General features: G+C 49.3%; 10 protein-coding genes and 1 long non-coding RNA gene across 22 annotated transcripts in view; 6 read left to right on the top strand and 5 right to left on the bottom strand.

Moving 5' to 3' along the window:
* The window catches only part of SPPL3 (signal peptide peptidase like 3), a 114,233-nt gene extending 101,390 nt beyond the window's left edge, over positions 1-12,843 (bottom strand). The window contains exon 1 of the mRNA XM_080649934.1: positions 12,293-12,843. Coding sequence (XP_080506060.1) covers positions 12,293-12,315 — 23 coding nt within the window. The 5' untranslated portion in view covers positions 12,316-12,843. The remainder of the gene's footprint in view (positions 1-12,292) is intronic.
* A 33,841-nt stretch (positions 12,844-46,684) lies between these two features.
* HNF1A (HNF1 homeobox A) lies at positions 46,685-65,791 on the top strand. The gene is made up of 10 exons (XM_080650085.1): positions 46,685-47,226; positions 54,434-54,633; positions 56,614-56,800; positions 57,197-57,438; positions 59,754-59,905; positions 60,010-60,211; positions 60,824-61,015; positions 62,533-62,648; positions 62,731-62,875; positions 64,359-65,791. The coding sequence occupies exons 1-10, from the start codon at positions 46,904-46,906 to the stop codon at positions 64,484-64,486; spliced, it is 1,887 nt and encodes a 628-aa protein (XP_080506211.1). The 5' UTR covers positions 46,685-46,903; the 3' UTR covers positions 64,487-65,791.
* A 535-nt stretch (positions 65,792-66,326) lies between these two features.
* On the bottom strand, positions 66,327-77,260 carry LOC308238257 (protein CUSTOS). 5 transcript variants are annotated; one of them, XM_080649933.1, is made up of 6 exons: positions 77,098-77,260; positions 74,944-74,986; positions 74,674-74,772; positions 68,878-68,951; positions 67,762-67,852; positions 66,327-67,283 (listed from the first exon to the last, which is right to left on the bottom strand). In XM_080649933.1, the coding sequence occupies exons 1-6, from the start codon at positions 77,240-77,242 to the stop codon at positions 66,938-66,940; spliced, it is 798 nt and encodes a 265-aa protein (XP_080506059.1). In that variant the 5' UTR covers positions 77,243-77,260; the 3' UTR covers positions 66,327-66,937. The 5 variants fall into 5 exon arrangements, with proteins under 5 accessions (XP_080506059.1, XP_080506055.1, XP_080506057.1 ...); XM_080649929.1 differs by having other exon boundaries at positions 66,327-67,286; positions 77,029-77,259; XM_080649931.1 differs by having other exon boundaries at positions 66,327-67,286; positions 77,098-77,256.
* Positions 77,261-79,983: 2,723 nt separating this feature from the next.
* Positions 79,984-99,591, bottom strand: OASL (2'-5'-oligoadenylate synthetase like). Its single transcript, XM_080650739.1, has 6 exons — positions 99,333-99,591; positions 96,474-96,744; positions 95,607-95,782; positions 89,706-89,947; positions 87,176-87,323; positions 79,984-81,666 (listed from the first exon to the last, which is right to left on the bottom strand). The coding sequence occupies exons 1-6, from the start codon at positions 99,528-99,530 to the stop codon at positions 81,124-81,126; spliced, it is 1,578 nt and encodes a 525-aa protein (XP_080506865.1). The 5' UTR covers positions 99,531-99,591; the 3' UTR covers positions 79,984-81,123.
* LOC308238584 lies at positions 95,794-100,255 on the top strand. The gene is made up of 5 exons (XR_013959586.1): positions 95,794-96,068; positions 96,207-96,245; positions 96,833-97,017; positions 97,220-97,367; positions 100,074-100,255. It is a non-coding gene; the product is annotated as an uncharacterized lncRNA (long non-coding RNA).
* Positions 100,256-104,271: 4,016 nt separating this feature from the next.
* LOC308238582 (uncharacterized protein C12orf76 homolog) lies at positions 104,272-108,713 on the top strand. Its single transcript, XM_080650738.1, has 2 exons — positions 104,272-104,434; positions 107,209-108,713. The coding sequence occupies exons 1-2, from the start codon at positions 104,302-104,304 to the stop codon at positions 107,292-107,294; spliced, it is 219 nt and encodes a 72-aa protein (XP_080506864.1). The 5' UTR covers positions 104,272-104,301; the 3' UTR covers positions 107,295-108,713.
* A 2,387-nt stretch (positions 108,714-111,100) lies between these two features.
* ANKRD13A (ankyrin repeat domain 13A) lies at positions 111,101-143,851 on the bottom strand. Its single transcript, XM_080650737.1, has 15 exons — positions 143,477-143,851; positions 133,688-133,820; positions 132,700-132,824; positions 130,512-130,557; positions 128,994-129,137; positions 128,033-128,222; positions 123,893-123,959; positions 122,504-122,585; positions 121,279-121,340; positions 120,414-120,544; positions 119,126-119,283; positions 118,326-118,433; positions 116,744-116,904; positions 114,840-114,907; positions 111,101-113,055 (listed from the first exon to the last, which is right to left on the bottom strand). Exons 1-15 carry the CDS (start codon positions 143,570-143,572, stop codon positions 112,860-112,862), a joined length of 1,767 nt encoding a protein of 588 aa, XP_080506863.1. The 5' UTR covers positions 143,573-143,851; the 3' UTR covers positions 111,101-112,859.
* Positions 143,852-146,855: 3,004 nt separating this feature from the next.
* GIT2 (GIT ArfGAP 2) lies at positions 146,856-202,744 on the top strand. 8 transcript variants are annotated; one of them, XR_013959549.1, is made up of 20 exons: positions 146,856-147,061; positions 151,830-151,963; positions 153,752-153,864; positions 154,679-154,784; positions 157,340-157,426; positions 157,542-157,672; positions 161,683-161,777; positions 167,469-167,514; positions 168,873-168,924; positions 172,765-172,837; positions 173,086-173,183; positions 174,221-174,332; positions 179,088-179,230; positions 185,022-185,270; positions 186,853-186,942; positions 192,805-192,887; positions 193,476-193,664; positions 198,868-198,931; positions 199,481-200,671; positions 201,898-202,744. XR_013959549.1 is itself a non-coding variant. In XM_080650140.1 (20 exons), the coding sequence occupies exons 1-20, from the start codon at positions 147,010-147,012 to the stop codon at positions 199,691-199,693; spliced, it is 2,280 nt and encodes a 759-aa protein (XP_080506266.1). In that variant the 5' UTR covers positions 146,856-147,009; the 3' UTR covers positions 199,694-202,744. The 8 variants fall into 8 exon arrangements, 7 of the variants coding, with proteins under 7 accessions (XP_080506266.1, XP_080506268.1, XP_080506267.1 ...); XM_080650140.1 differs by adding an exon at positions 181,227-181,376 and having other exon boundaries at positions 199,481-202,744; XM_080650142.1 differs by having other exon boundaries at positions 199,481-202,744.
* A 3,053-nt stretch (positions 202,745-205,797) lies between these two features.
* Positions 205,798-221,114, bottom strand: TCHP (trichoplein keratin filament binding). Its single transcript, XM_080649743.1, has 14 exons — positions 220,985-221,114; positions 219,185-219,436; positions 217,749-217,942; positions 216,083-216,293; positions 215,468-215,524; positions 213,597-213,665; positions 213,088-213,261; positions 212,114-212,226; positions 211,895-211,961; positions 210,837-211,009; positions 209,794-209,875; positions 208,608-208,793; positions 207,933-208,076; positions 205,798-207,027 (listed from the first exon to the last, which is right to left on the bottom strand). The coding sequence occupies exons 3-14, from the start codon at positions 217,940-217,942 to the stop codon at positions 206,995-206,997; spliced, it is 1,503 nt and encodes a 500-aa protein (XP_080505869.1). The 5' UTR covers positions 219,185-219,436; positions 220,985-221,114; the 3' UTR covers positions 205,798-206,994.
* A 13,282-nt stretch (positions 221,115-234,396) lies between these two features.
* GLTP (glycolipid transfer protein) lies at positions 234,397-256,084 on the top strand. The gene is made up of 5 exons (XM_080650003.1): positions 234,397-234,712; positions 249,792-249,850; positions 250,693-250,826; positions 252,816-252,966; positions 254,971-256,084. Exons 1-5 carry the CDS (start codon positions 234,610-234,612, stop codon positions 255,151-255,153), a joined length of 630 nt encoding a protein of 209 aa, XP_080506129.1. The 5' UTR covers positions 234,397-234,609; the 3' UTR covers positions 255,154-256,084.
* Positions 256,085-281,438: 25,354 nt separating this feature from the next.
* The window catches only part of TRPV4 (transient receptor potential cation channel subfamily V member 4), a gene marked incomplete at its 5' end in the record, with an annotated part of 20,980 nt that continues 19,547 nt past the window's right edge, over positions 281,439-282,871 (top strand). The window contains one exon of the mRNA XM_080649698.1: positions 281,439-281,839. Coding sequence (XP_080505824.1) covers positions 281,439-281,839 — 401 coding nt within the window. The remainder of the gene's footprint in view (positions 281,840-282,871) is intronic.

Below are 282,871 nucleotides of genomic sequence, written 5' to 3'. Positions count from 1 at the left end.
GCTCTCAGATGAAGGGAGTGGGTGTGCCTGGCAGATTTGGTGTGGGTAAGAAAACAGATAAGAAACTGCCAACAGCTCCTCCTTAGGCCTCTTAGGGAGAAAAATTTCCTGTACATTCCAAAGAAAACCAGGAGAAAGATCAGGATTATATACAACAATGCTCTTTCCTCATTTGAATAAATTTTGAGGGGAATTGCCTTCAAATGATCAAAACAATAGTATATTATGAAAAAAATAGCTTTTATTCAATTCACAATATTTCATTTTACAGAATGGAGCAATGGACAATGAAACTTGTGACTAAAAGATGACTTAAACACATTTCACAAAGTACACTATAACTCAATGACAATTTGCAAACTTACTCATATTTCTTTTTACATGTCATTATCTGAATATGTTAATAGAATTCTCACTAGAATGGATTATGTCAGGTTTAAATGCTGGTTAAATTGTGAAACAAGAAATATCATTGCTGTAGTGAGGAACTCTATCTAGGACCTATCTGGATAACAATGTAGAGAACAAACAATTTGCTTTTATATTGCACTTAGCAATTTACGAAAGGTTTTCTATACATTACCCACCGAGTCCTCACAACAACTCTGTGGAGTAAGGCAGGCATAACCACTGTACAAAATATAACACTAGGACTAAGACAAGACTAGGTCACAATCAGAGATGACAATCACCCTCAGAGTAAAGATATCCCAAGAAACCAGAACAGAATTAGATTCTCATATCTTAGAATTTCAAATAAAAATTTAATGAGTGGCAGTGACAAAAACTGAGTAATTTTTGAGTGATCACTTATATTCCATAGAATTCATAAATGTGTAAAAAACAACTAGGGCATACTTTTTTCTTCACTATCAATACCAGAACTCCAAGACAGAGTATCAGGTTTTCCTACCAGGTTAGGATGAACCCCACAAACCAAGAAATGGGATTTTCTACTAGGTCTCTATTAGGCTAATGCATATTCATTGGTCTAATAACTTAAAAATATTTCCAAACATAACTTTTTCATAGCAACTAAAACTAGTCTTATCACAGCAAATAATGGGTCTGTTGTTATTTTAAGCTATGGCCTTATTGAGACCTATTAACAAAATCTGAGAGGTAATAATTCATTGCAAGGATCACAGGAACTAATTGTAGATTTCTCCTATAAAATTGAATTTGGTCACCCAGAGCCCCTCTAGACAACTAAAAAGTTAAAAAGCAAATGAGCTCCTGGGAGCACGCCCGCACACCCCCTCCCCACAACGCATCCCATCATTACCTTTGTCCTTTCTCTCCTAAGCTTCAAGCCCCCCCCCACACTTTTTTTTTTTAATATATTTTATTGATATTTCACAGAGAGGAAGGGAGAGGGATAGAGAGCCAGAAACATCGATGAGAGAGAAACATCGATCAGCTGCCTCCTGCACGCCTCCTACTGGAGATGTGCCCGCAACCAAGGTACATGCCCTTGACCGGAATCGAACCCGGGACCTTTCAGTCCGCAGGCCGACGCTCTATCCACTGAGCCAAACCGGTTTTGGCCCCCCCCCCACTTTAATGTTTTTATTGATTTTTTAGAGAAAGAGGAAGGGAGAGGGATAGAGAGATAGAAACATCAATGAGAAGAGAAACATCATTGATCAGCTGCCTCCTGCATGTCCCCCACAGGAGATTGAGCCTGCAACCCGGGCATGTGTCCTGACAGGGAATTGGTGGCCTCTAGGTTCCCGGGTTGATGCTCAACCGCTGAGCTACACCAGCCGGGCTCCAAAGGTCCTTTCATAAAATAAATTCTCACCGAGGATATGTTGATTGGTTTTTTGAGAGTGAGACAGAGACATCAATGTGAGAGAGAAATATCTGAAAGAGAAACATCGATCAGTTGCCTCCCGTACTCCCCCTGAAAGAACCAGCAACCGAAGTTATGTGCCCTGACCAGGAATCGAACTTGTAACCTTTTTTGGTGTACAGGATGACAGTCCAATCAACTGAGCCACATGGCTGGGGCCTAAGGGCCTCCATAGCTTTCTAAATAAACTTTCTCTTATTTAAAAAAATAAAATAAAGAAGAGTCCAGCAGCAGTTTGCCTCTCTTTAAGTAAGGATTAGAATATATGCTACAACTCAAAGTTGCAAAAAGTTTCTTGATTTATACATACAACAAATAAAACCAATATTATCCTTTAACTCCTAAGAGACCATGAAACTTCTTCAGAGACTATTCTTACCTAATAATAGACAAACATGTAAACTGACCGTACCTCCGCTATGCCCACAGCCAATCAGAGTGAGTATGCAAATTAGAAGGCCAAAGATGGTGGCAGCCTAGCTGCTCCAGGCGCAGAGTGGCCAGGCGGGGCAGGACGCCTGCTATGGGGGGGGGGGGGGGGGGGGCGCGAAGGGATCTACAGGAGTGGAGTGCTGCAGCGAAGACAAGACTGCAGACTCCGGAGTCTGCAGCGAAGACGAAGATGGCACGCTCCGGCCTGAGTCTGCGGCAAAGATGAAGAAGCCAGACTCTGGCCGGAGCGAAGGCCTGGGTCCTGGGTGCTGGAGGAAAACCAGTGCTGGAAGCCAAGGGAAGGAAGGCCTATTGCACGAATCTCTTCATGCAACGGGTCTCTAGTATTACATAATCTTTTTTTTTTAATATATTTTATTGATATTTTACAGAGAAGAAGGGAGAGGGATAGAGAGTTAGAAACATCGATGAGAGAGAAACATCGATCAGCTGCCTCCTGCACACCTCCTACTGGGGATGTGCCCGCAACCAAGGTACGTGCCCTTGACCGGAATCGAACCTGGGACCTTTCAGTCCGCAGGCTGATGCTCTATCCTCTGAGCCAAACCAGTTTCGGCTAGTATTACATAATCTTAAAAATCAAATTATCCTGATGGCTCTACTGCCAGGGATATATCGATCACATAAAGTTTCAGATGCCAGCCTGGCCAGCATGGCTCAGTGGTTGAGTGTCCACCTATGAACCAGGAGGTCATGGTTCCATTCCCAGTCTGGGTTTCGAGCTTGATACCCAGTGTGAGGCGAGCCGATCAATGATTCTCTCTCATCATTGATGTTTCTATCTCTCTCTCCCTCTCCCTTCCTCTCTGAAATCAATAAAATATATTAAAAAGTTAAAAATAAATAACATAAAATCAACAAACATATCCTCAGGTGAAGAGTTTATAAATAAATAATGTAAAAATGCACAAGCATTGGGCATTTTCATTCAGAGTACTACTTGATAAATTACAGGTTGATATGGTTACAAGTACTCCAGCTATTTTCCCCCCAAAGGCTTTATAAGAAACATTGAGGAAAATTATTTCAATACAAATTCATGCTCTTTGCTTTGGCTAATTTTAGTTGGAATCACACATCGCCAAAACATTATCATAGCACTTTAACTATAGGCAAAACATGTTTTTTTTAATGAGCAAACATTTTCCACTAGACACACATTTTTCTCTGAAAAACTTTCATCAGATGCAATGATCACACAATCAGATATGATTACAACAGACACAGTGCAAAGATATACGACAATAATCTGAGAGTAGAAGTGACTTCCATTAGTTCTAGAAAGACGTATTATTTTTATTTCAGCTTTAGCACTATTTGCAAATACCTGACAGGACAGTATCCGTTATCACAACATATCGCCTCCATATAACGCAATCCTTAGGTTAGATCTTAAGTAGGCCAGGAGAAAGCATTCTCGTTCATCTGTTTTTCTATCCCAGGAACTGGAAAGAGTTCTAAAATATAAAGAATCTTATTCTTGTGTAACTTTTAGTTTGTTTAATGTCTATCATCCCCTCAGATACACAGAAGATCAGGCCATGAAGAACCTTACCAAGGAGTTTGGATTTTATTCTAAAGTGTGGCCAAAGGCCACTGAAGAGTTTTAAGCAGAGAACTGACATGACCTGACTTAGGTTGCTAGGAGGCCACAGAGGAGAATGGCGGGAACCCCGTGAGGAGGTTAACAGGGAACTCAAGTAAAAGAAGGCAAAGTAGTGATTGTGAAAATGGAAGGAGACAGATTCAACGCCGGAGTCTTAGTGTCAAACAGTCTTGACTCTGCACCCCTTTACCATTTACATCCTTGGATAAGTTACTTAAACTTTTTGAGCCTCAGTTTCCTTACTTAGCAATGTTTGCAAAGCCTTAGCACATAGAAAACACAATAAACTATTATTCTACTTTGGTAACAAAATTCATTTGCAGGAGATTCACATGTCCTGACTTCCTTTATCCTCCTAAATCAAGCCTAACATCAGTAATTTTTAACAAAGTTCAAGTCCAGTTATCTATAAATATTACATTGACTCCAAGAGGCAAACTCCTGTTTCTCACAGAAATTACACTAACACAACTGTTCACAAGTATACATTGAGCAAGGTGTTTTTCTCAAATTAAAAACAGTCTAGTTTGCACCTTTAATTTGTGTTTTCACGTGCCTTCTTTCATTTCCTCAGTATTTAAGAGTAAAAATAATACAAGCAGAATATTTTGGTTAAACCATGATAAAGCTTGTGGTGTTACTACCAATTATTTTCATTTCTTCTGTCAATAGCTTTTATATAAAACTTTATTAAGGGATGTCATTTCTTATTCTTAGAGTACTGAGGACACCAGAAAACTAAGTTACCAAAAGCTCTCATTTATAAGTATACTAGAGGCCCAGTGCATGAATTCATGCACAGGTGGGGTCCGGCTGGCCTGGCCCCAATTGGCAGATCGGGCCCGGGCCTGTCAGGAGGAGGAGACAGAGGGAGGTTGGCCGGCTGCCCTGCCCCGATTGGGGCCCAATCAGGGCCTGGCCGGCTAAGGGGAGGGGCTGTGGGCGATTGGCCAGCCCCTGATTGGGGTGGGGGGGGCCAATCTGGAGTGGGGTCGGGTAGGGGGAGGGGCTGCAGGAGGTTGGCCAGCTGGCTCTACCCCCTACTGGGGTAGTGGGGGGCGATCAGAGGCAGAGCCAGCCAGGGGTAGGGGCTGTGGACTGATCCGGGTGGGGTAGGGTGGGCCAATCGGGGGCAAGGGCCACTGGGGGTGTTGGCCAGCCCCCCCCCCCCCAATCGGGCAGGTTCGCTGGCAGCAGTGGGCGTCATAGCAACCGGCCGTTCTGGTTGTTACAGCATTCCGGATGCTGGCTTTTTATACATATAGATGGGTTATAAACATTTACCTGTAGCTTCCCTATTATTCATTCAACAAAAGATGAAGCACCCTAAAGTCTACTGTCATATTCAATGACTCAGTATGTACGAAGCAGGAGCTATGGGCAAGACAATGTGAGAGGCACTATGAGAGGACAAAGATCAGTGTGATAACATCCTTATCCTCAAGGAGTTTACAAACCAATGAGGAGACTAGGTACTCACAGGTGATAAGGAAGAAGTGATGCAGCCAGAACTACAAGTATTAAAAATAGAGAAATCACTTTCTGTTAGGGTTGTCAGAAAATGGTTCACAGCTGGGTGGACTTTAAGCCAGACCCTTAGGTAATAGGACTTTTGACAAAATTTGCTAGGAAGAAAGCAAGCACAAGAAACCAGAAAACAGCATGAATTTATGTACAGAGACTTTTTTTTAAATGAAAAATTTAAACCTATAAAATTATCTCTAATAATAAAAGCATAATATGCTAATTAGACCGGACGTCCTTCCAGACGATACCGGGGCTGCAAGGGAAGCCCGAGTCCCGGGTGCCAGTGGGAAACTGGTGCTGGCAGCCGGGGGAAGGAAAGCCCACTCTTGCACAATTTTTATGCATCGGGCCTCTAGTATAGAATCTATATACATAGAAGAGTAATATGCAAATCGACCGAATGGTGGGAACAACCAACGACGACTCAGCCAGTCACTATGAGGTGCACTGACCACCTCTCAGTCCCTCCCCCGAGCCAGCAGGCTCCTATCGCCCAATGGTGAACGGGGAACCTGGAGTGGGTGGCGGCGGGGGGGCAGGGCCAGATGCTGACAGCCGAGGAAGATGGCCCTGATCACAAGCCAGGTCTAGGGACCATACCCTCGCACAAATTTCGGGCACCAGGCCTCTAGTAAAATTATAAACCTATATGTACTCATCCTGAGCTTCAACAATTATCAACTCACTAGGGGCCCAGTGCACAAAATTCATGAACGGCGGGGGAGAGGGGTGTGCCCTCAGCCCAGCCTGAACCCTCTCCAATCTGGGACCCCTCGAGGGATGTCCAACTGCCCTCTCACAATGCAGGACTGCTGGCTACCAACTGCTCACCTGCCTGCCTTCCTGATTGTCCCTAACCACTTCTGCCTGCCTGCCAGCCTGATCACCCCCTAACCACTCCCCTGCCAGCCTGATTGATGCCTAACTTCTCCCCTGCCAGCCTGTTTGCCCCTAACTGCCCTCCCCTGCAGGCCTGGTCACCCCTAACTGCCCTCCCCTGCAGGCCTGGTCACCCCTAACTGCCCTCCCCTGCAGGCCTAGTCCCCCCTAACTGCTCTCCCCTGCTGGCCTGATAGCCCACAACTGCCCTCCCTTGAAGGCCTGGTCCCTCCCAACTGCCCTCTTCTGCTGGCCTGATTGCCCACAACTGCCCTCCCTTGCAGGCCTGGTCCCTCCCAACTGCCCTCCCCTGCTGGCCATCTTGTGTCCACATGGAGGCAGCCATCTTTGACCACATAGGGGCAGCCATCTTGTGTGTTGGGGTGATGGTCAATTTGCATATTACCCTTTTATTAGATAGGAATAGAGGCCTGGTGCACTGGTGGGGGCCAGCTGGTTTGCCCTAAAGGGTGCCCCGGATCAGGTTGGGGATTCCCTTGGGGCATGGGGCAGCCTGGGCTAGGAGTCTGTGTTGGTTTTCAGGCCAGCCACACACCCCCGGTGACCCAAGTAGAGGCCCTGGTATGTGGGATTTATCTTCTACAATTGAAACTTTGTAGCCTTGAGCGGAGCCAAGCCTCCTGCTTGCTCCGTGGCCACACCCATTTTAGTTGGGATTTATTTATCTTCTATAATTGAAACTTTGTAGCCTTGAGTGCAGTCTAGGGAGGGCCAGAGTGTGCGGAAAGCTTGGCTTCCTCCATTGCTGGGGGAAACCCAAGCCTCCTGCTGGCTCCGTGGCCGCAGCCATCTTGGTTGGGTTAATTTGCATACTCGCTCCTGATTGGCTGGTGGGCGTGGCTTGTGGGTATAGCAGAGGTATGGTCGATTTGCATATTGCTCTTTTATTAGATAGGATGGCCAATCTTGTTTTATAATTTACGTCTTATTACACAAAAATCCTAAAGGAAATTATTTTCATATGCTTCTACATTCTTCATTGACTCCATCTCACTTAAATCTATACTGCCAAACTACTCTCAGAAAGGTTGCTTTTCCTGCCCTAGCCAGTGTGCTCAATGGGTAGAGCATTGGCCCACAGACTGAAGGGTCTGTTCGGGGCACATGTGGGAGACAACTAATCAATATGTGTCTCTCATATCGATGTTTCTCTCTCTGAGTCTCTCCCCCTCCTTTCCACTCTCTAAAAAAACCAATGGTGCCGAAACCGGTTTGGCTCAGTGGATAGAGCGTCAGCCTGCGGACTTAAGGGGTCCGGGTTCGATTCCGGTCAAGGGCATGTACCTTGGTTGCGGGCACATCCCCAGTGGGAGGTGTGCAGGAGGCAGCTGATCGATGTTTCTAGCTCTCTATCCCTCTCCCTTCCTCTCTGTAAAATATCAATAAAATATATTTAAAAAAATAATAATAAAAAAACCAATGGTGAGGATTAACGAAAACAAAACAAAACACAAAAACAAGTTGCCTTTACTAAAGGCCACATACAAATATAGTGGAAGAGTCTATTTTTAAACAAAACAATCAACTCTTATTTGCACAAACCAAGGGAACAGTAACAAAGATATTGCTAAATGATAGATAATCCAAAAATCAGTTTATATGTAATTTTGAAATAACTTTTCCATACTTATATTTCAGTAAGAATAAATAAAACAGGAGAATTAATGTCAAACAAAATAAATCATCACAGGTGAAATATCTTGGACAAATCACTTGGTCTCTTGAACCTAAGTTTCCTCATCTAGAAAACAGAAAAAGATCACCTACCTCAGGGACTTGTAAGAATTAAGTGAGTATACAGTAAATCCTTACTTAACACTGTACACAGGTTCTACACCTTTGAGCGAAATGATGTACAACGAAACCTATTTTACCCTAGGCTAACTGATACAAATGAGAGCTAAGCTCCCATGGAATCACATGGTTCTAACAAAACGACACTGAGTGAAAAGGACATTATTTGAGGACCTGGGATATACTAAATGCCACATGGTAGTTCCCTTTGGGATTACCCAGATGACAGAAAAAGCTACAAAGCTGCCTGGTTTCCTCATACACCACCTTCTCAAAATGACTTAAGAACCTGTATCCCAGCCCTAACTTGTCTGGCTCAGTGGATAGAGCGTCAGCCTGTGGACTGAAGGGTCCCAGGTTCGATTCCAGTCAAGGGCATGTACCTTGGTTTCGGGCACATCCCCAGTAGGAGGTGTGCAGGAGGCAACTGATCGATGTTTCTCTCTCATCGATGTTTCTAACTCTCTATCCCTCTCCCTTCCTCTCTGTAAACAATCAATAAAATATATTTTTAAAAAAATAACTTGTATCCCAAAACATGCTAAATCTAAGGGGCTAAGCATTATGATTTCAAGGAACTTTGTGAAACAAATAAGGGAGCTGAGACTGAAGAAAGTATTTTAGTAGGATAATTCTTGTAAACTGCCAAACTTCACAAATTAATCCCCCCTTAACTACTGGAGCCGTGCAGCATCACCCAGAGGTAGCTTGTGGCCAACCTACCCAGTAAAACATCCTCATTCTCCCCCTTTCTTTGATTACTCTATCATCCACGACTCTGGACAGCACAGTGAAAACAGGAGGGCAGCCATACCACTCTCAGCCGTGCGGAGGGTTGAAAAGCTCAGTATGACTTACCACAAAACAAGACAGAAGCACCTTTATCTTCAGTTCTTACTCTGCCCATAAAAAAAGCTCGAATTGTAGGCACACTGTCCTTGGAGCACGCCTATACCCCTCCTTTTCTTGGGCATTATCTCTGCTCTCTTTCTCTTAAACCAGTGGTCGGCAAACTGCGGCTCGCGAGCCACATGCGGCTCTTTGGCTCCTTGAGTTTTTAGCAAAGGCCAACTTAGGAGTACCCTAATTAAGTTAATAACAATGTACCTACACCTATATAGTTTAAGTTTAAAAAATTTGGCTCTTAAAAGAAATTTCAATCGTTGTACTGTTGATATTTGGCTCTGTTGACTGAGTTTGCTGACCACTGTCTTAAACTCTAAGGGTCCTGGCAAGACTTGCACCTGGGGAGCAGTGGGCAGCAGCAGTTCATCCCAGGCTAACCCCCTGAACGAGTCTCCAAGGCCTCCCTTTCTCTGACTTTTCAGTGAGCTAAAAGCAGCCCTGCCTTGACCCACTTGTGTCACTGTGACTTTTACATCTCGGTTAGTCCACCCAGCCCCGCATGGCTCACTTTCCTAGAACATTTCTAGAGGAACAAAGCAGCACCACCTGGGCTCTCTCCTGTTGCCTCTTCTATCGGATAGAAGTGGTCGGCAAACTCATTAGTCAACAGAGCCAAATATCAACAGTACAACGATTGAAATTTCTTTTGAGAGCCAAATTTTTTAAACTTAAAACTTCTTCTAACGCCACTTCTTCAAAATAGACTCGCCCAGGCCGTGGTATTTTGTGGAAGAGCCACACTCAAGGGGCCAAAGAGCCACATGTGGCTCGCGAGCCGCAGTTTGCCAACCACAGTTATCCTAAGTCCTTCCTTTGTTTCCCTGTCCCCAGCTTTAATAAACAAACGTACTCTCAAAATAAAAAATAAGCCGAAACCGGTTTGGCTCAGTGGAGAGAGCGTCGGCCTGCGGACTGAAGGGTCCCGGGTTCGATTCCGGTCAAGGGCATGTACCCTGGTTTCGGGCACATCTCCAGGGGGAGGTGTGCAGGAGGCAGCTGATCGATGTTTCTCTCTCATCGATGTTTCTAACTCTATCCCTCTTCCTTCCTCTAATCCCTCTCCCTTCCTCTCTGTGAAATATCAATAAAATATATTTTAAAAAAAAATAAAAAAAATAAAAAATAAAAAATAAAAAATAAAAAAGCTGGAATTGTAATCTTATGTTCCATATCACCTGAGAGGCAGTTCACTATTGCTCACAACTATCAAATTAACTTACACATTTTTTTAATATATTTTATTGATATTTTACAGAGAGGAAGGGAGAGGGATAGAGAGCTAGAAACATCAATGAGAGAGAAACATCGATCAGCTGCCTCCTGCACACCCCCCACTGGGGATGTGCCTGCAACCAAGGTACATGCCCTTGACAGGAATCCAACCCGGGACCCTTCAGTCTGCAGGCCGACGCTCTATCCACTGAGCTAAACCGGTTTCGGCTCAACTTACACATTTTAAAAATATTTTTTTTATTGATTTCAGAGAGGAAGGGAGAGGGAGAGAGAGAGAGAAACATCAATGATGAGAGAGAATCATTGATCGGCTGCCTCCTGCATCAAGCCCACAAACCAGCCATGTGCCGGGAATGGGAATCGAACCGTGACCTCCTGGTTTATAGGTCAACGCTCAACCACTGAACCATGCCAGCCCGACTTATTTTACACGTTTTTTAAAAATACATATGCAGTCACAACTGTTCACTAAGATTTTAATTCTTCTTTTAGCATTACTTTCTTTCAATCTCTCAGTTATCTTCTTGAGATTGTATACACATTGCTGAAGTTCCCTTTTTAATTATCACCTGCAATCACCAATCCTCTTTCCCTGTGTGAAGACAGTTCTTAACTTATCATTAACCCCACCTCCCCCCCCCCAAATCATCCACTCAATGAAAACCTTCTACCTCAAACCATTCTTTATTTTCAGATAGGACCCATTTCTTTGCTGTTTCCCTAAGATAATTATAATGTAATAAAATACAGCACTTAACAGTTTGTTGTGTGCTTTGTATTCATTTAATCCTTACAGTCTATGAAAAAGGTAATTCCCCTATTTTATCCGTAATGAAAAAGAAATGGAGAACTTTAGTTATAAAGCAAGTTGGTGAAGCAGACCTCCAAACCAAGTCTTCCAACTCCCAACGCCAGGCACTTCGAACTACGACGCCTGCAGCGGGGTCCCAAACCACATTTGCTTCAAAGGGTAAACCACCTAGATTGCAACCAGATCTTCCATCCCCACACCTACAATCACCCCTTTTCTTGCTTCCTCACCCCCCAGAGATTACTTTCACCCCAATTACTATCCAACTTCCACTGTTCACGGATACTCCCTGTCGTTCCTTTAACCCCTCCCGCACACACTCCACCTGGACATGAGAAAGGAGGCCTCTCACCTCCCGCTCCCAAACCTTGGCGCTCCCTCCTCGGGGCAGGTATGCTCGCATTTCCTAAGCTACAGTACGCTTCTCAGTCCTTGGCAAGCTACAGAGTAACTCTGAAGTCCCATACAGCCTACAACTTGCAGAGCCTCCATCTCCGCCCCTGACCCTGGGTGCCACGCCACGCTGAATTCTAAAGAACAGCCTCACAAGGGGTCTCCCCTGGCCCCACTGTCGCCGACTTCCTTTCCAGAAGTTATGCAAGTGGCTCCCCTGCCGACCTCTTCACCAGACTCCCCTCCTGGTTCAAAGAGACTCTCCTTCCGCGGTTTTCCTCGCCTTACACCTGGGCCGCGGTCCACCTCACCAACCCCCCTTCACCCCCAGCCCAACGCTCAGCAGCAGCCCCAGGTGAGGTGGCTCCTCGCTGACAACTTGCAAGTTCGTCCTCTTATCACCTGTTCTCACACAGCCCAGTGGCCCACCTCTGGCCCGGCCCGCCTCGCTCCACCCCCTCCGTCGCTCCGACCCAGGAGCCATGCCCTCCAGCTAGTTCCGGGTGCCCGTGGGCTTCCCACCCCTGGGGTCAGGCTCCCCTTCTCCATCACCTGCTCCGCCCAAGGCCAGAAGACATCCGCCGCGGCCCCCGCCGCCTCCCCATTCTCCTTCTCGGACGCCGGGTCCCCGGCCGGCCCGCCCTCCCTAAGGACCACCCACCCCTTCTGGTAGGAACAAGGGGGGCGTGCACCCCAACACGCGGCCCCCCAACACGCACCTGTTCCTCCTCCTCCTCCTCTCCCCCCGGCCGGCCGCGCCGGCGCCCCGACCCCCACCCTGGCCGCGCCCGGCTTCCCCAGACCCCGCACTCACCACGAGTACGTCTGCTCCGCCATGGCGCTGACTCTCAGGGGCTCCGCTGCAGGCTCCGGCCGGGCCCGGCGGCGGGGGGACGAACGGGCGACGGGCTCGCTCGGGCCGCGAGCGAAAGGCGCGGCCCCGGCCCGGCGCTGGCTCCCTCGCTCGCACGGCGGGCGGGCCGGGAAGGCTGCTGGCGCGGAGGCCGGGCTCCGAGGCGGCCCGCTCCCTGGGCCCGGGGCGGGGTGGGCTCCGCTCTCGGTGGGCCTCCCTCACCGGCGGCGGCGGCGGCGGCTCCGCTGCGGCTCTAAACTCAACATGGCGGCGGCGGCGCTGAGAACAAGGGGCCCCCGGCGGGCGGACAAGTGGGCCCCGCGCTCACTGCGCGCTGGGCCGCGGGAGCGCCGTGCTCAGGCGGCGGCGGCGGCGGCCGGGGGACATGGCAGGCGCGGAGGAGGTGGCGGCGGCGGCTGAGGGGGGCGCTAGGCGGTGAGGCAAGGCTGCTCGGCTCACACCCGCGGAGGAGAGAGAGGAGGGCGGGGGCCAGCCTTGGCTCCGCGTGTGTCACGTGCCCAAAACACGCTCACGTGACGCGCGCGCCCCGCCCCTCGCGCCGGGCCCTTGCGCGAAGACGTCGGTTCCTCGGTTCGAGGCGACTGTTGCTCGCACGGCTCGGGGAGGTTGGGCAGCCTCTCGCCGCCTGGGGCCGCCCCCTCTCCACGCGGAGCCGTCGCCTCGGGCCTACCCTCCCCTTTCCCTTCCTGAGGGCTGCCGCAGCCAACCAATCAGAAGACCCGATGCGCGTCGGTCCGCTGCCACTCAGCTGTCAGCTGTCAATCAACAGCCTGCTAGCGGCGGGTCTTCAGCTGTCAGTCAACCTGTCAGTCCGCAGGCAAAGCGCAGCATCCCGTATTTCGTTTGTTCCTTAGTCCCATTCATGCGTTTAGCAAATATTCTAAGCAACCAACCTTTATTGCGCCCAGGGTCTGTGCAAAATCCTCTAGGGGCCAATTTGAATACCCCATATTTGCCTTCATTTGATCAATCAATATATTTATTGGGTGCAAACTATCAAGTCATTCTGCTAGATCTCTGCCCTCTGAAAGCTTACATTCTGGAGGAAGAGACATAGACAGTCTAAGCTGACAAATAAAACAAGTGAAGATCGTTTCAGATGCTGCTAAGTTTTATGAAGATGATAACAACGGGTAATAGGACAGAGAATGTGTTGGGGCGAGGGCCACTTTTGATCAGATGATCAAGAAAGGCCTCTCGCTGAGGAGGTGACATTTGAGCTGACACCCGAAGAATGAGCTAGACCACAGATCCACAGAGTGAATCTGGAGCTTAGGGGGAGAGGAGGGAGGGAGGAATTGCACCCCAGGGCGTTGGGGAATGCTTCTCCAGGAATGGATGAGGCCAAGGCGTGCCAGGAGAGAAGGCATTCTAGGAAGAGAATGAATGAAAATGATCAGGGCAGCTCCAGGTTTCAGAAGCACACTTGGCAACAGACACACTAGCCCCCTAGACCTCCAGGCTCCACCGGAAGCAGAGCCACACACCTGAAAGCAGCATACCCCAGCTCCTCTGCAGCTTGCCCAACTTCACGCCAGGACCTAGCTCTGCTCCAGTTTCCCGGGGCCTGCCCAGGCTCCCGAGGAGCGCCACACCCTGAATCTATCTCCAAATGGATCAGCTGGCCATTGCCCATACATCTGCTGCTTGCCCGTTCCCTAGGGGAACCCTTTAATGAGAAAGCCAAGTACACTTTTCCTTCAGAAGCAATCTCTCCTTCCTCCTTCTCCCATTGCCAGGTGCCAGGGCCAGTTAGGTTCTACATGTTTCCTGCAGCTCCACCAGAGAGCCCTGGGAAAGAGCCAGCTGATACAATCAAGGTCCCGGAGAGGGTTGAAGTAGGGCTCCCCAAAATTACCAAAGCACCAGAGACCCTCCTCTGACCATTAACAGAAAGATACCAGCCTGCAAATATCTGCCCAGCATACATGGCACTGGATGTGGGGCTGTCATGAGGAAATGGGAAGGCAAGGAACCTAAATTCTTTTTTATAATGCTAACATTTTTAAAATTGATTTTAGAGAGAGAGGAAGGGAGGGAGGGAAGGAGAGAGAGAGAGAGAAAGAGAGAGAGAGAGAGAGAGAGAGAGAAACACTAATTGGTTGTTCCACTTATTTATGTATTCATTGGTTGATTCTTCTATATACCCTGACCAGGGATCAAACCTGCAACCTTGGTGCGTTGGAATGATGCTCTAACCAACTGACCTACGCGGCCAGTGCAAGGAGCCTACATTTTTTACGTTAACTTAGTTCTTACAACTTTGCCAGGTGCTTTTACAGAATCCCAGCTGTACCTTGAACATGACACACAGTCATTCTGAGTCTCAAAGGGGCCTGAGTAAGGCTTCAGACCCCATGGGAAAAGCCATAGCCATTGGCACCAGTGGCTTTGGGAGATGCTGAAGCGCCTTCTCTGAAGAGCTAAGAACAAAACAGATCAGGCAGGCAGGTTGCTAATGAAACCAAAAGACACACTGAGCCCCTGGGCGATTCCCTTGGGCTTTACTTCCCCGGGGTCACCGAAGGCAAAGCCAAGGGAAAAGTTGGTATTAGGCGGATGGAACAGGAGATACTGAGGAACATCAGAGCCCTCCCAGGAGCAGAGGAGCCACTCTTCGCACTGAAAAAAAAAAAAAAAAATCTGGTGAAAGAAGGAGGGAGAAGGGTCTGGGGAAAGGATGGAGTCAGAAATGAGAGGAAAGGGTTTCTTCTCTTGATCTAAACCTAGGCTCTCCAAGTGTCTCTTGGAAAAACATGTGAGTACAGACCCTAGAAGAAGCCAAACAGCATTTGTCAGGGCTGGGAGGGTGTCCAGGCCACGGAAATCCTGTGTCCATGGTCACAGGAAGACGAGTGTGCGCCCAAAGACCGGTGGCTTGTGGGTCTCAGCTAAGGTTGCCCACATGTAGAGGCACCTCCAGGCCCCAGTCAGGGTCTCGGCAGGCCTCTGAAGTCCCCCCAAGGCCAGGCTGAAACAAATCTGAAGCCTGAGGGTTGCCTGGAGGCTGCCAGCCCGGGGCACTCAGGGCGTGACTTGCAGGTCCTCTGCCAGCAGCACTCGGCTCCAAGCTGCAGCAGTCCCCAGGCGTGTCTATGGCAGCTCTGCGCCTCAGCTGGGCGTCAGGTGTGCTTGGCAGGAGATGAAGGAATTGGCCCCCCAGCCCCACCGGTGAGAGGGCCGCAGCTTGTGCAATGTTTGTTGAAAGAGGCAATGGAAGTTCCTCTAATTATCACCAAGATAATTATAGGATCTCGCCTTCTACCAAGTGTGTTCAAGAGACCTGGTGCGTCTCCCCAGGACGCGTCATCTGCCTTAGGCACAGACTCAGGGGAGCAGGCATTGCCAGATCTGGCCCAGCTGCCTAGGCACTGCTCCTGAGGGTCAAAGGCTCAGGTCTGACAGGTCCTCACCTGTCCCTCTTTCTCTCACCTCTATCCTCCACTTCCTCCCCCCCGCCCCCCATGCATTCCATGGTGAACTGCTTGCAGCTTCCCAATGGGCTCATGTTCTTGTTTTTGCTTCCAGACCTTGACCGAGCCCAGGAGGCATGCATTGCCTTTAACTGCTGCTCATAATGTTGAGGCATGGCATCCGGGAAGTCTCCCTTGACCAAACCTAGGCTGGTTAGATACTCCCACGGACCCTGGATTTACCTCTGCAGTGACACTGAGCACAATGAACTGTCACTGCTTGTTTACTTGTCATTCTCTCCCACTGGATTGTGAATGCCTCATGGGAAGGGACTGTGGCTCGTTGCCAATGACATCTTCAGTGCGCAGTGCAGAACTTGGTGCAGAGTAGAAGCTCCAAGATTGTAGAATGAGTGCTTGAGTGAGTGGGAAGGCGAGCCAGGTTCCAGAACAACTGGTCTCACCTGATATTCCCATGATTACCTCCCTCATCTCATGTTCAGCTTCCTCTCCCATCCCCCTGCAACTCCCTCCCCGATTGAGAAAGAGAACATCCTTAAGGGCAGAGAAATCTCCACATTGTGGGAAGACAGAATATTGGAAGTCAGGTATATGGTGAGCTTTTTGTCTTTTATTTTAATTTATTATAGATTTGAGAGAGAGAGGGTGAGAAAGAGGGAAAGAGAGGATCATGGATTTGTTGTTCCACTCATGCATTCATTGGTTGATTCTTATATGTGCCCTGACAGGGGATCGAACTCGCAACCTTGGTGATTCAGGACGAAGCTCTAACCAACTGAACTACTGGGCCAGGACACATGCTGAGCATAGTACTCATCAGGTCACTTATAGTCTTTGATCATGGGTTTTTTAAAAATATACTTTATTTTTCAAAGCAATTTTAGGTTTACCAAGAAAATTGATGGGAAAGTATAAAGAATTCCCACATACTTCCTCTCCCACAACACACAGTTTACCTTATTATTTACATCTTGTATTCCTGTGGTACATTTGTTATAATTGACGAGCCAATGATGGCACATTATTATTAACTAAAATCCATAATGTACATTAGATTTCACTTTGTCATACAGGTCTGTGAGTTTTGACAAATGTCTAATGACACGTACCCACCATTACAGTGTCATACAGAATAGTGTCACTGCTCTAAACATCCCCGGGGCTCACCTGCTCATCCCTCTCCCCCACTCCTGGTAATCACTGATCTTTGTACTGTCGCCACAGCTTTGCCTTTTCCAGAATGTCACATACAGTAGCTGAAATCATATACCGTGTGTAGCCTTTCCAGATTGGCTTTTTTCACTTAGCGATATGCTTCTAAGGTTTTTCCGAGTCTTCACGGCTGGATAGCTTGTTTCCTTTCACCACTGATTAATATGCCACTGTATGAAAGTACCAGGATTTGTTTACCATTCAGCTACCAAGAACACTGTGGATGCTTCCAAGGTTTAGCAAATATGAATAAAATGGCTATAAATATTTATGTGCAGACACAAGTTTTCTTTTCTTTTTTTAAAAAAAATATTTTTTATTGATTTTTAAAGGGAGAAGAAGAGAGATAGGGAAACATCGATGGGAGAGAGAAACATTGATCAGTTGCCTTCCATATGTGCCCTGACAGGAAATCAAAGTAGCAACCTTTTGGTGCACAGTATGATGCTCAACCAACCGAGCCACTGAACGTAAGTTTTCAACTTATTTAAGTATACCATGGGTTTTTTAGAAGTATTCTGTTTAATTTCCAAATATTTGGGGCTTTCCCAGATATCTTATTGTTATGACTTCTAACTTCATTCTTCTAAAATTTGTTAATTTGATAAACACGTTTTGGCCCAGCATATGGTTTATTTTGGTGACTATTCTATGTGTACTAGAAAAGAATTTGTATCCAATTATTTTAGTTTGTAATGTTCTATAAACAGCAATTAAGTCAAGAGTTTACAATGTTCAGATCTTTTGGTATAGATCATTGAGAGAGATATTAAAATATCTAATTATGATTGTGCGTTTGTCTGCTTCTCCCTTTAATTCTATCCATTGTTGCTTCGTGTGCTAGACATTATCAGTGACACAGTGGTTGACCTTGACTTCCATTATGTCCCTCTCAAGGGTGTTAATCTGGTTCTAGCAGGCAATTAACTTGGCTGGACTCAAACTCTAAACTTCGTTTCTCTTATAAAGGGAAGCCCCTGACATTTTCACTCAGGTCTGTCCACTTCCGCTTGCTGATTTCACTGGGGCCCCTGGAGCCTCCTGTGCATGTATGTAACTCAGTGGATACCCAAGGGTTTGGACATAGTTTATGTACGACATTTGGAACTCATCTCAGCTAATTTCTTTCTGGGATCACTTTAAAATTCCAGAAGTTTGCTTGCAATTTTGAACTCTTGACACCTCACACCAGTAAAACCAGCATTTTCTGCACAGCTCCTCCTCCCACACAGATTAGAGAGTGCCTCCGGCAGAAAGACAAAAATGTACACCCCATCCTGTCTCCAGTGCCGGCTTCCCTCACAGCTCTGCTGCCATCGGGTGCCCTCCCTGTGCTGTCAATGACTGGGGGTTTTGTTTGTTTGTTTGGGGTGTTTGCTTGCATATGTTTTGTTCAGATTGTGTCATTCTAATCTGAGGGAGTGTTATTCTTACCAAGGTACTCTGCTGTTACTTCCTCTTATAGCCTTTAATCCTTTTATTCCTTACAGCACCCCCTTAAAGTGACCATATAATTAGCCCCTATTTTTAAGCTGATGAACTGAGGCTTAGAAAAAGTGAAGCTGCCTGGCTGATGTGGCTCAGTGGTTGAGCGTTGACCTTTGAACCAGGAGGTCACAGTTCCATTCCCAGTCAGGGCACATGCCCAGGTTGTGGACTCAATCCCCAGTAGGGGGTGTGTGGGAGGCAGCCTATAGATCAATGATTCTCATCATTTCTGTTTCTCTCTCCCTCTTTCTTCCTCTCTGAAATCAATAAACTTATATTTAATTTTAAAAAAAGAAAAGTGATGCCCTGGCTGGTTTGGCTCAGTGGATGGAGTGTCTGCCTGCGGACTGAAGGGTCCCAGGTTCGATTCTGGTCAAGGGCACATGCTTGGGTTGCGGGCTCGATCCCCAGTAGGGGGCATGCAGGAGGCAACCGACGTTTCTATCTCTCTCCTCCCTTCCTCTCTGAAATCAATAAAAATATATTTTTAAAAAAATAAAATAAAAGTGAAGCCGTTTGTCCAAGGTCACACACCTAGTTCATGGCCTGTCAGGACTTGAAACCAGCCAGATGACATGATCCTCCCCTTGCTCCATGTGACAACCATTCCTAACCATCCTCGAGGGGGGTTGGAGTGCAGCCTAGAACCCCCTGGGAAATAGTCCAGGCCGGGGAAGAGGTGAGATCCCTCCAAACCTTATTCAGCGAGGGCAGTAATTTTCAACCGCCAGTATCAGAGTCCTTTGAGAGACTATGAAAATAGAGATGCTAGGCCCCACCTACTGGATTAGCGTTTCTAGCGTTAGGGACTAGGAATCTACTGTTTCTGGATGATTCTAATGCCCCATCTGGGTTGAAGACCACCAGAGATCCTGTAGCTCGGGATCCTCACTTTCCATCACGCTTCCCCGGGTGGTGACGTCAGTGCTGAGGGTCAGACTGGGCTCTGGAGTCCCTCTATGCAGCACATCTTGGCTCGGTTTCTAGTGAGCTGTGTGGCCTCGGGAAACCCGGGCCTGACCAAGGGGACCCAAGAAAGGCAAGCTCCGAACAACCCAATCCTTTTTCTTTTTAAGTACGTTTTTATTGCTTTCAGAGAGAGGAAGGGGGAGAGAGCGATGGAAACATTAATGATGAGAATAATTGATCGGCTGCCTCCTGCACGCCCCACAGTGGGGACTGAGCCCGCAACCCAGGCATGTGCCCTGACCAGGAATCGAACCGTGACCTCCTGGTTCATGGATTGATGCTCAACCACTGAGCCACACTGGCCGGGCCTAGCAACCCATTTCTAGATACTGTGAGCAGCGTGGGGGAAGCTTGGCCGCCTGTCTGGCAGACTTCTCTTCAGGATTCCTCCCTGGGAAGCATTCCTTGGGGCATATGCCACGCCTCAAGGTGAGCAGACACTCTGGGCTCTTCTGCCAGCCAGCGCATTCACTCAGCCTCCAGCTGCTGTCCGATCTCCGGGTGTCAGTGAACACGGAGGGCCACCACGGTGCTCAGAGCTGGGATGTGCTCCTGGGAAGGAAGGGAGGAGGACCCCATTTACGGGGGACCCTCTGTGGGCCAGGTGCCGACTCTCTGCATCTTAGCTCCTCCGCTGTGATGACATCGCTGTCCTCGCCACTGACTCCCCATGCCCACCAGGAAAGACACTCGGGAAACATTTCATCGTGATAATGGTAAAAGTGCTGCCCTGTATTGAGGGCTTATTATGCGCCAGGCACTGCTCAGCGTGCTTTCTGTTTCTTAACTCATGCAATGTTTGCTGGATTTAAACATCAGACAACCGCTGTGAGGCTAACTCTTTATTCCTGTTTTACCGAAGAGGGAACAGAAACGCGGCGAAGGGAAAGGGACAGTCGAAGGGCAGACAGGGCCAGGGGGCCAGGCTTCGGATCCAGGGAAATGTGATGCCCAGGAAGTGGAAGGGAGGGTCTGGCTTGAGTGAATGAGGGGGGTACAAAGGCAGGAATCAGGGGACTTAGAAGGAGGCACTTCCGAGGAGGCAGGACACGACTGGTGATGGGCAGGAGCCGCCAGCTGGCGCCTCTTAGAGCAAGTGTTCCCAACGCTGACATCGGTCGTCATGGGCACTGCCCCTCTCCACAGGGAGAAGCAAAATGAACCTTAGATTTCACCACGGCCAAGGGAGGGGGGCGGGGTGCAGGATTTCGGGGGATGGCTGCTGCCTCAGTCACCATAAGCCCAATTCCCATGAGCACTTCTGGCCAGATTCCCTCCTGGAGGCCTGGCGTGGGGCTGCGTGTGTATGTGTATGTGTGGGTGTGGGTGTGGGTGTGGGTGTGGGTGTGGGTGTGGCGGGCGGCTCCCCAGTGCAGCCTGTAGCCAATGAGTCACAGGTGACGCTGCCTCCCTGGAGCCTGGGCCTACTGGGCAGGTAGGGGCACATCCCAGACCCACGCTCGCAGCCCCTTTCCAAGGTGAGACCCTGGAGTTGGCGTGCTGAGCAGGCTACGGAGCTGACCTGCCCTCCTGGCAGCCACTGGGTGGACCTGACCTCTCAGGTGGGACGGGGGCCCAGTGCCCAAGGAAAGGAAACAGCTGTGACACCTCCGCCCCATGACACAAATGACCAGGTCTGCCCTGTCCCTCAGCCCCGCCCACCTCAGACACTCTGCCACCACACGCAGCTCTCCCAGTTCACCTCCATCATCCCATCACTTGTGTGTGACCTCTCCTCGCTGTACACCTGGGACAGAGCTTGGCACAGAGCAGGAGCCGAGGAGGTGCGGTGAGCCATGAGAGTGACGGGGCCGTGGTGCAGCCACGCCTGCATCTTGGTGCCCAGTCCCCGCAGCTGGGTCCCTTCGCCAGGTTGTCAGTGCCTGAGGTCCTGCTGCTCGTAGGCCCGAGGCCCCCTGCCCACTGTCCCTGCCAACCTCCTCTCCCCCCCCCCCAGCCCCCGGCCCTGCCTGTCCAGGAGGCCTATTGCTGACCCCGCCCTCTGGCCAGCCCTCACGTGTTTCCTGCTGAGCTCCTTCAGAAGGAGGACCCTTGGCAGAGCTGTGGGAGCCCCACATGAGCCCCTTCTTGTCTTCACACCAGTCTTCTCTGTCTCAGAGCAAACAAGGACTATGTGGGGGGTGAAGAGGGCAAACAGCCTCAGACAGCTCCTGGAACAGCCGTTCTCGCCACTCCCAGGCCTTGTCAGGCCCCTCTGCCACGTGTCTTCCTTCTGTGATCTGCTCTGAGGCCCCTTTGCTCCCTTTAACCAGCTTCTGCGGGCCCTGCCAAGCTTGTGTGGGCTGGTCTGAACCTGTCGGAATTCCAAGTTCAGACACTTGGACGGGGTGTCAGGTCTTTCCCAAGAAGCCCATGGGTCTCATGCAAATCAGGGGGTGTGGCTGGACACATGTCCTGGTGTCATGCCTACCCCCTCAGACCTGATGCTCCATGGTATTTGAGGACCAGTCTCTTTCCAGCCCACGGGGCCCTTCTGGAGGCCCCCATGGCCTGATTGCTCAGCACTGGCTCAGCCAAAGCTTCCTTACCCAGGAACTCTGCCCACAATCAGGAAGCTGGGGAACACGAATGTGCGTTTTCTAAGCACCAGCGAGAGCCAAGCATCCTGCCCGCCCTTCCAAATTGAAGATCGCAGAAGCGCCTACGTCTTTAATAAACGTTTAGTGAACACCTACTCTGTGTCATGCTTTATTGACCTTATCTTTTTGACAACGTTCTTGTGAGCTGTTGTCTCCATTCCAGAGCTCAGGAGAGTGGGGTCAGAGAGGTGAAGGCACCTCCTGGGCTATGCGGCTGGAAAACGACTTCAAATGCTGTGCTCATCCCACCCTGCCACCTTCTATCCCATGTGGCCTCAGCGACGCATGCTCCAGGGAAACAGACAGGAACTGCAACGTTCCACTCATCGAAACAAGGGGTGCCAACTCCAGCGTGTCCTGGACCCAAACAGATCATTTCAGTGAGTGAAGCCGTCCCGGTGTAACACAGCAGGGATGAGTGGAGACTGGATAACTGCAGCAGCGACAACAAGGCCTGGTCGCCAGAAGGCCCTTAATGAATATTTCTGGAATGAATGTTAGATGGCACATATCAAATATTACATTAAAACGACTTTTCATGTTTTTATTGATATTTTAGAGTGAGAAGAAGGGAGGGAGAGAGACATTGATGTGAGAGCGACCTCCTGCACGCTCACTGCTGGGGACTGAGCCGGCAGCCTTTTGGTGCACAGACGATGCCTAACCAACGGAGCCACACCATTCATGGCAAAAAAAAAAGACTTTTAAAATTAAAAAACAAGTCTTAGCCGGTTTGGCTCAGTGGCTAGAATGTCGGCCTGCGGACTGAAGGGTCCCGGGTTCGATTCCAGTCAAGGGCACATACCTGGATTGCAGGCTCCTCCCCGGCCCAGGCCCTGGTTGGGGCTCATGCAGGAGGCAACCAATCCATGTGTTTCTCTCACATCGATGTTTCTCTCTCTTGCCCTCTCTTCTCCGCTCTCTCTATAAATCAATGGAAAAGTATCCTCAGGTGAGGATTTTAAAAAAACAAAACACAAAAAAAATACCTAACAATCACTGGAAGTTGTTCTGTGCCAAGTCCTAGGTTGAACACTGTATGTGCCATGAGATCTCATTGAATCCTCACAAATCCCCACTACACAGATGAGGAAACGGAGGCTCAGAGAGCATGTCACATGCCCAGGGTCATAGCTAAGATGCAGCAGAAGCAGGGTTTGAGCTTAGCAAAGACATGAGGCTGGAATAACCTGGAAGTGAACTGGGGACAAAGTTGGGCTCAAGAAGCAGTGGGGCCAGCCCTAGCTGGTTTGGCTCAGTGGATAGAGTGTTGGCCTGTGGACTGAAGAGTCCTGGGTTCGATTCCGATCAAGGGCACGTACCCGGGTTGGGAGCTCGATCCCCAGTAGGGGGCGTGCAGGAGGCAGCCCATCAATGATTCTCATCATTGATGTTTCTATCTCTCTCTCCCTTCCTTTCTAAAATCAATAAAAATATATTTTTAAAAATATATACATATCAATAAAAAACCAAAATGTTGGAGAAACCAAAATGGCGGCATAGGTAAACACCTAAACTGCTGCCTCGCACAACAATTTCAAAACTACAACTAAAAGACAAAACGGACATCATCCAGAACCACAGGAAGGCCAGCTGAGTGGAAATTCTACAACTAGAAGGAAAGAGAAAAGCACACTGAGACTCAGAGGAGCTGCAGGAGGCAGAGGTACTGAGATGCACGTGGAGAGGGCAGGCAACTGAGTACGCGGCTGGCTTTCTCAAGCGGGAGGGAGATAAAAGCTCCCGACTGTGCTGAAATCCAGTTCCGGGCGAGACTCTGGGAACCCAGACTCATTCAGGGAGAAACTGGACTGTCTGGCAGCGGGTGGAACTCGAGGGCGGCTTTCTCTCAGAGGTGCTTGCAGTGATTACCATGGGACACTGAGATACAGGGGCCTATTAGGGCAGCGCTGACAGGAAACCAATGCCGTCTGCTCCTCCCTGAGACTCTGCCCCATCCAAGCTGAGCACAGAGGCTTTTGCAAGTCTTTCCCCATAAGGGTGTCTCCAGCACAGAAGTTCTCCCAGCGTAGACACAGCTGATCCTCACAGCCAATTGGCCTGGAGGTCAATTCCTCCCAGTGATACCAACAACAATCAAGACTTAACTACAACAAGACTGTGCACACAGCCCACAAAGTGGTGCACCAAGAGTGTCCACCTCAGGTAACTGGGGAGGCTGAGCCACTGGGCCCTATAGGACACCTAGCACACAAAGCCACTCTATCAACTCAGGGAAGCAGCCAAAATGTGGAGACAAAGAAACAGATCACAAATGAAAGAAATGGAGGAAAGCAAACGACTGGATATAGAGTTCAAAACCACGGTTAAAAGGTTTTTCAAGAATTTTCTATAAAAGGCCAATAAATTTAGCAAGACCCTCGAGGATATGAAAAAGGACCAACTAGAAATTAAACATACACTGACTGAAATAAAAAATATTATACAAAGATCTAACAGCAGACTAGAGGATTGCAAGAATCAAGTCAAAGATTTGAAATACAAAGAAGCAAAAAACACTCAACCGGAAAAGCAAAAAGAAAAAAGAATCCAAAAATATGAAGATAGTGTAAGGAGCCTCTGGGACAACTTCAAGCGTACCAACATCAGAATTATGGGGGTGCCAGAAGAAGAGAGAGAGCAAGACACTGAAAACCTATTTGAAGAAATAATGACAGGGCCGAGACCGGTTTGGCTCAGTGGATAGAGCGTCGGCCTGCGGACTGAAGGGTCCCGGGTTCGATTCCGGTCAAGGGCATGTACCTTGGTTGCGGGCACATCCCCAGTGGGGGGTGTGCAGGAGGCAGCTGATCGATGTTTCTCTCTCATCGATGTTTCTGGCTCTCTATCCCTCTCCCTTCCTCTGTAAAATATCAATAAAATATATTTAAAAAAAAAAAAAAGAAATAATGACAGAAAACTTCCCCCACCTGGTGAAAGAAATAGACTTACAAGTCCAGGAAGCGCAGAGAACCCCAAACAAAAGGAACCCAAAGAGGACCACACCAAGACACATCATAATTAAAATGCCAAGAGCAAAAGACAAAGAGAGAATATTAAAAGCAGCAAGAGAAAAACAGTTAATTACCTACAAGGGAGCACCCATACGACTGTCAGCAAATTTCTCAACAGAAACTATGCAGGCCAGACGGGAGTGGCAAGAAATATTCAAAGGGATGAATAGCAAGAACCTACAACCAAGATTACTCTACCCAGCAAAGCTATCATTCAGAATTGAAGGGTAGATAAAGAGCTTCACAGATAAGAAAAAGCTAAAGGAGTTCATCACCACCAAACCAGTATTATATGAAATGCTGAAAGGTATTCTTTAAGAAGAGGAAGAAGAAAAAGATAAAGATAAAAATTATGAAAAACAAATACATATCTATCAACAAGTGAATCTAAAAATCAAGGGAATAAAAAAATCTGATGAACAGAATAAACTCGTGAATATAATAGAATCAGGGGCATAGAAAGAGAGTGGACTGACAATTCTCGGGGGGGAAAGGCATGTGGGGGGTGCGGGAAGAGACTGGACAAAAAGCGTACACCTATGGATGAGGACAGCGGGTGGGGGGGAGGTAAGGGTAGAGGGTAGGGTGGGAACCGGGTGGAGGGGAGCTATGGGGTGGGGGGGAAGAGGAACAATTGTAATAATCTGAACAATAAAGATTAAATTTAAAAAAATAAAATAAAATAAAAAAAGAAAAAATGTTGCCCTTAGAGTCAAGTTAAACATAAAGAAGAAGAAAGAAGCAGTGGGCTGAAGCAAGGTCATGGAGGGGACGCTGTGCCCGCGCAGAGCAGAGCCGTGCTGTCTAAGAGCTGGGGCTGGCTGAAACCGGTTTGGCTCAGTGGATAGAGCGTCGGCCTGCGGACTGAGGGGTCCCGGGTTCGATTCCGGTCAAGGGCATGTACCTTGGTTGCGGGCACATCCCCAGTGGGAGGTGTGCAGGAGGCAGCTGATTGATGTTTCTCTCTCATCGATGTTTCTAGCTCTCTATCCCTCTCCCTTCCTCTCTGTAAAATACCAATAAAATATATTTTAAAAAAAAAAAAAAAGAGCTGGGGCTGGCGGCGGGTCAGGTTACCTGGGGACTCTGAAGCCACGCGGAGAAGGCTACACGCTGCGGCATGTGGGCTTGTCCTGATGCACGCAGCTTACAAAGTACTGAAAGGCGCAGAGACAGCAGCTCAGAGCCTCCCAGACTCCCTGCCCCAGTCCATGCCAAGGCCCAGAGAGGGCAAGCTACTGCAGGACACACAGTCAGAAGCCACTGCGCGGTGTCCCGCCGATCCTTCCCCAGCAAGGGCGTCCACTCTCAGCTGCTGGGAGTGGCAGCTGCTCTCCTCTCCGGAGAACTGCCCTGCTCCGGGGGCGGGAGGTTATGACACCTCCTGTTGCTCCCCTACCCAAGAGCCTGCCATTGATGACATATAGGGACACAAAGGGTTGGCCCCCACCTCAAAGTGGGACAGTTCTATGGTACAATTTAGTCTCCAGAGCACTGTGGCCCCTGCCCCTGCCCTGCCCTGGAGGGTCAGGCCACAGCTGGACTTACCAGCCCCTGACCTGCCCGATCCTGCTCCTCTCCTTTTTTTACAAAAAAATATTTTTATTGATTTCAGACAGGAAGGGAGAGGGGGAGAGAGACATAGATACATCCATGATGAGAGAGGACCATTGATCGGCTGCCTGCTGCACGCCCCCTCTGGGGATCAAGCCTGCACCCCAAGCATGTGCCCTTGACGGGAGTTGAACCTGGGACCCTTCAGTCCACAGGTCAATGCTCTATCCACTGCGCCAAACCAGCCAGGGCTTCTTGACCTCCTTCAGCGAGCCTCATGCACCGGGGTCAGACCTGGCCCAAGACAATAACATTTTACAGGAGATTCAAAAGCTGTCCATGTCAACATCAAACACTTCCCCTCCCCACTTCAGCATATGGGAAAGGTGGGGAGGCAGGCGAGGGGCGCCCCTAAGCCCTCCCTGGCTGTGCCTCTGTGGCTGGGTACCTGTCAGTGCTCTCAGGCGCAATGCGTGTCGCTGTGCACTGCATGCTCCCCTGTTTGTGTGACTGTTTGTTGACTGTCTCTCCCACTTGATCTGATGTCCTCCAAGGGCATAAGCCACATCTGCCTCGTCTTCTACCTTATCCACATCCCCTGGCACCTTGGGAGTCTAATCAATATTTGGTGAAGGATGTTCCTTGCCACACTGATTATAACCAAGAGAGTGGGAGCAATCTAATGTCCACTAAAGGGGGTGACTGAATAAATCACGGCCATCTCCACAACGCAATACCATGGGCCCATTTAAAAGGAACAAAGTCGGTTTACATGGATTGATAGAGAGCAATCTCCCAAGTGCAAAGTCAAGTGAAAAGAGCCGTGTGCTGAGCAGTACACACAGTATGCTACCTGCTGTTGTTAAAAAAGGCATGTACTAGTTATACACGGACATTTCACCGCAAGGGAGGTTGGCATCCCGAACCCCTATGTTGTTAAAGGGCCAACTATACTTTCAAAGAACAAAGCTCAAGAATATTGAGAATACCAAAATATCAGCACCCAACAAGTTAAATCTCACAGTTCCTATATCCAGTGAAATAAAATGTGCTCATGCCTTCCGGCTTGCTAGTCCCTAGAACAGTGGTCTCTCCACAGAGGAAGCTGGGTGCCTAGGAGATGGGGTGGGAGGGAAACTTTGTAATCAATACCCTTTTGTCTTTTGACTTTTGTACCCTGTTTATACCTTATCTATTCAAAGAATACATAATATTTAGTCAAATTTTATTTTATTTTTAAAATTTTTTTAAAATATATTTTTATTGATTTCAGGAGGAAAGGAGAGGGAGAGAGAGATAGAAACATCAATGATGACAGAGAATCATTGATCGGCTGCCGCCTGCACGGCCCCTACTGGGGATGCCGCCTGCAACCCAGGTGGGACCCTTCAGTCCACAGGCCGATGCTCAGGCGTCCTCAAACTACGGCCCGAGGGCCACATGCGGCCCACCGAGGACATTTATCCGGCCCGCCAGGTGCCGCTGCCTGTCCTGCTTAGCAGCCGACGCGTCCCGGGCCCGCAGTGCGCATAGGAATTTGTTCATAGTTTTTTTTAAACTATAGTCCAGCCCTCCAACGGTCTGAGGGACAGTGAACTGGCCCCCTGTTTAAAAAGTTTGAGGACCCCTGATCCACTGAGCCAAACTGGCTAGGGCTATTTAATCATTTTTGAAGTATTCCTTATTTCCAGAGAGAGAGACATCGATGTGAGAACAGAACACCGATCAGTAGCCTCCTGCATGGGGATCGAACCTGAAACCTGGGTATGTGCCCTGACCAGAAATTGAATCCGCCACCTCCATTGCACGGGACGATGGTCCAACCAACTGAGCCACACCAGTCAGGGCAATTTAACCCATTTTGAATGAATGAAGTGTGGGGCTAGAAAAAGAAGCCCCATTCATTGGTGCCTATGTAAGAACCACTGGTCAGCTGAGCTTGCTTACCCAGCAGGTTTGATTATTCATTTGATTTCATAAATTTACGTGCAGGCAGCAGCTCTGGGCCCTGCTTTCCTGATGCCTATGTCAGAGAAAGCTCAGGGCAGCTCCCCGTCATTGGCAAACCACGTGGGAGCCAGTATGGTGCAGTAGAAAGAGCATGAGACTTATTTGGGAATATGTTTTTCCAAATCTAAAAAAGCATGCAAGTATTTGACCTAGAAATTCCATCGCTGAGAATTCATCCTAAAGGAATAATTAAGGATTATGCATAAAGGTTTAGCTGTGAGGATATTCACTGAAGAATTGCTTATGACAGTGGCGGGGGTGGGGGAATGGAGAGAACCCTCAGTAACCGGAGACTGACTAAATGAATTGGGCTGCACTCACACAAAACATTGTACGTATTCCTTATGCAGTTTTAAAAAGTTGTTTGCAGAAAGAAAGAAATAAAGGAAGGAAGGAAGGAAGGAAGGAAGGAAGGAAGGAAGGAAGGAAGGAAAGAAGGAAAGAAGGAAAGAAGGAAAGAAGGAAAGAAGAAAGAAAAGAGCAAATGAAAGGGATGTCTAGTGTCAGGCAGAGCTTGGTTCAAATTCCTGCTGTATACCTTATGAGCTGTGTGACCTTCACCTACTTAATTAACCTCTCTGAGCCTCTGTTTCCTCATCTGTAAAGTGGGTATACTATCAAATATGTTAGGATTGGCTCACTGCTGTACTAGGTACCGGTTAATAATGGTGGATTTTGTAATCAAAGAAAACACAATCATTTCAAGAGAAACATCAAAAGTGCTTTATTCAAAGTAATGTCCATCGCTAGCTACACATTTCCCCCATCTTTCAGGTAATTTGTGGGTACCATCCCAATAGAACTTTTTTTGTTTTGAGGCAAACCATTTAGAGACCCAATTTTCCACTTCTTCGTACGTTTTGAAGTGCTGCTCAGAAAGTGCGTGTGCCATCGATCAGAACAAGTGGTAATCTGAAGGAGCAAGGTCTGGTGAATACCGGGGGTGGGTTAATACTTCCCAGGCAAGATCTTTTAATGTGTCTTTAACTGGTTTTGAAGTGTGTGATGGTGCGTCATCATGAAGCAAAATTACTTTGCCGTGTCTTCTGGAACATTCTGGTCGTTTCACGATCAAAGCGTGGTTCAAATTGATTATTTGTTGTCGGTAGTGATCAGTATTAACGGTTTCACCTCGTTTTAAAAGCTCATAATACACCACACCTTCCTGATCCCACCAAACACAGAGCATTGTCTTCTTTCCGAAGCGATTCGGCCTTGCAGTCAATGTTGATGGTTGACCTGGATCAACCCATGATTTTGTGCGCTTGGGATTCTCAAAATAAATCCACTTTTCATCGCCAGCCACAATTTGATGCAAAAAAGACTTTCTTTCGTGCCATTGAAGCAACATTTTACTGATGACTTTTCCGTTTTCCATTCATCTTTCGTTCAGTTGATGTGGCACCCATTTTCCTTCCTTTAAAGTCTTTCCCATTGCTTGTAAACGATCGGAAATGGTTTGCTGAGCAACGTTTAATCTTTCTGCAAGTTGTTTTTGAGTTTGACACGCATCTTCATCCAATAATGCTTGTAATTGTTGGTCTTCAAATTTTTTCGGTTGACCTGGACATTCTTTGTCTTTCACGTTGAAATCATCACTTTTAACGCGTTTAAGCAAGCGTTCACACGTATCTTGAGATGGAGCATGTTCACCAGAAGCTTCCCGAAGTATACGATAATTTTTTCTTCAAAATAAAGTAATGAATTAAAACTTACCGCAAATGCTCTTTTTTTGGCACGAAATTAGACATTTTTAAGCGTAAAAATATCTATCATGTTAACACCTCCAGCAAATTGGACATATGAAGTTTTGAAGCTTGCTGCCAATACAACAAAATAGCATACATATCAAATCGCATCTATATCAACATATGTGTCACTCCATCCATTGAAAAATCTGCATTATTAACCGCTACACCTAGTAACTAATAACCACAAAACCTCACTGGCTTAATGCAGCAAAGGTGGATCAGCCTCTGATGCAGACATTCCGGGCAGGCAGGCTTTCCGGCAGCCTTCTTCCAACTGACGGACTCAGGGGTCATGTTCCTTTCCATCCAAAGGCTCCACCACCTTACACTCCATGTTCCCTTCCACGTGGACATGACGAAGAGCATGAAAGATCCAGTGTGTTGTGGCCAGGCTGGCGGCGGGCGGGCATCCCTTCTGCCCACACTCTACTGGCCGCACACAGCGCATGGCTTTTCCTAGGCACAGGGGCTGGGGAGTGTACTCCAGCAGTGCCCTGGGAGAGGAGAGGGCTGTCTCTGACAGGCACCTCATGGGCTCCTCTGAATGAATGAGTGAACTTACATGAAGTGGCAGATAGGAGGCGCTCAAATGCACCAGCTGCCTCCTCCTTCCCTTCCCTTATGACTGATTCTAGGTGCGACTCCCCTGTCTTCAAAAATTTATGTCCTGCCCTAGCCGTTGTGGCTCAGTGGATAGAGCGTCAGCCTATGGACTGAAGGGTCCCAGGTTCGATTCCAGTCAAGGGCACATGCCTGGGTTGTGGGCATGATCCCCAGTAGGGGGCATGCAGGAGGCAGCTAATCAATGATTCTCTCTCATCATGGATGTTTCCTTTTTCGTTCTTTTTAAAAAAACATTTTTTTTATTGATTTCAGAGAGGAAGGGAGAGGAAGTGAGAGATAGAAACACCAAAGAGAAGAGAGAAACATTGATCAGTTGCCTCCTGCACGTCCACACTGGGGATCGAGCCTGCAACCCGGACATGTGCCCTGACAGGAATTGAACTGTGACCTCCTCATTCATAGGTCGATGCTCAACCACTGAGCCACACCAGCTGGGCTCATTATTGATGTTTCTATCTCTCCCTCTCCCTTCCTCTCTGAAATCAATAAAAACATATTTTTCGAAGTTTGATGTCCTTCTGCCCTGGCCAGGTAGCTCTTTTAGTTTAGAGCATCGTCCCAATATGCCAAGGTTGTGGGCTCGATCTCTGGTCAGGGAACATACAAGAATCAACCAATGAATGCATAAATAAGTGGGACAACAAATAGATGTTTCTCTCTCTCTCTCTCTCTCTCTCTCTCTCTCTCTCTCTCCCTCCTCACCCCACCCCCTCTCTCCCAGAGCACAAAGAGGTCATTTGAGCCCACAGTGAGAAGGCAGCTACTTACAAGCCAAAAACAGAGGCCTCAGAATGAAACCTACCTTGCTGGCTCCTTGATCTTGGACTTCTAGCCTCCAGAACTATGCAAAGTAAAAATTCTGTTGTCTAAGCCACTCGGTTTATGGAATTTGCTATGGCAGCCAGAATGTATTAAAGACATAATAGAACTCACCTAAACTGTTTCTTCAGGACTAGTTGTTAATACCCATAAAGCACCTTAAGCTGTGCCTGGCATGCCCTATTAATTGTTCAGATTGTCACATACCAGGTGGAAGTATTTGTGGAATGAATAAACAAATCTATTTTGCAAGTTTAAGTTCTTACATACTGGTTTTCTTAAAGTGAACTTACCTGCATTCAGACACAGATTAACGCCTTAAAAAGAGAATTTATAGCCCTGGCCGTTGTGCTCAGCGGTTAGAGCATGGGCCCGAACACAGAAGGGTCTCCCGTGAAGGGTCACCGGTTCTCATTCCCGGTCAAGGCCATGTACCTGGGTTGCAGGTTCGATCCCCGGCTCCAGTCCGTGCGTGTGTGGGCAGCAATGAATCAACGTGTTTCATATTGATTTCTCTCTCTCTCTCTCTCTCTCTGCCCCCCCCCTTCCACTCTCTAAAAATCAATGGGGAGGGGTGTGTGGAAATCCTCAGGTGAGGATTACCCCCCTCCCCCAAGAAAAAGAGAATTTACAAAGACAAAGCATGGCATTCTAACAGACAGGTGGTGTGTCTCTGACTTTTTCTCTGGAATGTCCACCCAGCTCTTTCTCCATCCAAAACATTGCTGGCCCCTGGGAGTCGCTGCTGTCGGGAGGAAGAGAAAGCTGTTTTCTCCAGGGGTTTATTCCATGGGAGGAGACAAAGCTACTACAATCATAGGTACAGCTGGGGGGGGGGCAGGGTGGGGCAGGGCGGGGGGGGGGGTGGCGGGGCAGGGGGGCGGTGGGGGGACTCTGGCCAGGAGGAGGAGAAGAAGTTGGCATCCTAGTTTCACTGGCCTTCAGCTGGAACCTTAGTGACATCTCTGAACCTCAGTTCCCTCATCTGGAAAATGGAGCCATTCCTATCAAACATACAGAGTTGTTGGGAAGACCAAATAAAAGCTTTATTTATTAAAACATTTTATTTTTCTTCTCTGTAGGCAACATTTAATCGCTTTCATGGGCTCTACAATTATTTTTTCTGATATAAGGAGAAAAATTAAAACATTTCTCTATTTGTTTATTTATTGAATTTTAATAAGAGTTTATTTGAGCCAAACTGACGACGTATGCTGGAGCAGATCTTAAATGCTCCCAAAAGCATTTTAAAAATTCCATTTATTGCCAAAACCGGTTTGGCTCAGTGGATAGAGCGTTGGCCTGCGGACTGAAGGGTCCCGGGTTCGATTCCGGTCAGGGGCATGTGCCTTGGTTGCGGGCACATCCCCAGTGGGAGGTGTGCAGGAGGCAGCTGATCGATGTTTCTCTCTCATTGATGTTTCTAGCTCTCTATCCCTCTCCCTTCCTCTCTGTAAAATATCAATAAAATATATTTTAAAAAAAAATTTCATTTATTGATTTTTAGAAAGAGAGAGAGGCCCTGGCTGGTTTGGCTCAGTGGATAGAGCGTCAGCCTGCGGACTGAAGGGTCCTGGGTTCGATTCCAGTCAAGGGCACATGCCTGGGTTGCAGGCTTGATCCCCAGTAGGGGGCGTGCAGGAGGCAGCCAGTCAATGGTTCTCCCTCATCATGGATGTTTCTCTCTTTCCCTCTCCCTTCCTCTCTGAAATCAATGAAGGTATTTTTTTAAGAAAAAGAAAGAGATTGATTTGTTGTTCCACTTATTTATGCATTCACTGGTTGATTCTTGCACGTGTCCTGACCAGGGATCAAACCCACAAACTGTGGCGAACCCAGACAATGCTCTAACCAACTGAGCTACCCGGCCAGGGCCCGAAGCATTTTTTAAAATGATGGTCTCTGCTACCGAATCACTGGTTACACTTTTAGGAGGTGCAGGAGCACCATGTCTGTGGCTGAGCACGCAGCATTCGTATGCATTCAGACGGAACATAAACTCTTTTTGCCGTAGTCTCCGCTGCTGCCCACGGCACAGGCTGGCCTCACCTTGCTCGCTTTATATGACCTGTCTGGCCCCTAAAGGCCTCTGAGTTTGCAGCCTCTGGTCTCAGTAAAAGTTCTGTGCAAGTCAGATGGTATCTGGAATGCTTCCTTAGTAATCACAGTCGCTGCTATTTATTGAGCCAGACAACAAGCTCTCCGCATAATAGACGTAAGCCAGATATCACCAGGGCTTAGCCTCTGCCTGGTGACTTATTGGCAGAAGAATGTAATTGGAAGTAATTAAAATCTTTTCCCAATCTCTCAAAAAATGCAAGGGTGAGTCTGTTTTTGAAAAGACCTTTGTTGAGGTGTAATTGACATGCAATACACGGCACGTGTGTAACGTGTGTAATTTGACAAGTTTGGACGTAAATACACGCCCGTGAAACCACCACCGTCAAGGTCAGGAAGGTGCCTGCAGCCCCCAAGCGCTCTCTGCCCTCTGGCGTCCTTCCCTCCGCTTCTCCACCTCCCCCACCCGGCCCGGCCCGCGGGCCTGCTTCCCGTTGCTGTGGATTCCTCTGCATCTCCTAGGCTTGTATGCCTGTGAACTCATCCCGTGTTCTCAGTTTGGCCTGGCTTCCTTCGCTCAGCATAACGGAGACTCACACACGGAGCTCTGTGTCTGAATAATTCATTCTATTTTGTTGCCGAGTCATAGCCAGTGGCATGGGTGACCACATGGGCTGATCCGTTCACGGCTGACCGTCACTTGCTTCCGGTTTTGGGCTACTGTGCATACCACTACTGGAAACACCTGTGGTCCAGGTTAACCGGGACATCAGTTTTCACTTCTCCAGGGAAAACACCTGGAAGTGGAATGGCTAGATCATATGATAATACATATTTAACCTTTAGGAGTGGTGTTGGAATAAGAACATTTTCTTTTCAAACATTTATTTATTTATTTTTTAATTTATTTATTTTTTTAATTTTTTCCCTTTTATCAAATGTATTGGGGTGACACTGGTTAACAAAATTATACAGATTTCAGGTGCACAATTCCATAACACATCATCTGTACACTGTATTGTGTGTTCGCCACCCATGGAGTAAGCATATTTTTTAAATATATTTTTTAACTTATTTCCGAGAGGAAGAGATAGAAACATCAATGATGAGAGAGAATCATTGATCAGCTGCCTCCTGCACGCCCCACACTGGGGATCAAGCCCGCAACCCAGGTATGTGCCCTGACTGGGAATTGAACCGTGACCTCCTGGTTCATAGGTCGATGCTCAACCACTGAGCCACACTGGCTGGGCTGGAGTAGGCACATTTTCAATGAGTAAAACTTCTTTAAACACTCCTTCTTAAAAAACAGAAGAACTAGAAAGAAAGCCTACAAAAGAAACACCCCGCTTTCCTCACAAGATCTCCCCGAGGAGGAGGGGCAGTCCTTAGAGGTATCCTCAGGCCTGGGACTTCCTGACCCCCAAACTTGTGGCTGCCGCGAGGGAGGGACGTCTTGTACGAGACTGTGCCCTTCACCTTGAGCTGGGCAAACTCATTGCAGAAGGGGCCTGGTCAGCTGCCTCCACTCAAACACCCGCTTCCTTGCAATTTCGGACCGGGGAGTTCTCCTACCATGGGTGCTAGGAACATCACTGAATTCTTCTGAAATCAAACTGTTCCTGACCCAGGTCTTCCATGTAGGGTGGCATTCATACTCAAGTCTTGATTCCGGGCTCCCTAGGTCTGATCTTGTACAAATATTGTAGGATTCCTTCGGGCACAGATGTTTAAGGGGGGCCTTCTGGCCTCTGGCTCACGCCGATATTCCCTCTGTTCAAGCCTATGAACCCCCAAGGCTGGCAAGACCATTTCCAGGCCACGCTTTGGGGCAGGGATCTTTGTTCAGACTGAATATTCCAACCCAGGACCCAGTCTCCACAGGTTGTGCCGATGCTTAGGAACCCAAATCACGTCTCCAGCCTTGGGGCGTCTCCCACTTCCCAGAGGAGGACCCCTGGCTCAGCCTCCACCCCTCCACGTTTGTTGGCCCACCGAAGCCCAGGGCGAACAAAGCAGTCCCTTTCAATGCGTCTTTAGAAATAGTGGCCTCTTCGCTGTGGGCGGGCGTGGCCCCGGAGCCGCTGAAGTGACAGCCCTGTGGCTCCCTTCCTCTCCGCACCGCCCACTTCTCTCTCCTACCTTCCACAACCCTGTCCCCTGCCCGCCACCCCTCGCCCATCTCTGAAAATGTCAACGGCCCTTGAAGCCCCTTTTGTAAGTTGCTAAGCACACAGTTCCTGGGGTCGCTGACTATCAAAAGTCTTTCTCCGGGTTCCTGCTGGCTCAAGGGGAGCAGACGGACTGGGTCTCCCATGTGTTGACTGGGGCAGGCTGGGAGGCTGGGGTTGGCTCAGTGTGGGGTTTCCATGCCAGGCGGTGGCTGGATTTCTCTCAATGAGTATTTCAAATCAAACATGTCTCAAACCACAAGGATTAATTTCCTTCTGAAAACACCCTGACCCTATCATCTGCATGGGAAAGCATATTCCTCCTAGATCCAGCATTTTGGTTTAATTTCATGAGAACAGTCACCCTGACCTTATGGGAACATTACCCCTCCCTGCTTGTGGTCACATTACAAAGGCTTCTCACATCAGCAGCTCACAGCGAAGAGGTTGTGCCCTGTGTGTGTGTGAATGGTGTGTGTGGTGTGTGTGTATGTGTGTGTGTGGTGTGTGTGTGTGGTGTGTATGTGTGTGTGGTGTGTGTGTGTGGTGTGTGCGCGCGCATGTGTGTGTATATGTGTGGTGTGTATGTGCGTGTGTTGTGTGTGTGGTGTGTATGTGTGTGTGGTGTATGTGTGGTATGTATGTGTGTGGTGTGCGTGAGTGTGTGTGGTGTGTGTGGTGTGCGTATGAGTGTGGTGTGTGTATGTGTGTGTGTGGTATGTATGTGTGTGTGGTGTGTATGTGTGTGTGGTGTGTGTGTGTGTGTGGTGTATGTGTGTGGTGTGTGTGTGTGTGAGTGTGTGTGGTGTGTGTGTGTGGTGTGTGGGGTGTGTGTGTGTGTGTGTGGTGTGTGTGTGGTGTGGTGTGTGTGTGTGGTGTGTGTGTGTGGTGTGTATGTGTGTGGTGTGTGTGAGTGTGGTGTGTGTGTGGTGTGTATGTGTGGTGTGTGTGTGTGTGTGTGTGTGTGTGGTGTGTGGTGTGTGTGTGTGTGGTATGTGTGTGGTGTGTGTGTGTGTGTGTGAGTGTGTGTGGTGTGTGTGTGGTGTGTATGTGTGTGGTGTGTGTGTGTGTGTGTGTGTGTGAGTGTGTGTGGTGTGTGTGTGCGGTGTGTGTGAGTGTGTGTGGTGTGTGTGTGGTGTGTGTGTGTGTGGTGTGTATGTGTGTGGGGTGTGTGTGTGTGTGGTGTGTATGAGTGTGGTGTGTGTGTGTGTGGTGTGTATGTGTGTGGTGTGTGGTGTGTGTGTGTGTGTGTGTGTGAGTGTGTGTGGTGTGTGTGTTTCCCTGGCTGCAGAAAGGTCAGAGGGCAATCTGACCAGGCCACCCACATACGGGCAATCTGACCAGGCCACCCACATGCTTGGCACAGTGCCGGGCACCAGTGAGTGCTCCATGACCGGGATGTGCTGTTACCACTTGCCGCTGGTTACCTGCCTCAGGTGCCGTGCCTTCTCAGTAACAGAACCCGATCTTGCAGCCCAGAACGAAGACTCTGCCAGCCGCTCGGGAACCTCGGGGCGGCCATGTGACTGCGTCTTGCCCTGTGAACTTGTTGGCCTGACAGTAAAAGGACAGAGCCTGATCTGAGACCCAAAAGAGCTGTTCTGGAAGCCCTGGCCAGGCAGAAGCCCAAACAGTGTCCTGGTTCCGAGGTGAATCCAGGGGGTAGGGATGAGCAGGGGAATCGTTACCTGAGCAGGAGCAATGGCTGTGGGTGTGAAGCTAAGGAAGGGACTCCACAGATGGCAGACAGGCTAGCGCAGCGAAGCTTTCCTAAGACGATCTTTGGTTTTCTGTGGTCATCACAAACAGTTGCTGGCATACAAGCCTGCGTTAGGTTCCGTCCACAGGGGACTTTGCCCGGTTTTAATACTGCAAAGGTTTGAGGAGGAGAGGTACAGGGCAGTTTCTCTGGGAAGGCAGCTCTGTTTCCATTTTAAAGTGGCTCCATTTATATATTTTTAAAATTGTTTATTAATTGATTTTCTAGAGAGGAGGGAAGAGAGAGAGAGAGAGCTTTGTTGTTCCACTTATTATGCATTCGTTGGTTGATTCTGGTACGTGCCCTGACCGGGTATCGAACCTGCCACCTCTTGGTGTACCGGACGATGCTCCAACCACTGAGCCACACCGGCGAGGGCTCAAATAAACTCATAAAAATTCTTTGGACATTTGTTATGTTGACACACCAAACCGCAAGCTCTGCCAACCCCTTCATTTAGGGTTTTTATGGAGGCTTCATCCTGTGGGCACGGCTGAGTAAGTCATTGGCCATTGGCGACTGACTCAGCCTCCAGCCCCTGTTCCCTCCCCAGAGGCCCGGGCTGTGGATGCTGGGGCTGAGATTTCTAAACGTCCACCCACACTGTTGGCCTTTCTGGTGACCACCCTCGCAGCTCCAGCCTTCGGCCTCTGGAGATTCTCAGGTCAGGGATCAGCACTCAGATCAAACACTAAGGTAAGTAAAGATGCTCCTAGCAACCCCTGGCTCTCAGGTTCCCACGGGCGCAGGAGCCGTGTCAGCAGCCAGGGCCGAGGCCGGTACATATTCCCTATTACAGGACCGTAGCCGCCACCTGTCCACGGTGAGGCCTCGCCCTGGTCTGCAGAGGCGCCTCCATCTTCACCCTGCGTGCCCCGGTCGGGTTTGGCAGGTGGGGAGGCCCGCGGGAGGCTGCAGGGCAGGACCGAGTGGGGTGGCGGTGGAGGTCTTTACTGCCCTTCCCCTCCGGGCTTTGGGTCACCTGGCTTTGCCCCCCAGAGCAGCCCTTCCCAAGGCACTGGGGACCGTCCCTCCCCTCGCCCACCAGGCACAGGCCTGCCAACAGCTCCCCACTCCTACAGCCCCAGCGCACCCTCGGTCTCCCCGCGCCTGCCCCCTCTGGTAAAGAGGCCTTTATGAAAGCCTCCTGGCGTCCAGTGTGAGGTGCCCGCCCACCCCCCAGGGCCCAGACCAGCGTGCTGGGGGGTAAACGGAAGTAGCACCAAAGGGAAGCCTGTGTCCGCCGGTCCTCAGCCTCAGAGCCGCCAGGGGCCCAGCTCCTCGGCGTCTGTCCATGGCGAGGCCTGGTCACATGGCTCTTGTTGGTGGGGATCATCAATGACTCCCAGCAGGTCCTGAGGACATGCCAGCCTGACTTCCCTCCTGTCACTCTGTGGCGTCACAAACGCTCTGTTTTCAGCGCCCACAGACGGGTGCTCTGGAATCACTGCCGTGCAAGGTGGAGGCTGTGGTGCCTAATTAACATTGTCTACCCGTGGGCTGTCTGCCAGCAATGACTGGCTTTAGCAAGACCAAGGTGTTGGCACTTCCTGGTCCCAGGGACTCAGGTGTGTGAGCCGATCTGGGGAAGCAGCAGGGTCAGGGACCTCAGCCTACACCTGCGGCTGGCCCCTTGCCTAATTGATGGGCTTGCTCAGCTGGGGGGCCTACTTTTCCCCAAAAACAAAGGACAAGTTTCATGACTCCTGAAAGATGTCGTTTTGTTCCCATGAGGTTCCTTCAGCCTGGAGCTTGGAGTCAGGCTTCTAGGTTCAAATCCCAGTTCCAAGCTGGGAGACCTTGGGCAAGTTGCTTAACCTCTCTGTGCCCCAGATTCCTCTTCCGTGAAATGGGGGGAACAATAAATCTACCGCATAGGGTTGTTGAGAGAGTTAAAGGAGCAAATAAAAGAAGTTAAAGGGGGCTTTACAGAAACAGTTAATGCAGGGCGTGGCATGTAGTCGTTGCTCATCATGGCAGCTCTCTCACTAGGATAACAATGAACTCTTAACCGAAGGCCTGCTTGCCGTACAGACACAAAGGCAGAGCGGCTCACGGAGTTCTCACAACCACCCTGGTAAGCCCACATCGCCCCCACTTTCCAGATGAGGAAAAGGTTCCAAGTGGTTAGGGGACTCGTTCAGATCACACAACAGGACGCGGCAGAGCCCGCCACGCGCCTGGGCTGCAGCGTGGGGTCCCGGCTGGTGGATGTTTGCTCACTTTAATCCAGGTCCTTGCATTACAGAAGGCCTCTGGACTTGGCCCGTCAGAACCAGGTTATCCGTCCAGTACACACCTGGGGGCAGAAGCCCCTCTGACACGCCCAGTGTTTGCGACTTGACTTGTTGGATCCTGAGAAAACCGCCTGAGGGGGTTGTTCAAAGAAGAGGTTTCCTGGCATTTCTGCCAGAGTCTGATTCAGGAGCACTGGGCGTGGAGTTCGGAATCGGATTTTTGTTTGTTTGTTTGACTCCAGCAACTGGGCATTCTTAGGGTAAAGCAGATGGGAACCTCTTGCTGTGTGGGATGAGAGTGCCCTCTGCCGGCCACGAGGAGGAGGCACTCCCCGGCTCTCTCTGGCCCCTCTTCCTGCGGTTTTCTTGCCTCGGGGTGGAAAAGGCTACTGCAGGAAGGAACCTCACAGGGTGATCTGATCACAAACTCCTCACTGGGAAGGTGGGCAGTCATGCCCCAGGCATATGGCTTTTTAAGTCAAAGGTTATCTTTACCTTAAGCAAGCCCTGTCTCTTGTTTCTGTGCATGTAGGTTAACACACCTTTGAAATAAGCAAAACCACCCTCTGTCTAGAGAGCAAGTCATCTTGTTCATTTTCCTGTAATTAAACCCCCAACTTGCTTTCTCCAGCTCCATGTAAACTTCTTTAATCCACGATGCATAAAAGAAGCTGCAAACAGCCATTCTGAGGAGCCTTTGAGATCTTGCGTCCCAGCAATTGTCATCAGTTTAGTGCAAATAAAAATTAGTTTGAAACAAAGATGTTCTAAATCGATTTGAGAGAGGGAGGGGGGAGATAGCGATTTGTTGTTCAACTCATCCATGCATTCATTGGTTGCTTCTTGGATGTGCCCTGACCGGGGATGGAACCTGCAACCTTAGTATATCAGGAGGATGCTCTAGCCCAGTGGTCAGCAAACTGCGGCTTGCGAGCCACATGCGGCTCGCGAGCCGCGGTTTGCCGCTCTGTTGACTAATGAGTTTGCCGACCACTGCTCTAGCCAACTGAGCTACCCAGCAGGGGCCAAAAGAATTCTTATAAAAATTCCTTACAGGTTTGGCATAGAAACATCAATGATGAGAGAGAATCATTGATCGGCTGCCTCCTGCACGCCCTCCACTGGGGACTGAGCCTGCAACCTAGGCACGTGCCCTTGACCGGAATCGAACCCGGGACCCTTCAGTCCACAGGCCAACGCTCTATCCACTGAGCCAAACCAGTTAGGGCTATTTTTATTTTTAATTGATTTCAGAGAGGAAGGGAGAGAGAGAAACATCAATGATAATAGAGAATCACTGATTGACTGCCTCCTGAACGCCCCACTCTGCAGATCAAGCCCACAATCCCGGCATGTGCCCTGACTGGGAATTGAACCATGACCTCCTGGTTTATAGGTCAATGCTCAACCACTGAGCTGGGCAGGCCGGGCAGGGAGGATTTTTGAAAGGAACGCAGCGACACCTGTCAGCCAGGTTGGAAACTATCAGCTCAAGGTACGTAGTTCCGCAGTCTGAATGTCAGACGCAGTGGCATCTGTAGAATGATGTCACAACTTGGTGAAACTGGGTTATGGCAGTTCTGATAAAAACCAAGTATCATGCAAAAATAGTGTGGACAGTAAACAAAGGTGGTGACGCCCAATCGAATTCCAAGGTCTGAGCAGCTGCCTAGAGCATACTCATCCCATTAGTATTTATGATTATTTAAGGAGGAACTCCCTGGCTGGCAGCTCAGCTGGTCCTGAGACGCCAAGGTTGCGGGTTCAGTCCCGGGTCAGGGCACATAGAAAAAGCAACCGGTGAATGCATCAACAAGTGGACAACAAATAGATGTTTCTCTCTCTCTCTCTGTCCCTCCCTCCCTTCCACACCCTCCCCCTTTCTCTCTCTCTCTAAAATCAACTAAAAAAGGGAACTAAAATATTATTTTTCCTTTCAATCTAAGTGCATTTTTCAAGCAGCTACTAAGTTGTTAGGCCATACATACTTACTAGTTGTTTTGACCGAACTACTTACTAAATATAACTGTTAGGTGTGTGTTGTTGTTTTTTTTGGGGGGGGGGGGTGATAGGCGGTGCCATGAAAAAACTACCGAGTCATGGAAATCACCTTGGACAAGAAAGCCTGGATCCCTGCAGTATGCTCTTTACAACTTCAAGTTGTCCTAAGCAAGTCCAGGAGATCCCTCCTCTATTTTATAGGTGAGTCAAAAAAGACTAACTGTCTTGCCTGAGTCTACCCAGTGTGTCCCCAGGGGTGTTTGGGGGGCGGGGGCGGGGGGAGCAATGAAATGCAAACTATTCCAACTCGGTTTGTGTGATTCTCAGAGAGGCAAACTGCCACTCCCCACCTCGATTCCATTCAGATTTGTCCGGGTGGTGGGAAGGGCAGGCTGGGGCTGGAGCCAGCTTTCTGTTTTTTGTGCCTCAACATCTGCAGAGAAGCGGGGTCAGGCCCTGAGGTTCCCTCTCATCCAACACGGGCCGTGCTCAGGGCCCCGGACAATAGCCTGTGTGTGTCCCGGCTCCGAGAGCCTCCCCCTCAGGCTCCCTGGAGGCTCTCCCTGCACCCACTGCTGGTCCCCTCTCAACCAAATCCACCTTCAGTCCCAGTCACCTCAGGGCCCAGCCGCCTGGCTGCAGGAGTTAATGAGTCCGAACGTTGTGCAAAGGATCCAGGCCCCACCCTTCCCACTCCCCTAGGTGAAAAGCATGAGGGGCAGCTGCCGGCAGCAAGCAGCCTCCTGGCAGGAGACCCCAAGTCGGAGACCCAGGAAACCACGAAGGGACAGCACACAGCACCCGCCCTGCCTGGACTGGAGAAGTCTGTCCTGGGAGCGAACTGTCTGACCCCAAAGCTACTTGCACTGCGGGGAGAAGAAGGCAGTGGAGGGAAGATGGGGTCCCACCTCTCCAAGGGGCATCAGTTGTCATCATCCGTGCAGTCAGACTCTGGGGGGAGTGAGCAAGTCACGTAAGCCTCTGAGCCTGTTCTCCCCCTGCAGAATGGGAGGAGTAACAGCACCACTCCCCACCGGCCTGAGAACGCCGAAGGCTTAGCGCATAGCTAAGCAGGGCGGGTGCACAGCGACACTGTTAGTCAGCCAACAAGCATTTCTGGAGCATCTATTATGTGCGTGTGAGGCTCTCTTGTGGGCCCTGGGAGGACGGCAGCGCACCAGACAGGCGGAAGCCCTGCCTCAGGGCCGTCTCCCCTAGCAGAGGAGGACAGGCCGTAAATAACCAACAGGACGCGGTAAATCACGCAGCAGCGCTGTGAACCTTAATCAATAAAGAAATTAAAAAAAAAAAAAAGGGTGCTGTGAGCCACCTATGTAATTTAAAATCTTTTGGGAGCAAAACGTAAAAAGTAAACTGCCAAAAATAAAAAGAAACAGGTGAGCCGAAACCGGTTTGGCTCAGTGGATAGAGCGTCAGCCTGCAGACTGAAGGGTCCCGGGTTCGATTCCGGTCAAGGGCATGTACCTTGGTTGCAGGCACATCCCCAGTAGGAGGTGTGCAGGAGGCGGCTGATCGATGTTTCTCTCTCATCGATGTTTCTAGCTCTCTATCCCTCTCCCTTCCTCTCTGTAAAATATCAGTAAAATATATTTTAAAAAAAATAAAATAAAAAGAAACAGGTGAAATTAACCTTTCTAATGTTTAATTTTAAAATGTTTTAAAAATGTAAAATTTCACCTAATAAAGCCAAACTATTATCATGTCAACCAGTGGCCTCAGCCACATTTCCAGGCTCAGTAGCCACACATGGCCAGTGCTACTGTGGTGGGCAGCGCAGTTGTCCAGCGTGATAGGTGGGTGACAGGGGTGGGAGTGGCCAGACTGAGAAGGTGGCCTGGAGCTGACCGGAGGGAGAGAGCTCTATTATCACCTTTAACCCGCCCCTGACCTCTGACCTCGCCTGGTGGCAGGGACCAATGGCACCTTCTCCCCTCCTCCGTGGCCAAGCAGCAGCGAGGTCTGCAGACCCTGCGAGAAGGGGCCCTGGAAAGGCCCAGCTGGGAGCCGCCCTCAGCACCACGCTGCCGGCTCCTGTGCGCACCCTGTTCTGGGGCTCAGGGCCACCCCGGGACACGCTGCCGGGTTTTGTCAGGGCTTTACTGGAAGAGGGGGGAGTGGGTGCGGGTGTGAGGATGAGATTTTGCTCAGGCTGGGACTTGGGGGCGAGGAAGAAAAGTGGGAGCCTGTCTTTATTTAAAATGTTGCTATTTTGGCCCTAACCGGTTTGGCTCAGTGGATAGAGCATTAGCCCATGGACTGAAGGGTCCCAGGTTCGGTTCCCGTCAAGGGCATGTACCTTGGTTGCAGGCACATCCCCAGTAGGGGGTGTGCAGGAGGCAGCTGATCAATGTTTCTCTCTCATTGATGTTTCTAACTCTCTATCCCCCTCCCTTCCTTTCTGTAAAAAATCAATAAAATATATTTTAAAAAAATAAAATAAAATAAAATGTTGCTATTTTGTTCATTGCAGATGTTTTGCATTAATTAAAATTTTATCTTATTGATTTATGTGTCACAAAATTCACCCCTTTAAAGGACACAATTCAGTGGATTTTAGCGTATTCAGAGTTGTGTACTATCATCCGATCAATCTTAGAACATTTCCATCATCGCCAAGGAAACCCCTTGCCTATTAAGCGCTACTCCCTGTTTCCTGCCCCCGCCCCGCCCCCTCTATGGCTGTGCCTGTGGGGACATTTCATATGAATGGAATCATAATATATGCAACCTTTTGTCGGCTTTCTTCACTCACATCACGTCTTCAGGGGCTCACCCATGTTGTGTTGGCACTTCGTTCCTTTTTAACGAGCAAATGACATACCACTGCATGGAGGGACCCCATTTTATTCATCCACTTATACATGCATGGTATCTCTGTTTTTTCCACTTCTTGGCTACTGGGACTAGCGCTGCTATGAACATTCACACGCAAGTTGTTGTGTGGACATACGTTTTTAGTGCTTCTCGGTTTTGCATTCATTTCAATTTTTAAATACATCGTAAAAAAACTATTGTTTTTCTTGATTACTGAATTTTTTGGTTCCCCTTTAAAATATGCGCCTGAGTCAAGTGCCTGACCGGCTTCATCCTATTCCCACCCCAAGGTCTCGTCCCTTGTTAGCTCCTTACCCTCTCAGAGCCCCGAGCCTCAGCTCCCCACTCTGCAGAATGGGGATAATTCTCTGCCTCCTCACTCCTTACCCTCTCAGAGCCCCGAGCCTCAGTTCCCCCCTCTGTAGAATGGGGATAATTCCCTGCCTCCTCACTCCTTACCCTCTCAGAGCCCCGAGCCTCAGCTCCCCCCTCTGCAGAATGGGGATAATTCTCTGCCTCCTCACTCCTTACCCTCTCAGAGCCCGGAGCCTCAGTTCCCCCCTCTGCAGAATGGGGATAATTCTCTGCCTCCTCACTCCTTACCCTCTCAGAGCCCCGAGCCTCAGCTCCCCCCTCTGCAGAATGGGGATAATTCTCTGCCTCCTCACTCCTTACCCTCTCACAGCCCCGAGCCTCAGTTCCCCCCTCTGCAGAATGGGGATAATTCCTGCCGAAACCGGTTTGGCTCAGTGGATAGAGCGTCGACCTGAGGACTGAAGGGTCCCGGGTTCGATTCCGGTCAAGGGTACGTACCTTGGTTGCGGGCACATCCCCAGTGGGAGGTGTGCAGGAGGCAGCTGATCGATGTTTCTCTCCCATCGATGTTTCTGGCTCTCTATCCCTCTCTCTTCCTCTCTGTAAAAAAATCAATAAAAAAAAAAAAAAAAGAATGGGGATAATTCCTGTGCCTCCTCACTCCTTACCCTCTCACAGCCCCGAGCCTCAGCTCCCCCCTCTGCAGAATGGGGATAATTCTCTGCCTCCTCACTCCTTACCCTCTCAGAGCCCCGAGCCTCAGTTCCCCCCTCTGTAGAATGGGGATAATTCTCTGCCTCCTCACTCCTTACCCTCTCAGAGACCCGAGCCTCAGTTCCCCCCTCTGCAGAATGGGGATAATTCCCTGCCTCCTCACTCCTTACCCTCTCAGAGACCCGAGCCTCAGTTCCCCCCTCTATAGAATGGGGATAATTCTCTGCCTCCTCACAGCTCACAGGGGATACAATGAAGCGATGGCGGGGTTACAGACCTGGCACCAGCCCTGGGAAGCAGTAGACTTAAGTCACAGCTTTTGCTCTGGGGAGGCCTGGTGTCAGGCCTGAGAGGGTAGGTCCAAAATGGCGGTGACCTTGCCCTGCCTTTGAGAAGAGCTGGCCCACCTGCTAAAACTCCCTGCTGCTTCTGTTTCTAAGAGAAACCTGCTGCTTTCGTTCCTGCCTCAGCCTGACCCCCTACAACCAGGTTCTGGCGGGGGGGGGGGGGGGGGGGGGGAGGAGGGAGACGGGGGTGCGGATGCTGCTCAGCGAGGCCTCTGTGGCTCCCAGCACCTTCCACCCCAGCTCCCTGGGCCCCCGCCGCCGCCTCCCCCACCCTGGGCTCTGCCCACTCCCACTGAGGCCATGGCTCACTGTCGCTCTGTGCTGCCATGAGGCCTGCACTTTGCAGGGCTGAAGTCCAAAGTTCAGTCCCTGCGCGAAGCGCACGGATAAATATGAACCTTGGAGAATTTCCCCGGCTCCAATGTAAACAGAGCGGGCAGGGGCCCTGGTTCACGGGCCGCTGGGGCCAGGGTTGGGGGCTGGGGGCACCCACAGGACTTGGCGAGTGGGGTTTTGGGGGGCTGTGGGCGCAAGGAGCGTGGTTTGTGCCTGCCTGCCGCCGGGCCAGCAAGCAGACAGCCCACGGCGCAGGGAGGCCGCCAGCTGGTGGCCCGGCCGCGTGGCCGTGGCAGTGGAGCCATGGTTTCCAAGCTGAGCCAGCTGCAGACGGAGCTGCTGGCGGCCCTGCTGGAGTCGGGCCTCAGCAAAGAGGCGCTGATCCAGGCCCTGGGCGAGCCGGGGCCCTACCTGCTGGCTGGAGATGGCTCCCTGGACAAGGGGGAGTCCTGCGGCGGTCGAGGGGAGCTGGCCGAGCTGCCCAACGGGCTGGGGGAGACGAGAGGCTCTGAGGATGAGACGGACGACGACGGGGAAGACTTCACGCCGCCCATCCTCAAGGAGCTGGAGAACCTCAGCCCCGAGGAGGCGGCCCATCAGAAGGCCGTGGTGGAGAGCCTGCTGCAGTAAGAACCCCCTGCCCCGGCTCCCAGGGCCCAGGAGCCCACCCTCAGCCCCGACAGCCCTGCCCAGGCCGAGTGCCCGGCCGTGGCCTGTAGCCAGTTGTCAGGAAGGGGACCGGGCCCAGGAGCTCAGGTCCTCCGCGGAGCCCGCGTCCCCAGGAGCCGCCTTCAGCCCAGGACTTGGGAAGTGCTGCGCCCAGGGGAGCCCAGGGTGGGGAAAGCAGGAGACTTGATCAAGGGCCTGAGAACAGAGGGCCTTTTAGCCACCACAGCCCTTCCCGTGCCCCAAGCCCTAACTTCCCGGTCAGCATTCAGATTGCAAGCTCCGGGCCAGGAAGCACCGCTGGGGAGGGCAGCGCTGGGGCTTTGGGGGCGCCCCTGGTCGCCTGGGGACTCAGCATTCAGCCAGGTCTCTCTTACCTGAGGGAGATGCAGCCTCAGGGCAGGAGCTCACTCCTTCCCAGCACAACCTCAGGCCTCCACCTCACCAGCAGGCACCATGGAGACCTCCCCGCTGTACCCCACCCACTGGCTGGCTCCCCATCTCCCGGAGAACGGAGTGGGGCTGAGCCTGTGCCTCCCCTCTCCTCAGCAGAGCTAACTTGGTTACATATTACCCACAGGCTTTATTATTTCCCTTTTGTTTCATAAATTTATAAACGGCAAAAGGCTCTGATAAGGCCTGTGATCATTAACTTGTAGGGATGGTGGCCTGGGAAGGCCTGGGCCAATGAACCTCCCACCCAGCGGGGGATGGGGGTGGGGAGCGCTGGGGTGGGGGTGGGGAAAGGGGGCAAGGGGCTGCGAGAACTTCCCCTTCCAAAGCCTCCATCCTAAGAGCTGGGGGCTATGCTGAGGTTTCACGTGTTAAACTGTGATAACGTAGAGACTGAACCCCGGGAGGAAGCTGTGGATAAGTCTGCTTCACAGATGAGGAAACTGAGGCCCAGAGAAGGGAAGTAGCTTGATTAAGGCCACCCAGCTGGGACTTCTCACCCATTCTGTTAAGTGCTCTTAATCACCAGGACTGGGGGCCGGGGCCAGCTGGGGGTGAGCAGCGGCTCTGAGGAAGAGTCCCAAGACACTCTCCAGGGGATCATCTCTTTCCTGTCCAAGGTCCTGATCCCAGTTTAGGGTGGGGGAGGGCCGGTCCCCGCTGGAGTCCTCAGGGTCGGCTGGCCGTGAGGGCCGGCAGGGGCGGGGGGTAGGGGGGTAGATAGCCCCCTGACTTGGCAGGAAGTGGAGGGCAAAGGCCCCTGCTGGGCTGCAGGGGAGGGGCAAAGGGGCAGGCAAGGCCGACCCAGGGTGAGGGCAGCTGGGCTGGGGCTGGGGCTGGGCCAGACCTGCTCAGGACCCCCATGGGAATGGGGGCTTTCAGGTGGGAGTGGGAGATGGGGTGCCAAGGGCCTTCTTACCTGTGGGTGGGGCCTCTTGCTCAGCAGTCCCTTTGGTGGGTTGGTGGGTGGGGGAGGCTTGATCCACACACTTGAGGGGGGAGCAGAGGTCAAAGTGCTCCCTGGAAGCTGAGGGAGAGAGGGAAGACGTTGAGAAAGAGAGGACGCAGGGGAGATGGGGAGAGGATGCAGGGGAGATGGGGGAGACCTGGAGAAGCCAGCTGAGCAGAGGAGTAGAGGAAAGGGGCTCACACCAGCTTGGAGAAGGGGCTGGGGAGAGTGAGGTGCCCAAGCTAAGAGGAGGCTGGAGAGCTCCCCGCCCGCCCAGACTGGGTTTTCTTTAATGCTAACAGCATGCTATTTACTTTCCATTTAAATTTGAGATGTTGCTATAAATTATCAACCAGCTCCTTGTTCCTGCGGAGTTTATAACTAACTACCTGGGTTACTTATTGTTCAGGTAACAAAAGGGACCTGAAACCACCCTGAGGGGATAGAGTGGGGCCTGTGGTCTCAGGGCGCAGGAAGGAGAGGGGTGGGGGACCCCAGATGAAGGCCTGGGTGGAGGACTTCCAGTGGAAGTCACTGCTCTGGAGAAGACAGTGGGTGGGAAGAGACAGGGTGGGTCCTGCGGCCCAGGTCTCCCCAGGTGCCCTGTGCTTGAGTCCACAGCACCTCTCCACCCTCAGTTCACTGTGTGACCTTGGGCAAGTCTCTTCTTGGCCCTACCTGGACAACGACTGGAATTCAAACTCCTGACCTCTTTCCGAGGGACTGCCCCCCCCCCTCACTTTCCTCCAGTTACACTCACTCTGCTGATTCCCACCTCAGGGCCTTTGCACATGCTGCTCCTTCTGCCTGGAACCCTCTTTCCAGATCTTCCCATGGCCAATTCCTTCTCTTCCTTTTGTTCAAATGTCACCTCCTCAGGGAGGCCCTCCCTGACTGCCTCATCTCAAGGTAGGCTCTATCCCAGTCACTCTTATCATTACTTGGTTTTCTATCTTCTGCCATGAAAACAGAAGCTCTTCAAGGGCAGGGTTCCTGTGGCCTAGTTCAGCACTCTTACCCTTACTGTCCAGCCCGCACACACGAATGAATGAGTGACCAGGATTCTGAGGCCCTGGGACACCTGCTCCTATGGCCAAGGGAGGAACCTGTACCTGGGGCTCCTGCCTGGGTATCCTGCTGGGTCCTCCCTGTCCTTGAACAGCTCAAACCTCAACCTTGGAGGTCTCTATCCTCTCCATTGGACAGTACCAACGCGCTGGGACCCAGAAATTCAGTGGCCAAGGTGGGATATCCCTGACTGAGGCCAGCCTGCCTGGGTTCGAATCCCAGCTCCCCAACTCTAGCGCAGGCAGGTGATTTCACTTTTCTGAGCCCCAGTTTCCTCTACAAGGCGGAGATGACATGATAATATGGGGTGCGCATACGTGGTAATAGATGGTGGCTATTAGGAGTGGTCCCGTTTTACAGGTGAGCAAATGAAGGCTCAGAGAGGCAAAGCGACTTGCCCAAGGTCTTGCAAAGCAGTCAGGCCAGGACTTGCCACACACTCCGCACAGCACCCTCCAGGTTGCACGTCTGTCCGTGATACGTTCATCTCCCTCCTTACCCTCCCTAGTCATTCTGGCTGTTCAGCTTCACCATCAACTCACTTCCACGCGCGCCTCAGAGATCAGCGGGGCTTACAAATGTGTTTGACTCCTTTCCTCCTCCTGTGAGATATTTACTGTTAGCTCCATATCACAGTTGAGGAAACTGAGGCACACGGAGGCTAAGCAACTTCTCAAGACCACCGGGAGAACAGGCACAGCTGAGATTCACACTGAGACCGCAGGGCCCCCATTGGGAACTCCGCTTCCCTCCACACGCGTGGCCTCAGGGTGGCCTCCCGCTCAACCTTGGACGCACTGAAATCGCAGGGCCTCGGGTCCCAGGACTGCATGATGATGCTTGTAACAATGCTGTTCCGTTCACTGAGCACTACTGTGTGCCAGGCCCTGCAAGCGTTTCACTCTTCTTGGAAACTCATTCCGTTCTCCCAGGAGCCCCGAGGCAGGCGTGGGTTTACCATGTTTAGAGGAGGCGTGGGCATGCACACCTCAGGGGCTGGCTAGGGTGTGGTGGTGGGACTGGAGCCCAGGCTGGTTTAACTTTGGAGCCTATGAGGGTGAAGGTGGGGATATCTGGAGACTGGCCTCCTAGTTCTGAGTTGGAGAAACTGTCCCGAAGAGTCATGTCCTTGGAGACTTAGTGTATGGGGTGTGGCGGGGGTGGGGGCAGGGGGAGGAGACAGAGAGAACAACAGAGAGACATAGAGACAGGAGAGGGAAGGAGACGGGGAGGGAGGGAGACACACACACACACACACACACACACACGGAGTCAGCTGGACGGTGACAGTTAATCTTTCATTTGAGCCAGGAGAGGCCTTGTTGAGAGCAAGACTGAGCTCATTCTGGAGAAGAAAGGGGGAGGGAGGGGGAGGGAGAGAGAGGGAGAGGGGAGGGTTGCTCAGGAGGGTGATGACTGCAGTGGGGGAGGCGGGAGGCCATCCGTAGCCCAGCTCCAGAATCAGATAAGCATGTTTGCCATGGATCACACGCTGGACTTTGTACTGCCCTCCCTCCTAGCTGTGACTGGCACCCGGGAGTGGGGGAGGTGGACAGGAGAGGCGCCTGGGAGCAGGAGGGAGGAGCTTGGGGAGAGTCTGGGGGGTCTGGGCAAAGTAAATATTCTTGAGTCCCTTGGACAAGTGAGGCTCACCTGTCTGAGCCTCGGTTTCCTCACCCGTAAGATGAACATAGGAGTCGTACTGACTTCCTAAGGCAGCTGTCAGATTTAGATGACCGGCTCTCGCACAGCGCCTAGCTCACAGCACATACTCAAGAAACACTGGTCTCACGGCTGTCATTTACCCAGACGGACGCTGCTGCGCTGGCTGCAACCAGCTCACGTTCCGCTGTCCCTCCTGCCTTGCCTCTCTGCCTGTGGGCGCTGCAGTGAGAGGGCCAAAGCTGGTGGGAGGCTCTGCGTGCCCTCGGTGCAGAGGGCATTGCCAGGGGACAGGCAGGCTGGTCCTCTGAGGACAGCGAGAAGGGCTGGGGGAGAGGCAGTGGGGGTGAGCTTCAGAGCACTGAGGGTGTTTGCGTTTCCTTTTTTAGAATTCAGTTTTAAATAGTATATAAGCATCTGTTGGGTATTATATAACACTAGAGGCCCGGTGCATGAAATTCGTGCACGGGGGGTATGTGTCCCTCAGCCCAGCCTGCACCCTCTCCAATCTGGGACCCCTCAAGGGATGTCCGACTGCCCATTTAACGGGCAGTCGGACATCCCTCTCACAATCCAGGACTGCTGGCTCCCAACGGCTTGCCTGCCTGCCTTCCTGATTGCCCCTAACCGCTTCTGCCTGCCAGCCTGATCACCCCCTAACCACTCCCCTGCCAGCCTGATTGATGCCTAACTGCTCCCCTGCCAGTCTTTTTGCCCCCAACTGCCCTCCCTTGCAGGCCTGGTCCCTCCCAACTGCCCTCCCCTGCTGGCCATCTTGTGGTGGCCATCTTGTGTCCACATGGGGGCAGTCATCTTTGATGTGGATGGGGGCAGCCATCTTGTGTGTTGGAGTGATGGTCAATTTGCATATTACTCTTTGATTAGATAGGATAGAGGCCTGGTGCACGGGTGGGGGCCAGCTGGTTTGCCCTGAAGGGTGTCCCAGATCAGGGTGGGGGTTCCCTTGAGGCGTGGGGCGGCCTGGGCGAGGGGCCTGTGGTGGTTTGCAGGCCGACCACGCCCCCTGGCGACCCATGCAGAGGCCCTGGTATCTGGGATTTATTTATCTTCTATAATTGAAACTTTGTAGTCTTGAGCAGAGGCCAAGGCAGGCCAGGGCTGCAGAAGCTTGGCTTCTTCCATAGCCAGGGGCAACTCAAGCCTCCTGCTCTCTCCAGCTCCGTGGCTGCCACCATTTTTGGGGGGATTTATTTATCTTCTATAATTGAAACTTTGTAGCCTTAAGCGGAGGCCAGGGCAGGCGGAAAGCTTGGCTTCCTCCATCGCCGGGGAAACCCAAGCCTCCTGCTCTCTCTGTGGCCGCAGCCATCTTGGTTGGGTTAATTTGCATACTCACTCCTGATTGGCTGGTGGGCGTGGCTTGTGGGAGTAGTGGAGGTACAGTCAATTTGCATGTTACTCTTTTATTAGATAGGATGTTACATAATTTTAAAAGTGTGGACCAGTAACAAAAAACTGCCCCTTCCCTGTCCTCAACACTCCATTCCCCCCAAGGCCACTGTGTCTCCAGTTCCTTCTGTGACCTTCCACTGTGTCATGCAAACACAAATATGTAGAAATCTCTTATCCCATTTTAAGTGTTTCGCGGTAGCAGCCCAGCAAACCTGCCAGACAAATGGCTCCACCTGAGCACTTACCGAGCATCCCCAGTGGGTGTCCACAGGTGCTGACCGGAGGCCCCACAATTTAGTTAATCAGCACCCTTTTTGGTGGTTTCCAATCTTTTGCTGTGGCCAAGCCACATGGTGACGAATCGCCTCCTACACATGCCATTTGCGACATATGCACATACCAGCAGCCTCCAATTCTAGAATAAACTGCTGAGCGAGGGCGTGAGAACACGGGCTCTGGACCCTGGCAGCCCGGGGTTCCAATCCCAGTCTGTCTCGGCTCTGGTGTCGGAGCTGCTCTTCTCTGACATGTATTTGGAAGAGAGGCTCGGGACAGGACAAGGGGAGACGGCTGGGCCGGAGCAGGGCAGGGAGAGAGAATATACATAGCAGAGGCGATCTGACCCCTTCCTTTCCACAGTGACCAGGGGACAGAAATACGGACCACAGGTGGCCTCAGGTCCCCAGTCTCCAGGGAGAGAATCTCAGCCCCAAGAGGAGGATTCTGGTGCCCAGACATGCACATTTTTCTTACAAGTCCACCTCTGGCCCCTGCCCCCTGCACCTGAGGCGGCTGAGACCCAGCGCCTGCCCAGGTGCTGGGGGACCAGCTGGCCCACCGCCTGGGGTAGTGCAGATTATAGGAGGCATTGCCCTCTGTGATTTTCCCTGATAGCCTCAGTGTCTCTGCTGGGCTGGCCCGTGACCTTGGGCAAGAGATGCAAGTGACACAAGTGCCCTTAGCCTCAGTGGCCCGGACTGTAAAGTGAGAGAATCCTATTTCTCTCCTTTTCAGATCTAATTTTTTCCCCCTAATAGGTCTCACTCATCCACCCATCCATCTACCTACCCACCCAACTATCCGCCCACCCACCCACCCACTCACCCACCCACTCATTCCTTCGTGGTGAGTCCATGCATTCACCAAGGGCATAATAGGTGTCAGGCCCGTGGGAGCTGAAAACCAGGCAGTCCCTGCCCTCACTGTGTTGACAGTCTCTCTCCGTGGATAAGGCACAGCCACAAACGACAGTGCCAGGTGGGAGAGGGCCCTTTAAAGGAGGCCCACAGGTGAGGCCCCTCCCCATCAGGCTTGTGCGCCCCAGGGGAGCCTGTCCATATGTCCGTGGCCATGTGTCTGTCACCATTTCTAAACTGGCACCTGCTCTGTGTCTGTGGGGCTGGCTGGGCCTGGGACATATTTCCCCGTGGCTGCGTGTTTCATGTCCCTTCCCCCGTCTGTGTCAGGGTCCCTGTGTCCTGGCGTGAGTCATACCCGAGTCAGGGTCTGCTTTCATCCACAATCCCACCCCCAGTGTGGGCAGGGATCCTCGCACCCGGACCCCCAGCCCTGCCTGCAGGGTCCCCCACCCCACTGAGCGGGCCCTGCTCTTGTTCTCCCAGGGAGGACCCGTGGCGCGTGGCGAAGATGGTCAAGTCCTACCTGCAGCAGCACAACATCCCGCAGCGGGAGGTGGTCGACACCACCGGCCTCAACCAGTCGCACCTGTCCCAGCACCTCAACAAGGGCACCCCCATGAAGACGCAGAAGCGAGCCGCCCTGTACACCTGGTACGTCCGCAAGCAGCGAGAGGTGGCTCAGCGTAAGTAACCCCCGCAGCCTGTCTTCCTGACGGGCCCTGGGCGCTCTGCAGCCCGGGGCGGGGGGCGGGGAGGGTGCTAGGAGCTTCCCCACCCCGTTTCTCGGACAGGCAGCTCAGGGAGGATCAGCGGGACCCATCCAGCGTTTATTTCTATCCTGCGCAAGGCACTCTGGGAGAGGGAAGTCGGCAGGTCCTGGGCATCCAATGATGGATAAGCTGGGCCCTGCCTTCCGGAGCTGCTGGCGGGGAAGGAGAGAGACCGTGTGATATGGTGGGACGTGTACTGTAGCATAGCGAGAACAGCCGTAGCTGTAGTTCACAGCCCCCCGCAGTGTGCCCGGCCCGGGCAGTGCTACCCAAAGTCTATTTCCAAGGGTTGAGCTGGCGGCAGGGGAGAGAGAAATCTATTCTTCCGCAGGGAGGCAGGGCACAGGCGGGTTCACACTAACAGTGTGGCCTTTAGACTCGGCCTTAAAGTGCGAGTTGAATTTTGACCCATGGAGATTAGGGAAGGGCGTTTCGGGCAGAAGGAACGGCATGTGTGAAGGCTCAGAGGCGAGGCGGGTGCTCAGGGAATCCTCCCCTGCAAACCTGGGAAGACCTGGGCGCACTACCATTCAGGGAGGGTGGACTTCCTCCCTCAGGCCTCGTCCCCCACCAGATCCCAAGCGCACGTTCACACTTTTGAGCCTGCCTATGTATAAAGTAATTTCTAATATTTCTTTTCATTAATTATCCAGCTTTTAAAAATATATATCTTTTAATTGACTTTAGAGAGGAGGGGAGAGGGAGAGATAGAAACGTCAGTGATGAGAGAGAACCATTGATCAGCTGCCTCCTGCACGCCCCCTTCTGGGGATCGAGCCTGCAACCCAGGCATGTGCCGTTGGCCAGAATCAAACCTGGGACCCTTCAGTCCGCAGGCTGATGCTCTATCCACCTAGCCAAACTGGCGAGGGCAATCACCCACCTTTTTAAAAGACAATACACACTTAGTTAAGAAGAAAAAATACAAGAAAGACTTTACAATAAAAATTAGATGTCCTAGTCCTAAAGCAGTCCCAGTCTTGCAAACCCCCTTCTGGAGTAATTTTAGGCCCATGCTAGCCATATCCACAGATGCCTGGCTCAGAACCTCCCTTCCTCCCGTTCATAAAACGCCCTGGCACCTGTCTGTCCCATGCCCTTGGTGGCCTGCTCAGGGATACGCTGACGGACTCGTTTCCATTAAAGTGAAACCAGTTGACAAGGCTGGTGGATCTTTTCTCTCCTGGCGAACAATGCCCTTTAGGCTTTGGAATGCATCCCAGTCTGGAATGTTGAACATAGCTCTGAATCTACTCAGGAGACATGCTTCCATTTTCTGTTCGACTCTGTGCAACCTTAGAGAAATATTTATTTTTCTTTTTTATTTTTAAAATACATTTTATTGATTTTTTTTACAGAGAGGAAGGGAGAGGGATAGAGAGTTAGAAACATCGATGAGAGAGAAACATCGATCAGCTGCCTCCTGCACACTCCCCACTGGGGATGTGCCCGCAACCAAGGTACATGCCCTTGACCGGAATCGAACCTGGGACCCTTGAGTCCGCAGGCCAACGCTCCAGCCACTGAGCCAAACCGGTCGGGGCCTTAGAGAAATATTTAGTTCCCTGAACTTCACCTGTAAAATGGGATGGCATATGTGTCAAATGTGAACAAATGCTGATGCTTACCTGGAGCCTAGTGAGATTAGAGCTTGGCTCAGTAGAAAAGTGTGCAGGGGTTGATTAGTGATGCCTGCCTTGGACACGGGTTACGAACATGGTGGCACGTGTGCTGTGTATCTGTCCTCACTGGATTAGAGGATTTCCAAGCTCTAGCTGTAAGCTGCTCTGACTCGGCCCCTGGGAATGAGAAAGAATCAGGAGTGTGGTCAGGATCTGAGGCGGGGAAGGTGGGAGTGGCTGGTGCTCTGCTCACAGCTGCCCGTGCCTACAGAGTTCACCCACGCTGGGCAGGGGGGGCTGATTGAGGAGCCCACGGGAGATGAGCTGCCAACCAAGAAGGGACGGAGGAACCGTTTCAAATGGGGCCCAGCATCCCAGCAGATCCTGTTCCAGGCCTATGAGAGGCAGAAGAACCCCAGCAAGGAGGAGCGAGAGGCACTGGTGGAGGAGTGCAACAGGTAGGAGGGCGGCGGGCAGCAGGGCTGGTTGGGTCTGGGCAGGGCAAGGCTAGGGAAGGGGAGGGTGGCTCTGGGTCCTGAGGGAGGCTCCCCGTCTCAACTCGGGCTCAGTGTCTGAAACCTAGCCCTATTTCTGACATACATCCACCCCAATCCAAGCAATTTTGAGTGGGTACGCATCTCTTTCATCCTCACTACAGCCCGATGGTTATTCTGCTCACTTTATGATTAGAGACACTGAGAGACTAAGTCACACAGTCACAGAGCAGAAGTGGGACCGTAACCCAGGCGCTAGCCTCAAACACTCAGGGAGAGCCCTACTTCTCAGAACTCCCCAGGCCCAGGACAGGGCTCCTTTGCGCCTGGGCTGGTGGCTCACAGTGGCTATTTCTGCAGGGCCGAGTGCATCCAGAGGGGGGTGTCACCATCACAGGCACAGGGGCTGGGCTCCAACCTTGTCACAGAGGTGCGTGTCTACAACTGGTTTGCCAATCGGCGCAAGGAAGAAGCCTTTCGACACAAGCTGGCCATGGACACATACAGCGGGCCGCCGTCGGGGCCAGGCCCAGGCCCTGCACTGCCCGCCCACAGCTCCCCTGGCCTGCCCCCATCTGCCCTCTCCCCCAGTAAGGTCCACGGTGAGTGCTATGTGGGCAGGGGGATTGGGACAGTGGGTGGAGGGAAAAGGGGGTGGGTGGGAGAGTTGGGGAGCACCATCCCAGTGGCAAAAGTTACCCAAACCTCTTAGCACTTCAGTTTGGTTCCACTCCACTTTACCTTGAGTGGCTAGATTATTATGATCTCTGAACACATAATAATCTGGCCACTCAGTGTAGATCCTATATAATAAAAGGCTAATATGCAAATTGTCCCCTCGAGCAGGAGTTTGACCAGCAGGCAGGATGGCCAACCGCCCATGTCCCCTCCCCCTGGCCAGGCTGGCCGGACCCCACCCATACATGAATTCATGCACCGGACCTCTAATATATATATGTATACACACACACACACACACACACACACACACACACACACACACATAGAGGCCCAGTGAAATTCATGCATGAGGTGGGTGTGTCCCTCAGCCCAGCCTGCACCCTCTCCAATCTGGGACCCCTTGAGGGATGTCCAACTGCCTGTTTAGGCCCGATGCTGGTAGGATTGGGCCTAAATGGGCAGTCGGATATCCCTCTCACAATCCAGGACTGCTGGCTCCCAATTGCTCACCTGCCTGCCTTCCTGATTGCCCCTAACCGCTTCTGCTTGCCAGCCTGATCACCCCCTAACCATGCCCCTGCCAGCCTGATTAATGCCTAACTGCTCCCCTGCCAGCATGTTTGCCCCTAACTGCCCTCCCTTGCAGGCCTGTCCCCCCAACTGCTCTCCCCTGCAGGCCTGGGTCCCTCCCAACTGCCCTTCCCTGCAGGCCCAGTTGCCCCCACCTTCCCTCCTCCGCCAGCCTTGTCACCCCTAACTGCCCTCCCCTGCAGGCTTGATCGCCCTCAACTGCCCTCCCTTGCAGGCCTGGTCCCTCCCAACTGCCCTCCCCTGCTGGCCATCTTGTGTCCACATGGGGGCATCCATCTTTGACCACATGGGGGCAGCCATCTTGTGTGTTGGAGTGATGGTCAATTTGCATATTACTCTTTGATTAGATAGGATACAGGCCTGGTGCACGGGTGGGGGCCGGCTGGTTTGCCTTGAAGGGTGTCCTGCATCAGGGTGGGGGTTCCCTTGGGGTGTGGGGTGGCCTGGGCAAGGGGCCTGTGGTGGTTTGCAGGCCGGCCACACCCCCTGGCGACCCAAGTGGAGGCCCTGGTACCTGGGATTTATTTATCTTCTATAATTGAAACTTTGTAGCCTTGAGCAGAGACCAAGGCAGGCCAGGGCTGCAGAAGCTTGGCTTCCTCCATCGCCAGGGGCAACTCAAGCCTCCTGCTCTCTCCAGCTCCTTGGCTGCTGCCATTTTTGTTGGGATTTATTTATCTTCTATAATTGAATCTTTGTAGCCTTGGGTGGAGGCCTGGGCCTGCCAGGGTGTGCAGAAAGCTTGGCTTCCTCCATTGCTGGGGAAACCCAAGCCTCCTGCTCTCTCCATGGCCGCAGCCATCTTGGTTGGGTTAATTTGCATACTCGCTCCTGATTGGCTGGTGGGCGTGGCTTGTGGGTGTAGTGGAGTGGTGGTTAATTTGCATATTACTCTTTTATTAGATAGGATATATACACTGAGTGGCCAGATTATTATGCGTTCAGAGATCATAATAATCTGGCCACTCAGTGTATTTACACTATTCTATCCACTCTATTACTCTCCACTCCACTGACCCCAACATGTCATCCACTCCACTCAAATCCATCCACTCCACTCCATTCACTCTGAGTTGGGTTCAATTCAATTCATTCATTTCAGATCAAATAAACTCAATTCATTTCAGGTCAATTCTACTCTGTTTATTATAATCCAATTTGTTCATTTAGATTTGGTGCTGTTTAATCCAATCCTATTGCCAATCAACTCAGTTTGATTAATAAAATTCAAGGAAATTCAGTTAATTTTGTATGGCTCAGTTCGATTCAATCCAAATCAATTTGATTCAATTCAATTAAACTCAAGCTCAATGTATTTCAGGTTCAATTCAACTAGATTCAGTTTCATTAAACTAATTCCAATTATTTCTATTCAACTCAGTTTGCTGCAGTTTATTAGCTTCAGTTCAGTTCGGTTCAATTGTTTTATTGAGCACCTACTGCATGTCGGTGTAGCCTGGGCAGGGGGGCATGGAGCTAATGAAATGCAGCCCTTGTGTTCATGAGTTGGATGCAGCCAGCACAGAGCCTGGTAGGAGGCGGACATGCCAGCCCAGTTTGCTGGCTGCATAAAGAAAGCAAGCCAATGAGGCCCCTGGAGGGCAGGAAAGTGGGGTGCTGAGGCTGCACACTGCTCCCCCTCCAGGTGTGCGCTATGGACAACCTGCAACCAGTGAGGGGGCGGAAGTGCCCTCAAGCAGTGCCAGTTCCTTGGTAACAGTGTCCACACCCTTGCACCAAGTGTCCCCCACAGGCCTGGAGCCCAGTCACAGCCTGCTGAGCACTGAAGCCAAGCTGGTGAGTGTCCCCCCACCCCACCCCCAGGTGGGTAAGACCCTTCCAACCCCATCTTCCCTTGGTGGGGAAAAGCAGTCCTCACTCAGCTTGGTTTCCCCTCCAAGGTCTCAGCAACTGGGGGTCCTCTGCCCCCAGTCAGCACCCTGACAGCACTGCACAGCTTGGAGCAGACATCCCCAGGCCTCAGCCAGCAGCCCCAGAACCTCATCATGGCCTCGCTTCCCGGGGTCATGACCATCGGGCCTGGGGAGCCTGCCTCCCTGGGCTCTACGTTCACCAACACAGGCGCCTCCACTCTGGTCATTGGTAAGCTGGCGGGCGGGGGCACAGAGCCCAAGCACCTCTGGGACCATTCGCTCTCTCACTCATCACTCACTGCCTGCTCTGTGCCAGGCTCTGTGCTGCACTGGTGATACACACGTAACCCAGACAGGCCCAGACCTCAGCGGCTCCGGTGGGGAGGCAGACAGTAAACAATGCATAAGCCACACAGTGCCTCCTGAGACGAAACGGCCGTGGGGAAGACGGAGCAGCAGGAGGGGACCATGTGTTCTAGGCTTTAGGCTTTTCTTTGAAGCCCGGAGGACTTTACTTACAGGAACTATTATGCAGACGCTCAATAGTATATAAGACAGATGGGAGCTGATGGGAGAGGAACGCAGAACTAAGCCCAGGGCTCCAGGGAACCCCGTTAGACCCACCTCCTGCCCATATAATGAGCCAGAGGCTCAGAGAAGGGGAGTGACTTGCCAGGGCCACGAGTTAGTGACAGGTTCTAGGGCAAAGGAATTTCCTGTCCGCCTCTCCTCCTCCCCCAGCACACTGGCTCTGGGAGGCAGGGGGGACGGAGGTGCCCCAGCGGGCCCGGGGAGGCAGTGGATGTGGTGGCCTGGCTGACTCCTGCCCCTCGCACTCCAGGTCTGGCCTCCACACAGGCACAGAGTGTGCCAGTCATCAACAGCATGGGCAGCAGCCTGGCCACCCTGCAGCCTGTGCAGTTCTCCCAGCCGCTGCACCCTTCCTACCAGCAGCCACTCATGTCTCCTGTGCAGAGCCACATGGCCCAGAACCCCTTCATGGCCACCATGGCCCAGCTGCAGAGCCCCCACGGTGAGCACAGGGGGAGGGGACCTCGCAGATCCTGTGGCCTGTGTGTGTGTTTGGTACAAGTGTGAGTGCTTGTGATGGAGGGGGCTCTGAGGGGGCTCAGGTGAGTGTCTGTGGCCAGAACGTGTTTCCATGTGTGAATACGTGTGGCCATGTGTGTGCATGTATGAATGGAAACACATCTAGGTATTTGTGGGGTATGCCCACACGTGGGAACACAGGCTAGAGTCTTTCTCTAAACCAGGCGTCCTCAAACTACGGCCCGCAGGCCACATGCGGCCCGCCGAGGACATTTATCCGGCCCGCCGGGTGCCACTGCCTGTCCTGCTTAGCAGCCGACTCGTCCCGGGCCCACAGTGCGCATAGGAACTTGTTCATAGTTTTTTTTTTAAACTATAGTCCGGCCCTCCAACGGTCTGAGGGACAGTGAACTGGCCCCGTTTAAAAAGTTTGAGGACCCCTGCCTAAACCCTTGGGGCCATATGTATTTCAGAATTAACTAGTTTCAGATTTTCAAAGGTTAATATAGGGAACATACCATAGATTACATAACTCTCCCAGCAGCCTTTGGGGTTAACACTGTCACCAAGCCCTACAATTTGTGCAGCAAAAAGTAGAATTTCATCAAGTAGATTAATAAAGACTTAAATAGCCCCAGCTGGTTTGGCTCAGTGGATAAAGCATCGGCCTGCGGACTGAAGGGTCCAGGTTCAATTCCAGTCCAGGGCACATGCCTGGGGTATGGGCTCAATCCCCAGTAGGGGGCGTGCAGGAGGCAGCAGATCAATTATTCTCATCATTGATGTTTCTCTCTCCCTCTCCCTTTCTCTCTGAAGTCAATAAAAACATATTTCAAAGGTAATAATAAAAATAGACTTAAATAACCTCACTTCAGGCTCAGGTCAGATTCTGCCACCAAAGTGCCAACCTTACGAAACCGTTTTTGGAATTGGGACTTGGGGGTACAGGGCTGTGGGCCTGTGCGTATCCCTGTGTGCATCTGATTGAGGGCATGCCTTTATGTTATGTGGGTGGCTATGGTTTTATCTGTCAAGGTGAGAGTATGAGTTTTCTACTGGTGTCTGTGTGCGGGTGGCTGTGAGGTGAAACTGGGGTTACGTTCGGAGGCATCCTGGCCATGGACATATGCTGCCCTCCGCCCTGCTGCCCCTTGACACAGGGCAAGGCCTTCCCCTCTGAGGCCTGGTTAGCCTCCTGTTCCCTTTCACACCTGTTGTCTAGGTGACGGGCGGAGCTGGGTGTGGGATCCTGGCCTTTCCCGGCTTCTCTCTGCAGGGGCTGAGCGGCCCCTGTAGTTGGGGAGGGGGTCCAAACCCTCTATCTGGAGCTCCATTTTGGAAATCAGCCCTGAGTCTCTACCCACTGCCCCATCAGGCCATTTCCCAGGCCTCACACCCCGCTTCCCCAGAGCACCCAGCCCTGAGGCCCTCCTGGGAGGGGGCCAGCCCTGCCCAGGGTGCCACGTCTGTACCCTCTTCTGTCTCCTCCCTCCTGGCCAGCCCTTTACAGCCACAAGCCTGAGGTGGCCCAGTACACCCACACGGGCCTGCAGACCATGCTCATCACCGACACCACCAACCTGAGCGCCCTGGCCAGCCTCACACCCACCAAGCAGGTAAGGCCCAGGGCTGCCCTGCACCCCCTCAGGCCCTCCTCAGAGAACACCCTGAGGCTCAGAAGGCGGCTCTGTTCTCCAGGTCTTCATCTCAGACACCGAGGCCTCCAGCGAGTCTGGGCTTCACACGCCAGCATCTCAGGCCACCACCATCCACATCCCCAGCCAGGACCCTGCTGGCATCCAGCACCTGCAGCCTTCCCACAGGCTTAGCGCCAGCCCCCCAGGTGAGCGGCCTTTCCCTGCTGGGTGTGTGTACAGGGGTGGGAATGACCGGCCCGCAGGCTGGATAAGGCCCGTGAAATCATTTGGCCGGGCCCTGCCAAGGCACTAGGCGTGAGTTAAACATTTGACCAAATATAGCAGGCTAATTTTTAAGTTGATAATTGTGTGTGGCCCACGAATTTATATCCAAATGGCCCTGGGCACAAAAACGGTTCCCCACCCCTGACGGGGCAAACTGTGAGTCAGGGGTAATGCGGCAGGTTTTGGAGGGCACCCTGTGCTTCCCTGAAGTGAGCCAAGAGCGGTGTGAAATCACAGAAAAATGAGCATATCTTACAGAATCGTATCTCATTGACTGGGTGGAGGAAAAAAGACAAAGTCATGGGAAGAGGAGGAAACTGCGCTGGTTGTGGCCAGAAGTGGCCCCTGGATGTGTGGGTGTGGCTCAGGGGTTAGCATTCTGTGAATCATTGCCAACATTTAAAAATTAGGAGTCTTCACAAAAAATCCAGACTTCTGAAATCTCTGGGGAAATCGGAAGGACTCATGTTTCCACATAGCTAGAGAGTGTGGGCTCAGCACCGTGTCCCACTGGACCCATTTATGTCCACCCCCCTAAGATCCAAGCCTGCACCCTACAAGGTCATGGTGAAGAGCAGGCACTTTAGAGTCCGGGTGCCGGCCACCTGCTAATGCGCAACTTGGGGCAAGTTGTCGCCCCTTTCCGAGCCTCAGGTTCCTCCATCCAGCCCTGCTGGCTGCAGGGAGGGCTTCATGGTCCACGCTCCATGCTTCACCTGTGAGGAACGGTCATTTTTCAGATGAGAGGCAGACACTCAGGGAGGTGAGGGACTTGGCCTTACCTCTGACAGCTACTAGGTGGCAGCGCCAGGACTTGAACCCAGGTCCAAACTCAAAGCCCATTCTCTTACCATGGGAATCTGTTGGGCTTCTCCCAGCCAGAACCAACAGGATACATACATATTTAAGGAACTGGCTCACGTGACTGCGGAACTGGCAAGTCCAAAAGCTGTTGGGCAGCTTGGCAACGCAGGCGGAGTTGATGCCGCCGTCTGGAGGTAGAAACCCTTCTCTGGGAAAGCTCGGCTTTGCTCCGAGGCCGTCACCTGACGGGATGAGGCCCACCCACAGTACTGAGGGACATCTTTACTGAAGTCAGCTGACTGTAGGTGTTAAGCACATCTACAGAACACCTTCACAGCAACACTTTGACTAGTCTTTGGGTCAATGACTGGACACTACAGCCTAGCCAAGCTGACACATAACATTAACCACCTCACCATGTCACCAGCGCTTCTCTAACATTTCCACTAAAATGTTGAGGCCACTCCCTGGGTGGCCCCAGAGTCTGCTGGGGTTAATAGGGCAAGGTCCCACCTCCTCCACCCCCAGTGCCTCCAGGAATGGGTGGGAGGGGTCAGGAGAAGCTTGGTGGGCAGCCAGCAGCTCCGTTTGCCTCTGCAGTGTCCTCCAGCAGCCTGGTGTTGTACCAGAGCTCCGAGCCCACCAACGGCCACAGCCACCTGCTGCCATCCAACCACAGCGTCATCGAGACCTTCATCTCCACGCAGATGGCCTCTTCTTCCCAGTAACCATGGCACCACCTCCCAGGGGCTGGCACCTGAAGCCTGCACAGCGACTTGGGGGGTGACCAGGGCATCTGCAAACATCTGCTACTACGGAGCTGCTGCTCCTTCCCTGGACAACTGGGCCTTGGCCCCACCCAGCTTGGCCAGTGTCAGAGAGGGAGGGCTCTCAGGTGCCCCAACCCGAGGACTGCTTCAGTGCACCAGGGGGGACTGTGGAGAGCTGGGAAGCGGAGCCTGCTCCTGGCAGGACGGGAGGGACTGTCCCTGCTGCTCCTGGTAAATCTTGTCAATTAGAAAAGGGGACAGACTCTGGACTCCGGTACGGCCAGCCTGGGCCTCTGGAGAGCCCCAGCACTCCAACAGGAGCTGGCAGTCACTTCTCAGGACACAGCCTGTGTAGCTGTGCCTCACTCGGCTCTGAGAGGCCTTAGACCATCCTGTCACCTATGCCCTGTCCAGGCCACTCCACCCTGCCCCCTTCCTGCTATTAACCCATATGCCATTGTTCCCACCCAGCCCCCACTCACACATGCATTCCGAGGGGCTAATGTGCCTGAGGCCTGGAGCTCAGACGCCCAAGCCCAAGCCCTCGAGGAGCTCAAGCGAACGGAGAAGGCATCAGGGCTCTCAGCTTCCCTCTCCCTGGACCCTGTGACCTCGTTTCCTGGGACATTTGTTCCCGAGCATCATGCCTTCTGATGCCAGCCTGGTATCTTGCCTCTGCTGAAAAGCCCCCCTCAAGGCTAGCAAGCGTCCTCGCTCCTGTGGGAGCCTTGCGTCTCGACTCTGTGCCTGGTGCTAAGTCCTGGGGCAGCAGCTCCTCTGGCCTCTGGGGCCCTGCAGACCCTTCCCTGGTTTGGAGAAGCTGCTGAGCTCAGAAGGCAGAGGCCTGAGCAGCTGGTAGAACAGAGGTGCCCACCAGGAGAGGAGAGAGACGAGACCAGCAGAGAGGAGTCACCTGTGTGGACAAGACTGAGGCCGGGAAGCCTGGGGCCTGAGGGATGAGGCGGTCCAGGCAGATGCAGCCCCGAAGAGCCCAAGTACCACCCGAGGAACAAGTGCTGTGTCACGGGCTCCTGCGACCTCCCCGCTGAGGCTGCTGCGAGAACCGGTCCTTTAGACCAGCGGTTGCCAACCTTTCGGACCTCACAGACCACTAGTGGTCCATGGCCACCAGTTGGTGACCGCTGCTGTAGACCACCTCCATCCTGGGACCATGAAGAGCTGCATCCCCTACAGCTGGCAGCCAGCTAAGGACGAGCCTGTACATTATTTAACTTTTAATAAAGTAAACGAGGAACGTACTGGAAACTTCTTGCTTGTCCTCTGTCACCCAGATGGGGTTGGGCAGGCAGAGGGAGGCAGAGGTGGGCCAGGGGCCGGAGGAGAGAGGGGTCCAGCACACACAGACTCAGGGGCCACCTGTCGTTCTTGCTCTACTGAATCTATGTGACGATGCCAGAATTTTACCTTCACCTTGGCCTTCTGCTCCTTGAATAGGCCTCGTGCACGAAGCCCAGTCCACCAGGCCCGTGACACTCCGTAAGCCTGCAGCCGGGGCAGGGACCCTCCTGTGTGGTGACTTAAAACGTCTCATCAGGACTCAGCACTGCTGGAGGCAGCACCCAATCACTTAGTTACGTGCTGGGTCTGACCCTTAATTTTCGATAATCTGGTTGGGATATGATCGTGTGTGGTATGTTCACAAATGCAGAGAAAGTTCTGGAAAATGAGGGGGGAAATCTCTCCTTTTTCAGACAATGTTATATCCAGTCTACATGGCACAAACTTTTTGGGCCTTGACACCTCAGGGACCTCTTCCCTCATTTTCTTTTTTTTTTTTCAATATATTTTATTGATTTTTTACAGAGAGGAAGGGAGAGGGATAGAGAGCTAGAAACATCGATGAGAGAGAAACATCGATCAGCTGCCTCCTGCACACCCCCTACAGAGGATGTGCCCGCAACCAAGGTACATGCCCCTGACCGGAATCGAACCTGGGGTCGTTCAGTCCGCAGGCCGACGCTCTATCCACTGAGCCAAAACAGCTAGGGCTTCCCTCATTTTCTTAAGATTGTCTCCCATACCAGGCTGAGGAGTGGAGTGGGGTCTCCCTTCACTCACCTTCTCCCACAGCCCTGGGGAGATGGAAGCGTCACCATTCGGCTATCAGCCTTGACTAACTGGAAGGCTCCTTCTTCCCGAGACCAGGGCCGTTCTGGTACCACAGGTCTGCCCCAGCCCCCAGTGGGAGCACAGGAGGGCAGGCCTTACTTAGGCTTCTCACCCTACAACCAAGGCTTTGCCCCGACTCTTGGGCAAGCCCCAATCATGGGCAGAATCTGGACTTGCCAGCCAAGTCCCTGAACGTGGAGAGGGAGGCAGTGCCTGGAAATGCCTCGTCCCAGTGGGCACCTCATCCCTGGGACTAGTTAGGCCCCGCCCTGCACCTGGTCAGTGTGTAGGCGCGGCTGCTATGCTCTTCGACGGTGGGAATGGGGAAGCCTCAATGGCCTTCTTTGCCTTTTTCTTCCTCTTCTTCTTTTTGGTCCCAAGTGACACAAGGTCTCCGTTGGGCTTGGCTGACTCTTCCTGCTTCCCGCCTGTGGCCTTGCTTGTGATGGTGGTGGCGGTGGTCAAGTCCGTGCTGGCCTCCTTCTTGGCTTTCTTTTTCAACTTCCTTTTCTTCTTTGCTTCTTTTTCCACCTTGACAGGACCATGGATGGCGGACTCCTGCAGAATGGCAGAGGCTGACACAGCTGCCTCCTGGCACCGCTGCCACTCCTCATCACTGTCCTCACTGCTGCAGGGAGAGAGCAGTGTGGGTCAGCTGGGGTTGGGACTGAGCCCCAAAGCTGCCCCAAAAAGTGCCCATGGGGGATAGGGGGCAGGTAGAGAGCTCAGGCGCACGGGCGTGAGGCAGACCTGGGTTCCAATACTGCTTCTCTGCTTCCTAGCTATGTGATCTCATTAAATAACCTCTCTGACCCTCAGTGTCTTCATCTATAAAATGAGGATCTTCACTGAGCCCAGGCCTCACTAGGATGTCCAAGGAGTGAGGCGTCTGGCCCAAAATGGGTGCTCAAAAAGCAGTAACCCTCCAAAGCCAGCCCCCGCTGAGTATCCTCCCCTCCCACGGAGCGTACTATTTCTCGAGCTATCTGACAGGGCTCCTTCTTGGCCGGGACTGCACCGATCCGCCTGGCTATCTAAGACACTGGCCAACACGGAAAATGGGCAAAACCGAGGGGACTTGAGGAGAGGGTGTGCGATCTCACCTGGAGCGGGAAGGCAGGCGCTTTCGGCGGGGCTGGGGAGCAGCTTTCTTCTCAGGGCCTTCGGGGACGGAGGTGAAGAAAAGGCGGAAGCCTAAAACCCACAGGGGCAGAGTCAGCACTACCAGGGCCCACCTCTCCTCCCAGGCGCCAAGGGTGCCCTGCCTCTGCCCTCAGGGAGCGCCCAGTCCAGAGGCAAAGACCCAGGAGTCGCTCCTGTCTAACTACAAAATGACGCCACATGTGCGGAGGGGCATGCTGACGATGCTGGAGCCAGAGGATGGGTGCTGCGGTGCGCCAGCTGCCACGCAGGCCAGCACGCCCTCAGCGGCTTTGGGAGTCAGCAATTGAGCCTCCTGCCTAAGGCAGCTTCCAAAGTAGCAATGAGCCTGACACGGGATAGACACACTCAGACGGGAGAGGCTGTGCAGTGTGGTGGTGGGAGCTCTGCTCAGGGTTAGACCAGCCGTGGGCAAACTACGGCCCGCGGGCCGGATCCGACCTGTTCGGCTGTTCTATCCGGCCCACGGAGTCGAAAGAGTGGAGGGTTCTCTTGCTCTCCCCTCCGCTCCTTTACTTTGAATTTATATTAGTTCACACAAACACTCCATCCATGCTTTTGTTCCGGCCCTCCGGTCTAGTTTAAGAACCCATTGTGGCCTTCGAGTCAAAGTTTGCCCACCCCTGGGTTAGACAGACGTGGTCACCTCAGGCAAGTGCCTTCATTCCTGAGAGCCTCAGCCACCCTTACAGTTGCCCTGGTAAATGGGGATATCATACCTGCCTCAGAGCAGGCTGCACGGATGACAGAGGGTAATACACCAATACTATTTCCTAGCTCCAGACACACAGTAGATGCTTACAAAATGACAGTTGATATTAACAGTACTAGAGGCCTGGTGCACGAAATTCGTGCACGGGTAAGCTCCCTAGGCCTGGCCAGCGATCAGGGCTGATGGGGCCTTCTGGCTGTTGGCTGGGGCCTTCCTTCATTCCACGCCGTCCCCTGGTGGTCAGCGCATGTCATAGCGAGTGATGGACCTCCCAGTCTCCCAGTCGAACTCCCAAGGGGACACTTTGCACATTAGCCTTTTATATAGATAGAAGATGACTACTCACCATCATCCTCTGGGGTGGCTTTCTGTGCCTCAGCCTTTGTTGGTTCCTTCACAGCTTCTGAGATGGTAATGGAGCTAAGGGAAGAGGAGATGGTTGATTTAGGATAAAATTTGGGGCACCAACAAAATCTTTTCAAAAAAATTAACACCATTTTTTTTAAGTGTAGGGGATGGGGCATGCAGTCTTAAACGCAAAAGCAGACAGCACACTGGCCTGAAGAATGCTAACACCCACAGCTATAACCTGCTGAGCAGCTCCTGCCAGCTCAAACTGCAGGGCTTCATTTGTTTAAACCCCACTTTATCCCAGAAAACTCAGAGGATTTTTAAGATACTCATAGTACCAACAAAATAAGTGCAATTTCAAATAGGAATAAGAGAAAATAAACGCCGGAGAGACAGAAATAGCCAAAGCGTAGTGAAGAAGTCCTATAACACTTGCTTTTTGTTGTTGTCTTTTTCAATTTTAATTTAAAAAAATTTTTTGAGATAACTGTAGATTGATAAGCAGTTCTAAGAAATAATACAGAGGATCTAATATACTTGAAATCAGAGAAACCAAGATGGCGGCATAGGTAAACACCTAAACTGCTGCCTCGCACAACAATTTCAAAACTACAACTAAAAGACAGAACTGACATCATCCAGAACCACAAGAAGGCTGGCAACTAGAAGGAAAGAGAAAAGCTCACGGAGAATCAGAGGAGTGGCAAAGGGCTGAGGTACGGAGACATGCGCAGAGAGGAAGGGCGGCTGAGTGCCTGGCTGACTTTCTCTGGCAGGAGCGGGGAGGAAGCCCCCGACTGCACTGAACCCCAGTTCCGACTGCACTGAAACCCAGTTCCGGGCGAAACCCCATGGACCCAGGCTCATACAGGGGGAGTCTGGACTGTCAGGTAGAGAGAAAGGCACACGGAGACTCAGAGACCCGGGGGAACCGCGGCGGGTCTGGAGGCGCGCGCACGCGAGTGCTCACAGAGAAAGCTGAATGCGGAGGTTGCCGCAGACATTCCCTAGCGGCAGGGAGTCGGAAGCTCCAGACTGCAATGAACCCTAGTTCCGACGGCACTGAACCCCAGTTCCGGGCAAGCCCCTGGGGACCCACGCTCTTACAGGGGGAATCTGGACTGTCAGGTGGAAACTCAGGGGTGTCGCAGAAGGCAGAGGTCTGGAGGCGCACGTGCAAGGGCAGGGCTGACGGGAAGCCAAGACTGTCTGCTCTGCCCTGAGACTCTGCCCCATCCAAGCTGAGCACAGAGGCTTTTGCAATTTTGCAAGTCTAATCCTATAAGGCTATCTCCAGCACCGAACTTCTCCCAGCGTAGACACAGCTGATCCTCACAGCCAATTGGCCTGAAGGTCTATTCCTCCCAGTGATACCAACAACAATCAAGACTTAACTACAACAAGGCTGTACACACAGTCCACAAAGGGGTGTACCAAGAGTGTCCACCTCAGGTAACTGGGGAGGCTGACCCCCTGGGCCATATAGGACACCTAGCACACAAAGCCACTCTATCAACTCAGGGAAGCAGCCAAAATGTAGAGACAAAGAAACAGATCACAAATGAAAGAAATGGAGGAAAGCAAACGACTGGATATAGAGTTCAAAATCACAGTTAAAAGGTTTTTCAAGAATTTTCTAGAAAAGGCCGATAAATTGAGCAAGACCCTCGAGGGTATGAAAAAGGACCAACTAGAAATTAAGCATACACTGACTGAAATAAAAAATAATATACAGAGATCCAACAGCAGACTAGAGGAACGCAAGAATCAAGTCAAAGATTTGAAAAACAAAGAAGCAAAAAACACTCAACCGGAAAAGCAAAAAGAAAAAAGAATCCAAAAATTTGAATATAATGTAAGAAGCCTCTAGGACAACTTCAAGCGTACCAACATCAGAATTATGGGGGTGCCAGAAGAAGACAGAGAGCAAGATACTGAAAACCTATTTGAAGAAATAATGACTGAAAACTTCCCCTACCTGGTGAAAGAAATAGACTTACAAGTCCAGGAACCCCACAGAACCCCAAACAAGAGGAATCCAAAGAGGACCACACCAAGACACATCATAATTAAAATGCCAACAGCAAAAGACAAAGACAGAATATTAAAAGCAGCAAGAGAAAAACAGTTAATTACCTACAAGGGAGCACCCATACGACTGTCAGCTGATTTCTCAACAGAAACTATGCAGGCCAGACGGGAGTGGCAAGAAATTTTCAAAGTGATGACTAGCAAGAACCTACAACCAAGATTACTCTACCCAGCAAAGTTATCATTCAGAATGGAAGGTCAGATAAAGAGCTTCACAGATAAGAAAAAGCTAAAGGAGTTCATCACCACCAAACCAGTATTATATGAAATGCTGAAAAGTATTCTTTAAGAAGAGAAAGAAGAAAAAAGTAAAGATAAAAATTATGAACAACAAATACGTATCTATCAACAAGTGAACCTAAAAATCAGGTGAATTAAAAATCTGAGGAACAAAATAAACTGGTGAATATAATAGAATTAGGGACATAGAAAGGGAGTGGACTGATTAATTCTCAGGGGGAAAGGGTATGGGGGGTGCAGGAAGAGACTGGACAAAAATCGTACACCTATGGATGAGGACAGTGGGGGAAGGTAAGGGCAGAGGGTGGGGTGGGAACCAGGTGGAGGGGAGCTATGGGGGAAAAAAAGAGAAACAATTGTAACAATCTGAACAATAAAGATTTATTAAATTTAAAAAAAGAAATAATACAGAGAGATTCCATGTACTCTTTCATTTATTTTTGTTTGTTAATCCTCACCAGAGGATATTTTTTCCATTGATTTTTAGAGAGAGTGGAAGGGAGGGGAAGAAAAGAGGAGAGAGGAAGAAAAGAGGGAGGGACGGAGGGAGGGAGGAACATCAATGGGAGAGAGTCACATTGATTGGCTGCCCCCTGCACAAATCCTGACCAGGGCTGGGGATAGAACCTGCAACCTAGATATGTGCCCTTGACCGGGACTCAAAACCATGACCCTTCAGTGCTCAGTCTGGTACACTAACCACTTACCAACATTGGCCAGGGCGAGATTCCATATACTCTTCACCCAGTTTCTCCCTATGCTAAGTAACATTGTGCGTAACTGCAGTTCAATATCACAACCAAGAAACGGACATTGATCCAATCCATTGGCCTTATTGAGACTTCAGAGACCTGGGTTTTGAATCCTGGCTTTGTCATTACTAGTTGTGTCCCTTTTGGCGAGTGACTTCATCTCTCTGAGCCTGTTACCCATCTGTACACTGGGAGGCCCCCCCCCCCACCCCCCGCTTAGGATTGCCACAGGAGCAAATGAGATAATGGAGATCAAGCCCTTAGCACAGAGCCTGGCCACAAGCAGCAGCTCAGCGAATGGTACCTATGATGACAATTACTGTCATTATGATAAGCAGTAAGTTTCTCAGGCCCTCTAACAAAAATAAACCCTCTCTCCAGAGCACAGAGCAGGGAGAGCTGCGAGACCAGGATGCCGGTCTCTGGTGAATGCTGACAGAGGTCACTGTGCCCTACAGAGAGCAACGCTCTCAGCACTGTCCTCTCAGCAGACACAGCAGCATGCCGGTGCTTTCTCCTAACTGCCTTCCGCACATGCCAAAGGCATCCATCCCCAGGAACTCAGCTGGGAAGAGAACTGGAGACGATGCCATCCATGCCTGACTGACCCGGTATCTTAACAAAATGGTTCGATGTTGGTCTCTTGGAATATTTGGCAATGTCTGTAGATATTTCAGATTGTCATAACTGCTGGGGGGAATGCTACTAGGACCTAGTGGGTAGAGGCCAGACATGTTGTTAACCATGCACAGGACAGTCCCACAACCAAGAATCATCCAGACCAAATGTCAATCCTGCCAAGGCAGAGAAACCCGGATCTCACACAAGGAAAAAACAAAAACTCCGCAGGGAATATCCTGACGCTGTTTGACCAGCATCCTGCTGGGTTTCCCCTGGGGCTTTCCATAGCGCCAGGTGGGTCTTGAATACCCGGAAGCCAAACAGTCACAAAGAAATACTGCTTTCAGCGGAAACCGGTTTGGCTCAGTGGATAGAGCGTCGGCCTGCGGACTGAAGGGTCCCGGGTTTGATTCCGGTCAAGGGCATGTACCTTGGTTGCGGGCACATCCCCAGTGGGAGGTGTGCAGGAGGCAGCTGGTCGATGTTTCTCTCTCATCGATGTTTCTAGCTCTCTATCCCTCTCCTTTCCTCTCTGTAAAATACCAATAAAATATATTAAAAAAAAAAAAAAAAAGAAAAGAAATACTGCTTTCACAGGCTGAAGTGCCAACTGACCTTCCTAAACATGTTTCCCACATTCTCGAGTTCGGGACTGGCCCTGTGTCACAGTGGTTCAGATTGCTGAGTTGTGGTCCAACATTCTGTCTCGGAAGAGCAGTTGGCTTACACTTGGGGAGGGCTCACTTGTCCTTTTTGGTACCTACTTCAAAGTGAAGGACTCTGGCTTGAACATCCTCACCTCCCTTTCAAAACCTGCTGTCAATCAGGAATGGATCTAGACCAGCGCATCCAGAAACATGTCCCATGTTACATTATCAGTCGTCCACAAACGAAGGCACTGTAGCCAAATGAGGCTAGAAACTCCTGGGCTGAACAAAGTTACAAAGGTCGGTTTACTGCAAGGGCACACGGGAGTATGCAGGCTCCAGTGTTTCTCAACTTCTTTGTTGTTAGACCCTTTTTTTTTAGTCAGACTTTGGACTAGTATTCCTTGGTGCCTGTTTTAGAAATGCTGACCTAGATCTTTATAAATTACTAGAGGCCTGGTGCACGAAATTCATGTACAGGTGGGGTCCCTAGGCCTGGCTGGCGATCAGGGCCTATTGGGGCCGTCTTGCCCAGGCCTAATTGGGGCCAAGCCTGCCGGGGCCTGCCAACTTCTGGCCGGGGCCTATTGGCTGCCGGACGGGACCTGCTGGACAGGGGGAGGGACCACAGGAGGTTGGCTGGCCGTGGGCGGTTGAGTGTGGGAGCGCACTGACCACCAGGGGGCAGCTCCTGTGTTGAGCGTCTGCCCCCTGGTGGTCAGTGAGCGTCATAGGGACTGGTCGACCGGTCATTCGGTCTTAACGGTCACTTACGCTTTTACAGATATTCTCAAATGTAAGAAAGGGAACTGGCACAGTGCCTGACTACAGAAAGGGCCCACACAGGAACTCTGTCTGTCCCTTGCCCTTTTGTGAATGGGCTCTTGCTTCTGCGATGCCTCTTATCCCAGGGCAGCAGGACAACATAGAGCTTAAGAGCAAGGCCTTTGGCCCTGGCTGGTTTGGCTCAGTGGATAGTGTCAGCCTGCGGACTGAAAGGTCCCAGGTTTAATTCCGTTCAAGGGCACATGCCGGGTTGTGGGCTCGATCCCCAGTAGGGGGTGTGCAGGAGGCAGCCAACCAATGATTCTCTCTCATCATGGATGTTTCTCTCTCTCTCTGTCTCCCCCGCCCTTCCTCTCTGAAATCAATAAAAATATATTAAAAAAAAAAAAAAAAGCAAACACACCTGGGTTGGAGTCCCAGATCTGCTCCTTCCTCTCTATGACTCCAGCAAATGCTGCTTATCACAAAGAGCCTCTGTCTCCTCATCTAGAGAATGACAGGACCTGCATGGCCAGGTGGTTCTGAATGCAATGAGGTGACGTACGCCACGTGCTTGCCACAGGGCCAGCTTGTACACGGTGAGCTCCCAGCCAATATGAGCCCTTACTGTTCCTATGATTGAGGGTGGGGGAAGAGAAGGTATGCTTTGGTTACCTGTCCAGCAGGTCTCCCAGCTTCTTGGCTACGTAGGCTCGGAATTCGGGGGTGGTCTGAAGCTCATTGCCATCTTGTTCGTGCTCATCCACCTTATGCCTACAACACACACAGAGGACCTCACTTTCTGCCAGCTCAGAAGCTGCCCCCATGAGGGCAGGGACTACATGTGTCTCGTTCACCCTGTTATCCCATGACTTAACCCAGCACTGACAACAGGGAAATATTTGTTAAATGAATGTATGAACCTGAACCCAAAGTGCGCAGTACCTGAGGCTTGGCTGGGTAGTTGGCAACTGATTATTTGCAGCATCTGTGGAAATAATGAAAATTGAGGTATTTATAGAGGAAATGACAATAACATATCTGTTGTATGCCATACATGATTTTAAGTGATTTACATGTATAACTCATTGACTCTTCCCAACAATCCCATTACAGGGGTCACCATTATCTCCACTTGGCAGATGACACAAAAACCCCACAGTTATTTCTATTTCTATATATACATATATAATTAAATAAGTATGGGGAAAGAAAATAAATCAGGGAAGGGAGGTAAGGAGCCTGCCTATGGGAAGTGCAGTGTGGCAGGACAGCAAGAAAGGAGAAGCAGGCAGGGAATAGATTACAAAAGGGCTTATAAGGCCTTTTAAACAAAAGCAGGGGTTTTATTTTTATTTTATTTATTTTTACTCCTCACCAAGGATATTTTTCCATTGATTTTTAGAGAGAATGGAAGGGAGGGAGAGAAGCAGAGATAAACACATCAATTGGTAGAGGCAGAGGCATATGCCCTTGACTGGAATTGAACCCAAGACCCTTCAGTCCGTAGGCCGACCCTCTATCCACTGAGCCAAACCAGCTAAGGCAAAAGCAGGGGTTTTATTTATTTTATTTGAAAATATTTTATTGATTTCAGAGAGGAAGGGAGAGGGAGAGATAGAAACATCAATGATGAAAGAGAATCACTGATCGGCTGCCTCCTGCACACCCCACATTGGGGATCAAGCCCAAAACCTGGGTATGTGCCCTGACCGGGAATCAAACCGTGACCTCCTGGTTTACCAGTATAGGTCAATGCTTAACCACTGAGCCATGCTAGCTGGGCAAAAGTAGGTTTTAAACGATGCTTTACCGTGGCCTGCTCTGGCAGTCTGTATAGGTTGGATCCCTTCTCAGAATAATGGTTTAAATGAATAAAATAAAACACATAGGCCCTAGCTGGTTTGGCTCAGTGAATAGAGCCTTGGCCTGGGTACTGAAGGGTCCCAGGTTCAATTCTGGCCAAGGGCACATGCCCAGGTTGCTGGCTACATTCTTAATAGGGGGTGTGAGGGAGGCAGCCGATCAATGATTCTCTCTCATCACTGATGTTTCTATCTCTCTCTCCCCTCTCTCTTCCTCTCTGAAATCAATAAAAATATATTTAAAAACACACACACACATAGGATTACAAAAAAACACACAATTATGTTGAAATTCAGTTACCATAACAGTAAAATACCAAACCTGGCATACTAATATGTTTGCTTCCTTTTTAGTGCATTAAACAAGATCTAGAGATTCTTTTAAAAATATGTATTTTTTTAATTGATTTCAGAGAGGGGAGAGATAGAAACATCAATGATGAGAGAGAATCATTGATCGGCTGCCTCCAGCATGCCCCCTACTGGGAATCGAGTCTGCAAACCCCCATGTGCCCTGACCTGGAATCAACTGTGACCTCCTGGTTCAAGGAAGATCAACCACTGAGCCACACCAGCTGGGCTAGAGATTCTTTAGCTCTAGGGTCTAAAAATTATTGTAACTTTAAAGTGGAAATGAATATAAATTATTTTTTCCAACATTTATCTGCAAAGATTGTAATGGGATATAAAAATCTGTGACTTTTAACAGGGCTAAGTAACAGGTATTGTCAAAGCTACTTGTGGCTTGTTGCTCACAGGAAAGAAAGATGGGAAGGGATGCTAAATTTCAGAGAGGTTAATGAAAGTAAAGATGAAATGTCTTCCCCATTCCAAATCCATGTACCTCTGGATTATGAATAGGTACCCCTATGATGAGTTTTGGACTTATTCCCGCGACACTAGGGAGTCACGGTCAGAGTTAAGTGTTGGACACAGCTCACCGGCAGCCCCAGGGTGTGAAAATGTGTTGCAGGCGGAGGAAGGGTGGATGCGAAACTCCAGAAAGCGGGCTGTCGCAGTCATTTCGGAGAGGTGGCGAGCTCCCAGTGTGACGCCCAAGGGAGCTGAGTCAAGAGGCATTCAGGTGCCTCAATTTCCCTGAATGGGATAATGAAACAACCCACATCCAGTCCCTGGAGAAGTCGAGTCCCCGAAGTCTCCTCACCATCCATCCTCTCAGCCCCCGGGGAAGATCCTACGCCCTTCGGCCAGACTGCTCGAACACAGTCCCTACCGGCTATTTTCTTCTCCGGCCCTTTCGGGCGCTGCTCCAAGCCCCAGGCCGGCAACGCCGCCTCGCGGCACCGCGCCAGCTCCTCGGCATCACTGCTACCGCTGCTGCTCTCCATATCGCTCATGGAACCTCTGGGCGCCGTCATCTTGAACCACCGCAAAGGGTTGTGGGAGCGCCTCCAATAGGGTTACCGCTCCACGACCCCACGTGAGAGCGGAGAAGTGCAGGGCATTATGGGTATTGTAGTTCTCAGACGCAGGCCGCCGATGGCCATTGATTTCTCGTGGGAGTTCCCACAAAGTAAGAGTTTAGAAGTGCCAAACAAATCAACTGCTCCATCCTTTAATTGATGAAGAAAATGAGACATACAGAGGGGGGAAAATTGTCTAAGGTCATACAGGAGTTAATGACAAAACCAGGGTTAATCCCCAGGTTTTGATTCAATTTAGTTTCAATACTATTCATTTATTCCAGGAATTCTGAAATCCACCTGAGAATCAGAAACAACTTAGAAAACCTGTTAAAATGCAGCCCGAGGGGGGATAAGGATACATATGTAATAACTTAATTAATAAGGAAATTTAAAAAAATGCAGCCCTACCGGTGTGGCTCAATGGTTGAGCATTGACCTATGAACCAGGAGGTCACGGTTCAATTCCCAGTTGGGGCACATGTCTGGGTTGCAGGCTCGATTCCCTGTTTGGGGCATGTAGGAGGCAGCTGATCAATGATTCTCTCTCATCATTGATGTTTCAATCTCTCTCTCTCCCTCTGCCTTCCTCTCTGAAATAAATAAAAATGTCCTATGTAATAAAACCCTAATATGCTAAATGTCCGGTCGTCTGGTTGTTCGTTCAACCAATCAAAGCGTAATATGCTAATGATATGCTAAGGCCACTCAACTACTTGCTATGAGGTGCACTAACCACCAGGGGGCAGATGCTCCAACTGGTAGGTTAGCTTGCTGCTGGGGTCCGGCTGATAGGGACTCAGCAAGACAGGCCAGACACGCCCTGGAGCCCTCCCACAGTCCCTCCTTGGCTGGCCAACCTCCAGCATCCCTCCCCGGCCCCAATCATGCACTGGTGGGGTCCTGGCCTGCACCCTCTCACAATCCAGGACCCCTTGGCCTGGCCTGCACCCTCTCACAATCCAGGACCCCTTGGGGGATGTCGGAGAGCCGGTTTTGGGCCAATCCCTCAGACCTGGCCAAGGGACCCCACTGGTGCACAAATTCGTGCACCAGGTCCCTAGCAGATTTTTAAAAATGCAGATTGTTGGTTCTAACCTAAAACTAACCTAATCAGAATCTCTTGAGAAGTAGGACTCAATCTGTATTTTCTCTGATATGCTAGGGCCTTGCTTCTACTCAGAATATAATCTGTGAGCCAGCAGCATCCACAACACTTAGGAGTTTGTTAGAAATGCAGAGGCTTGCCCTGACCGGTTTGGCTCAGTGGATAGAGCGTTGGCCTGTGGACTGAAGGGTCCCAGGTTCGATTCCGGTCAAGGGCATGTACCTTGGTTGCGGGCACATCCCCAGTGGGAGGTGTGCAAGAGGCAGCTGATTGATGCTTCTCTCCCATCCATGTTTCTAACTCTCTATCCCTCTCCCTTCCTCTCTGTAAAAAATCAATAAAATATATTTTTAAAAAAAAGAAATGCAGGGGCTTGGTTCAGCTTAGACCTACTGAGTCACAACCTGCAGTTAAGTTCTCCAGGTGATTAGGATACACAGGAAAGTTTGAGAGCCATTATCCTAGGTGATTCTGATGCATAGCTGGGTTTGGGAAACACTGGCAGTTTTCTAGCTCAGGACTTCTCCAAAGTTTCTCACGTTGGAAACTTTTATTTATTTATTTTTATTGATTTTGGAGAGGAAGAGACAGGGAGACATAGAAATATCAATGATGAAAGAGAATAATTGATCAGCTGCCTCCTGCCGATTGAGCCCACAACCCGGGCATGTGCCCTTGACCAGAATCAAACCCAGGACCCTTCAGTCCTCAGGCTGATGCTCTATCCACTGAGCCAAACCATCCAGGGCCACATTGGAAACTTATAAATACTGACTCCTAGGACCCACCAAGACCAACACATTAGAATCTCTGTGGTTACATGGCACACTCCACTCTAAAGGATGAACAAAATCAGTTTTGTCTTTGGAATGCTTTTCATCATGTTTTATCTTTGAAGCTGAGCGTGCTAAAATTTTTATTAAAATTAACTTTCTGGCTTGGGCTATTCTACTATGAAAGAGAGGAAGATGACTAATTCTTTGAAACACACGCGCACACACACACACACACTCACACACACACACACACCCGAGTATGTCCATTACCTAGAATGTGAAGGGTACAAAGATGGGGAAGGCAGGGTCTAGCCTGTCTACCCCAGGGAAAGGAGGCACTCTCTTCCCCTGAGGCAAAAAGAGGTGGGAATTAGGCAGATTACAAGGGTACATTTCCTAGAGGCTTTGAGAACCAATCATAAGATGCATTTTATATTCTACTAGAGGCCCAGCGCACGAAATCGTGCATGGGTAGGGTCTCTAGGCCTAGCCTGCAATCAGGCCCATCTTCCGCCCGCTTGCCAGTCCCCAGTCCCTCCCAGCAGCCGCCGCCAGCCAGCCGGTTCCCCTTGCTGGCCCCCCACCTCATAGTGACTGGTCGAGCAGTCTTTCTGGTCATTATGCTTATGGTCACTGGCCTTTTATTATATAGGATGGAAAGTGAGTAGGGCGAGAAGTACTACAACACAGAGTATGGCCCCAGCCCCTGGCAGGTTGTAGACAATGGTGATGACCACTCTGAGGCTCAAAGGATTAAGCAATAACCACTAGGACAGCATTAGCACCAGTGGAAAGAAGTGAAGACCATCCAAAAAAGAATAAACAAAGGTTATTTATTCCCAACTTGCTGTAGAAAGAGAGTCACCCAACGTCCCTGCATTTGGCAGACTCGCAGACAGGCAATGGGAAAGTTTTATAGTGGAAAAGAGAGAGGCCTCAGGTGTGCTCTGACTGAGGTTGGTGGCCTGGGGTGGCTGGAGGCGGGCTATCTAGAAGCAGGATATCATCCTATGTGATTGTTAGAGGTTATTTGGTTTCCTCTGGTTGGTCCTGAGTTGGAAGACAGGCGGGAGGGGAGGGGGAGGTTAAGGCAACAGGCAGTTATTGACCAAGTCCTGATGATTTTGTGTTGACTGCTCTACAGGCTGTGGTTTGGCTTCCCAAAGTGGTGGCTGCAGAGATTGTGGGTCAGAATTCTATTGTCATATGTGGTCTGTTCATTTGTATTTTGGACAAAGGGGCCACATGCTGACCTGACAAGCTCAGGGGAGCCTGCATGGCCGTCTTGCAAACTCAGAGACCTAAAGTCACCACAAAGGAAGGTCTGAAATGAAACTTTAACTAAAAGCAGTTATGGTGGGTAGTCACCTCCTAGGCCGGTATCTTCACTGACAAGGTCAACCTTTACCTTAACTGAACCTATCTTTTTGCATCTATAATAACATACCCTTGAAATGTCTGGGTAACTGGTAACTTCCCCTTTTCTGGACCCCTTGGAGCACAACCTCCTTCATTATCATGTTAATTGTTCCGGCACCGAAGTATGTGTCTATCATTTTACTTTTTATCCAGTCCCAAAGGTTAACCCCTCCTCCCACCCGCTTTGCTTTCCCCACCTCTCTAGTCTATCACCAATGAATTTTGTGTAACCCGCCTACGTCCCTTCCTTTGATTGCAATGTATAATTATCAATGTAATCCACCATTCTCCGGAGCATTATCTCAATTCCTTGAGGCTCTGCTTCCCAGCAATTGTTGATAGTTTGGCTCAAACAAACCCACAAAAATTCTTTACAGGTTTGAATGTTTTTATGTTAACAGTATATCTAATCTCTCACATCCTCCCCATTCCTCCACTGGCAGGGAGGGCTGGGGTAACTCTTTACAAAGCTGTTGAAGACCTGGGACCCTCAGCAGCGAGCTGAAGGAGTGATTGATGGGGTGAATCCTGGATTAGATGGCAGAACGCCCAGAGAGGTTTCCCAGAGGAAAGTAGCTGGACAGAAATGGGAAATTTGTGTCTTTCTTCTTGGAGAGGATGAGGGTGTCGCTGTCCTTGATACCATAGCTCCCCAAAACCGACGAGTCCTGTAGGACCTGGCCTAGGAACTGCAGCTCCTGATGCTTCCTGAGCAGCCCCTGCTTGTCCTCTATCTGCTGCTTCAGGCCCAGGACGTAGCTGTTGGGGTCGATGGCATAGGCGTGACTCCCACCTTCCGGATTCTTCACAAACACCTGGATCTCTGGGGGGATGGTCTCCAGCAGGCAGATGCGCGTGTCGGAGAATATCCCGAACTTGGCCAGGGAGCTGCGGCTGCTGAGGAGCTTCCGCTCGCCGCTGGGAGTCTGGAAAGACAGACGCTGCTGCAGGCCTGAGCAGCACTGTCTCCGCCAGATCTTCTCTTTCACCTTCCTTATGGGGTCATAAGGGTTCACCATGAGGATCCAATCTGGGCAGCCCCACTGCTCCACAGTCACCTGGATGTCTCGTGCCCTCTGCAAGAGAGAGGAGAGGGGTTGAGTCACCACATTCCTCTTTCTGACATGCAGATATCCCCCTTGCCTGTCCTTATCTTTCCAACAGCAGCAAACATTCAGGGAGTGCCAACCAGCTTCCAGGCCCCATGCTGGTGCCTTTTATTCTCTTCCTAATCTTCTTAATGCATTTTATTCTCACGGCAGCCCTAGGAGGGGGTGGTTCTCCTATTATCCCATTTTACAGATGAAGACATTGTGGTCAAGAAGGGTGAAGTGGCCCAGTCAGCATGGCTCAGTGGTTGAGCATTGACCCCTGAACCAGGAGGTCAGGATTCAATTGCCGGTTAGCGCATGTGCCCAGGTTGTGGGCTCGATCCCCAGTAGGGGCGTGCAGGAGGCAGCCAATCAATGATTCTCTCTCATCATTGATGTTTCTATCTCTCTCTCCCTCTTCTTTCCTCTCTGAAATCAATAAAAATATATATCCTATATAATAAGCGGCTAATATGCAAATAGACTGAATGGCGGAACACCCGAACAACCGGTCGCTATGATGTGCACTGACCACCAGGGGGCATGTGCGGGCTGCCGGCAGACAGGGGACTGGGGGCCGTGGTGGGAGGGGCTGGGCGGGGGCACAGAGGATGGGCCAAGACCAGCCCCTGTGCCCACCACAGCCTCTCGGTCCACAGTTCCTTTCAAGGTGCACGAATTCATGAACCAGGGCTCCCCATATATATATATATATATATATATATATATATATATATATATATATATATATTAGAGGCCTGGTGCACGAAATTCGTGCATGGGGGGTCCCCTCAGCCCAGCCTGCACCCTCTCCAATCTGGGACCCCTCGGGAGATGTCCAACTGCCGGTTTAGGTCCGATCCCAGAAATTGGACCTAAACCGGCAGTCAGACATCCCTCTCACAATCCAAGACCACTGGCTCCTAACTGCTCACCTGCCTGACTGCCTGATTGCCTCTAACTTCCCCCTCTGCCGGCCTGATCACCCCTAACTGCCCCCACTGCCGGCCTGGTCGCCCCCAACTGCCTGCCCCCGCCAGCCTGGTCACCCCTAACTGCCCCCCCACTGCTGGCCTGGTCACTCCCAACTGCCCCCCCTGCTGGCCTGGTCACCCCTAACTGCCCCCCCCCCCCCCCCGCCGGCCTGGTCGCCCCACGCAGCCTGCTGTTCACTTGTTTGGTCATCCCTCACTAACCCCCTTGCTGGTCTTGTTGCCCCACGCAGTCTGCTGTTCAGTCATTACTGTGAGGGTGTCCTGACCAATTTGCATATCATCCTTTTATTAGTATAGATAGTGAAGTGGTTTACTACCTCACAGAGGTAGTAAGGAGTAGAGCAGATATTTGAACCTGCTCCAACATCTGTTCTCTAACATCAGAGGCCACACTCAAAGGCCTGAGAATCCCAGGTGGCTGAAGAACACACCTGGAAGGTGCTGGGGAGGGCTGGTCCTCTAGTTGATCCTTTCTAGAAGGAATAGAGGCCCAGCATAGTCAAGTCTTCCAATTTTTCAAGATAAAAATCTTTGCACGATGGTTTGTCTAGTTAGGAAAAACCCAGAGGCATACACGTTTCAGCCCACCTGTGGGCTCATTCGGCTGGTGGCCTCCAGTCTGTCATCCTGCACCTTATTAGAGAGCCTCTGGTTCCACTTCAGCACCTTCTCCAATCAGGTCTGGTTTTGTTCCATCACACACCTCCAGTCCTGTGCCCTCTCTCCCCACCAAACCCTTCTCTCCCCCACCGAACCCCTCTTTCCCTACCTGACCCTCTACCTGGACAGAGTGCCTTCTGTTCTTAGTGTCTATATCCTTCCCTGGCTTTTTATTTTATTTTACTAGAGGCCCAGAGCACGAATTTGTGCACTGGTGGGGTCCCTCTGGGTGGCCTGCAGGGGTCAGATGGAAACCCGCAGTCCAAGGCCGCCTGCAGCTCCTACCTGCTCCTCCCACTTATCCCGGCCCCACTGTGCCTGCCGCAGGCTCGCGCCCAAATCAGTCCCCATCGGGAGAGGCTCACACTGCCGTAGCAGCACTCACCAGTCATGAGCCCTGTGTCTGGCGCCCTCCCAAGGGGAGTGGCTTGTGGGATTGGGCTGAAACCAGCTCTCTGACATCCCCTAAGGGGTCCCAGATTGCAAGAGGGCGCAGGCCAGGCTGAGGTATCCCACTGGTACACAATCGGGCCAGGGAGGGACCACGGGAGGGCTCCAGGGTGTGTCCGGCCCATCTTGCTCAGTCCCGATAGGCCAGACTCCAGCAGCAAGCTAACCTACTGGTTGGAGCATCTACCCCCTGGTGGTCAGTGCACATCATAGCGAGTGGTTGAACAGCCTTAGCATATCATTAGCATATTATGCTTTGATTGGTTGTTCAGTTGTTCTGCTGTTTGGTCTATTTGCATATTACCCTTTTATTATATTACTAGAGGCCCGATGCACGAAGATTCGTGCAAGAATGGGCCTTCCTTTCCCTGGCTGCCAGCACTGCCTTCACTCTGGCCAGAGCCTCCTTTCTACCTTCCCAAGCTGCCCAGAGGCCCAAGCGGCCGGGGCAGTGCAGAATGCATGCATCATTGCCATGGCAATGATGCAAGCGTCCAGCCCCGCCCCCGGCCACTCAGCGCCTGCATATGCAAATTAACCCACCATGTTTGTTGGGTTAATTTGCATACCCACTCCTGATTGGCTGGTGGGTGTCGTGAAGGTACGGTCAATTTGCATCTTACTCTTTTATGAGTATAGATTTTATTAGACGCCCAGTGCATGGATTCGTGCACTGGTGGGGTCCATCAGCCTGGCCTGCGGGGATCAGGCCGAAACCAGCTCTCTGACATCTTCCGAGGGGTCCTGGATTGCGAGACGGTGCAGGCCAGGCCGAGGGATCCCACCAGTGCACAAATCCATGCGCCGGGCCTCTAGTATGCATATAAGATCTTTGGTTAATCTCTTCCTGCCCTCGTCCCTCCCCCTCCGCTTCCCCCTGAGATTCATCAGTCTGTTCCATGTTTCCATGCCTGTGCTTTCCACTCCTGTGACGAGCGTCTGCCCCCGGTGGTCATTGCATGCCATAGCTACTGGCTGGTCACTTAGGCTTTTATATATATAAACTAGAGGCCCAGTGCACAAAATTCGTGCATGGTGGTGGTGGGGGTCCCTTCAGTCCAGCCTGCACCCTCTCCAATCTGGTACCCCTCGGAGGATATCCGACTGCCCGTTTAGGCCCAGGATTGGGCCTAAACCAGCAGTCAGACATTCCTCTCACAATCTGGGACCGCTGGCTCCTAACTGTTCACCTGCCTGTCTGCCTGATCACTTCTAACTGCCCCCCCCAGCGGCCTGATCACTCCTTACTGCCCCCCCCCACCAGCTGGTTGCCCATAACTGCCCCCCCTGCCAGCCTGGTCACCCCCAACTGCCTCCCTGCCAGCTGGTCACCCTCAACTGTCCCCCCCACGCCTGCCTGGTCACCTCCAACTGCCCTCCCTGCCAGCCTGGTTGCCCCCAACTGCCCCCCTGCTGGCCTGGTCGCCCCCAACTGCCCCTCCCTGCTGGGCACCCCATGCAGCCTGCTGTTTGGTCGTCCATCCAGTTGTTTCGGTCGTGACGGCCCTGGCTTTTTATATATTAAGATTGTTGGTAGTATTACAGATGTCTCCCATTTTCATCATTTTACCCTCCTCCACCCAACCCCGCCCATGCCAGGCCTTCCCCTACTATTGTCTGTGTTCATTATATCCCTCCCTGGCTTTTAAGGCCTACCTCTGGCCCTGTCTCTTTCAAGGAATCTTCTCTGGTGATTCAGAGATAACATTTATTTCCTATTTCCAGAGCCCCACAAAGACCTGGGTGTGAATCCTGCTGCCTCTTAGCAGTGTGACCTTGGTCAATTAACCTCTCTGAGCCTCAGTTTCTTCATCTGTAAAATGACAATAAGTGATAACAATAATCGTATATAATAGAGATGTAATATACAAATGGTCGTTATGCCATAAAGCGCAACAACCGACTGTGTAACGACCAGATCACGGATCAGCAGGAGGGTGGGGCAGCGAGCTACAAGCGGGCGGCGGAGAGCTACAGGAGGGGGCAGGGCAGCAAGCTATGAGAGGGATAGGGGGGAGGGGAGTTGGGGGAGCTACAGAAGGGTGGGGCAGTGGGCGGAGAGCTACTGGAGGGCAGCAGCAAGCTACTGGCGAGCTACTGGTGCACAGATTCGTGCACAGGGATACTAGTAATCTATATATATAAAAGCCTAAGCGGCCATTCAACCAGTAGCTATGATGCGCACTGACCACCGGGGGGCAGATGCTTAACACACAGGCATGGAAACATGGAACAGACTGATGACTCTCAGAAGGAAGGGGGAAAGGGAGCGTGGGTAGAGATTAACCAAAGATCTTATATCATACTAGAGGCCCAGTTAGCCTGGCCTATGGGGATGGGGCTGAAATCAGCAGTCTGAGATCCCCCGAGGGGTCCCAAATTGTGAGAGGGTGCAGGCCAGGCCAAAGGACCCCACCAGTGCACCAGGCTTCTAGTAATAATAATAATACTTGACATTTCTACTTTACAAAATTATCAATGGACAAGCACTTTGCAAATTTTAAAGTTCAATGTGAATAAAATAAATTATTATGGCCATTGCCTGTACTGTAGGTTTGGCATCATGTAATAGAATCTATTATTTAGCATTTTTGTTTGTTTTCTGAGTATCTTCTCTGGTAATTCTTTCTAGCAGACCACCCCGCCCCGCCCAGAATTTGGAGCAAGGAAAGGTTTACTGATCGAGAAAGCCTAGTTCGAGAACATGAGAGAACTAATTCTCCAATCCATTTTATTTATTTATTTATTTATTTACTTACTTATTTATTTATGTAAAATACATTTTTATTGATTTCAGAGAGGAAGGGAGAGAGAGAGAGAGATAAAAACATCAATGATGAGAGAGAATCATTGACCAGTTGCCTCCTGCATGCCCCCATCTTCCCTGACCGGGAATTGAACTGCCACCTCTTGGTTCATAGGTCGATGGTCAACCACTGAGCACACCAGCCAGCCTCCAATCCATTTTACGACAACTCAAAATGCAGGTGTCCTTTAGCAGTTTTGTGCAAGTTTGTTTCAGAGACTGTTGCCCCCAACCCCCCACACTTGCCCCAAGCCCAGTGTTGGCACAAGACAACTGACTGATAGGACTTGCCTGGGCTCAGTTCGTGCAAGGAGTGATTGGGAGTGCAGAGCTGATTCTCAGGTAGGTATGGGAAGAAGGAAGGAAAGCAGAATAAGGATTGGAAGATAAGAAATCTGAGGCTCAGAGAGCTAAATAATTTCCCCAAGTTCACAGAGCTGGTGGGTCGTGCAGCCAGGCCTCAAACTGTCCGACTCCAATGCCCTGTTGGCTCCATCGACACAGAAATAAGTAGGTAAACACTATGCATTTATCTCTTTCTGGGCTTCAAGCCCCTGGCAGCAGCCCAGAGGGGAGCCCTTACCTTCACATTCCAGCTGGGGACTGGGTTGTCCTTGCTGTCATAGCAACAGTCCTGCTTCAGGCACTGGCAGGCCCTCTGAGCCACTATGTCCCATCTGTACCCTTCTGCCACATTGTAGGTGGGGTCAGCTGGATCCAGGATGATGGGCCTGCAACACAGGGAGAGGGTGACCAGGCTCTTTCTGGTTTGGAGGCCTGGCCAGAAAGAAGCCTTCTCAGACATCACCTCTTCCAGGCCCTGAGCATCTGTATGTCCAGAGCCGGAGCCCTCCGTCCACGAGGGCTCAGAGACATGGCTGGAGAGTAACAGGATAGAGACCATTAAATTTCCAAGAATTCCTCTTGGGGAGAATTCTCTAGATGTTTGTAAGAAATTTTGCCTGGCGGGCATGGCTCAGTGGTTGAGTGTCGACCTATGAACCAGGAGGTCACAGTTTGATTCCCGGTTGGGGCACATGCCCGGGTTGCGGGCTTGATCCCCAGTAGGGGGTGTGCGGGAGGTAGCCCATCAATGATTCTCTCTCATTACTGATATTTCTATCTCTCTCCTTCTCCTTCCCTTTCTGAAATCAATAAAAATATTTTTAAAGGAATTTTGATGATGATGATGATGATGATGTGTGCGTGTGGCAGGGGCGGGGGGTGAGATGCCAAAGCAATATCAGATGCCCACTCAGGTAGGTGGGCCTAAGTTCAAAGGCTGTGTTTTGCTGACAGGCTGCATAAGTTGGAGGCTAGAGCTGCTGAATCATTTTAAATAATAACTCCCCCTCCCCCACTACTGATATTTGAGGTACTGGGCCAAACCCTATGTGAATTTCCCTCTTTTAATCCTTACAGTTCCATAGGTGGGGACTAGTATTATTGTTGTTGTTCTCCCCATTTTACAGATGAGGAAACCGAGGCACATAGACCTCCCTCAGCTCTCACAACCAGCAGGTGGGATTCCTTCTCCAAAGGGGGAGGCTGGGTTGCCTCTAGGTGTCTCTCCTCTCGTAAATGCTGAATGAAGATTTTAAGGAATACAAGCTTGAAGGGGCTTAGGCTGAGGGTTAGTTTCCTGGGGTTGCTCATGTGACAACATGTGTTGGATGCCACGCCCATGATAAGAGCCGGCCTTGTTCCAGGGGCTTTCGACTTAGGAGGAAGCCGTGACTTTATGTGACAGAATGTGATAGCAGGCTATTGGAGTGAACGGAACATTTTAGGCTCCGAGCTTGTTACTCCCAACATCCCTGGCTCCCTGAAATCATCCTGTAGAAGCCAGGCTGCCTGATGGGGTGGGGTCACCTGACCCATAGTGACCCATCTGGGGACCCAATACACAGGGCTGATGCCTAGTGATCAGACTGGCTCTCTCTGGAGTTTGGACCAGGGATGATGGAGGTCCCTCAGTAAGTAAGCGGAAGCAGGGCAGGTGTGGGAGAGAAGCAGAGGCAGAGAGGAAAGAGTGTGGGCAGTGAGGCAGTGTGTCAGGGACAGAGGGATCAAAGGTTTGTCAGGTCCTGATGGTTTCCAACCTCAATTTTCTGGGCATCCTTATAATCAATCCTCTTTTCTTAAGGGGACCAGGCTTGTCTTCCTTGTTTAAAAAAAAGACCCATCACTCACGTAAAAGAGCAATAAACATTCTTGTGATATCGCTTGCACTGACTTAGACCTTCTAATATAAAGAATTGTCTCAGGCTGGGTTCTCCCCGCAGCAGATTCCCAAGATAGGGATTTGAGTGCAAGAGTTTACTCAGGAGGAGATCCAGGAATCACCCATGAGGGAGTGGGAAAGGGAGAAGGAAAGTAAGGGTGCCCATAAGGGGTGTGTATCGAGGTGACTGCTGCAGTGGCAGCTGGAAGTCAGTCTCACGGGAGGGACGCTGGGATTAACAGTGTAGCAGGCGTGACCCAGAGCGAGTCCTTCCATCTGAGATGGGAGGGAGCTGGGGTATTTATCCACCAACTGCCGCCAGGCAAAGGGACGCTGGGGTATTTATCCACCAACTGCCGCCAGGCTAAGGGACGCAGCTGAGCCAGCTTTCGTGGAAACAGTAAAAGCCCAGGGGATGCAATGGGCCCCAGCAGCATGTGCTACGATAGAGACCATTTATCTGGCGTCCACCACGGAGGCCTTCGCAGGTATTTCCTCTGACCCTCCCAACAGTCCTGTGCTGGTGGTGCCGGTTGCTCCTGTTTTACGGAGAAGGAACTGAGGCAGAGCTGGGATTAAATGTGGGTCTCCATGATTCTTTCCACTTTCTCACGCTCTCTCTAAAAAACACTGAAATGCTCTTCTGAGGGCCAGCGGGCGAAGGTAGGAGCGAGCGGGGGCTTGAGGGCCAAGGAAAAGGCATATAGCTGCTAAGGCCCCTGGCGATTTTGGAAGGTGGCCAGCTTGAGATTTCAACGGCCAGTTCAAGATTTCCTGGCAGCCTTGCTACTTCATAAAGCCCCCTCCCCAAAAGAGAGACACTCCATAGCACCCTCCCTGTTCTCTTTCTTCTCTCTCGGACATGTGTGTGGGAGCAGGGGCCCAGTACCTCTCTCTCTGGAGCTGTTTTCTGACAACGTCCTCAATGATGGGGTTCTGGAACGTGTAGTACTTGGTCCAGTAGATACAAAGGGACTCATACGCCTGGAGGAGTTCCATCACCGTGGTGAGGCCTTCGTCCAACCTGAAGCTCTCATTCTCCTGCGTACCCATTTCCCAGGCGTAGATGGTCAGTAGCTCCAGGGCGTAGAGAGGGGGCAGGGTGGCCCTGGGGCACCTGGCTTTCACATACTGTGGGAAGAGATGGGAAGAGAGAGCGAGACCTTAAGATCCTGTGTCAGGATGGCACAGGACCAGAAACTGGAAAACCCAAGTCCTTATAACAGACACTGTTTCTGTGAATGCTGACCCCGACTAATGTGTAGCTTGTAGATGAACAGCATGTTTGTATTCAGATCCTAGGAACCAACTTCAGATCAGACTCCGACCTTCAGCCACCCCAGTCCTGGGAGATGGGCTGACCTTGGGACATAGAACCAAGATGAGGAAGACCAGAGTGGCGCACACCAGACCCTCCCTTGACCAGTTCCAAGGCCCTCATGGAAAGGGACTGTGCGGGCCTGCGTGTGGAGAAGCGGTCAAGCTCCTCCCCCTGGCCTCTCTGCTCTGCTCTCGCTCTCCCTCCTGGTGAAATCCTCTGCCTGCACTGAGAAGGGGAGATGGCTTTGCCACAAGAGTCCCGGTCTTCGCAGGTGTCTGGCACTTGAATTAGCTTCTTTCCTCCAGAGTTTGGGTTTTCAGGGCAGCAGGCAGCTGAACTTGGGTTCCGGTTACAGTCTCAGCTCTGCCATCTACTGGCTGTGCAATCTTTTTAACTTTTTAAAAATTTATTGATTGATTTTAGAAAGAGGAGGGGAAGAGAGAGAGAGAGAGAGAGACCGATTTGTCCCATTTATGCATTCACTGTTCGGTTCTCGTATGTGCTCTGACCCGGGATCGAACCCACAACCTTGGTGTATGGGCATGATGTTCTAACCAGCTGAGTTCCCTGGCCAGCGTCTGGCGGTGTAATCTTAGCCAAGTCAGTTTCCCTCTCTGGCCCTAAATGGTTTCCCTATTTTAGATTCAAGGGGCTGGATTAGTCCAGTGGTTTCAAATTGTGCTCGACATAATTCCTGGAATGGAGTTATGAAGAGGTGTCGCAAGGAGTGAGCAGGATCCCAATCCAAGCAGCTTTGTTTTAATTCAACTTAATTAAATTGGGCTTTAGACAGGTTTTCTTTAAAGAAAACTCTTCTTTTTTAAAAATATATTTTGTATTGATTTCAGAGAGGAAGGGAGAGGGAGAGAGAGATAGAAACATCAATGATGAGAGAATCCTTGGTTGGCTGCCTCCTTCATGCCCCACACTATGGATCAAGCCTACAACCCGGGCATGTGTCCTGACGGGGAATTGAACTGTGACCTCTTGGTTCATAGGTCGGTGCTCAACCACTGAACCATGCCGGCCGGGCCTCTGTTGCTATTTTTGATTCTGGATTAAGTCTGAGTTTTGGCCAAGTCTGATTCTGGTTCTTGCTCTTATTTGCAGAGGCCACTTACGTCCGTGCTGGTGACAACAGTCCATGAATCTGGTGGTCGCTACTGGGAGATGGATAGTAGGGATTTATTTTTGGATGGGGGCCAGTCAATGGGAATTTGATTGTATTTGGTATTTTTCGTTCTTTCTTTTTCCATCTGTGTCTTGAGGGTTCTGATATCTCCTGGGAGCCTCACTGTTGCTGTCTTGCATGTCATTATGAATTTAAATCACTCAAACATTCGCCTGCGTATGTGACTCCGAAAATAACCTGTAAGATTAGGAGCTCACTGATGCATAGATTTTATGCTGTGTTAATTTTGACCTATAATTAAAGCAGTAAAACCAAAGCCATTAGTTCTTTTTGTCTTTATGTTTATAAATGAAAAACAATGATCTAATTACAATATAATGTATCTGTGGGAAAGTCCCTTTCTCCCCACTCCACTATGGGAAATTTATGGAGTGTGAATAGGAATAAATTCATGGGTAAAGGCTCATATCCTTACCAAATGGGACTGAGTCAGAATTTCACTGTACTCTTTTATTCCAGAAATATATGAGTTCATAAAAGCAGTTGCTTAGCCAAGGTTAAAAAAAAAAAAAAGAGTGAGAGAGAATTAATTACCCTGGTTAATATTCTATATTTGATGGATATGTAAGAAAATAACTTTTTCTTCTTAATATATCTCATATCCTCATGAAAAGACGATAGACTTGTGCAAACTAAGATTAAACATTCTTTGAATGATATATTATTCCAACTGAAACCTCAGAATTAAAAAAAATCCATAAAAATTCCTGCTATTGGTTATAATCTAACAAATCCTCAGGAAAAAAAAAACACAAAGAATTATTCTACAAAATAATAGCATATATAGGCCCTGCTTACAATGATGATTAAATATTTATAAAGTGATTTTAAGTTCCTGTTTTCATGACTAGGTAGTATTTACATAAGCTCAATAAAAATTTGTCTTTCTTCCTACCAGGATAGAATTAGAGAAAATAATTTATCAATAAATCAATAACAATATATCAAATTTATAAATAAATTTGTGTTTATGCCAGAACTCTAATCCAATTAAGTGTGATAATCAAACCCACTATTACAAATCAAGGACAGGATAAGATAGACCAAAAAGACAAATATCGTAGGATTCCTCTTATATGAGGAAGCTAGAATAGGAAAAGTCATAGAGACAGGAAGTAGAATGGCAGTTCTCCGGGGCTGGGGTCGGGTAGCATGGGGAGTTAGTGTTTAATGGGTACAGTTTCTGTTTGGGGGGATGAAAAAGTTCTGGAAATAGATAGTTGTGTTTATACAACATTGTGAATGTAATTGCCACTGCACTGTACACTAAAAATGGCAAACAATCCCCCCAAATAAACAAAAAACTTAAGTCAAAAGCTCAACTAGTCCTGGCTGGTGTGGCTAGTTGGCTGGGTGTCTCCCCATGCACTGAGAGGTTGCAGGTTTGATTCCCCGTTAGGACACATGCCTGGGTTTTCAGGCTCGACCCCAGGCAGGGGGCGTGCCAGAGGCAGCCAAGATCGGCGTTTCACTCTCCCATTGATGTTTTTCTCTCTCTCTCTTCCTCTGTCTTCCACTCTCTCTCTCTCTCTCTCAAAAAAAAAAAAAAAAATCAATAATAAATAAATAAATAATAAAATACTCCTGGGAAAAGTGAGTGACCCTGCCCTGACCACCTTATGGATAATGAGTGCTTGCTGCCCTGTTAGCTCATGATCTGGGCTGAAGGGCAGCCCCACCCCTTTGACTCATTTCACCCTCTTGCTTCTGGGATCTGTAGGTAATAAATCCTGTGACTGCTGCCTTTGCGTAGGTATATTGAAAGGGCACCTGCAATCAACATGACCCTGAGGGTTTCACTTCCCCAGGTGGGAGCTCAGATACTGAAGGAACGACCTGCTGACCCCTCATTCATGGGTCCTACTTCTCAACATAGTTCTTTGGTCCTTGACCCCAGTCCATGAACTGATGTGAACACTAAAATACTACTGAGTCATAAAAGTCAGTGCTGACACCAGGCACTTTACCAAACTTCCAGAGAGGAACTGCGAACCCCTTAGCATCATGGGACTCTAGTTTGTTTACCATAAATACAAGCTCTTTATGTCCTTATGTATCCATCAACATCTTGTAATGTTAGAGAGTGGGAATTTTTGAGCATGCTTCCTCCTAGTGAGAAGGCTAACCCCTATATTGTAAAACTACTGTTTGGAATTCTCTGCTGTTTTTTTAGACGAACTCTTATTCTAAAAAATAACTTTGCTTTCTAGCCTGCTTAAATAATGAGGAAGATAAACTTAGCTGTCTGACCTTGTAGGCCAGAGACTAGAGATGCCCATACTCTCAATGCCATGCCAGGTGCATTTTTTAATTGGATAGAACTGTGTTGTTTTCAAGGCCAGCAGTGAGATAACCACTAAGCACACACAGGGCTGGCTCTTTAATTAAGAAAAACTGCTTTGTTTTAAATTGTTTTAGACTGTTTACTCTGCAAAAAACAGGATGTAGTGAGTAGGTTTAAATACAGTCGGACACAAAAGGTCGAGGCTGCTCTCTGATCTCCCTGAGTGGAGAGGGGACAGTCGCCGGCCGGCAATAAAGGCTCCCTAAATTTTAATTTGGTCTGGACTCCAGTGGTCTTTACTCGCGTTCGCTCTACAACAGTAACACTTAGCTGGATAAAACTTGTCAAATAAAAGAAAACATCAAATTAATAGTACTGAATCAAAAAACAGTTTCATAAAACCATATGTGGCCGAATCCCTGACTTAGGGGCAGAGGCTTGAACAACAGGAAGGCTATCGAAGTAAAGCCGAACCTTATCCCTCGGACAGACGTTACACATAAACGTGCATGTCATATTCAGGAAGAAAGCACTTTGCAACAACAAAGCAAACACACCATTCCATTGAGCTCTAGGTTCTCCAAGCCACAAACTTTAGATCAGCTCCTCTAAGTGAATGTCTTACCAGCAAAAACAATTTTATTCTTGGCTTTGGCAATGCTAATGTCTAAAGGTATTTCACAACCCTGGTTGATATCATAATCACATAAGAAAACTGCTGGTTTCCCACCATAAACAGACTAACTGTAAACTCACTGACCTGGTAATGTTCTGATTTTTATCTTTCAATACATTTATTCTTAAAAAAATGTTTTAAAATTGATTTTTAGAGAGACAGAAAGGGAGAGTGAAAGAGAAAAAAACTGGGAATCGAACTGACAACCTTTCCATGCACAGGACTAAGCCCCACCAACCAAGCCACACCAGCCAGGGCAATAGATTTATTTTTTTTAAAACTGAGTCCTTCTGAAATCTGACTCTCTTACCATTTTAAAATTAGAGAGCGTCTTTTTAAGTTTTTGTGTTTCTGAGCCCTTCTTTCATAAGTTTAGATGACTATTCATCTGGATTTTTGTGTGTACATAAACCTTATATAATTTTTTAAAATTACAAGTTAAGTAAAACAGAATATAAATTTCATTCTGAATAACCTCTCCAGGAATAAATATATACATCCTGACATATCTTAAAGAGATATACAATTTCCCTTAATAATCTTTCTTTTTTTTCAAGTGCAGTTGACATTCAATATTAGTCTCAGGTGTCATATGGATATTTTGAAATATACATGATACCATGCAGACATCACATGTGAAATCTAAAAGGCAACTGCCATGAATATGTTCACTCAGTCATAATCATGATCCCCGGAACTCTGCCACTGGAGGGGAATTGGTGTGGGCAGAATGCGATGAATCTTTCCTCTTGTTAGTTGTCCTTAATGGGCAGAGATTAACATGGGCTGTCACGTCACCCCATTGCAATTGACATTAGCAGTACTAGACTGTGTAACTGCAGCATTGCAAGTACTTGCTTACTGAAATTCTGTAACTTCCTTAATATTCCTCCTTCCTCCAGTTTTTCTTTCTCTTCCTCCTCTCCTCCTTCTCTTTTTCCTCTTTCTCCTCTTTTTCTAGCTTCTTATTTATTTATTTTTATTGATTTCAGAGCGGAAGGGAGAGGGAGAGAGAGAAACATCAATGAGAGAGAATCACTGATCGGCTGCCTCCTGCACGCCCCCTACTGGGGATCGAGTCGGCCGGGAATCGAACCGTGACCTTCTGGTTCATAGGGCCGCTCTGCCTCGGAGCCGCGCCGGCCGGCTGGGCTCTCCAGCGTCTTCATTGTTCCACTTGGTATTTCAAAAGACTAGCATGCGCTCTCTCGCCACCTGCATTTCTCCTGGAGGCAGTTTCCTGAGCTGTCATGTCTGGCCTCTGCCCTTCTTCCCCTTTCTCCTCCATCTCCCCGCCCCGCATCCCGCAGCCCTCACCTGCAGGTACCAGTGTTTCACCAGCCGCAGGAGGCTCTTCAGCTTGGTCGGCCGATGTTTCACGAAGTCTCTCTGCAGCTCGCAGAAGGAAGGAGAGAGATGCCCGGGGTACCGGCAGGCTTTCGTCAGATTCACGTAGACCTCAGGGGGCGGCGGCGAGTTGGGAGCAGAAGGCCCTGGGGCGAGAGGAGCCCGGGGAGAGGCGGGGTTTAGGAAGCCTGGGGCTGCCAGTGGCCGCTGCCTGCAGAGCCTGCTAATTCCCGGGAGTGTCTCCAGGGAAACCGGAGACCTTAAAGAGAGACTGTCCTGCAGCAACAAGCGGGTTTCCTAACTCTCGGGCCATCCAAGGACTGTGGTCCTCCCTTGCTGTGCTCAACACTCTCCCTTAAGGTCTGTTTTGGATCTCCCTCTCTCTCAGATTCCTTTGGACCCCCCAACACCGCAGGGGACACCCAGTTCCAGGTAAGAACGCTGGGCTCTGAGAGCGCCTGTGCTGAGGGGAGGCCGCTGGGCAGGGCGAGCATCAGGAACGCCCCGCAGTTGCTCTGTGTGGACTTGCAATGCGCCTTCCCTCTCTGTCCGCCCCCCATTCTCTACCAGGTTCCGGTGCCCCCGCAAAGCCTGCCCAGGTCACCTCGGGTAAGTGCTGCAGAAGCACCTGAGGTTAGTTACTCTTCCAACTCCGTCCCCTCGTGGGTCTTGCTTCCTTTTGCAATCATATATTTATCGGCGTGATTCTCTGAGAAATCGGTTTCCCAGGTTGAGCCACGTGACAGCCCCGTGCATGGCGGTCACCAGCCCCCAGCGCGTTGCGGGTGGAAGGGTCGAATGAGAAGGAGGTGAGCCGGCGGGCTTCCTCTCCCTTACCCAGGGCCCTGTAGGCAGGCACGATGGTGACGGTGACCGGCTCCTCGGTCCACCTGGTCTGGATGGTGAAGGCGAGAGCATCGGGGACGCCCTGGACCTCGAGCCCGAGGGCCAGCAGGTCCCGGCACGTCCACAGCGTTCTCCGAATGAGTCTCAGCGCGGCGTGGTGGTGCCGGGCCGCCTCCTGGAAGCTGCGGAAGCAGCTCAGAAACGCCACGAGCTGCACCTCGGCGCTGCCCCGGAGCGCCGTGCCGTTGCCGAAGGAGCCCACCTGCAGGACACAGGGCCCGTCACCGGGGCTCTCACAGCTCAGTGTCCCCACAGCCCTGACCGGTGGGACCCATCCCCCCTCTTTACAGGCGAGAAAGCGGGTGCGCGGGGAGAAGCCACTCGCCCAGGGTCGCACGGTGCGCAGCCTGACACCGGAGCCCAGGCTCCCAGGCTCCGCCACTGCTTCGCTCTGAGACTGTCCTCACCTGCAGCCATGTCTGTTCCCCGGGACCATGAATGCCCTCCACAGGGAGGCTGGACAGGGCAGCGGAAGGTCTGAGTAATTTATGACATTAGCGGGGGTGGGGGGGCGGGATTGCCTGGTGGATAAGAGCCTGGGCTGTGGAGTGGGGCAACCTGACCTGGACCTGACTCCTGCCTTGCTTTTCCGGCTATGTGATCGTTCAGAACCCTACAAATCACCCCTCTCTCTCCTCCCCCACCCTCTCTCTCTCTCTCTCTCTGTTGGGAGGTAGGATTGCTGGGCATGAACAGGCCTCAGATCAGCCTCCTCTCCCGGTGGGTGAACTGCTGCGGCTGGTGGGGTGGGCACTCGCTGGGTCTGGTACCCCGAAAGCCCTTCGTGCAGACAAGACATTTTCATCCTCATGCTCAGTGACTGAGGTGAGTACTAGTAGAATTATCTCTGAAATACAGATGAGGAAACTGAGGCAGTGGGGGTAAAGCTACTTGCCCTGGCTCCTAGCCAGTAGTCATGGTCACAGTCAGTTATAGAGTCAGCCTGGCCGGCGTGGCTCAGTGGTTGAGCATTAACCTATGAACCAGGAGGTCACGATTCAATTCCCGGTCAGGGCATGGCAGGGTTGCGGGCTTGATCCCCAGTGTGGGGCATGCGGGAGGCAGCCAATCAATAGTTCTCTCATCATGGATGTTTCTATCTCTCTCCCGCTCCCTTCCTCTCTGAAATCAATAAAAACATTAAAATGAATAAATAAGTCACATGACCTCAAGCTTCAGATGCTGGGGGTGGGTACAAAGAAGAGATGGGGCCTGAGGCTTCTAAATCCTTCCTGGAGGTGGCCTCCCCTGGAGGGAGGACGGGGTCACTGGGCTGGAAACCAGAATTCGGGGTGGGGGTGGGGGTGGGGGTGATGACACCTTAATTCTGGTCTTGCCTGCCACCAGCTTCCTGTGTGACCTTGGGACATCTCTCACCCTCTCTGTGCCTCCGTTTCCTTAATGTTTAAATGAGGGACTGACTGGGACTGTCGGATGCTCCATGGCCTTTTTAGCTCTGGCCCTCTTGAATCTGGAGCCTTGCGAGGACAGGAGGTGACATGAAACAGCGGGGGGATCTCACCAGGGCACCCTGGAGCCCTGGCTGTGGAGTTAGACAGACCCTGGTTCAAATCCCAGCTGTACCACCAGCTGTGTGACCTGGGGCAAATCACCTCACCTTTCTGTGCCTTCATGGAAAAAATACAACTTTTTATTATTAAAAAATGTAAAACATAGAGCCCTAGCCGGTTTGTCTCAGTGGATAGAGGGTCGGCCTGTGGACTGAAGGGTCCCGGGCTCGGTTCCGGTCAAGGGCACATGCTCAGGTTGCAGGCTCGATCCCCAGTGTGGGGCGTGCAGGAGGCAACCGGTCAATGATTCTGTCTCATCATTGATGTTTCTATATCTCTCCCCCTCTCTTTTCCTCTCTGAAATCAATAATATATATATATATTTTTAAAAAGTAAAACATAGAGAATAAAGTGAACTCATATATCCAGTCAGATTCAACAAGTCTTAACTTCTCGCCACATTTGCTTCATCTAACCCACAGTACAGTAAACTATAGACACCAAGACTCTGTCCCTAAGTAAGTTAGCATTTGTGTACAATGTAAGAGAACATACCTCCCTTAACCACAGAGCTATCACACCTAACAAAACCAACAATGATTCACTTATATTACTTAATATCCAGGTCATACTAAGATTTCCTCAGCCCTGGTAGCTCAGGTGGTTACAGTGTCTTCCCAATAAACCATGGTTGCTGGTTCAATCTCAGGTCAGGGCACATACAAGAATCAACCAATGAAGGCATAAATAAGTGGAACAACAAACCTCTCTCTCTCTCTCTCTCTCTCTCTCTCTCTCTCTCTCTCCTCTCTCTCTTTGGTCTCTCTCTCTCTCTCTTATTTCATCTCCCTCTAAAATTAAAAAAAATTCCCCAGTTGTTTCTAAACTATATTTCACGGATGATCTACTCACACCAGAAGCCAGTCAAAGACTTTGCTTTGCATTTGGTTGCTATGAATCTCAAGTCTCTGAGCCTCCATTTTGCTCATCTGAGAAAAGGGAAGAGAACAGTACCTACCTCACACAGTGCAGCATAGAGATCATACCTGTTAAGGGGTTATGCTGGTGCACCCCAAAAAGTGAACTGTTATTAGCTTCCTTACCAGGTTGTTCTGCTCAAGGCAGCAGTGGGGTGGGGTGCAGGCAGCTAAGTGGGGCGCCCTGAGTCAGCAGCATGGATTAGGGATAACGAGGCGGAGGTCCCCAGCGCCCTCAGGGATAAGGACCCTCATGCTGGGTGTGCCCAGCCCTGACCTGGGATGGAGAAGCCCAGTCTCACCTTCACCAACTTCAGCACCCGCACCTCCTGGTCCGGCCCACACTCTCCCTCGAGGGGCTCTTCCCTCAGGAACTGCTCCACGGTCTTCACAGCCTCCAGCACCTCTTCCTTCCACTCCCGGCTGGGCTGCAGCCACTGAGCCAGGAAGGAGTCCAGCCTGGAGGCAGGGGTGCTGTACAGCTCCTCGGACAGTGCCATCGCTGGGTGACAGTACCCCTGTGAGGCAGATATGTAGTCACACGCCCAGCTCCTGGCATGCACGCCCTTTTTTTTTTTTTTTTAAGGGAGCTCCTCCTCCGTTACCCTCTAGCACCCTGCTGGGAGAGGAAGCCGGGAGTGAGGGGACTGGTCTGGGGCTCCCTTCTTGGGGACCCCTGGCTGTGGCAGAGGCACAGAGGGACACAGCTGAGGTTGGGAGGAATGGGGCCACCTTAACAGGCTTGGCTTCTGGCCCAACTTTCTGCTATTGGTTTCGATTCCCAACTTTGAGTTTCCTTTTAATGACGTTTGGAAAGTGAAATTGGCTTGAGTTGGTCCTTAAAGGAGGCAACTCTCCCAGTAGGGTCCGAGTTGGATGGCATCTGCCAACCCTGCCATGAGGTCCAGGCACAGAAGGGGTTTGTTCAGGGTGGGGATGAGCAGGAGGGACTCAGGTCAGGTAGAACAGACTGTATTGATATTTTTTAATGTGAATGTTTTTATTTTTTCAGTTACAGTTTGTTCAGTATTATTTTGTATTAGTTTCAGGTGTGCAGCACAGTGGTTAGACAATCGTACACTTGACAAAGCGTCCCTGCTGTTTCCAGCCCCGCCTGGCACCGTACACACTACTGCCTGTGTTCCCTGTGCTGGCCTGACGTCCGGGGCTGCTTTGGGACTGCCCGTCCGCACTTCTCAGCCCCTTCCCGCCTCCCCTCCGGCAGCCATCAGCCTACTCTCTATCTATGAGTCTTTTTCTGATTTGTTTGTTCGTTTACATTGTTCTTTGGATTCCACATGTAAATGAAATCATATGGTATCTGTCTTCTTCTGACTTAGTTCACCAATACCTTCTAGGTATAATACCGTCCATGCAGTCACATAAAATGGCTGAGTAATATTCCATTGCACATATGCACCACAGCTTTAAAAAAATCCACTCATCTCTGGATGGCTGCCTGAGCTGCTGCCAATAGCTTGGCTATTGTAAACAACACTGCAATGAACATAAGTATGCATACATTCTTTCAAATAAGTGTTTTGAGTTTCTTCAGATATATTCCAAGAAGTGAAATCACTGGGTCATAAAGCAGTTCCATTTTAATTTTTTGAGGAAACTCCATACTGCTTTCCACAATGGCTGCACCAATCTGCGTTCTCACCAACAGTGCATGAGGGTTGCTTTTTTTCTGCATCCTCGCCAGCACTTGTCATTTGTTGATTTATTGATGGTAGCCATTCTGACAGGTGTGAGGTGATATCTCATTGTGGTTTTCATTTGCATTTCTCAGATAATTAGTGTAACTGAGCATCTTTTCATAAGTCTATTGTTCATCTGTATGTCCTCTTTGGAAAAATGTCTATTCAAGTCCTTTGCCCATTATTTGTTTATTTTTGTAAGAGAACATTTATTGGGTAAATTATAGAGGTAGAAAAAGTAATTCCTAGAAGAAATGGGCTCAGGAAGCCAGTTATAGAGCTAAAGGAAGGGTCCTTGGAGGAGCTCATGGTAACATGCCTGGCGGGGGGGGGGGGGGGGCGGGGAGGAAAAGAGGGCGGGAAGGGCACAGAATTGCACACGTGTGCTCCCGAGGCGAGACCTTTGCCCATTTTTAAATTGGATAGTTTGTTTTTTTGGTGTTGAGTTGTATGAGTTCTTTATAAATTTTGAGTATTAACCCCTTAACAGATGTATCATTGGCGAATATCTCCTATTAAGTGCATTGTCTTTTCATTTTGTTGATGGTTTCCTTTGCTATGCATTTTTTGTTTCCCTTGCCCAAGGAGATGTAACAGAAAAAAATATTACTAAGAGAGATAGATGTCTGAGAGTTTACTGCCTGTTTTCCTTTAGGGGTTTTATGGTTTGAAGTCTTACATTTAAGTTTTCAACCCGTTTTGAGTGTATTCTTGTATACCGTGTAAGAAGGTGGTTAAGTTTCTGTTTGTATCTATCTGTCCAATTTTCCAGGTAGATGTTGGTGGAATCTTTAGGGTTCTTTAGATACAGTGTCATGTCATCTGCCTGACAGAACAGACTTTAAATTCCAGTTAATTCTTTACTGACTCTTAACCCCTTTGACCCCGTGCCCCGGGGGTTGTCATGCAAATTAAGCATGGGAATATTGAGCAGAGAAAGAACTCACTAAATGTAAGTATTATTCATTTACTAATTATCTAATGAGTGTCTTCTAGGTGCCAGACATTGTGCTAAGAAGACAAAATAAGACTGGTTCCTGCCCCAAGAGGCACCCAGAGCAGTGGAGGAGACAAACTAGAGCCCGAGAGTGATGAGTGCCAGGTAGAAAAAGGGCAGGAAACCCCGTGGGAAGCTGGCAGAAGAGTTTCTTCTGGGTCACCTCTGGTGTCAGTGGGCACCTGACTGAGAAGAGTCTTAAAAGACTGGGATGTGGCCAGGAGGAAGATGGCACAACACAGGTGAAGACAGAGCAGTGTAAGCTATCCAGGCGTGTGCCAAGGACTCAGGTGTCAAATATGCATTGGCATGGAGGGTTCAGAGGGGGAGACCTCAACTAAAGCTTGGCCTGGCGCCAGCACTAATAACTTCGGCCGGGGAAGGTTTATGGCCTCTCTGGAATGGGAGTAGTCTTATTTTCCTTATTATTTAAGCAAGGCAGGCAGGAGGGCAGGAGTTTAATCTTGGAGTGCCATTCATTCATGCATTCATTCAACAAACATTTCTTTGAGCATCTACTATGTGCCAGTCAGGAGTTGGGCATAAAGCAGTGAACGGGCAAAATTCCCTGCCTGCAGAGGGCTTACTTTCCGATGGTGAAGACAGACAAAAACAAGATAAATAAAATTATAGTAAATGAGATGGTGATAAGTGCTAAGCAGGAAAAATAAAGCGGAGAAAGAGGTTAAGAGGTACTGTGTGTGTGTGTGTGTGTGTGTGTGTGTGTGTGTGTGTGTGTATAGTTGTTCAGTCTTAAATAAGGTGGTTAGGGAAGGCCCTAAAAGGAGACATTTGACATTTGCACAAAGACATGAATGAGGTGAAGAGTGAGCCATGTGTATGTCATAGGGAAGAGGATCTTTCAAGGTAGAAGGAATAGCAAATGCAGAGGGCCATGGTGACGGTGGGCCTGGTGGGTTTAAAGAATATCACTGTGACGGGAGGGAAATGATAGGGGGAGGAGAGTGGGAGGGGATAAGGTTTGAGTAGTAGAGGGTATGTGTGTGGGGGGGGCTAAGGGTGTAGGTCCTTGAAAACCACTAAGACTTTGACTTTTTTTTTTATATTTTATTGATTTTTTACAGAGAGGAAGGAAGAGGGATAGAGAGTTAGAAACATCGATGAGAGAGAAACATCGATCAGCTGCCTCTTGCACACCCCCTACTGGGGATGTGCCCGAAACCAAGTTACGTGCCCTTGACCGGAATCGAACCTGGGACCTTTCAGTCCACAGGCCAACGCTCTATCCACTGAGCCAAACCGGTTTTGGCAAGACTTTGACTTTTTAAAAAAAATATATTTCAGAGGGAAAGGGAGAGAGAGAAACATCAGTGAAGAGAGCACTGATTCACCAGCCAGCTGCCTCCTGCACCGGGGACCAAGCCCACATCCCGGGCATGTGCCCTTGACTGGGATCAAACCCGGGGGGTGGGTGGTGGTGAAGCATCTTATATAAAAACTGCTGTTTGAAATTTTAACTCTGCTATTTTGGCTTCTGTAAACGCTTGCTTGCTTAAATAATAAGGAAAATAAGATTACTCCCATTCCAGAGAGGCCATAAACCTTCCCCAGATGAAGTTACCAGTGCTGGCGCCAGGCTAAGCCTTTGGTTGAGGTCTCAGAGCCCCAGCACATAGGGCTCTTGAAGACCTTGCAAAGGGGACCGGAAAAACCCTTACTTGGGAGACAAAGAGCTAGGAAAAGTATAAATAGGGAAGCTTCCTCCATGTTTCTTTGCCCAGAATTTGAATTCTCTGGGGCTGCGCATAATAATAATGAAGTGTGACTCCATTTCTCTTAAGTGTTGCTTAGTTTTTCTGCAACAGGGGTGGGGAGGAAGGGAGGCCTTTTAGTCCGCAGACTCTCTATCCACTGAGCCAAACCAGTTAGGGCAAGACTTTAGAGAGGAAGGAAGAGGGAGAGATAGAAACATCAATGATGAGAATCATTGATCAGCTGCCTCCTGCAAGCCCCCTACTGGAGGATCAAGCTCGCAACTCAGGCATGTGCCCTTGGCGGGAATCGAACCTGGGACCCTTCAGTCCGCAGGCCAACGCTCTATCCACTGAGCCAAACCAGCTGGGGCAAGACTTTAACTTTTACTCTGAGTGAAATGGAGAGCCCCTGGGGAGTTTCCAACAGAGGTAGAACATGGTCTGACTTTCATTTTAACAGGATAACACTGCCTTCTGGGGGAAGATCAGAGTAAAAGCAGAGCGTGGCAGGTAAAGAGGGAAGCAGGAGTTCAGTAAAGGAGCTACCGCAACAATCCAGACAAGAGGTGTGGCAGCTTGGATCAAGTTGGTAGGGGTGAAGGGAAGGAGAAGCAGGATTATTTATTATTATTTGTTTTAACGTGGAAAATTAAAATAAAATTTAAAAAGCCCTGGCCGGTGTGGATCCGTTGGTTGCGCATCGGCTGCCGGTTCCCTTCCTGGTGGGGGGCGGCACTGTAGTTGCCCTGGCAACGGCGTGCGTCGCACCAGCGGAAGCAGTGACGGCAGGGGGTGCGCGAGTGGAGACAGAGGCGGGGCTTCCGGCGGAAGTGGGCTCTGCAGCTGCAAGCTTGGAAAGATGCTGCGCGCACTGTGGTGGTGGCTGTGCCTCGGCCTGTGTGGCCTCCTCGTGGGGCTGGCGAAGGCCCCGAGCCCGGTGGAGCCGCTGGAGCAGAGCCGGCCGTACGCGGTGCTGCGGGGGCAGAACCTGGGTGAGCGGCCGCGGGCGGACAGGCGGCGGGATCGGGCCTGCGCTTCCGCATCTTGGGGCACCGGGAGCCTGGCCCGCGCGGGGCGGACGGCGGGGATGTATGAGGGTTAGGGGTGCAGGTGCGACCTCGCCAACGGCCTGGGGAAGAAGGCCTGAGCTTTACTGCTCGGCGCCAGGCCTGGTACACACCAGGCTCTCAGTATTGCGAGTCTGGGGATCTGGGTCTCCATCTGGGTCCCCTCCTCCCGGGCTGTGTGGGCCCAGGCTAGGCAGCAAGGCGCGTAATAGTATACACCCCACTCCCTCTTCTTTCCTAATGGGGACTATAGTCAGTCATAACGGTGATTGACATTTGTTGCCCATTTCCTGTATGCCGTGTGTTGTGCTCAGCATTTTGTATACGTGATTTCATTTCAGCCTCACAGTAAGTAAGGGATAGTTTTCAGCCGTATTTTACAGATAAGAAAAATGAAACTCAGAGAAATTTGCCCAAGGTAACACAGCTAGAAAGTGGTGATGGCCAGGATTAGAACCTCGGCTTTGTGTGAGAGCATCTCTTCCACCAATACATACGTCCAAGTGCCTCGGCTATGGAAGGGACGGACCCTGGAGCTTAATGCCTGGCCAGTCAAAATAACTTCCTCTTGTTTGGCCAAAGTCCTTCCTTTCCACTGCGCCTCACTGGTACATCTGGACATCTACAAAGTTTGCCACATAGTATCATTTTTGGATTATCTTTACATGAATTCATTGTCAGGTATTTTAAAAAATATATATTTTAACAATTCAAGAGGGTCAAAACTAGAAAGGCCATGGAGCATCCGACAGTCTCAGTCCCTCATTTAAACATTAGGGAAACGGAGGCACAGAGAAGGTGAGAGATGTCCCAAGGTCACACAGGAAGCTGGTGGCAGGCAAGACTAGAATTAAGGTGTCATCACCCCTACCCCCACCCCCACCCCCACCCCGAATTCTGGTTTCCAGCCCAGTGACCCCGTCCTCCCTCCAGGGGAGGCCACCTCCAGGAAGGATTTAGAAGCCTCAGGCCCCATCTCTTCTTTGTACCCACCCCCAGCATCTGAAGCTTGAGGTCATGTGACTTATTTATTCATTTTAATATTTTTATTGATTTCAGAGAGGAAGGGAGCGGGATCTAGAAACATCAATGATGAGAGAGAACCATTGATTGGCTGCCTCCTGCACCCCCCCTATTGGGGATGGAGCCTGAAACCCAGACATGTGCCCTTGACCAGAATTGAACCTGGGACCAGGTTCAGTCCACAGTTCTATCCACTGAGCCAAACCATTAGGGCTCATTGTCATGTATTTCCCACTTACTGTGTTGTGTGCCTAGCTAGCTAGTACTATGCTAAGTGGTTTCCACACATTATCCTGCTTTATGCTTTAGAACAGGGTTTCTCAATCTGGGTACTACCGACATGTTGGATTGGATCATTCATTGTTAGGATGGGAGGAGTGGAGACATGCTGTTCTGCACACCATGAGATGTTTAGCGGCATCCCCAGCCTTTACCCACTAGATGCCAGTAGCACACCCCTCTCCCAGACCAGACAATCATAATGTCTCCAGACATACTTTCCAACACAAACATACATTTGCTTGTTAAAAGTAACATCAGCCCTAGCCGGTTTGGCTCAGTGGATAGAGCATCAGCCTGTGGACTGAAGGGTCCCAGGTTCGATTCCGGTCAAGGGCACATGCCTGGGTTGCGGGCTTGATCCCCATTGGGGGACATGCAGGAGGCAGCCAATCAATGATTCTCTCTCATCATTGATGTTTCTATCTCTCTTTCCCTCGCCCTTCCTCTCTGAAATCAATAAAGATATATTTAAAAAAAAAAAAAAGTAACATCATTTTCAACTCCTCCCACAATTCTGAGAGTCACACAATTGGGAGTGCATGTGACTTCTGACAGATTGCTGGTTACATTAATTTAAAGCCAGGCCCTTATATCTAGTCCTGTACTACAGATCAACTTGAGTTATCAACTGCAGGTCCCATTTCTCACCTGAGCTCATTGTAAATTTTAGTTGTGAAATTTCCTTTCAAAAACATGGTAGGTTTATGAAGTTAGTAAATTGCTTCTTTGATCAGAAGGCCCTTCTCAAAACTCACATAGACTGAAATACTTTATTCTTTATTGAATTTCTAGTTTTTATAAATGGCTTTAAAAGCATAGTTGGGCTCCCTGCTTTTATTCAGTTCGTTATTCTTTGCCTACAACCCTTTCTTTAAACTCAGTAAAATCCATGTTTCCTTCTACATGCACTGGCTGCAGTCTTCCTCTCTAGCTTCATTTCCTGCCTTTCTCCCTTCACTGTTCCCACCTCTGCCGCGCTTGCCTCCTATTCATTCATTTGCTTTTTAGCTTGCTCTGGCCTCAGCGGCCTTCATTTGCTGATCTTGGGGCCTATAGTGCTCTCCCTTCAGATCTTCATACGGCCAGGACCTTCATTTCATTAAAGTCTCAGCTCATGTGTCCCCACTCAGATGCTTCCTCCCCCCCCCCCCCCCGCCCCCCACTGTCACATTAGTTTCCTAAACTGCAGCTCTTCAGGCTATGTGAAATGCTCTTGTTTACATTCTCTTTGCCCAACACATGGAGACTTCCAGAGAGAGGGTCAGTTCAAGGCCGTTTCCCCCCACCTGGCACAGTGCCTGGTACTGAATGGCATTCGGTCCATCGTCGCCAGTGAATGATGACTTACAGAACCTGGAACCGCCATTAGAAGGTAACCTGTATTCCTTTTGCAGTGTTGATGGGAACCATTTTCAGCATCCTGCTGGTGACCATGATCCTTATGGCATTTTGTGTCTACAAACCCATTCGGCGTCGATGACAGCCGAGCAAGCGCTTCCAGGAGTATTTGGGAACAGAATAAGTTGTGTTGCACATGGGTCAGTGGAGAAGTTGGAATCCGAACCTTCATGCTTGGAAATGACCTTTCGTCTGGACAATTGGTAAATGCTGATTTAGAAAAAACATCTAGCAGTTTTTTTGTAACACTGTAATGCAAATAATTGGCCACTGAGTCTGCTTCTAGTATTTCTTTTTATATGTGGCTTACTTGTTAAAAGTAAGACCTAAAGCTCAGCGTAAAGTTCTGTGTAAAAATGGAGTGCTCATGAGAAAGGAAACACGGTAACCTTGCGAGTGACATAAAACCACATTGGTAAGGACTAATCATTGATGTCTGAAAAGATTAAGAAGACTTAACATGTAGACAGACATTCAGAACTTAAGAACCACTTGGTGACAGTAGGTTAAGAATCAAACGTTTGTAATTACAGAGTTGGCCTAGAGCAGTGGTCAGCAAACCGTGGCTCGTGAGCTGCGGTTTGCCGCTCTGTTGACTAATGAGTTTGCCGACCACTGGATAGATTAAATGTTGCCATGTAGTTGGAAGCTGTGAGGATTAGGCAATTGTGGCATATTGTGTGCAAAGAGGTAAAGGGTAGTATATGACAGTGGTCGGCAAACTCATTTGTCAACAGAGCGGCAAACCGCGGCTCGCGAGCTGCACGTGGCTCGCCGACCACTGGCCTAGAGTACTCTGGTTGCAAAGCAGTGTCCACTGTGGGGAGCTTGGGCCGTCATTCCTCATGCAGCATGGGCTCTGCACCCCACTGAAGTCAGGGTCACATCAGATAGGCTATGATCATGTGTACGCTTGGGCTGGCAGGCTCTGGGGTTGGACTGAAAATGTTTCTAGTTGACCCATCTGAAAAAGAACTTCCTGCTCAAACGTGCGGATCTCCCTGGTACTGCACTTAAATCTTCCCAGCCCTTGGCCTGAAGCTTGTGGCAGCTTTTCAGATTTGGAATCTAAGAGACTTACCAGGAACTCTTTCTTTTCGGCCCTGGGTGGGAAGGACTCCCTCACTGTACTAGGCAGAGTGGCGAGTGGGTATGTGTTTACACAAATTTCATTTCAGCTTTGGAAATGCTGCTGCTTGTTTGCACTGTTGGTGAACTGGATTTCTCCCTATTGAAGTAATACTTTTGTACTTACAATGTGGTCATCAGTATTTATTTTATTTTAAAGGTGCTAAGTTTAATTGTGTTGTTAAATTGAAATGCGTATCTTGTGCTCCTAATTTTTTCTTAAAACCCGCACTTAATGTGAAATAACTGATGTGGGATCCTGTAACTCTTTGACTTAAGGATTTTGTTTGTAACCTTAACCTCATGAGGCATTCAAATGTTAACTGTTCTGTGCTTTTCAGCAAATGTCAATTAAAATTAAAGTAAAATCTTACATCCTGTTTTATTCCTAATTATGTTCCAAGCATTTAACATGCAGGTGTGTTTGAATCAAATCTCTTAAGGAAGCACTGTGAAGGGGAATTTTAAATTCATATGTGAAATAATACCATTTCCCCAGGGCAAGGCATCATTTCTGAAAACTGAGCCAGGATTAATCCCTCAGGCTGGCAGGGGTCTGGAGACCTGGATTCTTGTCCTAGCTCCAGTCACAAACAGCCTGAACTTCCTCAGAGCCTCCGTTTCTCATCTTTGAAATGGTGACATACACACTTTCTTAAACATTGTATAGATGAAATGATTTGAGAACTAACTCAAATGAAGGTGGGATTGCTAGTTAGCCTGTCCCATAGAAATGTTACTGGTTGGAAGGAGGTGTAGGTGGGATGCTGAGACTGGCATTGACAGGGTTAAGTCCCACCTCATCTGGAACACCACATTTTGATATGCTGCCAAAAAATTTATTGCCACTTTTAGGATTTTATTATTTTGTTAATCCTCACCCAAGAATATCTTTCCATTGATTTTTAGGGAGAGGAGAAGAGAAAGGGAAAGAGAGAGAAACATCAATGTGAAAGAAACACATCAATTGGTTGCCTCCTGCACAAGTCCTGACCAGGGCCCAGGCCGGGAGGAGCCTGCAACCAAGGTACATGCCCTTGACCTGGAATCAAACCGGGGACCCTTTGGTCCACAGGCCAACACTCTATCCACTGAGCCAAACTGGCTAGGGCCACTTTTAAGATTTTAAAAGGAAACAGTAAGAACTTGCCAGCCTGCTGTTTGTTCAGTAATCACCAGCCAGGTAGTAGGGCCATATTCATTTTCTGAAAAAACTTTGCAGTAGTTCACATACAAATCCAAAACCCAGCCTACATCCTCATTCCATGTTACCATCTGTGCAGGATGAGATAAGCTAAAGTAAGAAAATCATCTTTGTAGAAAGAGGCTTATCACAGAGAGACAAGGAAAGATAAAAACTTCAGGTCTGGGAGAGAAAGAGAATTATACTGAAAAGCTTTTTAGAGCAGAGACTGACCAGCTAGTACCTTCAGGTAGAATTCTTTTCCTGACCATTTTAGGGAGCACACGGGACCTTAGACCTCATAAAGTGAACTGTACTCAGAATACCTACTCAGTACCGAAATGAACACATATAACTGACACCAATCATAAAAATGAGTTACTTTAAGGATGTCTGAGGAGCAGGCCTAAGCTGTCACTTAGACATCTGCTAAAACAAAAAGAAAAAAAAATGAGTTACTTTAGCGAACACTAATCTTAACTTTCTTTAAAGTTGAGATGAAGACGTGTGCAAATGCTGCTTGAGATTAGGGGTTTCGGAGTCTTAGGAGGGCTTTTTCCAGCTGGATCTGTTTTAGATCACACATGGGCCTAGTTGGCTTTTGAACTCCATCACTTACTGTGCTGCAGGCATTTGAAGTTGCCACAGTTCAGCTTGCCTTTGATGTCATCTGTGTTCAGCAGGAAACTCAGTTTTTAAATGAAAAAATCCATAGGTATTGCATTCCCACCAGAACAGTTGTTTTCCTAGTGCCCCACCTGGCTATTCCCCAAAAGCAAAGCCACACTTTCATTTTCCCAAGGCCTCATTTCTGAAATCATCTTTTACTAGTCATTGCCTTGTTTTAATACCAACATATTTGGTGTAGGATAAGTCTTAAAGCCCTCATTACCAACTGAACTTCTCAGAGCAGCCTCAAAAAGCACTTCGGCTTCAACCTGGCAGGTGTGGCTCTGTTGGAATGTCCTACACTACACCAAAAGGTGGCAGGTTCGATTCTGGGTCAGGGCAAATACCCAGGTTTCAGGTTCGACCCCCCCAGTTGGGGTGTGTACGGGAGATGGCCGATGGATGTTTCTCTCTCACTCTCTAAAGCAATGAAAAGCATGCCCTTGGGTGAGGATTAAAAAAGAAGAAAAAAGCCCTTAACTTCAAAGGAGAGTCATCTTCAGTCACCTTAGGGAGCTGATGCTGGCTTGGTTTTCCTTACTCCACAAGAGCCAGTCCCTCTCCAGGCTAGAGGCCTACATGGAGATCCAGCTGCAGAGGCCTGAGACCAGCCCCGACGCTGGCTGGCTTTTAGTTTCCATTTGAGACGAGGAGCCTTGGGCATGTGGACTATGTTTGGTCAGGAAGGCGGGGAGGAGCATGTCACCTTGTAATATACACCTGAGCCCTGGGAGGGCATTCTGATGTTCCAATATCACACCAAACCAAGTGTGGGTTCACTCAGTGACTGAAAAACCACCTGAGAAGAGACACAGGCTGTCTAGGATGCTGTATGAGCGCCCTCTAAGGAAGCAGTCTTTGCATTTTAAGAGAGTGAACACATAAATTAAAGACACTGCAGGCAGGTTGACGAAAAGCTCAGTCCCTTTTTAATTGACTTCCTGGGATAAAGTCGACACCGGGAAGCAGAACAATGGAATGCAAACGTTAAGAGATTACCTATGGTTCACCTTAGTGAGTAAACAGTGTCGTCTAACTGCAGCCATTCCCAAGATGTGTCCTCACTCAAGGTAAATATTCAGTAAACAAAATGCCAAGGTATGTATTTGAAACAAAGGCGATGCTGCGTATACTGGCCTGGTGTGCAGAGAAGGAATTTTGGTCAGACCATGACAAGAAAGACAGGTGGTTATATTGAACCAAAAGCACATTTCTTTGTGGCTAGGAACATTTTACTGGCAATGCTAACTGTATTACAGACTTTAACTGGAACGTAATTCATGTTTCTCTTCCCATCCCAAAAGAAGCCCAACACACAGGAAACTGATGTAAAAAGGAGGATATTATTTACCAGGTTATTTCAGTGCAGCCTGTGAGCATGAATACAGAGCAGGCCAGAGTGAGGGTACCCTCAGCTGTATGTTCTGTGATGGTTATTTACAGAAGGGTTAGACAAAATAGTTAACTACTAAAGGTATCCAAAAAAGGCCTGAGAAAATCTGGTTAAAATGTATAACCTTGTATTGCTACTGATGGGAATAGTTTTTATATCTTTTAAAAATAATAAAAAGACTCTGTTAAAAATATATTTATCGAGAAAGATGTTGATTTGAACTCTAAAAAGCAATGTGGAATCATCACTTTCCCTCTGAATATAGAGCCATTGAGTTCCATTTGTAGCTCCCTTTCTAATTCCCACCCCTTCTCCTCTAGCGAGCTGAGGACGTGCAGTGGGTGGGTCTTCCTGGACCTCCACATGGAATCCTGCACGAGGGAAGTGTGGAGCACACTCATGTGGGGTTTGGTTCTATGCTGTTTGGTATGCTGGCCAGCCTGCCCACTGCAAAAACAAAGCTCAGTGCTAGCTGTTCCTGCAGGGCCAGGATTAGCTGCCTTGGATTTAGCCTGGAGGATCCTACTCTCAGGAACTGCCTTTACAAGTTCAAATCAGATCCCTCAGTGAATGAAGTGAGGTGGTTTGAAATTATTAGTAATTTTTAAGGCTAAGGCAACATCCATGGTCATTAGTATATCTTAATTTGATGCAAATAGTTAACCCTAATCTACAATAGATCCTGTACACATCTCCTCTTTAACTGTAGCTAGGGATGGAAAGAATGGAATAAGGTGGAGATGGAGGAGGAACAGTGATGGTGGCCTAGAAACCCTGTATAAAGGTAAAAATAAAAGAATAGATCGGCACAGATTATCCATTTCTTTGGTGAACTGTAAAGTATCATAAATTTTCATAAACCACACTCTACAAAGGCTGCTGCTCTCATATATAAAAGCACCCTGACTCTGCAATAACTTGTTTTGTTATCACTCCTTGGTAAAAATGAACCTACAGATCTGCGGGGATTGGGTTTTTTGTCTAAAGCTGGTAGTAGAAATGTGACCTGCAAGCCAACATAGCTCATGGAAAGTGACGATGCTCTCCTCCCCTTAGTCTGGAGATGTGGACTGCCGGTCCCCAGCCCCTTCACCGGGGAGTGTTGTGGATGGACCTAGGGGTCCCTGGTTCTGCACCTCTGCGTAAAGAAGGGGGCAGCTGCCGTCCGCTGTGCACATGCGAGGTGCAATCAGTCCCTCAGCCCCAGGGCCCTGGTAACGTAGCACCCGTGTGCAGCCCAGAGCTCTGCTTTGCGCAGCTGTGGGCAGAAAGGTCTATTTCTCAGTGAGAGACAGCTGTAAGACCTGCTGGAGCTCCGCCTCCTCCTCCCGGAGCCGGAGCTCCTGCTCCTCCAGCTCTTTGGCAGAGAGCTCCATGGCCAGCTGCAAATCACTATCAAAATGGCTTGTCTCACTCGAGGCACCAGAGTACAGGCCTTCCGAGCTGGTGAGGAGGCTCTCTTGGATGGCCCTGGGTTGGAAAAAGGGGGAGAAAAACAGGGATTATTATCATCATGGCAATGGTAGCAACTACATTCTTAACTGCTTACCAAGTGCACACTGTGTGCGTGCATAATGCCATTCGATCACCCATGACTCTTTTTACCTTTATACAGGGTTTCTAGGCCTCTGTATACAGGTGAGAAGTCTGAGGCTCAGAGAGGTTAAGAAACCTGTCCAAGATCACCCAACTACTAAGTGATGGGGCTAGGAATTCCAAGTTCTTCAACAGGTTTTCATATGCCCAAAGTTTAGGGAAATGCTTTGTACACGGAATCTTTCTGGTTTCCTCCATCTATATATATATAAAGAGCCAGGGTCTGTAACATCCAAAATGACCGAAGGCTCGACCGAACACCGGAAGTCAGTCCCACAGTCAGTGCTGGGTTGCTGTGGCGACCCAGCACTGACTGCTGCTGGTGCGGGTGCAGCGACCCAGCACTGACTGCTGAGGGGGCTGTGGATCAGGCCCCGAGAGAGGCCCGAAGAGAGAGGCAGGTGCCTCCTGGCAGCTGTTGATCAGCCATTGCGCGCACCTCTCTTTCTCTCTCTCCTCTCTCTCTCTCTCTGGGCTTTGCCAGCAGCCGTGACTCTGTTTCTCTCTGGGCCTCTGCGGGGGCTGCTGATCAGCCCCGCCTCTCTGATCAGGCCCGGAGATAGGCCCAGAGACACTGACTGGCATAGAAACTGACCAATCAAAACCAAATGTGGGTGAACTGTGAGGAGCCAATGGCTGCCTAGGAGGTGGAACTTTTGACGCTGACTAGCATAGAAACCGACCAATCAGAACCAAACTGGCCGATGGGGGAGGGAAGCTGGGGGCGAGATCAGGCCGGCAGGGGAGGGCAGTTAGGTGTGATCAGGCAGGCAGATGCAGAGGCAGTTAGGGGTGATCAGGCAGGCAGGCAGAGAGGTTAGGGGCAATCAGGCAGGCAGGCAGGCAGAGGGGTTAGGGCAAGGGTGGGCAAACTTTTTGACTTGAGGGCCACAATGGGTTCTTAAACTGGACCGGAGGGCCGGAACAAAAGCATGGATGGAGTGTTTGTGTGAACTAATATAAATTCAAAGTAAAGGAGCAGAGGGGAGAGCAAGAGAACCCTATGCTCTTTCGGCTCCGCAGGCCGGATAGAACAGCCGAACGGGCCGGATCCGGCCCATGGGCCGTAGTTTGCCCATGGCTGGGTTAGGGGCAATCAGGCAGGCAGGCAGAGACAGTTAGGGGTACTTAGGCAGGCAGGCAGGTTAGCAGTTAGGAGCCAGCGGTCCCAGATTACAAGAGGGATGTCCGACTGCCAGTTTAGGCTCGATCCCACAGGGGTCCCCAATTGGAGAGGGTTCCGGCTGGGCTGAGGAAACCCCCCCTCCATGCATGAATTTCATGCACAGGGCCACTAGTTTAAAAATAAAGGAAGAAAATCTAATAATCTCTGTAGCTCTTCCCCAAAATGCCATTATCTTTAAAATTATATAAAGGTCCCACTGAAGGCATTTAGACTCTGTGTGATCACACATTCTTGGCAGATCAGGCAAATCAGAAAACATTTCCTCAGGGCCTGGCTGCCAATGGCACTGGCCTGTGAACTAGTCAGCAGTGCTATCACCCACTCCTGGAAACTCAGCCACCAAGAGATTAGAGCTATTTTAATGAGTAACTGCCACAACAAGAAGTAGGAGAATTAACACTTTATCAGGTCTCTCCCACCAGGCACAGTGTTGTGTGTACAAAGTGCCTGTGCCAGGAATTATGTCAGTTACCTCTCATATTGGACATCGTAGACATGTGTCTGGCTGATCCCTCCATTCGAAGCTGGTCCTGAAAGGTCCTAGGGAAACAAACATGATGGACATGAATATCTCTTAGAAGGAATAGGTGTCATACCGATAAGGAAATAAAGCAGCAAGAACAAAATTAAAAATATTCACATGCCCATTATTGAGAGTACTGTGTGAAAAACTAATAGGGACTTAAGTTATCTCTAAAATGACACCTAAGCGCCATGTAGTATACGGTACACTACCCTGCTTAATAGCCTTTCATACTTGACAGAAAAATCAGTCTATCTATTAAAAAGCAGCTAACCTTGGGCAAAGTTTAAATGAACAAAGCAGGTAATTCTTTTAGAGCAAGGTTAGAATACATCATTCAATACAGTCATGCACCACATGACAAGGTTTTAGTCAGTAACGGACCGTGTACATGATGGTGGTATACCATATAGCTTAGGAGTGTAGTAGCCTGTACCATCTAGGTTTATGTAAGTGCATTTTATGATGTTCGCACAATGAGGAAATCGTATAACGTTGCATTTCTCCATGCATCCCCATTGCCCATCGTGAAGCAGTGCCTAACTGAATCTGTCGTCTGTGACTTTGGCCACTCCTTTTTGTAAAACTATGGTCAAGTAGGTTTATGTAGGCCCTGGAAGAAAAAATAAGCTCACTTATAGAGGGAAAGAAAAGAGGTAATGGACTAACAGCGATGTCCAGGGCTGGATCTTCTCCCAGGAGGGCTCTCATAGGGAATATGCCTGCTCTGAGGTCTGGCCCTTGGCCCAGCAGCCTCAGAAAACTGAATGGCTCTAAGAATGGGGTCCATGAAGGGGAAGAGTGGGGCTCATATTACTCAAGCTCTGAGACTCAAGAATAAAAGCAGAATGTCAAAAACCTTAGCCCTGGGAAGCCACAGGAGGGAGGGGACAGAAGGAGTTGATGACGGGGGAGAACTACATGCCCTGGACTGTCCCAGGATGGTGAGGCCTGGAGGAAGAATCACATAAGAAAACAAAAGGCAACTGTTCTTAATGCTGGTCTGTCCTGTCCTTAGCTCTACTAGTACTTTTAGTTAGAGGCTCAAAGAGTTTGGGATTATACCCCTTAAAACAGAATAAAATATCTGAGTAAAAAAAATATTAACAAAGCATCAACCAACACTTTCATCATACCCTTACTAAGCAACCAAACACAATGATTGGTCTTCCTGGGGAGGAAGTTGAAATTAAAATCCACATACCTTCTTATGACACTACTGACACAGATAATATTCTAGGGAAAATATGGTGCAAACTATTATGAATTTACTGTTTCAATACTAGAAAATTACATAGCAACCCCAGGAGATATATAACCATTAGCTATATGGGTGAACATGAGGAAAAGGGAAGCCTGTCAGGAGACATCCTGTGAATGATGCTCATAGGATTATGCAGATTATATGAAACTAGGAGCCCTCGCTCTCAGGGCCCGCAGCCACGGCCACTGCTGGTCCGGCCCTGCCTCACTCTCTGGGACCCACAGCAGCCGAGGCCGCTGCCAGTCTGGCCCTGCCTCCCTCTTTGGCCCTTGAAGCAGCCCCGGCCACTGCTGATCAGGCCCTCCCCCAGCACAGGCGCACACAGGCCCCTGCAGCCGCGCCCACAATACTGCACACGCAACCTCCTCCTGTCTGGTCGACCCGTTATGGTGTCCCAGTTAATTAGCATATTTCTCTATTACAGATATATATATATATATATCTCGAAATAACCTTTTGGAAAAGACCAGATGTATAAAATACAAAACGCTTTCTGTAAATACCATAAATATGCCAAAGTTGTTATTTGAAGAGGTCAAATGGGGGGGTAAAACCTTCCATGCCCTGCCCTTTATTCTGATAAATGCACCTGACTCCTGCTCGATTCCAGTAAGCTCTGCTGGATGGCAAACTGCATGATCTCGTAGTCTTCGTCCTGCAGGTGCATGTTTTTGCCATTGTCTTGAACATGGTAAGATTCAGGAATTTCAAATACAGACTGATCAACCTCAAAGTTTGTGACCGGGGAAGCTGGAACACGGAGTGTACCTGAGTTAGTACATGAATTTCCACTTCAACTTTGTATACACATTTTTAAAATTAAAAAAATGGCAAGATTAAAATAAAAGTTTGCTAGTATGCGAGATTTAAAAAAATACTTATTTTTATTAATTTCAGAGAGGAAGGGAGAGGGAGAAATAGAAACATCAATGATGAGAGAGAATCGTTGATCGGCTACCTCTTGCACACCCCCTACTGGGGATCAAGTACACAGCCCAGGCATGTGCCCCCGACTGGAATCAAACCCAGGACCCTTCAGTCTTCAGGCCGACGCTTTATTCACTGAGCCAAACCAGCTAGGGCTGTGAGAGAGATTTTGAGGAATAATCTTGACAGATAAAAGTATTAGAATACTGCCCTGACTGGTTTGGCTCAGTGGATAGAGTGTTGGCCTGTGGACTGAAGGGTCTCGGGTTCGATTCTGGTCAAGGGCACATGGCCCCTGTTGTGGGCTTGATCCCCAGTGGGGGATGTGCGGGAGGCAGCCTATCAATGATTCTCTCTCATCATTGATGTTTCTATCTCTCTTTCCCTCTCCCTTCCTCTCTGAAATCAATAAAGATATATTTAAAAAAAAAAAGTATTAGAATACTGCTTTTCTTTTTTTTGCCTTATTTTTTATAATAATGCAGTCATAAAAAATATAGAAGACTATAAAATGAAAAGTGAAGATCTCTCTCCCTGTACCCTTTCTCCTATGTCCAAATTCCAGAGGCAACCAGTATCTTACTCATGTAACCTTTAAGGAATGTGTGTGTATACACAAAGTCACACCAATGTGCAATTTGTCTTTTTCTTTTTTCTTTTATTATGAATACAGTGAACATATAAAATAGTGTGTATATATATGTAAACATAAAATAAAAATAATATAAAACAAACATCTGTGTATCTTTCAACTAACCTAAGACACAGAACGCTATTTTAGCGTAATTTTTAAAAACTGAAAAATATTCATTTATATTTCTACATACTAGCAATTAGTAACTGGAAAATAAAAATTAAGAAAATAAATCCATTTACAATAGCATCCAAAATATGAATTGACTTGATGGCAAAGGAGGTCGAAGAATTTTGGGGGGATGATAGAAATGCTCTCTTATGACTGTGGAGGTGGTTACATGTCAAAATGCATTGACCTATCACACTTAAAAATGAGAGCATTTTATTGTATCTACATTACACCTGAATAAAGTCATTTTTAAAGAATATGCTGTTTTTAATAAACATTCTCAATTTTTTTCATTGAATTTAAACTAGATCCAAAATTTTCCTGATTTAGTACAGAGAACTACTTTATAAGATACTCCAATTCAAACAGAATAATTAGTATAATGACTAAATGTATGAATTTTCTTTTTTAAAAATCACAAAACCCCATTTTCTTTTACCTGAATCTGCCTGGGTCCCTTCCAAATTTTGAGTTTCTTCAGCAGTGCTACAGCCATTAACATTTCCAAATGTAATCCGTGCATTTAATACATGAAACAAGGGAATTTCTAACAAAATAAAAGCTTTTATAAATAACTTTACTGAGAATAATAATAAACATCATTTAATAGTTAGCTACGAGTGCTTACTATGCTGGTACCATGCCAAGTACTTTTTATGAGTATGATTTCATTTAATCCTCATAACAACCCTTCCCAATATATAGATATGAAAACTGAGATTCAGAGAGATTAAGCAACTTTTCCTAGATCACAGTAAGTAAATGATCGAGCCAGGGTTCAAGTGTCATGAATGTACAACTACCCAAAATATAAATTCCTCCCAAGTAACATGTATTGTATATGGTATTATACATACTACTTCAGGCCCTAAGCCTATTAATGTGTCAAAGGATCTTGGTATCAATTGTCTTCCTCAATTAACTATCTAATTTGAAGTTTCACTTAAGGTCTGATATTGAAATAATGAATGTGTCACATTTTTATGCCTTTTCATGTCAATAAATTGAAATGGTGATTGGGGAATCTCCTAATTTTGATACGCAAAATGACCAAGTATCATGACACTTCTTCAAGCCAAATTAAACTAGAGGCTGTGACCTCCTCTATTATATCTCCTGTATGCTACTTTTGATGCAAGTGCTCCAATTCCCTAAAGCACATTCTGTCACCTGCAAGAAGGGCACCACCTGCAAGAAGGGCACAACCTGCAAGTGCTCCCGTGGTTCATTTAACGGTACCTATTTTGACAGGAAATCCAGGTGGGAATTCCAATTTGATGAAATCTCTCAGCCTTGCGAAATGAGCGCTTGTTCTGGCCATCAGGTCAATAATGGGAATGACCTGCTCCACAAGGGAGAGAGGAAAGTCCTCACACATCCACAGTGTGGCTTTGAACCTGCAGGGTTTGACGGAGAAAAGGCTGAGGACATGACCATCAGACAAGGAAATTGAATTCTATGCAATAGGCTAGACAACAGCAGCTTGCTCACCCTACGGTCTTCCCAGTTATCTTACATCTCAATTCTGAGCTAGGAGGGGACTACTCCCAATGGGGAATTCAGATCACTCTGAAATCTGGCAATCAGAGCTTTAACTGATAGCAAGCATGAAGAAACAGCTAGCTGGTGGAAACCATTTCATTTAATCAATGGATGCTGTTGGCAGTAAAATAAATATCCAATCTATACTCTACTTGGGAAGGGCTAATAAGATGGGCTTTTGCCCTGGCTGGTTTGGCTCAGTGGATAGAGTGCTGGCCTGCGTACTAAAGGGTCCTGGGTTCAATTCCAGTCAAGGGCACATGCCCGGGTTGTGGGCTTGATCCCCAGTGTGCAGGAGGCAGCCGACCAATGATTCTCTCTCATCACTGATGTTTCTATCTCTCCCTTTCCCTTCCTCTCTGAAATCAATAAAAATACATTAAAAAAAAAAAAAAAAAGATGGGCCCTAGGTGGTTTGGCTCAGAGGATAGAGAGTTGGCCTGTGGACTGAAGGGTCCCAGATTCGATTCCAGCCAAGGGCACATGCCTGGATTGCAGGCTTGATCCCCAGTAGGGGAGCATGCAGGAGGCAGCCAATCAATGATTCATCAATGATGTTTCTATCTCTCTCTCCCTTTCCCTTCCTCTCTGAAATCAATAGAAATATATTTTAAAAATAAAGTAAAATAAAAGATGGGCCTTTGTAAAGTAATTTAAAATTATTTTTAAAGGCAGGGGACAGAGAAATGACTGAACATGACACCATAAAACAGCACAGTTCTGAAACAAATAATCCATAAATTGAAAAATGGCCATTGAGCCTTGGCCAGCATGGCTCAGTAGTTGAGCATCGACCTATGAGACCTATGAACCAGGAGTCACTGTTCCATTCCAGGTCAGGGCACATGCCCAGGTTGTGGGCTGGATCCGATGCAGGCAATCAATGATTGTCTCTCATCATTGATGTTTCTATCTTTCTCTCCCTCTCCCTTCCTCTCTGAAATCAATGAAAAAAGAAAGAAAATGGCCATTAAATCTCTCTTACTTTTGTGTTCTGATGGTCAGCTCCTTCGGCCTCCCGATGTCCCTGTCTCTCAGATCAAACTCTTCATTGAAGTACTCGTCAGGTGTGATGGCTGTCGGGTTGTTTGCAGTGGCACATTCTGTGGTGAGGTCCTGCCGAGCCAGAACTCAGGGGAATCAGAAATGCCAAGTGATGCTCACAAGTGGAGGCTATGGCACTCAGTCTCTGAGGCGGACATGTTAATCAGCTACAGATCAGGAAGTTCTAGTCATTAACTTTTTAAAAATTAAGTAACTGCACAGAACAAGAAAATCTATAAAGGTGTTACCAAGCTACATGGCAAGTCAAATGCATTTCTCCATTTCAAAATACTTCTCCACTTTCCTTTGCATTTTTATCTCCTGATTATAGATATAGAGAGAGATAGGAAAGCACATGAGACCTGGGAGGCTTGGGTGTAAGTTCCAGCTCTGCATTCTCTAGCTTGTTATGCTGGGAAGGTAGTTTCATATTTCTGACCCTCAGGGACATCCACTGTAGCAATCTCATAGAGTTATTGTAAGGATCAAGTGAGTAAACAATTAAGGTGCTTTGTTAAAATGTAAAGTCCTGAATCCTTTTTAATTTACATTTTTACAGAGAGATCTTAGTTTATAACACATAAGAAAGCACCTGATTTCTATAATCACTACCCCTCCCCTAAAATCTTTATTTTTAAAGACTCTCTCATCTAATTCCCTTCCAAGAGCATGTCTCAGATTCCAGCTTGGGAGTACCTTATAGCCTTTTCAAATGGAGTGGCCTATTAGAGATTCAGTAAATGCCACCCAACCACAGGGAAGTCATCTCCTTTAAACTGCGCTGAGAGCTCGCTGCTTCAACTTACCCCTTGAGCACCAAACTGGTGTTCCACAGTTCCCAACAAGGATTCCAGTGGGTTCCTGTCCGCTATACAGGGGCGAAAAGTTTAATGTTTAATATTATACTTTACTTGTGACTACAGAAAAAGATTCTCATATTTTAAAGTTCCTGATCCAAGCTACCTGCATCAGGGTATCATTTATGGAGAGACTCATAAAATCATCCACAAGAACCATCAGCTAATTTATCTTTTGTAGGGTCTCTAGATGAACAACAGTTACAAGAATTAAAGCAAAACACTGTCCCTCTCATCATTGATCCTGGAAAGAGGTTGCATTTGTGAGTGAGCCAGATCTGGATTCCAGTCTCATGCTGAATGGTCACTGCCCATGTGTCCATGTCCTGGGTCTCAGTTTCCTCATTTGTCAAACTGCAGTAATAGTATTGTGGTAACATAGTTAACAATAGCAGTGGTGGTGGTGAACAATTACTGTGTGCTAGCCACATACTGCAGGCACTGCTCTAAATATTTATTTATAGTAACTCACCTAATGCCCCCAGTAACTCTTAAGGAAGATCTAGAAGCACTTCTATATCATTTTTGAGGAAATTGAGACACAGATGGTCAATAACTTCACAAAGCCACAGAACCAGCCACTGGCAGAGCTGGGCAATGGCGACCATGTATTGGCAATGTTTTGGCTCAGAGCCCAAGTTCTGTCTAAATTTTTCATTGTGATAGTTTGGACCAAATCACTTATTCCAGTGAAAATATTCTCCAATAGCCTTCTCTACTTTTTCATCCAACAATTGTTCTTCAGAACACATAAACAAGTCCTCGTGAATGGCTTTAATTATAGCTGAAGCCAACTAAGGAGAAATACCTCCAAGAATGAGTCAGACTAAGGAAATTTTTATGAAAAGGAAGTCAGTATTAGGATTAGCACAACTGATCACATTAACCCCAAAACTTACCAGAGCCAACAAAGGTTCTCTCTAGGATTAAAAAAGGGGTGGAGGCCCAGCTGGTGTGGCTCAGTGGTTGACCACTGACCCATGAGCCAGGAGGTCACAGTTCGATTCCCAGTCAGGGTTCATGCCCAGGCTGTAGGCTTGGTCCCTAGTAGGGTACTTGCAGGAGGCAGCCGATCAATGAGTCTCTCTCATCATTGATGTTTCTATCCCTCTCTCTGAAACCTACTAAAAAAACACACCACAACTTATTTTTTTAAAAAGGGGTGGAGAATTACCTTTATATCTCTTTTTCTCTTCCTCGGTCAGGTGTTCTGTCCGTATTTTGGTTATCACACTCACATTATTTACGGTATAAACCTTGAGAGACGTGTGCAAGAGAAAATAGTGACATAGGGAATCAAAACTCAAAAAATAAGCATAGCAAGAGCAAGAATGCTGAAGCCAAAAAAAAAAAAAAAAAAAAGAAATCCAGCAAAATAAAAATGAGAAATGGTTAACAATCATTAGGATCCTTCAGAGAAAATACACAAGCGATCAGTTTAGAAAGGCCTCAGCAGTCACTTTGCATCTCAGAGAGTTTTAAATACTGAGGAGTTAACTGAGACAGGTTTCATCTTCTTGTTGCTAAATGCTCTCAAAGAAGGTCCTGCACTTTAGGCCTCCCCCCTGCGTTTCTATAAGGCATCCGAACCTGCACTGAGGACCTGCACTGAGGATTTCTGGCCATCTTATAATAGGACTAAGACAGCCATCCGCTAGGCAGGAGGAAAAGGGAGTGAACAAAAGGTTCTCTACACTGATAAGCTTTACAACCAGAAGTCACTATTAAAGGCATGCCGGATATTGACAAAAATCATTATAGCTGCCACAGTCAATGCTCTGTTACCAAAATTGACTGGGAACTATGGGGGTTTGGAAAATCAAATGTCTCGATTAACAGAGAATTAACTGTATCTGCCATACGTTCAATGGTCTAGGAAACACACTCAGCACTGGAATGACTGTTACTAAATGTATCTTGCTGAGCATGACGTAAGCTTTCTTTGCTGCCCAGAGGTCACTAGAGGACACTGCAGTGCCTGGCTCCGTCCCCTGGAGCCATCAATCCCTGCTGTAGTGCAGGGCCCAGGAAGGGCCGGGAAACAGGGCTGTCCAGCGGACAAAATGCCAGCTGTCATCTCCACTATGACAACTATGTTCTAAACTCACTGATGTCATGTAAGTGGGCTCTGAGCCAATTGGTTACACACAGGCTAACTAAAAAAAATGGAGACTCATTAAAGCTACTGTATTTTTTTAAAAACCCACTCAGGTTATAAAAACAGATGAACAGTCATGTTAAGTCTAATCCTTTCTGTTCTTTTGTTTTTTTGTGTGTGTTTGTGTGTGTCTGTGTTTTTTTTTTCATTCTTACCAGGACAACTGGTACCTGTTCCCATTTCTCTACAGTAGTGTTTCTCTTTGGCATAACTAGAGACCTCCTTGGGACATGCTATCCCATTTTCTGAGAGTCAAATAAGATAAAAATCCAAGTGAGAGACACACTAGACAGTACTTAGTCCCCAGAGCATCTCCGTGGCACAGATGCATGACAATCTGAACAGACTCATTTGCATAGAAGCTAAATTGCTATATTAAATCTTATTTTAAGAGTTTCCTTTTACCTTTGCTTCGTAACCATTAACAACTTCTGCTTTATCTGTCCTCCAGCCCCAGAATCCGGATTTAGTTCTGATAAAAAGTGAACACCACAAATTGCTACATGTACAATATGCCATTCAGATTTATCCCTGCAGCCTTTATAGTTTCTTCCCCCAGCTTAAGTTAGCCAAGGACACCTGGAAGCCATGGTCCAAGTGTCCATAGAGGATGTTATCGGTGACAGATGGCTGAAGCATCTCCCACCCCCCTCCCAGCTATTAATCAGTTTGCCTCACCCCTGGCACAGAAAGCCTCCGTTCTTGGCTTCTTTACAAAAATTGCCAGCACAGGCAGCAAAGGTGGTGACATTTATCGGACAGCTGTCCTAACGGAGTGAGTGACATGACCAGCATCCAAGGCTCGCCACAAGGTAGTATGTGGGTCAGAGCATTTATCTGGGTCATCTTAACTATGGGCACAGATGTCAGGGGCTCTGTCCCATAAGCAGCCACAATCAGTGGAGGAATTATCAGAACAAGGAGGCATAGACCATCTTGCTCCTTGGGAGAGTGGGGTGGGGGAAGGAACTCATCACTGTGGCAAGCTGCTTGGAGAAACCATCAGTGCCTCCAAAATGGCCTGGCAGTCAGTCACACATTTGATCAGGTGCAGCAGGGGCAAAGGATGTTAAAAGCAGGGTTTCAGCCCGGCCGTTGATCCCAGCTCTGTGGAGCTGCTTTTAAAGTAGCCCAGCATTCCAGCAGCAGCTGCAGCATTGGTAAAGTGCCCCAAAACCCAGTTATTCCACTCAACACATTCCTGGAAAAAATGCATTTAGGAACCAACAGCAGCCAAGAGGCTCTGGTTCTTTTTCAAAGCATCACACCCTGGGAAATGCTACCACTCACAGGGAGCCCTGACCGGACTGCCTCTTTGTCTAGGACATCACATCCTAGCTCCACTGTGACTGCGCACTTGGCCCTGTGCGGGGCAGCTGCCTGCCTTCTGCTCTGACCCTGGAGTGAAGTGGGACATCAGGTGGCATGTTAGCCAAGTCACAAAGAAGGTCTGCGATCATTTGCATACTGTGTTTCCAAACAGTTTGCTTTTATTCTAATGGGATTTAGTAAATGAAATTAGGCCAGATGGGGTATAGGAGTTTTATGTATGTATTACAGCCCATCAGGGAAAGGAGGGACCAAAGCTTTAAATTCCTATTAGTTGTCCACAATTAGTACACCGTGACCCTTGGAGGGAAAGAAAGAAATCCTAAAGGGATTACACAAACTGCTAGCTATGTCCAAGTGACATTTCAGAAACAAAATGACCCTGGGGTGCAGGGGGCTAGAGACCACACCTAACTGATTAATAAACTGGAGCCCCCTCTTAGTCATTAATAATTGAAAATCGAGATATTCCTTTTGGTTAACAAATTCAATCCTCAGTTCCTGTCTGTCACTAAGTCACTTGACAGTTCAGCACAGGAAATATTCCTTTTCTGGCACAGTCGTCCGAAGGACAGAAGGATGACCAGGTCACTCCACTTCCTCCTTCACGTGTGCTGAGCCAACAGCTGCACTGTTCTCCCTGGAACCTCCACGCTCCTCACTCACCTCCCTCATCCACAACCCTGACTATTCCATTTCCTTTTCATTCTCACTCTATGATGGTTTCATTTTGTTTTTTAAAAATTAAAGAACTTGCCGAAACCGGTTTGGCTCAGTGGATAGAGCGTCAGCCTGTGGACTGAAGGGTCCCGGGTTCGATTCCGGTCAAGGGCATGTACCTTGGTTGCGGGCACATCCCCAGTGGGAGGTGTGCAGGAGGCAGCTGATCAATGTTGCTCTCTCATCGATGTTTCTAGCGCTCTATCCCTCTCCCTTCCTCTCTGTAAAATATCAATAAAATATATTTTTTAAAAAAAATTAAAGAACTTATTGCCCAGCCAGTGTGGCTCGGGTTGAGCGTTGACTTATGAACCAGGAAGTCACGGTTTGATTCCCAGTCGGGGCACATGCCTAGGTTGTGGTCTCAGTCCCCAATAGGGGGCAGATTGGAGGCAGCTGATTGATGATTCTCTCTCATCGTTGATGTGTCTGTCCCTCTCTCCCTCTCCCTTCCTCTCTGAAATAAATAAAAATATATTTTTTTAAAATTAAAGAACTTATTTTGGTATTTCTTCAATAATGATGCGATACTGAATTCCATCCAGTAGACTCTGAGTAGAGGCATCTCCTTTGGGGTAAAATCTGCAGATAGCAACATCCACTAACCCAGCACCAATTCCTTCACAAAATCCGCCACTAATCTGCCCTCTTGACTGGAAGTCCTCTGACAGTTTAGTTCTTAAATTCAATGTCTACATCCTAGTTTAAAACCAAGACCCTAATAACTCCTTGGCACTTAACTTTACATGCAGAGGCCTCTGAAGATGACATGAGAGTTCTCACTCCCTCTTTTGCCATGTTCACCTCTGCCTGTCTCCACTGAGACCACCACACCAAAGGCACTGGCTTGGAGCAAGCACTGGCTTGGAGGCTGCTACACAATTCGGAGAAAAGCTGTGATGGGGGCAGGAAATATTTTGTTTAGGATGAGTTGAGCATAATCTTTCAGAGAAGAGAAAAACCCAAAATACGATCAGAGGGTATATATTAGGCCAAAAATTTATGCAAGAAGGGCACTGATTTACAAGCATCAAGCCCCAAGTAACAGATTAGAAAAAAGAAATGGATGAAAATGACTATCATAATATTAGAGATCCACATCTTCCAACTTCAATCAAATGAACGCTCATACTTCCAGTAGCAAACCTCACACTCAAGAGTGCCTCAGATGCTTACTCGATGCACAAGATGCTCACTGATCACATACTTTAATTCTGAGTACCACAAAATAAAGCAGCCGAGGAAACAGAATCCTGGAGAGATGAAGCCACTGCCCCAAGCCGCACAGTTTGCTAGTAGCCCTGCTGATGAGGGTCAGTTCTTCCAGCTCTTGTCACTACTGCTGGGATATGGCAGTGAGGGCAGGCTCCTCTGTCTTCCAGCTGTAGGGACAGAGCCCTAGGCTAGATGTCTGCAGGGGCATGTGCCCAAGACTGGAGATGTCTTCCCATATCCTTACTGGTAAAGCCATGGTCAACTGCTGTCCTGGAAGACAATGGCTGTCATCTGCAGAGGCTGACGGTGTGGCACTGACCATGCCTCAGGGGGTACCCCGCCCAAGCGGCAGAATACCTGGAGTTTTGGTTTTCTCTTATGCTACAAGCAAATATCTAATTCCAGAGCTCGATCTAAACTAAAGGAAAGGGCACTGAACAAGTCTTCTATATGACTCAACAGAAAGCTCAGTTTTATTAATAAATTTTATATTGGAAATGAAGAAAAGAAAAAGGTAGGATTGTTAGTATATTTGTGAAGAGCAAAGGAAACCTAACTCCAGGATAGTGTTCACAGTAGCTCATGTTATGCTGCTCTGGTTTACAGAGAGCTGGATGTGACATCCTAGGCAAACACTCAGGGCTCTTCCAGACCCCCGGTGCACAGCAGGGACAGCGTCTTCTTCCCTTACAAAGGCCCTCCACACCTCTGCACAGCCCAGAGGCAGGCGAGCAGACACAGGTTCCCATCTGGGGTAACTGAGACACAGACCTCTCTGAGGTTTCTTTAGGTAGAGTCTGCAATAGAACTGAAACCCCTCCAGACCCGTGCTCTAAACTATTAGGCCTCACCGTAGGGAAACTGGGGAGAGAGAACCACATTTACCTATATGAAAGCTGTGAATTTGATTAACATCAGTGTAACCAAATTCAATAGCTTCCAGAAACTCAAAGTCCCATGGTTGGGGACTAGAGGGTCTTATGGACCCCCAAACACCAAAACAAAAATAAAATTCAAGTAAAATCCATTAGAAAGGGCCCATGAAAGAATATGAAGACATTTATCCAAGACTTAACCAGTGTGCTATAAAAATGATGTATGATGAAGGATGTCAGTAATGGTTTACATTTGGTGAGAGCAGAGATTAACTTTAAAATGTAGTGCTTAAATTGCCATAGTAGAAAAAAACCCAATCCACCCATAATTTCCAATCAATACATACATGCCACTAAGATGGCAGTAAAGGGATGAGAAATTAAAATGCAGAGCCTAAATTCATACCTTTCAAAAGCAATATTTTTAGTATCGAGGCTGGTGTTAATGACTGGGCTCGTGAGCCGCCTTTCAACTTCCCTGCCTGTTGGCTTCATCAAGTCCAGAGTGAGGCGCTCCATTTCCTGGGAAAGATCAAAGTGTTCAGTGGTGACCACTTTGTCATCATGGTTGACTTCCATCAACTCCGCCCAGTTGTCTGTTAATAGAAACAAGGGCATAACTAAGTACAGTGCAAGTGAGATACAAAAACAAGCAGCCTCTCTCCCTTCTCCCTCTCCCTTCCTCTCTCTCATGTTAGAATGCATCATCTTTCTAAGTCAGCATCTTTGAGCCATCTTCCCTCGAGATGCAGACTTTTAAAACAATTTTCACTTTGTTAGCAACACATTTATCTGCGTACTTTTTAAAATATATGATTACAAAATATACATTATTTATACACAACACTGGATAAGCCATGCCATTTATGGAGGGAATATAATGAATGAGATACAAGTCAGAGGCTTGTATTTAAAAGCTCAGGGACATAAGAGAATAATGTTGGGTGGTAAATAATACACACAAGAGAATTATATAGGTAACAAGTAAGGTACAGGAATTGAGAGGTGAATAATGAAAAGAATGACAAGCCTGCCAATGTGGCTCAGTGATTGAGCATTGACCCACGAACCAAGAGGGTGGGTTCAATTCCGAGTTAGGGCACATGCCCAGGTTGCGGGCTCAATCCCCAGTAGAATAGAGGGCATGCAGGAGGCAGTCAATCGATGTTTCTCTCTCATTGATGTTTCTACCTCTCTCTCCCTTCTCCCTCTCTCTCTAAAAATAAATAAAAATATAATTAAAGAAAGAAAAACAAAAAAATGCTTAGAAAGGATCAGATAAGGCACATGAATGTGAATGCGTTTTATGGTTAAAAATCACTCTATAACTTAGCATGGGCAGTGGTTACTACAGCGAAATCACTCACCTTCTCCCTTAAATATGAAACTTCGCCTCCCTCTTATCCAGCTCATGTTCTCAAATCCCAGCAATGTGATATCAACACGCAGTTTGGCACCACTTTTCCAAATGCGACAGACATCGTTTGGGCATATTCTGGAAACCAAGGGCACTGAAGAAGAGAAGTGTATTGCTGAGAAAAACCTGATGGCCAACCGGAACTCCCAGAAATCAGGATTCTGATTTTAATGAAAGGATAGGAATAGAAAGATGGTGACTGTCACATAGAGCTGGACCTGGCTGGACTCGATACAAGAAGTCACTCTTAAAAAATAAAAATGGCCCAGCTGGCATGGCTCAGTGGTTAAGTGTTGACCTATGAACCAGGAGGTCATGGGTTAGATTCCCAGCCAGGGCACATGTCCGGGCTGTGGGCTCGATCCCCGGTGTGGGGTGTGCAGAAGGCAGCCTATCAATGATTCTTTCTCATCATTGATATTTCCATTTCTCTCTCCCTCTCTCTTCCTCTCTGAAATCACTAAAAATATATTTAAAAAAATAAAAATAAAAAATAAAAAAGGACCTTCTGTTTTATAGCCCTTTATGAAAGTGCAGATCTATGTCTTGTCTGGAGAAAGCTCTAAATGAATTCCTCTAGAGTATGCTCAATGCCAAAACAAGCTCCTCTCCTTGACTGCCATCAGAGCGAGCGGGTCCATCTGGCCTTTCTCGTTCACATATGCTACTTTTGCCATATGGCTGCGGCTGCCATATTGTCAGATCCACCATTCAGATGATCAAATTTCTAACATGTGCTGCTTTTTAACAAAACCTGAAACCAGAGTGAATATCTGCATTAGGAAAAACTCATTCGTTTCACAGAAGAGTCTGAAGTTCTCTTCTTTTATATACTTTTTACTCCATTTCAATGTTTTATTATAAATATGATGTCTTGCCTGAAAGGGAAGTCTGGAAGTGAAAATGGCTGAAAACTGGGAATTAGGAACTGTCATTAACTGATCAACTAGAAATAAAAGTAGAACAACTATGAAAATTACTGTCAGTCAATTTGCCTTACATAAGATTTTGGAGAGAAATACATCCATTTTGTAAAAAACAAGCACCTCCAATATTCATCTCATCTTCTTCCTCAGAATAATGAGTTTAAAAGAATCAAGCTAAACCACATAAGGAACTAAGTAAATTATGGTAAGTCTTACTAAAATATCAACCTTTTAAAGAACTAATAATATGGATCAATGTCAACTGGAAATGACAAAAGAGACACAACTGTCTATGTGTTATACTTACGGATGCTTGGAAGAAAAAGTCCTACATGTGGGGAAAAGACTAGAAGGAAAACGCCCAAAGCACTAACACTAGTGGTGCTTAAGTGGGGTTATAGGTGACTATTTTTCCTAATTCTTATCTATGCATTTTCTAGATTAAAAAAAATACATGTAACTTTTATAAAGGGAAAATAAACCAATATTCAGGCTAAATAAAGTTGGAAACAGAAATAAATTACAATCCCACAGCCACTCACCCCAGCTGGTGAATTCCCATTTCATCTGCACATAGAAATCTGGAGTCTGAAGGACAAAGGTTTAAAAGAAATTACCCTTGGTACTATTAACTAAACACAAGCACAGTAAGGGTTAATAGGGCTTTTTAAAGTGGGGGAGGGGGAGAGAACAGAGAAAATAAGAAACACAAAACGCAAACCCATCAAAATAAATGCTTATTTTACATTCAGGCTCTGATTTATTCTTGATATAAAATGTCTAGACAGTTAATAAAGTTAACTGAAAGCAATAAGGTTGGAGGGGATAAAAGTCAAATCTGATTTAGGGGCTCAATCTGGTTCATAACAGTAACATAAGGAGGAGCCTGGGAGGATGGGCTTAAGGACCACCAGGCAGCGTGCAAAACAGGCTGTTCCAAGCAAAGAGGGGAATGTCAGTTCCATCTATCAGGCTGGGAACTTGATGTGAAAGGCTCTGTGTTCTGGAAAACGGCTTCACATTAACTGGACCACTCTGAAACCAACAAGAGGCAGCTAGACATCACTTCCCCAAGAAGTTTATATTCCCCTCCAGTTAACAAATGACTTCTGCCCCACCTTCCTCTTAACTCTTAGAATGTGACTTTTTGACGTTTTACACCACCACAGCAGCCCTGTCTAAAATGATTTTCTGACCTACAAGGTTCTTGGCGAGCTACTTAATTTCTTAAGTACCACCCCACTTAATTTCCAGTTACCATCTAAGAAGAGAAATGCTAGCAAGCCCAGGTGTTTTTCTGTTCCCTCCCACCACCCAGGTTTTGCCAGGTTTTTACAGAAGCACAGGGCAGGAAGACCAAGAATCTACCCTGGTTTAAGAGCAGCCAGGATTCCAGTGACGGGCAGCGACCCTCTCCAGGGCAGCAGAAAAGAAAGGTGAGCGTGTTATGAGACAAAACATCAGCCACAGCCTCTGGTGCCAACAAGCACAAGGTCAGCTATGGGCTGTCCATACCTTCCAGCAGGAATACAGTGCAATGCAGTTCACTATTATGGATCAATAACAGGTTAAAAAACAAAAATCCTTTACTTTGAATTTTTAAAATGAGGGGTGACTCCATGTTAAATAAGTCATTTTCTGTTTTGCCAAATGGAGAAATGATGTTTTTAGTTCCTCCTACAGTAAGTTAGATAAGAGAATGATAAATCCCCATGTGATCGTTGTACAAACGCACACCTATTTTAAAAACAATGCATATAACTATTTCATATGTCATGGAAGGTTTCTTGGCAGTATATAGAAAATTAATATCTTAGGCAGCATTTACTTTGCATGTCATAGAAATATTTCTTGAAAGGGTGCTCAGATAATGAGCAGTGATTGTCTAACTTCTAGGAAAATTGTTCCTTTTCTCCACAGAACTGCTCATTTTTCTCAAGAAATGTGTTTTGACTAACATCGTAAAGCCAATTTATCAACAAATATCTTTGGAGATGTTTTGAGGAGCTCACTTCTGTGCTTAACTGGAGAATAAATGGCATGAAAATTGAACCACTGGTACTTTCTTGTCTCCTGCTGCCCTGGGAATATTGCACATGGTTGACTGATAAGATGGTTTTTGCAGGTAACAGAGATTATCTGTAGAATGGCAACCATCATCCAAAACAATCCAGGACCCTAGAAGTAAAACTGTTTAAGAAACTTCTCTACATGTCAAACAGCCCATACACTTTAATTCACAAAGACCGGTAAACTTCCCAAAAACTGTACATCAAATAAGGCAATGAATTAGAAGCCGCAGAATACTAATGGCTAGAAGTAATAGGAGTGACAAGGAGAAGATACACGCAGACCTGGGAACCTCAAGAGACCCTGACAATCCCTGTCCAGTCACCAATGCCCAACACAATCTCCAAGATGACCTATGCACAGGATGCTACTTTTAAGAAATCAGGCATCTAGACAAATTAATTGTTTGATGTCTATTTGTTTTAGTTCTACTTTTTAAATAGCACTTAAAGGGTAAGTCTAGTGACCTAGAAACATAACTTGTGGAAGATCTCATACATTTAACAAGCTGGAAAGGCAGGAAATCATAGTATCCAGTACATTGTATTCACGATTCATAAAGCTCTTCAGGAACGCGCCCAACAGGGTCGTCAAGCTGTGTCTCCTGCTGTGCTGCCAGCATGAACCCCAATGATGGCAGTGCCATATTTTTACGAATACCTCGAGAATCTTTTGGAGCAGCTCAGGGACTCCTTCGAGGGCCATGGACGTGTTGTGGTAGTCTCGATGTTGAAGAACTGTGTACACCATCTCAGGGTCACCAGTGCTCACAGCCTCGTGTAAAACTGGAAAACAGAAAGGTAAAACTTAATGGCCCATTATTCTTACACTTTCTGACAAATTCCACAGCCAGTCTGAAAAATATCTATATAGATCAAAGACCAACACATTCTTCCTGGAAAGGAGAGAGGCTGTAACCCCACGTTATCATTTATGACCACGACTTCTTATTGCTAGCTCATAAATAGGTAAAAAGAGAAGAAAATAGAGCACTTTTAGCCTCTTGCTCAAACCCTCATCCTCCTTGGTCAAATCCATCCTCCCCTTCTCCCCCTTTGTTACCACTGGTCATGGAATCCTAACAATGTCTTCAGAAAGCTGGCTTTAACTATGTGATCACACAGCTATGGTTACATGTAGATCAGGCAAGCAGGGCTCTGCTTGTATATTTCCTGGCTCAGTCACCATAAGATTACCCTAACCAATAATAAGAGAATTTGCGCACGCACATATACACGTGCGCAGAAGAGTGCCAGGATTTCACTGGAAAAGGCCACTTCTAGAAGGCCATAATTTCTTTTTGATTTTGCTTATCCTGATGGATTCATTGTAGTTCCCATCACATTCCTCGGGGAAATCTGGCCTCCACACTTGTGCATGGTGGGAAGGGTTTGCATTGAGAGCTGCTTTCTAGATGAGGAGTCACCCTCTACTCAGGGCTTTGGGCCCAGGACATAATTCGGGCCACCGTGCTGTAGATCAACCAGCAGCATCCGAGGCTCCTATCTCCTTGCCCCAGTCCCTAATCCTATGAGAGAAAGAGTCTTCGATAAAGATGACTCTGAAGACAATGATGACTGAGACTGGCCTTTATTCAGAAAGAGAAACAGAAATGAAAGGCTTTAAAAGATTTTAAAAGCATACTTGCCTGTCCATCCCTCGCGATTTTCTTTTGTAACATCTGCTTTATGTCGGAGCAAGACTCTAGCAGATTCCAAATGTCCCAAAGAAACAGCAAGGTGCAATAAGGTTCGACCTCGTGGATCCACAGCCTCCACATTCTGTAAAGTAAACACGGGCATTTATATAATTGGATATATTACACAAAAATGTGGCAATGTTTTTGAGAGATCATAAGTATAAAAACAGAAAACAATATTTACACATTAATTATGGCAATATATGGAAAAATGAATGCTTGCATATGGGCACAGTTGAAATAGGAATTTGGGGGCTATAAATAAAGATGATAGCTACTGAGTTCCTCTTTCTGTAGAGTTAAATGCCTAATAAATAAATGCTAGCTACCGGCCTCAGATCATTAAACACACCTCAAGCTCTGAACCACACTCAAGTCTAAATAAGGCTTTCCAGAAATACAACCACCCTAAGAAATGTAGGGGATTTCTTAAGTACATATCAGCATTCAGGTGTAAAACAGGAAGCACAGGCATTTATGCAAAACGGAAAGTGCAGAAGAGAATTTAGGTCAGAATAAAATTACATTCTCCACTTGGATTCTCACCAAAACACCATTCTCATTATTGTGTATTGAGTTCCAACTGGCCTAAGTAGTCACACCCTTGTGGGTCCTGCAGACAATGTGCATGATCTGTCAGGCGTGTATGTGCACACATTTATAGATAAATGTAAGCACAGACACACAGACACAGACACACACAATCAGTCCGTTTCCCCTCGAGGGTTTCTTCCCGGCACAGACATACCCTCCTCCCGGTACCTGCGCTGGGTCTCCAGAGCCACGTGCCTGTTCTCTGGTGGGAGCTCCTTCTGAGTGGCTGGGCCCTGCCCTCCCAAAACAGCTCTGAACTTCCTTCCAAGAACACAGTAAGGTGCCATAGGACTTTGGAATATAAAATGCTAAGTGCCATAACACTCCGTAGAAAATGTGCTTTGTCTTGATTTGAGATGCTAGCTGTGCATGCATTAACTGCAACCTCCAAAGATATCCAGAACGTTCCATCATTGGCCACAGGGAAGGAAGGTAAGTAGCACTATGGGTAAACTACTATCCAACAGCTACAGAACCTCCCTGTTTTGCTAAGTGTGTCATGGCTATTGTGCAGTGAAGATAGGAACTGTTGTTGAGGAAAAATAGAAGTGTTTGAAGACATCCTGCTAAGTGAACACACACCCGCCTGGATCAATCTCAGGCCTCAGATTTCTCTCGGGCACTGAAATACTAACATGTCTCCTTGAACCTCCCACCCACCTCCCAGGATTCGCTGACTTTTCCCAAGTATGGCTTGTCCATCTCGTCAAAGAGATCAAGAATGCCAAAGAGTAGGATCCACACCTTATATTTCCTAGTTTCTGTCACCCTAGTCTCTAATTTTCATTAAATCCTTATTCTTTTTTTTTAAGTAATATGCTAAAAACTAAGAACTTAGTTGAAGTTTAACAAGAAAGAAATAATTAACAAGTTTATCTTCTTACACATCTGTTATATAACCTTTTCTTACTTAACAAGTTCAATTTATATGAAAGGTGCTAGGTTTAGCACACTGCCTGATATATAAGATGCTTAACAATATTTATCACACAAGAGGGGGAACTACTTACTGCAGTTCACTCCCCACAACAAAACTAACATCTCTGGCCAAGAAATAACACTCGAGCTCCTGGACAAGCATTGGATACAATATATGAAATCAAAGCCAAATACATTAAGTTGTTGACTTTCCCTATTTTGGACCACAGGGAAAACTACATTTATGAGCCATACATAGCAGCACACTTGCATGGCTAATTATAACTCTTCCAAGCCTCCTGTGCCTCTCTTGCTCATTTGAAAGGAGAAAAATGAGTAAGAATGTTATTTTATGCTGACAATGTGATTAAAAACAATAGATGAATAAAGATTACAGTGGAAATTAGTGAAACAGAAGATAGAAAATCAATAGAGAAAAGTCAGCAAAACCAAAAGTTGGTTCTTGAAATATTTCAACAAAACTAACAAACTTTCAGCTAGAGTGACTGAGAGAAAAGAGAGAAGACTCAAATTAACAAAATCAGGAATGAAAGAGAGTTATTACTACCAACTCTACAGAAATAAAAAATATTATAAAGCTGGGCCGGTATGGCTCAGTGGTTGAGCGTCAATCTATGAACCAGGAGGTCATGGTTCAATTCTCTGTCAGGGCACATGCCCGGATTTGGGCTTGATCCCCAGAGGGGGGCATGCAGGTAGGGGTGTGCAGGAGGCAGCCGATCAGTCATCATTAATATTTCTCTCTCTCCCTTCCTCTCTGAAATCAATAAAAACATATTTTTAAAAAATATTGGGCTCATAATCCAATTGGGAAGTTTTTCTTCTTTTTGGGGGGAAGATTTTGTGAAGAATTGGTATTAATTATTTTAAAAAAATACATTTTTATTGATTTCAGAGAGGAAGGGAAAGGGAGAGAGAGAGAGAGAGAAACATCAGTGATGCGAGAGATTATCGATCAATTGCCTCCTGCATGATCCCTACTGGGGATTGAGCCCACAACCTGGGCATGTGCCCTGACCAGGAATCGAACAATAACCTCCTGAATCATAGGTCAACACTCAACCACTGAGCCACGCCTGTCAGGCAATAAGCCCAGTATTATCCTGATAAAAAGCACATCATAAAAAAAGAAAACCAACAGACCACTACCTCTTATGAATATAGATGCAAAAATAATATATTAGCAATGCAAATTCAGTAACATATGAAAAGGGATATCCAAATGAGTTTTATCCCATATATGCAAGGATGGTTTAACATCTGATAATCAATTAATGTAATACACCATATCGATAGAATGAAAACTATAAAGCATTTTTACAATCAAAAGACAATGACAAGTGTAGACCAGGATGGAAACCTCAATCACTGCTGGTGGGAATGTAAAATTTGAAGAAACAGTTGGCAGTTCCTCAAAAAGTTAACCATGGTGACTCTATGACCCCAATTCCTTTTGTAGGTATTTACCTGGGGGAAAATGAAGGTCTGTCAAATGGTAAATGGATAAGCAATATATACTAGAGGGCCGGTGCACGAAATTCGTGCATGGGTGGGGGGTGTGTCCCTCAGCCCAGCCTGCACCCTCTCCAATCTGGGACCCCTCAAGGGATGTCTGACTGCCGCACGCCCCCCTACCGGGATCGGGCCTAAACCGGTCAGTCGGACATCCCTCTCACAATCCAGGACTGCTGGCTCCCAACTGCTCACCTGCCTGCCTTCCTGATTGCTCCTAACCACTCCCCTGCCAGCCTGATTGAGGCCTAACTGCTCCCCTGCAGGCCTGGTCCCTCCCAACTTCCCTCCCCTGCCAGCCTGGTCACCCCTAACTGCCCTCCCCTGCAGGCTTGATCGCCCCCAACTGCCCTCTCCTGCAGGCCTGGTCCCTCCCAACTTCCCTCCCCTGCTGGCCATCTTGTGGTGGCCATCTTGTGTCCACATGGGGGCAGCCATCTTGTGTGCTGGAGTGACAGTCAATTTGCATATTACTTTTATTAGATAGGATACACAATGGGATTTTATTCAGCCATATAAAAAGGAATGAAGTACTGATACATGCCACAATGTGGATGAAGCTCAAAAACATCATGCTAGCCCAGGCCGGTTTGGCTCAGTGGATAGAGTGTCAGCCTGCAGACTGAGGGGTCCTAGGTTCGATTCTGGCCGGGGGCACATGCCTGGGTTGTGGGCTCAATCCCCAGTAGGGGGCATGCAGGAGGCAGCTGATCAATGATTCTCTCTCATCATTGATGTTTCTATCTCTCTCTCCCTCTCCCTTCCTCTCTGAAATCAATAAAGAAATATATATATATTTAAAACAAACAAAAAAACACATCATGCTAAATTAAGTTAAAGAAGCCAGATACAGAGGCCACATGCACAATTCAATTTATATGAGATGTCCAGAATAGGCAAAACTATAGAGATAACAAGTAGATTAGTGGTTGCCTGGGGCTGAAGGGATTGGAAGAAATGGGCAAGTAACTAAGGGGTATGGGGTTTCTTTTGGGGGTAATGAAAATGTTCTGGAATTTGACAGTGGTAATGATTGCACAACTCAATTAATATACTAAAAAACACTGAATAATACACTTTAATGGGTGAATTGCATAAGTGAATTATATCCCAATAAAGATATTTAAAAATCAATGTATGTATGTTTTATGTAATACATAAAACTAATGTACAAATATACTGTTTGATGAGTTGCTTAATTTCTCTTGAGTTTCAGTTTGCTCCCTTATAAAATGAGATCAATAAAAAACAACTACCTTACTGAGTTTTTACAAGGCACAATACCTAACCCCATAGTAAGCACTGAGAAGAGTCAGCTCTTACATGCCCACACTGTGTCGTTTTATATAAGCTGTCACTTTCTTCCTAAAAGAGATTTGTTCAAAGTTCATTATAGTTGCTAGTGAGTCTTAGGGTCCTCAAATAATGACAGTTCAGTGAGCAAGAGCTTTCAGAATTTCACTGAAATTCACTTTCAAAACTGATTGTTTTTTCTTTAAGTTTCTTCAGTCCTGAGCTGTACCAAATTAAAAATACCCACCCCAGCCCAGCCAGCGTTGCTCAGTAGTTGAGCATTGACCTATGAACCAGGAGGTAATGGTTCAATTCCCGGACAGGGCACATGCCCGGGTTGCAGACTCAATCCCCAGTAGGGGGCCTGCAGATTCTCTCTCATCATTGATGTTTCTATCTCTTTCTCCCTCTCCCTTCCTCTCTGAAATAAATAAAAATATATTTAAAAATACCCCTGTTAAGTATAATAGTGCCCCCCTAAAAAAGAAGGATGAGATTTCTGCCTGTCTCCTTCCTACCTGTTAGTTTAAGCCCACCAACTTTTCTTGCTCAAAGCCTTCTCTGTCATCCTGCTGTCCTCCGGGGCAGCAAAAGGCAGAGCTTTGAGTGCAGGCTGCAGAACTAGACATCAGTCTCACTTCCTGGTCCCTTCCTAGCCTCAGGTGAATTACTCAACCTTCCATGCCTTGGTCTCAGCAAGAATTACATGCTTTATAAACGATCACTGTTCCCTCTTGCGGGGCACCTCAGGCAACCACCTTCACTCGTGGGCAGTCTCAGACTGCCCTGGTCCTCTGTGGCCTGAACTGGTTCCTCATTCCTAGTCAAGGGGGGAAAGGTATCCACTGGCCTGGTTCTCTAAGGTGAGCCCGAGTTCCTGAGGGCCCAGGGGGAGCACCCGAGTAAGCTCTAGGCTCTTTATCTTGGGATGTCTGGCCCCGGCTCAGAGAAGGCTTCCGGCCAACAGGCACTGACTTGAGTGTGTGCCCAGTGGCCTCACGCAGCCTTGCCACAGGCGGGGGTGGACACCTCAGGCTGGTTCCCTGTCAGGCTCTGAGTACTGCTGCTGCCTAGACAGCTCTCTTCCTCTTGCCTGAACTTTGTGCTTTCACCTGCTGGTACCTTACCGGGGCTGGCCCTAGAGTCAGGCCCATCTGCTACCATCTATCCCACTCAGTCCCAGGGTGCTCCCTTCCCTGTCTAAGGTGCACTGACTGGCCTTTGTATTTGTCCCCTTTCATTCATTCATTCATTCTCCCAGTGTCATTAAGAAGTTTTTATTCATTCTCCCAGCATCGGTAAGAAGGCCAAAGATAGGTAACAGACCTCTCTTGCTAAATGATAAATGGCATAACCATAACACAAATCATTTCAACTGCACCAACCAACTTGAAGGCCTCACTGAATATTAATGACAGCAAAGCTGATGGGTTAAGAGGCACTTAATACTGTGCCTTTGCTGAGCAAATGTTAAAAGCCTGAAACAATCTCATAGTTGATAAAGTTAGTTACTAAACAGCCAACTCCAGCTGTTAGCAAGATATCGGGTTGGGGGCTAACACCCACGCCGAAGCACATACTTATCAGCTTCATCTGGATAAACTTGATTCTTTCTGTTCTGCTGTTCACAGAACAAAATTAAATTCTTACCAGTGTGCCTGCTTCAAGTCTCACTCATGGAATGGAAGGGATGAAGAAATGGATAGCAGAAACTTACTGGCAAATAAAACATTAAGTGAAACAGCTGGTTTATTGCTGGGGTAGTAGGAATTTTTTGTTTTTAATTATGCAACCAGTATGTGTTCCTTTAGAAAAACTGGAACATACTGAATACCCAGGATGATCATCATAATAACAGCAGCAACCATGGCAAATGGTATTATACCCATTTACTATATGCCTGCATTTTCAGATGGGTTCTCTGCCTTATTTTCCACAATCCTGAAATGAAGGTACTTTTAATCAAATAAGTATAGCATAAGGGTTAAGAATACAGGATTAGGGCAGAGTCTGACTTTCTGGGTTTATATCCTGGTTCGGCCATTGGCTAAGCATACATCAGTGCCTCTCCTCCTCAGTTTCCTAATCTGTAAAATGGGAATCATAATAGCACCCACCCCAAAAGATTGGTGTCTAGAATTAAATGTAAAACTGCACAGCACCTACTGGGGATTGAGCCTGCAACCCAGGCATGTGCCCTGACAGTAATCAAACCTCTGGGCTGTGCTGAAATGTTTTATGTGCAGTTTTACAGGCGATAAAACAATTCAGCAAGGGTAAATAACTTACCCATTCTCACAACTGAAATCAGCATTAGTACTGGCCATTAACTCAACATCCTCCGAGTCAGAAGTAGGTAGCTGGTTCATAATTAACAGAGGATCTCAATAAATATGAAAGTAATAAATTATTTCCTGCCTTGCATTTTATTGATATCAATTATCAACTTCTTGACCCTGAACCAGTTACATAATTTGCAGGGACCAGTGAAAAATAAAAATGCAAGATACCTTATTAAAAAAATAATTATAAATTTCAGGACGGACGGTAACATCAGAGTATTAAACCAATCCTGAACCCCTTCTGAGCACAAGGTAGCATGCCTTTGAAGCTAGATCAACTCAACCCTTTCAATGGCCAACTTTCAGAATTGAAATTGGGTTGTGTGGTCATTACAGTCAAGCTTCCATGGTCAAGATATTCTTTTTTTTTTTTTTTAATGTTTTTATTGATTTTAGTGAGAGGAAGAGAGAGGGAGAGAGAAAAATATCGATCAGGCCCTAGCCGGTTTGGCTCAGTGGATAGAGCGTTGGCCTGCGAACTGAAGGGTCCCAGATTCAATTCTGGTCAGGAACACATGCCCGGGTTGTGGGCTCGATCCCCAGTGGGGGACTTAAAGGAGGCAGCCGATCCACCATGATTCTCTCTCACCATGGATGTTTCTATCTCTCTCTCCCTCTTCCTTCCTCTCTGAAATCAATAAAAATATTTTAAAAAAAGAAAAGGATAAGAAAAATATCGATCAGCTGCCGCCTGCACACCCCTACAGGGGATCGAGCTCAAAACCCAGGCATGAGCCTTGAGCAGGAATCTAACCAGCAACCTCTTGGTGCACAGATGCTCAATCCACTGAGTCACACTGGATGGGTTCAAGATGTTCTTTATGATCACATTTGACCTTCCTCTTCCCCAAAGGGAATAGGTATACCATGAAATGATCCACAGTGATAACCAATAACAAAGTCAAAACCAAATAACTAGCAAGTGTAAACAGTTTCCTGAGACCTCCTTGACGGCTGAAGGCATTAAGGACCAAGTTATTCCAGGAAAATCTGCTGCAAAATTATAATTTTCTAATCACAAATATCCTTAAGGTTTTTCAAGTTAAGCATCACAGAGAACTTTCAATGATCACCTTTATCTCAGCTTTCAGGAAAAAGAAATAATTCAACTATGTCACATTACAGATTATAAACCAAAACTGCTCTTATCAAACAAGTTTTTCTATCAAGAAAAACTCCAGTTTATTTAAACTCCTTTCTTCACCTCCAATGACTAGAAAGTGGGCTGTTTTCAGAAATCAGTATTGAAAGAGTGTGTGGTTTAATGATGATGATGAATCTCTCTATCGAAGGGGATGTTAGTTCTGTGACTTTGTACTTTATCTTGATATTTCACAAGAAGCTGGACAGCCCGATACTGAGGAAGTGCAGATACAAAACGCAGCTGACCTAAAAACCAGAACTGTCCAGTTGTTTTTAAAGTGTCCATGGTGAGACTTAGAGTTGAGAGCAAAATGATGGAGAACTCCCTCTGTAACAGAAAGGGAATTAAATCATCAGGTACACTAAGATGCCTAGTGGTGAGTGAGTCATTTACTCTGGGGGCATGATCTAATTAAGACCAATGACTTACAATAAAGGTTTATTTTCATTGGATGGAGGATTTACATGAAAAAAAAAAAAAAAGCAACTTTTGACTTCCAGTGGGTGCTCAACAGATTTAAAAGAAATATGGCAGGTGCAAGAACAGCTTAGCAGTCACCATTTACCAAATGAGGTGATGCTGACTGCTCAATGCTCACCAACCAAAAGACAACCAATGCTCCTTTAACCTAAAACTCCTTGACAATTACAGTGTCAATTCTGATCCATTCGAAAACCAGGACTTTAGTACACTGGATAAAATGAATTAACAAGAACAATTACACCAAACAACTACTAATCCTTATTCTAACTGCTAAGTTTATTAGCTTGTAACTTGAAGGCACCAACAACTCCCAGACATGGAGAGATGCCTAAGCAGGGCTTCTCAAGCAAAACACTACTGACTTCTTGATTGGGTGGGGGTGGGGGGCCGCTATCTTGTGCACTGCAGGGTGCTGAGCAGCATCCCTGACCTCTACCACTAGATCCCAGTAGCACTCACTCCCCACTTGTAACAACCAAAACTGTCTAAAATTTAGACTCTAAATGCATTTGGAGTGGCGGGGGCCAAAACCACTTCCAACTGAGAACCACTGCTTTATTTATTTACTTTTTAATATATATATTTTTTCATTTCAGAGAGGAAGGGAGAGGCAGAAATATCAATGATGAGAAAATCATTGACCGACTGCCTCCTGCACGCCCCACACTAGGGATCAGGGACAGAGCCCGAAACCCGGGCATGTGCCCTGACCTGGAATCGAACCCGTGACCTCCTGGTTCATAGGTCAGTGCACTGAGCCATGCCGGAGGTGCTGAGAACCACTGCTTTAAAGAGAAGGTAATACATAAAAGACAAGGAATCGATGCACTTTGGAACAGGAAGGGATTTTAAGGATCCCGGGCACCAGTGATTCTCAAACTTGGGTATGTATCAGTCTCCCTGGGCCAGAGAGGGAAAATGCCTTGCCCAAGGTCACAGGGCGCGTTACAGCCTGGACTCCAAGCCCAACCAAGCCCTTCCTTACAAAAAGGGTGGGTGGGGTGAGGAGCGTGTATTGTTCTTACCCCTTTGGGAAGAGCCTAACTGGTTAAGACGGTGCGGTGCGCTCTGGAACCAGCGACCACACATAAAACCCCGACTTGATGTTTAATAGGTGGGCGACCTTGAGCAAAGCACATAAACCTCTGAGCGCCTCAGTTTCCCTTTCTTTCCAATGTAATAATAATAATACCTACCTCCTAGGATTGTTGCAAAGTAAAAAAGAGTTAATGTAATAAAGCCCTCGGTACAGAACCTGGCACACAGTAGGCACTCAACCCAAGTCCTGTGATGATTCTTGCCCCGCGACCTAAGAACTGAAGGGGTCTGCGGAGCCCGAGGGCAGAGGGCTGGAGATGGCTCATGCGGGCTAAACGACCCCGGAGTTCTCCCTCCTCCCCTCACCCGGCCGGACCCCGCCCCGCCCCTCACCTGGTCCCGCAGCTCCCTCTCCAGCTGCCGGTAGTCGTTGTTCCAGACTAGGAGGTGCAAAGGGAAGTGGCCGCTGGTTTCGCGGGCCGCGGACATGGCGAGGAGGCCGCAGTCGGGCCTCACCGCCCGCTTGCCAAGCCTCAGCCCCTGCGGGGTCTCCGGCGCCGCCCGCCCGGCGGCCGGCGGGCTCGAGAGAGAAGGGTGAGCGAGTGAGGGGCGCGGGGCGCGGCCGAGCGGCCTACGGGGCCAGGTGCGGGGAGCGCGGGAGGTCGGGGGTCGGGTCGGGGACCCGGTCAGCCGCGCCCACCCCGCGCTCCGCCGCGCTGCCGCCCGCGCTGACAGCTCCTGAACCGACTTCTGCGGACTGAACTGCCCCAAACCGGGAAGTGCCGGGAGCGAGCCACCGCACATCGCGGCGGGGGGGGAGCTAGACCAGCCCCCGGCCCGGGGTCCACCCAATCCCACCCGCGTCCAACTCCACGCCAGGAGACACAGTGAAATTCCTCATAAGATTTAAAATTCTCTCTTTTAGCTCAGGATCTGGAAATAGAAAACTCGGCCTGCCCGTCACCAGCCCCTTCCCCCTGCTCCAGCAACCTCATATGGTTCGGCCCACAACTGGGCTACTTCCAACGACTCTGCGCTCAGGGGGTGACAACAGCTCATGGGCCAAACCATTCCGTTTACTGACTCCCCTTGCAGCCTTTTTGGACCGGGGCAGAAGCTTCTATGATTGGTCAGAAGCCATTTTGGAAGTGGACAACACCAAACAGTTTTGAAGGGGGAACTATAAACCCTAGAGAAGTGACATTAAATAGTTGCATGGCATAGAGGTTGTCCTATCTCATGGTTTCTCAAGGAAGGGCATTTTTGAAGGAGATAATTCTTTCTGTGGGGGTTGTCCTGTGCTTTTTAAGATATTGAGCAGCATCCCTAGCCTTTCTACCCACTGGTTGCCAGTAGCACCCCCCCCCAAAACCTCCAGACATTGCCAATTGTCCCGTGGAGGAGGCAAATCACCCCCAGTTGAAAACCACTATTATAGCTGAACTCCAAACTAGGTTATGTTACCTATGGCTTATTCCACACATGAGTGTCGTTTTTTTTGAAGCTAGCCATTTGAATTTTGGGTTATGAATACGCAGACTTGACCACAGTCTGCAAGTATAAAGTTCATTCTTTTGAGTTCCAATCTAAGACACTAAACATAGCTCCTTGATTCAATAAAGAACCAAGTCAGTTTACATCTACTCACGGATCTGAGCTTTCTCCACAGCTGTCCACAACTAGACTACATAGCTGGGTGAAATTATTTAATGAACCCAGAAAGCTTACCTTCTGCCTTCTCAGCTTTTCAGATGCCTGCAACAACAGCTGTTGAAGAATCCTGGCCTAATCCATTTTCTACATGTGTTGAATCCAGAAGATTTGTGAGTCTCCCGTCCAAAATAGGATGCAGGAGCATCGGGATGGTACCTAGAGGCTCTTACTGTGGAATGTGTGGGAATTATGTGGTTATACCCAGAGCTTCTGAGACCTATTTGGAAAGGAGAGGGAGAGTCAGAGAGAAACATTGATATGAGAAAGATACATCGATTTCTTCCAAGACTTCCTAGCCTTTCAGAAACCTTGTGCAACTTAATCTTTTCTCTTCTTGTTCCATGTTTATTGAACACCTCTCTTATTCATTAATTGAAAAACTCCACAATGGCTGCTTACCAGAGTACCCAAAGTCAAACAGTACCAGACCCATAAGAGGCGTCCAATATTTGCGGAATGGAGCTCACAATTGTGTTTACAAATGAGAAATTGGTGAAGAAAACAAGATCAAGTCAGTACAGTCATGCTGACAAAACTGGTTCAGACCAAATGGGCCGAACCATGAGGAATATAATTTATTTTACTTTGACAAGCTTGAGCTTGAGGACTTTTTAAAAATATATTTTTTATTGATTTTTCTAGAGAGACAGCTGACAGCTTCCAAAGAGAAACACCAATGAGAGAGCATAAGATCGATGATCACTGAGCCTGCAACCCTGGCATGTGCTCTGCCATCCAAAACCATGACCTCCTGGTTCATAGGTCAATGCTCAACCACTGAGCCACACCAGCTGGGCTATTCTCTTTTCTTTGTAACATTCTGGTAGTGTTTATGATTTGCAAGTCTTGAAATCATAAGACCCTTGAATAAATCTTTGTCATTTATTTGTAGTCAAAACCTCTTGACTTTTTTTGCTTGGTTGACACATATAGCACATACAATAAATATTCCTTAGCATTAGGGCCACGTCTCTTCTCTCCTTCGCACTGATTAAACTCATCTCATTGTGTTTATCTTTTTTTTTAAATATATATTTTATTGATATTTTACAGAGAGGAAGGGAGAGGGATAGAGAGCTAGAAACATTGATGAGAGAGAAACATAGATCAGCTGCCTCCTGCACACCTCCCACTGGGGATGTGCCCGCAACCAAGGTACATGCCCTTGACCGGAATCGAACCCGGGACCCTTCAGTCCGCAGGCCGACGCTCTATCCACTGAGCCAAACCGGCTTCGGCTCATTGTGTTTATCTTATAGCATCCTGTAAATTACTTTAGGTTATCTATTCTTATTCTAAAAACGAATTGTGACAAGAAGATAATAGTAATACCAAATACCAACAATAATAGGAGCTACTATTATTGACAGCTTACTATGGGACAGGCACACCACACTTATCTGTGAATTATTACATTTCTCCTTAGCCAGATAGTAAATATTTAGTTTTCCAGGTCACATATAAGTTTTGTTGGCTATTCTTCCTCTTCCTCTCTACCTTAAAATTATAAATCATTCTTAGATAGCAGGCTATATAAAAGCAAATCTAAGTTTATTGTTAGATAACACATTATCTCCATTTTGCTGATGAGACTAAAACTGCAGCTTAAGGAACAGCTAGCATTCTTATTTCACTCATTTTACTGTAAGTCTACTGCAGTCAAATGTCAGCTCCATAAGGACGGGATATTTTGTCTTCTTTGCTCACTTCTGTTTCTTTAGTGCCTAGATCAGTGTATGGAACATAGTAGGTGCTCAATAAATATTTATTGAATAAAGTAATGAATGAATGAACTTGGCCAAAGTTATACTAGTGAATTGACTATTGATTGCCTCAGTAAAGTGTGGCTACAGTCCCGATCAACAGGTGTTTTGCTGCTCTCTCTGGTATTATTCAGTGCTAGGATGAAGCGACTCTCTTCCAGGGAGGGAGACCCAAACTCAAGATTGATAAGCAGGACATAAGATGCTGGTTACTTATCTGCCCTCACTCAAGATGGCGACAAGGCAGCGTGCCCTTTCGGGTCACATGACCATCCGACGCCAAAGGGCGCCTCCCCACGCCTGCGTGTTGCGCCGCGGCTGAGACGCGCTGAGGGGAGAGGCGCCGCCGCCAGCGCCGCGGTGGGGACCCGTTAGAGCGGAAGCGCTGCCGTCGCCGCTGCCTGCGCTGTCTCGGGGCTTCAGGTACCCGGCAGGTAGGAGGCGGGAGCCATGTCGAAGCGGCTCCGGAGCAGCGAGATGTGCGCCGACTGCAGCGGGCCAGGTGAGTCCCACCGGCCGGGCCCGCTCCCCTCAGCTCTCCTGCCTGGGACCCCTGCCCCGCGCCGCCCCCACGGGTCCGGCGGCTCCCGGCGGCCGAGTCCTGCACCCCATGTGCCCGAGGTCGCGACTCGGAGCAACTGGGGCAGCCTTGGGGCGCGAGCCGTCCCGGGCCTGTCAGAGCCGGGCGGGCAGGGGGCCGCCGCCCTCCGGTCCCTCCCGTCCCTCCCGTCCCAGGCCTTGCGGAGAGGGGGCGGGCTCGAGGCCGGGCAGCTTCTTCCACAGGAAGGGGCTTGGGCAATGCACAGGAAGGCCAATTACAGAAGTAAAGTGCGGACGTCCTCCCCGCCGCGGGCCGGGAGGCGCAGGTGTCACCTCCCCTGTCCCCGGCACCCCAGCCGCCCGGAGCCCGCCGCCCCGCCGGGAACCCTGCCCGAGTGGGCGACCTTCGCCGCCTCCCTCCGCCGGAACCAGCCAGCCGACCCGTGGACGACTCCCCACTCCTGACATTCGGGCTCCGCTCCCCCGGAGAGAGTCGCCAGGATGTCGGGGGCTTGCAAACGCCACCGGCACTTGAGAGTCGACGCCTGTCTCAAGTTTTGGCATCTGAGTGGCCCGAGTTCAAACTAGATTTTGCTTCTGGGTGACCTTGGGCTGGTGACTGCGTTTGGCTGAGCCTTGCTTTCCTCATTTTTTCCAATGGGCATAACCAGGAGTCCCACAGTCAATGGTTAGGAGGATTCAGCGAACACTTTAAGGTCACGTCATTTAGGTGGTGGTGTTCTCTCTCTGAATTGTGTTCTTTAGTACAGAACCTTTGCAGCCCTTGAAAGCTAGAATTTAATTTCTAAATTGTACATTGATTACGGTTTACAAAACAAACACAGGGTCATTGGGCAGTCAGGCATTTGGGGGCATTGTAAGGGCAAAACCATTCCTCCCGGGTGTAATTTTCAGATTTAGAGTTCAGATCCATCTTAGGGATTGGAGCTGAGTTGACAGGCCTCTGTGCTGTTTTCGGTGCTTGGGTTTATCTGCTTTGAATTGGAAGTAATTCAAAGGTAAGATGGCTTCCTTGGCACAATAGCGTCCAATAAACAATCTTAATGAAATCATTGAGCAGCAGTGTTTTTGCAACTGCTCTGAACTTCATCTCATTACATGGCAGTGGAGATCGATTTTAAATGGTACCGTGATAACTCCAACCTTCCGTGGTTCCTTTGTAGCCTGGGAGTGCCAGGGATGTTACCAACTGTTTTTGAAGACAGGGAGCCGGGTGGAGGAGTTTAAAGAGAGGTGTTTTACCAACTAAGTTAATGTGGGTTACACAAACACCATTGTAGTCTCTAAAAATGTTATTTGTTCTACTTCCTTATTTCTTGTGTTTTCAGTTGAACTGTCTGATGTGTTTGATTCACTTGAGGCTAGATTCAAACTTCCTTTTGGAATGCGTATTCTTTAGTTCTGAGTGGATGATATGGGGTGAAGGAAAACTTTGGCTCCATTGCCACCCTAAATACTACCTTGCACTTCTTCCGTGTTTTGTGCATTTCAGAACATTTTCTCTCCTATTGTGTCATTTTAGTTGTCTCATATGCCTAATCTATGAGACTTGAGTCACTTCCTTCCTGTTTTGAATGTAATTAGGCTACCTTGAAATGTTCTGTGAACTTGAGCAGCCAGGAATTTGTGCTGCTTTTTTGGTAAACCCTCATGAACGTTACCCTTATGGTTAGGAATCCCTTTCAGATTTTGATGAATACTAAGGCCTTCTCCCCCCAAAATGCATGCATACTTAATCTTTCATACAGAATTTATATTAAGATTTCTCAGTGGGGTCACAGACATTTCCAAAGCCCATTTGTTGTGTTCCTGGAGCCCAGGTTAAGTAGCTCTGGCGTTACGCTTCAGATAAACTGCAAGGACCCTCGCCAGTTTGGGTCAGTGGATAGTGCGGTGGCCTGCAGACTGAAGGGTCCTGAGTTCACTTCTGATCAAGGGCACATACTTCATTTGCAGGCTGATCTCTGGCCCTGGTCCGGGTGTGTACGGGAGGCAACCAATTGATGTCTCTCTCTCTCTCCCTTCCCCTCTTCCACTCTCTCTAAAAATCAATGGAAAAATATCCTCAGGTGAGGATTAACAAAAAAAAAACCAAAACAGGTAATCTGGAAGGGGTTCACCCAATATCATTTATATAAACTCAATTTTACTGTGTTGTTAACATTCTGATGTTCTTTCCATGGGATTCTGATCTATGATGTTAAAGTGATTAATTGAGAACCTTGCTTAATGTGTGTTAAGTTCTAGTTGTCTTGTTCCTGTCTAATTTCCTCCAAGAACATTGTGAATCTACTGAATAGATATGTGAAAACCAAAGCTGTGATTCAAAACAATCTCTTTTTTATCACCAGTAGTGGTGCCATATTGCCTAAAGCAATGTTATGTGTCTTTGTAGGGATCCTTCATCTTGATGTTTTCAGTCTTTGCTTTTTAGAATGGCATAATAGTACTGAATTATTTTCTGTTCTATTTCATGGCAAACATTTAATCATCTTGTAAATATTTACATCTTAGTAAATATTTTACCTTAAAAAAAGAATCTAGTTCATTTAAAATATATTCTACTCTGAGTTTTACTGAGACTTTTACAATAGTAATGCAGTGTTCACATGAAACATTCTACACTGTAAGCATTACCAATCAAAAACTTTTTCCAGTGTGGCTCAGTGGTTGAGCGTCGGCCAGTGAACCACAGGTCACTGGTTCAATTCCCCATCAGGACACATGCCCAGGTTGGGGGTCCGATCCCCAGTAGGAGGTATGCAGGAGGCAGCCAATTGATTTTTCTCTCTCATTGATGTTTCTGTCTCTCTATCTCTCTCCCTTCCTCTCTCTCTAAAAAATAATTTAAAAAACTTTTTCCAGTGGGTCATGAATTTCAGTGGACTCTTGAAAATATCTGAGTGGTACTTAGAAAATAATTTAGAAAAGTTGTAACAGTTAACATTACTGAGTACTTACTATATGCAAGCAACTTTACTTACTTTTTATATCCTCACTATCCTGAGATGTGTTATATTCCCATTTGATCCATGGTGAGGATGCTCAAAAAAATAAAATAAAATAACTTGCTTAGCTCATTGTGTGAGAAGTGGGAGAGTTGGGGTTCAAACCCTGGACTGCTTGTCTCCAGAGCCAGTTCTCTTAACCACCACACTCTCTGACTCCTAGGATTTGTCTTTGATTGAAATCCCATAACTTTTCATTATATGGTTGGAAAGGATTTGAATAAACTGTTAAAAATGGTAAAGATGGTGTACATGCATTTTAGAGATTTTTGTTTTCCATTGGAGAACTTTTAAATATAACCCTTAGACCAGGGAGCTTGTGGCACCTGTTGTCACGCCATTGTGAGTCTGATGAAATGTAGGTCTTTTTTCTTCTTTTTTTTTTTTTTGGTTTCTAGGTATCCAGTGTACTTAACCAATGTGAAGTATTCTTGCTGCTTACAGTGTGAATTATTTCTGTTTCAATAGCTGTCTCTGGAACTTCATAGGAAAAAAGTATTACACACATCAAAAATACTACTCATTTTTATTTGACATCTTTGCTTCTTTGAAGCCACTGTTATTACAGATCTGTTCTTTCTTTCTTTCTTTTTTTTTTTTTAATTTTTTGGTGTTAGGGTCCATATTTTCAAACTTTTTTTTTTTTAAATATATATTTTATTGATATTTTACAGAGAGGAAGGGAGAGGGATAGAGAGTTAGAAACATTGATGAGAGAGAAACATCGATCAGCTGCCTCCTGTACACCTCCTACTGGAGATGTGCCCGCAACCAAGGTACATGCCCTTGACCGGAATCGAACCCGGGACCCTTCAGTCCGCAGGCCGACACTCTATCCACTGAGCCAAACCGGTTTTGGCAACAGATCTGTTCTTTCAAAGCAGTTGCAAGATTGGACTCAGTAGTTTATTTATTTATTTTAATATATTTTTATTGATTTCAGAGAGGAAGGGAGAGAGAGAGATAGAAACACCAATGATGAGAGAGAATCATTGATTGGCTACTTCCTACTGGGGATGGAGCCCACAATGCGGGCATGTGCCTTGACTGGGAACCGAACTATGAACTCCTGGTTCATAGGTCGATGCTCAACCTCTGAGCCACACCAGTCAGACCTCAGTAGTTTATTTAAAACAACTAATGGATATCCTAGAACATCTCTCTAGTGGAGGAGGCCAGATTTCCCAGTCAGTCATCAGAACCACAACAGCTGAGCAATTTTATAGTTTTGTCACTTGCAGCTTTCTGCTACACAGATAGGCATATAGATTTGTAGCAATCTTTTCACCATTTTCTTTGGATAATGCTATGTGGATTATTCACTGTCACAGTTGTATTATTTTGCCATTTGCGGAGATGGATTTAAAATGATTCATCTATATCCTCTCAATTTGCTTCTCATGTTGAATGAAAGAGCATGTATCTGAGGTGGTAGATTCCATTAGGGCTTCAGACTGTGGCCCTGAACCAGAAAGGAGATAACTGCTTATATAGGATTTCAACTCATGTTTTTAGTCACAATTAACATTGTACCCAATCAGGCAAGATAGGTTGTATCACCAGCTGGATATATTGATTAGCATACTAAAGCAACAAAAATGTCTTATTTTTCTGAAAAACCATACCTCAGTCATCTTTTGCCATCTGGCAGTAAAGCAACCAACTGGTATCCTCGCCACTGAGATTTCATTTTCTTTCCAGATCCTTCCTGGGCCTCAGTAAATAGGGGAACTTTTATATGCGATGAGTGCTGCAGTGTCCATCGGAGTCTAGGGCGCCACATCTCTCAAGTAAGGCATCTTAAACACACACCGTGGCCTCCAACATTGCTGCAGGTAAAGGAAGACTTTTTCTCATGGTTTGTGATTTAAGTTTTTAGGGCTCATTGTTTTAGGAACTGAAGTTTTCCCTACTCCTTAAATCATACAAAAATGTTTGAATCATAATGGAATAGAGTGCTGTGCCCATCTTAAATTCATCATAGACGGATAGATAAGTAGTCATTCAAATTTCTTGGTACTGCTTCACTGCTGACTTTCTAGAATGTCTCCAGAAATTGTTTTTAAACACCTCATCATTTCCACATACGGTGGTGAATGTTTCTGAAAGCTACTGCTTTAGAAACTTTTGTTAATCCCTCAGTACCTGCTGATATTTTTAGCACTTCTTTTCCTCCTTTGATAGAAGCACAGACTGGGATTCCTCAGAAATTTCTGAACTACTTGATTTAAAGTTGTTACTAGTTAGAGAACAAATTTAATTAACATGTTTTGATTGATTGCCTAACACTCTGCTAAGTGTTGTGTGTTGTTTTATTTGCGATTCAGTGTCATGTCACCTGTATTTCTATTTTGGGGTACACATTCTCCAAGTTCTGTTGGAACAAAGAATTAAGCATGTGTTTCCCCTTCCTTTGTCTTGAGTACATATTTTACTAAGTCTATGGCAGCTGCATAACATGTCCCTTAAAGGTGCCTGTACAAACCAAGGGACAGAACAAGTGGATTTGGGTCTCTGATATCTCCACTAATGTAAAAAAACAGATGGGCCATGTTGGCAGTCATGCTTTGAAATGAAATTGGAAGATATGGTTTATTAATAACTTTTACTCACAAGTTTCTAACAGCTCATTCTGTGTGCAAGTAAGTGGGTGTTTACTGTTCTCAGGTCTGTGTTTACAGATTTTTATTAGAGGATCTGAATAAAGTCTAGAGATGAGTAGTTTAAAATGCCAGGGTTGACCCTAAAACTTTTACCGAAGTATGATACATGAATCCCCAGTGGTACTCAAGACAGATATAGATAATACTCTAATATTTATTTTGGAGGTTGCATTATATTAATGTGTATATGAGAGCTATACACATTAAACCATAATTGCTAGAAAAAGTTTTAAAAATGAGTGGACTTAAAGAAAAATACCAAGTGGATAGTCTAGACCAGCCTTGGGCAAACTACGGCCCACGGGCCGGATTCGGCTGTTCTATCCGGTTCTCTTGCTCTCCCCTCCGCTCCTTTACTTTGAATTTATGTTAGTTCACACAAACACTGCATCCATGCTTTTGTTCCGGCCCTCCGGTCCAGTTTAAGAACCCATTGTGGCCCTCGAGTCAAAATGTTTGCCTACCCCTGGTCTAGACAGTACGTAGGTTGTTAAGAATCTTGTAAATAGTATTTGGATAACCAGTTGTGGGAAACACTGCCTTAAAGTGTCAAAGTACTTTTCCTTCATCTATAATAATAAAAGCGTAATATGCTAATTAGACTGGACGACCTTCCAGACAAAGCCGGTGCTGTGCTGCGAGGGAAGCCCGAGTCCCGGGTGCCAGAGGGAAAAGCTGGTAGCCGGGGGAAGGAAGGCCTCCTCTTGCATGAATTTTGTGCATCCGGCCTCTTGAACAATATAATCAAACCCATTTAGATATTTAGTTACCCTACTTGTCAAATCTGAATTCTGTGTACAGGTTCATCTTTCATGCTCTAAAATCAGAAAATGATGATGTGTGTGATGCCAGTCATGCTAGTTTTTGTAATGGGGCTTTGTTTTTCCTGTTCAGTGATTGATTACCACTGAATATTTGTGGAAAGAAATTAAAATATGATGTTATACTGTTTGGTTTTAGATGGTTGAAACCTTATATAATAATGGTGCTAATTCAATATGGGAGCATTCTTTGCTGGACCCTGCCTCTATTATGAGCGGAAGACGTAAAGCTAATCCACAGGATAAAGTACAGTGAGTGGAATGTTTATAAATACTTTTATTTCTTTGGGACACATGGGCCCACTGAAAGGAGTGCAGCTATTTTGACCAGCCTCCACAAGGGCAGCACAGGAGGTGGTTCCCCAATTGTTTATTGAACTCTTTGCTATTAGAAATGCAGAACAAGGGGACCTGGCCAGGTAGCTCAGTTGGTTAGAGCATTGATACATCAAGGTTATGGGTTCAATCCCCAGTCAGGGCATATACAACAATCAACCAGTGAATGCATGAATAAGTGGAACAATGGATCGATGTTTCTCTCTCGCTCTCCTTTCCTTCCTCTATCTCTCTAAAAATCAATAAAGAAGAAAAAAGAAATGCAGAATCAGGCCAAGCACGGGACCATCTCTTTTGTGTGGTTACACAGCACAAGTCAGTGGTTTCTCCAGTTTGAGACTAAGGCTTGAAGGCTGTTGGTGTAATCAGATTTCAGCTTAGGTACTCAAACAAGAGGTCTGTCAGACCAGACATCTAGGTTTTGCTCTCCAGTCAGCCTGATGCCTTGCCTATAAGATGGGATGAAATGCTGCTTCCTCCCAAGGTTGTTAGGTCAATTACAAAATTACACAGAGAAAAGAGATGCTATAAAAAGCAGACATTCAGTCCTGGCCATTATAATTACTAATAATATGTTTTCAGACCCACTGCTGTAAACTTATTTCAGTGTTGCTTATTTTATTCTTGAGTAGGGAATGTGGGTCACTTCCTCTTTTTACAGCCTAGAGTATGGGGTATGTCGTATCTGAACTGCAAGTGAAATGTTTTCTTTTTTCTGTTTTCCAACCAGTCCTAATAAAGCGGAATTCATCAGAGCCAAGTATCAGATGTTAGCATTTGTTCATCGTTTGCCCTGCCGGGATGATGATAGTGTGACTGCCAAAGATCTCAGTAAGGTGGGTCACACCTTTTAAAATCTCTAAAATTACTGGATGAAGCAGTGTATTGTTTTGTTTTGGGGAAAAACAAACCTTAAAAGGAAGAAAAGAAAAACAAAACAAAAGCTGCTATCTAGTCACTAAATAACTAATAACAGCTTTTCATTGCAGTTGGTTTTGTCTTTATTCTTAATTCAAATGGCAGCCATTCATGTTAGTATAGGTAAGGGCATAGAGGAAAAATAAGTATCTAGAAATCTATTTGTGTTATTCAGATATGGTTTAAAAATTATGTTTCTACTAGAGGCCCAGCGCATGAAATCGTGTGCAGGTAGGGTCCCTAGGCCTAGCCTGTGATCAGGGCCATCTTCCACCCGCTTGTCAGTCCCCATTCCCACCCCGCCACCGCTCACCCCAGTTCCCCGTGGTTCCCCATTTGCCATCCAGCAATCGGAGCCTATGGGCCAGGGGGAGGGACCAAGAGGTCTGCCTTCTGCCTGCTTGCCAGTCCCTATTCCCACCCCAACACCACCCAACCTGGTTCCCCGTGGTTCCCCGTGGTTCCCCGTTTGCCATGATTGGAGCCTGCGGGCTGGGGAAAGGGACCAAGAGGTCTGCTTCCCGCCAGTCCCTAGTCCCGCCCCGCCGCCACCCACCCCAGTTCCCTTTGGTTCCCATTCGCCATGATCGGAGCCTGCAGGTCATGGGGCGGGACCAAGAGGTCTGCCTTCTGCCCACTCACCAGTCCCCAGTCCCGCCCCGCCGCCACATCGGTTCCCCCGTGGTTCCTCGTTGGCCATCAAGCGATTGGAGCCTGCAGGCTCGGGGGAGGGACCAAGAGGTGGTCAATGAACCTCATAGTGACTGGTTGATTGGTCATTCCGGTCATTATGCCGTTACGGTTGCTGGCCTTTTATTATATAGAACTAGAGGCCTGGTGCATGAAATTCTTGCACTCGGGGTCCCTCAGCCCGGCCTGCGCCCTCTCGCAGTCAGGGAGCCCTCGGGGGATGTCTGACAGTTAGGCATCCTTAGTGCTGCTACAGAGGCTTCTGGCTGAGCGGCACTCCCCCTGTGGAGTGTCTGCCACCTGGTGGTCAGTGCACATCATAGTGACCAGTCATTTTGCCGTTCAGGCGATTTGCATATTTGCCTTTTATTATATAGGATAGGATAAGTTTTTTGTTTGTTTACCTTTGAAGTAGAAACCCTCACAGTTTCTAGAAGGGACTAGAAAGTTTGTGGGATTTCTTCAGGTTTCTAGGTTGCATACTTAATAGAAGATCTTCAGGAAGCAGGGTATGACTCAAAGCTGTAGTACATGGGGTGGTTTATTATACTTAGAAAATGAGTAGTTTGTTTTCTTTATGTGGGCCTTTACTTGTTTTTCAGAGATGCTACAAGAAGCCTGCTTCTCTGTTTTCAAAGCACTCTTTTGGCAAATGTTCACACATAGCATGAGCAGTCACAGTTCAGAATTTTAAACTTTGCATAAAAATTTTTATTTCTTTGTTTCTTGCTACTTCCATTTCTTGTTACTTCCGATTATTAGTAAGACTGTGTTTTTTTACCACAGTTTTTAAAAGTAAAATAAATTTTAAAAATAAGGCTTAGATAAAGATGTTAAAGTGGATATGTTTATTCCTATGATAAGGGTTATTGCATTTCAACAATTTGGTCAGAATTGAAGGCATCTTCTGAATGTATAAGTATTTTTCTTCAGTAGTGCAGAATTTGGTATGCCACAGGCCCATTTCCCACCTGAAAGACTTCATTAGAGCATTGTATACAAGGCCAAGAATAGTGGTGTGGGAAGGATGCAATATAAGGCAGAACCCTGCAGTATTAATAGCTGTCCTGCTGTTATGGCTCAGTTGGTTGAATGTTGTCCCATGCACTGAAAGGTTGTGGGTTCGACTTCTGGTCAGGGCACATGCCAAGGTAGTGGGTTCAGTCCCCAGTTGGGGTGCATGTGGGAGGCAACCAATTGATGTTTCTCCTCTCCCTTCCCTTCCACACTCCCTAAAAAAATAAATAATAATAAATACAATAACAATAATACTATAACAGCTGGTTTTTTTAATAGTTCCTAGGTACCAGGTTCTGTGCTAGGCACTTTACTGTGCCATTGACTCCTTACAGTAACCCTGTGAATAGGTGGCATTATTATCGGCATTTTAGAGATGAGGAAACTGGGGTTCAGATTGCTTAATGAACCTCCTCAAAGTCACACAGCTTAAAGGTTTATATGGTTTGAAATTCAGGTGTATCAGACTTCAGAGCCATGCTCAGCCACCTCTCCACACTACCTCTCATTCAAGGTATAATTGTGCCACTTAGAGAGGTCTTGCATTTGGGCAGGTCAGCCTTCCCAGCCCTAGTTTCCTTATCAGTAAAATGGGCCTGATGCCGCCTTAGTGTCCAGGGATGGTTGTCACCAGCAAGGGAGAGACTGCTTCATCCCCTTACTGAGCTAAGTATGACTAACATATATCGAAATGGTCTGCCAGCTGCTCTAGTATATCACTCTTTACACTTTTAACAGCATTCCTTTTTGTTTGTGTGTTTTTCAGCAACTCCATTCAAGCGTGAGAACAGGGAATCTTGAAACCTGTTTGAGGCTGTTATCTTTAGGAGCACAAGCCAACTTCTTTCACCCTGTAAGACAGCAGGAATTGATCTACATATTAAATTGAAACTAAGTGGGTTGTGTTCGTGTAGCCTTTTCTTTATTAAATTTGCTTTTTTTGTCTCCGTTTTATTAATGATTCTTAGGAAAAAGGAAACACCCCACTCCATGTTGCCTCCAAAGCAGGACAGATTTTACAGGCGGAATTATTGGCGGTATATGGAGCAGACCCAGGCACACAAGATTCCAGTGGGAAAACTCCTGTTGATTATGCAAGGTTAGAGACCTAGATTCTTGTCACGTCTCTCTGTTTGGGCTTCTTTGTGTTTTGTATGATTCATTGTTAAATTGCTAAATTGTGTATGGTTAACATTTAACCCATTATAAAGATTTACATGCAGTTATTTTCAGATGACTTTTCAAATGAATATCAGCTTAGAACCTGGGAAAGTAGAACCATAACCCGTCCGCTTAGCTTCCAATCTTTCATGTGATTCTTTATAATGATATGGTATTTAAGCCATAGTTATACTCCAAATCAAGTACTAAGAATGGCAGAACCCACTCCTCAATTTTTATATATTTTTAACCATTGCTTAAACTTAAAAACAAATGTGTATGAGTAGGTAGATATGTGATTAAACAATTATAGTAAACTGTCAATTCTAGGGTTTATGTAGCTCATCTTTCCTTCTTTTTCTAAATTAATTGCAAAGCATTTTACTCTACAGAGGATAAAATGGGTGAAATGACAAAACTCTGCCCTCCTAGAATTTACTGTTCCATGGAGGAGATGATTCATAAATGCATAAAAGAGCTAAATGGGGCAAGATAATGTGGAATTTGTTTGCCAAAATAGATAACTAGTCTTAAAAGGCATATATAGGTTTCTTCATTGCAGCCAAATCATTAAGAAATTTCTTTTACTTGGTCTTTGAAGAGTGGATTAGATTTGGGTGTATGAAGGAAGAGCTCAGGCATTCCAGGGGAGAAGAAAGACATGAGTCAAGTTCAGGAAGAAGGCATAGGCAGGGCATGCTCACCACAGCAGGGGACCTGGCTGGATGGCACAGAATTGTCTGGGAATAAAGAGCTACATTATTTGATCAGATCTAAGACATCACTGTTTGTACGGGTCATTCATTATTTTATATACCACTAAAAATCTTGGCCAATTAAATGATGAGTATCATCAATTATAAGATACTTCCTAATTTTATAGATGTTTACAAAATGAGGGGGAAAAAAGATATATATCACAGAATCAAAGTTGGGTGATAGGGAGAATATTTTGTAGTGCCTTGAATGGTAGAAAGAAAAACTGACAGAAACTAACTTCATCTTTTAAGAGGAAGAGAGCCCTCAGTATATGATACTATCACTTACCTTGGAATTTTTTCATGGGTACCGTTTATATGTGCCTTGTTACTAAAAGGACTTCAAGCAGCTTATATATTTATTTCATGAATGAAGAAAGGCAGACTTAATATTTTCTATTATGGAAATTGAAGATAAGGAGGTGAAAGCTACAGGTGTGGGTTAGGTTGGTCTGTGTCTCTGAATTGAGGACCACATGGTTACTAAACTCTCATCCAGGTCAGATGGGCTCCATCGGAAGCATCTAGTGGAAAGACCAGCTTTTTTGTTTTTTAATTTAATAAATCTTTATTGTTCAGATTATTACAGTTGTTCCTTTCTTTCCCCCCCATAGCTCCCCTCCACCCGGTTCCCACCCCACCCTCTGCCCTTATCTCCCCCCCCCCACTGTCCTCATCCATAGGTGTACAATTTTTGTCCAGTCTCTTCTTGCACCCCCCACACCCCTTCCCCCCTGAGAATTGTCAGTCCACTCCCTTTCTATGCCCCTGATTCTATTATATTCACCAGTTTATTCTGTTCCTCAGATTTTTTTATTCACTTGGTTTTTAGATTCACTTGTTGATAGATATGTATTTGTTGTTCATAATTTTTATCTTTGCCTTTTTCTTCTTCTTCCTCTTCTTAAAGAGTACCTTTCAGCATTTCACATAATACTGGTTTGGTGGTGGTGAACTCCTTTAGCTTTTTCTTATCTGTGAAGCTCTTTATCTGACCTTCAATCCTGAATGATAGCTTTGCTGGGTAGAGTAATCTTGGTTGTAGGTTCTTACTATTCATCACTTTGAATATTTCTTGCCACTCCCGTCTGGCCTGCATAGTTTCTGTTGAGAAATCCGCTGATAGTGGTATGGGTGCTCCCTTGTAGGTAATTAACTGTTTTTCTCTTGCTGCTTTTAATATTCTCTCTTTGTCCTTTGCCCTCGGCATTTTAATTATGATGTGTCTTGGTGTGGTCCTCTTTGGATTCCTTTTGTTTGGGGTTCTGTGCACTTCCTGGACTTGTAAGTCTATTTCTTTCACCAGGTGGGGGACGTTTTCAGTAATTATTTCTTCAAATAGGTTTTTAGTATCCTGCTCTCTCTCTTCTTCTGGCACCCCCATAATTCTGATGTTGGTACACTTGAAGTTGTCCCAGAAGCTTCTTACACTATCTTCAAATTTTTGGATTCTTTTTTCTTTTTGCTTTTCCGGTTGAGTGTTTTTTGCTTCTTTGTATTTCAAATCCTTGACTTGATTCTTGCATTCCTCTAGTCTGCTGTTAGGTCTCTGTATAATATTTTTTATTTCAGTCAGTGTATGTTTAATTTCTAGTTGGTCCTTTTTCATATCCTCGAGGGTCTCGCTAAACTTATCGGCCTTTTCTAGGAAATTCTTGAAAAACCTTATAATCGTGGTTTTGAACTCTATATCCAGTCGTTTGTTTTCCTCCATTTCTTTCATTTGTGATCTGTTTATTTGTCTCTGCATTTTCGTTGCTTCCCTGATTTGGTAGAGTAGCTTTGTGTGCTAGGTGTCCTATAGGGCCCAGTGTCTCAGCCTCCCTAGTTACCTGAGGTGGACACTCTTAGTGCACCCCTTTGTGGACTGTGTGTACAGCTTTGTTGTAGTTAAGTCTTGATTGTTGTTGGTATCACTGGGAGGAATTGACCTCCAGGCCAATTGGCTGTGAGGATCAGCTCTGTCTATGCTGGGAGAACTTCTGTGCTGGAGACACCCTTATGAGACAAGACTTGCAAAATTGCAAAAGCCTCTGTGCTCAGTTTGGATGGGGCAGAGTCTCAGGACTGAGCAGACAGCCTTGGCTTCCCGTCAGCCCTGCCCTATGAGGCCCCTGGGTCTCAGTGTCCCTCGGTAATTGCTGCAAGCACCTCTGAGAGAAAGCTGCCCTCGAGTTTCACCCACTGCCAGACAGTCCAGTTTCTCCCCCAATGAATCTGGATTCCCAGATTCTCGCCCGGAATTGGAGTTCAGCGCAGTCCGGAGCTTCCGTCTTCCTCCCGCTAGAGAAAGCCAGCGGCACACTTAGCAGTTAGTCCAAGTGCGCGTGCCTCCAGGCCTCTGCCTTTAGCGGCTCCCCTGAGTTTCCGTGCGCTCCTCTCTTTTCCCGACAGTCCAGCCTCCCCCGTATGAGTCTGGGACCCCAGGGTCTCGCCTGGAACTGAGGTTCAGTGCAGTTGGAACTGGGTTTCAGTGCAGTCGGGAGCTACCGTCTCTCTCCCACTAGAGAAAGCTAGCCAGGCACTGAGCCGCCCGTCCTCTCCGCGCATGTCTCCGTACCTCAGCCTTTTGCAGCTCCTCTGAGTCTCCGTGTGCCCCTCTCTTTCCTTCTAGTTGTAGAATTTCCACTCAGCCAGCTTTCCTATGGTTCTGGATGATGTTCGTTCTGTCTTTTAGCTGTAGTTTTGAAATTGTTGTGCGAGGCAGCAGTTTAGGTATTCACCTATGCTGCCATCTTGGTTTCTCCCGGAAAGACCATCTTTAAAATATTGATGTCTCTACTCATTCATCTTCACAGATTCAGAATTTCCAAGGGTGAGGCCTGGATATCTGTATAAATTTTAAAGCACTTTTGTTAATTTTTGAGAATCTCTATACTAGACCATTTATTAATTTTATCTTCTGCCTCATTAGATGAAGTTATTATTTACCTGATAAGTTCTTGAATTCTTTATTAAGTATTCTGTCTTTTATATAAAAGGAGAGGGAGTATTTCAGATTATGAGAACAGTTTATAAATGTGGGAATCAAAGTAGACCTTGACAGTTTACCTCACACAAAAAGGTTGACTATTCTAAAAAGTCATGTTTGATAATTGCTCAGGTGTCTCAGGAGACCTCTCTGTCCTTTTTTATTCTAGAGCCAGTGGCTGGTGAGCAATATAAATGGTACTTTGTTTTCTCTTGGTAGGCAAGGAGGGCACCACGAGCTGGCAGAACGCCTTGTAGAAATACAGTATGAGCTGACTGACAGACTAGCCTTTTATCTCTGTGGCAGGAAACCAGGTGAGTGAAAGGACCTCAGCCTCTCCACACCTCCAGTTAGTCAGCCTCTGGAAAAACAAGTTGGGACACTATTATTTATGACCTCTGCTGTAACATATCCTCCAGAACATTGTGAATAAGGATTTCTATTTGAAATGATAACTACAGCATTTTCAGTTTTATGTAAAAGATGTTGGTCAAATCTCCTTGAATTTTAGCTTTTATAACTATTTTAGCTCTAGATAGTGACTGTTTCAGGCATCAAAGTGCATAATTAAACCAAAACTGAATGTGCATCACAGTTCTTGGCATGTAATGGGACTAGGAATGCAAGAGCAAAGCAGTCACTTTTGTAGTTATTTGAAGAATTCTGTCTAAGGAATGGAAAAAAGTCCAAAAGTGAATTTTGCCTTTAACCACCTTTATTTTTGAGGTGGAACTGGGGTCATTAAACCATGATTCAGTGCGCCAAATCTAGCCAATGACCTGTTTTTAAAATGAAGTTTTATTGCAAGATAGCCAGGCCAATTCCAGATTGTCTATGGCTGCTTTTGCACTATAGAAGCAGAGTTGAGTAGGTTGAGTAATAGTGACGGAGACCACATAGCCAAAGAGCCTAAAATATTTATCTGGCCTTTTACAGAAAAAGTTTGCCAACCCCTGATGTAGAATATCCACATACATGTATATAGTGGTTCTCCATTTTGGCTGTACATAGAGTTAGGAGCCCCTGATGTGGGTCCAGTTCCTGGTGAGATGGAGTAAACACACCCCACCCTGTCTCTCCTGAATATAGTTAAAAACCCTGGACCAAATGCATGGAATAGCTATTTAAGGACTCTAGCTCGTGGATTAGGGAATTCAAGTTACCATCAAGCTGGTGGTGAGTGTTGTGTACTTCTAATAAGGCCTCTACGGCAGCCTGAAACTGGAACTATATAACTGATGCAAAGAAGTCTTTTCGGTCTGGTATGAGGAGCAGGAAGTAGGACTCCTGCAGGACAGAGAGTTGGAGGATTCCCTTTTTTTTTCCTCCTTCCTTTTCCCCTTACCCTAGCCCCAAGGCAGTCCTGTGGCTAAATCAGCCTAAATCTCTGGCCAAGAGCATGAGGGGAATCCTGATTGCTTTTATTTTTCTCTGTATTCTCTCACCACTTGGCCCAAGAGGTAGAACCTAACCTACTAAAATAAAAATACTGCCCAGTCAGTGTGGCTCAGTGGTTGAGCATTTTCCCATGAACCAGGAGGTCATGGTTTGATTCCCAGTTGTGATACATGCCTGGGTTGGGGGCTCGACCCCCCAGTGTAGGGCATGCAGGAGGCAGCCAATTGATGATTCTCTCTCATCATTGATGTTTCTGTCTCTCTCTCTTTCTCTGAAATCAATAAGAACATATTTAAAAAACAAAAAAAGAATTAACACTGTCCATAAAATGTAAGGAAGAATCAGTTTCACAACGTAATATTTAAAATGTCCAAGATACCATTTATAATGACTTGACACCAGGGAAATCCCAAAGACTTGTAAGGAAAAAGTAGTCAATAGACACCAACCTCAGATGACACAGTTGTTGGAATTATCAGACAAAAAATTTTAAGCAAACAGGGACAGCATGCTCTAAAAAGTGTGAACATCTTGAAACAAATAGAAATGTAGAAAATTTCAGCATAGAGAATAGAAGATAAAGAAATGAACCAAATAGAAATATTACAACTGAAAAAATATAATTCACTGGATAGGCTTAATAGCAGATTGGAGATGACAAAAGAGCGACTAATTGAAAATAGATCACTAGAAATTACCCAGTTCTGAACAATAGAAAAAAAGAGTGGGAGGAAAATGAAACTAGACAGAGCCTCAGGGACCTGTGGGACAATAGCAAAAGGTCACATTTGTATCAGCAGATTCCCAGAAAGAGATCAGAGTGTGATACAGAAAAAATGCTTAAAGAAATATTGGCTAAAAACTCTAAATTTGGCAAAAGACATACGCTTACAGATTCAAGAAGCTCAAAGAATTCCAAAAAGAATAAACTCAAAGAAATTGTCACTCAGATATATTAAAATCAAACTGCTGAAAACCAAAGACAACAAAACATTCTGAAACTGCAAGAAAATAAATGACACCAGAAGAACAATTATTTGAATGACTAGATTTCTCATCAGAAACCATGGATATGAAAAGGAGGTAGTACAATATTTTTGAAGTGCTGAAACAAAAAAGAGTTGTCAATCCAGGACTCCAATTTTCAATGAAAATAACCTTCAGGAATGAAGCAAAATAAAGACATTTTAAGATGAAGGAAAAGAAGAGAATTAGTTGCTCTAGCAGAAATGCTAAAGCAAGTTCTTTGAGTAGAAGGGAAATGATACTGGAAGGAATCTTGGAACTTAAGGAATGAAAGAAGAGCATCAGACATGATAAGTATCTGGATAAAAATAACAGCTATGTTTTCCTCTTAAATTCTTTAAGATATGTATAGTTTAAAGTAAAAATTATAACATCTGGTGGGGTTTTCAGCATATGTCAATGTAATAAATTTGACAACTACAACATAAAAAGGGAGAGAGAAATATGGAGGTAAGATTGCCTTCTTAAAATGGTAAAATGTTATTTCTAAGTACACTGTAAAAATTTATGTGTATTATAATCCCTAGCACAACCACTAAAAAAAGACTACATACAATGATATATGCTCAAAAATTCTAGAAATAAAATAGAATATTAAAAGTCAATCAAATAATCAAAAGATATTTTGATTCAAAAATATTCAAAAAAAAAGAAAGGGGGAGAGCGGAACAAAAAACTGAGGCCCAAGCAGAAACTAGTACAATCATAGACTTACATCCAGACATTGCAATAATGACACTAAATGTTCCTGAGCTAAACATGCCAATTAAAAGCAGACATTATCAGAAGATTTAAAACAGAAAACAAGCCCTAACTGTATGCTGTCTACAAGATACCCACCTTAAATATGATCTTATAAGGCCCTGTCCAGGTAGCTCAGTTGGTAAGAGCATTGTCCTGATACGACAAGGTTGTCAGCTCAATCCCCAGAAGGGGGTGTGCAGGAGGCAGTCGATCGATGTTTCTGATCAATACAATTTTTTTTTTTTTAAATAAGAAAGTCTAACTCTTGCCCTAGCCAGTTTGGCTCAGTGGATAGTCGGCCTGTGGATCAAACGGTCATGGGTTCAATTTCGGTCAAGGGTACATACCTGGGTTGCAGGCTCCTCGCTGGCCCGGGCCCTGGTCTGGGCTCATGCAGGAGGCAACCAGTCGATGTGTTTCTCTCACATCAATATTTCTGTCTTTCCCTCTCTCTTCCACTCTCTCTAAAAATCAATGGAAAAATATCCGCAGGTGAGAATTTAAAAAAATAATTTAAAAAAAATTTTATTTTAAAGAAAGTCTAACCCTCTACTTGGCCATTTTAGAGTGAGTAGAGATTAGGACTATAGACTTCAAAATGGATCATAGATCTAAATAAAAACATAAAACTAGAAACTAGAAGAAAACACAGGAGAAACTCTTTGTGATCTTGGACTAGGTAAAGTACTTGGTTGTAATATCGACAGCATAAGCCATAAAATAAAATGTTGATAAATTGGACTTTGTCAAAATTTAAAATTTTTCCTCTGTAAAAGCTACAGTTAAGATAATGAAAAGAGTCCTAGCTGGTTTGCTCAGTGGATAGAGTGTCAGCCTGCAAACTGAAAGGTCCTGGATTCGATTCCAGTCAAGGGCACATGCCCGGGTTGTAGGCTTTATCTCCAGTAGGGGGTGTGCAGGAGGCAGCCGATCAATGATTCTCTCTCATCATTGATGTTTCTATCTCTCTTTCTCCCTCTCCCTTCCTCTCTTAAATCAATAAAAATATATTAACAAAACAAAAAAAGATACTGAAGAAACAAGCCACAGACTGGGAGGGAGTATGTGGAAATCACATATCCAACAAAGGATCCAAAATATTTATACAACTTTCTTGGATCCAGAATACTTAAAACTCAACAGTAAGAAAACAACCCAATAAAAACTGGGCAGAGACAATATACAGATGACAAATAAATAAACCAGTCAGAGAAAGACAAGTATCACATGATCTCACTCATATGTGGAATCTAAAGAACAAAATAAACTGATGAACAAAATAGATCCATTGACATGGAAAATGGAACAGACTGATGAATCCCAAAGGGAAGGCAGGGGTGGGTGGGTGGATGGGAAGAGATTAACCAAAGAATTTATGTGCATATATGCATAACCCATGGACATAGACTATAGTGTGGTGAAGGCCTGGGGCAGGGGAAGGAGGTGGGCTAGAAGGGGTCAAGGTGGGGGGAGTGGGGAAGGAAGGGTACATCTGTATAACTTTCAACGATAAAGATAAATTTAAAAAATAATAATTACATGAAGAGAGAAGCTTAGCATCATTAGTCATTAAGGAATTGCAAATTAAAACCACAGTGAGATGCCACTACATATTAGAATTACTAAAGTAAAAGTAAAATTTTAAAAACCTGACAATTCAAGTGCAGGAGAAGATGGGAAACAACTTTAACTCCCGTACATTGTTGGACAGAAAGCAAAATGATACAACTTACTCTGGAAAATTTTCTTGCCAAGTTAAACATATATTTATTTATAACCTAGCAATCCCACTCCTAAGTATCTGATACACCCAAGAGAAATACTTATATTTGCACAAAAACTTATATGTGAATGCTTGTAGTGGCTTTATACACTGACATATGATCAGTGTTTTTCCAGAAGCTGTATTAGAACGGAGTTAGCTAGCATTGTAGAAAACAGAGCCCCTGCCTGGATCTGCCAAAACCACCTGTCCCAGTCCAGACTTTTATACTAATTGACTAGAAGCCCAATACGTGAAATTCATGCAAGGGTCTCAGCCCTGGCTGCCTTGGCCCTTGCAGCTCCGTTTTCTTCTGGAAGGTTGTCTGGACGGTCATTCCACTGTTTGGCCGTTCGGTCAATTTGCATATTATGCTTTTAATATAGACTAGAGGCCCGGTGCACGAAATTCATGTGGGGGTGGGTGTCCCTCAGCCCAACCTGCACCCTCCCCAATCCAGGACCGCTGGCTCCTAACTGCTCACCTGCCTGCCTGATCCCCCTAACCGCTCCCCTGCCAGCCTGATCGCCCCCAACTGTCCTCCCCTGATCGCCCCTGTCTCTGTCTCGGCCCCCGCCACCATGGCTTTGTCCAGAAGGAAGTCGGATATCTGGAAGATGTCTGGTCGACCCGGTCTAATTAGCATATTACCCTTTTATTAGTATAGATTAATTTGAAGGTGAGCCACCAAAGCTCAAGGAAACCCGCTCATGCTACATGGAGAGCTAATGGAAGCCTGCTGTGAGCTAATTCAGCTCCCTAAGCTTTCTTTCAAAGGCTGAAGGTCATCACTTACACTGGGGATGAACAAAGCATAAGGATTGGGGTGGGCGTAGGCTTTCTGCTTAATGATGTCTAGACTTCCGTACCAGAAAGAAAACGAGAATACAATCCTTGCTACTAGCCAAGTCTTCGGGAACTTGTAGCCAGTTTGGCAACTTAAGTTCCCCCACGTAATTCATAATTATGGGAAGATACTAATTGCAAAACATAAATTGAGAAAATAACGGTGGTGCTCCTTTACAGATCTTATCAATATTTATATGAACAAACTTTGGCTTGGTTTCTTTTTCAGATCACAAAAATGGACAGCACTTTATAATACCTCAAATGGCAGACAGGTAAGGTCATTTAAATAACCAATCAATTTTATCTGTCTCAAATATTTCCTTGGTTGTATAGTGTTTAAGTGTATAATATTTTGTTTTTAACAAAGCCCATACATTTTTCTCTTTTATGGCTATACAATTTGGAAATAAGACGGCTGTAAGTAAACCACCATATAAAACTTAAGTTTGAAAGAGCACAAGTAACAAATTTACTAATATGAAAATTGGAGTCCGTGATATTGTCACAGTATTAGCTAGTTGTGACAATATGTCTGTAGATTATGTTCAAAGAATATTTCTTTATTATAAGAGAGTATATTCTTTGTCTATAACTGGGATTGGCAAGTTTTTATGTTGTTGTTAAAGGCTAGATAGTAAATATTTAAGACTTTTTGGGCCATACAGCCTCTGTCACAACTACTCAACTCTACCATTGTAGATGAAAGCATCCATGACACTATGTACATGAAGGGCATGCCTGTTCCAATAAAATTTTATTTTCGGATACTGAAATTTGAATTTTATATATAATTTTCACAAATTATGAAATACTATTCTTCCTTGCGCCCCCCCCCCCCCAACCATTTAAAAATGTAAACATTCTTAGCTCATTGCTAAACAAAAGGTGGGCTGTATCTGTAAGGTCAGGTGATATCGAAGCTGCAGGAATGAACCCTTAATTTAGCCAGTTATCTTTGCACAAATACTGTCAAGAGTTTATGAAATGATTAATTGCTATTCTAGATGTAATCTTGCCATTCTGGTTTTTCACATTCTGCCCTTTTGATATTTTCTTCTACCATGCTTTTTTTTAATACTTCAAAAATGGTGACTTTTCTCATTTTTTAAGTTAGTAGGTGATTATTTTTCTTTTAACCATATTACATGATTATGATATTTCTGTTTTTAATTTTTTTTAATCCTCACCTGAGGATATTTTCCCATTAATTTTTAGAGAGAGTCAAAGGGAGAGGGAAAGATTCAGAGAGAAAAACATCGATGTGAGAGAGACACATCGATTGGTTGCCTCCTGCATGCACCTGACCAGGGCTGGGAGCCTGCAACCGAGGTACGTGCCCTTGACTGGAATCGAACCCAGGGAAGCTCTAGACTAGAGGCCCGGTCCACAGACTGATGCTCTATCCACTGAGCCAAACCGGCCAGGGTGATTATGGTATTTCTAGAAGGAGTTACTTTCACCAAGTTGTTCTGTTCAAAGTTTCCTCACTGACTCTTTTGGGCTATAGAATTTTTGGCTCTGACCATGTCCATGAACTCTAATATCTTGCTCCCTTGGCCATTTTTATCTTCTATAGAGTTCATGAAAAAAAAATTATTTATTTGCTTATTAGTTTTGTACATTTTCTTAGCAGCCTGGATTTGTCTGAATTGGCAAAAGCTGCTAAGAAGAAACTTCAATCTGTGAGTATCTCTATTTCCTAGTGAACTCCAGTATGGGAACTGTATCCTGCATTAACCTGTTCGCAGCTCTTTCCTATTGCATCAGATGACTATTTTATACTCTTAGCTGCTGTTAAACCAGAAGCAGACCATTGAGTATATAGCCATGAAGACTGGAAGTACTGTACGTTCAGTGTATCCAGCTTATTGGCTCTGCTTCAAATAATGCCATTTTTCTTAGTTATTTTAAATGCGAAGACTGTGCTTTTGCTATTAAGAAGTTGTTTCGCCTTATAAGAGTTCCTTGTTAAAAAAATTAAAAGAGTCCCTTGTTTCTCCCAATGTAAATAAGTAAGTGGAACAAACTTTTTGGGATTGCTTCCTGTAGCCTCAGGCTGCTTAGATGGATAAAAACAGGTGCTGGAACGGTGAGTACCAGAGATTCACTTGCTGCCATTGGGATCCAGCCTCGGTTGTAACTCTCTTGCCTGTCCCATGCCATTCATCAGAGCTTTATAAATGTATGCTTTAAAAAGCTGGTGGGCCTGCCCCGGGTATGTGCTCAGAGTTTGCCTAGTTCTGCAGGTCAAGCCTCACTTGAATCTGAGTGTTTCTTCCCATCCTGCCCACCTTAGGGTTAGTCAGGAATCTACCTCTCTGGGACGAATTCTCTTTGTTTAGTCTCCACAAATGAAGCTTCACTAAGGCGCTTCCTCAGTTTTAACCACGAGATTACACTCCCCAGCTGTTCCCATTGCTCTCTGGATCAGAACCAAGATGATTCTTTTTGTAACCCTAAGGACATCATCCAACTTTCACCTTTCAGTGCCTGCCCTACCTCCCATCTTGTTCCCATTGTGTCTGCATTCTTGGCCATTCGCTGCCACCTTCAAGTCCTCTTTCAGGAGTCCTCTTTTCCTCTCTTTCCTGCAGCATTCCCCTTTCCCAGCTTCCATCCCTTTCATCATTCAGGCAGCTGAAAAGTGACCACCTTCACCACGTAGGTAGTAGTTTTCCCGAAGCCCAACTGAAATTGCAACTCCTCTAATTTATGGCTTTCTCTTCATTCCCCTTTTCACAGAAAACCCTTTACTAGAACGTCATATAATATTAAGTACCAAATATTCCATAAAATGAATTTATCCTTACTATTTAACTGTAATATGAAATAAATGTATTTTTTGCAATTTGTTTGGTGTCTCTGTGTTCTGTATGGTTTTGTGTGTCTGTGTTTTATCGCCTTTTTTAAATTAAGGAGGTCATGTAGTTAAGATGATAAGCTTTGGAGTCAGCAATAAATATTCTGTGATTTCCTTTTAATTATATTATGTAAGCCAATTTTTATTTTAAATAATTCTAACTGTAAAGATAAAGCTCAAGTTCCTTTTGAATATTTTACATTTGCTAGGCTGAAAGCTGCATGAAAGCTGGGGTTATGTCTGTAATATATCTAGCATGTGGCAGGCACTAGGTGAATGTCTGGTACCAAGTTGAGTACAGCTCTGAAGAACCTGGGTTCTGCATCAGACTGCTCAGGTACAGATCTCAGCTCTGACAAGCTCCTTAGCCTCTCTGTGCCTTGGTGTCCTCTCCTAGGAAGGGAGATAATGATGTAGCAGGGGTTGCAGCTCAGAACTGCTCAGTGAGGGTGAGCTGCTGCTGCTGTTGACCCCACTTGTGGTCTCCTCACAGGTGAGAAGAATATTCTCACAGCCAATTATAATTGCCAATTCAGTGTCTATCCTAGTATCTCCATTCCTCCCTCCATCTCTACCTACTTCCTTCCTTCCTCCCTCCCTCCCTCCCAAAAAGCTAAGAGAAATATAGTAAGACTAATAATGTATTTCTTGAATTAGCAAATGTTAACATTGTGAGAGACTTAAACTTGGATCTCAGATCTATTATCATTTATTGACTTTGTGACTTTAGGTAAGCTACTAACTTCTGTGCCTCAATTTCCTTACTTGTTATGTGGAGTAATAGTAGTTACTATTTCATAGAGGTATTGTGAATATTAAATATATTAGCGCAGTGCCTTGGATGTAAACCCTCAATCAGTATTGCTGTTGTATTTATTATTAGTAATAACATTAGCTTGTATCTCCTAAAAGGAAAGAGACTAGATATTCATGATAAAAGTTCAAGTTTTCAATCCTTCATCACCTTATCCAGCAAAAGACTCTCAGAGTTTATTTTGTTATAAATGTAATGTAACCACACTAGAGAAAATTTGGAAAATAGAAAAGGGGAATAATCCTTATTCACTATACTCTTAATGGATTCAGCCTCAATATTTTGGAATACTTCTTCTAATTCCTGTTTCAGGTATCTTTTTTTAAAATGAGGCTCGATCAGAATTTTAGAATTTAGTATCCTGATTTTTTTCACCCAACAATGTATTGTATCCATTTTAACGAGTTCCCATGAGGTCTGTGTAGCCAGCATTTAAAATTGTTGCATAAAATGCCTTGTGGTCAATGTGTAATTGGCTATGTACTGAGCCCCATCTCAGTGCCAGGTACTGTGTGTGGATGTGGTGAACACAGTAGAGAATAGAGGAAATTCAGTTTACACTCACAGAATGGGGAAGCAGTCAACTAAAAGTAACAGCCACCAGTTGTTAGGGCGCATTTATGAGGAAAAAAGCATAGAGAGAGCCGGAGACACCCTGGCAGGGGCTTAGCCTTGTCGGAGTTAGGGAAGACCCTGACCTTGACCATCCTGGTTGCTGCCAGGCAGGCACCTAGTCTGTGGGGAGTATTTTGTTGGCTGACCCTGCACAGCATACGGATCAGACAGCCTATCCTTTGTTGGGGCTACTGAGTTCTGGGAATTGGGGTTACTACTGAGGAAGATAGCAAAGAGCCTTAACCAAGGTCTGGTGATATTTTTTATTAATTTATTTATTTTTGTTAATCTTTACCTGAGGATATTTTTTTAAAATATATTTTTTATTGATTTCAGAGAGGGAGAGAGAGAGAGATAGACATACCAATGATGAGAGAGAATCATTGATTGGCTACCCCCTGCACGCCCCACATGGGATCGAGCCTGCAACCTGAGCATGTGCCCTGACCAGAATCAAACCTGTGACCTCCTGGTTCACAGGTCAACGTTCAACCACTGAACCATGCTGGTTGGACTGAGGATATTTTTTTCCATTGATTTTTTAGAGAGAGGGAAGGGGAGGAGAGAAAGGGAGGGAAGAGAGAGGTGAGGAGAGAGAGAGAGGAGGAGGGAGAGAGAGAGAGAAACATTGATGTGAGAGAGACACATCGATTGGTTGCTTCGTGCATGTACCCCGATGGGCTGGGGATCAAACCTGCAACCCAGGTATGTGCCCTTGACCGGGAATTGAATCCATGATCCTTCGGAGTGAGAGCCAGCACTCTAAACCCTGAGCACACTGGCCAGGGCAGTGATATTTTTATGCAATGGCATCTTCTATCCTCTCAAAATTGCATGTTTTGGCATCTTTACCCTGCCAAGGGTTTATGACCCCTTATATTTGGGGGCATTGGCAAACATTCTCAAGAGCAAAAGAGAAGACATCAAGGTGATGTCACATGAAGAGTAGAGCACTAGAACCTGTGTTTGAGAGAGACATTTTAGATGTCTCTTACCTCCTCTATAGCACAGCCCTGTCTGCATACCATAGAGGAGTGAGGCTGCTCTGGGAAGCAGAGATATCGGAGGATCTGCACTATTTTGGAAATGTATTGTCTGTGTTACAGTGGGTATTTACTAAGCACTGGCTCTGGATAAAACATTGGAGATAAAAGGGTGAATAAGTCCCAGTCCCCACCATTCTGCTAGTGTTAATCCTTGTCCCTTGTGTTCCTGATATTTTTTTACTTTCAGCTAAGTAATCACTTGTTTGAAGAACTTGCCATGGATGTGTACGATGAAGTTGACAGGCGAGAGACTGATGCAGGTGACTTAACGTGGGGCTTTATCTAATATGCTTGTTATCAGTGGGCAGTGACAAGCTGCCAGCCTCAGTGTTTACTTGCCCAATTTCTCCTGTCCTGATAACACGTGTGTGGACATTTCCTTTTGTGTATGTTGGCTTCGGAGTGTGCTTCCTTGAGTCTCCCTAGTAAGGCGGGGCCGCGGCTCTCAGAGGAGCAGTGGCGCACCCATGGTGATGAGATTCTGTCTCTGGCTCTCTCCTCTGGCTAGTCTGGCTTGCCACGCAAAACCACAGCACCCTGGTGACCGAGACAACCGTCGTTCCCTTCCTTCCGGTCAATCCCGAGTACTCATCGACACGGAACCAGGCAAGTGGCTGAGTGTGAAAAGTGACCAGGATGATATTTTGAGAATGGTTGATATCTTGGTATTTTATTTTTCCAAGACAGGTATTTTAATATTTTTGATTCAAATATTAATGGCCTTTATACACACACACAAACTTCACAAACTGATAAGAAAAGCGGTAGGTAGCAGTACATGCCTGGGCAAGAACATAAAACAATTCACAGAAGAAATATAAATGGCCTTTCATGTGAAAAAAATGTTTAACCTCATTAGTAATCAAACAAAGCAACCTAAAGGCATTAATGAAAGTTTCATCAATCAAATTAATAAAGTGTATAATAAGGGGTACTCCAAAATTGGTAAGGATCTGGCTAGATGGGCTTTCTCATGCTGCATGTAAGAGCTTAAATTGTTCCAGACTTTAGAAAAACAATTTGCTAACTTATTTCAGAAGCCTCAAAATTAAGTGCCCATCCTTTCACATGGGAATTCTTTATTTGGGGATACGTTCTAATAAAATAAAAATACAGAGATTCATGTACAATGAACGATGTTCATTGAAGCTCTGTATGTAGTAATAGGAGAGCATTAAAAACGGCTTAAGCACCCATCAAGAGGAGAGAAGTTGATAAAATTAGGAAGGTCTTTTAATTTTTATTGATTAATGGTTATAATAATGATGGAATCCCTGCATATAGACTATAAATTTATCTTGCAATTTTAAAATTTCCCTCCAAATTATTTTTTTATTACTACGTCTATTTAAAAATGGCTTGATATTGGGGGGAAGCTTTAAGTAGAATTAATTTGGTTTTGTTCCCCATAACATATATGCATTGTGAGAATTTAAATGCTATATAGTTCTCCTATGTAAATGTTTTTAAAGTGATGGCAGGGAAAATGTTAATGTTGGTTCAGTTTGGCTATGGTTCATGATGCCTTGATCATGCTGGAAGGTCTTTGCCAAAGTATAACAATAGCCTGACTATTTTTACGTGAATATTTATGTGTGTATTTTGACATTTGGTAGTATTTTCAATTATTTTTTCACCTTCAGGGCAGACAGAAATTAGCTCGGTTTAATGCCCATGAGTTTGCTACGCTGGTTATTGACATTCTCAGTGATGCCAAGAGGAGACAGCAAGGCAGTCCTCTCTCTAGTTCAAAAGGTAACTGTTTCAAACCAAGTTTGCTTCTTTGGCCTACTAAATTTCATACAAGTGCTAGATTTAAAGTTATAAAATGATTAGAGCAGTCATCAACAGAATACCTTAGTTTAAAAACCCTATAAGTTTTATTGGGACAAAAAGTTTACCTCTGTGAGCCCTGGTGAATTACAAATATTTCAACATTATTAACTGCTATTCAAATACATGTATCATATATGTGATTTTTCCCTCTTGCATCACTTATCTTTATTCCTATAAAGTTGCATCCTGAAATTAACCCAAAAGTCTGACTTAGATCTTGTTAAAGTACATAAGAAAATAAGCCCTCTTTATTGAAATTACAGCTCATCTGCTGTTGCTTACCTACAAAACTGAGTTCTAGCCCCAGCTGGTTTGGCTCAGTGGATAGAGCGTCGGCCTGCAGATTGCAGGGTCCCAGGTTCGATTCTGGTCAAGGGCACATACCCGGATTGCGGGCTCTATCCCCAGTGGGGGCGTGCAGGAGGCAGTCCATCAATGTTTCTCTCTCATCATTGATGTTTCTATCTCTTTCTCCCTCTCCCTTCCTCTCTGAAACCAATAAAAATATATTTAAAACAAACAAAACAAAACTGAGTTCCAGATGTTTAAAATTTGTTACTATGAGCTTGAGATGCTGACTGTGAGAGTTACTGTGGGTTAAGTTGTAGACAGCACGAGTGCCTGTTTCCGTGCCTTTTAGAGGCTCATTCTGTCACTCAGAGACCTGTCTCTGTGCTTAAGGACATGCTGCCTTCCACCGCAAAACTGTCCTCTCGTGGGCTTTTTTCTAATTATAATACATTTTATTGTAAAACATTTAAACAGAAGAAATACCTACCATAAAAATTAAGTTTTCAGTCAATATTACATTCCCAAAGACAGTAAGTACTCATTAACTGACAACAATTTGTTCTTGATTTTACTGCTTTGACCAGGAGTAATCAAGTTCTAAGAAAGCTTATTAAACTTTGGTGAAGATGCAATGATAAGGGTCCTTTCATAAATATGGAGTATCAAAATGTACACACTCTTTTGATTTGGAGGTTCCATTTCTAGGTGTTAATCGAGAAATCAGAGGCATCTTATATATCTATATATATGTTTTTTATGTAATATTGAAAACGTTAGAAACATAACATTTTGTCACATATTTGAATAGTATTGCACAGACTTTCTTTTTCAGAGAATATCTAATGACAGTATAAAGTAATTTTTAAAAACTATATATTTAATATATTTTTATTGATTTCAGAGAGGAGGGGAGAGGGAGAAGGAGAGAGATAGAAACATCAATGATGAGAGAGAATCATTGATTGGCTGCCTCCTGCACACCCCCTACTGGGGACTGAGCCCACAACCTGGGCATATGCCCTTGGCTGGGAATCAAACCACGACCTCCTGATTCATAGGTCTACGCTCAACCACTGAGCCATGCTGGCTGGGCAAATAATCATTTTTTAAATAAAGGTTTATTTTCGTATAATACCAATTTTGTAAGGAAAACATTTATAACATACGTATGTACAAGTGAATATACCACATGTAAGTATAAATACATAATTAGTCCTCATTATTCACAAATTCCATATTTGCATATTCACCTGTTCACTAAAATATATTTGTAACCTCAAAATCAGTACTCACAGCACTTGAGTCACCGAAAGCACATATTCCCAGCTGAGATTGAATAAGATCACACTTTGCCTTTTGTTTCAACTTTCATATTGTAAACAAGTGTCCTTTTCAAGGTCTGTGTAGTGTTATATTTTTCACATTTTTTGTGCTTTTTGTTAGTAATTTTACTGTTTAAAATGGGCCACTAGTGCTGAAGTGCTGTTTATGGTTCGTAAGCACTCGAAGCTATGATAGGCCTTGTGGAGAAAATGCATGTGTTAGATAAGCTTCATTTAGACATGAGTTCTATTGCTGTTGGCTGTGAGTTCAGTGTTAGTGAATCAACAATATGTATTATGGGTGTCTAAACACAACACACATAAAACAAGGTTACACATTCGTTAGTTGATGAAAATGTTGTGACCAAAGGCTTGCAGGAACCTAACCCTGTGTTTCCATTCAAAACAGTGGTTCAGTATTTACTAACTCAGTCTTTACAGCAACTTTATAGACCATAACTACTGCAAATAATAATTATATATATATATATATATATATATATATATATATATATATATATCTTATGCAATGACCGTGAATGATTCATTAGTTTCAAAATTTTTTTTTAAACAGTGTTTTTTTAAAATATATTTTATTGATTTTTTACAGAGAGGAAGGGAGAGGGATAGAGAGTTAGAAACATCGATCAGCTGCCTCCTGCACACCTCCCACTGGGGATGTGCCCGCAACCAAGGTACATGCCCTTGACCGGAATCGAACTTGGGACCTTTCAGTCCGCAAGCCGACTCTCTATCCACTGAGCCAAACCGGTTAGGGCTAGTTTCAAATTTTCTATGTTGAATCTTTATTACTTTTATAATCAGGTGCTATATGTGTTTAAATATTAATTTTTAAAATTAAAATTTACGTAACCATAATTTATGCAGATATTATCCATCAAAATACCTAGAAACAATATTGGAAATTAGAGGTTAGCTTGAGTTACCTGAAAGAAATTGGGGAGACTTGGATAATTTGTGAACTCTTTTATTCGAAACTAGAGGCCCGGTGCACAGATTTGTGCACTGGTGGGGTCCCTCAGCCCAGCCTGTGGGGATCAGGCTGAAACTGGCTCTCCGACCTCCCCCGAGGGGTCCTGGATTGCGAGAGGGCGGTTCTCAGGTGATGCACCCCAGAATCAGGTTCCTTCCTCTCTGGTTCTGGGTATGTCACCCGAGAACCGCAGCTGCCAAGTCACCGCAGCTTGGCAACTCCTGCATTGAGCATCTGTGCCCTGGTGGTCAGTGTGCATTATAGCTACTGGTTGGATGGTTGAACGGTCGGATGGTCACTTAGGCTTTTATATATATACTAGAGGCCCCGTGCACGAAATTTGTGCACGGGGTGGGGGGTGCCCCTCAGCCCAGCCTGCACCCTCTCCAATCTGGGGCCCCTCGAGGGATGTCCGACTGCCCGTTTAGGCCCGATCCCGGTAGGATCGGGCCTAAACGGGCAGTCGGACATCCCTCTCACAATCCAGGACTGCTCGCTCCCAACTGCTTGCTTGCCTGCCTTCCTGATTGCCCCTAACCATTTCTGCCTGCCAGGCTGATCACCCCCTAACCACTCCCCTCACAGCCTGATTGATGCCTAACTGCTCCCCTGCCAGCCTTATTGCCCCTAACTGCCCTCCCCTGCCAGCCTGGTCACCCCTAACTGCCCTCCCCTGCAGGCCTGGGTCCCCCCCAACTGCTCTTCTCTGCTGGCCTGGTCACCCCTAACTGCCCTCCCCTGCAGGCTTGATCGCCCACAACTGCCCTCCCTTGCAGGCCTGGTCCCTCCCAACTGCCCTCCTCTGCTGGCCATCTTGTGGTGGCCATCTTGTGTCCACATGGGGGCAGGATCTTTGACCACATAGGGGCAGCCATCTTGTGTGTTGGAGTGATGGTCAATTTGCATATTACTCTTTTATTAGAATAGAGGCCTGGTGCACGGGTGGGGACCAGCTGGTTTGCCCTGAAGGGTGTCCCGGATCAGGGTGGGGGGTTCCCTTGGGGTGTGGGGTGGCCTGGGCTAGGGGCCTGTGGTGATTTGCAGGCCGGCCACGCCCCCCGGCGACCCAAGCGGAGGCCCTGGTATTGGATTTATTTATCTTCTGTAATTGAAACTTTGTAGCCTTGAGCGGAGGCTAGGGCTGGCCAGGAAGTTTGGCTTCCTCCATCGTCAGGGAAACCGAAGCCTCCTGCTTGCTCTGTGGCTGCAGCCATTTTTGTTGGGATTTATTTATCTTCTATAATTGAAGCTTTGTAGCCTTGAGCGAAGGCCAGGGCCAACCAGAGCAGGCGGAAAGCTTGGCTTCCTCCATCGCCAGGGAAACCCAAGCCTCCTGCTTGCTCCATGTCCGGCCGCCATCTTGGTTGGGTTAATTTGCATACTTGCCCCTGATTGGCTGGTGGGTGTGGCTAGTGGGCATAGCAGAGTGGTGGTTAATTTGCATATTTCTCTTTTATTAGATAGGATAGATGTGTTAGAGCTCATAGAATCATCCCTGCTCCCTTGTAGACAATTCCTTTCTAATATGCACATGTGTGTGGCTACTGGGTCATTCTGTTTTTTCCTCTCTCTCTCACTGGCATCCAGCTGACTAAATACCTGTGCCTGCTCTTTGAGCACCTAGTTTTTAGGCTCCACTTTAACAATATTCTTTATCTTGACTTGATGTTACCTGGTTAATCACAATTAAGCTTGCATTAGCACAACTTTATCTTCATGATTTGGAGCTATACTCTATCTCACTGAATGATTGGAAACTTGGGAACCAGCCTCCTTTGAGCAGCTCTTTCATAAGCCATCTGATTATTTACCCACATTTGGTGAGTAGCTCAGAGGGATGCTTAAATCTCTCTATGCAGTTTATAGTAGGCTATCTGTCTGGTTGCTATCACTGTCATTTTTCTTCAGTCTTTTAAATAGCAACCCAAAAATCCTCCCAATAGTTTTTTGGGGAAAAACTTTTTTCAAGGCCCTGGCCAGGTAGCTTAGTTGGTTAGAACATTGTCTCAATAACTTTCTTAAAAGTTTTTTTTAGGCCTGAATAAAGTTATTTGCTTCTATTGATAGACAATGTGGAGCTCATACTGAAAACCATCAATAACCAGCACAGTATTGAGAGTCAAGACAATGACCAGCCGGACTATGACAGTGTGGCGTCAGATGAAGACACAGATCTGGAAGCCACTGCCAGCAAGGCAAACAGGCAGAAGGTGAGATGACACACAGGAAGGGACACTGTGATTCTTTTAAACATCTTTTCTCCTGCAGAATTGCCTTGCTCGTAAGCCACTTGAGGGCTAGCCCCGTGAAAGTGCTGGGAGGTAGAGTTGAGTTCACTAACGAGCTTGGGCCCAGCAGAGGTCAAGCGAGGTAAGTGGTTTTAAAAGTGAGAGTCCTTTGTCCCTGAGTCATTGCTGAGTCACATAGCCCTGCTGCAGTTGTGACTTTATAAAACTTGTGAGGAGGGACTGTGTGTTTTATTCTTTCAACAAATGTTTTCCAAGGACTTCTCTGAGTAATACTCCCCTGAATGAGGTCTGGTCCCTTTCCTGTGAGGCTGTCACTGCCTAAGAGGAGAGGTAGCTGCAGTAAGAGGCACACAGTGATACATGTCATGAGCTCCAACAGAAGAGACGGGGAGCCGAGAGGAGACACTACTTGTTGCTGAGGGGGAGTAGCCGTAGGCTTTGTAAATAGGATGGCTCTTAACGTGTCTTAAAGGATGCATTGGTTTGGGCATGTGAAAAGGCAGGGAAGAGTGGTCTAGGCAGAGAGAAAATAAAATAAGGGATTCTGGTTGGGGGGCTTTGGGGGTGGACTGGTGATGTGTAGAGAGCCTAAAAGGAGTGGGAACTAAAGCTGCAGCAGCAGGCGGAGGTCACACCATGTGCCAGACTGAAGAGCATGGACCTTGGCAGGCAGAGCCGAGCCCAGGAAGCTTTTAGGGAGAGCAGGAGGCAGTGGTCAGCCATTTTGGGTCCATTTGTGTGTGTTTTGGGAGGAGTATTCTGGAAGTTCAGAGAGGAGAGGAAAGGAACCCAATCAGGATACTCCCCAAGAGCTGGCCAGGCCACTTCAGGGCTTGGCTGGGAGGGTCCAGATGGCAGAGAGATCACTGTAGCAGAGTGTGAGCACAGGGAGGAGCAGCAGGGGTTGGCTGGTCCACCCTCTGCTGAATCCCGAGGACCTTGGCCCTGACCTAGCCCACAGAGGGGCTCAGCAAACTTTTGAGAATGGGTGGGCAGGAAGATAGAATAGACCAGCCTTGGCAATAAGTTGGATGTTTGAACGGGGGGGGGGGGGGTGGGGGGGGAGATAGACTTACAGAAGATGTGTCAGGGATATGTAGCTCACATGACTATGAGACTGGTAGTGCCATTGGCAGATGCAGGGAATGCGGAGAGGACAGCGAGAGTTTCCCTAGCAGCACTGCGTTCCCTCGGTGAAAGCAAAGGAACCTACGGGAAAGGGTCCTCTGTGGACTGACGGGCCTCCCACTCCTCTCTGCCCTGCACACCCACTCCCTCTAGCTGAGCTCTGCCACTGGCTGGAATGTTCTTCCTCTAGACAGCCATTTGACTAATGTCCTCACCTTCTTTAGGCTGCTGCTCACATCTCACCTACCCAAAGGCTTTCCCCGTCTGTCTAAGTAAAATGCGCCCACCTTCAGCCCTACTTGAGCTCCCTAGCCCCTTACCCTTCTCCATATTATCTATTTTCCACCACACTTATCACCTTCAGTCAGGCTGTACAGTCACTTGTTTTTATTTTTCCCCTCCCTCACTCTGTTGGATATAAATGCCATGGAGTAGGAATCGCAGTCTATTTTATTTTCTTATATATCCCCAGAACACTGCCTGGTGCTCAATAAACTTTTGTTGGAATGAATGAATTAAAGAATGAATAAAAAAGAAAAAATGAAGGAGCAAGGAAAGGCAGACAAGACAAATGCATTTAGAGAGTCATTGTCAGAGTAGGTTTATAGCCCTACTGCCTATTCTGTTAGAAAATATTGACTAAATTTTTTCAAATATTATAGTAACCCCACCTTTATGTTTTATTTTTGCATTACCCTCAGAAGCCTTGATTTAGTTTGATTAACTTTGCAGTCCAGCTGGCATGGTCAGAATTTGAAATTCTTTAGCTGTTAGTCTTGAATGTTATCATCGTCTCAGATTGTGAACATTTTCCCCAATTTATTTTTAGAGCCTAGATTCAGATTTATCAGATGGACCAGTCACTGTGCAGGAATTTATGGAGGTCAAAAACGCTCTAGTGGCTTCTGAGGCCAAGATACAACAGCTAATGAAGGTGAATAACAACTTGAGTGACGAGCTGAGAATTATGCAGAAAAAGGTAACATGTTAATAAATGCCAGGATGATTGACGCTTTAACCCCATAGTATAAGGAAGAATCCCAGGCACAATACTTGTGGTTAGAGGGAAGAAAAACAGTTATTGTAACCTAAAAGTCTTTGGGCCAAGCTGTCTTTTTGGAAGTAGTATTTGGATATTGCAGGTAAAGTAGCTTTGATAAATAAATGCAGAGTAAGTGTCCCAATAGAAGAAACATACAACCTATTAGGTGCTTCTATCAGTTCTTGCACCATTCTGTGCCTCCTGGGATCCTGGATGCCACTCTGTGGATGTGATTCTTCCTATTGCTCATTCTACAAGAATAATCATACCGGAAAGACAGCAGCTGAAAGCCCTGGACGGGTATATGTGTTTATCAGCATTCCACATCATACCCCACCCCACGCCATGCAAGGGGTGCTGTCCCTGTTCACTCTTATTCTAAGTTGTTATTCACTCCCGCCCTGGCAGCCCTGTCCTGCATCCCCACTTTATTTTTCACCAGAGCTTTTTTTTTTTTTTTTGTATTTACTTTATTTTTATTAATTTATTTTTTTTAATCTTTATTGTTCAGATTATTACAGGTGTTCCTCTTCACCAGTGCTTAACCACTAATTTATGATGTCCTCAGAGCTTAGAGCAGGGCCTGCCACAGAGCAGGTTCTCAGTGAATATAAGAAAACATTCTGTTTACATTAGTGAGAGATGTTCACTAGTAAGAACCCTATTTGCTTAGCATTTTCTCGCTCACTGCCTTTTAACAGAGTCAGAAATATATGACTATATTAATCCCTAAAAGAAGTGTGGCTAACAGTAGCAAGGAATTTGCTTAAGATGGGGATTACATATGTAATTAATTATGAGAATTCTAAGAAAAGAAAGTTGAAAATTTCATCATTCAGTTCTCCACAATATGAGATGTTGTACATTTCCCTTAGACAGAAACAAAACAAAGGCATTTGAAGAGTCATGCCTCAGAATCATGATCAAGAACGGGGGATGTGGTGCAGGTCATTTGTGGCTGGGCCCTTTTCAGTGATGCTTCCTAAAGGAAGGCCACAGAACTAGGTGGGCTGTGCCCTCTGCTTGTCAGGGAAGTACCCTGCAGTGCGCCCTGGCCTGGGCATGGTCGAGGATTCTTTAGGTGCTGAGTTCTAGATCACTTGTGGAGACCTTTTGAGATAGATGGCTCTACTAGCTATAATAGGAGGGGACACGAAGATCAGTCACATTTTAACCTAACACTTGTTCTGTGTCTCGCTGGCCCTGGCGTGCAGCCGTAACATACAGGGCTTGCACTTCCTCTGTCTTTTCTGAAATACCTATTGTTTAATAAATTACAGTTTGACCCATTAATTGAATTAATAATTTTGTTGAGGTGCCTTTTTCTGAAACATGCTGACCTTGCCACTGTAAATCAACCTGCTAAGCATCAGCTTTTTGATTCTTTAATGCTCCTTTTAGTACGTGTAGAAATTGACAGAGATACCTATCTCTGAAAGCAAATGTCTTAAGAAATATAGAACGAAATTATTTGCTGTTGCTCATGGAATATTTCCTCAATTCTTGAAAAAGCTTTTGATTTCTGAAACTATTGGATTAGCTGTAAATTTTCATTTCCTGTTATACTCCTTCCAAATAAAAAAAGTGGTCTAGTTCTCATGTAGATAAGTATCATTCTGATTCATCCAAGACATCTCTCTAAATACAGAATACTAAAGTTCTTAAAAATTGAGACCAGGAACTTGTGCTCATCAAAACACTTGCAAGCAAAATCCAGACTGGATGTTTCAGAGACATGAAACATCCTTGTCTTAAACACTCTAAGAGAAGGCTTTTACATAGACAGACATGTGACCAGACACCCACTCCTTCATCGGCAGGCCTGTGTCAGTTAAGCTCCTCACTCTTTGGACCTTGACCATTTCACTTTAGGATATGGGTTCCCTAATACATAGTTTTGACAGGCACCTTACGCCTGTCTGTGTCCTGGAATGTAGGGATTTTCCATGGCTGCTTGTCACTTTGCAGCTGTTGTTCCTTCTTTGGAAAGGGAGTTGCAGATATGTGAGATCCTGAAAGCCTTTGTGGTGTAGAAGCAATCCTTAGTGGGTCACTCTTCGAGAAAACGGAGGATGAGGGTATTTCTCTGACAGAGGCAGTACGCCAGGCTTTCACAGAAGTTTGGTGCTATTAATATAAAGTATGTGAGATATGTTTACTTAACAAAAATGTATTGATTTTATTTCAAAGTTAGGTAAAGTTTTTTTTAATATATAAATATATTGAGTTGACAAAGTAGCGTGATTTCTATTTGATCTTTCACATTTTAACAGTTGCTTGGAAAAGATGCTAATTAATGAAGAGGAGCAGCCACTATTGGTGCATTTTCACAGATCGGTGCTTTATAAATAAAAATTGAAAGTAACTCGTAACCGAATGGTTTGCTATCGAAAAAGTAATGATCTTCTGGTGCAGATACAGTTGCTTGCGGACCTGAGCCTTGGCCCTGGTGGGCAATTTGGTCAGATTTTACAATCACTGTTAAAGAGTAGACAGCTGAACTCACACCACACCCAGCTTAGACAGTGTCACGGAAGATGAAGGAGCACCAGAGGGGAAGGACATTGCAGACTGGACTCAGTTAATTGTGTTTAAAATGCCAGACGCCAACGAGTAACATGATTCCTTGCTGATCCCTTAACTCGAATTCATCAGACACCATGAAGCAGCCTGCATGTGAGGAATGGAAAGAGCATTCAGGGTCTCCAAGTGACAGCCTCTAACTAAAATGGGGTGGTGCCAGGCAGATTAGAGTGTTTAAAGCTGACACCATCATGGTCGCGATTTTGGGTGACAAAACCAAAGGAGAGAGAGGCCACATATTCCAGCTCTGGCTGAAAGCTGATCAGTCACCAAAGGGAAGCGAGCATGCTACGTGGAGCGTTCAGATGAAGATGTTAACAGAACAGGTCTTCAGTTTTCTGTGTAATATGTTAATATAGCAAGCATACCATGATTCGGTTCCCTCTTTTTTAACATGTGCTACATTGTTTGGAACATCAAGAATATTATGTAATAAAAACTTGTTGATTATAATTTTTCCTGTTGGCTTTCTGGGAAGTAGCTGACCTGATTTTTCATAAGCTGAACTTCACTGTCTTTCTTGCTTTGCACAGCAACTCCAATAACTTTTGTGCTGCTTCCATGGTGTCCGCTGGCATTTTGGCAAATTGCTCAGGGCTCATTTGAAAAGCAAGTTACCTACGCGATGTCTTAATGATCTCAAGCTCTTGCTAGCAACAGCCTTAGGAAAATCCAGAGTTCAGCTTGCCTGCAAACATTTCTCAGGTCTGCCATGACCAAATTTTAAGTCGTTAGACATTTGTTTTTAAACAGTCTAATCTGCAACTTTTCCACATTTAGAAATTAAGCTATTTATCATGCTTCAGTGATGAATGAGTTGATTGCATTTCATTCATTCTAGAAGATAGAGTTCTCATTTATAGTTGCCTTTAACTTTCAACCCAGCTAGCTATTACTGTTTTTATTGTTTAAAGCTGGTAGTTGTATGCATTTATTTGGTGTTTGCTTTTTCTGCTTGCTGTAGAAAAACACAGTCCCACTGCCAAACATTTCTTTCAGCTTCAAACACTCCAGAGTGAAAATTCGAACCTCAGGAAACAGGCCTCAACCAAAATATATCAGGTGCAAACTGGTTCTGAGTACCCAGATACTTCCAACCACTCTTCCTTAAAGCGACGTCCATCTGCCCGGGGCAGTAGGCCCATGTCCATGTACGAGACGGGATCAGGTCAGAAGCCGTATCTCCCAGTGGGAGAAGCGAACCACCCCGAAGAGAGCAGGACGAGACTGCAGCCGTTCCCTGCACACGTAAGTACCACCACTAGCGCTTCCCCTGTTCCCTCTCTGTGCAGCCTGCCTCCTGCATTCCCTCCTCTGAACCTGGAGATGCCCCTGTCTCTGCTTTGCCACATTGGGCTATGAGCGTTGTGTTTGCTGTATTAACATGTTGACAGATGCTTGTGGGAGCACCACAAGCACACAGGGTCATTGGCCAAAAGTTTTCCAACAAAACCGATACTCTGGTTCTTGCTCAGCTCCCCTCCCCTTTATCTCCCTGTTGGAATTTTATTTTCTTATAACCAACTTTCTTCCCCATTTCCAAAAACAAATTGTTAAGGTCACCACTAGAAGTAAGTGCCATCTTCTTTGAGGTCGGTAAGACAGGTACATGCCCCTTTATGAACTAGAGCCCTTAGAATGCAAGGTGCCTTCTCTGCTCCTCCCAGTTGAGCAGGTGGCATCTGTGGTCTGGACATACACAGCTTCTGGGCTCCACAGCTTCTGCACGTGTGGTCAGCGTGCCTGCTTTGCTTCTGCATCCCCCACTGCCCCACTGTGGAGAAAGCACTGCTTTGTTCTTTCATAAGAATGAGGTGTAAACACTCTACATCGATTTTACAAGTGTTGTATTCCAAAGATTGTGTTTTGTAACAGGCTGCTAACATCTTATTTTACAATGGGATAATAATTGTGTTGTGAGGTTTTAAAATAATATATTTCTTCCAGATTGATTTATTTTAAAAATCTGTTTTGACCAAATGTCACAGATGTTTTGAACTTATGTGATAATTTTAGAGAATAAATTTTATCTTTTTGAATGTCACAGTTGTTATTTTTTTCAGTCAAATTTTGTAAGAGTTTCCAAAAAAATTCTCAGAGAAAATTCACAGTAATGAATATGTATGGTCTAGTAAATTAAGCCCTAGTTTAATTTTGTCCAGCTTTAGTGTGGTAAAATTACTGTGTTGTTATATTGTAATTGGGAATATATTACTTCAACTTTTTAAGTTGTTTGGGCTAAACATTCTAAAGCAGTTGATTTGATACTTTTGGTGTAATGGAACGTCATTGAACTAAATTAAAAAACTCGTTTTTGTATAACCGAAAACAAAATTTAAGAAAAGCAAACTTTGTTAGTTTTCATAGTGTATATTTTTATTTTAGAGACACTTAGAATGTAAGAATGTCATTATTTTATTGTAAAAGTTTTATATCTACTAAAAAATAGATTGATAACATACCAACTTTTAATCATTCATATAGTTTCTCATTTCATATTATCTGTCTTAATTAAAAATATTTGTTTAAAGCTATTTTTTCAAAACTATCGGCAAATTTGATAAATTATGCTAGATATTATCTTTTCCCTTATATAGAAGAAATAGCTTTATAAATTCTGAGTAATTTCTGGAAGGCATTTCACTAAGGGATTATACATGTCTGGGCATTTGTCATCGGCTAGTGTGGCAGTCAGCTGCCTGTCACAGAAATTTCAGCACTGATCTTGCGTATTGAGTAGCTTTTTAGGACTCTTCCTGGGAAACTGGGGTAGGTGGTAGGGTTTTTGTTGTATGTATTTTCCCGAGTGTGTTTCTTTTTCCCCTTTTAGATCGGGAGGAGTGCACTTGTGACCTCCTCTTCATCTCTGCCTTCGTTCCCCTCCACACTTTCCTGGTCCAGGGACGAAAGCACCCGAAGGGTTAAGTACATTCTGAATGGTCGGCTCTCTGGAGGAGGGGCAGCTCCTGGGCACTGTGTGTTTCTGGCCCTCCTGTCCTTCTACTGATTGCCCTCTGTCCTGCATGAGGCAGCTCTTAGCAGCATGCATGGACACACGCACACATCTATGGGAGACAGCCACACTTTCGTCTAACTCCACATTACTCTGTTTCACGTACTATTTAACCACGTTCACAATTTACCCTATAACATTTATTCTGAGCATACTGTCATTTTAAACAGTCAGAATATTAGCTGGCTGCTGGTTAAATATTATAGTAGGGCACATCTGTCAGATTAGTTCAGAGCTTCAGTTATCAGATTAAAACTAGTATATTTGGACTAACTGAAACACCAAGACATGCTTTTTTATTTCTTTTAACCTCTTAACATACTTTGTCAGCACCATACTTGACAAACCCAGATTTTGCCGTCCCTGCGTCTCATGTAAGCATTGCAACACATAGCAGAATTGGAGGTCTCGGCAGCTGTTAGTATGAAACTGTTCACTTTATTAGTTGGTCAAGTCCAACTTCCTTTTTTTTGTTGTTTTAATCCTCACCCGAGGATATTTTTCCATTGATTTTTAGGGAAAGTAGAAGAGAGAGGGAAAGACAGAAAGAAACATTGATGTGAGAGAAATACAGCCATTGGTTGCCTCCTGCATGAGCCCCAACCAGGGCCCGGGCCAGGGAGGAACCTGCAACCGAGGTACATGCCCTTGACTGGAATCGAACCCGGGACCCTTTGGTCCACAAGCTGGTGCTCTATCCACTGAGCCAAACCGGGTAGGGCTCTATTAATTTTTTGAAAAAATATTTTTATTGATTTCAGAGAGGAAGGGAGAGGGAGAGAGAGATAGAAATATCAATGATGAGAGAGAATCATTGATTGGCTACCTCCTGCACGCCCCCTACTGGGGATTGAACCTGCAACTCGGGCATGTGCCCTGACTGGGAATCGAACCATGACCTCCTGGTTCATAGCTTGACACAACCATTGAGCCACATTAGCCAGTTCCATTAATGTTTTTAGAGAGAGTGGAAGAAAGGGAGGGGAAGGGGAAAAGAGGAAGAGAGAGAGAAACATCAATGTGAGAGAGACACATCGACTGGTTGCTTCTTGCACGCTCCCCAACCAGGGCTGGGGATAGAATCTGACCCTTTGGGGCATGGGCCGACACTCTAACCACTTAGCCACACAGGCCAGAGCAAGTTCACTTTCTGATGTATAACTTACATTCCCAGTAACAGTACACAATTCAGGCAAACTCCATTTAGAATAGCTAGGTAACAAGTATTAAGTACCTCCTCCATACGCAGCCTTTTTTTTTTTTTTTTAATTGATTTCAGAGACAGGAAGTGAGACAGAGAGAGAGGGAGAGAGAGAGAAATATCAATGTGAAACATCAATCAGTTTCCTCCCGACCAGGGATCAAACCCACCACCTTTTGGTGCACAGAACAATGCTCCAACCAACTGAGTCACACCAACCGGGGTCATACCCAGCTTTTTGGTTTGTCAGCAAAAAGGTCCTAGGGATTGAGGTGACATCCCGGCTCCCAAAGGCACTGTCCATTTAAAAAATAGTCTCATGCATGAAGAGCACATGCTGGCAAGCTGTGACGCCCGTGGAAAGAGCTCAAACCTTGAAGACCTGCATTTTTTAATATATTTTATTGATATTTTACAGAGAGGAAGGGAGAGGGATAGAGAGCTAGAAACATCGATGAGAGAGAAACATCGATCAGCTGCCTCCCTCACACCTCCCACTAGGGACGTGCCCGCAACCAAGGCACATGCCCCTGACCGGAATCGAACCTGGGACCCTTCAGTCCGCAGGCCAACACTCTATCCACTGAGCCAAACCGGTTTCGGCCCTTCAGGGCTTCTTTTCCACAGTTTTGAAGCAGTCTACTAAAAAGAATACTAGACACATGCGTGAATGTTCAAGTCTTCTGAGCAGTTCTAAAAAGGAACTGCAATGTTTTTTATTACAATATTTCAGTTAAACTGAGGGGCAGTTAATAAAAATGAAATATCTCATGAACTTTTACTTAAGTCAAGTAAACTTTTGTCCACTATGAAATTAAAAAACCACAACTTGCCGAAACCGGTTTGGCTCAGTGGATAGAGCGTCGGCCTGCGGACTGAAGGGTCCTGGGTTCGATTCCGGTCAAGGGCATGTACCTTGGTTGCGTGCACATCCCTAGTGGGAGGTGTGCAGGAGGCAGCTGATCGATGTTTCTCTCTCATCGATGTTTCTAACTCTATCCCTCTCCCTTCCTCTCTGTAAAATATCAATAAAATATATTTAAAAAAAAAAAAAAAACACAACTTTTTTTTTTTTCAGTAGTTCTGAGAATAATTGCAAGGACTGCTTTCTGAAATGGAGTTTTATACAAGAGTAACAATTAAGTCATTAAATTGATAATCCTGAATATTCCTAGAAGTTTTATCATGAGTTTAGGTTCATATAGCATGTCTGTATTTTTTTAAAAGTACAAATCTATAGAATAAACTGAACCAGCACCAGCTATCCGGTAACTTTTCTATTAACAGCTTTGAGAAAGCAGCACTTTTAACTAATGGTTCTTACCTCTGCATGTTCACAATAATTTTTTACAAAATTAAATGCTGGCTAACTTGAAATCCTATATATGTTTTTGTTGACAATAATGAAGAACTTAATTCGTAAGTAACTGATTTCCTGCCAAACATTGTTTTCAGTACTGGAAAAATATTTCCTGAGTACTTTTATTAGATATATGAGTTATTACTCTTCTAAAATGTTTAAATGAAACTTGGTACTTTTGATCATTGTGGGGGTAGTGCATTTGATTTGTAATTAACAAATTTATATCAAGGAAAACAAAAAGGTCCATTATAAAATGTGGGATTTTCTGGGTTTAATTCTATTTTCTAGATTTTTCCACTGGAGCAGCTCTGGATGAATTTTCCAGAATAATTATTTAAATGCGAGTCTTTCTATTACATTACGTGTGTGTGTGTGTGTGTAAAAACTGAAGGAAAAGAAATTTAAAGATTGGTCAAACATTCCCTGTGAAAGGCAAGATGGGTGTTGGTTCTGTTTTTGAGATCACCTGTGAAGAGCCTGCTTTCACTGTGCCCTGCACTGGACACGGGGCCTGCCTTTGGTCTTCCCTCTAGACTTCCAGTAGCCAGTGACTCACGGGTTGATTCGTGAAACCAGATCAAAATGGGCAGCAAGTGAAGCAGAAATGACTTTCTTGTAGGAGATATAAATGAAGGGATCTTAAAAGTTACAGTCAATTTACAGAACTTAAACTCTCTAAGCTAACACTTTTAATCATTTGGCAGATGAATTTGAGTGGATAAAGTATGAATTTTAGGAGGCAGCACAAGTGTCTTCTATTGAAGTGGCTAGGACCAAATAGAGCATTTGGGGGAAACGTGAAAGACCTCAGCAGACAGAGAAAGAGAGCATTTTCCCTGGGAGAGGAAAGAGAAGCCATGAAGATAGTAAGCAAAATGTGATGTGAATTTAGGAGCCTTCCACCTGGGGGCTGGCTGCCTTGCCTGTCCACAAAGGGGCCTTCAGAGGACCAGGCAGCATTACAAGTGAGGAGCAAATAATTACATTCTATGTAGATTTTTCTTAAATTGACTTACTCTAAAGTAGCCACTCTTTTGGATTACATTGTAGGATCTCCAGATGTTTAAATAAGGCTCTTAATTTACAGTTGACCCTCAAACAACATGGGGGTTGGGGACACTGACAGCCCCTGCATTAAAAAATCTGATTATAGCCGAAACCGGTTTGGCTCAGTGGATGGAGCGTCGGCCTGCGGACTGAAAGGTCCCAGGTTCGATTCCGGTCAAGGGCACGTACCTTGGTTGCGGGCACATCCCCAGTAGGAGGTGTGCAGGAGGCAGCTGATTGATGTTTCTCTCTCATCGATGTTTCTAACTCTCTATCCCTCTCCCTTTCTCTCTGTAAAATATCAATAAAATATATTTTTAAAAAAAATCTGATTATAACTTAAGTTGGCCCTTTGCATATGCAGATGTCCAACCACTAGTTGACCCTTGAACAGTGTGGGTTTGAACTACGTGGGTCTGAACTACGTGGGTCAATTGAACTGTGCGGGTCAATTGAAAAAAATTTTTGTGGCCCTGGCCGGGTAGCTCAGTTAGAGTATCGTTCCGATAGACCAAGATTGCGAGTTTGATCCCCGGTCAGGGCACGTACAAGAATCAACCAATGAATGCATAGTAAATGGAACAACTAATCAGTGTTTCTATTTCTCAAAAAAATCAATCCTGTATTCTTTTTTAAAAATACGTATTTTTAAATTGGTTTTAGAGAAAGAGGAAGGGACAGAGATAGATAGAAATATCGCCGAAACCGGTTTGGCTCAGTGGATAGAGCGTCGGTCTGTGGACTGAAAGGTCCCAGGTTCGATTCCGGTCAAGGGCATGTACCTTGGTTGCGGTCACATCCCCAGTGGGAGGTGTGGAGGAGGCAGCTGATCGATGTTTCTCTCTCACCGATGTTTCTAGCTCTCTATCCCTCTCCCTTCCTCTCTGTGAAACATCAATAAAATATATTTAAAAAAAAAAAAAAAGAAAAAAAAAAAAAAAAGAAATATCCATCTGCTGCCTCCTGCATACCCTCTACTGGGGATCAAGCCAGCAATCCGGGTGTGTGCCCTGACCAGGAATCGAACCACTGACTTCTTGGTGCATGAGTCAGTACTCAACCACTGAGCCACACCGGCCGGGCCAATCCTCTATTCTTTAAGGAACACCTGTATAGCTATTTTTTAGCCACATTTTATTGCAGCATTAGTATAATTCCTTAAGTCACATGTTTTTATTAACTTGGATTAAATTCAAGGGGAGAGCTGGAAATAGCTTAGATTTGTATTTTGCGAAATAATCAGTTTAGGTTTTAAATCAGTTTCCACTGATTTCTATTCTAGATGAAGACGTTCTCAAGCATTGTGGATGAAATATATACCGAGGGAAACCCATGTTGACTAAATAATTCAAGGGAATATGGTCTCCTTCAAATTTTGTCACCTTGAAAGGCCCCATACTTAGCAGTGTTGCCATTTGCTCAACACATTTTTACCATTCCTCTTTTAAATCTGCCTCCCATTTTTTAATTTCCACAGTTGCATCAAATCTTTATATTTTGAGGGTTAGGTGTTTTGGGAAACGATAAAAATGGTTGGAAATCAAGTATACACCAGGTTAATCTATTTTGATTCACAAACAACATGTGGCGATCAGTTAATATTAGTTTTCTGGTCTGATAACGCCCCTCTGAGGAGTTCCTGTAGAGCCGTATGTGTTTTGAGCAGTGGTGAGCCTCAGCGCCCAGGCCTGGGATGTTGGAGGTAGCAGGAGGCCTGGGCTCTAGGTCCTGTTTTTCTGCTGAGTCTGTGGCCTTGGGTGTGTCATTTTCTCACCTGGTATTAGACTAGATAATGTGCAGGCAGCTTCCAGTGCTGAAGGTCGATGGGTGTCTAAGTGCGGGCATTTTGCTGTTCAGTGGGACTCGTGTCATAGTTAAACTCATATTCCTTAGAGAACGAAATGTGGGTGTTTTGCCTGTGTGTCTGCATTAGTTTGTACCAAGGATCTGCTTATGGAGTAGCCGCTGAGCTAAGAACGGTGCACAAAAGGAAAGAGAGTATTTCCGTATCCACTGCTCCTCTTCCGCTAGATTTTCAGTAAAGGCTTGGCTCCATCCCAGATGAGGTCTGGGCCACGCAGTAGTGATTCCTGGAGAAGAGTGGCTCCTAAGAAGTGTCTGATGCTTGGAACCAATGGGCCCCTTTTTTCTCTTGTAGGCGTCCAGACTGGAGAAGCAGAACAGCACGCCTGAAAGTGACTATGACAACACTCCCAACGACACGGACCCAGATGACATGGGGTACAGCTGCAGAAGGATGTGCCGGGGGTCGGGCTCTGAAACCAGATATCTAGCCAGCCGTGGTCAGGAGACGTACATCACCTGCACCCATAAAGTCTTAAAATATTGAGGCATAAGTTCATAGGTCAACACCTCTTCTCATCACACGTTATTGCCACAGGGGTCTTTTTTTCCTTTGCCAGCACATTTTATGTCTCTAAGTCTCTGTAATGTGCTTCAAATCAGTACTTCACTTTAAGTCACTGTTAGATTATATTCTGCATTTTTACCCCATGGGACTGGCTCAGTTAGGGATGGCTTTCTAATAACACACCCTCCCCATTCCGGTTATTCCCTCCCTTTCCCCATCTTTACCCTTTCTACAAGAGCCATCATTTCCAGCCCCGTGGTGAATGAAAGAGCCTCCATGTGAGCTGTGGCTGTCTGTTGGTGAAACAGCCTTACCATGAGTCTCCTGCCAGACAGGATAAAGGAAACCACAAAAGCAGCCTGCTCTTGTGTTCAGCAAATGCATGGCAGTGGCTCCTAGCAGCAGAGAAACAGCTGATAAGCACCTGCTGCACTTAGCTTCTTCTGTAATGTCCACAGGTCAAGCAGGAAGGGAAGGCAGAGGAGTATGGTGTGGCAAGGTGATGGCTCAATACCAGATATGGCAGAACCCTCCACGGCCCCAAGCCCCATCCTCCCCAGCACCGAAGACGTCATCCGGAAAACTGAGCAGATCACCAAAAACATCCAGGAACTCTTACGAGCAGCCCAAGAAAATAAACATGACAGGTAGGGCTTAAATCCTGCCTGGAGAACGTGCACATGCTCTAGAGGTGCTGCTCCAGTTAGAAATGGAGTTTTTTCAATGTCCCGATTTTAAAGGTTTTTGAACATTTCAGGTTTACGTAACAGGTTTAAGAACAAATTTGTAAATTTAGGTTTTTTTTTACATGGTATTTTCAGTTTTTCATTCTTCTTATGAAGTACTCTGAAAATAAATGTCTCTAGGAATAGAATCGCGGTGTAGTTGGGACAGTGATATTCCTAGTTCCAGGCAGAGAAGGGAGGGAAGCTCCTGAGAACTCGCCCTTAATTCTTCCCGGCACCACTGCTCTCCCTGGGATTGCCTTAGCTAGCCAGTTTGCCGACGTAAAAGATATCCTGAAGTGAACCTGACTCCTTACGTCTCCCGTGCGTGCCTGTGCTTGTATATGTATGAAACGTCTAAGACACAAGTGGTTTACCGATAAAACTGCTCGAATCACCATTCACATAGCGGCTCACTCTGAGCAGAACCATTTCGAGCAGAGCCAGTTCTTAGCATAGGAAGGGACTGGCTCTTGTTCTAACGCATTCTTTTCTCCTCTGAGAACTTCCTTTCAGTTAACTGTTCTGGGTGACATCCTATTTTCATGTGCTTACGTTGCATTGTTCTCTTTGGTAATTGTCAAAAATACAAATACCTGCCCTACGGGGCCATTTCTAGCTTCAAAGATCGCAGTATGGTGCTTGGTACAATTTGGAATTTTTTTTACTTTATAATGTACAGATTTATTCAATAAATGTCATCATCTGATTTCTTTTTAAAGACCATGAGAGTCCTGGCTGGTTTCTCAGTGGTTAGAGCATCAGCCTGTGGACTGAAGGGTCTCAGGTTCGATTCCCAGCCAAGGGCACATGCCTCGGTTGCAGGTTCTTTTTTGTTTGTTTTTCATTTTGTTTGTGTTTTCTTTTTTTCGGTTGCAGGTTCGATCCCCTGCTTCAACCGTGTGTAGAAAAGGCAGCCAATTGCTGTGTCTTTCTCACATCAATGTTTCTCTCGCTCTCCCCATCCTCCCTCCCTTCCATTCTCTCTAAAAATCAATGGAAAAAATATCCTCTGGTGAGGTTTAAAAAAAAAAGACCATGAGAGAATGATGTAAAGATTTTAATCATTAGCTCATTCTTTTGCTTTAAACCAGAACTGGTGTAGAGAATTTATATTTTACAACTTGTTTGATGTTCTATTAAAATCTCTGGTTACTTACATATTCAAGACGCTTTTATTCACAACCTTGTATTGTACTAACTAAACCCATGCCTTTTCCTCCTGTTGATCCAATAGCCCATGTGGGCACATTCAGGCTTGGTCCTAGTCCCCTGGGAAACTGAGGACTAGGTGTGAGTTCTAACTGCTCACAAAGTTAAAAGTGAGGATTTCCCATTCGAAGGCATTTTGAAATAATATAAACCATTTTCTTGAAATGTGATGGTTTCATTAAAATGTAAGCAGTTTTTTTTTCTGAATGTTTTTTTCCCAATTACAGTTGACATCCAGTAATATTTTATACTAGAGGCCCGGTGCGCAAAATTTGTGCACGGGGGGCAATATCCGTCAGCCCAGCCTGCACCCTCTCCAATCTGGGGCCCCTCGAGGGATGTCCGACTGCCCGTTTAGGCCCGATAAAGGTACCTGGATCGGGCCTAAACGGGCAGTCGGACAACCCTCTCACAATCCAGGACTGCTGGCTCCCAACTGCTCGCCTGCCTGCCTTCCTGATTGCCCCTAACCGCTTCTGCCTGCCAGCCTGATCACCCCCTAACCACTCCCCTGCAGGCCTGGTCGCCCCCAACTGCCCTCCCCTGCCAGACTGTTTGCCCCTAACTGCCCTCCCCTGCAGGCCTGGTCACCCCTAACTGCCCTCCCCTGCAGGCCTGGTCCCCCCCAGCTGCTCTCCCCTGCAGGCCTGGGTCCCCCCCAACTGCCTTTCCCTGCAGGCCCGGTCACCCCCAACTTCCTTCCTCTGCCAGCCTGGTCACCCGTAACTGCCCTCCTCTGCAGGCTTGATTGCTCCCAACTGCCCTCCCTTGCAGTCCTGGGCCCTCCCAACTGCCCTCCCCTGCTGGCCATCTTGTGTCTACATGGGGGCAGGATCTTTGACCACATAGGGGCAGCCATCTTGTGTGTTGGAGTGATGGTCAATCTGCATATTACTCTTTTATTAGATAGGATAGAGGCCTGGTGCACGGGTGGGGGCCAGCTGGTTTGCCCTGAAGGGTGTCCCGGATCAGGGTGGGGGTTCCCGTGGGGCGTGGGGCGGCCTGGGCTAGGGGCCTGTGATTGTTTGCTGGCCAGCCACGCCCCCTGGCGACCCAAGCGGAGGCCCTGGTATCTGGGATTTATTTATCTTCTACAATTGAAACTTTGTAGCCTGGAGCGGAGCCAAGCCTTTTGCTCACTCCGTGGCGGCAGCCATTTCTGTTGGGATTTATTTATCTTCTATAATTAAAACTTTGTAGCCTGGAGTGGTGGCCTGGCCGGCCAGAGCAGGTGGAAAGCTTGGCTTCCTCCATCTCCGGGGGCAACTCTAGCCTCCTGCTCTCTCCAGCTCTGTGGCTGCCACCATTTTTGCTGGGATTTATTTATCTTCTATAATTGAAATTTTGTAGCCTGGAGTGGAGGCCTGGGCTGGCCAGGGTGTGCGGAAAGCTTGGCTTCCTCTATTGCCGGGGAAACCCAAGCCTCCCTCCTGCTCTCTCTCTGGCTGCAGTCATCTTGGTTGGGTTAATTTGCATACTCGCTCCTGATTGGCCAATGGGCGTGGCTTTGTGGGTGTAACAGAGTGGTGGTTAATTTGCATATTACACTTTTATTAGATAGGATTAGTTTCCTGTGTGTAGCTTAGTGGTTAGACATTTATATAATTTACGAAGTAATCCCCCACCTGGCACCATACATAGTTATTAAAATGTAGGCAGTCTTTATTAAAATAGTTTTGATACTAGATTTCTTACAAAGATGAAGTACAGAGGTTGCTGATGACAATTTTTAAGCAGAAGCCAACTTCATGAGCTAAAAAATGGGGAAAGAATGTTTCTTGAAGGTGTTAAGTGCTAGGATGGATGCTGAAGGACATTTGGCTTTGTGTCTTAGGAGGGAAATTTTAAAACATAGCCATGTGGGTTCTTTTTTTTTTAATTTTTTTTTAAATATATTTTATTGATATTTTACAGAGAGGAAGGGAGAGGATAGAGAGCTAGAAACATCGATGAGAGAGAAACATCCATCAGCTGCCTCCTGCAGACCTCCCACTGGGGATGTGCCCGCAACCAAGGTACATGCCCTTGACCGGAATCGAACCTGGGACCCTTCAGTCCACAGGCCGACGCTCTATCCACTGAGCCAAACCGGTTTCGGCACCATGTGGGTTCTTGTGTAAGGCCAAACCTTTGTATTCACACCATATTTCCTAACATGCCGGAAACAAGCTCCTAAAGCACTTTCCCCATGTCCATCTCCCTCCTGGGCTTGCGGGCCATTTCCAGACATAATACCCAGGCCTGGGGGCAGTGTGGTACCTAAGAGCTGTCCCGTAGCACCATGTTCAGTTTGTCTCTGTCTCTGCACCTTTTGACATGTACTCAGGACAGAAATAGAACATTTTTAAGTTGCAGGAAACTAACCCCATATGTTGCTTGTCATAATGCCAATAATAAGAACCATAAATGAAACCAAAGTCTCAAATATTCCAGTTTTCATCACCTAAGAAGTCAAATCACCAGTCATCAGTGAAAAGGGGCTTGCTATTAAAAAAAAAAAAAAAAAAAAAAAAAGTGTGAATTCATTGCCTCGTGCCACGAGAGGCCTGTAGTGTGGCAGTGAGGGTCCTGGGCTTGGAGGCTGGATGGCCAGGGTTGAGTTCTGCTCTCTTACCAGCTGCAGGACCTTGGACAAGTTCTCTGCCTCTCCAGGACTCTGTTTCCTAATTTGAAAAATGGGTGTGATAGTAGTACCAACCTCATAGGGGTATTGGGAGGATTACATGAGTCTTTGCAAAGCACTGAGAATGGAGCCCTGCACGAAAGTATGAGGATGGGCCGATTGAATGCACTTTGCTGTTTTTGAGCTTGTCCACAAGCCAAGAGCTGGCTGTGCTCATAGCTTTTTGTTGTTGTTAATCCTCATCTGAGGATATTTTTCCATTGATTTTTAGGGAGAGTGGAAGAGAGAGGGAGAGACAGAGAGAAAGATCAATGTGAGAGAAACACATCAATTGGTTGCCTCCTGCACAAGCCCTGACCAGGGCCTGGGCTGGGGAGGAGCCTGCAACCAAGGTATGTGCCCCTGACCAGAATCAAACCCAGGACCCTTTGGTCCACAGGCCGATGCTCTATCCGCTGAGCCAAACCGGCTAGGGCCATAGCATTTTATTACAAAGTCCTGGTAGCTTTATGAGGAAGTGGATAAGTGATTGAGCAAGTAGATGACGCTGATCTCAGTGCCCCCTCTTTGTTCAAAGTAAAGCTTTAGACGTCCCAACAGTTCAGATGCATTGAATGGAAGGAATTTAGAAATGTCTGTAGGTTTTTGCTTTTTAAAAATATATTAATTTCAAAGAGGAAGGGAGAGGGAGAGATAGATAGAAACAACAGTGATGAGAGAGAATCATTGATCGGCTACCTCCTGCTGGGGAATGAGCCCACAACCTGGGTATGTGCCCTGACTGGGAATTGAACCATGACCTCCTGGTTCATAGGTCGATACTCAACAACTGAGCCAAATCAGCCGAGCTGTCTGTTCGTTTTTAAGTGTTGAGGTGTAGGCTCCAATTCTAAAGTCTTTTTTTTAATACTTTATTTTTAACTTCTGTGGCCTTTTGCATGGAAATCCTTATTTTGCTTCAAGAAATTGGGAAGATGAGAAGTAAGTGGCCAGCTTGAGGGGGTGTGAATATCTTTGCAGACCGCTTTGTGGCCCCACCTGGCCAGTAGTGTCATGTTGCCTATGCTTCGTCCCTGGAGACTGTTTTGTTAGATGGGATGAACTTTCAAGAAAGGAGAGGGGGACCCTGATCTGTAACCAGGTGCCTCCTGTTGGTGTGGGACCCACAGTGGCTAGCCTCGGCCTCAGCCCCTTCATTAGGGAATATACATGGACCAGTGCTAGCCCCTGAGTGTTTCTGTCTCTGAATTATTTTCCTGTCTTTGAATAACCTTTTCAATATTCTTGCAGTTATAGTCCCTGCTCAGAGAGGATACACCTGGCTGTTACAGAAATGGCAGCATTATTTCCCAAAGTAAGTCACTTCCTACTTACTTGGTTCAGGTCCTTTTAAAAAAACTGCAAGAAATTTCTTCATTACCTTGATAGTACATTATTCTTTTTGTGGCACCAAGAGTTTTACATCTGTAAACAGTCAGATACAGTATTGAAATATTTTTGTTCTACATGAATACTGGTTTTAATAAGATAAGAATGTCTGAACCCAGTGCTGGAAAGCAAAGCATTAATAGAATAAAAACAAAGCATTAATAGAATAAAATTAATAAAATCAAATCTGGAATATTTCTGTCAAGTGGAATAATGTTTTTCAGAACCTACCTCAGAATAGCACATCCTACTAAAATGATACCGCATGCACTTTGACCTTTGAGTAAGAGCACTTTGGCATCTCACACCCACCAGGGGTTGCAAAGCTTGCAGTGCTCTGAGCACCCTGTTGAAAGGTGCATGACAAAACTGCTCTCACTGGGCAGCAGCTGAAGTTGTTTTCAGAAGAATGTTTGTTCCCACTCTTGGATGTCCACCCTGCACTTCATGGCCAATGGCTGTGTTTTCTGTTTAGAAACCTAAGTCTGACATGGTGAGGACTTCCCTTCGCTTACTGACATCCAGTGCCTACCGACTGCAGTCAGAATGCAAGAAGACCCTTCCCGGGGACTGCAGCCCGCCCACGGACATCCAGCTGGTCACACAGCAGGTCATCCAGTGTGCGTATGACATCGCCAAGGCCGCCAAACAGCTGGTCACCATCACCACCAAAGAGAACAACAACTGAGCAGCGGGGTGCTGGCCCTTCTATTTTCTGGGCTTTTCAAAGCCCCATTACAAATGTAGATGTGGAACTCCCGATTTTTACCAGAAACAAACATTTAATGAAAGCTTAAAACTTTTTTGAAAAAAACTCAGTATTATTTTTGCATGTTTTCTAACAAATTTTCAATTATTAATTTAACCCACTTGCCTTATTTTGTGACTGTTTGCCAGTTTTTCTGATGTTCTGTTGTGCTGTCAGTGACTGTTGAGTTCATGATCATGGACATCCAAAAGCATAGCTTCATTGTTGCAAGTTCGTTCCCATTTATTCAGCCCTTAGAACTCCCTGCCTGTTAAAACTAAGTGAGATGTTTTAGTAAAACATTTTCTTGAGAGAGTTGGGTAAGAAAAAAAAAAAATCAACATTATCTGTTCCCTACCAAGCATTGTGCAATAAGTGAATTTTCTAACCTGTTGCAAAAATCTCTTAAGTTTGGAGTATCTCCAAGCATGTATGAAGAGGACTTTGCCACTTTCTAAAAATAGTATAACGATCTCTCTTGGAAGGAAACAATGAATTGCTCCATTTCTTTTCACTGTTCTATCATGAGATGTTCTTTAATTTTTCTATCTTGATCTTCTATTTTACTATCATCCTGAAGTCTCCATGGCTTCAGATAAGCACTCATCCTCCACGTGGTGTGTCACTTGGCCACATCCTAGTAGGGGCACCACCGTGTTATCACATGTGGTCTACTGCTCTGCCTTATCACAGGAAACTAGACTTTCCTTCCCGTGGGCGCAGCGCCCCAGGCCATAGCTCCTTCTGCGCCACCCCTCCCTCCCGTCACTGCCGTGAGCCACGGGAAGAGAAACCCTCTGCTCCCGGACTTTGTATGGCACCTCTCTCTCATCGGAAACTCGGCTACTCCTCTGACCATGTAAAGCCTTCTTGCGACCTGCTTCACATAGCTCGTCCCCTTTAAGGACTTCTTGTGAGGTAAGATTATACAGTCATCTTGTTTTATTTCTTTTTCACTACCTTGCTGGTTTTTAAAAATTGGACATTAGCTTTCAAGAATTCCTTAGAGAGTGTCCTGCTGACTAGCAGCTGCCCCAAAGCTATGGAAGAGCACAGGTGTCAGCTCTGGGACACATTTAGGTGCTTCCTCAGCAGCTAGAGAGACCTTTCTTATTCTGAATGCTGAGCACATTCCTGTACCTGCTGACTGCAGCCGCTTTGTGTGGGTGTGGCTCACATCTGACCTAGACTAGAGGCCAGGCAGTAGTGAGGAAGGAGAATGGGGGGAGCCAGGTGCGGAGTGGGGGCAGGGGCAGCAGGGGGGCCAGGGCACACCCAGTGGCACAGCAGCTCCCAGCTCCACTCGGGCTGCCAGGCGGAAAAATGGATCCGGGGTTGCCAGAGCATTTATTTCTCAAGAGACTCCAGGAATCTGGATGTTTTTGTGCCATCTCTGTTTATAAATGCTGGCGACCACTGCAGACATTTTCACAGCGCATGTGGACGAGCTGTGGTCTCGAGGCCGGCAGCCCACAGCCTCTGCCCGGGGGCCCTGCAAACTGTGCGAGTCGGACTTCCCTGGTCCCACCTGGGTTAGCCTCTGAGCCGTGCCCGTAATGTGCCACCCTTTCCTCGCTTTACCCATGTATTCTGTCCCGTAGTGCTCCTTCACACATGTGAGGAAGTCACAATTATCAAAGTTGCCTCAATACATGCTGAATAAACCTGCACTGTCACAGAACTGTCTGATTCACAATCAACTTTGTAGCTTGACCGTAAACTGTCATGAAAGGAGCACCTTGAGGGTGTTTGCTTGACTGAGTCACTGTGTGGACGCCTCTGCCGGGTTCACATCACTGAGTCGCTTGGGGAAAGGGTCCAATCTCCAGAAGACTCATCCACTTGCTGATCGCACACCCTAAGTGCCAGGCTCGCCGATGCCGAGGGGATGCTCCTGACTGCAGCTCCAGCCCCGTTGGAAAGCCTCCTCTGCCTGCTGCACACACTGAGCTGTCCCTCTTCTTTCTTGCAACCACCACCCTCCATTGGGCGCAGTGGGTCCTCAGGAAAGGCCCAGCAGTGGTCTTGAGTTGGTGACCATGTCCCCAGAGGACAGGTTTCTGAATAATGAGTCATCTGCGATGGGCGAAGCGGTGTGTTCCTCAGACACGACCTGCAATGAAGGCGTTGCTTCTGCCCTAGAGGAAGTCCAGGCACGTGGAGACCAGTGCTTTCGGTTTTAAGAACACCGCAGAGTTTGCTGTGGACCACGGCGCCAGGATCCGGGAAGAAGTTCCAGGTGGCGAGAGACACGGTGCTAGGAGGCCGCCAGCTTCCTTCTCTGCGCCGCCCGTTCCTCAGCTTCAAGCCTCAGTGAGGCCCGCGTCGGAGGCTCTGTGTCCTGGGGCAGATGGCACCGTGTCTGCACGACGCTCACCGCTTTTTGCACATGGGTCCCACAGCCTTGCACTAATGTCTGTGTCCTAATGTCATGTTTTCCCTGTTCTCAATCCCCTTCCCCCAGAGCCGGTAGGTCAGAGGTGCCCTTTACACAACGGGCACTTGTTGAGGCGGCGGCGGCTCCACCCCGAGCTCTGGGAACTGAAGGCACCTCTGCCTCAGAATGCAAATGGTTCTTATTTGCCAAAGAGCAGTCGGGCCCAAAGATCCACCACTGCCTTCCTTGCAATTGGAACTGCAAATGCACAGCTCGGAGCTGTCCAGTGCCTCAGGCCCTCCAGGCTGGGAACCAGGAGTGAGGCTAGCCAGCCTGTTGGTCCCCACAGCAGCTGCGAGCTTCCCACACATAGCATTTTCGTTCTTGTCCCGGTTGAAGGTCACCCTGTTTTTACAAAAGAAAAATGCTGCACAGAAATACTGAAATACCTTTTATGGAAATGTGTGTTACCCATGTCACCCTTCCTTCTGCACTTATTTTTCATTTTTATTGTACATTCTGTTCCTGTAATTATTGTACAACCCTTTAAGCGTTGTAAAATTGTTTTGGAATTTGTGCCTGCTAGTTACGCAATAAAAGGCTCTATAACTGTCTGTGGTAATTCTATGTTTCCCATCCATTAGCTGATGCTTCAGATACTCACCTCAACTCACTCCCCACCCCCCATGAGACAGCACTGAAGATGCTTCGCCCGGGACGCTGTGTTTACGGACTGATGTCCTTTTTCATTCTCTGTACTTAGCAGCTAGCTTTGCTAAGGAAACCCGCATCGGGGCATCAGTCCCATGTATCCTCTCATGATGTGTGCTCTCCTTAAGTTTAATTGTTAAGTTCACTGAGAGCTGGCCGAGCACGGGTTCCCTCACCTCCTCTTCCCAGGCGAGCTGGTTGTGGGGCTCGTTTAGTCTTAAGAGCATCGGTCTTTAACTTTCGGAGCAAGGCCCACTGTGCAGGCTCACCTGGGGGACGAATAGGTTTACACCCGGTTCATCGGGGCCACCCTCAGTCCCCAACAGTCATCCTCTGGAGAGGTGACTTGGGCTCTTCTCCCAAGTGGAAGGGGTGGGGCAGGACCTGTCACCACAGGCGCCTGAGCGAGACGTGCAGGGAAGATGGAGTCCTCAGTGATCGGCTTATGAGGTCCCAGAGCCAGCTGGTCAGGCCATCAGCGCCCACCCAGAAGCACCTCGGAGAGCAGGGCTTCTCAAATGAGCCAGCCCCTGCCCCAGGAGGGCTCGCTGAAACCCTCCAGCATCTTGGACCCAGCAGCTGTGGGAAGGGTCCCAGGGGCTGCTGCTGCGGGTCATGACCGCTCTCAGAAGCACTGCTGTCCACCCTTTTCAGGGCTTCCTCCCCATCAGCAGCTCCTTGCGTTCCTGCTTTTCAATAGGTTTTATAATAAGTCTAATGACAACATTTACCAACTACTTTGCGCCAGGCACCGTGTCAGGTTCTTGATGTGGATTAGCTCCTTTAATCCTCACCACAGCCCTGTGGAGCAGGAGTGCAGCTGAGGAAGCTTACAGTCCAGGTGTCGTCGCTCACGGGGAAGAGGGGAGCATGTGAGTTACTATTAGTCGTTGGTCTTGATTGGCCACGGTGGGCTTCACAACCCCAGTGGAGTCTGTGACGAGGAGGCTCAGAGAACGTGGGCCTGTGGGGAGGGCGGCGTCTCTAGAGCAGAAGGGGCAGTGGGTGATGAACACAGGACTTCACTGGATAGATGGGCAGTCTGCTTGTGGCCCTGGAGTGGAGGCTGTGCCATCCTTTGGCCCAGGCACTGGGATCCCTACAGCGTTTGTTGAGTGACCAACTGCAAGGACTGTCCTCTGGCTCCCAAGCACCTTGAGCAGCACTTTCCCATCCATAGGGCTGCGCGGGGGTGACCTCACCACAGGGCAAGTTCAGTGACCATCTAAGGGTGACCCGGTGCCCAGCAGGCTGATGTGCAAGGCTCTCCAGGAGCCAGTCCCTCTGGCCCAGACACCAGGCTGGGAAGACTGAGTGGTCCCCACCTCAACCGGCCAGCCACCAAGCCAGACGCCAGGCCCCATGAGGTGTGTCAGACTCTGGCAAAAGCCAAAGTCACTGCAAAAGTGCCCAAACCATTTGTATCGTCAACCAGCTGGAGCAGGGACTGTATGTCAACAGTCAGTCAGATCTCCGTTTCTCAGGAGCACCAGGTCAGCGGCATGTGAGTGCCGCTCGGCTGGGGTAACCTCACACATGGGGCATCCCCACATAGCATTCTCTACCCTAAATGTTCCTACGTAGAAACAGAGCATAACGCTTCAAGTTTTATGAAAAATACCTAAAAACCCAGATCATGAAAAAATATTATGTCCATAAAGAAATATGGATGCACTGAATATGTGTATTTATTGCACAAATGGCTCCTTCAGTCCCATGCGTTAGAACGGGCTGTGCCTGCTAATGTCTGCTCACCCCTGTACTCATGGGTTCCTGTCACTGTTGTTCAGCTTTGTAACTTCCCCAGGCCCAGCACTACCTCCTCCTGAGAAAGAGTGTGTTCAATGAGCAGAAAGAGTGAACTCGTACAGACAGAACACAGTAAGAATCATTTCACAGTAGTACTGGCTTCAGGGCCATCTTTGCTAAAGGAATTAGACTCTGTAAAAGAATCTGCAGAATAATCTATTAATCATGAATTTTATAAGTAGAAAAAGGTGCTTAAGAACAATAAAGCCAATATGCATATATATAGCCGTATACAAAATATATATGAAATAAGAGTAAGAAATAGTAAGACAGTAGAAGCTCTGAATTTGGAAACCTATTTTTTAATATATTTTTATTGATTTCAGAGAGGAAGAGGGAGAGATAGAAACATCAATGAGAGAATCACTGGCTGCCTCCTGCACGCCCTCTACTGGGGATCAAGCCCACAACCCGGGCATGTACCCTTGACCAGAATCGAACCCAGGACCCTTCAGTCCCCAGACCAATGCTCTTTCCACTGAGCGACACTGGCCAGGACTGGAGACATATTTTAGAGGGAGAGCATTTAAATATATTAGGTAGAGGCAGTGTGACAGCTTTTAATGCTAATAGAGAGCTTACCAGTAGGCTTCAAAAACAAGAAATTTGCCCTGACCGGTTTGGCTCAGTGGATAGAGCGCCGGCCTGCGGACTCAAGGGTCCCGGGTTTGATTCCGATCAAGGGCATGTACCTTGGTTGCGGGCACATCCCCAGTAGGGGGTGTGCAGGAGGCAGCTGATCGATGTTTCTCTCTCATCGATGTTTCTAACTCTCTATCCCTCTCCCTTCCTCTCTGTAAAAAATCAATAAAATATATATTTTTAAAAAAATTAAACAAAAAAAACAAGAAATTTGAAGAAACTAAGTTTTCAGGAAATTTTTGAGTGCCTGTTTTCCAGTCATTCTACCCATATCAGTTCTATACTGGAGCTCAGACAATACACTGCTAATTCCCTGTGGAGAAGAGGCTCCAATGGAAATGAGAGGGGAGGCGACACCACTTTACCAGAAAAATGAACATAACCTAGAAAAAGTGAAGTCATATGTCCAAACCTGCAGAGCTGGATGAAGTAAGTAAAAATCTATCATTCTACACAACCACTTTGCAGCACTTAATAAAAGCAACAGTAATTTCAAAGCCAGGCAGCGATGCAGGCAACTCAACTTTATTTCACAGTGAATGGCCGTCGGAGACGGGAGTAAATGTGAGCACACAGGGAAAGTGGGGTCGGGATCACATCCAAAGAAACTCAAGACAAGAAAATGACAAACAGATTAAGGGTGTCGTTTGCAGCTTCATTTGTTTCTGCAGCACCATGGGGGTGAAAGGTGTGCAGCCCTTTGACTCAGCATTTTTAAATAAACTCTGGTTTTAATAACATGGAGCAGTAATGAGCTATAATTTACTGATAGGGATTCTTGAACACAATATAATGAAAACTGGAACCTGACAGAAAGATACAAAAAATGCAAGTCATAAAAACCTGCTGCAAGGAACTTCCTGCAGCTAAGTGTAGAGATTAATCTAGAACTATGTCACAGTGATGTAACAGTGGGAAGAGAAATCTGTGGTTGAGTCTGATCTCATTTCCTCAGGTCAATGCCCCCTCCTTCCTCTGGCACATAAATCCCAGGAGGCTGTACGTAGCTGAAACCTTCCTAAGACACTAAAGGTCCAAAGTGTGATTTCAAAAGGTTAGCCATCCAAGCGACCTTTGAGGCTCAGTACACATCACTCCCCTCCCACCACACACAGTGCGCATTGGAAATTCCACCAAAATGCTTCCGAAAGACTCATTTCTCGCCCCGTTCCGGAAAGCATCCCTGGACCACATCAGATTGTCCCAGGGTTCACAGTTCTTTTCTTCAGAAAACAAGATGTGATCCTTTTGGGACCACGAAATTAATAAACCCCACACGTTTGTCTTCAATAGAATACATTTAAATTGCAATTTTAAAAATTAAGAACCTTCCCTCATCTCTCTGGCTGGAGGCGTCACTGGAAGCTGACAATTGAGGGCGAGACAGCAGGAGACCCTGGGTCCTGCCGTGGACACAACTTGTAACTCCTTGCTGGACGTAGAGCCTTACATCACTTATGAGCAGCACAGGCTGTGACAGCACTGGCAGTGTGTGATCCTAAGCCCTTTCTTCACAGGAAAGGCAGGAAGGCCTCCGACCGGGGTTAGTCTGCCCAGCCCTTGATCCACTTAACCTGGACCTGGACGGCTCGCTGAGCTCCTGCCAGTGAGCCCCACACAGGCCAGGACGTTGTCACACTGTCTGCTGGCTGCAAAGCAAAGGCCTTCGCACCTCGGCTCTGTGCTTCCAGTGCCAAGGAAGTCAGTTCCAAGCAATTTTGGGATGTCCATAAGGCTGAAAACAAAGAAAACCCGAGAGTAGATCAGCATTCACTGAAGCAGTGGGAATTAATCCATTTTCAGTAAAAGCTAAAAGCACAGTATAAACAGCTGTTGTCATTCACAGCCAAAGCAGCAACAACCCTCCGCCACAGGGGAGGCACTTGATGGCTTATTTTAAAGTACCAGCCCTAAGTAACATTTCAGGGCGCTGGGACACCCTAACCCCGAGACACTCCCTGATCCACGGCCACGAAGTTTAAAGCGCTGTCCCCTGCACCTCAAGAGCCCAACCTGTTAGGACATTAACATTCTGCAGCAGGTGCAGTGCCTGCTGATGGTTTCATCGACTTCCCAGCGTCTGGCCACCAAGGAGCGGCCTGCCTTGCAGCGCTCAGAGCCCCTGGGTCCCCTGATAAAGGAGGGGCAGCGGCGACGGCCTGCTGGGCCTCAGCAAGCGCCCTCAGAGCAGGGGGTCAAGGACGTACTGGAGTGGCAGGGAAAGACGAGAGAGAGGAGGGGAGGATCGACGATGGGGAAGGGTTTCGATGTCTGCTTAGTCAGGGCCTAAACCACTGCCTTCTCCTCTCGCCAGCTGTGGCCAACACTTCCAAGATGGCTGTGTGTCCCCAAACAGGGTCCACAGGCACACAGCTTAGCAGTCAGGACCTCACTCCTTGGGCTGCAGCAACAGGAGCCAAAGCAGAATCACCTCAAGGGCTGTGTGAGGCCCCACCAAAGACCCAAACAGACCCTGTCAGGGTGACCTACCGTAGAGGACAGGAAAAATACAAGAGGAGAGCAAGGAAGGCTCCCAGCTGCTGGGAAGCAGAGCCGGGCACAGCGTGTGCACAGGCCTGGAGAGCAGGGGCCAGGCCGAGGGGCTGGGCAGCGGTGGCCCGTCACCTGCAGGCTCCCTACCTTGGGCCGGTATCCCTGCTTGGCCATCATCTTTGCCTCCTGCTGCAGCAGGGCATTGGTGAGCTGCTCTGCCTGCCTCGCCTCCTCCTCTTCCTCCGCCTCCTCCTGGTCCGCTTCCTGGGCCTGCAGCTGGCGCTCTGCCACCTGGACACACAGAGAAAGTCACCGAGAACAGGCCCGCGGGCAGAGCCCTGCCTCCGGTCAGGAGGGAAGCTGTGGACCCACCCCCGCTGGAGAGTCAGAGTCAGAGGGATGGAAGTGCCAACAGAGGGCAGGGCATTTGTGGTGCTGAAGAGGTCCTGTGCATGGTAATGTGTACCTTGTAAAAAGCTCTGGAGGCGGCACGTGTTTGGGAGATTATTTTGTTACCTATTAGGTACTAACTGAATGGAGGATTGTGGCCCAGGGAGCGAAGTGTCTGCAGATGCAGACAGGAATAAGACGGGGCAGGAATGACAGACTGCTCCACAGGGGAGGGAGACCTGGAGTGGAGTGTGAACTGCATCAGCAGGAGATAAGTGAATATGGGCTTCTTAGACAGGGGAGTGGTGCCAGGCGGTGGAAATAAGCCAAGGCCCTGAATCCTGTGCCACCACGATGCCGGGTCCACGCAGGCCCTGAGGCCGCAGCTCTCATCCCCTCGCTGAGGCTGCTCCTGCCCGTGAGGGGCCCCACCTGGGCTTCCAGCTCCTGTTTCCTGGCTGATTTCAGTTCTTCACTCTCCTCTTTCTCTCGACGAGCTGACTCTCTTGCCTCCTCAAGGTTTTGAATAAGTTGCTCCCTGTGTCTTAGGGATTCCTCTTGCGCCCGTCGGTTTTGTTCAATCTTTTCTTGTATTTGGTGCTGTCTCCCTGTCAGGACCTGGCCTCCGCAGAAAGGAAAGGGAGGTTTTGGGTTGCCTCTTAGCAGACACCTCTTCTGCAAGCTGTGGGCAGCTGGCTGCCCCTGTGCCGAGACCCAGCCTGAGCCTAAACTCGCCAAAGGCAAGCCCAGACGAGAGAACCGGTCCAGGTTTCCACTTTAAAGTAACTCAACACAGGGAAATGCAGACTTTCCCCCAAAGATTTCCTATTAGCTGGTGTGCGTCTTATACACATTATTTAAATACTGGCAAATAACCACTTCTGATTCCGCACCCGAGAAAAACAATGCTAGGTGCGGACAAGCTCCACAGACCAAGACGTTCACTGCAGTGTTTCCTATAATGGCTCAGAATTAGAAAAAGGATGGAAACCCACCCCGGGGGAATGGAAAAACACACCATGGTACAGCCACGTGATAATATACTACGCAGCCATCAGAATGGTATTTACAGCCCTGGCCGGTGTGGCTCAGTGGATAGAGCATCAACCTGCAGACTGAAGGGTCCCGGGTTCGATTCCGGTCAAGGGCACATGGCTGGTTTTCGGGCTTGATCCCCAATAGGGGGGTGTGCAGAAGGCAGCCAATCAATGATTCTATCTCATAATTGATGTTTCTATCTCTCTCTCCCTCTTCCTTCCTCTCTGAAATCAATAAAAATGTTTTTTAAAAAAACCCACAATTATTAAAATAAAAAAAAGATATTGACAAAGAAGATGTAACAGCATGCAAGAATGCTTGAAATCAGATGGCACAGCACAAGAAGAGATCCGTAGGTAACCATGCTGTGCAGACAGAAGTGTGGAAGGAAGCAGAACAGTGGCTATGTAGACGACAGGGGTCTGGTGACTATTTTTCTGTACTGAAGTTTTTTCTAACAAGTGTATGTTACGTTCTTTAATGGCCAGAGAGGACTCTGTCCACAGAATGTCTGGCAGGCTCAGTCCCTAATTCCCACACCAGCCCGGGCCCGCCAGCCACGCCCTCCCAGCGGCATTACCTCAGCCATCAGCCTGTCCCGTGCGCTCCTCTCTCGGGCCCACTCGGCCTCTCTCTTTTCCCACATCTCCTTGGCTTCCTCCCTGGGGAAACACAAGACCATGGCAGCAGCTCCTTACCCCCACCGACGGCAGACGGGACAAACAGGGCTCCGAAGCCTCGGGCGGCACATCTGTGGGGCCAGCCTCAAACCAACCTCTCCTCACGCACTTTTAGCAGGTGAAGGACCGTTCACAGGCGGTGTCCCTACCAGCAAGACCTTGAAGTGACCTTTTTAATACTCCACCTCTTTCTAAAAGGCACTTTGATGACTTGCACCTGGGCCACTTCAACACTGAAGCGAATGAAACTGCTGGTGCCTGAGCTGTGGCCGGCTCCTGGGGTCCCTGCCAGCTCGCCCTGGGGCCTGGTGCAAATGAGGGGCTTCCTCGAGTCTCCAGGGCCCGAGGACCTGCCACTGGGCGGGGGTATCTGGCACCCAAGTGCTCAAGAAATGCTGCCTGTTATTTGTTTCAGTCTACTAGGTCAGTGGTCGGCAAATTCATTAGTCAACAGAGCCAAATATCAACAGTACAATGATTGAAATTTCTTTTGAGCGCCAAATTTTTTAAACTTAAATTTCTTCTAACGCCACTTCTTCAAAATAGACTCGCCCAGGCTGTGGTATTTTGTGGAAGAGCCACACTCAAGGGGCCAAAGAGTCACATGTGGCTCGTGAGCCGCAGTTTGCCGACCACGGTACTAGGTTTGTTTTTAGGGTCCAGACCCATTGTACAGCCCTAACAGGCGTGCAACATCTCCTCATGAGAACAATTTCCTTTCAAATGCTAAGATTTCAGATGAACAGATCCTTACTTTAAACCCTAATGATTTTCATCCTGACCTAAAGGAAACACCCTCACAGGCCAGGTCCTAACGAAGATGCTCCTCGCGAGTGACGGACATTACCCAGGATAGGCGTTTCAGGAACAGACCCTCGTGGAGACCTGCTGGGACCCCAGGGACAGAGAGGCGGGGTGTCTGCCCACACAGCTGCCGCCTCACCTCAGCAGCATCTGCAGCTCTGCCTCCTGCTCCCGCTCCCGCTGCAGCTGCTGCTCCAGGACCTGCTGCATCCATGCCACGTCCGCCCGGGCCTGCTCCCGCCGCGCCGAGTGCTCCCGCTGGGTCTCCTCCTCCTTCTCCAGGAGCGCCTGCAGGATGCGCTTGTCCGCCTCCTGGAGGGAGGAGGAGGAAGCACTGTGGGCGCGGGCGGGGCCCCTCTCCTGTCTGGACCCGGCACTGAAAGCAGACACTCTGAAAGCAGACACTCGTGATGCCACCAGATGTTCTCCACGCGGGGGTGGGAAGAGGCTGGGATGGTTGAAGACGACACCAGAGGCCCAGGAGCTGTTCTCTGCCTCAAGGGAGAGCCCTCTGCCACCACCCGCGGGTCCCTGCCTTCAGACACATCTGCTAGCTCAGCCTTTGAGGACACAAACTGACAGCAATCCCACTTCTAAGAACACAGACTACAGACGCACACGGGCGGAGGTTTATATGCACAAAAGTTCACTGCAGCCGTCCTGAAGAGGGAAACCGGAAACAACGCCAACACCCACGGGTGGGGGTAGCTGTTTTGTACATCCACACGTGGAAGGATGTGAAGAAATGAGGAACTCCGGAGGCCTGGAGACGGGAAAGGCGCCCTCAGCGGGGAAGCCGGAGGGCGCTGCCAGGGAGGACACGGCAGGCAGGGGTGGGAGCAAACGCCCCTGTCCCTCGCAGGGAGGCAGCCATCAAAATACTTGACAGGGATTCCGAGCAGCCGGGAACCAGAACAAGCTCCACCTAAGTACACTGATCACAGAGTGGGAGCGCTGCTGACAGGTGAACAGCGAGGAGCAGCTTCAGGTACGCTTTTTAAAAACCTCCACCTTCCATGTGTGCTTGTGTGTAAATATACCTACAAGGGCACATGCCAAGCAGAGCCCTCTGGGGAGGGGCGGAGACGGCAGGGGCTGGGCCGGGGTCTCACTTTGCGTTTTACTTCTTAATGAGCAATGGAAAACAGGGTTCTCAAAGGAGGTGAGAGAAACGCCAGACTGTCTCTCCAGACTCACCAGCTCCTCTTGGATCTGCTGTGCGCGTCTGTTGAGTTGCACGTTATACTGGTGTCTCAGAAAACGTCTAAAAAAGAACAGAATATAGGTTGCCTTCAGTGTCTTATCAAGAATTAAACAGAAGTTAGACAGGTACTTGCCATAGGGTGCATCCTTCCCATTTCAGGGATACCAAGCGAGAGAGAGAGAGGCTCTGAGGGCGGAGCCCTCTCCACGCACCCCAGCTCCGCCTTCTGCCGGAGGGCTGCCATCTGCTCCCTCTCTTCCGCCAGCCTCTCCAGCTCCCACCGCTGCTTCAACAGATTCTCCCGTTCCTTCTTCAGTTTGGTGGCCTGTGGTTACAGTGACAGCAACCCCCGTGGTCAGGAGACTCGGAGCTTCCTTCATTCCTCATCTCCGTCCCCAGCAGACCTAAGCAACAAGGGCTGGCCTGGCCGCCCGGCGATCTACCCTCCCACCTCTGAGCCCCTTGCTGCAGCTGAGCTCACTCACTCACCCAACTCGGATGAGCCGTTTCTTACAAGAGCCGTTGCCAACCCTGTGGACAAGGAAGAGCCCCCTGCTCTGTGCTCCACAGGACCCTCTACCCTCTCCTGCCCAGCCTTACTGTAGCTCACCATCTGCCGCCTCCACCTGACACGCCCCCGCCGTGAGTGCCAGATCTGTGGGCCTTGCTCACGGCTGTATCGCTAGCACCCAGCCCAGTGCTCGGCACCAGAATAAGTCGTGAGCGCCAAGATCCAGTTCTCCATTCTTTCAGGCCTGGGGAAGGGGGGCTTCCCCCTCTGAGTGAGAAGGTCCCACCCCCTCAGGGAAAGTGCACATCTTTCTCAAAACAGCCTCTCGGACCAAAGACCCTCACAATTTGTGCCTTGAGACCCAAAGCCTGCTAGCCAGGGGGAGCCGTGTGCCAGAACGTCGGACGGAGTCAGGTTCACTTAGTGCTGGGAACACCGAGTTCTAAGAAGGCTCTCAGACAGCGGCCCCGAAGCACAGCGGAGCGAACAGGTGCCACCTCCGTACGGCGGACCTTCTAGGATGTGGCACACCACCCGACGTAGGAGTAGGGAGAACACAGATGGCTATAAGTGTTGTGCATTTCTGAGAATCACCTCCCCAGATGATCCTTTACAACAGCGGTGAAATGCCTTTTATAACAAGCAGCTGAGAGGCGGCCAGTCGCGTGTCCTCACCTCCATCTCCTGCACCTTCAGCTCCTCCATCTGCTGCAGCAGCGCCTCCGCCTGGAGTTTATCCTCCAACTGCCTCCTCTCCTCTTCTGCTTTCATCCGTCCTAGAGCTTCCCTGCGGGCCGTTTCATACTCATTTTCATACCGTTTGTTCTCTTCCTCCTCCACGGCTTCTTGCTACACGGGGCCAAATGAATCGGGATCAGTATCAGAACCCGCAGCCAGCAAAGACCCCGCCCCTGCAGCGTGCAGCTGGCCGCAGGCCGGGCTCCTCATCCCCCTGCGCCCCCACCCGAGCGGCCACCTCTCAGCTGAGTGACCCTGCGCCGTGCTCACGGGAACCGTGAGACTGACTCCGCTTCCGAGGGACGAGGCTGGGGAAGCACGCGGCGCAGTGCCGGGCACCGTGGCGGAGGGCAGGGGTGGGGGTGAGGGGCTCAACAAAATACTCTAAGACATGGAGACAGTCTCCACTATCGCACGGGGGACGTTTCCGGAGTCCTAGACCATACCTGCTTTTTTTCTTCTTTCTGTGTTTCCCAGGAGGTTATCACATGCTTCTTGTGAAGGTCCGACTCAATCTGAGGAGGAGGAGCAGATGATTAACTTCCTCTCAGTCACCCAGCAGACGCTCCCTGGGAGCGCGGGGCCTGCCCTGAAATGTGACCGTGACTGCACGTGACCGTGCCTTCCTTTTGTGGGCACTCAAGAGTGGCCCAGGTGTCTGGTGAGGGAGCACATGACGACCCCAATGCAGGTCAGTTGGAAAACCAGCCCAGCGGGCGTCGCTCAGTGGTTGAGCATTGACCTGTGAACCAGGTCACGTTTCAATTCCTGGTCAGGGCACATGCCCAGGTTGCAGGCTCAACCCCCGAGTGGGGTGTGCAGGAGGCAGCTGATCAATGATTCTCTCTCATCATTGATGTTTCTATCTCATTCCCTCTCCCTTTCTCTCTGAAATCAATAAAAAAATACATTTTTTTTAAAAAAAGAAAAAAAACAAAGGGCCAAGGTTCTAAACCAATTTCAAGATTGGAACAAAGTAACAGAAACTTTTCTCCCAGTTCCCTGGAGTCAGCAGGACAGGCCAGCACACACTGAAAGGGGAGCACCCTCTCAGAGGCCACCTGCTTGGTCTAAAGCCCCCGGGGCAGCAGGAGCAGGTGAGGGCCAGGCTCAGCCCCTGCCCGGCTCCCCCGCCTCTGAAAGCCGCAGCTGTGGATGCATGTGGCATGCTCCGGCAGACGCAACATGTCTGCGTGGTTAGAAAGAGATTCGGGTTTAAAGAGTCTTTTGGATCAGAAAATGAATTACAGTACTCTGTCCAAAAGCGTTACTTGGAAAACTGTTTATAAAAATTTTAATTTTCTTTCTCAACTTACAAATATGGACATGTGCAACTAAATGTTCTGAATAAGCTTTTCTGAGCAAATGGCTTTGGAGGACCCACGAAGCCGACAGTGGCCAGGAAGCAGCGACTTCCCCTGGTGGCGCTAACTGGGCACATTCCAAAGCACTGAGGGGCTCCACTCCTTGGTGACTGGCGATTTCTCCATGTGCTTGTGAACACAGACATGACCACCACACGCACATACAGCTGCCAGCCGAGACGAGCTGAGGCCAGCGATGGGATTATCTCTTCCGGCCCCATCTCTGCTGAACGGCTGCCCCTTCTCTCCCGCCTCCAGAGCCTAGATTTGTTCTCCGTTCTCCCTAGTTTAGGCCTTCACCAGCACTCACCTAGGCCCCCAACTGGCATCACCTCTTCCCACCCCCCTAGACATTGCTGCCAGAGCTGCTGCTCCCCAAAATGCAGCTGGAATCGCACTGCACCCCTGCTTACAATCACCCAGGTGCTCCCCATGCTTCCAGGGAAAGCATACAAGGCTGCCCAAGGTCTGGCCCATCTGCCTCACCAGCCTCAGCTCTAGGGGCTCCCCCCAACCCAGCACTGGACTCGCTCTGCTCTCAGGACTCAGGCCTCATTCACGCAGTTGCCTCAATCCAGAATGCCCTCTCTTCATCTCTGCACCAGCAAGTTAACACCCGTTTCCTTCTAACACCTCCACCCAGTGGCTCCGCTGGGACGCCTGCCTGAGCCCCACTGAGCTGGGGCACCGCCCTGATGCCCAGCTCCTGCATCCTGCACTGTAACGAGCTGCCCGCTGGTTCCCCAGTAGGAGTGGGGGACGGCCTCTCGCCTGGACAGGTGGCCATCACAACAGGTAGGCAATAACAGTGGTTAAACCACCAAATGAACCAGATCTGCTGGGGCTCCTCTCAGGGGCTGAGTGTTCCCTCCTGCCTCAACCCAGCACAAGATGCAATCTAAAACAAGCCAGGACACGCGATGTCATCTGCTTAGGATCTCCTTGGTTTTCACCTCTCGAAGTTTGGGGTCATTCTTTTTCCAGTGTTCATACAAAAGCTGTTCAGCAATCTGTCAAGGAAACACAAAGAGGGAAGCCTGGTGTGGCTTTTCAGATGCAGCACGTTTCAGATAACCCACCCTGGGAGTCAGCTGTCACTGCACCACCCTCAGACCCCCTGCCTTGCACTCATGGCTCCAGAGCCAGACACCCAAGCGGAACCAGATGGCACTGACAAATGTCTCTACAGCGGTGACGGAGGGTGCCAGACCTGACGTTACGTGTGGGTCCTAGATGCTGCAGGTCTGCCTCACAATACACAGCAGCTTAAAGCCCAGCCTGGGCTCACCTTCCACTCAGCTACTTTGGGAGAGAATATAGACCAGTCCCAGGCCTTGTGGGGCCACAGAACTGGAATAAAGGAAAAGAACTAAGATGGGATGATTTAAAGGGCCAAGGAGAACAAAGATGACTCATGCAAAACACACAAGTGGAAAACAACTTAGAGTAAGCACTTTTCCCGCTGGCTCTGAAGTTACGGCCATCGCATCCGTTCCGAGCGCCCAGGGGCGACCCGCGTGCGCATCACTGGCCGGCTGGGGATGCTGCTGAGGGCGAGGAGAACTTACCAGTTTCCTTTGCTCTTCCCGGGCTGACTTGAGAGTCCTGTGCTGCTCCCGAATTCTTTTTTCCCTCAAGTTCATGCTCAGCCTCAGCTCCTCCAGTTCTCTGGCCAGCAGGTCCTGCTCCTCTAGCAGAAGCTGCTGGAGCCGCTCCCGCCTGGCCACCAGCTGCCTCCTCTTCTCCTCCTTCATCTTCTCGCGCTGGTAGGCGTGCATGCTGGGTGAGAAGGAGCCACCATAAGCAGCCATGTGGGCCACTGCTATCTGGATAAAGAGGCTGAGGTGCACATAACAGGGTGGCATGGGAAGGGGCCCTCCTGCCACAGTTAACAGCAGGTCACAGAACACTATGCATAACAGACTCCTGTACTTGCAATGAGGAAATGTGGAATACGCTTATATGTGCACATGGTAACAGTACTAGCGAATATTACTTGAGCAGTTATCATGTATGTACCAGATAAAACCATGATGGTTCACATACATCCTACAGCGTTTCAGCCCCACTTTACTGACGAGAAAACTGAGGCTCACTCAAGCAGCAAGACAAAGAAAGGATTTCTATCTAGGTCTGTCGGACTCCGAAGCCTCTGCTTTTAACTTCCATATTTTTACAGATCTACATACATAAAAGCCTAAGCGACTGTCCGACCATTCGACTGGTAGCTATGATGCACAATGACCACCAGGGGGCAGACCCTCCAACCAGTAGAGGAGGGAGCCTGATTCCGCGCGGAATCAGCCATGGGTTAGGTTGCTGCTGGGGCACTGTCGGCCCCAAATCTGCTTCACCTGCACCTGGATCCAGAGAGGAGGGCTCCCCACAGGCCAGGCCAAGGGACCCCACCAGTGCACAAATCTGTGTACCGGGCCTCTAGTATTTTTATAAAAATAGGTGTATGAGTGTGTATATATTTATACACAAACACAAATGGGAAAAAGTATGGGAGGATATGCAATCAGGCTGGGGACGTGGGGTTACAAGGAGACTTCCAGATTCTACATAAATTTCTTTTCATTTTTAAAAATTTTTTATACATTTCTTATTGATTTCAGAAAGGAAGAGAGAGGGAGAGAGAGAGAAACATCAATGATGAGAGAGAATCATCAATGAGCTGCCTCCTGCACACCCTCTACTGGGCATCGAGCCTGTGAACTCCTGGTTCTTTTTTTTTTTTTTTTTTTTTAAATATATTTTATTGATATTTTACAGAGAGGAAGGGAGAGGGATAGAGAGTTAGAAACATCGATGAGAGAGAGACATCGATCAGCTGCCTCCTGCACACCCCCCACTGGGGATGTGCCTGCAACCAAGGTACATGCCCTTGACCGGAATCGAACCTGGGACCCTTCAGTCCGCAGACCGACGCTCTATCCACTGAGCCAAACCGGTCAGGGCGAACTCCTGGTTCTTAGGTCGATGCTCAACCACTGAGCCACACCAGCCAGGCTCTACATACATTTATCATTTTGCTTTTTTTCAGTGCAGATATATTGCTTCACTGATTATCTTTTTTCCAATTGGAAAAAATCACCAGGCAGGCAATCTGTGCTGTCCAGCAACTCCCTGGAGAAAACATGCGATCGAGCCATATTCTCCCAGGTTCTTAAGACGACATCCCCTGACCAGCAAGTGGCCGCCCACCTCCATCCCATCTCGGTCGCCAGTTACCTCCGCTGGTAGGAGGCCTGGGAGCTCCATTCCGCCTGTTTGGAGCTGCAGGCGTTAGAGATCCTGAAGTAGCGGCTGTTCTCATCCCACTGCTGCCGAAGCCGGGCCTCCTGCTCTCGGTGTCGCTGCCGCGCTACCTGCTGGTCCAGGAGTCTCCGGCTACACCAGGAGGAGGGCAGCGTGGGCAGTGCCATCTGGGAACAGCAGGGGCAGGGAAGTGAGAGGGCAGGAACCCTCTCAAGCTTGGCCTCATCCCTCAGTGAGTGGTCCTCACCCTTTGGCTGCACACGGGAATAGCCAGATGGAGCCCAGGCCCCCTCCAAACCAATTAAACCCCAAGTCTTCATGTGGGCCCCGGGCATCAGCAGTGTTAAACCATCTGCCCTCGGGCCTGCGAACCCTGGATTTAAATAAGCCTGCACTGCACCCAGCTGTGGTGCAGGCATCCCCCAGGGCACTGCACACAGAGAACCAGTCCTAGCAGAGCTGGGCCGGGCAACCCGGCAAGTCTGCGCTCTGCATAGAGGAACGGTAACTTAAGGAACACGTATCTGTGCCAAGCTCTTGATACACATGGCCTCTTTCATTACTGTCACCCCATCATTTGGCAGGGGAGGAAACTTAAGTTCAAAGAGATCACTAAGCAAGACAGAGGAAATAGAAGGACTAAATCCTGTCGGTCTGAGACCAGGGCCCAGGCTCCAGCCTGCAAGAGGCTGCCCGCTGGGGCCAGCAGCCCTGGGGAGGGGCCTAGCCCAGGCGTCACACCAGGAAGTGTTCTGGGTTCTCACGGAGGGCAGACCCCTCATCGCACTGATGGAGACACTGCGACCCGGAGAGAGGGTCACAGAGCAGCCTGGGGACCCACATGGAGACTTGGAAGCAGTCTCACTCCCGGGCCCCTCGGCTGCCCCGAGGGCAGGTCTGCAGGCGGCCAGGACCGTGCTTAAGGACCGTCCTCGGAATAAGCCAAGCCCGGCTCCGCGCCAAGCCTCAGATTCTGAGTCTCCAGACCCGGGGAGCAACGGCCGCTGCGGGCCCGGCCCAGCCTCGGCTGCCTGGGCACATCTCCGTCCGCAGACGGGCAGGCTTGCCATGCTTTCTTCCTCGCCCTGGCGTGCGCGAGGGATTCATCTTCGCGCCCGGCGCCAGGAAACAAGGTTCCGGTTCCGGATCGGCCACCAACAAGCCGGGCTGCTCCCCTGAACCGTCGCATCCTCTCCCGGCCTCAACATACACACATGACCAAAGGGCCACAGGAGAAAGCGTCGGCCCAGAGCGCGGCGGGAGCGGGAGCACGGGATGCCGGGTGTCCGGGCGCCCCGCGCTCGCGTACCGGATTCCCGCGGGGTTCCCGCCAGCGCGGGGCCGCGCGCTCGGCCACGGCAGGTCCTACCCCAACGCCGGCTCCCGGCCGAGCCCACGCTCCGACTCACGTTTCTCTGCGCCCCGCAGTTTCCGAAGAGTCCCCGGGTCCGAGTTCCCGCATGCCCCAACCAACGCACCGCCACCGTCCCGGCCGCGCTTCCGCAGCCAGCCGTTTCCCCGCTCGTTGCTCGGGCGACGCGCCGGCGACGGGGCACCGCGAGGGCCAAGCGGCCTCCAGCGCGATCCGGCCTCCAGGAGGCTGTGTTTTCTCTGGCGCCGCCTCGTGGTGGGCGGGCGGTAAATGGCAAATGTCGCTGGTCCTGGAAACGGGGAAGGAAGAAGGGAAGGAATCCCTTCACTACCAACCTTCTGGATGGTGGTTACCTGGAGACGAAGGTGAGGGTGGGACATGTGGGGGAGGAGAATATAAGCCAGTGGTTCTCAGACTGATTGCACACGAGAAGCCCCTGGGAGGTCTTAAAAATGCAGATGCCCCAGCCCTGGCCGGTTTGCTCAGTGCGTAGAGTGTCAGCCCACGGACTGAAGGGTCCCGGGTTCGATTCTGTCAAGGGCACGTACCTCAGTTGCAGGCTCCATCCTTCCCCTGGTCAGGGCATGTTCAGGAGGCAACCAATCGATGTGTCTCTCTCACATTGATGTTTATCTCTCTCTCTCTCTCTCTCTCTCCCTCTCCCTCCCACTCTCTCTAAAAAGCAATGGAAAGATATCCTCAGGTGAGGATGAATAACAACAACAAATGCAGATGCCCTAAAAAAAAAAAAAAAAAAATCCAGTCCTAACTGGTTTGGCTCAGTGGATAGAGTGTCGGCCTGCAGACTGAAAGGTCCCAGCTTCGATTCCAGTCAAGGGCATGTACCTTGGTTGCGGGCACATCCCCAGTAGGAGGTGTGCAGGAGGCAGCTGATCGATGTTTCTCTCTCATTGATGTTTCTAGCTCTCCATCCCTTCCCCTTCCTCTCTGTAAAAAGCAATAAAATATATTTTAAAAGCCCTAACCGGTTTGGCTCAGTGGATAGAGCGTCGGCCTGCGAACTGAAGGGTCCCAGGTTCGATTCCAGTCAAGGGTATGTACCTGGGTTGCCGGTACATCCCCAGTAGGGGGTGTGCGGGAGGCAGCTGATCGACATCTCTAATCGATGTTTCTAACTTTCTATCCCTCTCTCTTCCTCTCTGCCAAAAATCAATAAAATATATTTTATATATATATATATATATGTATATATATATATATATTTAAAAAAATAAAAATCCAAATACCCATACCAAACTCGAGGCAAATCCCACCAGGCTCTCTGAGGGACAGTGGTTGCCTAAGCTCTCCGGTGCATTCAAGGTGCAACTACTGGTGTAAATGGACACATGGTAACTTTTTTAAAAAAATAATTCTTTGTTGTTGAAGGCATTACATATGTCCCTGTTATGGTAACTTTCTACTGTCTTAGATTGGTTGTAGGTTCAAGGGTGTTCACTCTATTAGTATATTTTATGACTCACATGTGCTATACGTATTATTTATTCCATTTAAAAGGTAATAAAAAATAACCACAAATTCGTTTTCTTTCATTTTCCCATTCTCTCCATTGTTTTCTCCCCTTTAATTTCCCCATGCCCTTATTAATTTCTCTGTTTTCCTGGATGCAGTATGGTATCCTGGCCAGGCAGCTCATTTGATTAGAACAGTGGTCGGCAAACTGCGGCTCTTTGGCCCCTTGAGTGTGGCTCTTCCACAAAATACCACGGCCTGGGCGAGTCTATTTTGAAGAAGCGGCGTTAGAAGAAGTTTAAGTTTAAAAAATTTGGCTCTCAACAGAAATTTCACCTCCTCCCTCCTGGCCAATGGTACTCACCTCCTCCCTCCTGTTGATATCTGGCTCTGCTGACTAATGAGTTTGCCGACCTCTGGGTTCGAAGGTCCTCCCCATACACCAAGGTTGCAGGGTGGATCCCCAGTCAGGACACATATAAGAATCAACCAATAGATGCATAAATAAGAGGAACAACAAATCGATGTTTTTCTAGCTCTCCCTTTCTCTCTCTCTAAAGGTAAATAAATTAAAAAAATAAATAAATAAACCTTCCTCCAAACTGTGAGTTGCCTGCCCTTCGTTTTGCAAATGAGATTCTGAGAGGTCAGGCAGCGCCCTTGAGGTCACACTGCAAGGACGAGGAGAGCCAGGGTTTACCCCCAACTGCAGAACTTGCGAATCTCCTCCTCCTGCTTCTCCAGGGGCACGGCTTGCAGGTGCAGCTCTTAAAAGAGGCCACTAGATGCGGACCAGCGGGGTCACAGAGAGTTCAGCAATAGGAAATGTTCAGTGACAGGTGATGACCGGGGCCCAGGGGCTGAGAGGGAAGCCCTGGCGGGAACCACCCAGGTGGACGCTGCACACACCGCCCCGGGCCAGCTGTGCGGGGCTTGGTCTGGGGTCTGGTGTCCTGGCATGGGAGGGGAAACGGGTGGGGATGACACAAGTGGCTCCTCTTTAGCTGACCTGTGACAGCTGGAGGCCTGCCGGGCCCACTAATCAGCAGGTGGCATTGCCAAGGCACACCTGTCTATGCCGGTTCAAGCATTTCAACATCAGCCACTCCGGCTGCTCGCCTGGGTGGGGCTCGCATCCTCCCTGAAGACAAAGGGTGCAGGAGAGGGGTGAGCTCAAAGACCCTGGGGCTATAGGGCTGCCTCTCAGAGCCCCAGTTTTGTGTTTTAATAGCAATAACAACAGGGATGATAATAGATTTAGGTATCTCGTGGGGGAAAAATGTGAAAGGCCATTCACCAAAACACAGCCGTTTTCACTAGAGGACGGAGGAGGGGTGATTTTCATTTTTATTTTTCTCTGGATGTTTAATTGTACGAAGGTCACTGTCACTTGTGTCATTAGAAGCACTGCCTTGGTTGGTTCATCATCACAGCCTGCCTTCCCATCATGCTCTATGCTTTCCGAGTGTTTCCAGTGCGGGGTGCTGTCCCTGTGGCAGGGCTGAGTCATCTGGAGAGAATTGAAATCCCCACGCTTGATCCCTGAGACAGAAGTTCTGATTTAAATGGTCAGGGATGGGGCCTGGGCTTCTGTGGTTTTAAAGAAGCGTTTAATTTCAGAATAGCGTTTCGATTTACAGAAAAAATTGCAAAGGTAGCACAGAGCCTTCCCTCACGCTTCGCACCCGGTTTCCGCTGTGATTGGCATCCTGCTCCCTCGGGTCTCACAGGGTGAAGGTCGAGGTGTCAGCAGGGCTGTGCTCCTTTGCGGGGGGGCTGGGGAGAAGAGGTTCTCTGCCTTTGGGGCTTCTAGAGTCTGCCTGGCTCCCTCCTCTGCCCTCGCTTCGGGCCACAGCTGGACGGCTTCTCCACATTAAGGTTCAGTCCCTCCTGGGGAGTTCGGGGTAACCTCCCCATCTCCAGGTTTTGGACCTTAACCACATCTGCCAAATCCCGTTTGCCATGTGAGGCATCGTATTCACGGGTTCGGGATTGGGACATGGGCATCTTCGGACGTCATTATTCACCTACCACAGGAGGGAGGGGACGCGCCCTGCGTCACCATTAACTTTTCATTATTGTCATTTATTTATTTTTCTTTTTTCAATTTTTTATTGAAAAACCAAGGAACTGTGCTGGGATCCCTTTTCAGAAAAGCCGCTTCTCATACCTGTAGACAGAGGACCAGCTGTGAGGGGAGGGTGGCAGCAGGCAGGGACCCCACCCCCAGGACGGCTGGAAGGGGTTGGTCACTTACGAATGGAGGCTCGCTATTGTCGTTTAGTTTAGCTTTTTTTCCGCCTGGAGGCCATGGCATCCCTCCAAGCACTCCTGGCCGATGGCACTCACCTCCTCGCTCCCAACTCGAAGGTCACTGACGGAGAGAAACTGCACAGTGAGCCTGCCCCCTCGGCTGTGGCGGGCCCCCTGCTGCGCCTCCATTGGCGCCTCTTCTGTAAACGTGGCTCATCAGACCTCGTCCTACCGGGCCAGCTCCTCTCTGCAGAGGAAGCTGGAAAATGGAATTCTGTTCTAGAACCTTCGGTTCAGAGCCCTCAGGTAGCTCAACCTACTTCCACCGGCTGGAATACATTTACCTGAGAGAATGGCACTAACTCTTTAGGGGATTCAAATTATTTTTAAGGCAGCCTGATAAGAAGGTGATAGATCCTCCCTCCCCCAACTGGTGGGCAGAGTATGACGTAACCTGCGTCTGCGCTGGGACATCCCCGAGACATTCAACCACCAATCAGCATGTGCCGAGTACCCTGGGTCCCACCCCTTCCTGTTCCGCCCTGGGCCCAACCCCTTCCTGTTCCTCCCCTCAAAAGGCATGTTCATCGCTGCACGTGTTGCTGCTCTCCCAGTCTGCGAGGCAGTCCGGCTGGTCCTCCTTCTCCTCCCCCCCCCCCTCCTCTAATCCTGGTCTTTCTACCCTCCTCCTAATGAATCTCGCTCGTTAGTGTGGAATAAACTTGCTCTTTAACATGCCTTGGTCTCCGACTCCCATTTCCTGTGCCTCGAACCTTACATCTGGTGCCGAAACCCGGGAGGGTGCGAGCATCCCATTTGACAGTTCACAGTCCGGAGTGCCCCCCTCTTCTCTCCTCGTGGCTCGGGACCCTCAGTCTCCTCCCCCCGGCTCGGCAGCGTCAGCGGTACGTCGCAGCCTGTGTTAATTCCTGGCAGTTGTTTCTCTGGTGTCTCTGTCTGTAAACCGCGGCCTGCGTCAGAGATTGCCTTCCGGGCATAGCCCTCTGGGCCCCTCCAGGAGGGGTTCCGAACCTGGGGAGACAGCGAAGACGTTCCTGCCCCCTCGGTTCTCTGGCCTTTTGGCCTCCTTCCGGATCCCAGGAGGTAGGGGAGACGTCCCTTACTGTCCCTCGGGTTCCCCGTCCTGACCCCAGGTTTTGGTATGGGCAATCAAAAATCTAAACCGGATCCTAAGACACCTCTAGGGTGTCTCCTCACCAATCTGGATATGAATTGGAGTGGGTCCAGATGACCCAAAAGTGGGACTTAACATCCTCACTGACCTCAGTAATTTCTGCTGATGAGCTGGGAAGTGGCCCGAGGTCCCATATGTCCAGGTTTTGTTTTTTTAAAATATATTTTTATTGATTTTTTACAGAGAGGAAGGGAGAGGGATAGAGAGCTAGAAACATCGATGAGAGAGAAACATCAATCAGCCGTCTCCTGCACACCCCCCACTGGGGATGTACCTGCAACCAAGGCACATGCCCTTGACCGGAATCGAACCCGGGACCCCTCAGTCCGCAGGCCGACGCTCTATCCACTGAGCCAAACCGGTTTCAGCCAGGTTTTTTTTTTTTTATCTGTGCTCCCGTCCCTCCCTCTGCTCCTTCTGATCCACAGCCCAGGTTCTCCTAGCTTGCGAGAAACCCCCTCAAACCGGTCCTCAGCCCCCTCTCTGTCTTCTGACTCTTTCGACCCAGCCGATCTTTCATTTCCACCCCTCCCGCTCCCGCCATCCTGCCTTCTGCTTTCTCTCTTCCTCCTCTTCCTTCTTCGCCGCAGCCGCTGCTGCGGGGAGCCACCGTCGCCACCTCGGGCTGCAAGCCGACCAGAGGCCGCCACGCAGCACGAGAGCCACCCGCCAGCTGCTCCAAACAGCTAAGTGAGATTTCTGTTTTGGTTTGCTCTTTCCTTGTGTATTGTGAGCAGCCGCCATGTTGGCTGCATGGCTTGCCGTTCCCATGGGGGCCGCCATCTTGAAATGGCAAGTCCCGCCCCTCTCTGGCCACATGGCCTGCCATTCCCATGGGGGCCGCCATCTTGAAATAGCAAGTCCAACCCCTCCCTTTAAATAGTTACTGAGACCTCCCACAGCCCGCCCCTGCAGGCCAGGCCTGGTGTGGCCACCTGCTGCCATGCTCCTCCTCCTCCTCCGGCCTACGGCCCACCGCCTGCTCCGCCACCCCCTCCCCTAACGCCTTCTCACACCCCGGTCCGAGATCCAGTGAATACAGCATTTAAGGTTTTAATGCCCGTGAGGAGCAGGCAGAGTAAGCCCGCCTTCAGCAAAAGGTGAATCTGCAAACCCAAGCCTTGGTAGCAGCTCTGAGGCCGACAGCAGCCATGTATGATCCAAAGGGGACCGTGCGTGGTGGGGGTGCAACGAGAGGACAAATGCCACCTGGAAGATGCTTCAAGTGCGGAAATGAAGGCCACTGGGCAAAGCAGTGCCCCAGCCCCTGGCTCCAACCAAGCCCTGCCCGGCGTGCAGTAAAAGTGACTGCCCCTGGAAAAGTGACGGGCCCTCTGAGTCTCAGTGTAGAGGGGCCACCCTTCTGGGTCATGACCCACCGCTGACCATGCTGGGACTGGCCGAAGACTGAAGATGCCCAGACTAGATGACCCCCATCACCCTCGCCGAGCCCAGGGTAATGCTCAAGGTGGCGGGTAAGCAGGTCTCCTTCCTGATCGATACGGGGGCTACCTTCTCTGTAGTGCCCTCCTTTTCCGGGCCACTCTTCCCTTCCACGATCTCGGTCATGGGTATTGACGGCAAATCACCCTTTAGTGCTCTAAAAACTGCTCTGGCCTCAGCGCCTTCTCACCCTGCCCTCTCCCCCACTCCACCCTCCCTAGAGAACAACTTTCTTGCCGGCACAGGCTTATCAGAAATGTAGATTTTTATCTCTAGGAAAAAGTGGCAGTTTTAAAAACTCAAGCAATAGGAGACCTATAGCCTCCCACTTCTGCGGAACAGATCTTGTCCTTTCTAGGGCTGGGAGGATTCTTCCGCCATGGGGTCCCAAACTTTGCTCTCCTAGCGAAGCCCCGATACCAGGCCGCTAAAGAAACACCAGTAGGCCCCTCTCCTCATCCTCCCTCGTTCGCCAGGCTTTTTCTAACTCCGGGATACCCTTCAGTCCCTAGCCCTGAACCCGGCCACTCTCCTTCCCACTGCCTCCACCCAACCTGCGGCAACGCACTCCTGCCCCGAGGTCGTCAGAGGGCTCACTCAACCTTGGCGGGACTCTCAGATTTTCCTCTCTCTAATCCTGACTTAACTAAACTGCACATACCCTACCACCCACAATCATCAGGTAAGATCGAGAGGATCAACAGCCTCCTTAAAGACCATCTAACTAAACTCTTTCTAGAAATTCGCAGCTCCTGGCCGGACCTCCTGCCCATGGCCCTGACCGGAATCTGGGCTACACCAACGAGCCCCACCTTCTTAAGCTCCGGGAACACAGTGACAGGTTTCTGCCCAGGCCAGGACCAGCCGACCAAGACTCCCAAGCATCATTAGGCTATTCCTTTAATTTTGCTCTTTGGCCCCTGTCTCATGCGCTATTTCACTAGTTTTTTTTGCAGAACAGAATGCAGGCATTCACCAACCAGAAGGTGGGAGAGATCTATCTGACCTTGAATTCAGAACCTAGAGACACCTATGTCACCAGAATCCTTGAGACCCCAGGTAGACGCCCCTAACGATGCCCCCTCTCAGCAGGAACTAGCTACGGAAAATGGACCTTCACCCCCTGACCTTGCCCGGACTCTCAATTTTTTTAATATCACCAAAAGCCTGGACTGATAGATCCTCCCTCCCCCAACTGGTGGGCAGAGTATGACATAACCTGCATCTGCACTGGGACATCCCCGAGACATTCAACCACCAATCAGCATGTGCCCAGTGCCCTGGGCCCCACCCCTTCCCGTTCCTCCCTGGGCCCAACCCCTTCCTGTTCCTCCCCTCAAAAGGCATGTTCACTGCTGCACATGTTGCTGCTCTCCCAGTCTGCGAGGCAGTCCGGCTGGGTCCTTCTTCTCCTCCTCCCCCTCCTCTAATCCTGGTCTTTCTACCCTCCTCCTAATGAATCTCTCTTGTTAGTGTGGAATAAACTTGCTCTTTAACATGCCTTGGTCTCCGACTCCCATTTCCTGCGCCTTGAACCTTACAGAAGGAAGGTGCCTATACAGGTACGGTCCACAGATAAGGCATGGAGCCGCTCAAATCGATGTTTCTCTCTCTCTCTCTCTCTCTCTCTCTCTCTCTCTCTCTCTCTCTCTCTCTCTGCATTTCCCATGACTTTCCTGGACACGAACACCCCTGGCCGTCCCTGGATGGCAGAGCACCTCCACTTCCTAAGCTCCCAAGTTCAAGGTGACTGGGAGATGGTGTCAAAGCATCTCCCTTCTCTGCTTAACCCTGAGCCCTCCTCAGCTTCCCATTTCCCTCCGCACAAAGCCCACTGGGTGAACAAGCCACTGGACGCCTGGTCGACCTCGCCTACCACACCGGCCTTTTCTTTAACTCTCATGGCCAGTGTTTCCACCACACTGTTCCCTCTGCCTGAAAGGCTCTTTCCCCCTGCTACCTCCTCATCCTTCAGGTCTTGGTGTAAATGCCCCTTCCTATGAGAAGCCCTCCATGATCTCCTCTGGGTAGGTTGGGTCGCCTGACCTCAGGACACACTGTTTTTCCTCCATAGTATTCATTGCCAAGTTAAAGCAATGGCTTTTTTCCCCCTTTATTGATTAAGGTATTACATATATGTCCTTATCCCCCATTGCCCCCATCCGCCCTAAAGCAATGGCTTTTAAAAATGAGCATCCATACCAGACTTTGCGAGGCCAGTGTGGCTCAGTGGTAAAGCCTCGGCCCGTACCTGGGTTTGGGTGCTCCGATTCTGTACACGATTCATCCCTGTTACCAATACCGGGCCTGCCTGGCCGGTGGCTCAGGTGGCTAGAGCGTCGTCCCCATACGCCAAGGTTGCAGGTTCCGTCTCCAGTCAGGAATCAACGAATGAGTGCATCAATATTGGAACAACATCTCTCTCTCTTAGCAAGTGAAAGTAAAAGTAAAGAAATGATGTGGAGTCTGTGAGCTCCTTGACGGAGCGCCATCTTTGAGCCCCACGGCCTCGCGAAGTCTTGGGAAGTGACTGTGGAACCGAATGGAATAAAGAAAGCCATTTTTCGACTTTTAATATTTTTAAAAACATTTTTATTGATTTTAGAGAGAAGGGAGAGGGAGAGAGGGATAGAAGCATCAGTGATGAGAGGGAATCATGGATCGGCTGCCTCCTGCACGCCCCACGCTGGGGACTGAGCCCACAACCGGGCCTGTGCCCTGACCGGGAATCGAGCCATGACCTCCTGGTTCCTAGGCTGACGCTCAACCCCTGAGCCACCGCAGCCGGGCCCCTCTGGACACTTATGTCCCCCGATGTAATAAGAAGGGGAGTTGGCTGTGGCACTGTCGGTGGCGGCTGGGTCTCTCCGAGCGTCCCCTGGCTGCCCATGGGGTACACGGGTGGAGGGGTGTTTCTCCCTCGTCTCCACTCTGTGTCGCTTCCGTGCCCAAACACCGGTCCATCCAGTAACTGACACAGAGTTCCCGTGTCTAGCGGCAGCAGGCTGCTCTGGCTCCCGGACGGCCTGCTGGGGAGTCGCCTTGCGGTTAACTGGGGGGGGGGGAACCAGCCAGGCGGCTGGCACGGCGCCTCACACCCGGAGGAGCTGGCTCAACAGAGCCCGCTTGGCGCCGGCGATCCTGCCGAAAACCTGGCCTTGGAGAGGTGACATCACTGGAATCCATCACCCCCACCGTTGCCAGTACTGGGTAGAAATAACTCAGGAAATCGATTCATAATAACCGCACCATTCATGGAGGGCGGCCTGCCTGCCCGGGCGCCAACTGCCTGGCTGACACAACCCACTGAGACCCACAGCAGCCGGGCGCAGCGACATCACCACCATCCTCTTCTCCGATGAGACAATGGAGGCCCGGAGAGGGCCAGCGTGGGGCCGAGTAATGGCCCCTGAGAGCGGGTCCTCCTTCCTGGAACCTCTCAAGGTGACCTTACTTGGAAAAGGGGTCTTTGCAGGTGTGGTGGAGCAAGGATCCTGAGATGAGAGATTGTCCTGTCAGAGGAGCCGCCGTGGGAGACCCACACACGGGGAGGCCGCGTGCAGAGGCCAGACCCTGGAGTGATGGGCCCCGAGCGGGGCAGGGGCCAGAGGAGCAACGGGCTTTCCGCCAGAGCTTCCCGGGCGCCAGCGGCTCTGCGGACCTGGGTTGTGCTCAGTGAAGCCGGCGTGGACGGCGGCCCCCGAGCTGCCAGAGAACACGGCTCAGCTGTTCCCACCATCGCGCCGGTAGCCCTCGTTACTGCGGCCACGGCCACGGGAAGCTCCCGCAGGAAGCCAGGGAGTGGAGGCGGCGGCTTCACACAGCCGGTGCTCAGGAATGCCACCTGCTGGGACATTATTATCTGTGCCTAGGATGGGGCTCATGGAGAGGATCCGTGTCACGGATCACGGCCTGGCCTTCTTTGTGGTTTCGCAGACACGGCTGGGGGAGAGGCTGTCTGCGTACCAGGATCTGATGATTCAGTTTGGGAAGAAGCTATTAAGTGGGTGGAGGTGGGTCAGGAAAACGACGCAACTTGGTGGGTCAACGCCTCACCCCCGTGAGTCAGTTCCAACCAGGAGAATTCACCCGACTGGCCAGGCTGGTCCTGCACAGCTTCGGGGGCGGTAACTGGTGGAACAGGCTGACGGCCCAGCAACCCAACAGGGGAGGCGGTGGCTCGGTGCCGGGCAGGGTCCCCCAAACATTTTCTTTCTTGTCTAATCCTTGTCCTCTTTGGTCCAGAGTAAACACTCAGTAAACATTAGTTGAGCCCTAGCCGGTTTGGCTCAGTGAATAGTGTCAGCCTGCGGACTGAAGGATCCCAGGTTTGATTCCAGTCAAGGGCACATGCCTGGGTTGTGGGCTCAATCCCCAGGGTGGGGCGTGCAGGAGGCAGCCGATTGATGATTCTCTCTCATCATTGACGTTTCTATCTCTCTCTCCCTCTCCCTTCCTCTCTGATATCAATAAAAATATTAAAAAAATATTAGTTGAATGTGTGAATGTCTGCCTCACTACAGTAAATTAAGGTAGGGCCTGATGGCCCCTAGCTAAAGGGTTGTGTTTCTCCTCCCTTTCCCTCCTCTTCCCTTCCCTCCCTTCTCTCCTTTCCCTCCTCTTCCCTTAACTCCCTTCTCTCCTTTCCCTCCTCTTCCCTTCCTTCCCTTCCCTTCCCTTCCCTTCCCTGCCCCTCCCCTCCCTTCCCTTCCCTTCCCTTCCCTTCCCTTCCCTTCCCTTCCCTTCCCTTCCCTTCCCCTCCCTCCCTTCCCTTCCCTTCCCCTCCCCTCCCCTCCCTTCCCTTCCCTTCCCTTCCCTTCCCACCTCTCCCTTCCCTTCCCTTCCCTTCCCTTCCCTTCTCACCTCTCCCTTCCCTTCCCTTCCCTTCTCACCTCTCCCTTCCCTTCCCTTCCCTTCCCTTCTTTCCCTCCCCTTCCCTTCCCTTCCCTTCCCTTCCCTTCCCTTCCCTTCCCTTCCCTTCCCTTCTTTCCCTCCTCTTCCCTTCCCTTCCCTTCCCTTCCCTTCCCTTCTTTCCCTCCTCTTCCCTTCCTTTCTTTCCCTCCTCTTCCCTTCCCTTCCCTTCCCTTCCCTTCCCTTCCCTTCCCTTCCCTTCCCTTCCCTTCCCTTCCCTTCTTTCCCTCCTCTTCCCTTCCCTTCCCTTCCCTTCCCTTCCCTTCCTTTCCCTTCCCTTCTTTCCCTCCTCTTCCCTTCCCTTCCCTTCCCTTCCCTTCCCTTCCCTTCCCTTCCCTTCCCTTCCCTTCTTTCCCTCCTCTTCCCTTCCCTTCCCTTCCCTTCCCTTCCCTTCCCTTCCCTTCCCTTCCCTTCTTTCCCTCCTCTTCCCTTCTCTTCCCTTCTCTTCCCTTCTCTTCCCTTCCCTTCCCTTCCCTTCCCTTCCCTTCCCTTCCCTTCCCTTCCCTTCCCTTCCCTTCTTTCCCTTCCCTTCCCTTGCCTTCCTTTCTACCCTTGAACAACTGAAAAATTCAGCCCTGGCCCATGTGTCTAGTGGTTAGAGCATCGGCCTACACATCGAAGGGTCAGGTTGGCTTCCTGGTCAAGGGCACATGCTTGGGTTGCAGGTTCCACCCTGGCCCCAGGTGGAGCACGTTCAGCAAGCAACCAATCAATGTGTCTCTCTCACATCGACGTTTCTCTCTCACATTGATGTTCCCCCCTCTCTTTCCCTCCCTCCCTTCCACTCTCTCTAAAAATAATGCAAAAAATATCCTGGGTGAGGATTAACAAAAAAAAGCAAACAAACAAAAAACAAAACAAAAAAGTTTCAACCCCAAACCCACTAAATGGGTCCCAGCAAGGTAAGCACCAGCAATGCAGGGTGCGGGGTCGGGGGGAGATACATGCTGGTCCAGAGGGGGGTCATAGCCCAAATGGGATGAGGAGTGTGGTGAAGGTGACCTAGGCTGAGTGGCCAGCACTCATGTGAGTGAGGAAGGCATCCTCATGGACAGGCAGCCTGGGATGGGGTCAGAGCCTGAGTGGGGTGTAAGGGGCCTCTTGTCGAGAGGGCAGCGTCGATACAATCGTTACACTGGGGATTGGCCGAGTAAACGAACAGATTAAAATCCGTGAGAGTACCAGGCTCCCCATGTCAGCGGAGGGCGTTGTTAATATGGAAAGGGAGAAAGGCTAACGCTGCGGCTTGGATTGAAGTTGGATCTATTGGGGTGAACTTGGTTTCCAATATAGGCAGATGACTGTAGATACAGATTCCACACGTAGATGTAAGTGTGCATCGTGTGTGCACACTCGAGTGTAATTCTGCCCACGGAGAGGATCTGGGCAGTGACACCCAATAGCAAGAAGCACATAAGATACCGGGGCATTGTGTCAGCAACTTATGTCCAAATGGTTCAGGAATAAAAAGTTCTTTGTCCTCATAATTTCTCTGTAAATTTGAGATTGTGTCAAAAGAAAAGAAAATAAATGTTTTGTGTGGCTTACCTAGTGTTGTTTCTTTTTTTAATTTGAATTAATTGCCAACATCTAAAAATCATGAGATTTTACCCTCAAATCTAGGTTTCTTCTGTGTCTCGAGAAATCTGAAATGCTACAACTCTGAACCAGGAGTGGCCAAGTGAACAGCTACGGTGCCCTTTATTGATTTGTGTGTTTTTTAAAATGTTTTTATTTATTTCAAAGAGAGGAAGGGAGAAGGAGAGAGAGAAACATCAATGATAACAGAGAATCATTGATTGGCTGCCTCCTGCAAGCCCCCTGATAGGGATTGAGTCCGAAACCTGGCATGTGCCCTGGCTGGGAATTGAACTGTGACCTCCTGGTTCATGAGTTGATGCTCAACCACTGAGCCACACCGGCTGGGCCGCAGTGCCCTTCAGATATGTCACGTGCTCCCCAGTACTCCGCGATTACCACCACTCCTTACTGTATAACACCAGCTCACAGCATCCATTTTTACTACCAGCTTGGCCCCTGGTCACAGTTTAGTCCCTATCATAAACCATGAGAAAGCAATAATGGACACATTTCAAAGGCATTTTATTAACCCAGAGCAATGACCTATCTCAGAATATCAAATGATGTTCTATGACGAGAGGATTCTTCCAGACTTGAATTTCTTCTGTCAGTCATGTCTCTGGCAGTTCAGCTGGGATGGCGCAAGTTGAGAAATCAGGGTGTTGCCTGGTGCAGGAGGCCCGTGTGGGCTGTGATCCCTGGCGCTGATGGAGGTGTCTGAAAGGCGGGCGGCGTCCGGCCCTCGGCCCTCGTCAGGGAGGCTGAGATGGTATCTTAGGTGCCTGAGGGGGCGAGCCGGGTGGGGTGGGAACAAGCCCGCGTTGATGACCTGGTGCCTGTCAGTGGGAGAGCTGCTTGATGAGGCATGTCAGCGTTTGGGTTTTGAGCAAGAAGAGATGATAGCGTTGTCTCCCCCAGTCCTTCTCACCTCCTGACTGGACTTGGCTCATGTCCTTGATTTGGAAAACTTCTCTCATCTGCCCCTTGAAAGATTACATTGAAAATCTATAATATTAAAAGGGTAATATGCTAATTAGACCGGATGTCCTTCCTGAGGACCTTCCAGATGAAGCTGGGTCTTCGAGGGAAACCCGGGTCCCGGGTGCCAGAGGGAAGCTGGCTCCGGCAACCGGGGGAAGGAAGGCCTACTCTTGCATGAATTTCGTGCGTCGGGCCTCTGGTATCTAATAAGGTTTGGGCATGAGTTTTCTGGCATTTCTCATTGCCCTTAGGATAAAATCCAAGCCTGTACCCCCCCTGCTGAGTCCAGCACACCCCAGCCCCTGCTCCACCCGCTGATCAGGCTCAGCTGCGACCTCTCCCTCCCCTCTCCCTCCCCTGGGCCCCTGGCTGTTTGCGCGCACCAAGCTCTTTTCAACCTTAAGTTTTGCACAGGTTCCAGCCACGCTGGCTGCCTCCTACTTCAGGTCTCAGCTGAAACGTAGTCACCTCTTCAAAGGTACTTACTGCCCCCAAACCTTACATCCTGTCTCAGCCATGCCCTTGCTCGTCCACTGTCACTTCACTGTTTTACCTCTTCATTTACACTTGTCGGTGTCCGCCATTGTCTCAGTTATTTGTGTGTCATATCGTTTCCCCACCTAGACCGTCAGCTCCATGCGAGCAGGGATGCTGCGTCCCTGCTGCCGGCGTCCAGCACAGTGCGCGCACCGCGTGGGGCCGGTGACTGCTGACCCGGAGCGAATGCGAAGCTCTCAGTAGCCGTGTGCTGGCTGGATTGTTGGAGGAGGTGGGCATGGGGCGTAGGACACAAGCCCCTGAGTGGGTGTGGCTGAGTGAACCGTGCTCCATGTATCCTGGGAGGTTGGAGTCAGAGTAGGTTTGGGGAAACAAGTGCCTGCCGGGTGGTGGGTGCGTTGGATCATACACTGGGCTGTTGAGGTCAGGCTGGACCCAAGACTTCAGGACTCAGGAGTCGTGGTTAGGCGCGGCTGTGTTGCCTGGGACCGGAGCCGGGGGATCCTTGACGGAGAAGCAACAAGTTTCCCCGCTGGTTGTAGCTAAAAGGATGTGACCCGAGGAGTCCCGCAGGTCCTCGGGCTGTAGGACAGGCCGTGCGGGACCCGGCGTCCTGAGGGTGCGGCTGGGCCGGGCTGTAGCCTGGGCTGCTGTGGGCGCAGAGTTATCCTGGGCAGCGCCGCGCCCCCAGCAGGCGGGGACCCAGCCCCCCGGGGGCGGCGGGAGACACACCTGGACGAGGCTCACCTGGGCGCACCTGGACCCACCCGTTCGCGCGCTTCCGCGCGGGGGCTGACCGGTCCCGGCCCCCGACCAATGGAGGCGCGGAGATCCGCGGAGACGGGCGCCAATTGGGCAGGCGGGCACGGCGGCCGGCGCGGATTGGGCGCGGGCGGGCGGGGCGGGGCGGCGCGGCGGGCACCTTAGCCCTCGGCCGGCGGGCGGCGCTCAGCGCTCGGCTCCGCGGGCGGGCGCGGCGAGCGGAAGTGGCGACGCTGGCGTCCCCGGAGTCGACGGCGGGCGGCAGTGACGGCCCCGGCGCGGACGGCGCGGACGGCGGCGGCCGGGGGGGCGGCGTGGACGCCCGCGGCGCCGGCTGGGGCATCACCGCCGGCCTCGACCCCGAAATGGCGCTGCTGGCCGAGCACCTGCTGAAGCCGCTGCCCGCTGACAAGCAGATCGAGACCGGGCCCTTCCTGGAGGCGGTGTCCCACCTGCCGCCCTTCTTCGGTGAGCCTGGCCCGAGCTGAGCCCGAGCTGAGCCCGAGCTGAGCGGGGTAGGGGGCAGCCGCAGCCCCGGCGCGGAGTCCTCCTCCGAGGACCCCCCACACCACCCTGCGCAGTCCTGTTTCCTGGGCTCCCGAGACCCCTTTCTCCTCGCACCCCACATGCGCCCTATTCCGGCCGCTCACCATCTTCCCCTCATGTCACATCCTCCCCCCTCTCCCGGGGGGTCCGTCTCCCCCACACACTCCAGTCTCCGGCTCCAGACAACCATCCCTGCCTCTTCCCAGACACCTCACATCCCACCATACCCACCAGCTGACCCCAATGCTCCACTCCCCTGGGCTCCCCAGCTGTTCATTTCCCCAAACACCCTTTTCTCTTCCGGATCCCCGATTGACAGTCCTCCATCTCCGGGAAGCCTCCCACCGCTTCTCCCTCAAATTCCTCTACCCCGCACCCCATCATTCCCTCCCTTTTAGAATGGCTGTCAACTCCCTCCCTTTTTCCTAAATTCTCCCAGCCTCTCCCGCGGGACTTGTGAACCCTTCATTCCTCAGCATGGCCCCATTCCAGACCAAAGACACCCCCCCCCACACACACACCCACACTCCAAGGCAGGAAGCTGGGCAGGGTGAGGAGGGGCGTTTTGAAAATGAGTCACAAAACTGGAGGCCCCCTTTCTAGGGGAACCACCTGAAGTTTTTTCTCCATTTAGAACAGAGGTCGGGGCTGGGGGTGGAGGCTGCTTTGTGGGGTGATGTCAGACACAGGGTGCTCGGCATGGGCTGTAAAGGAGACCCCTCGCCCAGCTGTCATACTCAGGAAGGTCTCAGCAGCGCTGGGAGGCAGTCCCTAAGCCAATGTCAGGCCTCCTTCCTCCCCTCCCTCAGCCCAGCCCGGGCCCTGGATGGAAAATGGGAAATAGAAGACAGAGCCATGAGTCCCTGCCCTTGGCGGTCAGGTCCTGGGCACAGCATGTAACCCGAGCCTCTGCTTTCTTCTCGTCCATGTGGACCTGCCCTGTGCCCTGACCTGTGAGTTCACTTGGTGGCCTGGTAGGAGGACACCAGTGCCAGGGCAGAGTCCAGCTGAAACCTACAAACGACAGAACCTTAACACGGAGACTGAAGAGATTGGCTCCCGGGGCGGTCACTTGATCGCCAGTGGGGACCGGGGCTCGTTGGGGGCAGTAGTTCCTACAGTGGCGTGAGCTCTGGGGTGGTTGTGGTTGCCTGGAGTTGTGTCCTTCACCTCTTGGGCCTCAGTGTCCCCATCTGTGAAATGGGGATGCTGATCTCCAGGGGTAGTGGCAGGAGTAAATGAAGTGGTGTATGTAAATGGTGTGGCCTTATTGCCAAGTAGATCTTAGCTGGGCGGGTGGGGGTGTTATTATTTAAGTTCCTGGATCCAGTTTTGGTTCCTTCATATAGTAAGTAGATGATTAATCAGTGTTTGAACCAGGTTAATGACCTGGTTTGTATGGTTCCAGACCCGTGTCCATTGCTGCCTCCCCAGTATCAGAACAGTGCCTGGCACATAGTAGGTGCTCAGTTGGTGCTTGCTGAATGTACAGAACACTCTTCTTGTCAGCATCACAGGGTTGCTGTAGCACTGAGTCTCCAGGCTGAGGTTCGGGAAGTAACCAACCGGCCTCGCGTGAAGGAGTTGTTCGTTCTTGGGACAGTTCCCCCATTTGGTTCTGTGAACATTTGCAGGACAGCAGCCTGCCCCGGACAAGGATTCAGCATCTGTTTAAGCTCGTGGTTCCCAACTGAGGGCGGGGGAAGGGTGCGATGAGTTGCTATTGGCATCTAGTGGGGAGAGGTGAGGGATGGTGCGAAACAGCCTACAGTGCACAGGACAGCCCCCCCCCGGCCCCCCCAGGGCAAAGACTTAATCCAGCCCCAGTGTTAGCAGTGCCAGGGTGGAGAACCTGAGGCAGCTCTGGCCTTTTCCTCCCTTACCTCTGCAAGGTTGCCCATCAGTTCTGCACTTGGGGTCCCTTCATTTGATGCGATTGATTACCCGGCTGGTTTTAGAGAAAAGGGGGTGGATGGTAGCAGCTGGAGCCAGCAGTGAGCTGGTGCCAGGGCTGAAGAGCACCCTCCTCCCTCTCCCTGATCTCAAAGGACCCTTGTCTTGGCTGCGAGTCACGTGCCGTGCCCGTCACATCTGTGGACAGAAGCGCCATTTATACAGAAGCCTCGGGGCTGGCCTAGGAGGGTAATGCTCAGCATCTAAAAAGTGATAATCCACTGTGAGCCGTTATGCTCTTCTGGGGAGAATTTCTCCTGAGGTTCAAGTTTTAAGAGGGTGCTCCCACCCATGGCCTTTCTCTAGGGCTCAGGGGTTGAGTGAGACCACAGTCAGTTCTAACACAGGGGCTTTGTCTAGAATAGATCGTGGGAGTGTCTGGCCACCTGGTGATCTGGGTGGCGAATGTGTCTCCTGATGGAGGCGGTCTGGGCTAATGAGCACAAGAAGTCTGGAAGGCATGGCCGTGGCCGCTCCCTCCCAGCCGGGGTGTCTGTACTGCGGCCCTGCTGACCTCGGGGCTGGGCCATTCTCTGTGATGGGGGCTCATGTGCTTTGTAAGGTGTTTAGCAGCATCTCTGACCTCCAGCTGCTAGATGCCAGTAGTTCCTCTACCCAAGTTGTGACAACCAAAAATATCTGTAAGGAGACAGAATCACCCCTGGGTGAGAACCATTGCTCTCGATATCAATATAGCTTTGGGCTGAAAGCTGTGTTTTTAAAAAGTGTTTAATTTTGCAAGGAAGATCTGTTTCTCGAAGGAAAATTGAGCAAGAAGAAATGATCAGGGGAACTCGCCCCGTCATTTATTGAGCACTTAGTATGTGCTCAGTATTCCGGGTGGAGTAGTTTACTTAGTCCTCTCTCGGCCTGTGAGGAGGGCTTTATAAGGAGAGAAACTCTGCTGACATTTCAGAGTGTTTGGTTCCCCCCCAGACTCGTTGTTTATCGATCTCCAAGGGAGAATGTATCAGCTGCTTGTCCACCTAACACTATAGCGTGGCCATCTTTCCATGTCAATCATCTTTTTCATAGCTGCTGAGCATTCCCTTCTGTGAATGTAGCCACAGTTCATTCGACCAGTCCCCTGCTGTTGGGAAATCACATTGCTTCTCATGTTTTGCTCTGTTAAACAACGCTACAATGAACATCCTCGTATTTATTTCTTTGCATACTTCTTTTGTTATTTCTAACTTTTAGAAGTGAAGTCACTAGAGCAACCATATTTCTAAAGGGTTGGCTGGGCTGGGTGAGTGCTGATGCTTTGGGTGCAGGTCAGATGTGACTTAGAGCGTCTTGGGCCAGCCCTTCCTCCTTATCTCCAGGCTGAATCGCTCCAGCCAGTTTGTTCATCTTCTTTCTCCACCTTGACCCCGTAACTGGATCTCATCTCTGACGATCAGCTTGCAACTGACTTCTGTGAGGCCTGCTTGCTCATCTTTTAGGTCAGTTTTCCAGCTGTTCTAGAGCACTGCCCATTGGAGGGCGGAGGAAGGGGACAGAGGCAGTGAGAGACTTAGACGCTGTTTAGTCTTGTCACCCCCTGGCTAGAAGCCTCAATGGCTCCCTGTTGCCCCAACGTGAAACCTGTGTTGCAGCCATTTCCCACAAATGGTCAAGGCCATCCCTTGCCTCTGGAGCCTGGCGCACCACATCTCCAGCCCACCACCTGCATTTTGCCGGCTGGGTTCCCCTTATCCTTCAGGAATCAGCTAAGGGCCCCTCGTCCAGGAAGTCTCTCCCGAATCCCAGGCTCCCATGGTGCCTGTCCCATGCAGAGACTTGGAGCTATTTCAGTGCCTGGTTTTCCCAGTGAAGGCCTTTGGTTCCATTTCCATTTTTTCTGGGTTCTTCCTAAAAGTATTTTGCTTTTCCCTCTCTAAATTTCAATACATGACCAAATTATAACACATCATTCATAGCCTATACCTACGGCAGACATTATTAATCAATCACGATACAGTTTTCCCCTTCAAGTCCAAATACAGACTCGGTGTCTTTCTTTTTTTAAATATATCTCTTCATTGATTTCAGAGAGGAAGGGAGAGGGAGAGAAAGACAGAAACATCAATGATGAGAGAGAATCATTGATTGGCTGCCTCCTGCATGCCCCCTACTGGGGATCAAGCCCGCAACCCAGACATATGCCCCTGGCCGGAATTGAACCTGGGACCCCTCAGTCCCCAGGCTAATGCTCTATCCACTGAGCCAAGCCGGCTAGGGCTTTTCTTTTCTTTTTTAAAATATATTTTTATTGATTTCAGAGAGGAAGGGAGAGGGAGAGAGAGATAGAAACATCAGTGATGAAAGAGAATCATCAATCGGCTTCCTCCTGCATACCCCGCACTGGGGATTGAGCCCACAACCTGGGCATGTGCCCTGATCAAGAATCAAATCGTGATCTCCTGGTTCATAGGTCAGTGCTCAACCACTGAGCCCCGCTGGGCTGGGCTTGGTGTCTTAACACAACCACTTCGGGTCAATTAGAGTTTTTTGTTGTCATTGTTAATCTTCACCTGAGGATATTTTTTCCATTCATTTTCAGAGAGAGTGAAAGGGAGGGGAGAGGAGGAGAGAGGGAGAGAGGGAGAGAGGGAGAAACATTGATGTGAGAGAGACACATTGAGTGGTTGCCTGCTGCACGCACCACGGCTGGGGCCAAGGATTGAACCCAAGACCCTTCAGTGTGCAGTCCGACACAAACCACTGAGCCACCGGCCAGGGCGGGCCAATTAGAGTTGATGCATGAGAGGACACCTGTTAGCTCCCACTGTTCAGGGAGAAACCGAAGATACAGGAGCTGAAGGTAATGTGTTTGACCTCTCAGTTCTTGAGATCGGAATTCCAGGAGCGTTTTCTTCATCCAGGCCTCTTAGCTTAATTAAATGGATGCCCATTGAATTGGTCGGTCCAGGTACCTGGCACTCAGTTAGTCCTAGAATCATCCCCAAAAGAATGGTTTTCCATCACTTTGGTTCAGTGCTTGCTCTATTTTGGGGGACCAATGGCAGCCCAGAAGCACACAATCATCTTATTTTACAGCCAAGAAACAGAGGCCAGAGAGGTTAGGGGACTTGCCCAGGGTCACACAGCTGTGAGTGACCATAGAGCCAGACTAGACCTCCGGCCTCTGGACTCCTTATGAGTGCTGGTGCCTGCCTGCTGCCCTGGCTTCCGGTCTGGCAGAGGAGGAGACCCCTGTGGAGCCAGCCTGCTTGGTGACTGAACGCCTGTGTTGGCACCACGGTGACGTGTCCAACATGCTGGGAGCACAGACCAGACATGCAGGTTTCCTCTGAGGCGTGTGCTTCATAATTGGCCTGCCGAGCTGGGCCCACATCCTGCTTACTGGAATTCAAATTGGAGTACTGGGTGTGGAAGTCATCAGTGCGTAGGCCGGACAGGCCCGTCTCTCCTTTAGTTGGCACATTGCGTTAACCCCCTGGGAACCAGCCCCAGCGGCACCCCTTGGTCTGTGGGTAAGAAGTTCCCCTTGCCTGCCCTGGCCGGTTTGGCTAATGGATAGAGCGTCGCCCCGTGGCCTGAAGGGTCCTAGGTTCGATTCCAGTCAGGGTACATACCTCGGTTGCAGGCTCCATCCCAGCCCTATTCAGGGTGCGTGCGGGCGGCAACCCATGGATGTGTCTCTCTCACATCGATGTTTCTCTCTCTCTGCCTCTCCTCCTCCTTTCCACTCTCTCTAAAATAACCAGTGGAAACATGTCCTTGGTGAGGATTAACAAAAAAGAGGAAGATGTTCCCCATACTCCATTTCAACAAGCACCTTCCAGTGACACCTGTGCCATGTTTTAGGTTTTACATTTATACAAATTCCTATTTATTTTGTATAGAACATCCTAAGAAAGAGAAACAAGAAACGCCATTAGCAGGTCAGTCATCATTTCGGTTGGTGTTTGTGGAGAGCTGGAGTCATGGGAGCGGGTATAGACTGCTCCTGGGAGGGAGACTGCAGGAGGAAGAAGCAGGGTCGTGTTGGGCGAAGAAGCCGAGCGCACGCTTTCGCCATGCCGAAGCTGCCGCAGATTCCTGGCATCAGCTGGAGGTGCACTTGCAAGTAGTGAGTGAGGGTTCGTTAGCCTTTGGGAGCACCTGCTGTGCTCCTGATGCCACGTGGGTGCTTCATGCTCACGATCTGAGTGGCAGCAGATGAGAGGGCTGCTGCTGGCCCCGCGGTGTTAGCCTGGCCGTCTGTGGAGCAGCCCATAATGGGCTGTTTTGAAGTCTCAGTGGGAGAAGTCACGTTGAACCTGGGTCTGTTGTCCGCTGCAGTCTGTGCTCGAACACCTGAGATGAACGGAAAGAAACATGGGTGTGGGCATGAAGCTGAGCCAAACTGATGTCCTGGTCCTGTGGTGCCAGAGCTGTGTGTCCACGCACCAGTTCTGCCCTTCTCTGCTCCAAGCCTTCCGTGAAACAGGGCCTCCCAGGGGTGATGGAGGTGACCTCCCGAAGTGATTTTGGTGCTCGGTGCCCAGAATCACTCCATTTTTGCACAGGTAGGACAGGGGCCTCGGGGCTTTAGAAACGGCCCTCTTGCCACACAGCCCTTGGGAAAGCAACTTGCAAGAAGTTGCCTTTGGGTCTCAGTGACCAGCTGCCCGCTGAGCTGCCTGGCTGCTGAAGTCTGAGGCCCGCTTGGCGCCCTCATCTGTCATAGCCAAAGGCAGTGTCCGCACTGTCCCCGTGACGGTGTTTAGATCCCCTTGGCCCTCTGCTGCGGAAAGCCTGGTCCTGAGGTCAGGGGCTGAGGTCAGGGGCTGAGGTCCGGCCGCTACTTCTGGAGGGAAAAGATGGAGAAGCAGGAGGGAAACCACTTGCTAGGTCATCCAGCCCCTTGCCTCTGGTCCTCACCTGTGTGGGGTCCACTGCCAGCGCTGCCGGGAGGAACGGTGCCCTGTGGATCCCTTCGAGGCAGAGGCTGGGCGCTCAGGGCGCAGCAGTGCGCCTGGCCGAGCAGAGGTGCCCAGCCAGTGCCGAGCTGAAAGGAATGGAAAGAATGCCGGTCAAGGGGCTTGTAGAACATGAGCGTGACTCCTGTCATAGCTCGTGCAGTCCCTGTTTTGAGTGGTTCTGTGCGTCAAACATTGAACCGGCCGATACCGCATTTCCAGCCCTTATACTGGCCTCATGAATTAGAAGGAGTTGGCACCATTCTGTAGACGAAGAAGCTGAGGTTCAGAGCGGTGAGGGGTCTGACCAGGTCACACAGCTGGAAAGTGGCCCCCCGGCTTTGAAGCCGCTGACCCTGCAGCCAGGGAGCCGCACACACCAAGGGGCTGGGCGTCTTCCGAGATGGACAGGCCTCTGTGCTGTGTGTGGACATGGCTTATCAGTGAGCTGATCAGAATGGAAGGGGGCTCTGGCCTTGGGTTTCATTATTTCAGTTTAAAACCGGCCTGGGCGGGTGTTAACTCCTTTTGTTACATTCTTCCAGTGTTACTTGTATTCGGGCCTTTTTAATTTCCCTTTAGTTGTTACGGTGTTAACTGTATCCGAGCTTTTAAAAGTCGTTACAGCGGATCAGTCCTCTCCAGGGTCCCATAAGCCACTCTCCTCTGCGGTCAGGCAGCCAATCAGGCTCCCTGTGTTGAGAAAGCACTCACTTCCTGCACCGCGGTTCCCCAGCTTCCTGTTCCACTCCCCTGAGAGCTCTTTTTAATGGTCTGGAATACATTTGAAGTCATAATTTTATGACTGGAGGATTCCTGCTCATTTTACTCATACCAGTCCATCAGTCAACACCACTTTCTCGCTCTGCCTCTCTTCCCTCCTTCCCGCTCTTTTTCTTAATCACTGGAATCATACTTCTCCAGATTTCCTCTCTAAACAAAAGCTTTGCCTGTTGAGAAAGATGAAAATGATGATATAACTTATAATAATAATAACCACAAAAGCATAACGAATACCTTCTTTTTAATTGAACGTCTTAGAGGCCAGAAACTGCTTAGCCCTTAATTTGTAGACTCTCTTGTAACAACAGTCCTATGAGGTGGGGCCCATTTTTAACCTCCTTTTATAAACGAGGACGCTGGAGCTCGGAGAGGTTAACTTCTCCCAGGCCACAGCAAGCAGAGAAGGCTTTTTCCACTGCGTTCCCAACTCAAGGCTGGTTTTTACCAAAAGGGGCGACTGTGAACAAAGGGAGTTGGCATGTCATGGAGGCGATTTTTAAAAAAAATATATCTTTATTGATTTCAGAGAGGAAGGGAGAGGGAGAGAGAGATAGAGACAGAAACATCGATGATGAGAGAGAATCATCGATCGACCACCTCCTGCACACCTCCCACTGGGGATCGAATCGAACCTGGGACCCTTCAGTCCGCAGGCCGTCACTCTATCCACTGAGCCAAACCAGCCGGGGCTGGAGGAAATTTTAAAAAGCAACATTTTAGAATGTTTTGTGAACATTCTTTCCTCTTTAGATTGTGGAATTTAGAGGAGCCTTGGTTCTAGGAAGGTGAGCATTCTCAGGATTCTTGTCCTTCAAAATAGGCCTTATTGCAAACTGAGCCATGAGGTGCGCACGTGCCCGCACGCACACGCACACGCACACGCACACGCGGCACCCCACACACAGCACCCCCACACCCGCAGGTAATAAATGATTCATCTCCACCAGCTGTAATCTGAGTGCCTCCCATTATGATCCCTGTAACCCAGGACCGTAGAGATAACCTGCCCCCCGCCCCCCGCCCCCCCATGTCTAACAGTGGAACCTTATGAGCCAGTTATTGAAAAATAAACATTGAATTTGAAATAGAACCTCCCCAAGCCAGACTCCTAGCAGTGTGCCCCAGGTATCCTGGTCCTTCGTGAAATGAGTCGTTAGGGGTGGGCTTAGGTGACCCATCCTGAGTCACACAGGCTGAACGTGAAGCTGCGTATCTTAAAAGAGGCTGCTCTGTGTTTCAAAGTGAAAACTGTTCCTGAGATGAAGTGGGACGGGAGGGAACGAACCTAGTTAGCTGCCCAGGGTCAGGAGCTGTAAGAGATGGTTGTCTGAGGGGCCGGCGCTGAGGGGCAGCTCAGGTGGGATTTCCAGATGTGTGTGTGGTCTAGCTCAGAGCGTGATGGCCGGTGCTTTCCAACGATGTAGAAGCCAGAAAAAGGAAATGAGTGATTCTGTGTGGCATGTGGTGACTGCCCGCTCATGGGGAATTCCACTCCCTGGCAATCTTGCCACATGAACTGCAGCAGAGACCCGAGCAGGAAGTGCCGGGTGTCCCCTGTCCAGCGGAGCTGTCAGAGGTCATCGCCAGATGCTCGCTGCTGCCTGTCTCCCCTTATTGGCGGGTGACGCCGACGAGTCGGTTACTCGTTTTCCAAGTCTCTAGCGGAATCCAAGCAGGAGGCAGTGCCCGCCACCTGTCAGAGGAGGTTTTATTTTATTTTTTATTAAATTTATTGGGTGACATTGGTTAAGAGGATCATGTAGGTTTCAAGTGTACATTTCTAAGGAGGATTTTTTAAAAAATGATGCAGCCTGGCCGGCGTGACTCAGGGGCTGAGCGCTGACCTATGGACCAGGAGTCACAGTTTGATTCCTAGTCAGGGCACATGCCAGGCTGTGGGCTCGATCCCCAGTGCGGGGCGTGCAGGAGGCAGGCAGCCGATCAATCATTCTCTCTCATTATTGATGTTTCTCTCTCTCTCCCCCTTCCTCTCTGAAATCAATAAAAATATATTTAAAAAATGATGCGAAGCTCTACTGAGAACCTGAAGACATGCCGTGTAAAGCCATGTAGTAACATGGCTAGGCCACACCTTTATCAGAGACCGTGTTCTCGCTGGTGGCCCTGTTTAGAAACCCACAGATGCCTCCGGTACCAAAGCAGAGATGTTTTGTTCCGTTCCGATGGGTTGTATCAGAGAAGGCTGATGTGTTCAGAGATTCGGTAGGTGGGAGAGACTGGTTTGATTTGAGTTTTAGTATTGAGATCGTGTCTCCATTTGCTCTGTGAGTGGCCTGTTTGTCCGATAGGCCTAGTTTTTCTTACTGGCGTTGGAGCTCTTTGCAGTATCAGAGGCGATGGATCGGAGTCCGTGAGGCTTGTTACACGCACCAGCCCGTCCCCTTCAGTGTGCTGTTGGGCTGTGATTGGTGATGGGGCTTCTCCACATAGACAGTTTGTGGGTTTTCTAATCAGATTTCTTGATCTTTTTCTTATGCCTTGTGGTGGAGTAGCGGCCTTAGAAAAACCTCCGTGCTAAACAAACATGCTGCAGATAGCCGAGGCTGGCCGTGCGCAGACTGCACCTCTGAGAGTTGGTTCCATGAAGATGATAGCATCGTATCTGGTTTTTCTTTTGTTTTCTGTTTTTACGTTGTTTGTCTTTGACACATCTTCCTAACCCTCCAAGCCCAAGCCCCCTCCCTGCCTCCCTCCCTGCGGTTCTGGGTGGTGTTTTAAAGGTCTGTTTTGCTGACAATAAAAAAAACAAGTCTGGGGAAACCAACCGTAAAACTGGTAAAACAAGAAAGGTAAGGTGGGCAGGGCCGCGTTCTGTGGGAAGGGAAGGCTGGGAAATCTGCTGAAACTGTCGCTCCGTCATGCTCTCCACCCGCAGCAGGGCCAGCTGGAGTCCAAACTGTTAGAAAGGCCGCGTGTGCTTGGGAAGAACATCATCTTCCGGTTTTCCTGGCAGAGCCTCCCCCCCCCCCCCCTTTTTGTTGAACTCACACAGATGGGAACACTCTGGCAAGAGAGGCGAGGGAGCAGTGGGACCAGCCTTGGCTCCCGGCGGTCACTTGGCGTTTCCGGGCTCGGCGGCCTTCACGGCGCCAAAGACAAGCACAGGACCGGGACCTTCGGCGGGTCGTGTTGAGACAGCCGTGAGCCCAGCGGCTCCGAGCACCTCCTGTTTGCACAGCACCTCTGGGCTGTGGCAAGAGGGACTGAGCCCAGCGCGGTTACGTCCCTGTCCACAGTCACATCAGAGCTGAGATTCGAACCCAGAACCGGTCGACTATGGCGCACTGCACCGCTTCCCCCAGTCACGTGGCTCATGTGCCGATGCTCCCAGCTGACGTCACGTGCACATGTATGTGTACAGAGAGGTGCCTCCCTGTCGGCAAATTCCTCTGGGTCCCGCATGGAGGTGAATTCCGGGGTACTTCCCTGCCCCTCCCGCCCCCCCGCTACCCCCCTCTGTCCTGCTCCCCTCCCAGCTCTGGAAATACACTTTAGTCCCCACATTCCCACCGTACCTTTGAGCAGAAGCTGTGTCCCTGGGTGGTGGCCACGGCATAATAACAGCTACTGGCCGGTCAGCTCCCGCTGACCACGCTGCGTCCTGGACCTACGTAGCGCACTGTCAGGAAAAGAAAAAACAAAACGCCTTGCCCCAGCCTGTTTGGCTAGTGGATAGAGCGTCAGCCTGCGGACTGAAGGGTCCCAGGTTCAGTATGTACCTGGCTTGCGGGCTCGATCCCCAGTAAGGGGCGTGCAGGAGGCAACTGATCCGTGATTTGCTCTCATTATTGATGTTTCTCTCTCTCTCCCTCTCCCTTCCTCTCTGAAATCCATAAAAATATAGTAAAAGAAAGAAAATCAGCAGGTACAGTCATAGTCGTGGCCCAGGCCTGAGCACTCGCGATGCACAGGTGGTGACCCCCCACACCCCCTCGCAGCAGCCCTCGGGGAGTCCCACTACTGTTCTCATCATAGACAGAGAGGCAGAGGGCCAAGGCCCCCCCCCCCCCCCCATGGCCTCGGCCGCCTTGATTGCATGGGTGTTCGGAACCAGTGCTTCGGGTCAGTCTGAACTGTGAGAAACTGCCCGGCAGGAACTACGCCCCTAGATTCACGTTTTCCACAGTCTGCTCACCCATTCATGCCACAGATGCCATCTAAGCACCCACTGGGGTCCAGCTCGGTGCCAGCACCTGGGATGACCCGGTCCCCGCCCTCTCACAGCGCAAGTCCGTGGGACACATGGGCGGCAAGCAGTTACACGTGTAACTGCCATCGCTGTGACACCCAAGTGGACTTGGAGAAAAAGCAGAAGGAGGAAGTATGACTTTCATGAGCAGGAAAAAACCCTGATGCTTTTCCCGACATTTCATATAAACATTTTTAACATACAACAAAAGTTGAAAGCATTTTACAGTGAAGACGCCTACACCTGCGGCCTGGATTCTACCATTACTGTCTTACCGTCCCTCACACCCTACGCCATCCGCCCGCCCACCTGCTGTCTAGGACACTGCACTTCGAAGGGGAGGATGTGGCGCCATCGGCTGGAGCTGAGAGCAGCCGCCCTCTGGAAGGGCTGGGTCCCCACCTAGCCTGTCACACCCGGCCCGGCCCGGGCTGCACCCTCGCTGGCGGAGGCGATCTTGGCTCCCTTGCATGATTGTTTACATTTCTTATTGATTCCAGAGAGGAAGGGATAGAAACATCGATGATTAGAGAGGATCATCGGCCGGCTGCCTCCTGCACACCCCCTACCGGGGATCGAGCCTGCAACCTGGGCGTGTGCTCTGACTGGGAATCGAACCATCCCTATGACCTTCTGGTTCAGAGGTCGACGCTCCGCCATAGCCCCTCCGGCCGGGCTCCCTCGCGTTGTTCTGGAAGCCTAGGATGCGCTGTCCTGTGAAAGCCAGTAGTAAGTGTCTGAGGACACATTCCCGGGCCAGCGGGCCGCACGACCTCCCAGGTTGGCCTCTGTAGGATGAGGTCCGTGACACGTCAGGCGAGATCCAAGGGCAGGAGTCGCTGGTTACCTCATGGCCGCGCTTGGCAGGCCCGTCGCGGGGCCAGAGTGCCCAGGATTAGATGCTCAGCCCCTGCAGCCCAGCACCCCGGGGCAGCTCCTCGTGCCATCCTGGGCAGGCGCCAGCGTGGCTCATGGAGGGACGTTTGCTCCCACAGGCCCGAGAGACGGCCCAGTGGCTGCGGGGAGAGGGCTCACTGCTCAGCCTGAGGGCTCTGCGCCCAGAGCCCCGGTCCTGATGGGGCCTCAGGAAGAAGGAAAGTAGAGGTGTTAGGGGCGAGGCCGAGTGTGAGGTGGGACCTGGGAGCTTCCACGCACAGCTGGGTGACGCCTGTGGCATTTGCTGGCCCGTGGGACGGACCCTAGTCACAATACAAAGTCACCAAAGTGATCAAAGTCCATTCATTGCGCGTGCACGCCCTGGGCACTCTGCTAAGCAATTCAACGCGTGATTTTTAATCCAACCACAAGCCTGTGAAATAAGTGCGATTACTGCCCCATTCGCCATGTGAGGAGCCGAGGCACGCAGGCAAGGAGACTGCTCCGTGGGGAGTGGTCAGGCCAGGAGTGAAGCTTAGTGTGTCTGGATCCCCAACCCACCTTCTTTCTGTTTGGTATGGAGTATTTCACTTACAGTGTCCAATACTGTTTCTCAATACCCCTCTTCTTACTAGTAATAGCTGCGATTAGAATGTTCCAGATGGCCGGCCAGGTGTGCTGGGTCACCTTGGATGGAATTCGGCCTGCAGACGTCCCTCCGCCAGCCCTCTGCTCCCATGCAGTCAGTTGGTGTGCCCACCGAGGTCCCTCCCTGGCCCGGGGCAAGGGGACATGGGCACCGGTGTTTTCCTCCTGCGGGTTTGGTGACCACTGTGGCCTGCCCGGGCATCTTTGTCCCCTGGGCCCTGGGCTCAGCATGAGCAGGTGTGTTCAGGCTCTGAGGGTGAAGCCCACACTGAGCCTGCCCAGCGGAGAGCTGGCCATTCCCTGTATGGTTCCTCTGTGCCGAGCCCTTAGCAGGGGGCTCTGGCCTGGGCGGGGGTGGGGGTGGGGTGTGTCTCTGATCCCGTGCCAGCCTGCCAAGTGGGTCACAAAGGAGGGGAAGGAGCAGGCGCAGGCCACAGGCTGCTCACATTTCATGCGGAGCCTGGAGTTCCAGGCACGGCCAGTTTCCAGGCCTACATCTCATTAACTCGCCTATTTCAGGATGCTCTGTTGTTTTATGAGCTGCCAAGAAATGAAAGATACCTCCAATTAAGAACATCTTCTGATTCCAAAGGCGAACAAAATGTGTCTTGGAAGTGGACTCTTTTAAGTCATCCTCGGAGCGCCTCTGTGATCGGGTCTGTTGCTCCATTTGCTAGATGGGAAAGTTGAGGCTCAGAGGGAAAGGGATACACACCCAAGCCAGAGCGTGCAGCGTAGTGTCAAGGCCACGTTCATGGTCTGTTATGTGACTGATGCCGTTGCTGTCGTGTTCTCCTGGGCTTTTATGCAGAGTCTGAGGACCGTGGAGCCTCGTTTCTTCCTGATAAGCTGGCGAATGAGAAGGACTTTAATAAACCTGGTCCCTCTTCTCCCACCTCATGATTCCTCAGTCTGCCTCCTGGCAGCTGGTTAATTAGCAGTGATCCGCCTTGTTGGCCAAGATGGGTTGCTGTCCAATACGGTCGCCACGGGCCACATGTGGCTATTTAAATTCAAAGGAATGAGAGGTAAACATTTCAGGTGCTCAGTGGCCACGTGTGGCCTGCATGGCAGATACAGAGCGGGTCCATCGTTGCAGAGGGTCTGTGGGAGACGCTGTTGTGGTGCGGAGGGTGCTGTGGACAGAAGGGGTTGCATTTTATTTATTTATTTATTTATTTATTTATTTATTTATTTATTTTTTAATATATTTTATTGATTTTTTACAGAGAGGGAGGGAGAGGGATAGAGAGTTAGAAACATCTATGAAAGAGAAACATCGATCAGCTGCCTCCTGCACACTCCCCACCGGGTATGTGCCCGCAACCAAGGTACATGCCCTTAACCGGAATCGAACCTGGGACCCTGGAGTTCGCAGGCCGACGCTCTATCCACTGAGCCAAACCGGTTAGGGCAAGGGGTTGCATTTCAAAGGCTCTGACAAGTCCTGCAGCAGGAAAGTGGTCTCCTGGAGCCCAGCACGCCAGATTACCTGCCCAGGAGCCTTTTTAACGCCTGAAAACAGCTCTGCCTCTCCCTCAACCCATTAAGTGCCACCCCTCCTGTCCGCAGGCCTCCTGACCCCTGGGAATCTAAACCTCTCTTCTCGTTTTCTCCCCAGATTGCCTCGGGTCCCCAGTGTTTACGCCCATCAAGGCAGACATAAGTGGTAACATCACGGTACGTGCTCGGGCTGGCAGCTGCAACGTGGTACCGCCGCGGGAATCTAAACCTGCCCGTCACCTGGGCGCTCCCTGCTGCAAGCTCCCAGCCTGAGGGCTGGGAAGGAGACCTGCAGGGCGGGCATGGCCCCTAGCTCCTCGGAGTGGGACTCAGGCTCTGTGCAGTCAGTCATGCCTCCTAGTCCCAGCCTGAATGGGACCACAGGCGGAACCTACTGAGGCGGAGCCTACTGGTTCTTATGTCCGCTCCACCAAATAACTCAACTCAGAAGTCCCTGGTGCCTGGGCCCGGCCCTTCCCTTCAGTCCTGGGAGTTCAGGGCACCGAGGGTCCTTTTAGGGCCTGGCCCAGGGCTTGGCTGCCCTGCACTGTCTCATCTCTTCATCCCCGCAGCCTTTGAGGCTGGCTCTGTTGTCATCCCCATTTTACCGATGATGAAGCTCAGAGAGGTTGAAGGACTCACCTGAGGTCACACAGCAAGGACATGGCAGAGGTGGGAGCCTGTGCAGGACCCCCCTGCAATGTCAGGCAGACAGGAACCCACTGTGTCATCTTGGGCACCTCACTGCCCTTCTGAGCCTCAGTTTCCTCATCTGCAATTTGGGGTAATGACAGTGCAACATGAGGCTTGCTGTGAGCATCACTTTAAGGCAGCGCTCACGGGGGTGGCTCAGGAAATGGGACAGTCCCGGGAGTTCCTGTCGCACAAGCCCTATTGCCGTTCTTGGCACTGGTGGGAAGGAGAGCGAGGCCCCGGTGGGTGCTCCCCTCGGCAGCGTGCCGGCCGCTCGTCTGTGGGGATAGCTTTTCCAAGGAGAAACCCCATGTGCTCCATTTCAGAAAATCAAAGCTGTGTACAACACCGACCCGGCCAAGTTCCGGACCCTGCAGAACATCCTGGAGGCGGAGAAGGAAATGTATGGAGCAGAGTGGCCCAAAGTGGGGGCCACGCTGGCGCTGATGTGGCTGAAAAGGTGATGAGCTGGGGTGGCAGGCTGTGTGGCTGTGAATCCTGGGCCCGCAATGCCCAGGGCAGCCACCCACCGTGCCGTGGCCCGCGGGCCTGCCCTGGCGGAGGACAGCCACCCACCCTGCCGTGGCCCGCAGGCCTGCCCTGGCAGGAAGGAGGTCTCTTCGTTTCCCTCCCCTGTGCTGATGCTGGTTCGCGGCTGAGAAAAAGCCCCCGGCTGAGGGCTGCCTGATGGCATCGCTCCCCATCCCAGAATGGCAGAGGCAGAGCAGGTCGCACACAGCTGGGCGTCGTGCTGAGCTCTTTTTTAAAAATATATTTTTATTGATTTCAGAGAGGAAGGGAGAGGGAGAGAGATAGAAAGATCAATGATGAGAGAGAATCATCGATCGGTTACCTCCGGCACGCCCCCTGCTGCGGATCGAGCCTGCAACCTGGGCAAGTGCCCTGACCGAGAACTGAACCTCCTGGTTCCTGGGTTGATGCTCAACCACTGAGCCACGCCGGCCGGCCGTCGTGCCGAGCGCAGTGGGCCTGGCCGTATTTCACGTGCTGTGTGTTAGGAGTGGAGTGATCCCAGCTCACAGAGGAGGCCGCTGGGGCTTTTGGAGGCCAAGGCCCCAGGGCAGGCCTGGGGCCGAGTGGGAGATGTCCTCTCCAGGGCGGGTCACGTGGCAGATTGTGGATGATGACAGCTTCTTGACAGGAATACAGCATCTCAAGGGGAAGGAACTATCTAATTTGCACAAAGTCGTCCTGTGGTCTGGGGGACAGGGTACCCTGATGAGAGGTTTGAACCCAGATGATCTTACCGCAGAGTTGACGATGCTTGCAGCTACTACACATCTTGTCCCCACAGCAAATACTTGAATCCATATGTAGTTGTTCCCAATTTACAGATGAGGCCACCGAGGCTCAGAGAGGCCAGGCAGCTGTTTTGCTCAGCTTATGCTGCTCTCTGCCGGCCACGGGATTCTCCTTTAGGTGCAAACACCAGAGCCCGCAGCGCCATGAAGCCAGGGGCCCTCCCTGCCCCACAGATGTCCCAGTGTTGCTTCTCTCTGGGGCCTGGAGCCAGGAGGGGTGCACCTCCCTGTCTCTGCCCAGACCCCCCACAGCCAGCTCCTCCTTCCCCCAAACATGCGCTTCTTTGATAAAATGGAGCACAGAGAGTCTGCTTCCTGGAGGGGGTCACCGTGTGGGCATCAGGGCAGGTGGCCTGTAACTAACACCCCGACGTCATGTGTGAGGAGTTGCTCCACCAAGCCACTCACCTTTGGTGTCGTAATCCTGGAGCGAGGAATGCCTTTGGCCCAAACATCCTATCGCAGGGTCTGGGTTTCTCAGGAGCAAAGCAGAGGGTGCCGTTGAGATCAGTGAGATTGTGTGTGTGCACATGGGTGTGGGCAGAGCCAGGCTGCCGGGGGGCGGTGCAGGAGGACGCCAGCAAGTTGAGCACATAGTGAGCACCTGCTGTGTGCTGTTCATGGTGCCGCGAGCAGGATGCCAATGAAATGAGGACGGACCCTCTTAGGGTCGTGGTCTGGTGGGTGGATCCTGAACGCAGGATCTCAGAGCCTGGAGCAGAGAGGTCAGGGAGGGCTCCCTGGAGGAGGGCGGCCAAGCAGAGTCTCCAGGGCTGATTGGGAGGTCCCAGGCAGAGCAGGCTTAGCAGAGGCAGGAGAGGCTGGCGTGTCTGCAGCTCCGTGAGGAAATGGACAAGGCAGGCCCAGACCCCACCTCCCAGCAGGGACCGTGTTCAGCGGTCACAGCCGGGCCTGGTGTTGACAAGGTGCTTGGGAGACGCTGTGTGGAGCCGGTGGTCACGTTACATGGAAGCCAGGTGTAAAGATAAAGTGTGGTTGATAAGTAACCACCTGCTTTTGTGTGCACATATTCCCGGCTCGCAGTAGGTGCTTCATTCAGTGTAGTCGGGCCTGCCATGTGCAGTAGCGGGCGTCCTAACGGGCCTGTGTCTCCTTCCTGGGCGCAGGGGCCTCCGCTTCATCCAGGTCTTCCTGCAGAGCATCTGCGACGGGGAGCGGGATGAGAGCCACCCCAACCACATCCGCGTCAACGCCACCAAGGCCTACGAGATGGCGCTCAAGAAGTACCACGGCTGGATCGTGCAGAAGATCTTCCAGGTGAGCCCGGAGCCCGCCTCGTCCCGGCCCAGGAGGCTCCCAGCTGTGGGGCCCACTCCTCGCCCTGCCACGCCTTCCTGTGGCCCTCGGAGCCTGTGTCCGTCCCCGGGACTCAGGAAGGGCTCCCCTGCCTAGGGGGCCAGTGCACTGAGGGCCTCTCTCGGGCACTGTGAGCGGCTCTGCCTCACAGCCCCCTCCGTGGCCACGCAGGTGTCACGCTAGATGCTCGTGTCCATGAAGGTGTCACGCTAGATGCTCGTGGCCACGCAGGTGTCACGCTAGATGCTCGTGGCCACGCAGGTGTCACGCTAGATGCTCGTGGCCACGCAGGTGTCACGCTAGATGCTCGTGGCCACGCAGGTGTCACGCTAGACGCTCGTGGCCACGCAGGTGTCACGCTAGACGCTCGTGGCCACGCAGGTGTCACGCTAGATGCTCGTGGCCACGCAAGTGTCATGCTAGATGTTCTATTGAGGTGCCTCGTCCTAGGAGGCCTGATGTGGGGGGAGGGAGAAGCCCTGGCTGCGACTCTGAGGACGTCAGGGTGATGGTGGGCTGGCCTGTCGGCCCTCAGATTCAGCCCAGCTCCTCACCCTTGGCAGGGAAGGGCAGGAGGCCCCAAGCCCGTGGGCACCTGCTGAAAGGAAGCTGGCCCACAGGTTCCTGGTGGCTCGTGTTGGGGTGACGTTGGCCATTGTTCCTGGAAACGGGCCTCAGCACCAGCCTTGTTACCTGAGGGCCTGGGGGGTGCCAGCTGAGAGGCCCTCGGGGTGCCACACGCTGTCACTGGCCACCCTGCCTCATAGCCTGGCGTCTCGCCCATGTCGAGGCCACCCCTCCTTCTGCAGCTCCCACCGCCCGCCCAGCCGCGTTCACATGAGAGGGGGCTCATGGCTGGTCTCTCCCACACGGCACAGGCCCTGGGCAGGAAGAGCCAGTCACCAGGCGGCATGTGGGCACTTCTGGGCCACCCGCCCTGGCAGGGCTGGGACAGGGCCCTCCGTGGGAGCCTCCCCCTCCCCCTAGGACCTCGCAGCCCCCAACTCTTAACAGCAGCAGGTCCTGTGAGGCTGGCCAGGCCGCCGCCCGTGGTGTGCGATCTCTGCCAATGCACCATGAGGTGGGAGCATCCTTACCCCCTTTCACAGGTGAAGAAACTGACTCTCAGAGCGGTTAAGTATCTTGCTCAAGGTCACAGAGGAAGAAGATGGGGGCTGAGATCCAATGACCTGACCCTCAGCATCCTTATCTTTCAATGGGTGTAAAGTAGGCCCTGCCACCAAGGTTCACTGTGAAAAGGAAACGCGTTCATCTGTGTCAGGTGCTCGGCCCATGGTTCGCACTCAGTATATCAAAACTATTACCATTTTCATAATGACTTATTATTTGTGATCCCTCACCCCATCGAACTCGTAGCCCTTCTGTCTGGTGGCATACTTCTCCCTCTGGCTCTGAAATCCTGTAAATTTCTGATTCTCTGACATCTTTTCAAGTGTCAGGAGGCCCTGAAATTTAGGCAGGTGTCGCCTCCTAAAGGACAAAAGAGGCCACGGATTAGCGGTCCTCTCCCTGCTCAGGAAGGGGGTTTTCCAGAGGAGCAGCTCGCCTTCTCCGGAGCAGGCTCACCCAGAGGGAGCGGCTCGTCCCGTGTGCCCGGCGCCGTGCTGAGCACCTTGCACAACTTCCTTAGTCCTCCCAAAAGCCACCCAGTCGGATGGGTGCCAGGGCCACCCATTTTACAGGTGATGAACTGGAGGCCCAGAGAGGCTAAGTAACTTGCTCAAGGCTCACAGCTCGTCAGCGGCACAAGCTGGAGTTTGAACCCAGGTCTGTCTGTCCCCAGAGCTGGAGTCCGTCCTGCCGTCCCTCACGGGGCAGATAGGAATAGACCTGTCCCTTTCAATGCCTCCATCAGCGCAGACCCCTGCCCAACGCGGAGCCCGTCGTGCCTGGCCTGGTGGGTCGGCCCCCTAACACTGCCACTCTCCTCTCGCCCGCCTCCAGGCCGCGCTCTATGCCGCGCCCTACAAGTCCGACTTCCTGAAAGCGCTCTCCAAGGGCCAGAACGTGACGGAGGAGGAGTGCCTGGAGAAGGTCCGCCTCTTCCTGGTCAACTACACGGCCACCATTGACGTCATCTACGAGATGTACACCAAGATGGACGCCGAGCTCAGCTACAAGGTGTAGGCGTGCCCCGGGGCCGGCACTCCCAGGAACAGACAGGCCCGGATCACTGTGAAGCAAGCCGGAGGCCGCCTTGGCTGCGTCCCCCAGAGCGGCCCAGAGTCCTGCTGGGGTTGCAGGGGACGGCCCTGGTTTCTGAAAAGTCATTTTTGGGGTCTGTCCTAACAGAGCAATAAATAACCACCCTATTTCCGAATCACCTCTAATTCCACGGCAGCACAGACCGGCTGCCTTCATTTCAGTGTGGTAAAAATCAGTTAATGTTGCTAATCAAGTCCTAGGGTTTTCTGTCCCCGTCCCCTGCGTGGTGCATGGCCCTGGGGGAGCCCTGTCATACACCTCATTTTAAAAATGAGCATCTGGTGCAGTGATGTTTCGGGTCGTGTAAGGACCACGAGGAGTCTGATTTGACATTATACAGGATTTTTTAAAGCAGACTGCTGTGTGCTCTGTGGTTGCACAGCCCAGCCTCACAGCGCTGTCGGTATAGACCCTGCTCTTTCCTGCTGTCTTTTTCCAGACAGTTTTTTATAGTGGAAAACAACCAGCAAGCCTTTGATGACCTTGACCAAGGCGACTTTATTTTAAAGCTATCAGGTATGAGTCACTGACCACAGATGACTGAATTTGCATTCTTCTGCATAAGTGTTTTCTTCAGGGACAGCCCACCCCACCTGAGAAACTACCTATCATGTGTGTTCTCTCCGAGGGGAGACCACGAGCCCTCCCGATGCCGAGACCCCAGGAAACACCTCGCTGCCTTAACTGTCCCTCCTGGCACTAACAAGAGCTGTATTTTGAAAGTGTTGGGGTGAGTAGAGGGACCCCCAAAGAATTCATGTGTGTTAAAAACGCAATGAGGAACAATTGGTGATTTTTATGCAAACATTAAATAATTCTTAATAAATAAATCTCTATTTTGGAATCACATCTATGTGCTGTGTTAGTTCCTGAGTCTTTCTTCCTGGGTTAGAGGTTACAATGGGGGCCCAACCATGGACCTGTTTCCTAGTGTTTGTGCTGGCTGGACAGGATAAGTGGGCGATGTATTCTCCACTTTGCCTCAGTCCCCAACCCCTTGATCCATTGTTATTTGCACTTTATTGTGGGTCGATGCTTTTTACTGATAGTAGGGTTAAATGGAGGGGGCATGTTCGTTTTTACTTAATTCCTGCTCCTACAGAGCTGATAGTCCAGCACAGTGGTCGGCAAACTGCGGCTCTGTTGACTAATGAGTTTGCCGACCACTGACCTAGACTCTCGATTCCAATAATTACAGGCTGTTGTTATTCCTTGTGATTAAGCCCCTATCCCAGTGGTCGGCAAACTCATTAGTCAACAGAGCGGCAAACCGTGGCTCGCGAGCCGCATGTGGCTCGCAAGCCACAGTTTGCCGACCACTGGTCTAGTGGCAAGATGGCCCAGTGAATCAACAGTGACGCTATAGAGCGGTCAGTGCCCGAGGGACCTTGGGGACACTGCTGAGGGGCCACACCCTGGAATGCACCTTAGGGAGTCAGGGCCTTGATGGAAGGGGCTAGGGAGCCTGGCTGGTGGCGGAGAAAGGGCAGGGGCACTTCAAGGCAAAGGTAAAGGCCTGGTGGCTTGACCTAGAGCAGGGTGTGTGTGTGGGTGTGTGGGTGTGTGTGTGTGAGATATGCTATCAAGGGATCTGAACTTGACCTTGAAAATCATGGAACACCTTCAAGGGTCTTGTGCACAATTTAACCAAACACCCAGTTTGGAAGGCTCCCTCTGTTATGGCCAAGGGATGGGCATTTGAACTGCTTTTACTGTCTCTGGTGTAATCATGTCTTCTAACATTGCTAGTGGTAGGAATACTCATCTTTCTAAATTCACCTGCTCTTTAGGTGTGTGTGTTTTTTTAAAATATGTTTTTATTGATTTCAGAGAGGAAGGGAGAGGGAGAGAGAGAAACATCAATGGTGAGAGAATCATTGATCAGCTGCCTCCTGCACGCCCTCCACCGGGGATCGAACCCACAACCCAGGCATGTGCCCTTGGCCGGAATTGAACTTGGGACCCTTCAGTCCACAGGCTGAAGCTCTATCCACTGAGCCAAACTGGCTAGGGCTGCTCTTTAGGTTTTTTCCCCCTTAGGGTTTCCTAGAAATACAAAATTCTGCCAACTAATTAAAAGCACTCTGGCCCGGACGGTGTGGCTCAGTGGTTGAGCATTGACCCATGAACCAGAAGGTCACGGTTCGATTCTGGGTCAGGGCACATGCCCGCGTTGTGGGCTGGATCCCCTGTGGGGGGCGTGCAGAAGGCAGCCGATCGATGGTTCTCTCTCATCGTTTTGTTTCTCCCTCTCCCCATCCCTTCCTCTCTGAAATCAATTAAAGTATATAAAAATAAATAGATAAGAGAATTCTGCATCTCCCTTTTACAAACAGCTTTTCTCTGTGTCTGACGTGAGGGAGACTGGGAATGGCGGGATTTTCCCAGGGCGGTGCCCTTCACTCCACCCTATTTCAGGGCTTCGAATCCCATTGCCCGGCCCCTGTTCGCTGACCACCTGCAGCTTCTGCAGGGTCCAGTAGGTGGCGCTGAAGGCACTGCGCTGGGGGGAGGCAGCCCCGCCCAGCCTCCTGCGGCTCCTAAAAAGTGTGTGTGCTGGGGAAGGGGGTTACCCACCCTACCGTGTTCCCCGTGCTTTCCCCAGGGCTAAGGGAGGGCCACTGAGCACTGCTGGGAACACCTGGAGCTTCTCAAAAGGGTGTCTGCAGTTCTGACTTCAGGCCAGCCTCTGTGTGGAGATCACAGGTGTGTCCTGTTTTACTATTACGATTAATGACTATGACTGACTGTGACTGTGACTGTGACTGTGACTATTGCTACCACTAGCACTGCTGCCATCACCAGCACCACCTAACAATTTTTAGGTTAAAGTGCAGGTTCTAGAACTTTCTAGATGTGTGATCCAGGACAGGTCAATTGACCACTCTGAGCCTCAGTTTCCACACCTGTAAAATGGGCCAGGACCACCTCTTCTTTGTAGGATTACATAAAATAATGTGTATAAAATGCCTGACATATAGAAGATGTTCGATAATTGGCTTTTATTAATATTTTTATTTATTATGATGTTATGGCCTGCCAGAGGCTCCTGAAGGGGCAATCCAGCCCCAATGTGGTTAAACCAGTGGTTGGCAAACTCATTAGTCAACAGAGCGGCAAACGGCGGCTCACGAGCTGCATGTGGCTCGCGAGCCGCAGTTTGCCGACCACTGGGTTAAACCATAACATGCTCACTTACTCCTGTTCTTAAAGATACGGGCCCTAGCCCTAGCTGGTTTGGGTCAGTGGGTAGAGCATCAGCCTGTGGACAGAAAGGTCCTGGATTTAATTCCAGTCAAGGGCACATGCCCAGGTTGCCGGCTCGATCCCCAGTGTGGGGCGTGCAGGAGGCAGCTGATCAATGATTCTCTCTCATCATTGATGTTTCTATCTCTCTCTCCCTCCCCTTCCTCTCTGAAATCAGTAAATTTATATGTATTTTAAAAGAAGAGATGGCGGGGCCATGTCAGCGCATTAGCTGGAGCACCAGAAAGGCCATGCAGTCGGCTGCTATTCCTCTCTGCCATGTGACTGGGCGAGTCCCTTCTCCCCTCTGGGCCTCCGTTTTCTCACCTATTAAATCAGGGGCTCGGCCAGTTCGAAGCTCCCTCCCAGCTCTGACAATCTACAAGAGGCACCGCGTGTCACTGTCACCAGCCCCTGATATTCAGCATTCCACTGAAGTCAGCGCTCCATCCACGAGCAGGGACACTGGTCTCTCTCTGAGACATTTGACGGGGTCACGTGTGCACAACGCTTAATGCAGGGCCTGGCAGCTAGAAAGTGTCCGACGAGGGGCAATTATGAAGACTAACCCTCACCACTCCTTGCTCTAACCCAGAGAGGGTTATCTGGAAGGTGAGTAACTCTCTCCTGTTTTCCGAGTACCTACTATGTGCAGGCCGTGGGCTAGACCCAGAGTCCCTGCAGGGCTAAGGCAGATAAGGTCCCGTCTTCCAAGGGCTCAGCTCCACGGGGAGTTAGCTGGGTGGGAGAGGACAGGCCAGCGGGCCTCTCTGTGGAGGTGACATCTGAGCTGAGACCTGAAGGGGAGAGAAGGAAGCTGGCTGCAGCTAGTGCCACGGGCCTGAGGCAGGAAAGAAAGCAGCAGGTTCTAGGGACAGAGAGAGGCCAACGAGGATGGAGCCTGGAGACCGAGGCGGGAGGACAGTGAGGATGAACCTAGAGATGCTGAGGCCAGTGTGAGTTAGGCCGTCGCTCTAAGATCAGGGGGCGTCACAGCCTCAACGAGGAGAAGGACAAAGTCAATTCACCGCTCAATATGCCGTCAGCTAGGGTTCTGGACTCAGAAAAGGGGTGTCTCCATCCTGACCCTTGTACATCTTCACTCACCATTCTAGGGGCCTCCGTGGACCCCCGTAGCCCCCCCAGGAAGCCCTGAATTCCTGGGACCCGCTGGCACCTAGGCCTAGATGCCCCTCCCCGCCCCCCACACCACAGCTTCAGAGGAAGGCTGGCTTTGAAATGCCCGTGGCCAGCTGTGGCCCGGCCACACCACGGCCACCAGGCCTGCGGCCCAGAAGACTGGAACCCCAGGCAGTGGCTGAGCAGCGGGGAGTGGCGGTGCCCCGGGCAGCAGGCCTCTGAGGGGAAGGGCCTCCTCCCGGCCTGGCCTCAGGTGTCTGCCCGGAGAATTCCAGAGCCTCACTGAAGGTCCCTGCAGGGCGGGGCCCCAGCCTCTGCGTCCTGTCTCCTTGGCTTCTTGGTCAAGGTGGGGAGATGTGGCTTCCGGGGGCTGCTGTCCACTGGGGCAGGACCCAGAGGAAGACCGTCAGACCCCAGGCCCTCTGGACGGTGTGACCCGAGGCAGGTCCCCCACCTCTCTGGGGGCTTCCTCTCCGTAGCTGGAAGGAATGCTTGAGGACGGTGCCCCACACAGCGCCTGGCACACAGCCAGTGCTGCCCACGTGCACACCTGCTGCCCTGGCACTCCCTGCCCTCTCCCCGTTGTCTCCTCCGTATGTTTTCATCATGACTTGAGCCGACCTGTGGCAGCACCGGAGCAAGAACAAAAAGGCCAACCAGAACTTCTCCCCACCCCGACGCCACCCGGGGGTGCCAGCAGGGCGTCCCGAGTCAGAGGTGAGGGCACGGAGACACCTGGGGCGGTGCCAGGCGGCTGCTTTAGGGGCTGGAGGGTCCCACTGAACTCAGATGATCCTGGGTTCAAATCCTGACTGGACCACCAGCAGGTACCTGTGGCAAAGGGCTTTCACTCTGCAGAACCTCAGTTTGTCCATCTGCAAAAGGGGCTGGAGAAGCCACCCCGAGGGCTGTGGGAGGAGAGGATGCCATACCGGAGGTGCCGGGCTGAGAAGCCCGGGTCTAGTCCCGCAGGTGGCTTGGCTGCGTCCATAACTCAAAGACCCACTCCGGGCCCCAGGGACCTGGCCACCAGTTCTTGGCCTAAGCCAAGTTCTGGAGCTGTGAGGCCACCAGCCGGACTGAGGGGTGCCCACGGGAGAGAGAGAGGGCTGAGAGCAGAGGCAGAAAGCTGCCGGGGTGCGGGAGAGCCACGCAGGGTGCCTGCTGTCTTCGGGACTCATAGTTCTCATCTGTAAGATGGGGACAATGAAAAGGGGACACGAATGCCAGCCTCCCAAGATGCCTGGGAAGGAAGCTGTAACGTGGGGTACATGTGGGAGCGCTCCGGCGGGGATGTGAGCCAGTGCTGGGCGGGAGGCGTGGTGACCTCGGGGAACAATTGACTGAGCAGTGACCACGTTGCAGCACTGCCGTGTTCAGTCCTTCCCCCCCCCCCCACCCCCGCCCGTGCAAGGCGGGGGCCGTTATAGCTCTTTGTATAGACGAGGAGTGAGCTCAGCGCCCTGGCCGGCATGCACCGTGGTTAGGACGTAGGCCTGTGCCCTGAAGGGTCTCGGGCTCGATTCCCAGTCAAGGTCATATACCTGGTTTGCAGGTTCGACCCCCGGCCGGTCAGGTTGAGCGCCTGTTGGATGCAACCAATCAATGTGTCTCTTTCACATCCCTGTTTCTCTCTTTCTCTCTCCCCACTCTCTTCCATGCTATCTAAAATCAATGTGAAAATATCCTCAGAGAGGATCCAAGATGGCGGCGTAGGTAAACACCTAAACTGCTGCCTCGCACAACAATTTCAAAACTACAACTAAAAGACAAAACGTCTATCACCCAGAACCACGGGAAAGCTGGCTGAGTGGAAGTTCTACAACTAGAAGGAAAGAGCAAACAGCATTGAGGGGTGCACAAGCGCGGAAAAGCTGAGGTACTGAGACGCGCGAATCGGGAGCACTGCTGTTTTCAACCCGAAGGGAGATAAGCTCCCGATTACTCCAAACTCCAGTTTCTGGGGAGACGCGGGGGACCCAAACTCCTACGGGGAGAAGCTGGACTGTCTGCCGTGGGGTTGGAAAGTGAGGGAGGCTTGCTTGCAGGGCTGCATGCAGGAATAATTGTTTACTGTGCTGGGCGCGGGACGCGATCGGAGACAGAGCTGCAGAGCCGGCTTACTGGCAGCCATCGCTGTTTGCCACGCCCTAGCCTAGTCACGCCCTGAGACCCCGCCCTGCACAATCTACGAACCCACCCAAGCTCCAAGCAGCGGCTTTAGCATATGAATGGTCTGCCCTATCGCAGCTTAACCTAGCAAACTTGCAGCCCGGGTCAGACAGCTCCAAAACCTCCAAACCCCAAGCAAAGAGGAAAAAACTGCAGTTCTCGCTGTAGCGCCTGCTGGGTGGCCTCAGACAGTAGCTGACCTGCACCCCATTGGAGATCCAGAAGCCAGTGTACCTATTGGTCAGAGTGAGACACCAGATTTCAACTCCTCACATCCATAAGTGACACATTCAAGAGGCAGACTCAGTGAGCACCAAAGCCCCACTGAAACAAGTCCTGCACCATAAGCGTGTCTCCAGCGCAGCAGTTCTTCCATTATAGACACAGCGGGTCCTCACAGCCAATTGGCCTGGAGGTCAATTCCTCCCAGTGTACCAACAGCAATCAAGGCTTAACTACACCAAGACTTTGCACTCAGCCCACAAAGGGGTGTACCAAAGGCGTCCACCTCAAGTGATTGGGGAGGCTGAGCTACTGGTCCCTATAGGTCACCTATCACACAAAGCCACTCCATCAACACAAGGAAGCAGCAAAATGCGGAGACCAAGAAACATGTCACGAATGAGAGAAATGGAGGAAAGCAAACTACTGGACGACATAGAGTTCAGAACCACATTTATAAGGTTACTCAAGAATCTTCTAAAAACCGCTGAGGATCTTAGTGAGACCTTTAAGGATCTTAATGAGAATACCAAAAAAATGGAAAAGGACCAGTCAGAAATTAAGCATACACTGTCTGAAATAAAGAATATACAGAAACTCAACTGTAGATCAACTTACCCCAAGAATCAAACCAAAGATCTGAAATATGAGGAAACAAAAAACACCCAACCAGAAAAACAAAAAGAAAAAAGAATCCAAAAATATGAAGATAGTGTAAGGAGCCTCTGGGACAACTTTAAGCGTACCAACATCCGAATTTTTGGGGTGCCAGAAGAAGAGAGAGAGCAAAATATTGAAAACCTATTAGAAGAAATAATGACAGAAAACTTTCCCTACCTGGTGAAAGAAATAGACTTGCAAGTTCAGGAAGCACACAGAACCCCATACAAGAGGAATCCAAAGAGGACCACACCAAGACACATCATAATTAAAATGCCAAGGGCAAAAGACAAAGAGAGAATCTTGAAAGCAGCAAGAGAAAAACGGTTAGTTACCTACAAGGGAGCACCCATACGACTGTCAGCTGATTTCTCGGCAGAAACTATGCAGGCCAGAAGGGAGTGGCAAGAAATATTCAAAGTGATGAACAGCAAGAACCTACAACCAAGATTACTCTACCCAGCAAAGCTATCATTCAGAGTTGAAGGTCAGATAAAGAGCTTCACAGACAAGAAAAAGCTAAAGGAGTTCATCACCACCAAACCAGGATTACATGAAATGCTGAAGGGTGTTCTTTAAGAAGAGGAAGAAGAAGAAAAAGGTAAAGATAAAAATTATGAACAACAAAATGACATCAAATACATACCTACCAACAAGTGAATCTAAAAATCAAGTGAATAAAAAATCTGAAGAACAGAATGGATTGGTGAATATAATAGAATCAGGGACATAGAAAGGGAGTGGACTGACAATTCTCAGGGGGGAGAGGTGTGAGGGGTGTGGGAAGAGATTGGACAAAAAGCTTACACCTATGGATGAAGACAGTGGCGGGGGTGGGGGTGGGGTAAGGGCATGGGGTGGGGTGGGGAATCAGGTGGAGGGAAGCTATGGGGGAAAAAAAGAGGAACACCTGTAATAATCTGAACAATAAAGATTTATTTAAAAAAAAAAAAAAAGAAAATATCCTCAGTGAGGATTAACAAAATAAAAAATAAACAAAAAAAGAATGAGGCTCAGAGAAGCAGAGTCACCCGCCCAAGGCCACACAGCTTGGACCTGTGATAACGCCACACCCACATCGTTTTGATTCCAGAGACCACCCTTTAAAAAGTATGTATTTGGTAATAGCTTTATTGAAATATATTTCACACACAATTCACCCACTTCAAGTGTACCATTCAACGGGTTTTAGTATGCTCACAGATATGTGCCATGATCACCACTGTCAGTTTTAGAACATTTTCATCACCTTAAAGAGAAACCCAAGCCCTTTAACTGTCACCTCCTCACCCTCCCCGCCCCCGGGCCTGGCGGCCACTCATCTACTTGCTGTCTCCATTGACTTGCTTTCCCTGGACGTCCACACCCGTGGGATCGCACAGCGCGTGGCCGTTGATGTCTGGCTGCTCTCACTCAGCATGGCGTCTGCAGGGCTCATCCATGTCGTAGCATGAACAGTCCTTTATCCTCCTCACGGCGAGTACTATTCCGTTGTACCGATCGACCCCCCGTTGCTCATGCATTCGCCATGCGAGCTGTTCCTGTGGGGGCTGTTATGAGTAGCGCTGCTGTGAGCATTCATGTGCTAGTTTCTGTGTGGTCATATGTTTTCATTCCTCCTGGCTGTGTCCCCGGGCGCGGGGCGGGCTCAGTTGGGGACTATATTTAACATCTGGAGGAGCTGCCAGATTGTTCCCCAAAGAGGCTGCTCGCTCCTCGTCCTGCCAGCAGCATCAGAGGGCTCTGGCTCTCCGCGTCCTTGCTACGTATGTCTTCTTCAGACTCTTCCTGTCACCCTGAGGCTGCGGGCGTGGTTCCCATCGCGCTGCTGTGGGACCTCAGGCAGTGACCGCGGGGTCCTTTCCTAGAACCGGCCTGAGAACCCTTGCCTTCCGGCGGCAGCGAGATGAGGTGGGCTGGGCAGCGTCAGGGCTGTGCCAAGTGCAATGTCTTGTTCATATCACGGGTGACGGGTGCCGAGTCCCTGACAGGCTCACCATCTGGCTCACCGTCTCTCCCCAGCGCCTGGCACTGTCCGGCATACAGCAGGCGCTGGCTAAGTGCAGGCTCTAGGTGCGGCCAGGAGCCCCTGCGGCCCTCTGGGAGCGCTGGGCCCACGGCCAGGCTGCCTGTCGCCTCCACCGGCCTCTCCGCTGCGCTGAACTCCTCCTTCCCTCAGAGGAGAGCGTTCCCTGGAGGCTCTTCCCTTCCCGGCGCTGGAGTGTCACCAGCAAGGAACCGCGAAGTGGTGGCAGGCACCTCCGAGCAGCGACCCTCGCTCACCTTCAGCAGAAGCAGCGAGCGGTTGCTGGGTGGCTGATCGCCTCACACTCTCTTCCGGCTCATCTCTGCCTGCTTTCAACCGGAATTTTCCCCCATTTTGTAAATTGTGGTAAAATACACATATCAACATTGGCCATCGAAACCATTTTTAAGTGTACAGTTCAGTGGCATTAAGTACATTCATGTTTTGCAAACATCACCACCACCCGTCTCCCTAATGCTTTCATTTTGCAAAACAAACTCTGTGCGCATTAAGCAATAACTCTCTATTCTCCTCTCCCTCTAGCTCAACCAGCCAGTATTTTTAAAACACCTACTAAGTGCCAGGAGCTGGTCCTGTAGCTGCAAACGAGGCAGTCATGGTCCTTGCTTCTTGGAAACTGGTACCCATTTTCCAGACGAGGAGACTGAGGCGCTGAGAGGGAGAGGCTCCCACCTCCTCAGCGGCAGGGCGGTTTGACCCCAGTTGTCAGGAACGAGGCCCCGGGACCGAGATGAGTCACATCCTCACATGGGGTCCTTAGTCGTCCAGTCTGTGAAATGGGGGTCAGGAAGGAGTTGGGTTAGCTGCGGAGACTATGAGGGCTCACACCACATCTCCCTGACCTTGGAGAAGAATGAGCATCACCCCAGCCCCATCTCCTCCAGTCCCCTCCATCAGCCTGCTGTTAGCCGGGAGGGATCACCCTTGTCATTTTCTTTTCATTTGAGACAGACTTCTCTGCAGAGAGGGGCCCCAGACTAGTCCTGCTCATTACTCCTCTGCTTCCAACCTGGCCCAGCCCAGCCCAGCCCAGCCCCAGCCTGGAAGGCCTCCGGCATATAGGCTGTCCATCAAAGGTCAGGAAGGCCAGGAAGGCGGAGGCAAGAGGAACCCTCTGTTTACATTCCTCACATGCTAGATAGCTGGGGTTGCTGTTTACCATCCCGGAGTCCCAGAGGGAAAAAGATTCTCTTCCCCACCCCCTCAGGAGGGAGCAGCTTTTGGAGAGGCCACATCCTCTCCAAGTCTCAGTTTTCCATCGGTAAAGTGGACACAGCAGTCCCTACCTCACAGCTTGGTTGGGAGGAAGGTTTACTTGACCCCTCTCCCCGCATGCTCAGTGACTTCATTATTAAGGTTTATTTTTTTTGTAAATGTCTCCCACTGGTGACTGGTTTGAACATACCATTTTTGTTCTGGATCTCTCTTTCCAACACTTTTAAAATTCCACTGTCTTACCCGTGGGGGTGTCAGCTCAATGGAATAAAAGCAATAGTGATGCCAGGCCGCTGTGGTTCAGTGGTTGAGCGTTGACCTATGAACCAGGAGGTCACAATTCAATTCCCAGTCAGGGCGTAAGCCTGGGTTGTGGGCTTGATCCCCAGTGCGGGGCCTGCAGGAGGCAGCCGATCAATTATTCTCTCATAATTACTGTTTCTATCTCTCCCCTCTCTGAAATCAATAAAAGAATAAACAACAAGAACCAACAGAGACAAAAGGGCTGATTCTGTCCCAAGGGCGCTGCGTCTACCAGACGGAGGTCAGCGCCGGAGTGAGCTGCCTGTGCTAGGGAGCAATCAAGTGGCCAGGGCAGAAGATGCGTGCGTGGTGGGCATCGCCAGCCAATCCAATAAGGAAGAGCCACTGGTCCCCTGCGTGGCGCCAGGCTCCGTGCTTAGCGCTTGTAAAAGGTGGAGAAAAGGCGCCCCGTTTGCGCAGCCCCGGAGGGACCCACGCAGACCTGCCTGCCTCGCCTGCTGCACGAGTGAAGGGGCAGATTCCGGGCTCCATGAACAGAGGAGCAGGCAGTGCCGGGTGACCAGGACAGGAGCCGCATCTCAGAGGCCAGCCAGCGCCTCTCCAAGAAGCGCCTGCTCTCTACCCAGGATCACGAGCCCATTTTCTAGGTGAGGAGACTGAGGCTCCCGCTCCGCCCCCGGCAGAGGTGGGGGTCCGACGGCCGCCCTCCACCCCGGGCGCTGCGTGGGCCCCGGGGCGGGGGAGGGGGGTGCAGATCGGGGCGGCGCGCGGCCCGTAACCTGAGCGGAGGGAGGAGGGGCGCCGCGGTGGGCGGGCGCGGGGACTCAGGAAGCGCCGCGCTACCGGCCACCGGCGCCGCGCGGTCCCGGAGGTGAGTGGCGCCCGAGCCCTCGGGGCCGGGACCGGGGAGGGATGCGCGGTCAGGCCCCCTCGCGCTCCTACTGGGACGTCGCGGGCCGCCCAGGTTCTCCGGGGGCGCGGGGGGCGAGGGCTCTCCTGGTCCGGGACCACTTCCCTGGGGGTCCGTCCTTTACCTGTGAAGTGGGCGCCGACGCGGGCCCTGGGGGCGGCAGGTCTCGGAGGGAGAGCCCGGGTCCGAAGAAGCCCCGCAGCCCACCCGCGGGCTCCCTAGGGGCGGCTTGGAGGAGGGCGCGGGCCGGCGCGGGCCTGAGCCGGCCTGGATCCCCGCGAGCTGCGGGACGGAGTCTGGAACTTCAAAGCCACTTTGTTTACCGAGGCCGGAGCCGGTCTTCTCCGCAGAGGCGGGGCCTTTAGCCTCCAGTCCTGCCCGTGGACACTCGGGTCGGGGACTGGGAGGGACCTCCGCTCCCCACGGCTGGAGGCCAGCCGCAGACACGCCGGTTGAGCGCCCATTCTGTAGGTGAGGAAACTGAGGTTCAGGTCAGCACGTAGCCAGGTGGAATTTGCCCAGCTCCCAAGGCCTCCTGCCTGGCACCCAGAGGGGCCCTGGACGGGACGGGACGGGCGGGCCGTGGCTACTCTGGCTCAGCTTCTACAAGGCGGCTGGGGCACGCCGCCCTGGAGCCCTGGCACAGGCCGGAGGAGCTGTTCTGGGTCTGGGAACTGCTCGCGGATGTCAGGTTTGCACTGTAGCTCGGCCGGACAGGCTCCAGCTCAGCCGCTGCTCCTGAGGAAGGTGAAGAGGTGGCCTCCCTGGGGAGACCAGGCGAGGTTAAAGGGGGGCCTCCCTGCCACCCACTGCTGGGTGACCTTGAGCTGGGCCCCTAGTGTCTCCTTTGAAATGGGGGCGCATGAGGGCCCCCAGGGCTGTGGTGAGGACGGGTGGCCAGTGCGGAGCCCCGGGCAGCGCCTGGCGCGCTCGGAGCCCAGCGTTGGCCGTGGTGTCTGTGCTGGTGGTTGTTGCCACAAACACCTGAATAAAAAGGAGTGAAGAAAGGAACGGAGCATTTCCTCGTTTTTGCAGTTCTTTCTGTTTGAGTGACAGTGGGAACCAGAAAGGCTAGGGACCCCTCTTTCCCACCTTTATTGGTGAATTGGGGAGGGGGGGCGTCCCAAACAGGTGGCAAATGGCACTCATGGGCCGGTCAGGTTCACGTTTAAAACTGGGTGGGTCATCTTGCAATGGAGGAAGGTGCCCGGCCGGCGTGGCTCAGCGTCGACCTATGAACCAGGAGGTCACGGTTCGATTCCGGTCAGGGCACATGCCCGGGTTGCAGGCTCCATCCCCAGTGTGGGGCGTGCAGGAGGCAGCCAGTCGATGATTCTCTTCCATCATAGATGTTTCTGTCGCTCTCTCCCTTTCCCTTCCTCTACAAAATCAATAAAAATATATATGAAAAAAAAAAGAGAAATGGAGTAAGGTGAGTAAACCTTGGGCTTGTAGAGTCAGGAAATTGTTCCGTTTGTGTGGAGTGTGATGCAAACAGGAAGGGGGAAGGATCAGAGAGGCAGGGCCCAGGTCCGACCCGAGCCCTAATGTCCAGGCTGGGAGGGGCATGTTGGATGTGTGGTCTGGAAAGGTCCCCCTGGCTGCAGAGGGGGCCAGGCAGGGAGGCCGGACCCGGGAAATGGTCCAGGGAAGAGATGTGAGGCCCAGGTGGGAACTGGGAGGGTGCCCTGGAAGGCGATGAGGAGGGAGAGAAGTGCACAAGGCTGGCCTCGCTGTGCCCGGCACACAGTAGGTGCTCTATGGCCTAGCCGAGCGACTGAGCACATCACTCTGAGACGGGGGAGTCTTTTGAGCTCCTTTGTCTGTTCCTGGAGGGAGGTCCACGTGAAATGGGCATCTCTACCCCTCACAGGCCACTGGCCTGCTGCCTCCTTCAGGTGCCCCCATTTGATTCTGGGAAAGACACTCCAGGTGCCTCCCCAAATCCTAGGGACCCAGGGAACAGCTCCGCGTCTTGTCACAGGATCTGGGGAGCCAAGAGAACGTTTCCTGCCAGCCAGCCCTCGGAATGCTCCGCATTGCTAATTTGGAGAGGAATTCACCTGTTAAAGATTAATTCAGATCTCTAGATACCTATGACCTGCTCTGAACTCTGGGTACAAGGTTCTGCCTGGCTGCATTGTGGCCATGACGATGAGAGCGAGCATTTATTGAGCACTTACTATGCGTCAGGCGCTGGGCCAACTGTCCTTAGCACTTCTGGATACAGAACTAGGATCGCACCCATTTTTGAGAGGGAGGAACTGAGGTCTGAGCAGCGATGTCGCTTGCTCAGGATCTCTTAACTGGGAAGGGGCAGAGCTGGGATCGGAACTCCATTAATCTAATTTCAAAATCCATGCCCTTCCGTTTCCAAGGTGGCCTGTCCCGTTTTTGTCCGCAGTTGTTGAGAAGATGTAGCATAGAGACAAGAACCTGAACTGCTCAGACAGACGTGGGCTCAACCCTGGGCCTGCTCCGCCCTCACCAGGGGAGCTCAAGCAAGTCACCTGACCTCTCTGAGCCTCAGTTTTCTCTTCTGTCAAATGGGCTCTCAGTCCCACTTTGCAAGGACAGTCAGGGCACACAGTGGGGCTCTAAAACACCATCTCCCTCCTCATCCTGTCCCAGACTGTTCCAGGATGCCCCCCTGGGAGCCCCTGGGAGCCAGGCAGGTGGGTGGGAGGTAGCAGGGGCAAACCTAGACTTGTGTTTGGACAAAGGATGATGCCTTTCACTCATGAAATATTTACGAGCGTCAACTACGTGCCAAAGCTGTCTTTCCTACTTTCCTGACTTAATGCTTAAAAACTAGGGCTGGAGCCTGGCTACCTGGTTCAGATCTGGCTCTCAGTAAATTCCCTCTCTCCTGGGGCCTCGGTTTCCTCATCTGTAAAATGGGGATGATGGTAGTGCCTGCTTTGTGGGGTGGTTGTGGACTGTCCTCAACGCACCAATGACTGTTTAATTTATAACCAATGTCTCGTGCCCAATGTTAACTTCGGTGGTGTCATAGCCTCACCTCCCCTGGAGGTGGCGGGGGGCAGGAAGGCGGACTCCCATTTTACAGCCGAGAAAACAGACTCAGAGAGAAGCAGTTTGCCCAGGATGCCCTGCTGGCTGCTGGCAGAGCTGGAATGGAAGCCAGAGCCGAGGGACTGGTGCCCTCAGTGACGGCTTAGCGTCCTTTCTGAAAGCCACCTTGGACTCACCCCTCTTGGAGTCTGCCCCACCTCGGTTCACATCTCAGCTCTGCCACTCACTGCTGTGTGACCTCAGGAAGTGGTTTAACCTCTCTGTTTCTTGGGCTGCCACCTGGGGTTTGCTGGAAGTCAGAGCTCTGCCAATGTGTGGAGTATTCGGGGTATTCCAGCTGCCACTCCTGCCCTGGCCAGGGCACCCCCTGCCTTGGGTGTTGTTGGGTCCCATGAGCTGGCACCCTGACTGGTGGGCACAAGGATGGGAGGCCAGGCCCTTACGGTCATTGTGACTCCAACTTCCTTCCTGCCTCTGAGCCCCTTCCTGATCACCGCTTCTCCTTTGCCCCAAGCCCTGGCCACTGCTGACGGTGTGACCCAAGGAAGTCGCCCCACCTCTCTGAGCAGGTTTCCTCATGGGTGAGGGCGGATCACAGAGCACATGCTGGGGGCACAGGAGGCCCTCCCAGGTCTGCTCCAGATGAGCTCAGGGGACAGGAAAAGCCACAGGAGGAGGTGGGGCAAGGAGAGGGGTGACAGGCGGGCTGTTGACCAAATGGGAATGCTCTTCTTTTTCTCCGGTGCTGAGTAACGGCCGCCCGCCCTGCCGCCCGCCCTGCCGCCCGCCCTGCCGCCCGCCCTGCCAGCCGCCCTGCCGCCCGCCCTGCCAGCCGCACACAAAGGGCTGCTCAGTCTCACCAGGCGCCTGTTTTTCCTGAGGGTGGAGTGGCCTGGGCTACACTCGGCTGTCCAGGAGGGCTGACCACTCCTGGGACAGCTCCGTGTGTGAGTGTGTGTGTGTGTGTGTGTGTGTGTGTGTGTGTGTGTGTATGCGTGTGCTTGCACTTCCAACGTACACCTCAGAGGAGACCCAGCGGGCTCGGGGCCAAGGGGCCTCAGATGGGGACCCGTGGCTGGCTCCCTCCGTCTTCCCTTGGCACAGAGGAGAGGCGTGAGATACATAGACAGAGTGGATGAATGAACGACGGAAGGAGGGAGTGAGTGAACGGACAGATCAACAAGGCGGGGGTCGGAAAAGCCGCCCGCTCAGACTCAGGCCCCGGCTTCGAGACAGTGAGCTTGGCGTGTTCTGCCTCTTCGAGCCTCGGTTTCCTCATCGGCCAGAGTGGGCTCATGAGGGCCCTCGCCCTCAGAGGGGCATTGGGCTCATGGTGGGCACTCAGTAGGGGGTCTGTGAGGGGGCTTAGCTGGATAGTTGGGTCTGTCTGCCCGGGAGAACGGCTGTCTGAGTCCGCTCATTTGCTCTTCCGTGGAGTCACTGATTTGGTCACTTGGCGATGCCCCTGAGCAGCTGCTGTGTCAGGCCTTGTTCCGGGCACTGGGACTCGGTGGTGACCAGAGCAGGAGAGGGCCCTGCCCTCCTGGAGCTTGCGTCCGAGCTCCCATCATCCCACGTGCAGGCCTTTGGGGCCGACATCCACCAGGGACCGAGCGACCAGCGGTGGGTGCTGCAGAGGGTGAAGCGCTCCCCTGGGCTCGCCCCCTCCTCAGCGGCAGAGCCAGGACTCCAATCCCGTCTGTCTGGTGTGTTCCTCAGCTCCTCACCGCTGGCCTGTGAGTCCCAAGGGGTGTGGCACTTCGCAGGGTGGCCCCGGAGAGAGGTCTTCGTAGGCCCAAAGCACTGAACTCAAACGGGTTTATTTATTTAATTCTTAGCTCTTTAAAAAAAAAAATTTACTAGAGAGAGAGACAGAGAAGGGAGAGAGAGAAAGAGAGAGAGAGGGAGGGAGAGACATTGATTTGTTGCATTCTTTGGCTGCTTCTTGTATGAGCCCTGACTGGGAATCGAACCCACAACCTTGGCCTATCAGGGTGACACGCTAGCCAACTAACCTACCCAGCCAGGGCTCAAATGGGTTTAAAAGCAGATGGTTGGACCCTAGGCACATTCCCTTCCTGCTGAGTTGTGACCTCAGCTGGGTCTCTTGGTCTCTCCAAGCCTCAGTTTGCTCATCTGTGAAATGGGGTAACAGTAATGCCTACATCAGATGGCATGACTGGATAAATGTCAGCCGCAACTTCCGTTCTTCTGGGACTTCATCTGTTATCTGGGAATGGAGACGAGAATATCCTGGATTAAAGCAGGTAGAAGGCGCTGTGTGAATGCACCAGTGCGGCATGCAGGCGCTGCGGAGGGTAGGACGCAGGCACCGGCCTCGGCTCTGACTCCAGGCTGTCAGCCAGCCTCCCGTTGGCGCAGGCTGGTGTGCGGCGCTGGGCCAGGGAGCACCGCACACTGGTTTTCTGTTGCCTCCGGCTTCCTTCCCCAGCGCCGCCCAACCCTTCATTCGCGTGTCTGCTCTCCTCCAGGTTTTGCAGGTGTGACGCGGTGGAGTTGGGGTGGGCGTGCTCTCCCCTCTGGCCTCAGTCTCCCAGGTGGGAAATGGGCCGGTGCCGGTCCTGGTAGCTTCCCAGAGGCGGTGAGAGGTGGAAACGAGGAGGTGAGAAAACGCTTCCTCCCAGCGCGGCTCTGTCCTGCCTGCCCTGGGCTTGCTTTCCCAGCTGTGAGCGGAAGGAACGTTAACAACGATGGGAACCCAGCTGCGTGTGCTGAGCCCTCGCTGTGTCCCAGGCTCCGTCCTAAACTCCCCAGTGACCACCTTTACTGCCCACAGCAGCCCGTGGGTAGGAGCTGTCCTGGCAATTTTTTAATGGAAAGCACAGATCTGCAGTCCAGCAAATAATTACAAAGCCAATACGGACTCCCCCTCCCGGTGGCAGTGTTCCCCCATTTTACAGATGAGGAAACTGAGGCCCAGAGAGGAGATGTCTCTGTGACTGTCCTCCCTCCAGGAGAGGGACTGGGCCGGGGGGAGGGGTGTGGAGGCTCCAAGACCACCCTCCTCCTGGGCTGAGCTGGCAGCATTGCGCTCTGAGCAGGACTGAGTCTGAGAGGGCGGGCTCCTGGGCTGCGCGCTGACTGGAGAGGGGGCCCAGGACGGAGCGGGCGCCCCCGAAGAAGGGGCAGCATGTCCTTGAGCCCCTGCGGTGTGCCAGACCCTGTACGTCGCCGAGGAAACGGAGGCTCAGGGCGGGGAAGCCATTGTCCAAGATCACGGGCCTAGCGGCTTCCCGAGGGGGATTCCCATAAGGACAAGTTGCTCTGTCGGAGGGTGCCGTGCAGGGGTTTTGTAGTGCATGCAGGGCTGTGCAGGCGTCACACTGTGCGGCCCCAGAGGGACCCGTGCGCCTTAGCTGTCACTGCCCCACCCTCCCAGCCCGGCAGCAGGGTCCGCTGTCTGACTCTCGGATGTGCTGTGCTGGACGTTTCCCTGAAGGCAGGCCTGTCACACGTGGCCTTCGGGCTGCGTGGTGTGTGCCCTTAACCCCCTCGCCACCCTGCCTCCCACTGGCTCCCCCTGGCGGGGGGCCCTAGGACGGGCCTGGGTGCCCAGGAAAGCTGGGGGGATGGATTTTGTGAGCACAGTTGGAATCCCTCCAGGGCGGGCCTGCGGAGTGCCCGAACCTTTGCCGTGGTCACACTGACATTGCCCGCTGTGGGCCCAGTGAGTCACCCCAGCGCTGCCCAGCCTGGGTGGTGTGAGCTCGAGGGGCACCCTCCCGGGTGGGAGACCGGACAGGACAGTGGGGCTCTGTGTACCCGGGACAGGCGGCCACTGTGCAGCAAGCAGGAAGCGGGCTGGGCCCTGCTGGGTAAATACAGGCGGCCGGGAAGGTGCCCAGCGTGGCGGGGTGCCCCCCCGCTGCTGCCGCGGCAGCCTGGCAAGCAGAAGGTTTCGTTTGGCCCAGGGGCTGAGGTCCCAGCGGCGGCTGCTCTGAGGCGGCCGCCGGGTCCCGGGCTCTGGGCCCAGCCACTCCGCCCTCCTTGGAAGTCAGGCCTCCTTGGTCCTCAGTCGATGGATCATCCATCCTCTACGAACAACATAGCGACACAGGGTCCCAGCACACCACCCCCACGGGGCGTGGCCCGCCGGGCGCTGGGCTGGGCGCACCCTGTCTCCTTCACCCTCACTCAGCCCGCTGGGGGGGGGGGGGGGCGCTGGGTCATCGCCATTTACAGGCGAGGAAACTGAGGCACAGGAGGGCCAGCTGACCTGTCCCGGGTCACACAGCCCCCTCGCGCCCCTCCCCCCTCCTCCCATCCTTCCCTTGTAAATATCCTCCAAGGCACAGGTCCTGGGGCCACGGTGTTAATCCTGCTCCCCACTCGGGAGCTGGGCAGCGCTGGGTCAGTGGCTGCACCTCTCTGAGCCTTAGTTCCTTCACCTGGAAGGTGGGGGCTGGTCAGGGCTGGGGTCTTCTCTCCAGAACCAGCAAACCTTAGGGTCCTGACATCGTCCTTTCCCCATTCGCACCGCCCTCCCAGGTGTTCCCAGTCTGTGTATTCCAGGGGACCACGGGAAGTGGGGCCCCGCGGGTTGGGCAAGGAGCCCCAGGATGGGGCAGGAGGGCGTGCCCTGGGTCTGTGTGGGGACCCCAAACCTCCCCCTGGTCTGCCTGCCTCCTCCCCCCACTCACTCATCTTTTCTTCCTGCCTTTCACCTCCTGGTGCCTCAGCCGCACCAGCCCTCAGAGCCCTGCACGCTCTCGCCTGCTCACTGACCTGCCGTCTCCTCTGCCCGTTACCGTCCACTTTGCAGAGCCCAGTCCAAGCCCCTCCTCCTTGCAGCCTCTCCTGGCCCCATCGAGAGGAGACGAGACCAGCGCCTCTTCCCCTGCCTGTGCTCTCCGGGACCACAGGCCGGGTCTTAGAGGAAAGCAGGGTTCCGAATGCCTCCATCCGCCTGGCACAGCTCAGTGCTGGGGGCAGCGGACACAAAGCCCCTACCTGGAGGGAAGAACTAGAGGAGAGAGAAGATGGATAAAAGAATAGCACAAGTGCATTTTATTATTTTTTATTTTTTAAAATATATTTTATTGATTTTTTACAGAGAGGAAGGGAGAGGGATAGAGAGTTAGAAACATCGATGAGAGAGAAACATCGATCAGCTGCCTCCTGCACACCTCCTACTGGGGATGTGCCCGCAACCAAGGTACATGTGCCCTTGACCGGAATCGAACCTGGGACCCTTCAGTCCACAGGCCAACGCTCTATCCACTGAGCCAAACCGGTTAGGGCGATTCTTTTTTTTTTTTTTTTTTTTAAAGGAAAGATCAATTTTTATATTTTGTTAATCCTCACCTGAGGATATTTTTCCATTGATTTTTAGAGAAAGTGGAGGAGATGGGGAAAGAAACACACAGAGAGAAACATCAATGTGAGAGAGACACATCAATGGGTTGCCTCCTGCACACAGGCCAGGGATGGAGCCTGCAATTGAGGTCCGTGCCCTTGACCAGAATCAAACCCAGGACCTTTCAGTCCACAGGCCGATGCTCTATCCACTGAGCCAAACCAGCTAAGGCCCCTCCTGGATTTTTTTGTGGGGTCCACTGTTGTGCTTCCTCAGGATGCCTGCAAACAGGTGGTACTCAAAGGATGCCCCGGAGCGACCTGATCCAGGAGGGAGGGGACAGGAAGAACAGCTCCCTGAAATCTCCCCGTGGGTGCAGCGGCCCGCACGTCCGAACTCGCCTCCGGACCTAAGCAGCTTTCCCTGGTCACGTCAGCCGTCAGGAGGATGGGATTTGGCGAATGGGTGCCAGGGTTGCCAAGCGATCAGGCAGAGCCAGGGGCCCGGGCGTGGGGTTGGGCGGAACAGACCTCCCACCTCCCGCGCATCCAGGGTTCCCGGGGAGACGGCACTTGGCTGCTCATCGAGGGCTTTCTCTGCAGGGGTTTGACTCAACTCTAATTCTCCTAACAGCCCAGCTGCGATCCGGCAGGTGAGGCCGTGGGGCTGAGAGGCTCGGAGCGTGCGCAGGCTCGCCCAGCTAGTGAGAGGGGGGCCTGGGAGCCACCCCACGCTGTCTGACGTCAAAGCACACGCTCTTTCCATGCCCCACGGCTCCCACCAGTTGAGGAGTGGATTTGGCTGCCCCAGGTGAGCCCTCAGGGCCCATCAGAGCAGAATGGGTGACCTTCCAGATGGCTCTGTGCCGAGAGTCTGGGGCTCTGTCGGGGCAGAGAGGAAGGCTTGGGCCACTCCCGAGCCGTCTGGCCTGCACAGCGACACAGCAGGTAGGACCTGCTTTCTGCTCTGCAGCCGGGAACTCTGCCCCAGTCTACAAGCCAGCCCTGGAGGGCAGGGCTTTCTCTCTGTCTTGCTCACAGCTGTGTCCCTAGTACCTGGCGCACAGTAGGTGCTCAGTAAATATTTGCTGAATGAATGCATGAACGAATGAGTAGGTAAATATGGCTTCTAGTCCTGCTCCTTGGCTCTGAGATTCAGATTCCCCTTCCGCCCATCCCGCCACAACCACCATCTGTGTGTGGACGACAATCTAGTATTTATATTCAAACAAAGGGTTTGGATGCTTACAACAAAAACATTTGCAATCCGGCCGTGAGTGACGCAGTGGTGCGCTGCTGGGCACGTTCACACTCAAGCACACAGGTCCTCGGCAGAGCCCCTGATGCTTGCCTGGGGCCACGAGTAAGCGCAGGCCATTCCTGAGGAGGAGCCCCACAGAGGACTCGCCTCCCACGGCACCCCGCCCGCCCCCCCTGAGTCTGGCAAGGGGTTGGAATGTGTAATTACAGCCTACAGGGCAAATTAGAACAGGGAGGGAGCTCTTTCCTGACCGCAGAGAACAGGGTAGTGTTTGGGGAGGGAACTGCCAGAGCAGCAGAGCAGGCCCCACGTGTGTGTGTGTGTGTGTGTGTGTGTGTGTGTGTGTGTTTTACATGTGTGTGTGTACGTGTGCATTGGTGTGTACACATGCCTGGGTGGTGTGGTATGGAAGGAATCCAGGGTTAGGATCCAGAGGCCATTCGCTCCCTGGCCTCTCCGAGCCTCAGTTTCCTCAGCTCTAAAATGGAGCAGACCCCGGCTCTGCGCACTGGCTCTGGGGATTCACCATGGCAAGGCTGTGAATGCCAGTCTGTGTGTGCATGGAGTGGGGAGGTGAGGACAGTGAACTGGGACTGTCATAATGGTGATGATGATGAGAGCTTTTTTCTTTGTTAATCCTCACTGAGGAGATTTTCCCATTGATTTTTAGAGAGAGTGGAAGGGAGAGGAGAGACAGAGAAACATCGACGTGAGAGAGACACACTGGTTGCCTCCCGCACACACCCCGACCAGGGCGGGGGATGGTGCCTGTAACCAAGGTACGTGCCCTTGACTGGAACTGAACCCGGGACCCTTCAGTCCCCTGGCCGACGCTCTATCCCTGAGCCAAACCAGCTAGAGCTAAAGCGTTTTTCAAATGCTTAGTAAGGGCCCAAGAGACACCCGACCAGCCCCAGGTCACAGCAGCCCTGAGGATAGACGCTGCGGTCACAGCCTCATTGTACAGGCGGGAAACTAGGGCTCAGAGGCGGCCTGAGCTATGGCAGTGACCCTTCCTTCCAGGCGCTTTGCAGCTTGAACAGATACGGTGAGGGCTCCGGTGGTGCCCAGGCTGAGGGGTCAGGGCGGCCCAGGCTCTGCAGCCAGCTGCCCAGGTTTGATTCCTGACTCTTGTGAACCTGCTCTGTGGCCTCAGGCACTTAACCTCTCTGAGCCTCAGTTTCCTCCTCTGTAAAATGGGAGGCATAGCAGTACCTACCTGCAGGGCAGGGCTTTGCCCCCTCAGCTCTGTAGACCTTTTGGTTTGGGACTGTCCTTGCGTTGTTGAACCACATTCTTGGCCTTGACCCACTAGCTGCCAGTGGCCCTCTCTTTGCTGCACATTGTGACATTGTCCCCAGACATTGCCAGGTGTTGCTGGGAGCAGAGTGGGCCCCACTGGGAGCCGCTGGGCTCGGGTTGCCGTGAGGATCCGGTGAGCATGTGTGTGGGAAGTGCATAGGCCGGTCCCTGGCACAGGGTGAGAGCAGCAGAATCCTAAGAATGATGGAGGGTTATTTCATAATTACGATCTCATCATAATTAAAAGTGCTCATACTGATCACTGTGCCTCGCCCAAGGCTACGAGCAGCCAGTGAGCGGCTGGCAGGGGCTTTGAACCCCGGGCTGGCTGACTTCAGATGCGCAGCTGTGGAGCCCCTAGGAAACCTGATGCTGTTCGGGTTGGGGTTCCTGAGAGGAGGGGGTGCATCATGGTGGGGGGTCTGAAGGCGCCCTCCCAGCTACCTCTGGCTTTGGGAGCTCCCTTAGGGGGGTGTCCATGAGGCCCAGCCCCAGTGGGGGGGGGGCTTGAAAAGGGGTGTGGTCATTAGGAGGGTGTTGACCTTGGAGGCATGTACCCAATGCCTCTTCTCTTCCTGACCTTGGGGTCCCCAGTGAGGGGGACAGAGATGTTTCTGTGTTTAATTTCTCCCCTCAATGCGTGTACCCCCAACAGACACTCCTTCCTGCCTCAACATGTGGCATTTGTTCCCACAGAACAAAGCCCGAAGTCATGTGGCAGCTGCTAGGGGACACGGATCCAGGTCTCCATCTCCCACCTGGCTGTTGGACGGGAACCGCTGTCTACTGAGGTCCAACTAGGTGCCAGCACTGAGTGGGTGCTTCACATTTCTGAGGTCACTGGCATCTGCCAAGAACTCTAGGAGGTGTGGTGCCGTTTTACAGGTGGGAAAACAGAGGCCTAGAGAGAAGAAGTGATTTGCCCAGGATCACACAGCTGCTAGTTACCAGGGCCGGGACAGGAACCAGCTATATCTGCTGTCAGAACCTGTGCTACTAACCCTTCCTTCCTCCTTTGATTATCATCTGTGACAGCCCCCAGGTTAATCCCAGGGCTGGCACTGCACATGCCTGATCTCAGTTCTTCCTGCAAACCTATGAAAAAGCTACTGCAATTGTACCCACTTGACAGGCGAGGAGGCGGAGGCTCCGGTAGCTCAGTGGTCCAGGCAGACAGCAGAGCTGGGCTTGGAGCCCAGGCCTGAATGACTCTATAGTCCAGGCTCTCCTTCCACACTGGAGCGGGGTGGGGAGGCCAGTCCCAGCAGGAGTGCTGGCATCTGTGCCCCCCTGCGCCCGCCAAGGGAGGTCTCTTGAGCCCTGGCTGGTTTGGCTCAGTGGATAGAGTGTCTGCCTGTGAACTGAAGGGTCCTGGGTTTCATTCCGGTCAAGGGCATTGCCCGGGTTGTGGGCTCGATCCCCAGTAGAGGCCGTGCAGGAGGCAGCCGATCAGTGATTCTCTCTCATCGTTGATGTTTCTCTCTCTCCCTCTCTGAAATCAATAAAAATATATTTTTTTCAAAAAGAGAGGCCTCTAGCTGTCCCCACCTCTCTTGCAGCCGCAGAACAAACAAGGTGGGGACCAGTCTCATTTGCTCCTCTGCTGGTGTGCTGGGCGGGCGGGGACAGAGGAGGACTGTTCAGAGTCTCCTTGTTGCTGGGCGGGATGTGGGAGTTCCAGGAAACGGGCCTCTGTGCCAGCGCCTGTCCCTGCTCCTGCTCAGCGTGGGCTGGAGCCAGAGAGACCTGGGTGCAAGTCCAGCTCATCTCCCTCCAAGCGCTGACGGCCCCTCTTGTTCATTTTTATTTTTTTTAAATATTAAAATATTAATTTATTATTTATTTTTTGTTAATCCTCACCTGAGGATATTTTTCCATTGGTTTTTAGAGAGAGAGGGAAAGACAGAGAGAAACATCGATGTGAGAGAAACACATAGAGTAGTTGCCTCCTGCATGTGCCCCAACCAGGGCCTGGGCCGGGGAGGAGCCTGCAACCGAGGTCCGTGCCCTTGACTGGAATCGAAGCCGGGACCCTTTGGTCTGCAGGCAGACCCTGAGCCAAACTGGCTAGGGCTATTTTTTAAAGATACATATCTTATTGATTTTTTACAGAGAGGAAGGGAGAGGGATAGAGTTAGAAACATCGGTGAGAGAGAAACATTGATCACCTGCCTCCTGCACACCCCCTACTGGGGATGTGCCCGCAACTGAGGTACGTGCCCGTGACCGGAATTGAAGTGCTTTGGTCTGCAGGGCAACACTCTATCCACTGAGCCAGACCGGCTAGGGCTGTATTTTAATTTCAGTTGACATGATATATTAGTTTCAAGTGTACAACCCAGTGATAGACATTTATATAGCGTGTGGAGTGGTCGCCCTGATGGAACTAGTACCCACCTGACACCATACAGTTATTATACTACTCAGTGGTGCACTGCGTTGTGGCATCACCCTAATGCAGCAGGGAATTAGACTCTATTCCCTACGCTACCCTCACGTCACCACGACTGTTCTGTGAGCACTCATTCGCATTTAATCGCCTTTCACCCACGCCCACAGCCCCTCCCATTGGGCATCGGGGACATGTTCTCTGCATCGATGAATGTGCCTGCCCCTAGGAGCCCCGTGTCCTCACCTGGGAAATGGGGCCAATGACACCTTTGTCACAAGGCCGTCTGCTCGTAGGGAGGGCATCGCAGGGGAAGGGGCAGTCGAGCTGGGACACAGCGGGTGGGCAGGGGGGTACCAGGCAAAGAGGGATCCGCCTGCACAGGGGCCAGAGTCTGTGCCTGGGGAGGCCAGCCATGGCTCGGAACCTCGATTTCTTTCTGATTCTGGAAAATGGGGTCAGAACGGTGGTGCTGGGGAGGAAACTGGGGACGGGCTCTTCTGAGCCCCGGTGCCGGCGCAGGGAGGTAGGGGCCATGCTTGCCAGGCACTCACTCTGTGCCGGGCCCTGGCCTCGGACATCCCCGGTGACAGGTGACAAACCCAGACTGTGGCTGTGACATGTGGCCCTGCCGGGTCAGCACGGCCAGTCCACAGTTGCTAAGTGTGGAGCCTGGCTCTGAACCCTGCTCTGTGGGGCTCCATGGCTGGTGGGTTTAGGGGGGAGGAAGCCTTGGCTCCAGGTGTGGGGTCCGGGGTGTCTGAGGCCCTTCCTCCTGCAGCTCACTCCCGGGGAGTGCGGCCCGAGCCAGCTGTGTTGGGGCCCAGGGCCCTGAAAGGCTCCAGGGCAGCGCCTGCCCGGGGCTGGCGGCAGCCACAGCTGGGCGCGGCCGCACCCTGTCATTACAACGGAGGCTTTGAAGCAGCTGGCAGCAGGGCTGTTTGCCCACGTGGGAGGGTCCTTCCTGAGCCCCCCACTGACTCTCCTGTTCCCTTGCAGGCCCAGCCGTGAGGACGCTCGGGCCAGCATGGCCGATCCCAGCGAAGGCCCCCGTGCGGGGCCTGGGGAGGTGGCTGATTCCCCCGGGGATGAGAATGGCACCGCCGGTGGGGAGGCCTTCCCTCTCTCTTCGCTGGCCAACCTGTTTGAGGGGGAGGAGGGGTCCCCCTCGCCCTCACCACCCGATGCTGTTCGCCCGGCAGCCGCCGCCGCTGCGGGCACAGGTGATGGGCGACCAAACCTGCGCATGAAGTTCCAGGGCGCCTTCCGCAAGGGGGTGCCCAACCCCATTGACCTGCTGGAGTCCACCCTGTACGAGTCCTCGGTGGTGCCCGGGCCCAAGAAAGCGCCCATGGATTCGCTCTTTGACTACGGCACCTACCGCCACCACCCCAGTGACAACAAGCGGTGGAGGAGGAAGGTCTTAGAGTGAGTATTGTGGCTGCCGGGCAGTGGTCTCCAGGTCCATACTGAGTCCATCCACCCACCTGTCCATCCATCCATCCATCCACCCATCCACTCACCCACCGGTCCATCCTTCCATTCATCCATCCACCCATCCATCCACCCACCTGTCCTTCCATCCATTCATCCATCCACCCATCCATCCACCCACCTGTCCATCCATCCATTCATCCATCCACCCATCCATCCACCCACCTGTCCATCCTTCCATTCATCCATCCACCCATCCATCCACCCACCTGTCCTTCCATCCATTCATCCATCCACCCATCCATCCACCCACCTGTCCATCCATCCATTTATCCATCCATCCATCCACCCACCTGTCCATCCTTCCATTCATCCATCCATCCATCCATCCATCCATCCATCCATCCACCCACCTGTCCATCCATCCATTTATCCATCCACCCATCCATCCACCCACCTGTCCATCCATCCATTTATCCATCCATCCATCCACCCATCCATCCACCCACCTGTCCATCCATCCATTTATCCATCCATCCATCCATCCATCCATCCATCCATCCATCCACCCACCCACCTGTCCATCCATCCATTCATCCATCCACCCACCTGTCCATCCACCCATTTATCCATCCATCCATCCACCCATCCATCCACCCACCTGTCCATCCATCCATTCATCCATCCACCCATCCATCCACCCACCTGTCTATCCATCCATTTATCCATCCATCCATCCATCCATCCATCCATCCATCCACCCACCCACCTGTCCATCCATCCATTCATCCATCCACCCATCCATCCACCCACCTGTCCATCCATCCATTCATCCATCCATCCATCCTTCCATCCACCCATCCATCCACCCACCTGTCCATCCTTCCATTTATCCATCCATCCATCCACACCCAGCTATCCTTCCATCCATTTATCCTTCCATTTATTCATTTATTCATCCACCCACCTATTTATCCATCCATTTATCCTTCCATTCATCTACCCACCTGTCCATCCTTCCATACA

This window comes from Plecotus auritus (assembly GCF_963455305.1).
Source record: "Plecotus auritus genome assembly, chromosome: 13".
NCBI classification, from domain to species: Eukaryota; Metazoa; Chordata; class Mammalia; order Chiroptera; family Vespertilionidae; genus Plecotus; species Plecotus auritus.
The sequence above is the reverse complement of the archived record's forward strand: the minus strand, read 5'-3'. Positions and strand labels throughout refer to the sequence as shown.

Coding starts and splice junctions, on each gene's coding strand:
- HNF1A (XM_080650085.1), top strand. CDS start 46,904: ATGGTTTCCAAGCTGAGCCAGCTGCAGACGGAGCTGCTGGCGGCCCTG. Junction 56,801..57,196: donor CTGGTGGAGGAGTGCAACAG/GTAGGAGGGCGG, acceptor CTATTTCTGCAG/GGCCGAGTGCATCCAGAGGG. Junction 59,906..60,009: donor TGAGCACTGAAGCCAAGCTG/GTGAGTGTCCCC, acceptor TTCCCCTCCAAG/GTCTCAGCAACTGGGGGTCC.
- LOC308238257 (XM_080649929.1), bottom strand. CDS start 77,242: ATGACGGCGCCCAGAGGTTCCATGAGCGATATGGAGAGCAGCAGCGGT. Junction 74,987..77,028: donor GGGGGCTGAGAGGATGGATG/GTGAGGAGACTT, acceptor TTATTTCCACAG/ATGCTGCAAATAATCAGTTG. Junction 74,773..74,943: donor ACTACCCAGCCAAGCCTCAG/GTACTGCGCACT, acceptor TGTGTGTTGTAG/GCATAAGGTGGATGAGCACG.
- OASL (XM_080650739.1), bottom strand. CDS start 99,530: ATGGCACTGTCCGAGGAGCTGTACAGCACCCCTGCCTCCAGGCTGGAC. Junction 89,948..95,606: donor TGAAACACTGGTACCTGCAG/GTGAGGGCTGCG, acceptor CTCTTCCCACAG/TATGTGAAAGCCAGGTGCCC. Junction 81,667..87,175: donor TCCCCAGCTGGAATGTGAAG/GTAAGGGCTCCC, acceptor TCTCTCTTGCAG/AGGGCACGAGACATCCAGGT.
- LOC308238582 (XM_080650738.1), top strand. CDS start 104,302: ATGCTGCGCGCACTGTGGTGGTGGCTGTGCCTCGGCCTGTGTGGCCTC. Junction 104,435..107,208: donor GCTGCGGGGGCAGAACCTGG/GTGAGCGGCCGC, acceptor TTCCTTTTGCAG/TGTTGATGGGAACCATTTTC.
- ANKRD13A (XM_080650737.1), bottom strand. CDS start 143,572: ATGTCCGCGGCCCGCGAAACCAGCGGCCACTTCCCTTTGCACCTCCTA. Junction 120,545..121,278: donor ACCAGTTTGGTGCTCAAGGG/GTAAGTTGAAGC, acceptor CTGGCTCGGCAG/GACCTCACCACAGAATGTGC. Junction 118,434..119,125: donor TGGATTTCCTGTCAAAATAG/GTACCGTTAAAT, acceptor TTATTTTGTTAG/AAATTCCCTTGTTTCATGTA.
- GIT2 (XM_080650140.1), top strand. CDS start 147,010: ATGTCGAAGCGGCTCCGGAGCAGCGAGATGTGCGCCGACTGCAGCGGG. Junction 147,062..151,829: donor CGCCGACTGCAGCGGGCCAG/GTGAGTCCCACC, acceptor TTTTCTTTCCAG/ATCCTTCCTGGGCCTCAGTA. Junction 198,932..199,480: donor TGGCAGCATTATTTCCCAAA/GTAAGTCACTTC, acceptor TTTTCTGTTTAG/AAACCTAAGTCTGACATGGT.
- TCHP (XM_080649743.1), bottom strand. CDS start 217,942: ATGGCACTGCCCACGCTGCCCTCCTCCTGGTGTAGCCGGAGACTCCTG. Junction 216,294..217,748: donor CAGGCCTCCTACCAGCGGAG/GTAACTGGCGAC, acceptor CTTCTCACCCAG/CATGCACGCCTACCAGCGCG. Junction 213,666..215,467: donor ATGACCCCAAACTTCGAGAG/GTGAAAACCAAG, acceptor CCTCCTCCTCAG/ATTGAGTCGGACCTTCACAA.
- GLTP (XM_080650003.1), top strand. CDS start 234,610: ATGGCGCTGCTGGCCGAGCACCTGCTGAAGCCGCTGCCCGCTGACAAG. Junction 249,851..250,692: donor ACATAAGTGGTAACATCACG/GTACGTGCTCGG, acceptor GCTCCATTTCAG/AAAATCAAAGCTGTGTACAA. Junction 250,827..252,815: donor GCGCTGATGTGGCTGAAAAG/GTGATGAGCTGG, acceptor TCCTGGGCGCAG/GGGCCTCCGCTTCATCCAGG.